The 283,034-nt window shown below is 41.8% G+C and overlaps 9 protein-coding genes across 10 annotated transcripts; 5 read left to right on the forward strand and 4 right to left on the reverse strand.

The window, feature by feature from the left end:
- The first annotated feature begins 207 nt into the window (after nt 1–207).
- arfgap2 (ADP-ribosylation factor GTPase activating protein 2) lies at nt 208–19,036 on the forward strand. Its single transcript, XM_079554911.1, has 16 exons — nt 208–326; nt 3,373–3,491; nt 4,508–4,580; nt 4,907–5,038; nt 6,934–7,014; nt 7,295–7,400; nt 7,470–7,526; nt 10,857–10,909; nt 11,841–11,977; nt 13,687–13,818; nt 14,335–14,463; nt 14,694–14,846; nt 17,596–17,719; nt 17,817–17,904; nt 17,981–18,105; nt 18,470–19,036. Exons 1-16 carry the CDS (start codon nt 255–257, stop codon nt 18,488–18,490), a joined length of 1,602 nt encoding a protein of 533 aa, XP_079411037.1. The 5' UTR covers nt 208–254; the 3' UTR covers nt 18,491–19,036.
- A 3,768-nt stretch (nt 19,037–22,804) lies between these two features.
- On the reverse strand, nt 22,805–31,659 carry pex16 (peroxisomal biogenesis factor 16). Its single transcript, XM_079555247.1, has 11 exons — nt 31,391–31,659; nt 30,380–30,415; nt 30,151–30,227; nt 29,938–30,071; nt 29,332–29,432; nt 27,900–27,980; nt 27,089–27,241; nt 24,191–24,263; nt 23,983–24,102; nt 23,222–23,286; nt 22,805–23,123 (listed from the first exon to the last, which is right to left on the reverse strand). Exons 1-11 carry the CDS (start codon nt 31,536–31,538, stop codon nt 23,065–23,067), a joined length of 1,047 nt encoding a protein of 348 aa, XP_079411373.1. The 5' UTR covers nt 31,539–31,659; the 3' UTR covers nt 22,805–23,064.
- Nucleotides 31,660–31,682: 23 nt separating this feature from the next.
- On the forward strand, nt 31,683–46,862 carry cars1 (cysteinyl-tRNA synthetase 1). Of its 2 annotated transcripts, XM_079555244.1 has the most exons (23): nt 31,691–31,796; nt 33,326–33,550; nt 35,685–35,776; nt 36,003–36,091; nt 36,346–36,442; nt 36,969–37,067; nt 37,143–37,292; nt 38,367–38,507; nt 38,585–38,673; nt 38,818–38,939; nt 39,286–39,398; nt 40,819–40,947; nt 41,020–41,149; nt 41,298–41,401; nt 41,788–41,885; nt 42,867–43,056; nt 43,190–43,258; nt 43,346–43,427; nt 44,315–44,395; nt 44,466–44,533; nt 44,628–44,687; nt 44,959–45,042; nt 45,910–46,862. In XM_079555244.1, the coding sequence occupies exons 1-23, from the start codon at nt 31,775–31,777 to the stop codon at nt 46,036–46,038; spliced, it is 2,463 nt and encodes an 820-aa protein (XP_079411370.1). In that variant the 5' UTR covers nt 31,691–31,774; the 3' UTR covers nt 46,039–46,862. The 2 variants fall into 2 exon arrangements, with proteins under 2 accessions (XP_079411371.1, XP_079411370.1); XM_079555245.1 differs by lacking the exon at nt 33,326–33,550 and having other exon boundaries at nt 31,683–31,796.
- A 978-nt stretch (nt 46,863–47,840) lies between these two features.
- On the reverse strand, nt 47,841–51,933 carry crybgx (crystallin beta gamma X; the record flags this gene model as incomplete). Its single annotated transcript, XM_079555394.1, has 6 exons — nt 51,887–51,933; nt 50,180–50,228; nt 49,737–49,858; nt 49,247–49,382; nt 48,174–48,313; nt 47,841–47,973 (listed from the first exon to the last, which is right to left on the reverse strand). Exons 1-6 carry the CDS (start codon nt 51,928–51,930, stop codon nt 47,841–47,843), a joined length of 624 nt encoding a protein of 207 aa, XP_079411520.1. The 5' UTR covers nt 51,931–51,933.
- A 3,654-nt stretch (nt 51,934–55,587) lies between these two features.
- Nucleotides 55,588–63,927, forward strand: lctla (lactase-like a; the record flags this gene model as incomplete). The annotated part of the gene is made up of 13 exons (XM_079555217.1): nt 55,588–55,699; nt 55,837–55,997; nt 56,892–56,979; nt 57,942–58,051; nt 58,152–58,280; nt 58,654–58,749; nt 58,844–58,898; nt 59,094–59,255; nt 61,007–61,281; nt 61,774–61,900; nt 61,984–62,183; nt 62,306–62,369; nt 63,632–63,927. 13 exons carry the CDS (start codon nt 55,588–55,590, stop codon nt 63,745–63,747), a joined length of 1,695 nt encoding a protein of 564 aa, XP_079411343.1. The 3' UTR covers nt 63,748–63,927.
- Nucleotides 63,928–65,254: 1,327 nt separating this feature from the next.
- On the forward strand, nt 65,255–70,417 carry tipin (timeless interacting protein). Its single transcript, XM_079555248.1, has 7 exons — nt 65,255–65,372; nt 65,930–66,026; nt 66,140–66,215; nt 66,289–66,411; nt 67,474–67,537; nt 68,629–68,892; nt 69,888–70,417. The coding sequence occupies exons 1-7, from the start codon at nt 65,270–65,272 to the stop codon at nt 70,184–70,186; spliced, it is 1,026 nt and encodes a 341-aa protein (XP_079411374.1). The 5' UTR covers nt 65,255–65,269; the 3' UTR covers nt 70,187–70,417.
- A 424-nt stretch (nt 70,418–70,841) lies between these two features.
- dis3l (DIS3 like exosome 3'-5' exoribonuclease) lies at nt 70,842–89,124 on the reverse strand. Its single transcript, XM_079554475.1, has 18 exons — nt 88,903–89,124; nt 88,230–88,383; nt 87,966–88,094; nt 87,457–87,592; nt 83,575–83,742; nt 83,114–83,192; nt 82,734–82,913; nt 82,470–82,636; nt 81,278–81,439; nt 79,895–80,142; nt 79,713–79,805; nt 76,795–77,083; nt 76,141–76,376; nt 75,873–76,027; nt 74,650–74,822; nt 74,425–74,570; nt 72,634–72,805; nt 70,842–71,732 (listed from the first exon to the last, which is right to left on the reverse strand). The coding sequence occupies exons 1-18, from the start codon at nt 89,030–89,032 to the stop codon at nt 71,415–71,417; spliced, it is 3,135 nt and encodes a 1,044-aa protein (XP_079410601.1). The 5' UTR covers nt 89,033–89,124; the 3' UTR covers nt 70,842–71,414.
- Nucleotides 89,125–89,616: 492 nt separating this feature from the next.
- On the forward strand, nt 89,617–220,896 carry LOC306962167 (multiple epidermal growth factor-like domains protein 11). Its single transcript, XM_079555243.1, has 22 exons — nt 89,617–89,809; nt 124,551–124,672; nt 126,969–127,070; nt 128,861–128,961; nt 139,582–139,674; nt 172,232–172,478; nt 173,849–173,969; nt 174,255–174,391; nt 178,107–178,319; nt 180,452–180,626; nt 192,852–192,972; nt 193,120–193,283; nt 194,423–194,525; nt 201,917–202,063; nt 205,045–205,179; nt 210,946–211,074; nt 213,051–213,179; nt 213,658–213,786; nt 213,905–214,033; nt 215,503–215,736; nt 219,589–219,861; nt 220,704–220,896. Exons 2-22 carry the CDS (start codon nt 124,569–124,571, stop codon nt 220,883–220,885), a joined length of 3,168 nt encoding a protein of 1,055 aa, XP_079411369.1. The 5' UTR covers nt 89,617–89,809; nt 124,551–124,568; the 3' UTR covers nt 220,886–220,896.
- An 11,976-nt stretch (nt 220,897–232,872) lies between these two features.
- Nucleotides 232,873–242,016, reverse strand: rab11a (RAB11a, member RAS oncogene family). Its single transcript, XM_079555902.1, has 5 exons — nt 241,840–242,016; nt 238,019–238,214; nt 235,835–236,028; nt 234,382–234,462; nt 232,873–233,219 (listed from the first exon to the last, which is right to left on the reverse strand). The coding sequence occupies exons 1-5, from the start codon at nt 241,877–241,879 to the stop codon at nt 233,083–233,085; spliced, it is 648 nt and encodes a 215-aa protein (XP_079412028.1). The 5' UTR covers nt 241,880–242,016; the 3' UTR covers nt 232,873–233,082.
- Nucleotides 242,017–283,034: the final 41,018 nt, after the last annotated feature.

The following is a 283,034-nucleotide window of genomic DNA, read 5'->3' on the forward strand; positions in this document are numbered from 1 at the left end:
CCAGTGCTCAAGTAACACTTTCTTTCATGTTTACTTACTTATGTACTTAGGTAAAATGAAGTAACATTACTTAAGTGGTCAAGTGTTTCATTCTCTCTGAGGAAACTGACTGTATATTTCTATGGACTGTACACAAACAGTCTGTTCAATGACGTGTCCGATGACGCGAAAGTCCATGGTTCACTTTTCCTCTGGGTTGGACTTTCCGGGAACCCGTAGTTACGTCAGCTTATGGAAATTGTCCTAGTGGCAAGATGGCTACCGAACCAAATAAGACCGAAATCCTTACCATTTTCAAGCGACTAAGATCCGTTTCCACCAACAAGGTAACCAAAATCCACTTCGTCTGTGGTTTTGTCATGTTTATGCGTGTTTTATGTCGCGTGGCACTTGAAAACGGCTTCGTAATCCCCGCGAAAAAAGGGAAAGCTAACCGGTTCGCTGTAGGTCGGCTAATGAAGCTAAAGGTAAACCCAAAGGCCACGTAAACGCTTTATGTTTAACGATGTACCGGCTAACATTTATGCTAATGCCCTTTGGAAACACCACAAAGTCTTAGTAGACTTTTCCCCCACGTAGCGACTCCTTCCTCAAATATGACTAAAGAGGGTAAGCGATGTTAACTTGGCGAATATAGTGTGAAATATCGGGTGTATACTCAGCCATATGGTGTTGCGTTAGCCACGACTCAAGAACAGCTCTATGACACAAAGCGTGTGAGATAGAAGAAAACAATAAAACATTGACTCTTTGGAGTTTGATCGTTGTTTTTGCCATAACCAGGTCTCTATTTCTCTTACGGGTAGTTTTGTACAGGCTTTATCTTGGTCTATGACATTAATGTGTTCAGTCCTTCTATGTGTAATAACACGCTATTGTGTTACATGTGATGAAGCAAGAAGTTAAATGTATTTGATAATCGATCGGTGCAGTAGTCCCAGCTTGTAACAGGGCTCTGCTTTATAATAGATGAATGACAGATGGTGCATTGTTGTAGTCAGGCTCCTGTTGGGGCTGGAATGAATGCTGTGAGTATTCCTCTTCCCTATGCTTTATTTTCTCCATCCAATCCTTGTAAATGTCTGGTTCGCTCCTATGTGTTTATTTTATCACACAGTGCTCAAGTGCAGTAGGCAGTGGATGGTCAGAGCTTGGTCTGATTTAGTGCATCTGTTTGGTTGTTCAAGGCTCAGAGACCAAGAACATGTGTGAATTTGTGAACGTTTAAATGCATTGAAGGGCAGGATATAAGGAAGGAATGTGACGTCACAGCACGGCAACAGAGGCCACATGAGTGATAGGTCTGCATGTGACTCTCGGGACACCACGTTAAGGGTTCTGTTTTCTGAAAATGATGTGGTATGCCCTCCATATGGGCCCCCAACTCAGTCTAAAAATCACCGGAAGGTTGACAAACTTCTCAAAGCCCTAATTTTGTAACCAACATTAGAAGAAGATCTTTATTTGTATAGCGCCTTTCACAGACATAGTCACAAAGCGCTTTACCTGAGACAATTGTACATTCATACTCGGTGGTGGTAAACTACGTTTGTAGCTTCAGTTTCCCCTGGGGGAGACTGACAGAAGCGCTGTTGCAACTGCACACGCTCCCTCCGACCACCACCATACATTCACTCACATCATTCATCCAGGCCTGTTGTACATGTTTTTAGTGGTAGGGGAAACTGGAGTACCCGGAGGAAACCTACACAGACGCAGGGAGAACATGTAAACTCAACACAGAAAGGCCCCGTCCAGGTGGGAATCGAACCCTGGACCTCTACAGAGGATTTTTCCTTAATTTTTTATTTTTTTTTAAATAGCAATTTGCTTATTGTGACTATTTCAATTAATCAATTGAGGAGTTCCCTCAAAGGACTGAACATCAACAAATTCAAAATCCCAGTGGGAGAAAAAAAGACACCTTGGGGAGAACCACAGGAGCAGAGATTAATTTCAGTCAGTCATGAGCACAATAAGTCAAGTCCTGTCCTGTTTGTGTGCCTTGAGGAAAACATAATGGGGTCATCTGTGTATTTTTGTTTTCCTTCTTAAATGGTCAATAATTGGACTGCGAAACATACGAGGCTGCAAATTGACTCCCCATTTTGATCCACATGAAGTTTAAAGCTACTCTAAGTGATCAAATTTTTCCGGACCAGCGTGGTTGCATTCCCACAGAGCATCGCTAGATGCGCCACCGTCACAAACAGCGAGGCAACTTTGTCACATAGAAGGAGACCAGCGCTGCACCTCCCTCACCCTCACCTGCCCCTCACCATGTAAACACAAACACAGAGATCGCAAAGGTTTGAAGCAGCAGAAGCCGCAACAGTTAGCGGCTAACACAGAGTTAGCATTATCACAGAAGTTTAGAAAGAGCAGGGTTCACTGACAATACTAACTCACTGACACCTACAAAAAAGACATAGCTTAGTGCGGCTTAAACTATGCCCCCTAAATAGTTAGACTCATTGATTGAGTATATTTTACATACATTTATAAGCCAAATCTGCAACATAAAATATATGAAGTAGGTACAAACCTGTTCACTGCGATGTTTCATGAAGTCCCTATCACTTTCGGTTCTGGAGATATCGGCCTTTTAGCGGCGTTATATTGACTGAAATATCGGCAGCCGACCTCTACACAGGATTATAGACAAGACATTTAAAAAAATGTTGACGGTGCATATCGGGCATCAGCCAATCAACAGCCCCAAAAACCCATATCGGTCACCCTCGAATATGATTTTGTTTCTTGTGTGTCTTTTCAAATATGGTCAAGTTTGGGCTGGGCGATATGGCGATATGTTTTTTTTTTTCTACTCAATTTGGACGATTATGACGATTGTTTTAATCGATTATATTTGAAAGTCCGCTCTGAGCAGACTTAGAGAAAGGAACAGGAGCAGACCAGAGGAAAGTGGGAAAGAAAGCTCCACCTTGTCCTCTTAAAACACAACACGCGGCCTTTGTGAAGCAGCAGATCGTCAGAAAGTCGCTGCTTCTCCGCAGCGTGTCTAAAACGCTGATAAAATGGGGGGGGGGACATTGAGCAGCGACTCGACTTTACGATTTAGCCATTTTCCAAATCGTCTGTTATTAAAAGCATGAATTAATTTAATTAATTTGATTCATTGGCCAGTCATAGGTCAAGTACATTAATTAGAACAAATCTTTACTGATATTCTTAAGCTGCTCTCCACCTGAGGCCCATAGTTTACACAAGGGTCTTTGATTCTTGCCTTTTTTATGCGTAAAGAAGCTCACAGGGTAAAAAGCTTGCTGGCCCCCTATTTATCAATAATTTAATTCACTTGCATTATTTCAATAAGCGATTGGTCACATTATGCCTATTTTGTTTTGTCAGGCATGTTTCGACTGTTCTGCTAAAAACCCCAGCTGGGCCAGTATCCCGTACGGAGTGTTCCTGTGCATCGACTGTTCAGGAATCCACCGCTCGCTCGGAGTTCACCTCAGCTTCATCAGGTACAGGCACAACAAACCTCACACTGTCAGACATGTGCTTTTCATTTTTCTGTCAACTGTCAAAGGAGCATTTCTGCAATATTTGGGGAGGGTACAGGCGATAAAAAACTGCACGCGCCTCAAGCACAACGTCACGTGTCGAGCTTGCATAACATAACAAGTGTCTGCTTTGGTCAAATGGCCCCTGTGTCTCTGAACAGGCATTATTTCAAATCATGCAACGTAAAACATCAATGCTGGGGGGGGTGGGGGTGGGGGGGCGTGGCCTGGCTACAGCAAGCGCAGTTTCTTAAGTTTTACAAAACGGTCCAGAATCAGATAACTTATTGCTCCTTGGACTCTGGTGTCCTGTATCAGTGTAACTTTGTTCCAACTAATTAGCCTTTATATCTAAGGACGGGTCCCTGGAGTGTTGCACTGTTACACCCTCTGCACCCGGTCGTCCCAGTGGCAGGAAATATAGACAATAGACCATTTAATCTTTATCTTTGCATGCCCTATTGTTTATATTCTATGGAGTAGTTGTAAGCATTATTCGGATCGAATGCCCCCAAAACTACTCCATGTGCCGCTGAAAGAAAAGAAAATTGCTTTTGCTGCATCAAAATTCCCTTTTATCTTTTCTAAAAAGCCGTCATATCAGCAGCACTTCTGCTTCCTGCTGTTTTGTTTCCTGAAACACGAGATGAAGAGACGCCGCATGCAATATTTTGAATTATTTTTATTTAATTATCCCATTTTAAGCTAAAAGCTTATAGAAAAGGTCAATTTCAATGCAGGAAGATTGCATTGGATTTTCTCTTCTTTGATTCGTTTTTACTCCCTTAACATTGAAGAGTAATATTTCACAAAAACGTCCCGAGCACTTTGACAATGTAATTTCGAAGTGGAAAAGGCTGATGTGTCTGTCCAACTGAGGAACCTCTTTAAAAGTTTAGGAGTGCTGTTGTTACTCTGTGCCTCAAGCTAAGCATGCCTATGTTGTTAATATGAAACACCTTTGTCTTTTATCTCAGATCCACCGAGTTAGATTCCAACTGGAACTGGTTTCAGCTCAGATGTATGCAGGCCGGAGGCAACGCCAATGCAGTGAGTACAAGACTGAGATTGATATCCACTTTTATGGCCTGGAGGCTTAGAGATGAGCTTGTGTGACATGAGGGGGGGGAGAAGTGGGAGAGACATTCAATTTGAATGAACCCTGAAGCCTTCAGTGTCCTGCATGTGTGCTGCAGTCCCATCACAAGGCCCACATCGATGTTCTAAGTGTTCATCGATAAACATTGAAAGTAATCCTCTTTGTTTTGCATATCAAGTTACAAAAAAGTCTAAAAAGAGCGCGAGAGAGAGATTAATATTCATATTGAAGCTCAGGTGTTAAATTGTCTGACTCACGCGTCTTTCCTCCGGGACAGACGGCCTTTTTCCGCCAACACGGCTGCAGCACCAACGACACCAACGCCAAGTACAACAGCCGCGCGGCGCAGATGTACCGCGAGAAGATCCGTCACCTCGCCAACGCCGCCCTGTCCAAATACGGAACAGACGTGAGTACGGCTTAAGTGCATTATACCGTCCCAGGTTCTAGTCCTGGATCATGTGGGGACTCTCTGTGTGGAATTATCCTGTCCCTCGCTCCAGATCTGGAGGAAGGTTTCCTGGGCGCTAATAATGGGTTCTGAAAATGGAGATAAAGAGATTTAAAAGCCAAGACATGATATTTATTCCTTACAACGAAGTTAAAATGTGAATTGATGCAGAGTAGACTCATTCCCAACATCCCTAATGCATTTCATCAGCGTTTCACATCTGTCAGGGTCACTGGCACATTCACTTTACTGAAGGTGAACATAACTTGATTTGATTTCACAACTAGTATAAAATATCTGGGTGCAGGGCCTTTAAGAGTGCACTTCTTGGATCTAAGTAGGCTGTGACATTTTTTCCTCAATTCTTAGATGAATTCTAACTTGAAAGTTGAGCTAGACTAGAATGTAGAGTATAAACCTGTCAAAACTTTAGAGTGTACATCTTTATTGAACTTTATTTTATTTTTATTTTTTTTGTAAGGTGAAATTATTTTTGCCCCATAAAAGTATATTGTAAAAGTAGTCTAAAAAATCAGCCTGCGGGACATTTTTGCCATGCCTTTTTCGTCACATACAGTAGTTACGAAGTACAGCCGTGATGCTACAAATACCCATGTCTTCACATTTTGACTATAAAGGTTCAAAATGAGGTACAGTCCCTTTAAGGTCCTGAATGCAGTGTTCTCTAAGAGTTTCCACTGTTGACTGAAAACAGTAGATAATGACGCACTCCCTGTGGAGCCGTGCAGTGAAGAATCTGAACCAGGCTGAAAACAGTGGTCTGGTCGACTGTGTTTTGTGTTGGGGATTGCTGCTCAGGAAGTGCACAGGAAATTACAGGCATAGTGTCTGCTGAAAATGCTAAATGTTTTGAACATGAGTAAACAAAAGATGATTTACAAGTTCAGCAGGCAATAAGAGGCAATAAGACTTACAAACACATTCATCTGTTTAAAATTAATCATGAAAATTGTCTGGAAATGTATCAATGAATTGTAGTTTTAGAAAATTCAGTTAGTCATATTTCTGCTGCGACTGTGATAATTAAAATACAGTTTCGGATGTAAAAGTGACTTTATTTTAAGCTGTTCACTTTGGACTTCATAGATAGATTTATAAGTTTTTGATTTGCACTGCACAATATATCACAACAATGATAGCAGCCCAAATATTTCAATAAATCACTTAAGTTCCATTTTAGCCTCGTTTTGGTGAAGATATAATGTTTTTTGACGTGTGATTGTGACACAAAACCTGACGCTCACGTTTGTTCAATATTGTGGACACGATTTTTGATTATTAATATATTAAGCTGAAGGGGGAATGGGGGCAAATGAGGACATTTTGGGGCTGGGAAACAGTGAAATGTCTTATTGTACATTTGCTGAATAAAGTGCGAGATAAGCGCTCAAGAACAAACTGTAGGTGTTGTTCTGGGATGTAATATTCTGCTTTTGACACCTGCAACTCAAGCACCATCTCAACAAAGTCACGTTTAGTTGCGTTATGTCCCAAACATCTCCAGTATTTCATGGACGACGTGTTGTGAACGCATCTAAGGCCCCGATCATCACTGCTCCAGGCAGCTCGTCAAACTGCACATGTTCAGGGTTTGGCTCGTCGGAGATGTGGTGTCAAGAACTTTTTGTCCTCCTGATCAATCTCGATTTTTCTCACAAAAAAAAAGAAAAATCAAATCCATAATGGCTTGATTCCATTCTTATTTTAATCATTGTGCAGATTCCAGCCTCAAACATATGAAAATACTAATTACCACTATGTTAAAATACAAGCTCATAGTGTAAAACAACTACAAATATAAAGTTTTTGTACCGATGTGTCCTCTGCTGCAGCTGTGGATCGACTCTTCGTCCGGAGCCGTCACTGCAGCTCCAGAGAAGAAAGAGACAGACTTCTTTGCAGAACTCACACAGGTTTGTCAGCAGGACTTAGTCTTACATTTAAAGCAGGGTTTTCTCAATGAGTAAAGTGCTGCTTTTTAAAGGTAATGTTAACTTTAATTATATAGCACATTTAAAAACCGCTACATCAGTGCAATTAAAACAGTAAATGTGTAACATGAAATAATAATAATAATGTGAATTTGGGTTATAATTATCAAAATATCATCCGTTATATCCCATATTCAATATATTGGTAATTTCACTTAAACGTGAACCTACAGTAAATATATGAATGTGATTTTTCCTCCAGGGTTCTACCGACTGGAACATGGCGTCTCCGACTGAGCCAGAGCAGAACGGTTCCTCTCTCGCTCCACAGGCCTCAGACTCCAGCCCCAAAGTCCAGGATGATGCCCGTAAGTACAACCTACACTTATCCACTGTAACAAAATAACAAAATGATCACAGCTTTTGCTTTTCTGTAGCGCCTGAGGAAGGTCCGAGCATCGACGGGTTGAGCACGTCTCCGAAAGCCTCCATTGGTGAGTTTATACAGTGGGTGTTTTTAGTCACGGGCTGAAGAAGAGTCACAACGACAGGAGGTTGTGATGTATTTTCAAGAACACGAAGAGTAAAACTAAGCTTAAACACTGACTGAATTATCTGGATGTGCTAAAGAAGTGAAACTACAGGATATTTAGTTTCCGCTGTTTTAGATTAATATTGCATTTTCTAACCAACAAAATGACAAAACTAATCAATCAATCAATCAATCAATCAATCAATCAATCAATCAATCAATCAATCAATCAATCAATCAATCAATCAATCAATCAATCTTATTTGTATAGCCCTTTTCATACATGTTATGTAATACAAAGTGCTACAGGACATTTTAAAGTGCTCCTCTTTTAAAAGCATCCCTTTAGATTCCAACTGACCCCAACTAAAAATTCAGTTTAGAACTCATAAACACAGAGATGAATCTACTTTCTTCTGTCTGCTGAGCTCTTTTACCTGGGTGGCCACAGCATCGGTTTCACAAACTTGTAATCTACGAATAGGCTCTTCACTCGTTTCCCAATTTTGTACATTTTTGGACGACGACATCAGTCGTCAAACACACAGCGCTGCGTTTGGTTCAGGAATCTGTCTGACACCACCCCATCCTGTCAGAGTCTATTGTCAGAGCTGTTCTATAGGGGCTTAAATATTCAGGGCCATTACAGTGCAGGGTTATGTAACATATTGTATTTGTAATCACTATGACTGTAATGGATAAGTCACAAAATCAACAAATGAATCCAAATAAATCCGTTACGGTGTTTATAAAGTTGTGGGTGCATAAATGCATAGTGCATTATCAGTCCTGTTTAAATTAGTTTGTCTTGAATCTCTCTCAAAGGATATTCCCATGAAGGGGAGCTTAAGAAATGAGAGAAAACAAAGTCACTCAGACTCAATCCCTGCCTTTTGCACCTTTTTTATATTTAAATTTTTTGATGACCGTAAACCTCGGGTGTTTTTCCTCCTGTTCGACCCCATTCTGTCGACTTTGTGCTCTGATCATAGATTTCTTAAAATAAAAATTGTAATAGTCCAGATAGTGCAAAAAAGAAAAAGGGAGAACTTGTTTTTGGCCTTAATTTTACGGCTAAACTGTAGTGACAAAAAGATTTCTCTTAAATCCATTTGTGCGGAAACAGGGTTTCTGCGGGGCTTTAAAGGTTATCTAAAGTCAAAATGAAGGCCTAGAAACAAATTAAAAAGGTTCTCTCATCCTTGATTGTTCCTCAGTCGACTGGAACTGACCCGTAGATTCCGCTGTCTCCTCCCTGAAGGCATAACCTTGAAGAGACTGTGTGATGGGTGCGAAGGGTCCCTGGTGATTTTGATGGCTTTGGCTTTTTTTTATAAACATTAACTCAAAGCATTGACATCTTTACAAGTTTGTGTTCCAAGGATCGTTGAGATGCCACTGTTAACTATCGGGTCCATAAACTTCTCTTGCCGTTGAACGAGGAAAGGTGTTTTATTGTAATTTTGTACATTTGAGCGTCGTTTCCTTCTGGCCTGTTCTATAACTGGAATTCTTTCACCCAGGTGGTAATTATGTGTCCTTGCTGCACGAAAGGCTGTTACGCTGCCCGTGACAAATTTAGAAAACAACAGTGGGACAACAATGATCCGCAAAAGAACTGGGTTATGCAAATTTGTTGTGAGACCTATGGTTGGTGGTTGGTAAATAAATGGAATTATGTAATTTTATGATTGCTTTATTATTAAAATCTTACAAATGTGATTAACGGATGTAAATAATTTTGAATCTCTGAGGACATCCAGAGCTTCCTTTTAGGTTCATACAATGCACAAGATGAGTATTGGTAAAAAAAAGAAAGGTCATTCAGTTTTGGCCAAGTTGCCGAATATCTGAAGTAAAAATTAAAGGTTTTCGTAAAAAATTCTCCCGCATAGTTCCCCAGTACCAGCTTCTTTGTCATTCAAAGTCATTCAACGGTAATGACTGGTATGTTTTTGTACCATAGAGTCGTCGATGCGTTTGTCGTCAGGCGAAGCAGCAGAGCCGCGGGGTAAATGCTCGAGACGCTGTAAATCTCTGCATGTCTGTGTGTGTGTGATGCTTTTGACTGACAGCCTCCTATAGCGCGCTCTGCTTATTGTGCAGTGGAAACTATCTCGAATGAGCGAGAGGAGGGCGAGGAGGGCGAGGAGGGCGGCGAAACCACAGCCGCTCATTGTTCAAGTTGGTTTTAGGCATTTTTTAGAGGAAGAGACCGTGACTTGCACAGAGCGTGAGGATTAGAGGTTTGAGACACTGTTTATACACATCCTCCTTTACTCGCCCTATAGAGACACATTAGTGACCAGTGACCTCATGGATTAAGATGAATTTTCTTAGTGTAGTTCAATTTGAGCCTTGTTTTGATTCCGTTTTAATATTTTCCAGTGTTGTAGCAGATCACTTCAGAATTTTTGTTTCATTGTTCACTTAAAGGTAGATTATGGAACTTTTTATTTGGACCCTCTCACCAGAAAGCCTACAAAACAATTGATCCTGGAGCGTTGTAGAGACCACCATGATGGAAAGCTAAGGCTCCATGTTAACCATCCATACAGCCATTGGGTCAGTGATGCACAATGATCAAGTCGCATAATGCTCTTTTAAATGAACCGTGCGGAGATGTTTCACACCAAGCACCACAAGGACACGGCCGAGACTGAACCCAGACAGAACCAGGTCTTCAAGTGGACCAGTGGCTAAAGCATGTGACGATCTGAAGGATTGATTGTTTTGGAGCAGCTGGAGGAAACGCTAGATCTGCAAAAGGCCCATGCACTAGGTTGAGAAACACTGCCATAGACCAGTAAAATGGAAAACATAATGGGTGGAGGTGGAAGATTATTACATATCACAGAAGCCAGTGGGACCTAAACATTTCTGTCACGAGGCAAAATGACATAAACGTCGACATTCTTCCACACTTGGGTCACGCTGCTTTCTGTCACGCGTTGCCTTCAAAGCTGAGCACGTGGAGACACTATTTGCCAGGTTTTTACCTTTTTAACAGCACCCCTAACACGTGGCTGACGCTGAGCTCCGAAACGCCTCGCTTTGAAAGGATGAATGTACAGTGTTATGTAAGGATGAGGCATAACAACACGACGCTGACGGATGAAAAATACCTAATAATTATGACTTTGTGACTGGAGGTGTGATGTTTTGTTTCCGGTGTACAGCGGTCAGGATCTGTCAAAAGTGTGAACCGCCAAAAATAGACATGGCTTAACGATGGATCTGAAAGAGGATTTGGATTCTGGAAGTAAATGTTGATGTATTATTTGTTTTGCAGAAGTCAAACCTTCAATCATTGGAAAGAAGAAGCCAATGGCTGCGAAAAAAGGGGTAAGAAACCGAATGTTGTCTACTACTACTATGAAACCTCAATCAGCGCTTCTCAAACATGGTATACTGTAGTTTGGCTGGTTCTTTTGGTACGCTGGGTACACTGCACTCACAGTACACATACAGTAGTGCTCTGCAGACTCTAGTTTAGATCTGGTGGTAATCTGAATGATGGTACTTTGTGTCAAAAGTTGAAAACTAATGGCCGACAGAGACGTACAACTCTCCCCTGGATCCTCTGCTCTCACACAAACTAGCTTAATGTCCTTTTGTTTTCTACTTCTGCTTCCTCCTTCCTCAAACATGGGCTTTTTCTCGTATTCACTCAATGCACTAATCCCAACCATTCTCGTTAATGAACAAAGACAACGAAAACGTTTATCAGCTTCGCATGGAAACCATAGACTTTGTTTTTGTCCAGTGCCAGGAATAAAGCGAGGAAATGCCACCTTAAATCAGAAGCAAAACAATGCCATTTGAAAGTTTGCATGTGAAGAAACACAAGGGAACCGGCACTTGATATGTCATCTAGTGCACAACAAACTATTAGAATCTGAAACCACTAATCTACACTGCTTTTACGGGATCTACCTGCCATTTTCTACACTTCTTCCTGGTGTAGCCGTTATTCAACATCATTTTCTGTTTTTTCTCAGCCTTTTGTCTTGATTTCGCGCTTTCAGCAACAACAATAAAAGAATAAGGAGTTAACAGAAATTTAATAGCAAACAGCGATTAAATATGGAGTCTTCTATGTATGAAATGGCCAGACTTGTAGCTTTGACATCAGCAAACATGTTGAGAAAAGCTTGTGCTTTTAGATTTGATTTTGGTGTGGCTCATAGTCAAATAAAGACGATGAATCCAGTAGAAAGTCTGGACAAAACTCATTTGTAATTATTTTTTGTTTTTTTTTGTCCTCCATGTGCAGTTGGGTGCGAAGAAAGGGCTGGGCGCTCAGAAGGTGAGCAGTAAGAGCTTCTCGGAGGTGGAGAAACAGGCTCAAGTGGCGGAAAAACTGAGGGAGGAGCAGGTCGCCGAGGCCAAGAAACAGGCCGAGGAGTCTATGTAAGTCCAACTACTTTTCACATGTCGTTTATACTCTTCTTATATCGGGCTGTACGGGGACAACAAGAACCAGGCTTTGTTAGAATATGATAAAGAAGCAGTTGTTATGAGGAGTTTTGAAGCTTTATCTAGGGCGAAAACAACTCGATTATTGAAATCTGTCCATGTCTCGTCCAATCAGAAGAGCAGAATTAGCACAAAGAGCCTCCTATTAATATTTACTTTAAGTTTACTCCATCAACATGTCCTGAAGCTAGTCTCGCCAACCAGACTCCGCTTCTTTACAGAAGAGGGTCTGGCAACACTCCATTGCGCGCTTTCAAAGGAAGTGACGCAGCGATATGGAGCCTACCGACCAATCAGAGCAGCTCCCTGAACGTCATGTTGTTGCGCCTTTGTTTAGTAGTTTTTCAACACAAGCAACCACTTCACGTAATGCTCCGGTATGCTTGTATTCTTAAGTTTTTCTGACATAAACGACAGAAGTCATTTACTGAACTCCGTGTGGCAGGAGCGCCATTGTTAATGTCCCAATGATACAACTTTCTTGTGGCTGTTTCTGTCGTCACATCCGCGCTGTTCTCATTGGCTGCTCTGCGCTTCGGTTGTCCCACATTAGTCCCGCCTCAAGCAGTAGCTTTTCTACGACAGGGTCGCCAGACTAGTCTCCCGATTATTAATTAATAAACATCGGAGATTAGTCTATAGTCTGCTTTATGTGGCAGAAACATTTGAAATTTTCCGTGCACCTTTCACAGCGAAGCGATTAATAGTAAAAAAATAATCTGTAGATTAATCAATGACCAAAATAATCGTTAGTTGCAGCCATACTTTTATCACTGCTGCAAATTTTAAAAAACCTGGAAAAATCTTCAACCAAGCCTAGGGTTTCAAAGGGCTGGACAATTCATGATAAATTCTCAAACTTTCAATGGGAACTTAAGCTCAGAAATGTTTCAAAAATGTGAAACTTAAAATACTTAACAAATACATGAATTTATGCAAAGCAACAAAAAAGTGATGAAAACAGCAATGAAAAGGCAACAGAAACGTCATAAACACGACAAAAAATTTGATAAATATGACAAAACAGACGAAAAACACACATAAAAAATGAGACAAAAACATGGCAACAAAAAAGTTTAGATGAGTTTAGTCGGTCTTAGCTTTCAAACGAGGCGTTACTCTGGTTAGTAGGCTGTAAACTCTCCAGTCAAGAAGCTTTTAGATTTAGGCTAAGCCGAACTGGAGAGAATGCTCTCAGTTAAGGCGGGGGTTTAGGGGTTAATTCCCATATATTCCCATTCATTTTCTTACATTTCTGTTAATTCCCATGGACAATTTCCCATGTTGAAAATTCCTAGAATTCTGCAGCCCCTAACCATTTTTTTTTTTTGTACAAGGTTTCTGCAGGGAATTTTATTAACATTGCCAAGATTAAGGCCTTTGAGTTTGCAGTTTTGAAATTTGATATCCTGCTAGATGTTTTTTGTTTTCAACCATGTGATAATGTTCAAGTACAATCATCTCCCTCAAGCGCCAGAACAGTCCAGTGGCTTCAACAAACCTGTTCTGATCCTGTCTGTGGTCCAGCTCTCCTCCCTGAGAGTCGTGTTCTCCAAAGCAGCAGAGGCAGCAGCGCTTTTGTCTTTGTTTTTGATTGTAATTGTGCTTTAAAACGCTGCATTTCTTCTCTCCGCCTGCTGCAGTGTTGCCTCGATGCGCTTGGCCTACAAAGAGCTGGAGATCGACAGAAAAGTGGAAGAAAAGAAGCTTCAGAACATGGAGGGAAAGAAGCGCGAGCAGGCCGAGAGACTGGGCATGGGCTTCGGGAACAGGAGGTAATGGAAAGGAAATACTTGCTGTATTTATGTGAACTTTAAACTGATGAAGACAATGCATGGTTACAAAGCAGTGTATTCGACAACTGTTTTGATGCAACATTAGTGTGATTTATACGACTATTTCAACTACTTTCATTTCAAAACAAAATCCTTTGTTCTGTCAAATGCGGATAAATCCAGTACTTGCCGAGATATTTAAATCATAAACCATTTTACAGCATTTTTGGAAGTTGAAAAGCAACTTCTACAACCAAATTCTTGCCTGTCCTCCCCCTCAGTATTAGACTAAAGGCTGAACGTGACCTTTCACATCTAACCGTCTTTAAAGCTCATTCTTTTACTTAGAAGTCGTAAAAATGTGTCCGGTCGAGCGATTTCTCACGTATTGTGGCTTCACCTAGAAAACCTTTGACCTTTTGTTTTCTGAAACGCCCTGCTTCGAAATGCAGAATATTTACCGAACGTTGACCGCTGGATTGATGAATGTCTTTGTCGTTTTGTCTGGTGTTCCAGTGCCGTGTCCCACTCGGTGATGTCGGAGATGCAGGTGATCGAGCAGGAAAGTCCCGTCGGAGCCAAGACCTCGGCCAGATCCAAACTGGACCTGTACGATGAGCCAGGGTTCACCTCGGGACCTCCCAAGTACGACTCTTACCAACTCACTGCTGAAACACCACAAGCAAAAATAATGACATTACTTGATTATTTTACTGCATATTGAAATACATGAAATACCTGAAATACAAGTCTCTAAAAATACTCAAATACTTTAAATTCCTTTCAAATTCCTTTACATTTGGACCGTTTTGAAAATGGTCCAGTTTCTCCTGGTGTGTTGTGTCTGGCTTTGCTCCTAATGTTATTTTTTGCAGATATAAGGACAACCCGTTCACGATGGGGGACAGTTTCGGCTCCCGGTGGGACAGTGACACAGGAAGTGGTTCCTTCACCACTTCCTGGGCCTTGGACAAAGACGAGCCCAAAGAGGAGGTCACCATCTCCAGCATCCAGCCGATCGGAGAGAGGTACCGCACTCTTCCTTTCTGCTGTTCCTCTACAGCCATAAATCTCCTCATAGATGATGGGAGTCCAGTTATACCTTTTATTTTACTATACAAATGTATTTTAGGAAAATGTGGGCAAAATTTGATGCTAATGAATATCCCAGAGAGTTATCAGTGTACAAACTCAGGCTGTCAAAGTTAAAGCTTTAACTCTGAATTTCTCACTTATGAATCTCATCATGTTTAGACCGAACACTCGCATATATCGAACACGGGTCACAGACACGGACTAATTTCAAATTGCAATCTTTAGCACATAGATTTATGAAATGGTTAATAGCCGGGATTAGCCGGCTGTAGTCTGCCTCTGACTGGTTTGAAAAGCAAATGAGCAAGAACAACTCTGGAGTAAAATCAAAGAAAAAGAAGCTACATACAAGCCCAGGGCCGATGGCATAGGCTGGTAGCCTCGCTTCTGTCAGTCTACCCCAAAGGGCAGTACAACTGAAAGCCATTATTATTATTATTATGAACACAAGTCAGTGACTGACAAAGTGTTTTTGAAGCAGGCCTAGATCTGAGCCTTCAGCCTATTTTACAAAGTGCAATTGAAAGCGCCATCAGCGTACTGGCAATGCAGGGTGTAGTGGCCAAAATGTACCACCTGGCCTATAGGTGTCACTACTGGGTTAAGGGTGTGACCTCTGCCTATTTAAAGGGTGCAATCAGGCTGTGATGTGTTGCACCTGTGAGGAGAAACAGTCTTTTGACCGTGTTACAAGAGAAAATAAAGGACATTTTGCTGGACATATTCCGAGTGTTGGGCTCATTCAGGAAGGAAACACGCGTCCGAAACTTCTACCAAACTGGTGCATCCTAGTGGCTTTGTGGCACAGGGCCACTGGCTTCTACATAAGTCAAAAGACTTCTCTGTTTGATGGGAAGAAGTTGAGTCTCCTGTGGATCTTCCTGTTGCTAAAGGAAAAGCGGCAGGCAGCTGTGTGGTGACTCTGGATAAAGAAGAGAGGAACGGGAGCAATAGCAAAAGGCTTGGTAGGCTTGTCTTGCATGGACAGTTCCTCTGGACATCAATGGACATGCTCATCTCATTAAGACGAGTATGATTTGTCAACTATTTTGAAAAAGGACTCTACAGGATAAGCTTTATGTGAATGAGATGAGTTAGTGCTTAAAAACAATGTCTTCACACAAAAGACTGAGCTCATCTATTCATGCAGCTCGCTTGGAAGTTAAAGCAGAAATAGCAGCACTTTTGGTTCGGAAAGCTGCATTAAAGCAAAAGCATGAACTGGAAGAGAAAATGGCAGTTCTTAGGAGGAAAAGGGAACAACTTGAGTTTGAAATCAAAATGGCTGATGTTAACATTAAACTTGCTTCACTGAAGTCTACCAGGCGACATAAGACTGTCTCCAAGGAAGTGAGCATAAAAGAAAAGGAAATTAAACAGATTCTACTAAAAGATACTAAAGCAGAAACCCCATATTGCCATGAAGTTGTTCCACTGCTGCCTCCCCCAGAGACTACCTCTCCTGCCACACCTAGTGATAATACAGGGGCCGGGGCTGATGAAGGCCTCCCAGCCTCTGTCAAGGACACTACTCCAGGCATTTTTGATCAGCTCTTCAATGTTCCTACTCCATCTCAGGAACAAGATGACATCTCCATCTCCAACGGCAAGCATAATCCCTCTAAAATTGTGGATTCCTCTGATGTGGCTTACAGCAAAGGTATAGGGCCAAGTGCTGTGGAAACCCTATTGGGAAAGGGTTTGCGAAGCCCTCTGAGGAAAGGTCAGGGCAGGACAGGCCTCCCTGATGTTGGTTCGAATGTGGATAGAGGGAGCATGTTGAAGAGATGTGAGTTTACTGTTGATGTTTTGCTGGATTTGGACCTGGAGTTGAGCGGATCTTGCATTCTTGTAATGCCTACTTGCCCATGGTTTTCAAGACTTTCTAAAGAAGCTGAAAATCGTTTCCACCTTAAACGACCAAAGGCATTCAAGCGGAAACGATGGAAGTCAGAAATTCAGGACGTTAAATATATTGCTTATTTGTGACTCCAAATTGACTCATTTATGAAATGCAAATTAAGTAAAACAAAATGTATTGAAGGTTTTGTGCATGTAAAATATCATGTAATTTTGTTTTATTGTAAGCTAAAGCATTTAGAGAAAAGCAAAAAAAACATTAATGTCCTTACAGACACTGTACATTCTAGCCACTGTGAATATACTGTACATGTAATTGTTCTGGCTCATGCAGAGCCAATTAAGGGGCCGGTGTGTAGTGGCCAAAATGTACCACCTGGCCTATAGGTGTCACTACTGGGTTAAGGGTGTGACCTCTGCCTATTTAAAGGGTGCAATCAGGCTGTGATGTGTTGCACCTGTGAGGAGAAACAGTCTTTTGACCGTGTTACAAGAGAAAATAAAGGACATTTTGCTGGACATATTCCGAGTGTTGGGCTCATTCAGGAAGGAAACACGCGTCCGAAACTTCTACCAAACTGGTGCATCCTAGTGGCTTTGTGGCACAGGGCCACTGGCTTCTACACAGGGCTTTTCTCTCTCCGTGCGTTTCCGGGGGAACAGTGGCCTTCGAATACATTTACTTTTACAAACATGTGTTTAGAAGTTAAGAGCTGGGTCAGCAGCCATGCATGAACTGTCCCCTCAGTTCTATTCACCTGTAGATAGTTTTCGGAATGTTACTATGTATTTTCTAAAGTGTAACTGTGTTGTAATTCCCAGATTGCCCAGCAGGAGGAAAGCTGATCCGGCTCCTGTGGCAGAGTCAAACGAGGCTCGACAGAAGTTCGCCAACGCTAAAGGCATTTCCTCCGACATGTTTTTCGGACGAGAGAGCAGCGGCGAGGTGAGTTAGTCCAAATGTTCAGATGAAGTTTAAATAATGCAACATATTTAATAAATCTTTGACGACATTGTTAATTTTGCATAATCTCTTTGTCCAGTACGACGCGAAGACGCGGCTGGAGACGATGTCTGGAAGCTCGGCCATCAGTTCGGCGGATCTGTTCGGAGACGAGAACGAGCGCAAAGGTACGATCTCCCCCTAACAGCCTCCAGACTCTTTCTCTTGTTCAACCTTGTTCACAATAATAATGTCTGACTGCAGCGCGGTCGGCAGGACTGGACAGCGTGCTGCCCGCGGGCCCCGACATCACGCAGTTTAAACAGGGCGTGAAGAGCGTCGCAGGAAAGATGGCCGTCCTCGCCAACGGAGTCATGAACACCATCCAGGTACAACCAAACTGTGTCCACCATGAAACTGTTTCCATTTCGGTCACAACTTTTCTCGAGTCATGGATTAGTCTGGCATTTTTGTGAGTTATCATTTGCCATTTCTTTCCCAAAGATTTATGTGCAGAGGATTCAAAATTGACCAAAAATAGGTGTTTTTCATCAGCTCTATCTGCTTCTAAAGGCATTTCTAGGTCTATTGTATTATCTTTCAGAACTCTAGCCCCAAACCGTGGCCACACAAATGTATCAGAACCTAAAAGTAATGACCAATAAGGATTTATTTCCAAACAAATGAACTAAAGTGTGAGTGTTTTATGCTCTTTCTCAGTCAGACCTTTAATGTTGTGTTCTCCCTCCACAGGATCGTTACGGCTCGTACTGATGTCTCTCCAGAGTTGAAGCCTGTGTGGACCTGCTCAGCCTCTTGCTCCCTGAATCTGACGGAGGAGACCCAACAGGACTCCGCCGTTTTCATGGATTTTTTGCATGAAGAAAGCGCTCGACTTTCTAAAAAAAAAACACACAAAAACAACCCTCAACAACTTTTGGAGACATTTTGACACGAGACAGTATTCTCATAATTCTTACTTTTATTATTTTCATACCGAGAACGTTGGGAGGCTGCAAAACCTTTTTTGTAATAATTTACCATCGAGGATATGTTGGTCTTAGTGTTTCAACATCAGCTCATTCTTTTTATTTTATTGGAAATTAAAGTGTTGTTTTTGACTTATATTACTTTTTGATTATGTCACCGCCACATCTAAAAACGTCATTGTTGTGGGAAAGTACTTCGTTTGATGGAATGTGTGAACATTACGCAAAAATTAACCCATTGGAGCTTCTCACCATGCTACAATGTTGCCCTCTCATCAAAAACAGACGTGGAGTTGTGTTTTGAGCCGCTAGCGCATCTTTGAGTGATCTTCAGATCTTCGTGCAGATCCCGAAAAGCTCCCCCTGAGGTCGTGCGAACCCAGGAAACGCTTTCCTCACTTCTCCATCTCTGGCGAAGCTTAATCCTTTCGTCGTGGAGTAAAATTAAAAACACTTGCCAACCTTTTTTCTTTTACTCTTCATTGAAACCGCTGCACAGCAAAGGGGAGCGAGGGGAGGTGGGTGGAGCTTATTTTGGAAGACCAGGAAGTGATTATTGCCAAATAACTGCAAAAAGCATAATGCCCACTCTTAAGTAAATGAAATATGTTGTATTTGGACAACTCTTGATGCACAACTTCAAAAAATGATGTCACTTTTCCACAACATTGACATTTTTTTCGCCACTTTCCTCGTTGTGCTGTTAAACATTACAGTTTGTATCTTCAGTACAACGTGCATTCATTTTGTCTTTCATTCTTACTCGGACTTAAAGACACGATTTCGCAACTTACCGGCCACTTTATTAGGTACAAGTCGATTAATGTGTCAAACTTAATTTTTCATGAGCCAAAATGGGCGTGCGTTTTCTGCCATTCATCTATAAACGGGAGACCAGTTTACAGGTCTATTCTAAAAAGTGGCTGATGTCGCCCATATTTATCTAGTAATTCCAATTGATTCTGACTCTCCCCCTAAAAACGGTTTATTTTGAGTGCATCATCGCTTGTACCCAGTATCGTGGCCTCTCTCTTTAAGTTCTAACCATCTGTTTTGGACGGAGCGTCATGGATTCACAAAGGGTTGTAATACAAGTCTGCCTCAGTGTTGCAGTGTTTGTCCCCGCCCGCCGTTTCTTGCCAAGATACGATTAAAAATAACTAAAAAAAAAAAAAAAAAGTCCATTTGTGTTGGAAAGTCAATCTTAGCACTTCATTTGATCAGTTGTTTGTGGTTGCGATTAATGAATTAGTTGGAATCCCATTATGTTCTCTGCGAATACCTCTTCACACTTTCTTTTGTTTGGCTTCGTTTCCTCATATTCATAACGGGGTAATTGAGGATGACGGCGGAGGAAACGCCCTGGACCTAAAATAGAAGCTGGTTATGGCAGAGCCTGCAGTGTGGGAAAACTGAAACCGATTATCACACATTTAAGAACCACTGTTTCATGTCGATGTTGAGGCAGACTTTTCATTCAAAAAGCTCATTACGCTTTGTTTTTTTTAGTTTTGTGACGGTGTTAAAAAACAGGATCATTTGTATCAAACTATGACAGAAACAAAAGGAAATGTTGATGGAAAGATATTTATTTGTAGGATAAAATGCTACTTATTCATATGTTAATAAAGTTGGAAATGCGTAGTGTGGGCCTTTTTTCATGACTTGGACAATTACCATAAATAACATTGGAATAGAACATTTAGTTAGATGAAATTAGATGAAATTCAATGCACTTTCGACCATATTGTTTTGTATTTCAATGAAGTTCTGGAGTTAAATGATAAGATTATTAAATGATTGTTATTTTTTATGTATTTTGAATGCCAGTTGGAAGCAAATTTAATGCTTTTTAATCACACTTAAGTCCTTAACCTCTTACCACCCGCTTTAACCAAACACATTTCCTCCACTTACCATTACCCAAATCTGGAAGCTTCTTCTGACTGGAGCTTTCAGCCTATAGGCCAGTGGCTCATTTGAAAGCTAAGACCCGCAAAACTGATCTTTTTTCTTGCCGCGTTGTCATCACTTTTTTTCACATAAAGAATTTTTTTCAGTTTCTTGTTGCTTGTTTTTTTATGGCCACTTTTTTGTTGAGTTCTTGCTTCTTTTTTTCTGCACTTTCATTGCTCACTTTTTTGTGGCGTTCTTGTCACATTTTGTCGCTCTCTTGTCACTTGCTCTTTAGTGGCTTTTTGTCAGTTTTTTTGCTGTACTCTCATCGCGTTTTTGTTGGTCTTTTGTTTCTTTTCTTTACTCTTTTGTGGCCTTATTTGGTCACTTTTTGATGCGTTTTCGTCCTTGTTTTCATCTCGTTTTTGTCGGTGTTTTTGGGTTAAAGGCTAAGCCAAACTGGAGATAATGCGCTCGGTTCAGGTGGGGGTCAAGAGGTTAATACAGTTCATTCAGTAACTTGAATGAATTTATTTCGGATCAAACCAGGGGTTCGCAGGCAGTAAGAAGTTCTTGAAATGACTTCAGATTAAAAAAGACAAAAACTGTAGCGCCTTAAACGGACTAAACGGAGTTTAAAAATGTTAAAATTATGTATTTTCCTCCCCCTACATGTTCCAGCCATGTCCTAATGTGTAGAATGAGCTCAGACCTGTTCACCACAACTGCCTCTAAAATCCTCAAAAAGGTGTTACTTCGGGTCCAAAGTGCCGTCATGCACGAGCTTAATATAGAAGCTGCAGTTACACATGTGACCTGAGGGGGCAGTAGTGGGTATAAAATGACCAACTTGCATCTAGTCCCTTTAAGCTTTGATTATTTCTCGCGTCGCCTTCGCTGTGGCATTGTTTCAGTAAGTTTCTGCGATGTCAAAAGATCCAATGTTGCTTTCATTTTCCACCAAGATTGATGATGGGAGAGTGTGACCACAGCGCAAAGCCTTCTCCGGCACATCCTAAAGATCGTCAATGGGATTAAATGTGTGAAATGCTCCCCCAGCCTCTGTGAGTGGTGGCCCCATCGTTCCCCACAGACATGCCCTTACTTCTGTAACATTTTGAGAAGCAGGTCAGTCATTTCTTTCATCAGCCGTCAGCGAGCGGGCGACATGTTTCAACGTTGATGCTCAACAATAGAGGAAATGTTCTCTCTGGCACATATTTTGCTGGAGGCTAAAATAAACATTCCCTGAACATTCTCTGTTTGAAACACAGATAATGAATCCTGCTGCAATTGGCTGTGTTCACGAAAGTAGGCTATTGAAAAAAGTCAGAAGTTCAGATGAAGGTCTCTGTAACTGTTTAGAAAATGATTTATTTTCTTCTTTAGTGGAGCAAATTAAGCCTTTTTTAAAACCATATCATTTACTATTTGACGCATAAATGGGTGATTCTTCAACTCTGGGAAAATAACTGTCCATGATGGAAATGACATGTTACAGAAAACTCTCCCCATAAAGAGCATCAGGATGAATTTATTCTCTCTTATCAACCTGCAGAGTCCACAGTGATTCTGGTTAGTGGTGTTTTTGTCCGTGATGGGAATGAAAAGATCACATTTCTTTGAAAATCTCCAAATGTGTGTTTTACAAGCTTAGCTGAGCTTTAGCATTATTATGTTCTCAAAATGTTGTTCTCAATATCTGTGTCTTCAGAAGCCCATGCTGAGACGTCTCTGCTGTGGGTAATGTGAAAAACAAACTCATAGCGTTAGTTTGTTTGCGTTAGTATGTGGTGGAAATGACACCGACCCCGAGGAACAGGTGCTTTTTGTTTTAGAAACAAATTATAAGAATAAAGTTGCACAATGCACCTTTAAATAATAGTATTTTTGACAAACAATTCATTTAAACAAATGTAATTTCTTGTAGTTTATAATATGATAAAAAAAACAGTCGCATTAAATTCAATGTTATGGTGGACTGAAGGTCCAAAACTAGACCCAGACACATAAGGTCATTATTAAAGCACATTTCAAAGCCATATTTTATTAATAGCTTTGACAGTAAAATAAAGCCACTCCTTGTCGATGTATAGATAGAAAATCATTTTACTTTGATAACACATTATTACATAAGACATGATTTTGGACAAAGTTGCTATTTTTGAAACTTGAATCAGTGACTATTTTTACACAGATTAACTACACACAATCAATTAGGAGTTGAATAGAATTAGAAAATGTGGAAATTCAGCTCATTTGACGCACAAATAAGTATGACGTCACTCTTGTCATAATCACATCTTCGGGCAACATTTACAGTATGTACATTAGTCACAAGAGAATTACAACATATCCCAATAAAAATATATTATTGAGTCTTTTTCCATCATTATTTCACATTGACAACACAAGATCTTCTTTACAAGTGAGTTTATTTTGGTCCCAGCAGGTTGGACGGGTTCATCCCCAGTTGTAGAAGTAGATTTTCTGCCACGTCGGGAGGTAATCCATGAGAGGACCTAAGGACAAAAGACAAACGTCAGAAGGACATTATAGAAACCTCTGCTCACAGGTCTGACCTGAACACAGTATCCAATAACATTTGAGTTGTACTTACGAGCCACCAGCCCCACTCCGGGAATATAGTCAGACAGAAGTTTGAGCAGAAACAGCATCTTCTCCCTAAAAACACACACAGAGAATATGTTTAGAATGAGACACATTAATCGGCCAATAGTTAATAACATCGTTTAATTCAAGATTAAAACCAGTGAATACAGTATGTAAGAAGGTGAAAGTAATTCATGTGTTTATATTGTATTTGTGTCTCAGAGGCAGCAGTCTGAACCACAAATATAATAAAAAAGACTGAGTCATTCTGCCTCATTTATGGTAATGGTCCCATGCAGCTCACCTGGCTCCTCCCACTGAGCCTGTTCCTTCAAAGGTCAAAAAGGCAATTTTTAGAAAAAAAAGCCAGGCTTTTAAGCAGTGCTGGGGAAAGTCTCCACTGGAAACCATTTAAAGGGATATTTCAGGATTTTGACATAGGGCCTCATTTCCTAGTTATCCAGAGTGTTGTTGATTTATGGAGATCTATATCTATTTTTTAATTCATGCAGTCCTTATATTTGAAGAGTTTAGTGGTGCTAGGCTAGTGCTAGGCTAGTGCATGTCTATGGTAACTGGTAGCCTGCATTAAAAACAGTCTGACCCAAGCACAATACACCTGAGGCAAATCACTTATAACACCAGACTAACCATATAAATGTCCGTGTTGACTGAATAATGTTTGAAACATAACCATTTTGCATTTTAAAGAACTTATATTTGAGCAGCATCAGCTTCAGGTATTTTGCAAACAGCATCCAGACTTACTCGGAGTATTTGTCGTAGAAGGGGGACCTCAGGAGGTAATACAGCAGCAGGAAGCGCCTCCTCTTCATCTCCGCTCGCTCCCACCGCGTCTGGAACTTTGTGTTGCTCAAAACCGCAAAACTACACAACAAAAATGAAATAACGGACAATTAAAACTCCTATAGGGCACGACAGAAGAAAAAGGAAATGCTCGGCGATAGAAACACACCTGGAGAGTTCGAGGAACGCCGACAGAAGCCACGGTTTCCAGGACTTTTTCCCACAAGCGGCGAGACTCAGCACTGGACTGGGATTAAGGACAATTCAAAGACTCAACAGGGACAACGCTCGGCCAAGTGACATTTTTTGAAAAAACAAATTTAATCTAAAGCTCAATTAGATCATGTGACTAAAGCTATGGGCAAAAAAAAAGATATGAGAGCATATCTTTGTCCATAAAAATAAATGAAAGACAGGACTGAAAACGTCCAAAGACACAGTTTGAAAGAGGCTCATATTTATTTAAATTCACTGCCAAAGGAACTGCTCTGAGCTTCGTTCATGTGGCAGAAGAAACATGAAGCAGTGAAACTTTATATAAAAACATGACAGAATTAAATAAAATGAATGTTAATTTGAAACAAGTTTTTGTCGACTAAATCTAAAAAGAATGGCTACATTTTTAATGGAAATAAAACCATATAGACTTAAAAGGTCCTAGCCTGGCCTTAGCCATCCGTCAACTCCGGTCAATTATAATTTCCCTACATGTACGTCTGGGTCTGATCTCAGTGGCCGCGTTACATCGGTTGAATTTCTACCTATCATTCAGCGAGCGGGGGAGGTATAGAGGTGACGTCAAGCATTTGCTGGTTGTAGTTTGGCAATGGCGGCGGATACGAAAGTAATGGAAGCTCTTCAATCCGTTCTGAAATTAAAATTGAAGCCTTGGAATGTGCAAGGAATGCTCCCAAGAGTTATGATAGAGTTATGATCGCTGCTTCACACACTCATTACATACTAAACGGTAGCGAAAATCAGATCCAATGGTTTCAAAGGAGTTCAACCCTCCCACCTGATAACGGAGCTCAATTGTGAAAGTCCAGACCCTTGTACGAAACCAAGTAAACTAAACAAAACAAAAACTAAACTGAAATATATTGTGACACTGCTTGTTTTGACGATTTGAAGAAAAAAAACTCAAATTGATCTTGAAATGATGTCATAAAATGTAACAATAATGAATGATCGTCATCGCGATGTTCCGGACACTTATCGAATAAGACCATCGTTTTGTCATGCACTATATTTACTCATGTACTCAGGCACAGTTTGACACGTAGGCGGATGAAACAGCTCTGACAAACCTTTAATTGTCTTCATTCAACACGGCAGCTTCTATTGTCACTAAACTGCAGCAACTCTGTCATTACGATAAATGTGCTTCAGCAAACCAAGAATAACAGAGAAAGACTGGACTGATTATATATGATGATAGATCAGACGCACAGCTAGAAGATCTGGGCTTCCATTTCCATGTGTTGGAGAATAAAGTTTCCCCTCAGAGACAGAGAGGATTATCAGTGACTCATGGATACAAAATGTGAATGGTTGCGATGCAAAAAGAAAAAACAACAACCAAAAAACAAACCTAACCGGCCCAACATAAGCCTGGGAGGAGCCACACCAGGAAATATTAATTAATTTGATCTTTGCGACAGGTTTATCACTAAAAGGCGGCAAATACTTGTAATGACATTATTACAAGTTAAACATGCTTGACTTTTGCTGATTAGAAGAGTGACATTGTGAGACCGACTCCCTCCCGCAATACAAGTGTAATCAATTAAAGTTATGATTATTATTTAAGTAAGACTAAAACAGACTTCATTTTCAAACAGACAATCTCTATAAGAAGTGACATCATGTGACACTGAGGCAGAGGAACCTAATCTGTTTAAATATAGCTCTGCCACGTGTTAAAGAGCCTCACTCAATAACTATGAGTCTATAGGAGACCGCGGCAACCGGTCATTATGAGGTATGGGACAAACAGACCTAAAGTGACTAAACCGAGACTAAAGTACGAGCAAAGGGGGACGAGATCAAACCAGGACCAAACCAGACACAAAGTTAGGCCTGAATTTACAACAATGAAAAAGTAGTTTCACAGGTTGAGCCTCTATTTCCAGTAAACTGTGGTAAACCTGATCGTATGAGCAACAACAGACGACGTGCTCCCGGAAACATGTTTCAATAACAGCATGCGCTCGCTGCCGCCGGACTCAAACTGTGGAATGCACTGCCACCTGAAAATGCACTTTTTTTCCTTCGGCTTTCAACTTACATTAATTCATTGTCTTCAGTTGTATTTTCTTGCTGTATTTTCTTATTTGATTTCTTACTTTCATATCTGTTTTTTATGTGTAGCCTTTACTGCACTTTTGTCAATTGTGATGTTTTTAAAGTGCATTATAAATAAAGTTGAATCAGATTGGAAAAAAAAATCAATAAACAAAATAACTCCATACACTCAACAACATCTTACTTTGAAGATTTACTTGAAAATTAAACATGTCGAAGTGCTCCTAAGATATTACTACGCATTGCAATATAGTTCCCCTTTTTATCGAGAAGATCGACATGTTTAATTTTGTGTGACTATACTTGGATGGTGTAAAAGTCACTTTTAACTTCACCTCCGTTTGGCCTCATAGAGGAGAGGAGGAGAGGCTACATGCTAACACCAGCTGTGCTTTATTAACGTGACTGAGCGGCACACGTAAAGACCGGAGAGCTGCGCATCAACCCGTCTAAGCTCAGGAAAGAACATATCTCAGTATGGAAAAACTGTGGCCTATTCCTTTAAGTATTCAGTAGTACAGTACAAATCTGTTGACATCAGTGTTAGCAAAAATAACTAACCCTCCCTCCTAGAACAGTCATAGAGTGTGCTTTCAAATGTAGTGGCAAGTAATGTTAATGATTAAATTCAAATTCAAGGGGCGGGAGGTGCCAAAGCCCAACTTTCCTACTCTCCTACAGTCTGCCCTCTAGTGGTTCCTGCTGATATGCCCGCCCCAGCCTCCCTGTTACTGTGGTTAGCTCTCCTCTGGGTGAAGGATACGGTGCACCAGCGGTCGTGTGACGTAGACGGCCTCGGCTGTGATCTGGTGCAGGTTCAGGTCTGTGGAGCGGATCTGCAGCTGCTCCTCTGTGGAACGAGTACTGGGCCTGGTCTGAGGAGGAGGACCCCAGATTCGGGACTGCACCGACGGCCCTGTGCGACACAGAATGCTAATGTTTAATGTTGATTCCCTGCATTAACACTGATTCACCAATGACTTTTTAACCTGTTAGAGACTGTAGAGACGCAAAGGGGTTACAGGGATTTAAAAAAAAGTTAAAACTGAATACTACATTTATATTATTTTCAAAGGAAAGCAGATTAAATTATATTTTGCAGTGAAATGTATGGATTTAAAAGCCTTTTAGCCTAATTTTGATCAGATCTGTTTTTTTTTGCTTGATAATTTTCTAAAATAACTGTTAACAATCTCAACATAGGGCATTGAAGCATAAAAAAGAGATACGCCGGACAGAAAAGGTTGGAAACGACTGGGCTAAGTGAGGGTGGCTTCACCCCTTGGCGTTGAGCGTGAGCTAACTGAAGAGAATAAAATAGCGAAAGTTAAAAAAATTGACACTGTAGCAAGTCTTATGACAAACACCTGGAAGTAAGAATGACAAGCCTGAGCCTTAATAATGTCTTAAAGAGGGAAAAAACCCATTATACAGGTAAGGGCTACACAATAAAAAAAGGGTTAGGAATCACTGCATTAGAGCAATGAAGTTCCGGAGCCAGCCCCCATTTCCTATTAGGCTTCAGCAGCTAATAGCAATGCTACATCCATGTTCGCTACAGTCTATGGTCTCACCAGAGCTCATTGGTCGAATCACTCGTCCCGATCTTTGACCCACGAAATAGCCATCTTCCTGCTGCTCACCATCAGCGCCATCTGTGGACAAGCAAAGGCAATACATCATCCTAATCTTTAGCAATAACAATGGCTTGGAATACAACTGCAAATTATTGTTATGTAATTACAATGTTAGCTGATGCATGAAGCCACTATATTCTGTATTGCAAAATCACTAGAGTCTTCCATCTGACCAAGATTTACACACAGCCAAAAACAAAAACACATCTTAAAATGTGCACAGGTTCAGTTTCAGTCTTCATTTAGTCTTATTTTGGTCTTGTTTTAACACAGAAATGCAAACGAGCAACATTTCTGAATAGTTTTTTTTTAGGTTAAACACGGCAGATTTGAAAGAATTTGACCTTCTATTTTTAGCCATCTAACCCAATCCTTGAGTAAATGCTTTGTCTCTCGTCAAACTCGAATGACGAAGGGTTCGTTGCTTAAACTTGACAGGACCTTATAGGTTCAGCTTCGGTCGACTGGAAATATTTGACATTTTCAAATTCATAGCATTGATGAGATCTGCTCCCTGATTGAAAATGACTCATATTTTTAGTTCTATTGATTTTTAGATGAAGGGCAGACAGGGGTGAGGGCTGGACCGCCGCGACTGTTGGAAGTCAACAAGCTCTGGAAAGATTTCGGAACCTCATGCTCATAATAAGACCCCAAGGAAATAAATGCAGCTTTTGCGATTTACAAATGTATTTCAACCATAGACTGTAAAATGAAGAACTTATTGTGACCTACTTCTTTCTGTAACTGTGAGGAACGCTTACATTTACATTTTTTTATTTCTTTATTTCTTTAAGTCATTACTGAACACAGGCCTCGCTCCCTCAGTCCATTCTATTTTTTGCCGTCTATGAGCTCAACAGCAGTCCCATCGACCTGAAAAACCTGCTCTGGTTCCAGAAGTGAAAATCCCATTCATTTTCCACCATAGACTTTATTAAATTAAATAAACAATATTAAGAGTAGGAAGGGAATAAATCAAGCAAGTAAGTCAGTAAATAATTAAAGAGACAATTACTTTATCATGAGTAGGTACGTTTGTGGGCCTAAGTGTGAAAAGGGAGAGAGGAGCGGGTGTGGCGTGTGAGCTGTGATACGGCACCTTTTCAAGCCTTCGTTGTGCCTTTGATTTGTCTTTGCAAATTTTCTGTAGGAAGTCCTAGTGAAAAATTAGGCTGGACCATCGAGCTCCTTTGCAACCATAAAACTCGGGATAAGGATTTGACCAATTATTATTACAACTTTGATCAATAATACCATCGTAAAACACCCCACCCCTTTTCACAAACACAATAAAAGGAAACGATTGTTAAAGTGCTTCCTGAGTGTCATAAACACAGATAAGCGGGGAGTGCTTTGATTCACCGACCTTCTGTCCCAAAGTCTGTGTTCCTGTCCAGAGGTATCATGGGAGGTGAAGTCCCGATGCCAGATTTGTACCACAGAAGGAGAATGATCCGGAAAACTGCCCTAAAGATGACAAGACACAAGACAGATATAAAAAACCCAAACATGAAACGTTAATAGAAATGCTAGTTAATATGCCAAAACTAGTTAAAAAGTTAAAAATAGTTTGAAATGCAACATGCAGAAGACATTCATAATCACGTTTATCATTCTGTTCATTTCTATGTCAACAGCAATTTGTAGGATGGCTTGGGATATGACTATTTAGCTAAAGCTGCTTATGTAAAAAGATATTCGTAAAAACAGCGTGTGATTTGGCGCTGCCTTGTGGTTAAAGAGGAATGGTGCAACACTCCGACTGACAGTGAGCTTTTTACCCTATTTATGCAGTTTCAAGGCAGTGCATTTGGATTTAGGCAACTTTATTTATGGCACATCAGCAACATTTATAAATACTGTGTTGTTTAAGGTCAAATAAAGTACTATTAAACGTTTTAGACACAAAGACAAAGTTTAAAGGTGTTGCAGAAAGTTTAGTAATACGATTATGGAATGAAAATGGCTGTACTTTACGATCTGGATGAGCGCGATGACGGCCCAGCGCCCGACCTCTCCGCCCACTTTACAGGCGCCCATCTCCAGAAATACCTCCACCGACTCCAGCACCGAGATCCAGGTCCGGAGCCTCTGCTGAGACAGGGACTGAAGAGAGGAGGCCGTTTTAATGAATGAGCACGAACAGCCACCAACTGTTTCTATTAAATCTCATGTCAATACTAACCACGGGGAAAGCACTTCTCAGCCCTTTTCTCAGGATGCTGTCATTGAACAACACCAGCAGATTGGACACCGAATACACTGGGAAAGAGAAAATAAATATATATATATATACATTTGTAATTTGCTCAAAAAAAATTGTTCAGTATGCAATCTTTTAAGTCGTATGTGAAATAATTGTCTCATATCTATGCCATGTAAAGGTATAAAATGAAACACTAAACAGCACTTACCAAGCTCAGAGAGTTCATGTGAGTCTGTGAAGCGGCCTGAAAACAAGAGAAAATCAGACTTTATTAACTCACTATACTTTATACTTTATCCCCCGCCTTAACCAAGCATATTTTCTCTAGTTCAGCTTTGCCCAAATCTATAAGCTTCTTGACTGGAGCTTACAGACTATACATTTTGTCATATTGTTGATCTTTTATGGCTTTTTCTCTCTTTTTTTAATCACTTTTTGACACCATTTTTGTTGCCTTTTTTTAATCACTTTTTTATTGCTCTTTTGTGACGTTTGTGTTAGTCTTTTGCGACTTTTTTGTCACATTTTAGTCACTTTTTCGTCAACTTTTTGTTGCTATTTTGACACTTTTTTCAAGAAGCTTTTAGTTGGGTAATGCCAAACTGACGTGGTCGGTTCAGGTCGTGGTAAAGAGGTTAAAGTTTGTGCTTTGTGTGTATTGTTTTATTGTTGTATTATTGTTTCTTTCGTCTGCTTAAGTGAGAAATATCTGGATATTCACATCATATTGTGTTTTGCTTCTTGGATGTTTGTCCTCACTAAAACATAATACTAGCTACTACTCTTAACCTGTTACCTGCCGTCCCCTGATCAGGGGGTTAGGGTTAGTTAACCCTAATCATATTCTGATTACAAATGTAACACAAGTTGTGTTTCACTCACACATATTTTTAGAAACTACAAGGTCTTGGCTTTCAAATCAAGTATCACACTGGCATACAGGCTGTAAGCTCTCCAGTCAATACGCCTTAAGATTCAGAAGTAAATAATTGTTAACCCTAAGGTGGCAGTTAAGTGGTTAAAACAGTCACTCGGTGCTCAAGTAGTTCTGTCTTGCATTAAATAGAGTAATACTTTATTGCTCTCATTTGAGTAATTATCTGGGTCACACGTGTCGGGCACAGAATGTCTAATGAGGGTGGCTGCATCATGCATTTACACGTCAACTTTAAACTCTTTTTAGACGTTTACAGAGTTCAACATTTCCGTGATGACTGACCTGCTATGAGGTAGGAAAGCGTCCGCACTGTGCTTTCCAGCTGCGCAGTTGCCGCAGGGTTTTTCCGCACGTACTCGATGTAGCGCTCATAAAGACGCGTCACTTTGTCCAAATACTCTTTAACGTTAGCCATTATTACATCCGACATGTATCAACCGTTTAAATACACATTCATTTGGTGTTTTGTTGATAGTTTCGCTCTGTCCAACTTCTTTCATGCGTCAAAGGTAAACTTCCGGCAATAGCAGTGTCACCGTGAAACTGCTCCCCCTGGATCCCACGTGCAAACGCTAAAGTTCCGCTTCCTTCCCGTCAGCATAAAGTATCGGCTCGTCTTCCGGGCACGTTATTGTTGCATCAGCATCCAACCATCCACAGTCTACAATGTCGACCTCAGGAGAGCCAGGTGCAGTGAACGAGCATGTTTTTCATTTTCATTTGTCTTTTAAATATAGAGATCTGACAGTAATATCAGGTCGCGTAAGGAGTTACAGGCACTGCTACCTGAGCTAATGCTAGCCGGCCAATTTGTAGTCCATTTGTAGTCCATTGAGCAGATACACTAAAGGTGAATGTGTCAAATGAACAGCTGACAGACACCATTTAAACATGTTATCCTCAACGATACCATTATCTTAGATGTACACGTTCTTTTAAATATTGTTGAGATGTAGCAAAGCTCAGTGAGTCAAAGTCATTAGTAATAGTATTTTTAGTGACAGAGTAGTGAATGGATGAGCTCAGAGTCAGCTGTGATGTTTACCTGACGCAAATACAAACAACCTCAAATCTGGACAGGACAGATACCATTGTTTGTAGCTTAAATGCATGATATAATAAATAAAACTATAATTGAATGTGTAAAATGTGTAATAACGTATTATAAAGGTACTGGTTATTTCCCAACGTGCTCGCAGCCTACTGTCGGGACAAAAGTAACAATACTACGTGAATGTGTTGTAATATAAAGTAAACTACTGGTGTTTGTGAAAAATACAATAGGACGTATGCAGGGATTGCACCTGCAGGCAGCTGTTTGACAATGGAGCTTGCATCAGCCGGTGGCTTGTGACAGCCATGACTGACTTTGTTTTTGTTTTATTGCTTTATAGAGTTCTGTTCATTTATTCTTATCTGCTGTATTAATGGCACATATCAATGTTTATCATATATTAGATAGAATTTGATGAAGAAAATAGATAAATGCATCTGATTTAGGAAACATTGCTGCATATTTCCCATAAAAAGGTTTGATTTATTGCATGAAATTCACTTCTCTGTATTTTTTCTCTCCATTCCACTCTGCTTTTAATACCTTCATAATTCATTACTTTAATCATTTTAGTTCATGCTTTATCACTGTTGCGGTTTCTTTATGATTTGCTTTTAGTTTCAATATGAGAGACCCCATGTCTACGTTTGTCAGTGGGGTGGAGGTGATGCTTTTGGTTTTGTTGTTAGTCAAGACGAGAACCATGATGCAGCCTTTGCATCTTTCTCAGCCTCAGTGCTTGGACTCACATTGTGTTCAAACAGATTCAGATTGAATGTTGTTTAAAAGGACAAATGGGATTTAGTGTCAATTTTTAACATGGACAACGCCGGGTCCTATCAACCAGATATGTTAGCTTATATGTTACCTTTGAAACACATCGGCCAAAAATCAACATATTAAAGACCTGAAGTTTGCACGTCAATGCTGACCGCAGTGTCGGCCACCCTTTCACACCTCAGGCTGCAGAGGTGGAAGAAAGTGCATTGCGGACTTTGCACCCTTTTGAAACTCTGATGCACCCTTAGTCAGTTTGTTCTGATTCCGGCGATGGCATAGTTGTGTGCAGTTGTGCATCCACAGACCCTGTCACCCCAGTCGCTCCGGTCTCTTCCTGTGGGTAACGTCTCGCCCCTGTGTCCTCTGTCATTTTGTCCCCACAGCGTTCCCCTTCGAGCCCCTGCTGCAGATCACAGACGAGGCAGAGCTGGCCGAGGCTCTGAACACTTACCTGGAGACACGCAGTTACCTGTGCGGCTTCAGCCCCTCCCACTCCGACCACAAAACTGTTAGACTGCTGCGCACCCCTCCGCCCCCACGACTCAAGCACGCCCTCCGCTGGTACATGCACATAACGGCGCTGCTGCAGGAGCACGACTCAAACTGCAGTGAGTAGCTGTGGATTTAGAAACCCACGGGTTTGAGGAATGGTTTCAGAGTAGGACCGTAGCACTCCCGCCTCATCGCATGAGGGGGCTGACTGATGGTGAAAGAGTGGATCAGGGAACATGGGACCTCATTTATTTTCACACATAGATTGGCCACCACAGAGTCCTGCTCTTAAGCCTTTGAGAGTCTTTGGGGTGTGCTTGAGAAGGCTTTGCACAGTGGTCACACTCTCCCATTACACGATCTTGGTGAATGAGAACAGCACTGCATGGAAATAAATCCTAAGTTATTGCAGAATAATATCAAAGCAAAATGTGTGTTGTAATCAAAGCTAAAGACGGTTCTGCATACTTGCAATACTTGACCAGACAGTGTAAGAGAAAGGTTTTCATTATTCATTTTGAGTTCTGCTTTTCATTTTGTCCAGTGTTAAGCTGTGTTGCCAGTAGAGGATCACTAAATGATTAATTTAGTAAATTAGTAAGTAATCACCATTAGATTACTTTTTAAGTATCAAGGTAATGTAACAGGATTACAATTGCAAAATTGGTTATTGGAATATACTTACTTTATCAAGTAACTATTGATTTTGTAATATATTTTGAAGCTTAGAAATTACAACTGAAAACTACTAAGTCTGGCCGGAAATACCAACAGTATTTTGAGTTAATCTCATCTAAAGCAAAGAATACAGCACATGTGTCAAGGTCAAGGCCCGCATTATTTAATGTGGCCCTTTGAGGAGCATGAATTCCTGAGCATGTAAAATAAAAACGATGTCTCTAGCCCATTCCTGTTCGGAGTTATGGATTTTTAAAGAAATAACCAGTTTGCTGACTCCAGCCACTAGGGGGCAGCTTAAATTAAAAAAGGAAAGAATTCCACACGTGTCCAGCAGAGGGCACTGGCATTATAAGAGATCAGGATATAAACAGTATATTCTAGCTACGTGGTAAATGGTCAGTCTGCCCCAGGGCGGCTGTGGCTACAATAGTAATTTACTGCCATTGAGTGTAGAGTGAATGACTTCATGCAGCACTTTGAGAAACGTGTGACACAGGCTGATGAAGCACAATAAGTGTAAGCTGATATTTATGAGGCCACAGTCCTTTACAATATATGCGGCCCACGACCCAAACGACTTCGACACCCCTGGATTACAGCATCGTGGTCCACTGTCGGTTCTGTGGGAAACAAGACGAGCTCAACAGTGACAAACCAAGTAGGGCAGAGCTATACAGACTGGCTTTGTTCAAACTAAAGTAACTAGTAATCAGATTACTTTTGAAATAAAGTAATCACGGTATTATCTTGAATACTTTTAGAAAGAGTCGTCAGTGATCTGTAGTTGGAGTAATCCCAACAATACTGGTTAAGTCTGCAATACTTTCACTAAAATGATGATAAAACATTGTAGTTGCCCAAAGTAACACTGTTCCAAAATGGAGTATTCAGCACATTTGCACTAATACTTTGTGCTTCTTGCTGCTCTTTAATCTCTGTACGTCAGCTATACATTTCAGATTGTTACTGTGGAGCAGGGAAACAAAGAGCCGAGCACCTTGCCTTCATTTCTGTGTCGTCCTCACCTCTCGGAGCACACACTCAAATGAAGCCTGTCATTTTGGTGGTAATCCCTAAAGCATGTGAAACCGTTCATTTTTGCGGTTTTTTTTGCACGCTGCCTCTTTGTTGCTTTGACTGAATGCCTTTGGACGTTCGTGTTGTTTCAAATGTAAAATCATGCAGCAATGTGTTTACAGTGCAACATGTCTGTCGCTTTGAGTCTAAACCGACACACATTATTAAACCTACATTATTTTACTGCTTTTGTGTAGATTACATTTTCCTGTGAAGTCCTTGCCTGATGTACAGTATTTCTCTTTTCAGCCTCCTACTCCTCAAAACAAGGAGAAATTTGAATTTTTACAGATTTTTGTTTCATGTTGCCAATCAAATTAGATGCTATATCTCTGAGAATAAAACAAACCTTTCATCCAGTTTGTCCACAAAATTAACTTTAATTCCAAACCGTGCTCCTTGAATGAGCAAGACTAGACTCACTCATTATTGTCACTATTCTTTGGGAAACTCGTCTCTCTGAATCTTTTGTGTTTTTGTGTCCTGTTACAGTGAAAGGGAAGCGCGTGCAGCCGACATGGTCTGCTCCCACCGGCACCGAAGTCCCACAGCTGCGCCTCTACAACAGCCTCACCAGGAGCAAGGTACGGGTCACTACTATACCTGTGGATGCTGTGAGGCCCGTTCAGTGTTGTCCATTCTCCAGGGCCAAGCGAAAGCACCTGCAGTTTCCAAAAGAAGCTCTTTCCCATGTACTGTACAGGGCTGCATGATATGAGAAAAAATATCAACATTTGAAACTGTCTTGAATATTACGATATATATACATTTTTAAGGTCTCTAAAATTGTTGTTCCCTGTTTTGTTTCAGGAGCTGTTTGTTCCGCAGAAGGGAAACAAGGTGACGTGGTACAGCTGCGGACCCACAGTCTACGACGCCTCCCACATGGGGCACGCCAGGTACAGGGGCTGTTACAAAACATCTGAATGGATTACTATGTTGTATGTGCACTTACTGTTGTGACATGGCACTACAAAAATGATGAAGTCAAGATGGGTTGCCTTAACTTCTTCACTGGTTCATTACCTACTCGAATCTGGCGACCTAAAGCATGGGACACTGTGGGCTGCCCTTAAAAAAAACAGTTAAAAAAGTAAATGTATCTTTGAAGTACATCATCAGAAAAATCAATTTATTGACTTTTCTGTCTCAGGTCGTACATCTCGTTCGACATTCTGCGGAGGATCCTGAAGGACTACTTCAAATACGACGTGCTCTACTGCATGAACATCACAGACATCGATGACAAGGTGAGCCAGACATGAGCTTTACAAACGTGTCTAGTACTGATGAGATTTATTCGAAGCCTTGGTAGGGAAATACTGAAGTGTGCGTAGACTGTGGAGTAGACAATAGGCCACAAGTCGTGTAGAAGGTCGTTGTTCGACAGTACGTTATGATGAAGGTCAGTAAATATTTGTGAGGTATGTGTGAAGGCCGAATCAACTCTATAATTAGTCATATCTTCTGTTCCATATCTTCAGTTTATTTCAGAGAGCCGTTCATAGGCACATTTTTTTGTTGTTGAGGCTAAGTTGCAAAATATAAGAAACTTAGAGCTTTTTTGCCATATTTATAAAGTTGTTCTCATATTATACCTGGAGTTGTTTGTTTTTATGGGTTTTGTGGGTCAAGTGAAACGACTGGATGTTTGTTTTTTCTTGTTTTTTTTTTCAGCTTTTTTAGATGGATGTTGCATTTTCTAACCAATCTTTAGCAATAATGATATTCCCTCATGTTTGCATGTTTGAGTAATCAAGACCTCTCTTTGTGTAGATCATTAAAAGAGCGCGGCAGAACTACCTCCTGGAGCAGTACAGAGACAAGCAGCCGTCAGCCGCTCAGATCCTGCAGGACGTCCTGAGCGCCAGAGGGGTCAGAACCTCATTACTGTATATCTCCTCACCTCCTTTCATCAGCGTCTAATGAATCGCGTTCTCGTCCGCACAGCCGTTTCAGTCGAGCTTGGCCTCCACCACAGACCCCGATAAGAAGCAGATGATGGAGAGGCAGGACGCGGCTGTCACTGCCGCGCTTCAGCCACTAGAGGCCGCCGTCAGCAAAAACGCACCGGCCACAGAGCTGCAGCCGCTCGCACAGGTTATTTATGACGACTTTAATTTTTCCTGAGTTAATGTTAATTCATATAATTTATCACCAAATTTGTTTGTTTGATGGAGTTTACAAATCTTAAGGCATGTGAAAACATACAATTTTCACCCCTTAAAGGGACTAGATGCAAGTTGGTCATTTTATTCTCACTACTGCCGCCTCAGGTCTTACACGTAGCTGCAGGTTCTATATTAAGCTTGTGCATGCACTTCGGACCCGAAGTAACAACTTTTTGAGTGACAATTGTAGTGAACAGGTCTGAGCTCATTCTACACATTAGGACATGGCTGGAACATGTAGTGGGAGGAAAATACTTAATTTGAACATTTTTAAACTCTGTATAGTCCTTTTAACATCTTAGCTTTAATGCCAGGGTAATAAAAAAAAATACAGGGTCCGTTATCTCCAAATGAGGTTTTCATTCTACTCTTGCATCAGCATCTCCACTTCAGCAAACTCTAAACTTTCCAGACTTTTCAGGGGGATTTTTTAAAATCTCCAATACCCAGCTTGACTGATTGAGCTTTTAGTTGCAAAAAACAAGCCAAAATTAAAATGTTTGCTGATTTTTACACTTGTGTCAAAAGCGAAACAAGATCCAACAAAAATCCTTTTCTCTAATATATCAACAAAATAAATAAAAAGGAGCAAATCAAAACCTGGGTTTATCCATTACTTAGATTTCATCACTGTAAATATAGGCAATTTGGGCATTTTGTTTTTTTTGCACAACATCAAACTTGCAATACATTAATTTCTTACATTTATGTTGGTAATCTACAGCAAAAGTTTCACATTGATATCTTTGTAAAGTAAATATTTTTCCCTAATGACCTGTATTCATATAGTTTATCTCTACATACGTCTGTTTGATGGAATTTTTGCACACCGTAAAACAAAAATACATTTTTCCATTTCAGGAATTGAAAATATAGTATTTGTGTATCAAAATGACAATACAAAGCATTACTGAATGAAAAACTTTATTGTGATTATCAATAACATTTGACAAGCTGCCACGCTCATGATCCCTGATTTAAAATCTTTCATTCCTCTGGTTAGAACCTGCTGGAGAGCTCTAAAGACCTGCTGTCCGACTGGCTGGACAAACAGTTTGGGAGCACAGTCACAGAAAACTCCATTTTCTCCATTTTACCCAAATACTGGGAGGCCGAGTACCACAAGGACATGGACGCACTCAACGTAAGATTTACAGCAGTCTGCCGCAGCCGCAGGACATTAAAGAAACAATGCGTTATCTTAATTCTCTGAAATGGCAGGTGCTTCCCCCGGACGTCCTCACTCGGGTCAGTGAATATGTGCCGGAGATCGTGGAGTTTGTGGAGAGGATCGTGAAAAATGGCTATGGGTAATTTACATTTCCCTTTTCATGTTTGGAATGTGACTGTTATTGTTGTTTTACTGGTGAAACAAACATTGGTAAAGGCAGTTCCTGTTGTTTGACCAATAATATTTGAGGTACTTGTTATTAATGAAAGTTGTTCATTTTCAGATACGAATCCAACAGCTCTGTTTATTTCGACACGGCGAAGTTTGATACCTGCCCACAACACTCTTACGGCAAACTGGTCCCAGAGGCAGTGGGCGACCAGAAGGCGCTACAGGAGGGAGAGGGTACGGTCTGTTATTTATTAAGGTTGGACGCTGCAGGGGAATAGGTGAAAAATACATTTAGAGATGTGAATTTATAAAGCTGACTTCTTTACATTACAATTTCCCTTATAAATCTATTGAGAAATGTAGAATTAGTGCAGTAATTAAACGCCTCACTGTGAAGAGCAGGCACTTTATTTGTTTCTAGGTGAAAGTTTCTTGAGGGAAAACAGGCCTGAAACCTGAAACTTGGGGGGACAAATACAAATCTGTATTTCTGCAGTGTCTCCCTTTTGTAAATCTTCTTTTATGGTACTTTTGGTGAATCATATTTGTGTGACCTGAATGTTACATGTACTTCATGTAGGAGACCTGAGCATCTCGGCCGACAGACTGAGCGAGAAGAAGTCGCAGAATGACTTTGCCCTGTGGAAAGCGTCCAAACCTGGGGAGCCGTCCTGGGACTCTCCGTGGGGGAAGGTAAGTCCACGCTGCATCGCTCCAGGCTCTCAGTTTAAATCCTATTTCAACGGCATCATCAATCAGACTTTTACTCAGTACTCTAGTAGTATTTTCACCCAGTGCTTTTTTTCCTGTACTTGAGTATTGATTTGGGTCACTGTCACTTAATCTTTATTTAAAGGTGCATTTTATGTAACTTTTTATGTGGAAAAAAAGGTGATATTTGTACGTGTTTGACCTTGTAGTGACTCAGCGGCTGTATGAGTGGTCAGCATGGCACCTTTACTTTTGATCATGGTGGTCTCTTGGGCGCTCTAGGATCAATTGTTTAGAAGGTTTTCAATGCGGACGGACCCTCTCACCAGAAAACCCACCAAACATTTGATCCTGGAGCGTTGTAGAGACCACTGCGATGGAAAGTAAAGCCTCCATGCTGAGCCGCTGGGTCACTACAAGGTCAAAAATGCGCAAATATAAACTTTTTTCCACATAAAAAGTTGCATAATGCACCTTTTAAGGCACAGGTACAGAAACATTAAGCTCATAGAGACAGAGCTACTGCACCAGGTTAAAGCTGAACAGCTAGTTTTTGTCCATAGCCACTTAAACCTGACTGAAATTATTTTAAAGTAATCTCTGGATTTCTGAAATGTCTATAGAATAAATGTCAAACAAAACATGGAGTTTCCATTGGACGGCAGTGGCTTAGGGGTAGAAGCTTCATCACAAACCCAAAGGTCCAACCAGTCCATCTGAATATGGAGAAATATGTGAGAGTGAGCTTGTAGTTTGTAGTTGTAGATTTCTTAAAGGGGGGGGTATTATGCAAAATCGACTTTTTTAAGCTTTACATCATGTTATTCTGTCATTCCCTCATTAAAAACATGCCGTATTTTTGAGTAATCTGTAAAAACTCTGATGGCAGCCATCTTAGGGATAGGTTTACCTGAGTCCTCCTAGGAACGCCCCCACCTCCTGGAGACGCCTCCGAGCTTTCGTCACCAGCCGAGTAACCAACCACTGCTCCTCAGCAGAACCCCCTCCCCACTGATGCCACAGACAGCGTGTGGAGGGGGCGTGTCGGAAAGGGTCAGAGGTTCTTAAAGAGACAGAGGCCTATTTCAAGACATTCACTACGGCCATTTTGAGAGAGCAATTTTATACAAGGCAGTTTTTCTAATTCAATGCATTTACAGACCAACAGAAGGTTGCGTCATCATTGTAGTGTGATATAGACTGGTGCTATGTGATTGAAAAAAGCATAATACCCTCTCTTTAATAGATGTATTGCTTAGTGAGGAAATTACGCTTCCATTAAGCTTCTACCCTAGGGCAGCTATGCTTTAATGAGTAGTTTACCATCTCGGAGTAAAGAGAGTCAATGATCCTGCTAGAATTACAAAAGTATCTAAAGAGTGCTGATGTTTCCCCTCCTCAGGGCAGACCGGGTTGGCACATTGAGTGCTCTGCGATGGCGGGGACCATTTTGGGAGAATCCATGGACATCCACGGAGGAGGCTTCGACCTGCGCTTCCCTCACCACGACAACGAACTCGCCCAGTCCGAAGTACAAACCCTTTCTTGATTTCATCAGATATAATAACTAAGAGCAAATGTAACCTTCGTTTTCCTCTGGCAGGCCTACTTTGATAACGATTACTGGGTGCGTTACTTCCTGCACACGGGACACCTGACCATCGCCGGCTGCAAAATGTCCAAATCCCTGAAGAATTTCATCACAATCAAAGACGCTCTGGCCAAAAACACAGGTGCACAAGTCTGTTTTGCTGTGTAGTAGCAACAATAGGGTCCAAAATACAACATTTCAGCATAACCTGAAGATGAACGTGTCTGTTTTGTACAAAAATATTAGCTTAAAAGTTGTCTGTACTGAAGATACTAATGCTTCTTCTGCAGCTCGTCAGCTCCGTCTGGCCTTCCTCATGCACTCGTGGAAGGACACACTGGATTACTCCTCCAACACCATGGAGTCGGCCGTGCAGTACGAGAAGTTCATGAGCGTGGGTGGATTTTCATCATCACACAACAATTATCACTGTCTTTGTTTTATCTTTATTTATACAGGGAGGGCTCAATGAGAGTACGACACTCTCTTTTTCATGAGCGCCCTGTTTCATAGCAGAGAATAACAATACAATATTTACAACATTTTACAAATATCAATTAAAGCAAGTACAATTGTATTTATACATATGGAATACTAACCGTTTTAGATGTGAAAGAGGGAACAGAATAGTTCAGTTGTAAAAGTCTTTGTAGTTCCATGACATAAAATTACCTCATTTATGTTCGTAATCTACAGCAACAGTTTCTGATACCTTTAAACTCCTTTTTTCCCCTCCGTATTTAACTGCAGCATCTCTCTTCTTCTTCCTTTTCCCAACAGGAGTTTTTCCTGAACGTGAAAGACGTCCTCAGAGCCCCCACTGACATCACCGGCCGGTTTGAGAAGTGGGAAGAGCCCGAGGTCAAACTCAACAACAGGTAATAAAAAAAACACATATACAATAGGGCCCCCTCTGGGAAAGAGAATCAGACATTTCTGGGTAAATCATTGCCACCAAACTGCCAAAAATGTGGACAATTAATGAAATAAATAAATGAGAGCAACACAGCAGTATTTTCACATCTACAACTTCACCAAAGCAATAAAACATAAAAACAATACATTTAGAAACAGATAATACAAAGAAAAATACAGTTTCACTTGTTTGCTTCACATCATGTGGAAGAGTGCTCCAGATTTTAGCTGCATAAAAGTGAAACACAGCCTCACTGTGTTTAGTCCTGACTCTGGGACCAGCAGAGACCCCTCCCTGAGGTTCTCATACGGGTCAGAGATGCACTTTGGTGCTAAACCATGGAGAGACTTGTACACGATTAGAGCAGAGCCTTCTCTGAGCAACAGCGAGATGCCAGTGCAGAGACCTGAGCACTGGACTAATATGGTCATATTAACCATGATCCCATTAGGTCTTATTGACCTAAATACTTTTTCTTTTTTTTAAAACACAAATTACTGACTAAAACTAGACGAAAACCTTTTGAGTTTTCGTCAACTGAAACTAACTTACATATAGAAATGACTAAAATGTGACAAAGACTAAGAGGCATTTTGGTCCAAAAGATTATGAATACTAAGAGAACTGCCAAAACAACATTTTCTTACAGTAGTCTGATAAAAAGCTGCTGATATTATTTATTTAATGTTAAAATGAATTTCTGAGTCCTGATTACTCCTGGATTTCTAACCCTCTTTTGGCCTTGTCTTTGTTTCTGTTGGCCAAAGACAGTCATTTCAATTTTGCCTGAGTTTAACTGCCGAAAGTTGATCTCAAACAGATGTGTTCAATGCAATGGCAGAGTGAATGAATAAGTCTACATTAGGTTAAGAAACTGCACCAGCTTTATTGAAACATGAGTCAAATGTGGATAATAAACCATAACCTCTTTGTGCTTGTGTAGCTTCTATGAGAGGAAGCGGCTGGTGCACGAGGCGCTCTGCGATAACATGGACACGAGAGCGGCTCTGGAGGAGATGAGGGTTCTCATCAGTCACAGCAACAGCTACATCGCCAACAGGAAGAGCGACAAACTCCGGCCCAACCGCCTGCTCCTGGAGGGCATCGCCACCTACCTCACGTACATGCTCAAGGTAAAAGTCCACTGGAGGTAAAGTTAAGGACATGTGCCCATAGAGACAAGCATTACAAAGTATCTGGAGGGATGAGATGATTAGGTGTTTAGTTCGCTGTGCATTCTTTTTAAACATTTGCTTTATTCTGTAGGTTTTCGGTGCGATTGAAGGATCAGAGCCCATTGGTTTCCCCGTGGGAGGACAAGGCCAGAACGTGGATGTAAGCCAGATTGTTTTGTTTTACTCTATCATACCCTTAATGTGAGTTGCAAACTTATTCATTACGATATAAATGTCTTGTTTCCAGTTGGAGAGCACAGTGATGCCGTACCTCTCCGTGTTGTCAGATTTTAGGGAAGGAGTTCGAAAAATCGCCAGAGAACAAAAAGGTATGAGGAAGGTTGAAAATATACATAATAATAGTAATGACGTACATTTGTGTTGCGCTTTACAAGCCTGTGTCATAGTTTCTCAGAGCGCTACACTGTAGTCATTCACTCACTGCATACTCAGTGGTGGTAAGTTACTACAGGCATGTTTTGGTCAGTGTTATAGTAGGGTAAAGACTACTTCTTGTTCACATTTACACATAATTAAAAACTAAAGAAAATCTTACTGAACATCGAGCCAAGTTTTCTTTCAAGAAATTTAGCTCAGACTGTAGTAGTGCTATTGTAACATTTATTTAACGTTAGCCTTAAGCTTCAGGGATGAAACACTTACAATTATAAACACAGAAGTCTCAGTATTTACACCCTGAGTAAAGTTTTTAGCATGCTATAAAGGATTTTCAAATATATATAGTTATAGTTTTATTTGTGTCACTAAACACAACATTCACGTATTGGGAGCTTGCTCAGTCAAAATTAAAACACAGATTACATCAGGAAAAGAGAATAAAAAGCCAGAGAATCATTTACTTCTCTTTGAACTATCTGGAATCCACGATCCATCTCACAGGACAAAGATCAGAAGCTTTCATTTGAAAGTGAAGGCGGAAAACATGCACATTCGTAAACAACTATTTCCGATAATGACGTGGATAATGAGTGTTTTTGAATCCAGCTCTGACTGGGGCAGACAGTTGTATTTACCTTGGGCAAGACACTGTCTGCTTTGAGGGCTGATCATCAGTCTGCCCCAGGGCAACTGTAGCTACATTTTGCCGTCAAAGTAAAATTAGATTGACAATAACATCAGTGCCATCAAAAAGACTGGAAATATGAAAGGTTCAGCACCACTTCCGTCTGGATTCTAATGTTAATGTATTTTCCAGTGACGGAGTTGTTGCAGCTCTGCGATGTGGTCAGAAACGACACTTTACCAGAGCTGGGCGTCCGCCTCGAGGACCACGAAGGTGCACTATATATTCAACATGAATATAATCAATTATGTTGTACTGTTGTATTTAATAAACTACCTTTTAGGTCTGCCTACGGTGGTGAAGCTGGTGGACAGAGAGACGCTGCTGAAGGAGAGAGATGAGAAGAAGAAGGTCGGGCTTTTACCACAGACTTGAGCGTTGTTTTGGTTCACTTTGTAAATAATGTTGGGCGATGACTGTCTGACAATGTTTAATGTTGTAACAGTTGGAAGAAGAGAAGAAGAGAAAGAAGGAAGAGGCAGCTAAGAAAAAACAGGAGCAAGAGGTAAAGTCGTAAATGTGTTCCTGTTTCATTTTGCTTCACTCATGTGCAGAGGTCAGTAAATCTACTTAAGTACTGCACTTCAGCTTTCAGTTTTTTCAGGATCTGTACTTTACTTGAGTAGTATTTTGATGAGAACATTTACTTTTACTCCACTACATTAGAAAGACAAGTATAACACTTTCAAGTTAGTGCTTTGGCCACCTCTGCTCAGCTCTGTGTGCATCTGACTTTATTATAATAACTACCTACTTTTTAATCTGTGTTGTTGCAGATGGCTAAACTGGCCAAGATGAAGGTCCCTCCGTGTGAAATGTTCCGCTCTGAGACTGACAAATATTCAAAGTTTGATGAAACGGTAAGTTTTTCACCTGTTTTGTGTCTCATATACAGGCCGTAAAAACCAGGCTCCTCAACTTAACAGAATTTGAGAAAACAGCAATGTTCATATGTGGGGACAGTTGGCTTGCCAGCTAGTCCGGGTAATTTTTCAATGTATTTTTCCTATAGCCATTAGCATTTAGCCATCATTTAGCGACATTTAGAAAAAGCAAAACTCTTCGGAGCCAGGCTTTTAAGCCATTCTTGGGAGGTTTGAAGTCCCATTAGAATCTTTTCTACTAAGTGACTTTTGGAGCCGCCCCGGGCCACAAGGGGGTGCTATTGCAGCAATGTCAGCTCCCCACCATGAGTACCATAGAGAAGCACGTTCCTTGCCCATTGGGTCAAAAACTCATCCAATGCCCACTAAACATCTTCTTATAATATGTGAATGATGGAGAAACCATAGAAACTATATGAATACAATGATGCGGACAGGTCATACCTCGGCATAATAAAGGGACTTGCTTCTCCGTCAGGATACAGTGCTCAATTCAAACCGGTCGGGGAAGCCGTCGGCTACAGAAGTATGCATTTGTACGAAGTTTGGAACGGACTCAGACGGCTTACGGCATTTTCTTGTTTATGTATTTATGGGCTATTGAATCGGTTTGCTCCTCTCCATGTCTCTGTATCATTATTTGGTAGAAAAATCATCCATAATTCAGCGTTTGTCAAAGTGGTGCAGTAGTAGGTGAAAGAGTAGTTGTTTTCCCCTTCTGGCAGTTTCGACGAAGACCATTTGTTGGAGTTCCCAGAGATGCCGTCTGCATCTATAGACAGCACTTATTTCTTTGTTTCTACTTATTTCAACGGCAAGCTCTATACTGTCTTCTATTTTCAGGGTTTCCCCACTCATGACGCCGAAGGGAAGGAGGTGAGCAAAGGCCAGGCCAAAAAGCTACGAAAACTGTTCGAGGCTCAGGAAAAACTACACAGCGAATATCTGCAGATGAACCAAAACGGAAACTGAGCCCTGTTTAGAGACTCTTTCATAAATTTCCATACAACGTCAAACGATGGGGCCATCCTGTTTCAGCATCCAGTGTCTCTGGTTATAACAAGTTATTTTTTATATTTTGGAATCATGTGTGGATGATAATGATAATAAATATTTAGGATTTGTATGATTAATCCGGTGAAATGCTGACACTGCCATCACAATCAATAAGAATCTCACATTCTGTTTAATCAGTGCATTTTTATGTAACGACTGCATTTGGACACACTTAAAGCCACGCTGCGGAACATTCCAGATTATATCCAGATGGAGCTGGTGATGTCCCACTCCCTGCAAATGTGTCGCAGTGTGACTTTAAGTGTAGAGAGGTAACGGTTAATATGCGTTTCATTTAGGCCTGTCTCGATTGTTTTCCCTGATCATTATTTGAAAGCGACTGGATTTACAAACCTGCCTCATTCAGCACAATCTGACCAACATCAAGCACGTCATTTAAATATTGTCTCCACTTTTGGACACCTTTTATGAGAAAGTAGTTTGATCTTAGTTCATATGTGCTGAGAGAGAAGACTTTGAACTTTGTGACAGTTCTTGTTTCATGTGGATAGGTCCAGCCTTTAAAGAGATAATAACCATAACCCAAGTTGAAAACTCAGTTTTTTGATGGTTGCCATAGCTGCCACAATATAATTCTTAGCTGCACCAATTATAAATGATATGCAGTTTACAATGTTGTGACATCACGTTAATACAACCTATTGATTATAACTGATACACCTGAAGCGTAACCATTCTAGCAAACCGGCTGCATATAATACAAAACAAAGTCAATATGAGTAACTTCATTATCCTGACAGGCCTAACTGTTGTGTATTTAAACTATATTAAAAAGATCTTTGGAGGACGGCTGATGATAGACAGAATCTCAATTACCCTTTAAATGTAAATAACGCAATATATGACAAGGGAAAGAAGTAAAATCAAAATGGCTGAATTGGACTCTCCGGGATAAGTGAATGAGCTGTAATGCAATACATGTTTATTTGATTTCTTTTTTTTTTCCAAATGTATTTACAAACTATTTCGTAAGATGGATTTCAGAGCAGCCTCGACGTTCACACGTGCATCATCAAATTCGACCCTTTGTTACATGTGCAAAATTTTTGAACCAAGGCCTTTTGTTGCACATCGTTTAATCTAGTATTAAGTTCTACATAACGTGTCTGTTGTTTCTGTCTGAACATTTGTAAGAGCAGGAGATTTTCACTAATAAAATCTACCGTCCGTCTGGGTACATCTTTTCAATCATTTTGTCCTGTATTAAAAAAAAAGGTAGAAAAGATAGATACACAAGCAACAAATTTTCCAACATCAACCAAATAACAGAGCACAGAGCATGTGACTTATTTTCAGGGTGAGTTTTTTCTTTTTTTTTGGTCAAGCGGTCTTTTTCATTCATAATTCATTTTTGGAGGTTCCACACCTGAAGTCTTTCGCAGTCACTGCTTTTAACAATTTCTGACTTCTGAGTTTTCCTTTTATATGAGAGAAATAAACTGCATAATACGCAGATAGCCATCACCTGGGACCTTTCAATCCACCAGCCTTTCAGCTTTATACAGTTCAGAGTTTAAGATGTGAAAAAAAAAAAAAAAAAAACTCACTTGCTTAATAATTGTGCACACTGTGTACCTTAACTACTTTACATCTACCTCTATTATCCAGAATAAAGCCACTCCAGTCTTTAGTCGTATTGGTAAAGGTTTTATTGTTAAAAAGGTGGCAGGTTTGTCATATCGTCAGCAGTCCAGTGTTCAGCTGAATCGGACGCGCCTCATGGACCCCACGGTGCTGCTCTGGCTGCCCCAGTCTGTGTAGTTGTTGAAGTCGCGTTTCTCCAGGACGTAGTGAGGCCCCCGGTAGTTGGGCTCCTGGTAAACCACCCAGCTGCAACACAACATTTAATACTTTGTTTTAATGACCAATAATATCTTTTTTTGTGCAAAAATCTCTTTTGTAGTGATTCACAAACATTCCTTCAAACAGAGGAATGAGGGGAAAGTTCAATATAGAAAATGATGACATGACATTGACATGACATTCTTCCAAAATTGCAACACACATTATCTGTGAATAAAAGCACTTACGCTCCGCCCATCACCCGGATGGAGGCGATGCGGTTCAGGCTGTAGCGGCTCATGAGGTTGGGGATGTCGTCCTGGATCTCCATCTTCTTCCCAGAGAATCCAGCGCGTTCGAACAGCTGGGCGCGGGCCGGGTTAGTGTCCTGGGACACAGCGCACGGTGAGCAGAATGTTCACACCCCTCTCCAACTATTAGTTTATATTTTGATGTTTTTGACCTCATTTATGGTTTATATTCCTTTAATTTAAGCCCCTGTACCTGATTCTTTTCGGATACAAATAATAAAACACAGGAAAGTAAAGTAAAGTCTAAAACAGGGGTCTCTAACAGGCGGTCCGCGGGCCAAGTAAGTCTCTAGCCCATTCATGTGTGGAGTTATTCATTTTTAAAGAAATAACCAGAATGCTCACTTCAGCCACTAGGGGGCAGCTTAAAGAAAGAAAGGAAAGAGTTCCAAATGTGTCCAGCAGAGGGCAGTGACATAAGAAAAGATCAGGATATAAATAACACATTATAGCCACGTGGTAAATGGTCAGTCTGCCCCTCGGCGGCTGTGGCTACAATAGTAGCTTAACACCACCAAGTGCTGAGTGAATGAATAATGACGACGGTGTAGCAGAAACTTGTGACACACTTGTTAAGTACAATATAAGTGTAAGCCGAGGTTACAGTCCTGTCAGGCTCATTATTATTGATTTATTAAAAAAGGTTTCCTCAATAGTACAGGTATATTGCCAATCAAAACATATTTTACTGGATCTTTTATTTATGGACCCCGGCAATATGCTCCTGATATATTTTGGCCCTCAGCGAAATTTACTTGGAGACCCCTAGTCTAAAATCAAAGGGCTTTCCTGCATTATTGTCTGCTTTAACGATATACTCAAGGACAAAACCAACTTCATTCCACGAGCAAAAAACAAGCCTCAATCCATGGCTTGCTTCAGCATTCTTGTTTTCAGTTTTGACTGAAGTTGTTCCCCATCATCTATCTGTGATTTCCACATAATCTGAATAAAACGTGAGCACTACCTTGTTTGTGTGCATTGGGGATCTTTATTTTTTTTTTAGTTACCTGTTTGACGGAGCGGACGGAGGAGACGTGGTCGGCCTGAGCGCACCATTTGTCGTAACAGTTGTACTCCCCCCGTTCGGTCATGTCCCACAGATACTGGCGCCCTCTGAAGTTCTCATGCTCGTACCCCACCCATCTGAAACACAATTCAACGGACCATGAATTAATACTAACCCCGTTCACAAACACACGAGAATCCTCCCTGTGCTGCTCCAGCTGCTCTGTCTGCATCCGAACCAGCAGTGGTTTGGGCCAATCACGTGGCAGTATTGTCGTGAGTGGGCGGGTGGAACATTAATCGACAAGAAGCGCTTTTATTGATGCTAATTAATGCAACTTGTAATGTTAAAAAAAAGTTGATATTAGTGCGTACTTGACCTTTGGGGCCACTGGGATGGTTAGCGAAGGCACCATGCTAACCACTCATGCAGCCACGGGGTCACTGAAAGGTCAAATACGCACTAAAATATATAAAAGATATGCTACTCACGCTCCGCTCTCCACCTGCACAGAGTTGCATCTCTCGGGGAAGCTGCGGTCGCTGATACGGGAGCAGTCCGAGCTCAGGTCCAGTCGTCGGCCAGCGAAGTTACGCTGCTCGAAAAGGGTCACCTGCGAGAGACAGTGACTGCAATGACTAACACCGAAAAGACACCCAACAGAACAAAAATGCCAGACTACTGCACTTCCCAGCCTTTTTCAGAATTGGTTCAAGATTTACATAAAAGCGCATCTATTTTCTACTACACGGAGCTGAACTGTTTTTCCTTTTCAAATTTCTATTAAAAACCCAGACAAAAAGGGGCATTTAAGTTCTTGTTTTGATGTCTGAATCGACACAGAGTTCGCCCTGACTTCTTTACAGAGTAATTGACTTAATGAGTGTCTGAACTCTGAGTGTTTGGTGTGTAAGTATTGCAGAGCGTGACTCACCCTCCCACTGGACCCGTAGAAGGCACGTTGGAGCACAGACCCCAGCTTGCTGCAGACACAAAAGTGTTGTTTACATATATTGGTACATTGTATTAACAAAAAAGAAAGAGACGATACACTATAGACTTGTGGAATAGGGTAATAGGATGGAAATAACATGATGTAATCGTAACATGGCAATATTATAAAACATTGTAGAATCAGGAGTCAGGACACATGCCTAATTGTGTCCTGATTACCTAAATGTGTTTTATTTTGTATTTTCGTGCAGCTGTGCCCTTAAATTTCGTTGTATTTTACAATAAATAAAACTAAAACTAAACAAATGTATTTTATGGTAATAAGACAACAGAGTCAAAGCACTTCTTCATTACATGAGAAAAAGTACAGATGCTACTGGTCAAATATTACACCAATAAAAGTAAAAGTTCCTCTGTCAAATGATTATTTAGGTGAAAGTACTGAAGTATTTGCAGTATAAACTATGTGTAAGTTTGAATGTTGTGAAACTCTTCAAAACTTCACGGCTTCAAAAACAAAGCTCCTCACGCCTAAATTGCAACACATGGACACATTTTTATTTTGGGACGTTTTAGACGGCAGTGAAGTGGAATAGAATGTAATATTCTTTGCTTTAGACGAGATAAACTCAAAATGATGTCTGCATTTCCTGCTGGACTTTGTTGCTATTGGTTGTTCTTAATTTCGGACATCGACGCAGTGGCGCAGCGGTTCGACTGTCCCGACCAAATCAACTAATACATGAACAAATAAAATCTGAATGAATAAGGCGTTTTCAGCTGACAAAATATTACAAAAAATAATTTTACTTGATAATAAAGCTGGACATTAGCTGATGCAATAACCATATCGCAGAAAGCCACAATATATCGCAACATCACCATAGTCTTCATCAGTCTGACATCAACACCTTCTTTGCAAACTCAGCCAAAAACAAACAATGAACAGAACTTAAAAATTTAGAAAAGTTCAGTATTAGTGAAACATTTCCTGATTTAGTTCAATTTGTTCCTTGTTTTGTTCCTGATTTTGATGACATCTGCTCGCTTATTTGTTTGAATGGAACGGGTCGTGTTGAAATGGTTCAGTAAAATATCAAAACGCACCATTGAATCTCACATATCGCAAGTTACTTCAATATCATGCAGCCCTACTTGACAACAATAATCAGTTTTGCAATTGTAATGCATTGCGTTATACGTTACATGGTAAATAATCGAATTATAGTACTGGATTACTTAGTTTTCCCACCTCTGCTCTAGCCCAATATAATGACAGCAAATTGCCAGGAAACATGTTAGTACTTTCTTGGTCATGTTGAAACAGGGCTGCAAAACCCTTAACTCCGGTTGCCATGCTATTGTCATCCTCTGATCATGCTTTCGCTGTTTTTATAAGGTCGCTCTTCATTTTTGTTGCTAAGGAAGACTCCGCACACCCAGGAGGCGACGAGGGTCAGTTCTTCCGAAACAGCAATAAATGTCTAGAAGTGTGAGACGGTGTGCGGAAGCTTTTTTTTTCTTTTTTGTACAATTTCCTTTTCCCAATTATTCTGTTTTCTCTTTTTTTTTTACTTGTGTCCAACAGCGGAGGTGGCACGGGCCTAGAGCTGAAGCTAAAGTACAGAAAGAGGAGTTTACCGCAGTCCTGACCCTGACGTTGAGGGGGACCTAGATCTGCACATACCTGGTTTGTTGGACTAGTCCGGGGACCTTGTTAAAGATGTTCATGTCAGCTCTGCTAAGCCACTCAAAGGGCCCTTAAATACTGCGGCGAGGGGCAGCGGACGGCCTGTGCTGGAAAACTCACATGTGTTCTGGACCCGGCTCACCATTCATATGTTAAAGACACCGTACACACAGGTTTTAAATGCAAGCGGTGCACAAACATGCGAGTCCACGGGGGATATTTGAAGTAGAAAGTACATGAGAGCAGTGGTAGTAGTGACAGAGGGGCCTGTGGCGTCGGTTCGGCCTGCTCAGCGTTTTAACACAATGCCTGGGGACAATAAGGACATGAGAGTCGCTCTAACTGTATTCACGGCACAGGTCATGACCCTGAGCACTGAGGGACAAACGTGGACAGTAAACACACAACAAACATTATATAGAAAGAAGAAAATACCTTTTACTTAGCTTTCATAACATTGTATTGGTGGACTTGTGGACCTGTTACAAAGGTGAGTGTTTCTGTATGATATTGACCCAAAACCAATACTTCAATGGCTTCTCAGCTGCCTTTGAGGGTCATACACATTTTGAAAGCCATTCTAAGGCTGTGTATATGCCATTCATTTAACCCGTGACAGTGGGAAGAAGCAGATACATTTGGCACACATAAAATGAGGTACAATTATTTTGTTTACTTGGGCGGCGTGGAATAGCGGTTTGAAGGAAGGTCCCAGATTTGATTTGTGCACCGTTTCTGTGTGGAGTTTACATGCTCACGCTGCGTGTAGGGTTCTTCCATGTGCTTTGTTTTCCCATACCAATATAACAGTGGCTCTCAACCCCGCGGCGGGGACTCCCACAGACACAGCAAGACACACTGCCTGACCAACATATAAGACAGTTAGATGCTCTAACATTTGGTTGAGCTTTGATTTCAGCACACATTCGCGATGGTGTTGTTTCAATGAGCTTCTGAAATGTCAAAAGAGACTTCAACAAAGATCTTGTACTGCCACTGTGCAACGCCTTATCCAGCACATCCCAGACATTCTCAATGGGGTTAAAATCTGGACAGGATCCTTTCTGTGAGGAGTTTACATTTTCTGCCCGCGGTGGTGCTCCAGTTTTCCCTACCACTAAAAACAAGTACAATAGGCCAGGTTGTGAGAGTGTTTGAGAGTGCGAGTGGGGGATGGAAATCAGCCCATGGCAACAATCTGGCGAGGTGTGTTTACATTTTCATTAACATTCACTGTCCCATCCACTCTTTGACAATGTGAGCCTGATGAACACTGTCATTGTCATCTTGGAATATGCCTGTGCCATCATTGATGGAACAACCTGGTCAGTCAGGATGCTCAGGTCGTCAGCTGACCTCCTTTTTTGGCAAAAGAGTGTTGCTGAACCTTGACCTGACCAACTGCTGTAACATCAGATCAGAACAGTTTGTTAAATTCAGGTAAAGGACACTTTTTGTCGTGAGTGTCACCAGGTCATAGTATGAATAAAAAACTTTACAAATGACGACTAAAAAAACATTCAATCAACATATCTTATACCAATGTAGTTTTCCTTTCTCATTATGATCACATTTACAGCATTAAAGCAATGACAATTGGCCGCAGTAGTTATCATGGCTTTTCTAATGTATAGGCCTCGATCACATGACGCGTCCCTGTCAAAAGATCTGTCTGCACCAGCACATTACGCTCACAGCCCACTGCCCTCCAATAGACCCCCCTCCCACACAAACCAATAGGCCCCCGTAGACCCCCATAGACTCCCATAGAGTAACACAGACGTCAGTGAACAGTGGCTTTAGTCCTGGATCTTTCTCCCGCTTTGAACTTGAACCTCACGCCGAGAGGCTCCAGAAGTTTGGGGACTTTTCCTGCACGTTTCTCGGACACAAATGCACCGCAGGTTAGATAAGTAAGTGCTTTACAAACGCGGCCGGTGGCTAGACGGAGACGGCAGACTTTGGCAAAGGCAGTTTAAGGGCTAGACGTGAGAATAAATTAGGTTATTTTTCTTTTAGTTTGATTGATTTGATTTTGGAGGATTTGTGATGTCCTTCATACTGACCGCGCTGGACAAGTTGGCCTATTTCCTCTCACTGATTGCGTTTTGCGTGACCGTTTCGTACAGCTGGGTGAAATGAAAATTACAATAGCTTTTGAAGTTTCATGCAAAATGGAGAGTACTAACAAGTAAGTACTGGGTCTGAATCAGCGGTTCTCATTACTATTCTCTTGTTACAACCAGTTCAGACATTATTTAGTCTTGTTAGGATCGACTGTTTCGACACACTTTTTGTCTTGATTCGATCTCTGTCCATGGTTGAAGGTGCTTGAAAGTAGGGCAGCACAATATTGAAAAAACTTGTGGTATTCGACACAGGTGTCCAATATTGCCAATAACTCAAAAACAAGAATAAAATGGAACTAAAACTGAACGTTTGCACAGTCATAAGTTCAGAGCATTTTTTAGATTTTGGCTGAGTTTGCAAAAATGTGAGGACTTTTTACGTTATAATGTGGCTTCTTGCGACATAGATATTCCATGTGCAGCCCTACTTGCAAGCAGCGTTGGGGTAATGTATTACAAAAGTAACGAGTTATGAAAATATATTACTTTTTTCAGTAACTAAGGAATATACCATATCACTTACACATAATACAGTAATATATTTGTCATTACAATTCCAGTAACTCAAGTTACAAATGCATTTAAATGAATGAAAAAATGGCAAACTCCCTCCAGATGAAATGCAGCACCAAATCAAGTTGAACACTGGTGTAAATGATCTGCAGTAAAGCTAATGTCGTCAAAACAAAACACAAGAGAGGGATAGCGAAGGAAATCTTTGACTGCACTTTTGTGTTATTTCTATTTTTAGTTTATATCTTGCCAAAAGTAACTCAGAAATAACTCAAAGTAGTGTAACTCAGTTACATTTTTGAAACAGTCATATGTAATATAAACATATTACATTTGTTAAACTTTAACTACAAATACAGAATATATTTTAAAGTAACTTTTTCAACACCGCTTCCAAGGTCAAATATTCATGAAGTGGCGCTTGGTGCTAAATCGTCACCAGCCCAGTCTATTGTAGTGGTATTTTTAGCCGGCCTCTTGTTTTGTTCTTGCTTTGTGTGGAATTGTGGAAAGTTTATCAAAAGTGACTTTATGAATGGTCGATTTCTCAATAACAACATCTCTCTTAGTTGGGTTTATGACCTGTATAGGTGACAAAAACACATTGAAAAATAAATTGTAGCTGTACAATAAATTGGCCAAATATCATTATAGCTAAGACTGAAGTACAGTCTTGTTATGACAAATATTATACAATATTCATCACAAGAAGCTAAATGATAATGATAATTTAAAAGAGAGAAAGCTTAACTTAAGTTATAATTTAGTTTTAGTCCTGATTTAGTTTTACTTATGTCTTTATGTCTATTGTTTCAACACATTTTGATTGAAAATGATGAATGTTCATGATCTTTGGCTAAATTAAATGGCATCATTAATATTCATCAAATATCGGGGTATTTTCTCTCATAAAGAGCAGCCCGAAATGTGCAGAGCTCTTGGAAATAACGAGGAGTACTTGGCTGTTAAATGTGCTACAGAGAAGTCTTGTGAGCTCATGTATAAATGTATAAATCCAGTTTCGGGTGCAGGTGTGACTGAGCAGCAGACAGCAGCATGCGGAGGTGGTACCACGTGGCGGCCCTGGTGCTGCTGGTGTCGGCCAGTGAAGACTTCGACTGGACCAAGAACCAGAGGACCTCCTTCTACTACGGCACCTTCCCCACCGGTGAGCGCAAGGACAATTCAAAATCCAATGAGACAAGTTCAGGAAGGAAGGCATTTGTAAACCAGCACTCAGCAGGACTCCTGAGAGGTTCCTACGGCCCAATCCTGAGCTCTGTTGAACTTGTACCTTGTCTTCAGGTTTCTCGTGGGGCGCGGGCAGCTCGGCCTATCAGACCGAAGGAGCCTGGAACATCGACGGGAAAGGCATGAGCATCTGGGACGCCTTCGCTCACAAGAAGGGCAAGATCCTCTCCAACCACACCGGGGACTCCTCCTGCGAGGGCTACTACAAGTTTAAGGTAACTGGGACTGATAAGTTGCTGAACTCAACAAAGGGACGGAACGGTACACAAAATATAATTGTTTGTAATAAAAGAAAAATCAGGTATAGGGCCTTTAAAGTAGCATATGAAAGGTTTTAATGCTTTTGAAAATATGACTTATTTGTAAGTAATAATTATTATGAAGAAATGTTGGGCAAAAAGTGAAATAGATAAAGGTAAAGTTCCAGAGCAGTTTCACTCATTTCACATCACATAATTGGCATGACAACAGTTTAAAATAGTTTGCATCTATCTATGTCACTTCCTGTTAGTGTCCAATAAGGAAGTGAAACTATAAACATCACAAAAATGGTCAAACTAAACAAAGCTGAGTAAAATTTGGGCAAAACTGATTTAAGATGTTTTTTTGTATCTGTTTTTTGTCCCTCTTTTGCTTTTATTGCTGCATTATCTCCTCTCGTCACATTTTTGTAGCTCTTGACGCTTTTTTGAGAAGATTTTAGATTTGAATGAAGTCCAACTGCTCGGTTCAGGCGGGGGTTAAGAGGTTAGGTTACATTACATTGCACGCCCACTCATGTGCAATCTATAAAATGTGTAAAACATTTAAACTCACGGCTATTTAGTTTAGTCATTGTATAAAATAATACAACAAAATGAAGGCACAGGCAGAAAACGGACACTAGACCAAACACCAGTACTAAAACTGTTACAGCCCAGTGAGCACAATTGCATTAGTTAAACAAAGAAAAACAATACAGTTTAGTATCAGTTCAGTAGCTTTAGAATGAAATAATGTGCAGAGAAAATAAACTAAAGCCACTCAAGGCATTCGTTAACAAAAAAAGCTTGTTCGTTCATACCGTAAATAATCCCAAGACCCGATGACCACTTTCCTTCTGTTTCCAGGATGACGTTGGTTTGATGAAGGACATGAAGCTGAATCACTATCGTTTCTCCATCTCCTGGCCGAGGATTCTACCAAACGGACTCAAAAGTAAACGCCCTTGTTTTGTACACAATCGAAAACATAACGGCCATCGTCAAATAACCTAAAATTATCAGCACAAAGGAAGACAGGAAGTCAAATTTAACGCTTTTTAATGCCATTTTAAAGCCCCCAAAAAACATGTTTCATTTCTTAAAGGGGGGGTATAATGCAAAATCGACTTTTTCAAGCTTTACATCATGTTATTGTGTCATTCCCTCATTAAAAACATGCCTGAAGTGTTGCCTTGGCACATTCACGTATTTTTGAGTAATCTGTAAAAACTCTGATGGCGGCCATTTTAGGGATAGGTTTGCCTGAGTCCTCCTAGGAACGCCCCCACCTCCTGGAGACGCCTCCGAGCTTTCGTCACCAGCCGAGTAACCAACCACTGCTCCTCAGCAGAACCCCCTCCCCACTGATGCCACAGACAGCGTGTGGAGGGGGCGTGTCGTAAAGGGTCAGAGGTTCTTGAAGAGACAGGGGCCTATTTCAAGACATTCACTACAGCCATTTTGAGAGAGCAATTTTATACAAGGTTATTCTAATTTACTGCATCTACAGACCAACAGAAGGTTTGGTCATCATTGTAGTGTGATATAGACTGGTGCTATGTGATTGAAAAAAGCATAATACCCCCTCTTTAAGATTTGCAAACATGTCATCGAACAGAGGAATGAGGGGGCATTTCAAGATTCAAAAGCAAAAAAATTTGCTAAATTTCAGCCAAATATGCAGCAGATTTTTCTGTCATTTTTGGATTTTTCCACAAATTGTGCAGTGAAAACTAGTCCAGCAAGGTCATTATTTTCCGAGTATTTTCGATTTAATGCCAGTTTAATGCCAAATGTTATGCTTTTTTAATGATATTCAAGGCCTTCATTTTGTCCCGATTCATCCAGCGACATATAAAACACTTCTTGGAAACACTGATTATACAAATCAGAATGCTATTGTGTGTGTGTTTACAGACGAACAGATCAACGAAAAAGGACTGAAATATTACGACGACTTGATCAACATGTTGGTGGAGAATAAGATCACTCCTATAGTCACTCTGTACCACTGGGATCTGCCGCAGGTCATTTCTACCTTCTCCACTGTAGCTCAAACTTTTACCTTCCCACAGCAGTCGTTTTTTTGATTGCTTTATTAAAATGGATGTATTGTTCTCTCATTAGTTGCTCCAGGAGCGATACGGCGGGTGGCAGAACGGCAGCATGATCAACTACTTCAACGACTTCGCCAATCTGTGTTTTGAGAAATTTGGGCACAAAGTCAAATACTGGATCACGTTCAACAATCCGTGGGTGAGTCTGACAAGAAGGTATTTCGGGCTTCAGGGTCATATTTAATTCAATGTGACTTTAATATTGACATGCCCACAAACTGCAGAAAGTCACCTAGACATAAGTTTAAAGATAATAGACAGATTTCTTGGAATTGGTTCCCGAAATCAGAGACAAATGCATTTATTTCAAGAGTGCATTTAAATACAAATTGAGCACTTTTTTTTTAACTCCCACATGTAGGACCATGAAAATGCAATTGTTTTCACTGAGATCCCTTGTATGTGAAGTGCTCGGTATAAATACACTTGCCTTTATATACAATTAATTAAGTAAATAAATAAAAAAGAACTTTATTCATAATCTAATGATGTTTGTTTGTCTGGTGTTTTAGTCCATTGCAGTGGAAGGATATGAAACTGGCGAACACGCTCCTGGGCTGAAGCTGAGGGGAATGGGGGCTTACAAGGCAGCGCACAACATTATTAAGGTCAGGGTTGATCACTCATGTGTTTTCAGTGTTGAAATGTAATTGGAATTGAAGTATAAAATTAAACTTTTGGCGTTTTTTTTGTTTGAAACAGGCCCATGCTAAAGTCTGGCACACCTACGACACCCAATGGAGAACCAAGCAGAAAGGTACGGAGAGCTGCAAGATTTATTGTAATAGAATCGAAATGGCAGTAACTGGACTGCAAGTATTTAGCCTATAACTGCAGAAAAATCACTTTGTTTTAGCGAGTCCTAGCTGTCTCTAGTTGTCAATGCTCATGGATGTTTCAAAATGACAATGCTACAAACCCATCCTTCGCATGTGTGTCCTGGCACGCGCAGGCCTCGTGGGCATCTCCCTGACTGCAGACTGGGGGGAGCCCGTGGACAGCTCTAACCAGCGGGACATCGAGGCGGCCGACAGATACATGCAGTTCTCCCTGGGCTGGTTTGCTTCTCCCGTGTTCTACGGAGACTATCCCCAGGTCATGAAGGAGTACATCGGTAGGTTTCCGACATCACTTCAGAGGCACGGACACAGTAGAGGTTTGATGGCTGGTGTTTTAAAGGTCCTGATGCTGTTTTTTCTGTCAAAGTTGTTTTTAAATTTAGTTTGGAAAGTTGTGAAATGTGCCCAAAAATGTAATGCTCGAAGTATGCCAGCAATTAGTTTGGACCACAATTAGTTTGAAATGTACTCGCTACCTCCCCCCAAAGATAGCTATTTTGCCTTTAAAGGAATAGGCGACCGTTTTTACATACTGAGATATGTTTTTACCTTAGCTTAGACGAGTTGATGCGTAACTGTCTGGTCTTTGTGCCTTCTAACTTCACCCCAGTTTGGAGCTATAGGAATACGCTGGGAGAGGCTAAATGCTAACAACATCTTTGGTCTATTTGCGTGACTGAGTGCACGCACAAAGACCAGACAGTTACGCATCAACTCGTCTAAGCTCAGGTAAGAACATATCTCAGTATGTAAAAACTGTGGCATGTGGCATTTAATGGACTAATGTTGACTTTATGGGCCTGATCTTCCACTTGGTGCAAGAACAGCGTTGATCCAACAAGACCGCTATCTTGCATAAGCACAACAGCTGCGACATGTGACTGTGGCCAGTGGCTAGAGAAACGAGGCGGACTGAGGTGTGGTTTAACGCTAGCAGCACTGAACGCTCTGCTTTCCATTCACAGCCTCATCCTCTCTTGAGTCTTTTCCTCCTTTACATCACGCTGCCCCATGTACTTTAGGGATATGCTCAATGTATTGTATCGGTATACATATCGTTACGGAGTACGTGACAATGAACGCAAATAAGTTGAATGAATGTGAAACGCAAATAAGTTTGTCTCACTTTGGTCTTGTATCACAACATGCCCGCTAACTACTCCAAAGAAAAGGCTTAAACTGGACAAATAACTCGATTTAGGGCACCTAAGCAGAGATGCCCAGACTTCCCTATCCACGCACACCTCCTCCAGCTGTTCTATGGTACTCAAGACGACCCTCATCCACTACTGGAGCCTTGTCAGAGGAGCTTTCTTTCCTCTCTCTATGGGCAACTCCAGAGAAGTGAAGCCTCTCTCCAGGAGTTGGGATCCAGAACCCAAGCTGTGTGTGGAGGTGAGCCCGACTATATCTAGCCGGTACCTCTCAACCTCCCGCACAAGCTCAGGCTCCCCCCCGCGAGGTGATCCATGTCCTGAACATGTGTACTGGGTACCGGACCGGGTCGCCGAGGCACCTGCCTTCGCTCGCCACCCAGTCCTGCACCCGACCCCTACGGATCCCTCTGCGGGTGGTGGGTCCACAGGAGGGCGGGCACACGTCGTTCTTTTGGGGTGAGCACGGCCGGGCCCGTGGGCAAAGGCCCAACTACCAGGCACTCACATTCAAGTCCCAACCCCAGGCCTGGCTCCAGGGTGGGGCCCCGGCTGCGCCATACCGGGCGACGTCACGGTCCTTGTTCTTTCACTATCCATGGGGTTTCCTATAAGATCCTTTTTTCTTAAAATTCAGAATATATCTTGCACACTTGAATCAAGATACATATCGTGAACTGTATTGGGATACGTCTCGCATTGTAAAGTTGTTGGGCTTCCCAGCACAAATGTACTTCATTCAGCATTTATGCTTCATCCTTTTCAAGTGCGAAACAATGGCTGCGTCCCGAAACAAAAAAAACCCTCCATTGTCTCCAAATGTTGCTGTAAGAGCTGACATACTGTATCTTAAGTTGATATTCTGTTCTCAGGCCGTAAGAGTGGTCAGCAGGGCCTGGGGCTGTCGCGCCTGCCTGTGTTCTCCCCTCAGGAGAAGAGCTACGTCAAAGGCACCTGCGACTTCCTGGGTCTGGGCCACTTCACCACGCGCTACGTCACGCAGAAGAACCAGCCGTCGGCTCTGGGGGACAGCTACTATAGCGACAGGGACCTGGCTGAGCTCGTGGACCCACTGTGGCCCGACCCTGGCTCTGAGTGGCTCTACTCCGTGCCCTGGGGGTTCAGACGCATGCTCAACTTCATCAAGGTATCATATGAGAGAACGGGACATCTTTTAACCATGTAATAATAATGTGTTTTGAGCTTTTTCTAGTCTTTTCTGTACCGAGGCTCTGCATTAGTATTTGTTATGCACAAACAACAAAGAATGAATCTCTTTTTACTGATAGTATGATGATATTTCAATGAATTACAAGAAATTTAACATAAAATTCTGATGTAATAGGAGCAGAGGTGGGTAGAGTAGCTTTACTTTCAAATAGTTTTACTCAAGTAGAAGTAAAAAAAAAAAAAAAGACCAAAATAATTATTCAAATAAGAGTAAAAAGCACCTGTGGAAAATGCTACTTGAGTACTGTGAGTACTGAGCAAATGTTTGAGCGTAAAAAAAGTCTGATTTATGATTCAGTGGGTGACATAAATTATGAGAAACAAAACATGAAATGATGTGAAAATCCTAGTATTTCCAAAAAAGAAGAGCCAGAGAAAGGACCTCATGGTTGTAGTTGGTGTCTTGTAGACGCAGTATGGAAACCCCATGATCTATGTAACAGAGAATGGAGTGTCAGAGAAAGTGATGTGCACTGATCTGTGTGACGACTGGAGGATTCAGTACTACAAGGACTACATCAACGAGATGCTCAAAGGTAAGATGTTTACTTACATATGGACATAAACAATGAATATAGTAGTATAATGTAGAATAATTTGCTAACTTAATTGTCCCCAGCGGTCAAGGATGGGGTGAACGTGAAGGGGTACACGGCCTGGTCTCTCCTGGATAACTTCGAGTGGGACGAGGGTTTCTCTGAGCGCTTCGGACTGTACTACGTCGACTTCAGTAGCAAAAGCAAACCGCGGTATCCCAAAGCCTCCGTGCAGTACTACAAGCGCATCATCAGCTCCAACGGATTCCCCAACCAGCGAGAGGTACATGAATCTAAAAACGGGACAGAAGGCTAATAATAATCATCTATTTAATTGTCTAATTGTAATGTCTTACAAATATTGTCTTGAAAGGCAGTTTTATTAATGCAGAGATGATTTTTCAGGTGGAGAGTTGGAAGAGGAAATCCAGAGAAACATGTTCATCCAGTAACCAACTACTGGCTGCAGGTTTGTGCATTTCCCACAGATGTGCAAAGAGACTAAATTGGCACAGACGATTCTCATTTCAATATTTACCATTTTTAAAGTAAAAAATACACTTTTTGTATCTAAGTAGCACATGTCATTATTTGGGGTGTCACTCCTTTACTACACTGGCCAAATGGAATATGTGGGGCAGTGCCGTGTTTGCTAATTCGGAAAGGGATTGCAATGATTCTTTTGGACACAAAACTCTTATTGGGCTGTCGTTCCACTTCAAGTCCTCTCCCTGTGTATTCAATCTCAAACATTTTTACAGAAGAAATCCTGAGAAAATTCAAGTTGTGCCAGCAATGGTGACTCCATCATAAACCATTCCAACCATCCGCTCCAGCACTAACCAGGGGTCACTAGGATGCTCCAACACAGAAGTAAACAGGTGCCTACCAGTGCAGAGGGAAAGACCAAAGGAGAAACATGTCCAGAGAGCCCTCTCAGGCTGTGGCAATCCACACTGGGTTTCATTAAAGCACAAAGGGCAATAAGGCCCAAAGAACAGATCAGACAGACTACTGAGCCCAGAAGGAAGGGAGTCTCCTTGCCGTATGTAGCTGGAGTCTCAGAGAAACTTCAGAGAATCTTAACACAAAACAGAATCCCAACAAGTGAACACACTGGGACAGTTCATCCTCAAGACAAAACCCTGCGCCACAAACGAAGCAATGTGGATTTTTATACTCGTTGCAAAGAAGGGGAATGCAAAGAGCAGAAACCAAACAACAGTTACAGAAGAGGCTTTATCAACACCGCAGGGAAAGCACATGTAGCCCTCAGTGGCTGTTCACCTCCATCTCGAAGCCACCAACCACTCCTTTGAAGACAGAGAGGTCAAAATTTGATCTAAAGAAAAACGTTAAATACTTCAACTACAGAGCACGGAAGATCACTCAAGAACCTTCGTTGAAGTTGGACCCTGGTCGGTGAAAAACGCTCTACAAATAAAGATTCTTCCTTACTTACATTGTATCAGGATCAGGATGGTTGGATACATTCCCACCTCCAACATATTTGTTCTTTCTTAGGAGCCGAAAAAACTTTTAAAAAGGTGATATTTCAACATCTGGAAATGCAGAGCACAGTATTTCATGCTTCAAACTGCGCAGCCCAAGGTCAATCAAGCCACAATAGTGTAATATGCTTGGGCAATGCTGTCTGAACGAACTTGATATTGTGATTTTTTTGAAGAGATAAAGTATTCACCCGTGCGCCGTATTTTCTCTGTGTTTCAGATCCTCTGATTGGACACATGGAGCTGGTGACAGAGATCGTCGTTCCCACCGTGTGCACCCTCTGCATCCTCCTCAGCGCAGTCTTCCTCATGTTCCTGCTGCGGAGACGATTCTGAAAAAACAACAGAGGCGATGAATTTAACCAGTCAGAAAGGTTTACAATAGGGTCTAATGGTTAAACAGGACTATACCAGGTCAAATTGAGGACCAAACCAGTGCTAAATAGGCTCTGTAAACGAGAACACAAACCAGTAATAAATGAACCAGGTTAAAACTGGGCAAGACTTGCATAGTTTTTCTTTCTACTTAAGTATCAAAGGAGCAGTGTTATCATAGTTGAACTCACCAGACCATTTTGTCATTAAATGTGATGTTGTTATAAAGTTTACATGATTTATATAGTGCTACAACATCAGGCAGGCTAATTTATTTGTGACGTAGCTTTCACGATTAACACGATTTGTTGACTTACTTGAGCTGAACTTGTAATAAAAAATTAAAAAAAATAAAAATAAAGCTGTATGGAAACAAAAACAACCGACTGCACCTTGATTTTGAGCTTTAAACTGAATAAAAATCAACTTTTAAATGTTGTATGAACAGGTCACAAAGCGAGTCAGTTTGCGCGTGTACGAGCCCTTCAAAGTCAAAGCTGCACGTGGTTCTATTTTGTATATATACTTTTTTTTTAAAGACATGCCAATATTTTCAAAGCACCTGATGAAACACAATAAACTGCGTGCTTCAACATTGCGTTTAAATGTGTCATAATCGAAGAAAAATCAATGTGGCGTCTTATTTTGAAAGGACGTCTCACGCTTCCTGTCAGACCCGGAAGTATTGTTTGTTTTACCGCCTTCTTCGAACATCTGTCACTACAGCGCTTCTTTAATCAGGTAAAACTCACGAATTTGCGCACCAAAGTTAGATTTGTAGCAATTTTTTACCTACTTATCATCTTCATTGTGCGTTAGGCCTATATTCTCACTCTAAGCTAGTTGTGTTTTGACATTTTCGAGCTCTTTATTTTGGGGCGCGATGCTCGAACTACTGCAGTGGCAAAAAAAACTACAGTTGTATCAAACAAAACCTTGCTTGACATTGCCTCCCGAGGTATTGGAATTGTGTATGATGATGAGAGTACAATGTTGTTTTTCTATTTGTATTGTAATAGTTCTGTGTGTACATATAATTGTTGATTACATGGACCAGTGGTTCTCGAACAAACACACAACACAAGTGCCATCTCATAAAATATTTGACCTGCCAGGTGTCACCAGGCCTATATCAAGATCAAATCAGGCCTTAAAAGAGTTTGAAATACACCTTAATGTTTTAACCTGAAAAATACATCACCTTAAGTGTCCTGCAATATTATTATTTTCTGGATCAAATTTGTTTTTCAATTGATACCACACATTTTGTCATGTCCCCAGTGACTTTTAATGAAAATCTACTTGGAATTCAACAATTAAGGCCATACAAATATTTTAAGACCGACCTATTATTGCTTATTTAGTTGGTAATGGTGCAGTTCTCATGGTCTCAGGTTGAGACGGACTGCCAAATTATGTGAAACTAGTATTTTATTGAAAACATGGCGTGTCTTTTCCTCTGCAGTCGACGTTCACTGACCAAATGGAAGAGGACGCTTTGTTTGACCGGAGCCACATTGAGGACGAGCCGTTTGACGCTCTGCCGCCGCCACTGTCTCCAAGTCAGGGCCTGGTAGACCCCTTCGGTAAGAGAGGAATGAATACAAATACAAGTACAACCAAAACCCACAAAATGTCACCATTATTGGCATCCGACAGTATTTAACCTCTCAGCCCCCGCCTTAACCGAGCGCATTTTCTCCAGTTCAGCTTTGCCCAAATCTAAAAGCTTCTCGACTCTAGAGCAACAGTGTAACGCCTCATTTGGAAGCTAAGGCCTGCAAAACTGCTCCTAACTTTTTTTTGTCTCATCTGTGAAGTGCTTTTTCATGTTCTTTTCATTGCTTTTTTGTCATGTTTTCGTCACATTTTCGTATTTTTTTTGTTATGTTATTGTTGCTTGTCTGGCATGTTTTTGTGGCCTTTTCTCGTCATGTTTTCGTCACATTTTTCTCGCTCTTTTGACGCCTTTTGGTCCCATTTTTGTTGCTTTTTCCTCGTTTTTGACGGTTTAGGTGTGGGTTAAGAGATTCACTTTAAACTGCTTGGTTTCTTTCAGTACCTCCGTAATACAAAGACGAATAAAGTGAGCTTAAAAATAAAGATACAAAAAAGAAACATCTTTAACTGGTATGATTTCCAGGCGACGATGAAAATGGAGAAGTGTCTAAACTGGCGGATGTTCCTGAAGCCAAAAGGAAAGGAGTGAAGAGGCCACAGCCCAAACTGGACTCAAACAGGTAAATCTGGAGCCATTTCAGAAAACTCTACTACTCTTTCGAATATCAGTGTCATAATGTTGTAGACTGTTGTGTCATTTTGACTTTCACATCATGCTTTTCCATCGTTTCAGGCTGATCTCCGACAGAGGACTTCCTGCTCTGCGAACACTGTTTAACGACGTCCGTTTCAAAGGCAAAGGGCACGAGGTGAGTTTTTAAAAGTAAATCTAAATGATTTTGTAATCAGTTCTTCATGTGGTGGTGGTGTGTGTGTTCCCAGGCGGAGGACCTGCGTTTGCTGATGAAGAGGATGGAGAACTGGGCGCACCGGCTTTTCCCCAAGCTTCAGTTTGAGGATTTCATCGACAAAGTGGAACGACTCGGCAGCAAGAAGGAAGTGCAGGTCCGACCTACATCAGGGCTTCTGTGGGGCATTGAAAAGGCCTTCCATGTCATTAAAAAGCGTTCAATTGGATTCAAACTGGCATTAGGTCTAAATTTGTTTGAAAAGTATGATATCGCAGAACTATTTTTTACTCATAGATTTGGCAAAAATACAAATATGTAATAACAAGATTTCTACTTTATTTTATTTTACTACGTCTTGACTTATTGATCCAGTGCAGCACTCTCAACTTTTCTTCTTGTAATATGAAATTGTTGGATTAAATTGTGCACAATGTTTGGGATTTCCCTACATTTCTAGCAAGATAGGCTTTTATTTGACATTCAGATGCACAGAGCACACGAAACAAAATGTTGTTGCATTGTACCCCAGGTTTTAGATACATAAAAGAGATAGTTTAATATAAAAGAGATAGTTTAATATGAATGGAGAAAGTTTACAATGAGGTTTGCATCGCATTATGATTTGTTGATGTTGTGTATGGTCAACCCAAGTTGTCAATACGTATTGACTCCAAAGGACAGCCGTTTTGTCACATTTTGACTAAAAAGGTTCAAAAACAGGTACAGTGCCTTTAAGAACTGAAATATGCCCAGAAGTTTTGTTTGTGCCATTAAGGATAGAGCATGTGGGCTGTAAATGGCATTAAAAGCACTACATTTGACCTGCTTCCTCTTGTATAAAACCTTCAAATGTGGTTAAAAGTACCAGATTTTTTTTCTGGCAGTGGAACTAAAAAGTAGTTGTCCTCCCACTCTATATCGTAAACTCAGTTCAATTTCATGAACTCTCAGGCTAGTTTTCAGTTTTCTCGCATTTGTTTGAATTGACCCTGCAAGTTGTGAAACGTGCACAGTATAAACTTGTCCCAGTGAAGAATTGGGACACTACACATATGTTAGGAATGAATTTGGCCACAAGTAACATTTTAATTTAGTGGCCTCCTCTTTTATTGTTTGTAATTTAAAAAAAATCAGGTATAGGGCCTTTTAATATTTCAAAACTTTACAATCTATTCTATGCTCAGTTGATTTAATGGTTTTGTCCTCATTGTGCCAGACGTGCCTGAAGAGGATACGACTGGACATGCCGCTGACTCATGAAGACTACACGAGCCAAGGAGGTATTTAACTCGGTCTAGTGCCGTCTCTCCCAATACACAACATGTAAAACTTTACAGCGAAAACATTTTTTTTTAATGGGGATAGTAAAAAAACCTAAAATAATATGCAGGCTTATATCCTTATTTTGTATTAAAGGAATAGGCCACCGTTTTTACATACTAAGATATGTTCTTAGCTCACTTTAGTCGAGTTAATATATCCCCGTCTGGTCTTTGTCCGTGCGCTCTGTGACGCAAATGGAGCACATACGCAGCCTCTCCCACATGTCATATAGCTCCGAAAAAGCTCACGATAGAAGCTACCAAGCTCTTCCACGTGTTCCCTATTTAAATAAAGTTACGTGAAGTGTTTTCATGCGAAGTATATTTACCCAGAAATGTAGCATGTCGATTTTATAAGCAAATAAAAAGGGGGACTATATTGTGAGGCGTAATGATACAGGAGCACAGCGTCCGCGTAGTAACTCCTAAAGACTTCCCCCGCTCACTTCCGTCAATAACCTTTAGGAGTTACTGCGCGGACGTTTTACTCCTCGTATCATTACGCCTCACAATATAGTACCCCTTTTTATTTGCTTATAAAATCGACATGCTACATTTCTGTGTAAATATACTTCGCATGAAAACACTTCACGTAACTTTATTTAAATAGGGAACACGTGGAAGAGCTTGGTAGCTTCTATCGTGAGCTTTTTTGGAGCTATATGACATGTGGGAGAGGCTGCGTATGTGCTCCGTTTGCGTCACAGAGCGCACGGACAAAGACCAGACGGGGATATATTAACACGTCTAAAGTGAGGTAAGAACATATCTTAGTATGTAAAAACGGTGGCCTATTCCTTTAAGTTCATTGTCTGATTATGTTTATTATGTAAAATGTTGGTCATAGATGATCAATTAGAATAGGAAACAACAGATGGATTGAACCCTGTTTTTAGGATCCTTTTGGGGCAGTTCATAAATCAGTCTTAACTGGTGAAAGCTTTTGAACTAATTTAGACATTTAACTCTGAGTCCCAGTATTTGATTTCCTGTAAGTAACATTGATAATTATCCTGCAGTGTGACCCTCATTTGTTTTGTCTGACCCAGGTGAGCAGGAGGAGGTCCGGCCGGAGGAGCAGATTTTCGGCGACCCGGACCCGTTCGGTGGAGAACACTTGAGCGGTTCTCCTCTGCGCCTGGTCCACTCCACCCCGGCCCCTGTTACCGCTGTGCCCCACAGTGACGACCCATCCCTGGGCTCCTCTCCCCCTGCTCTCCCCTCTCTCACTGAGGAGCAGCGGCAGCGGATGGAAGAGAACAGACTCAAGGCTCTGGAGAAGAGACTGGCTCGGCAGAAACAGCAGCAGACGGGTGAGAAATGACAGTAGACACACACCAAAACTAGAAATAAGTAACTTTGTCCTTGATTTGAGTAAATAATTTCAAGAAATCTGACCACTGGGCAAGTTTTAAACAGTTCCAACAAGAAAAAACATCTACAAGTCGTATTTCATGTAAATTAAGTATTCAAGTATGAGTGCAAAGAAGATGAAATCTTTTTTCTTAATCTACAATAAGTAATATAAAAACTCGCTTAGCTCTTTTTACTCTTTTCTAGATGACTTCCCACACATAAGAGTGCTATCCAGGTTACTCCCATCTAGAGCTGGACACGATTTACACATTTTCTATTTGTCTAAGCTCAAACAAATGATATGAACTGAAACCTCTTGGATTGATTCACATGGTAACATTAAATTACAATGAGATCTATATGACATACAAGTTATACATATGCAATAATAGGTATATTCTTTTCAAATATTTGAGAAAATGTTTTACTTTCCAAAATGGCCCATTTGACTTGAGTGTGATGATGATGATAAATGTTGCGCTAGATGATTTTGCTATTGGATTTGAAATAATACAATTTCTGCTTTGTTTTCCAGCCTGTTTGAATTTAAGATTTTCACAGTAGCTAAACAATTCAATATTGCAAACCAAGTAAACAGCAGAATCAACTAATTTCAATAAGAAATCTGCCAGTGAGGCGAATCTTTTGCACTTAAATTAAGAAAGAAAAAACACCTCATTGCACTCAAGATGAGAAAAAAATGAGTTTCAAGTAAACTGAAATTATAAGCGTAAAATACTAATTTCACTGGCAGATTCTTGCACTTGACAACTCAAACACTCAAATATTCTTAATTTGTATCTTAAGTGAAAATGACTCAATATCTTGCTGTGCATAATAAAGATGGATATGGACCAATAAATGTTTATGTCCACATTTACAAGCTTGAAAATATCCAAAACAGTAAGTTCTGTAAACATGTTGATTAGACTTTTCTCTTTTTATGTGACAGAATCCCAGACAGTTGAATCTCAGCCCTCAGAATCTCAGTCAGTCACAACAGAAGAGGCTGTGGATGATGCCTCTGAACTGCCCCAGAATGCATCTCAAGTCCTGGAGGAGCTCCCACAGGAGGACACTGACACACAGGAGCTGCAGCCGAACCAGCCTCCAACCCCGGGGGAGGAGAACCACAAGGAGTCCTCCCTGGAGCAGGAAAAACCAGAGACCAGTCCAAGTCCAGCCCCTGAACCAGAGGAGGGTCAGGAGGAGGGTCAGGGGGAGGGGGGCGACGCCAAAGACGAGGAATAGTTGTATCTATATTAGCAATAATGTACATTCAGTCTGAAATCTAAAAATGCTATACGTAACAATGTTTTAGTGTTTCCTTATGACAAAGTTTATATCTTCAGGTTTTATAGTTTGTTTAAATATGAATCTCTTTAAACTCACATTTCCCTAAGCTGTAACAGTCTATTAAAGTTGTAAATATGTTCCTATACTGTCACCATTCGGAAAGCTCAATAAACTTGCTTTTACAAAGACTTTTTGGTTTAACATTTACTAAATTGTTGCAGTCCAAACAGTCAAATATCAAAGTGCTGAGAAATGTTGAGTCAAATATTTTTTGTATTGTGTTAATGAAAGAAAAACCAAGGCATTCTTTTTGACAAAGACTTATTGGAGCCGATACGCGTGGAAGAAACCAGCGATATGTTTTAAAGATTTTAAAGTTCATCAGCCCAGCACATGTGGGAGGATGAGTGTCTTGGTTTTTTTGTTTTTCTCTTGAGTCTAAGAGCACATTCCCCCAAAAAACACATTTTCTCATTGACTTCCTGAGCACTTTGTCTAGTTTTTTCCAAGGCATTCTTTGTTTCAAAATTTTCTACTGGGCTTAACAAAAAAAAAGTTTTTACACAGACACAAGATTTTTTTTTAAGTTTTATTACGCCAAAATAAATTAGTTTGCAGAATTAAAAAAAAAGTGAAATGTTTAAAATGTGGGTAGTGACGACTCATTCCCAAGAAAAGATGTTTATTTAAATCTGGACATTTTATTTTCTATCTTCCACAAAACCTCCATGATCTATTTTTGTGCTCCATCTTGCACATTTGAAAACAAGGATTCTAGTGGGGGATAAAAATGGAAACATATGGCAGTGTAGCCTATGTACAGTAAGTTTCCTAGTTTCTTTTTATTTGATACAAAAATGTAAAACGAGGTCCGGTGAACACTAAGGATCAGTATGGAAAAGACCTCAGCTTCTAGAAAGAGTGCAGGTAGATTCATAATAAAATGAGCCTGAGGTATACGGAGGATTTGGAGTTAAAAGGAGACCTCATTATTCAGACATGTCTCTGTGGAGGGTATGCGCTAACATCATTCTTATTCTAAAACAGAATCTTCAATGTTCGGGACTGAGTGTCAAGACAAATAACTCATTTCATAACTCAACGCTGACATCCTTTTGGCTTCTGTTGCCATGCTGTGACATCTTCTGCATACCCTCCACCCTTGTCACGACCTTGATCAGCCTTACGCCGTCGTAGCGCACAGTTTCTCAGCCCCGGCCTCTGCGTCCATCAGTGCGAGCTCGCGGATCTCCTCCAGCAGAGAGTAGAGGTTGGGCTGTTTGCTCTGACAGAACTGCCTCTCCTCGCGGGACAGGCGGGCTTTGAGAGAGGCTTTCTGCTGGGACGCCTCCTCGGCCTGTCTCTGCACCTCCCGCACCAGCTGGACCCTGGGCTGGGACTGTCCCGGGGCCGGACTCTGGGACTCGTGAGGCAGGTTTCTGATCAGCTCCAGGAGCAGGGAGTCCGCGTGGCACCGGTTTGACAGCACCGAGATTCGCACCTGGGAAAGAGGAGATGGGTGAACTGGTGAGATTTTCAAATATCGTCGCCTGGACTGGGCTGGTCGCTTTTGTCAAAATATCTGACTGGTGAAGCACACGAGCTAGAAGTCTATACTGTATAAACTCTGGTATGCTCAAACTTTTTTTGAAGAAAATGTCACGCAGCATAACTGTCAATCACTTCAAACTCATGAAGGGGTTGGTCGAGTTCATAAACCTTGGGGTGGCAGCGCAGTGGCTTGTGGGATTGTTCTTTGCTCCTTATGGACTGATGAGGGACATTCTGAGGTTCCTCTGCTAAAGGAGATATTATAGGAAGCATCAAAGCTCCTTTAGTAACTCCCTCCTAACTGCACTAACACATTCGTGGCTGATGCACGTACAGGTCAATGACATCAGTGAGCGGGGAAGTCTTTAGGAGTTACTGCGCGGACGTTGTGCTCCTGTATCATTACGCCTCACAATATAGTACCCCTTTTTATCTGCTTATAAAATCGACATGTTACATTTCTGTGTAAATATACTTGAAAACACTTCTCGTAACTTTATTTAAATAGGGAACACGTGGAAGAGCTTGGTAGCTTCTATCGTGAGCTTTTTTGGAGCTATATGACATGTGGGAGAGGCTGCGTATGTGCTCCGTTTGCGTGACAGAGCGCACGGACAAAGACCAGACGGGGATATATTAACTCGACTAAAGTTAGGTAAGAACATATCTTGGTATGTAAAAACGGTGGCCTATTCCTTTAAGTTATTTTAACTTCGAGAGCGAGAGAAGACGCTTCAAAACATGGAAAACTCAGTCCAGTTGACGACAGGTGAAAATCTGTACCGCGGTGGATAATCCCTGGATTGAGATCATCCTTCACAAAACAGAGTTTATTTATTTGTGGTACTGACCGTGATGTGGTGGAACAGCCTGAGGGTGGTCGTCCCGAGCGCTGAGGAGGTGGTGATGTGGTCTGAGTGTCTCTTTATCGTCCCGCTGCTCCACTCACATCCACCGTCTGCCGCCGCACTCACCACCTGCCCCTCTCTGTTCCGCAGGTACACCGGACCCTTCACGCCGTATCTGAAACACAAGGACATTACCATCTACCACAGACTCTCAAACTGTCATGAAAGTGACTCAGTTTCTCAAGTGGAAGTTGAATCTTGTCCAATATTACAATTGTTTACACAAGTTGCAGTAAGTAAAAATTAAATATATTCTCAATGCCACAGGCGCAAAAATCTATGTATGTTTGTTTCATTTCTTCAGATTTTTTGGGGGCTTTTTTTTAACCAGAAATTAAAAAAAAAGGAATGTTTGCAAAAAAAGATTTGCAAACATTCCATCAAACAGAGAGTACTGAGGGGAAATTTCAATATTCAAAATCCATTTGGACGTGACGGGCAACTTTTGCGCATAATTCTTTTTTGTATTTCGTGAAACTTACCCAGTAAAAATTGTTGAAAAAAGCCATATTTTTTTAAGAACTTAATGCCATTTTGAATTTAATGTACTGGCAATACTTTTTTAAGTATTGGCGCAGACTTTGGCGCAACTGATTTTATTAATCAACCAATTAAAGTGAGGAGAGACAGAGTAAAACTTTAAAGTAAACAATCAAATTCCCCCCCTCTTTAACCAGAAAGCCTTTCTAAGTTTGCAAATTATTACATAATTTGTAAAACACTTCCAGACTATCACTTTAAAGCTGTGGTAATCAAATCATTTTCTTGTAGTAGAGTCAATGCGACGGTCAGAGACAAAATTTAACACAGTGACCCTGTGTTAAATTTGTTCACGTCTCAACTCTGGCTATGAGCAGCTGAGAGATTTCACTCAACTACCTCGCGTCTTTAAAGGAACGAGTGACGGTCAAAAAGCCGGCGCTCCGGTGCTTGCATCTCTCTTCCTGAAGCAGATTGCTTCGAAACACTGCGTCGGAGCCTGTTTCGGTAACAGCTGATCACGTGACTCAAGTGTCTATTGTCTCGAAAAGTACTTCATTCTGTGAGTTGTGTATCAGTGTCTCCACATGTTTTCTGGTCCATGAGCTATAGCGATGTAATCATTAGTGATAACTAAATGTGCAGTATTTCCCCCCATTTCCCATTTAACCGCGTTCATGTGGTCAAAGTGTCTGCGCCGCTGTCGACCAGAATAAAAGTTTATATTTTCCTATTCTTTACAAAGTCCTGCTTTTGAAGAGATACAAAAGCAGCAAATAGTGGCTAAATTAGCTCTGACTGAATGAAATGAAAACATAGCGAGCGCATCGATGTCTTGCCTCTGAGCCGCAGGTGACTGAGGCCCCGCCTACTGTAGCTCCGTGAAGCACAGAACCACATTACAAAGAAAATCACTCTTATTTATCGGCCTATGATTGATTTGACCATTCAAATAACAGGCTTCAAATAATAAAACTGCCACGCGCCTGCTTGAAACTTCTCTTGCTCATGATTGCGTTTCAGTCGTGTTCATGAGAAGTCGCAATAATGAGGTTTGCCCACGAGGTCAGTCTTCAAACAGAATGAAACAGCTCTGAGACTTCCAACCTTACGAAACTGTTTTGCCAGGAAAGCCTTGAAATGTTACAAGGTTTCACTCGGTCATCACTAAAGGGAACACATTTCTATATCCTCTCTGTAGTCCAGTCACAGTGAACCCTCCGCTCGTGTGCTCAAATCTGCAGCGTTTCTTACTGTGGAATAAAGACGAGGACGCCGTTGTCCCTGATGCCGTAGATCACAGCGTCCGACACACAGCTCGGGTCGGTCTGCGGGTCTCTGTCTCTGAAGAACAGGCACTGGAACAGCTCTGTGGACAACTTCTGCACACGCTGAGCAGCCTGAGCAGCACAGAGCGAGCAGTGACATTAAAAACGGTCAAAAACACAAAGAGACGGTTGGGACGGACGGAGCACAGACCCGGTTCCTGTTGTTGATGTGCTGTGCCGTCTCCTCCAGCTCTCTATTGGAGGCCGCGGCGGTGCCGAGTCCTGCCTCCTGCTCTAAAGCCTTCATCAGGAGCCGGTGCACGAGGACGTCGGCGTAACGGCGGATCGGGGACGTGAAGTGAGTGTATCTGTCCAGCGCCAGACCTGAGGGACAGAGCACCGCGTCAGTTCATCTATGGATGCGCTGAAGCTCACTTTTATTATTTCTGAAAAACTCTGTCTCTTCTTGCTATTGTGTCCTTGAGAAAGACACAATAACCCGCCCGTATGAGTGTGGAGTGTGAATGTGTGTGAATTTCACCAAGACTGACTGCAAAGGAGCTTCCAGGGATGGTGGCGGCGACTGTGAGAAATGTGCTCTCCTCCACACTTTTGAATGCAACTTTTATTAAGACCACTGTAGACAAAAAGTCGGGCTATGACTCAAAATCTAATCGAAATCTCAATCCCTGTTTTGGTCTTTGGCAGAAACAGCAGCACTTAGTTTTGGAAATAACAAAAGATATTTGCTCTACTTTGAGCTGAGGTTTATATAAAGAATGAATCAGCAACACTTATTTATTTTTATTATGGAGGGATAAAAAAGGATCGAAAATGGAGATGGATCAATATAAGAAATCTATTTTTCTTTTTTTTTGTGCCATATTGTCCAGCCCTAACAAAAGATCCTCTGAAGAATTGCTTAAATGCCATCTGCATCAGCCAAGCAAGTAAATACTGTACAGACAAGCAAGCGAGCTAAAATGACGTACTTGTTTGGCACTGGCGGCACTCGTTTAGTTTAGTTTATTGGTTTACAGGGACAGTGCATGTTAATGAACAAGCCACACCGGATTGTAGCCCCATCCAGGTGGGAATCGAACCTGGGACCTTCTAGCTGTGAAGCAGGAGCACTAACTGCTGTACTACCCTGCCGTAAACAAAGAGGACACTAACCCCAAAAACAACAAACAACAGCCGCCATGTGAGAGTGTTCACAAAGGTAAACCTTTTGCATAAAGGAGAAAGATAAATGGCTTAAAACACATGTCAGGTCTGAGTTTAAAGAGACCTCTACATTTTGAATGTAAGAACGAGAAGAAGCGAAAAGTCCTCAACCCAACCAACCCAGTCTAGTCGCCGCTATCTGAAACTGTGACACTGAGCAGTGAAGAAGAGGTGACTAAACCTGACTGGTGTTTTCAGTGACAGTACCGTAGTGGTAGTGCTGGTCCGCCGGCAGGGCCCCGGTGGAGAAGTACATGGCCTGAGACATGGCCTGAGTCGCCATCATCCGCAGCAGCCTGTTCACCTCTGGGTCCTGGGGGTCCACCGCCTGCTCCAGGGAGAGCGCCAGAGCCTTGTTAGACCTGGGACAGACACAGACACTCACTGTGGTCATAAATACGTACAATACAATCCCGACAATGAATACAATGAATGGCTATATTTTAATCATAAGAGGAGCCCAAACACGCCGTACCTGGTGTCGATGCTGAAGCCGTGGGCCCTGGCGCTCTCCTGCAGCTGGCTGAAGTGCTCCTGTCTGGGGGGCGGGTGGTGACGGAGCAGGGCCTGGTGGGGGAACGCCTCCTGGATCTTGCGCGCCACCCAGTGGTTGGCGTAGATCATGCACTCGGCCACAGTCTCGTGCACCTCGAGCGGCTGACGGGGGACCAGCGCCGTGATGTTCTTCTCCGAGTCCAGCTGGGCCCGAACCTGACGGAGAACAACGGGTGGAGAGGACACAGTAATTTAATGTTTAATAGAGTGTGCCGCCCCAAGTCTTTCTCTCAGAATTCACTCATTTACATGTTTTTTTAATTAGAATATATTAATGATCACCCTTTGTTGCTTTACCAGATACACCCTTTTGTGCTCATCATGAAATGCAAAACAACAGTTCAATAGACTTTAAAATTATGCTTATGATTTTTAAGTTCCTGTGACTTACTGACTACAGTATCAAATAAGCTATGGCGAGTGTGTTTACTCTGCAATGAAAGGATTAAGTTTAGCAAGAGATCGAGCGGTGAGGAAAGCATTTCTTTGAGACAAATATGCAATATGGTAAAAAGCCCCCCATTGAATAATAGAAACAATAAACTTTTCTTCAGTAGTAACTGTGTGTCCTCACCTCTACTCCCTCCAGCTCGAGAGCGCCCCCTCTGTCCCTCTGCGCTCTGAGGTGCCGGGCCACGTGAGTCAGCGTCTCCAAAGCCTGTGTGAGCTGAGCCAGTCTGTGGTCCCTCTCCTCTGGGGTCAGCGGGTTCAGTTCTGGGACTTGGGCCTCCTCTCCGTTCAGCAGGGCTTGGGCCAGCTCGTAGTGCAGCTGATAAGACGAGCGGATCACCGTGCGCCCGAACCATACGCTCGCCACGTCCAGAGAGTCTGCCTCCAGCTCCCACAGCACGCTCATCGCATACCTGCAGGACAGAGACCGGAGGGGACACTGGCTCAGGATTTAGGACAAAATATCTAGAAACCTTAGTAATGCATTCAGGGTTTTAACTCTCTGGTTTTGACATGGTTATTCCAGGGCTGCACAATATATCGCAAAACATATCGTATCGCGATATTAGGTGATGCAATAACGGTATCGCGATTAGTAGATTAGTCGTAATTTGATCTTGATCTAGGCCTGGTGGTACTTGGGAGGTCTAATTTACCCAGCAGATTTACCTTCAGTGCACATTTCTGCTTTAATGCACATGCAATTCTCAGGTCAATGACAGACCTTGTGACCGTTAAATACTTTGAAGACACAGCAAAGGCAGGTACTCCAGACTGTTTGATAACCGACCTAAGTAGCTGCACTCTCTTTGCTCACCTCTTTGTAATATTTAGTTGGCTAATTAATTTTTAAAACACTCCACAGCTTGCGTTAAAGCATTTTCAAGAGCTGTGAAGCGAATGTGCTTAACAGTTTTGCAATATACACTACTGTTCAAAAAATTTGAGGTCACTCAATTTTATGATTTCCATGAAATCTGAAGCCTAGAATAAAGTGTCGAGTTGAGAACGTGTCCATTTTGAGAATATAATTGAACTCACAAAGGCTGATACTCCAGATACTCAACTAGCCAAAATGCCAAAATTATGCATTATTAGTGAAACAGGTATATACAGCTATAAGACTTCTGCTATAGCCAGAGCTGTCCTGGAAAGACTGACAGAAGCAGTGACAATCTGTGCCAAAGGCCTCTCCAGTCCCTTCCAGCAACTAAGTCACACTGCTGAAGCTATCTCCAGAGAGTGTGAGAAGATCTCTGAGCAGGATCAACGTACGCAAAGCACCAGGTCCAGACAACATACCAGGTCGTGTGCTGAAAGGTTGTGCTGATGAACTCACTGAAGTCTTCACAGACATTTTTAACACATCTCTGCAGCAGGCTGTGGTCCCAACATGCCTCAAAGCAACAACCATCATTCCAGTGCCATCCTGCTTTAACGACTAACACCCAGTAGCACTCACTCCAATTCTTATGAAGTGCTCCGGGAATCAAGGATGAGAGAAAGATCATTTCAAATCATTCACATGGTTTGACAAATAAAAATCTTGAATCTTGAATACTGATAAACGAGAGAAAATGAAAAAAGGCAACGCAGCAAGTTACAATGTTGTTGATGGGAAAATTTCCCAATTCCCCACTTCCGAAAGACGTGCTTGGTGAATGTTGGGAGAAAGAGCACAAATTGGGACATAAACATGAACTTTTCCCCTGCATTTTAAACACCACAGCAGCAGCAGCAGATGCAGTATTATAGCCCTCACAGCAGACATGTTATTTCAGTCCTATTTGCATCTAAAGGTCGTCCCAGATCTATTGCATTACTCCGACAGCCAGGATCACACCCGGAGCCAGGGCTGGATGGGCCATAGGGAGTACTGAAGTATTCCCGGTGGGTCGATGTACTTTTGGGTCCACTATAATTTAGAAACTGCAAGTTCAACTGACTCTTCCACCGGATCTGACACCTTTTATCCCCTCCGTTGCCACTTTCTTGAGTTATGGTTCCCAGATACTCTCGTATATAATGGGCCTCTCAGATATAACATTACTCATGCCCCTCACATCATATTTGCCAATATAAGTGAAAAGAGTTCATTTTAACTCCCTCCAGGACCCAGAGAACGTCAGGCCTCTATTTTTCATACATTTTAAATAAAAGTATGAATTCATTACCTAAATCTACAATGTGATCATTTGGTTGGTCTTTTTAAGTTTATTTGCGCCGCAGTCGTGAAGAGGAACCTCCTTAACGGAACGCACATTTTAAGATTGTTTTTCTCATTTTACAAATGTTTCACCAAGTTGTAAACGACAAGATGAAAGTTGTGAGTGCTATGAGGCGTTGACTTCGGCAGAAACAACATGCAGTTATTTTTGTAGCTTATACTGTTTTACTTCAAGGGCTTATTGTATTGCTAACGGCCGCGACTATTGCATTGACTTTTGGGTCGGTCTGGACCCAAAAGTCCCAATTTTTTCTGCCAGTCCAGCCCTGCCCAGAGCACATGGCTACTTAATATGCATGAGCAGAAGGACATACTTCAGCGCTCCCAATTTCGACTCCAAAGGCTACATGGAAGCACAGAAGGGGTAAATCTTTCTTTACAATAATGTTTTTAGCAGCGCAGAGCCTCCTTTGTGATTGTATTTATAAGCTGTTGTGGAGGTTAGCACTTGCCGCATTAGCATTAGCATTAACATTAGGGCGTTGCAATTGGCTTATTAATTTATTATGGAACCAAGATTATCACTATACTATAGTATACTATACTATATGTACACACCGCACATTTAAACCTGCCTCGATCCATTATTTAGAATTCATCGCTGAAAGTAAAGGCAATTTAGGCTATTTTTAATAATATATTCATAAGGAATTTTAATAAAATTACATGAAAAACATAAAATGACTGAAATATAACAGAATAATTTCCTCATATTTATGTCAGTAATCTACAGCAAAAGCTTCAAATTGATAACTCTACAACTCAAATAGAGATCTGTCTGTTGTTGTGTGTAACAGTTGCAGAAGTCCACAGACCTGTCGACTCCTCCGAGCAGAGAGCAGAGGTTTGCACTGAGCACAGCAGGCAGCATGTCGTATCTGCGGTCGGCCAGGTAGTACGTGGTCGCCCTGCAGGACACAACAATGAAATACGTGACTTATAAGACTATTAGCCACAATGCTAAATAACTGATAATGATATGTATGCAGTGTCTGACCGGGCCCGCGCCTCCAGGTCGGTCAGTGATCCCTCTGTGACAAAGTGAGTGACGTCAGCGATGTGCACCCCCAGCTCCAGCCGGCCGCCGCTCAGGCTCCGCACAGACAGAGTGTCGTCCACGTCCTCGCAGCCCGCGGGGTCGATGCTGAACACCAGGTGGCTCTCTCTCAGATCCCTCCGAGCAGTCACCTCCCCTGGTGCAGGGCTCCATGGCTGCTCAGGCGACACCACCGGCATCTCCTTCAGCTGAGGGAGAAATACACAAGTCACTGTAAGCTACATCCCATCATTGAAACAGGCACTCGTCCATCTATAATTGACTATGAGCGATGGAGCATTTAGCACGGCAATCAAACGTTTTCTATTATCATATTACATAATAGTAGTAGTAGTTTATTTTTTGCTTTTAACTTGATATAAAAGCAAGTATCTAAAAATCTAGTTAGACACATCACTCTCTTTTTAAAAAGTGAAGCTCAGACCAAACGCTTGTGAATTGTCCAAGGATAATCCATTGTAGTAGAGGAATCCAAATATCATCAACTGGACTGAGCTTTGTGCATCCACATTATATTGTCGTAATCAGTGCAGTAGAAAATCTACATTTTTGAGTTGAGAAAAGTCTAGCTTCATATGGAGAGAATGTGGTCGTAACAGTAGTAGTAGTTGTAGTAGTAGCAGAAGTAGTAGTTGTCTTTTTTTCATTAAGCAAGAGTAATAATACAACCGCATACTAAAGTAAAGTCTGGTGGCCATTACATGATGGTTCTAAGAAAGTCATTGTTTAGCTATGACCAAAGTTTGTCATTGCGAGTGTCCAGGCGGTGTGTATTTATCTGAGGTGTGTTTATTTCCACAGATAAGTGCTCGTGCCTGAGCTCTGTTATTTGTGAATCTGGCGGTGCTGATGTTATATTTTGTTGACGAGACACTTGACAGAGATCATCGCTGCAGGAGGCTCACTCTGTGACAAAACATCAGACACTGCCTAATGATGGTCGCAACTCGTCTTTGGTCGAACGACGGTTCTATGTTAAGTCTTTGTCCCGTCTCACTGTATGATCTGCGTTTTTAAGCTACAACTTAAGATTTTCCCCACGACGTGTGATAATTTTTCGCAAACAGCCATAATCGTGCTGTGTACACCCGGCTTAAGAGTATCATTTAATTTGACAGTTTAATTAATTATATAGATGGCATGTAATGAGCTTTTTATTGGGCAGATTTTGTAAGGTTTCATATTATTTTAATACGCTTCTGGATAGAAATATGTTGGGTTTACTCTTCAAACATTAATGTAATATTTCCCCATATAGAACAAAAGAAGGTACAAAGACGACATAAGCGTCAATCAATAAATAGGTAGTAGCATCATTCTGACCTGTGCCTCAGAGAACGGCGGGACGCTGATGCAGTTCTCGATGAGGATGGTCTGTATCTCGGTCTCCAGTTCTCCGGCGCGTCCCAGGACCCTAACGCTGTGGCCGTTCGGATACAGTGATGTGCTCTCCCATGAGTCCAGACGCACCACCACCCTGTGATCCTGCCAGGACACCAACCATTTCAGCATTTCATCTACATGTTTATTACACATTTGTTCATGTGTGAGTGCTTCACCATGTAGAGAGTTGGAACTTAAAGTGTATGTGCTGTCAAACCAAACAACAGCACGTTTTGGCTCAGGTAATTCTCAAAATAAAAAAAACTGCCTTATTCATTTGGGCATGTTTTTTAAATCAACATTTTCAACCTTTATTAACCAGGATAGTCTCCCAGAAAGCTCAGAATATGTATCACAATCAACATCTTTTTCAAGGGAGTCCTAACTCCACAGGGGAACTCTATTGTACCTGTTACTAGTGGTAGAAAAAAACAGAGAACCCGAGGGAGAACATGCAAACTCCGACCCCGCAACAGCTATTAAACCCCAGACTGTCTTGCTGTGAGAGAAAACGTTTGCGCTGCCTGTGTCACATTTTTCTCAAAGTGTTACATAAAGTCATTATTCATTCACTCCACACTCGATGACAGTAAGGTACTATTGTAGTCACAGCCGCCCTGGTGCAGACTGACCATTTACCCCATGGCTGTAATATGCTGTTTATATCCTGATCTCTTATTATGTCACTGCCCTCTGCTGGTCATGTGTGGAATTCTTTCCTTTTTTTAATTTAAGCTGCCCCCTTGTGGCAAGAGTGAGCATTCTGGCAATTTCTTTAAACTGAAGCTTCTTTATCTTTGCAAGAAAAGGCTCAGGCTTTAGGTCTTGGATGAACTCCGGCAAGTTGTAGCAAAGCCTACAAGCGCTCTTTAGCATGCCGTTAACAACAACACAAAGAACAACACAATTTAAAAGTGTTTAAAAGCTAACATCCCATTCCACTGTGGCGTCTTCATCCACGATTTCACGTAAGTCTCAGACTAGCTCAGCTCCCTCTCTCTCTTCTACTGTGTGTGTGCGTAACCGCATGCTCTTGGTTGCCGTGGTGCGGTGGAGGAGAAACAAGAGGATGCTTTAAAAAGCGCATTGGAAAACCATAAATAATATAAAGTATTTGACTAGAAATTTGAACCTGTAGCGCGTCGGCCTGTGTGGTGCTGATGCGGATCTTGGGGATGCGATGATCCCAGGGAACAGTCAGGATCTTCTGGGAGTTTCTGCTCTGACTCTGAGCTTCTCGGGTAGGAAACGTCACCACATAATCCCTCCAGTTCCTCTGCAGGATCCCCACCACACGGCCTGGATATTCAGACAGAGAGATCACAGAGCTCAGCATCATGTCGTCATGCTTTAAACAATACATTACGGTGTTTAAAAACAAATATGTGGCCGTCACCTGTGGGCATGGTCTGGCTGCTGGGGTCCTCCGCGCTCTTCTCCTCTCCCTGGGTCTCCGTCAGCGCCGTGGCCCTCCCTTTCCACTCGCCCCGGGGAAGCAGCTCCACCACCACGCTGTCCCCATGCACCGCACGGTTACGGTGCTTACTCCCAAACACCAGCACGTCCCCGCTTATGTCTAAAAAACAAACCAAAGCGAGGACCGAAGAGTGAGAGAGAAAGAGACATTTGTTTGCCAAAGGGTTTATATAAAACATGCCACAACAAAACAAATGTGATTATTTAAGACATTTAAGGCCTTCATTTCAGTAGAATTGCTTTAAGAACCCTGTTAATGGGCTGACATAAATGTATCAAACCTCATACTGACTGCTGTACCTGTGCTCTTGTTGGAGGAGACTTGTGTAGTCACCGTTGCCTCCTGTTGAGCTCGGTGCTTGTTCACATTCAGAATACCCTGGAAAAAGAACCACAGAAATAACAATCAGCACGTTTTACAAATAACTTGGGTCTGCGTACATGGCTTTATGAATGAGAGAGTCAGTCTTGTTTTGTTTTTTCTTGATACATTGTGAGTTAATTTTGCGAAAAACAAGATTTGACAAATATATGCACTTCAGAAATTTGAACGTCAGTCAGAGAGAGTCCATTTTTATGTCTCATTTAAAGCCATTTAGGCTGACCAACTGCAGCAATCCCAGATCCAGGGGGCGACTCTTCTTTTAGCAGTGTGTCGTTCTTGACAACAGAGTGTTTTTTTGTGCCTTTGCTGTAGTAATAACACAGTCAGAATATTCTTTCGATGGCTGTGTGAATGTGTCCCAGGATGGCCTCCGTACCTGCAGGTATCGGCCGGACTTGATCCCGGCCTCCAGCAGCTCGTGGGGCAGGTGCTCGGAGTACTCCCTCTCCGAGCCCTCGCCCTCCCTCTCCTGCAGCGCCTGGGCGATGGAGCCGTACAGTTCGTGGGCCGCGCGAACATCCAGCCAGAAGTTATGCAAATATTCCTGAAAAATGCATGAGCGAGTTTCAATTCCACTGTCTGGCACTTTACACTTTAAATCAGTATAGAAGAAGTTAGGCCTAGTTTTTAAAAGTCCTAACGCCGTGCAGCGACAGAGTGCATCCAGGGTTTCAGCATTATTGTTCACAAAATGACCTTAAACTACTGCAAACATTTGTAAGACGACACATGAGCTCTGTCGGTCTTCCCCAGGGCAGCTGTGGCTAAAGATACAGCTTAGCTCAACAGAGTGTGCAGATAAATGAAGGTTAGTGCTAGATAGTCTGCTCAGGGGGGACAGTCTGCGGTGAATTTAGAGAGATTTATGAGTCACACTTTTACAAAACACTTTTACACCAAAATTGGCCAAATGACTTGTATTTTATTTGGAATCCAAAAAAACAAACAAAAACGATTTGACTTGTATAAATTACATAATTTAGAATAGAAACACCACACAAGAATGGTTATAGAAAAAACTATTAGGGAGGGATGGAGCCATTTTCTTTTACTTATTGCCTGAATTTTACATTTTATACTGATTATGCGGATATTAGATATTTTTTCTATATCAATTGCAATTATTTATTATTCCAAATAAATGGCTACGAGTTCACTTCCTGCAGTTTTCCCTATGGAATTAAACTGCAAAAAGAATATATCCATCTAGTTCACTCAAGTTAATGCAATTGTTGTGAGAACGGTACTGCTCTGGTGCGTCCCCGTCCTCCTCACCTCACAACCCTGTCCCCCTCACCTCACACCCTGGTCCCGGCTCAACGCGCTCAGATTGGCCCGTGCAAAACGAGGACACAGACTCACAAACCATAAAACCTTTGAATATCACTTTTTTTTGGCATTTCATCTCGCGATATAGGGAAAGTACATTAGACAGGCTAAAAACTTTCCATATGAGATCTGCTTCTACTTTTTATTTCTATGCTGAAGCGCTGTTAGCAGGCTAGTAGTTATTGTTAATAACACTTTGCTCCCTGAAAGTCATGAAACATGCTCATAAACTCATCCTTATGAATGTGGATGTGAGTAATGCAATACGAAAGTTAGAAACAATTCTGGACGACCAACAACATAAACTGTCCACGGTTTCGAAAACAAGGGGGAAAATGGGTACAGGGCCTTCAACTGAGCTAATACAAGATTAACACGCAATTTTAGAACACCTTTGTAGAGGTTTCCAACGTTGTATTTGACAACTTTGATTTCTTATTAATTAATAGAGCAGCCGTAGTCTTTTCGACACAAATGTATTATGGCTTTAATTCAGTTTTGACTTTTTTCTTGTCAGCTCTTTCTTCCACCTGGTTCAACATTAGCTGTCAAACTGCTCACTGGAGCGAAGGGAGTTCAGCTGCAGAGGAGTATATGGTAATGTGCAACAATTATAACACTACAGTATCTGCAGCGCTCTACGCTTTTCAGGCTACATCCCAGAATGCAGAAAGCAAAGGCCGAACTGTGATTAATAATGTATACACACAAACAAAGAAGATCACAAAACAAACTTGTCGTTATTAGAAGCTCGTCGTTAGCCGTTGTCCTGAACTCATTTTTTGGTTGTAGCAGCAGCAGGAGACTAGTTCAGCTCATAAACACCATTTGGAGGTGATAGCTACTAAGTGCTAGCTATGTTTAATCAATGTTTAGCCACATCTTTCTTTAACCGACTCAGCATGTCATCCAAATGATCTGCCAAATCAAGCTCGATCAAAATAAAGGTCCACCAAGTGACAATTGTTGCTTTTTATAGAGACACTACTTGGTTTAATGTCACAGATCCTACATACTAAAACGCATACGTTCTATTCACCTTATTCTGCCCCGCCCACTTTTGACTCTTTTTGCTTTGTCTCTGAACTTCCGTTGTCCTGACACTTCTGGTTGAGCACGAAGCCCGTTCATTAAGTGGAGAATGAGGGAAAAAGTTCACCTCTCAAATCTGATGTTTAGTAGATTGATTTGTGTAAAATGTCCAATGTTCATTTGCACCAACATGTCAACACTGCAGCGTTTCGCTGCGCGGCCTGAAAACGGCTTTGTTTTCGTGTAGTGACTGATTTTATCTATCTATCCTCCGGAATACGGTGAATGGCTGTTGTTGTGTACCTGGGCAAACACTTGTGTGAGTGACTCTCTGAGGGGCTGATGGTGCGGATTTGCAGCCTGCCTCAGGGCAGCGGTGACCAAAATAGTAGCTTAGTGCATGAATAGGTGTTTTCCCACCACAGGAACATTTTGCAGTTCTTGGTGCCTTTTCAGGGTTTCTACAGGCAGCAGCAACTCAAATTCAATGCTTTTTTAAAGCTAATTTTTTTGCCACAATCATATCTTTTTTAAGATTTGCAAACATTCCATCGAACAGAGGAATGAGGGGAAAATTTGATATTCAGAAGCAATTTGGACAAAAAATTTTTAGGACAATATCTGCAGCTGAATGCGTTTGACCACAACTTTTTTTCAATGAACTCATGCAATAAAAATAGTTGAGACAATGCCTTTAGTTGAACCCCAAAATTGATTTAATGCCAGCTTGAGTAGACTTACTGACTTTTAATGCTTTTAAGGCCTTGCAGAAATCCTGTTGTTAAGTACTAGCCGCTTAAGAACTGGTACCGGTACTAGTCACTTTCCAACTGGGGAGAACAGTGCAACTGTTTCAGTATTTCAACACTTTCTAGTCCGACCAGAGACTCTTTGGAGACAATGTTACGTCGTAAGATATGTATGTTATGCAAGTACAGGGTAGTGTTTTTTCCGAAAATTGTCACTCAAGCTTGTAAAACCAAATGCAATTAATTAAAGAGGTGCAAAATAACATCGGCCGGCGACAATTATCGGCCTTTTTGATGCCATCACTGATAAGCCGATAATTCACTCCCACTGCTGCAGATTCATCCCCACAAAGTTACACCAACAGATACACACTATACCCGAGCGACTTCTGCTTAACTGAAAAATATGAACAGTATTCCAGCGAAACTAGAAGGAAGAGCTTTTTGACTTTTTACATCAAGTCACTTCAACATTTTCACCGCAACAAAATGGGAAAAGACGAGGAAATACGAGGACCTGCACTCAAGTGAGTTTAACACTTAAACAGAGCGGGTCCTAAACCGATGTGTAATCTTTCTATTTCTGAGAAAATAAAGACGATAACCCCGCGACTGAAGCGCTTTGAACGAGAAAAGTTTTACAGTGATGAAATGAGCCACGCAACTCGTGTTTTCTGCCACACGAACGTCGAACGCACAAGTTAGCAATTTGGTGCTATCGTAGCTACTTCATAAGCAACACAAACTTGAATCTGTCACAGGCTCGGATTTGGCATCACCTCTCTCCTGTCAGCAGCAGGTTACAGCACAGGACACAGCAGCAAGGGGAGAAAAAAAGACTCTGTGAAATATTCTGTCTATATTGCACCAGTTTTGTATCTAAGATTTCAACAAGGAAGTACTATTATTATTATCGGTTATCGGTTTCCATTATCGTGCATCCCTAACTAATATAATATATTATATTATAATATAATATAAAGATAAAGACTCAAAGTCACTTGGGGATATAGATTAAAAAAAAGCAACAGATTAAGATCGTTAGTCCCTCTCTGGTATTGATGTGATACTGACTTGGATCTGCAGGGCCCTACTTGCTGCTGTTGCTTGAGTTGTTGTCATGACCATGTGTTATTTGTGATAGGTACCTGCATAGAGATGACATAGACCCCGGAGTTGAGGCTGCTGTACTGAGCCACTGCCTCGCTGTCATCTGTCACCATGACGATGTCCTTCAGCCCAGCCAGGTGATTGTAGTACCACACCGCCGCCGAGTACACGCATCTGAAGTAAACAACGACATAAAACTACATCAAATCTGCAACATACAGCAGCATAAGACTAGATCACCACAGGCTGGAGACGCAAACTGTTTACACCAAATGACACCCCAAAAAATATTTGAGTAAAATAAGTCTTAACTGTGTGTAAACCATGTCTAATGCATTGCGAGGACAAAAATGAAAGGATCTCTTTTGCACCACCAGTAGAATACAGACCACAGTTTTACACACAGACTATACTTGTATTGTCAGCTTGCATACAAATTAAATCATTTTAATTACCATTGAAAGTAAAATTTTAATTAAACACATGAAGCCTAATCCAGAGAACCGCTACAAAATCCCCTACATTCAGGACAAATCAAAAGCCTGACCTTGTTTGCCACTTCTCCTGGCTCTCGCCCTTCTCTCTCGGACAGTAGGAATATTCCTGAAACTCGTTGGCGAACAGCACACAGTCGTGACGCGGGTCTTTGAGCAGGTTGCGCAGTCGGTTGTACTGCCTGGGTAAAAACAACATCTCAACATGACAAACGTGCAAAACATTACCAATCATATCAGTCAGCGCTGGTGAAAAGAGCCATAATGTTATTATAAGCCTGTAATGACACATAATAGTAACTTTGTATATTGCGTACCTCCTCCCTTTGTTGTGCTGCACAGCCTGACACGCCGTCTGTGTGAAGATGATTCCTTGAAGTTCTCTGAATTCAAGGATCTCCAGGAAGTCCAGGACGATCCCCACGTCAGGCACCACATAATGAGTCAGGTCTCCAGGCAGCACCTTCCCCTCTGAAAAAGAGGGCCAATCATTTTAGTGTTATCAAACTTTAGACCTTTATAACCTTGACAAATGATGATTTTTTTTTTTTTTTAAACTAAAACTACCACTACTACTAAAAAAACTACGATGGCAACATTTATTTTGCTGTTTTACTTCCCAAAACAGAAAGAGGGTGATTGGGACATGACAATATATTCCAGCCCTGGTATTTTAAGTAATGAGTAGGCTATGAATATTTACGATTATTGAATAACAGGTACATTATCTAAAAAGGCACGGACAGAGACCTATATTTCTGTGCAGTGCAACAAAGGTCGCTCTGGTGAAAGGGGACCCTATCCCTATCCATTGTTTCTGATCTTTGACCCCCCAAAAACTAGACAATCCGTACATTACTGAACAAAACAAAGTAATCTCTTATCCATGTTGCGTCCACCCACATATACCACGTCATTGCAGCTGCATATTCCAGATTCGCCCATGTTTCAAGTTTCTCCGGGTGTATGTTTGTGTGTTTTGGACGTTACCGTTGTCACAGTCCGCCTGGCAAAGGGCGCTGTAGCACGGAACCCGCTCCCTCAAATAATGCTCACGGACCACACGGACTTTTCGACCTCGGCTGCTCTTCAAATGCAGGATCTTCTCGGTCTTTATCATGTTTTAGACCCGGTCAAAGCGTCTTGATTCAATTGTTTAAACATAACGCGGGAACAGACAGCTCTCCCGCACCTACCGCACTGGCAGCTAAACAAGTTTCAGGAAGTGAAGCGATCACGTGACGAGGCTGGAAAGCAAGCACAAAAAAAACTAGCAAGAAAACAAACAAACGAGCAAAATAAACTGTTTCAACTATGTATATTTGAGGTATGATACATGTAAAAATACAAATATACAATGCTTGTATTTGTATTAAGGCATTTTAGTCTCTTGACAGGCTTTCTACTCCAAGCAGTAACGGTGTATTAAGTATCTTGATGTCTTCTACTCTCTGACGATGATCATAATTAAAATAAAATAATATATATCTGTTTTAATGTCTTTGTAATACATGTAGATAATTAAATCTCAGTGAGTAAACGGAAATGGAGAACTTAAAGCGACCAAAACAGAGAATGACAGACTCATCTAAAGGAGACGTACGTGGGAGGAGAAGGTAGTCACTCCTCTTGTGTTACTGAAACTCTTTGGCTGATGCTGAAGAGACGCTGCAGAAGCCTCTCCAGCTCAGAGGCGATGCACTCGGCTCCGCCGGACACTGCGCAGGAAAGGATCCTCTGGACTTTACTTTTCTCGTAAAAAACGATAATTTGAAGCCATTGCAAGAAATAATAATCAAATTTGACAGTATTACCCACTCTTTCGCTGGCGTTTGACACTGGAAGGCTGCTTTTATTTACGACTATGAACTTGGTTTGAGGAGACATTGTCGGAAAGGTAAGAGATCGTGGCAAGTTCTTCATTCTTAATTTAGGTTTGAAGCGTGGCTAACTGTATGTTTTTCTTTCAATTGTGATCTGCATTATTTCGCATGGCTTACACCCTTGTTTGTTTACTTTCTGGAGTAAAAAGTTTTCCTTTCTCAAATGTTAAATGTGTTTAACTTAACGCTAAAGGTCTTATGGGATTATTCTGCTTTGCTAATCAAACTGCGACATTCTATTGTTCTAATTAAGGACAGGTGCGTTCTGACTTCTACCGCATAAAGTTATACATTAAATATGCAAAGTCAGGAAAAACATATAGTTCAGTTTTAGCTTTGCTTTGGCCCTGATTTTGTAATTTTGTGTCTTTATTGGCAAAATGTTCTCACATTGTGCAGCTATAAGCTGGCCATATGTCATTATTTGTGTCAAAAATGTGGCCTACTTTAGTGTGTGGAATATAAATGTGCAGAACATTTAAGTTCGTGGCTTAGTCATTGTCCACACTTCTTTTTTGGGGTCGTTTTGTCCAACTTGGCTGCTAATCAACTTCTTTGACTTACTGTGCAGCCGGTTCCGATCACATCCAGGAAAGTTTTCATTTGGTTGCAGCCTCTTCGACCTTGGCACGGGGCTAAATGCAATTAACAGCGCGCAGGACCGGTCTGATAGGGGACTTTAGAGGAGCCTGAGACTTGCTGCTGGACCCGTGCCTAAATGGATAGCTTTTCCTTGATTTGGAGAAGGAGGTTCTGCTATTGAACTTTTTGGAGAACCAATGCATTCCATGTAAGGCAGAGCAAAGACCAGTTTCAATTTTGGAAATACAACAGAGGCATTGTAGTAAGCTGCTGCTGGTTTGTTGAAATGCGTACAAGAATGTTTCCTTTGCATTTTAGTCTTTGACCATGAAATGGTCTCTTTGGTCTATTCTGTTCTGATACTACACCTGCTTCTACTTGTACCATTTTAGGATTCTGAGAGAGGGCTCTTCCTGTAAATGCAAAAATCGTATCTGTAAAAAGCTGCAGTCGAAGAGTTGAAACTTGTAGTCGTCGTAACTCCTATGTAGTCTTGTCTTTGACACGATACATATCCACAACACACTGTTCATAACACTATACATCATATTCCAAAGAATTTTATAGGTCAATAAATAGGGCAGGGCGATATGACCTATAATCTATATCACGATATATATAAAAGAAATACCACGATAACGATATATTTGTCTTCAAAATCTCAACCTTACTCCTATTGGGAATATTAATTCAAAGATATTTATTCATGTATAAGCACCAGCTCCTGTGTCCTACAGTCGGTGTTTATGCTGCTCTGAGTGGAGCTGAGCGTACTGTTAGCTGCGATCTCCGTCTGCGCCTGGTCCTGACTTTATTTTGTAGGGACAGAGCATGTTAATGAACACACCATTACGTCCGTTGTCCCCCAGTGTCAGCTCTCAAACACACTCTCATTCATCCTGGCCTATTGTACATATTTTTTGTGGTAGGGGAAACCAGAGGAAACATTCGCCGACGCGGGGAGAACATGCAAACACAGAAAGGCCCCGTCCAGGTGGGAATCAAATATGACATGGCCCACCCCAGCACGAAATGGAGGTTTTTATTGTATAGCAGCATAGTGTGACACGTTCTCATTAAAGTCAGGGATCAAACAAGCATATTAATTACCGTAGATGTTTTAACATGACATGTGCCATGAGCCGCTAGCGCATCTTTGCTATCCTCACATCTCGATGTTGCTAAACTTAATCTCTCATGGCAAAATAAAAGCACTCACATTGCCTCACTACAGCCACACGAACCGCACAGCTATTCTTCTGTTCTCTATATTGAAACAGCTGTGCAGGGAAAAGGAGTGATTGCATGAAAATCAGGAAATTAAACTACTGGACTTTTTTTTGTTTCAGCTGTTCAGCTGCAACTTGTTATCATTAGAAGTGGGCCATATCGTATCACATATCGTTATCGCAGCATAATTTTCTGATATCGTTGTAATTTTTTTATATCGTTACACAATATAATTTATGTCACACTCCACTCCATCAGAGCATTAAAAAATTAGTATGCCGTTAAAAAAAGAAATGACTGTATTTTCCGGACTATAAGCTGCGCCAGAGTATAAGCCACAAAATGCATAATGGAGACAAAACATGTATAAGTCGCTTCAGAGAATAAGTTGCACCCTCAGCCAAACTATGGAAAAAGTGCGACTTATAGTACGGAAAACACGGTAATAAAATATAACTGAATTAATCTTCTTAATAGGCTGGGATTTTTAAGTAATTTGTCCATTGTCAGTTATATCGTCAAATATATCGTTATCGTGATATTTCTTTTTTATATTGTGATATAGATTATTAGTTATTAGTTATCACGATACCTTGATACAACACAAAAGCATTTCCTATTCAGGATTAAACCAGGCTTACTCTTTGTTGCCTGTGCCAACTACTTCTACTACTGCTGCCAGTACTACTACTGCTACTACTACTGCTACTACTACTACTACTACTACTACTACTATTACCACTACTACTGCTACTACTTCTAGTACTACTACTACTGCTATTACTTCTACTGGTGGCACGGTAGTACAGCGGACCATCTAGCTTCTAGCTCTCGCTTCACAGCTAGAAGGTCCAGAGTTCGATTCCCACCTGGACGGGGCCTTTCTGTGTGGAGTTTGCATGTTCTCCCCGTGTCTGCGTAGGTTTCCTCCGGGTACTCCCGTTTCCCCTACCACTAAAAACATGTACAATAGGCCAGGATGAATGATGTGAGTGAATGTATGGTGATGGTCAGAGGGACCGTTGGCGCAGACGTGTGCAGACGTGTGCAGACGTGTGCAGTCGTGACAGCGCTTCTGTCAGTCTCCCCCAGGGGAAACTGAAGCTACAAACGTAGCTTAACCACCACCGAGTGTGAATGTACACTTGTCTCATGTAAAGCGCTTTGTGACTATGTCTGTGAAAGCCGCTATATAAATATAGCTCTTCTTCTTCTTCTTCTTCTTCTTCTTCTACTACTACCAGTGTTACTACTACTACTACTGCTACTACTACTACTACTACTACTGCTACTACTACATCACTGCTCAGTAAGGACGGTCATTGGCTGTTTGCTTAGCTGCTGTTGCACACTATTTTACTACTAGTTGTGATTAATTCATTTTACGAACTTATGAATGAATGTACTGTTTGTGAATATTGCAACGTTTATCGAGTCATTGATTGATTTGTTCACTATGAGTGCTCCTACAACCTCTACTACTACTACTACTACTACTACTACTACTACTACTGTCAGTCCCAATGAGGACTAATGAGTGGTCTTGTGTTCTGTCGTGGTTTATAGCATTTATTTGCTGTTGACTCATGTAAAAGCAAGGAGGGAATTGCACATGTGCAGCAAGTGCCAGCATCTTGTAATATGGAGAAAAGGGTACAAAAGTTAAAAGTATAGGGATTGAGAAATTATGTTGGTGTGACAGTCATTAAGACAGACTTTGCAAACTTTGAATGAAACACTTTATGCATCTTTTTGTAAGAAATTCAAATTCAAATTTCAGAATACACTTCAAATGCACAAAACTAAACAGCTAATGCTAAACTGTTGGGTAGTTTGAATCGATTCTAAGTATCTTGCAAATCAGCAAATTGTTTTAAATATATGGTGATGCAATATCCATATCCTAAGAATGTACTTTATGCACTGAGGTCGTCCATATCACTGAGATTTACACAGTTTTTGCAAAGAAAAACGTAATGTAGCTTCACAATGTGCAAAACTTCCGTCTTATCATTTTCCTGATTTAAACTTGGTAAATTGAATGGATAATGACCGTTTTGAGATACTTGTATTGTTGATTTTCAGTTTTAGTTCTCTTTATTCTGATGCATTCTTTAAACCTCCTTTTTACACAACTGTAACTGTGTTGAAATGGTTTAGTATAGCGTCAAACTAATGCTACCACAATATTAAATGCAGTTATCGATTACTGCATTTTGTCTAATTTTGCTCACCCTAGCCGTTACTCGGATCCTACTACTACAACTATGAGTACATTTTTGCGTGTCTCCTGCAGTAAAGTCATTGTTGCGGTGATTGAGGGGATATTGACCCCTGGATATAGGTCGCTGTATCTGTTTTGTGTGTGATCTGAAAGTCTGGCCCCCGGGGCCTCTGGGAAACTCTATTGTCCCCATCATAAACAGTCAATGAGCGCGCGCTGCTTTGACTTTACTATGAGGACGACGCTATAAATAGGTCAGCGGATCAGTCAAGAGTGTTCAATGTGTTACAAAATACAGAGTGAAGTAAGGGTTTCATTCCCAAAGTCCTTATATTCAATATGTTGGCAAGATTTTTGTTTATAGATAGATAAATACAGTTAATTAAAACCAAGAAAGAATGTTTGTGCAATGTATGAGCTTTCCTTTAAAAAAGTGTTTGCTATTTTCTGACATTTTAATATTATATTATTAAACTTGCAAACTGTAAACCTCGTTCTTTTTCGTCAAACTAGTTCAAAGGATTTGTAGTTGTCATAAAATGTAGAGCAACCTCCAATATTCAAAATACTTGTGATTGTGTAGCAGTCAGCAAATATATATCTGGAAAAGTCATTCTGTTGCTCATATTTTGATAAGGATATATGTATTATGAATCATTAAACTTGTAGTAGATAATGTAAGTGCACACGGTACACACTTATGGTACACACATATGGTACCACAAGATTGTTATATCAAGCCTTTTCTTCGATTCCTCCTCTTCCTTGCCTGTGTTGACTACATTCTGCTTGTCGTAGCACTGCTGTCCACTAGATGGAGCTCCAGAGAAAGCCACATGAATCCATTTTCTCACATATGTCTCCCAGTTCGTTTGATTAGGTCATGTCTATTAAGGTCATGGCATTAGACAGATACACGCTCCTGTTAGAAAAAAGCCTGTTTGTAGATTTATCATAAAGTGTTGTGAAAATGTCGACAGACTTGCCACCGATGCAAATGTACACCTAGTGATCAACTACACACTGGCAATGATATTTTTGCTGTGAGTTATCAGAATAAAGCACTAAAGCACTTCAAAACAGCAGAGTTTCCATGGCGATGAGCTGGTGATGTCCCGCTCCCAACAACGTTAAGAGTTGAGGCTGTTCACATGAAGACGCATGGGTTTTTGGATAGTTAGCCAATAAAAAACAGTGATTGAATAATGTCATTCAGTCATTATCATTTATTCTGTATACTGGTGAATTGTTTTGCAGAAATATGACTTTAAAGTACTTTCTTACGGCTACTCTTTCCTATGCTTTATTCAGGCTATTACAACTAGTATCGCGTGAATGATGTATTTGTCAAGAAGATACCCCTGGGATTTAAGATTTTAGAAAATGTAGAAAATAGCAAACATCTTGCTGCTGCTGAGAAAGAGTAGGAAAAATTGAAAGGAAAAATTTAAATAAAAACAATTTTAAGTGAATTGTGCCAAATTGAAGCATTAACATTGACTCTTAAATTGTACATAATGTTTATGCCAAATGTTTCCTGTTTTATTGTATAGTATTGAAATACAGTAGTTTGACCACATACAGGAACAGAGCTTTTGGATTACTCCGAGTGACGAATATCGGCGTGTGAGCTGGCGTTATGAGAGCGTAAAAGGGAGACGTGCTGAAGGAAAAACACACTCCAGCTTTGTTTTTGATGATGATTGAACATTACAATATGGTTGAAAGCACAAAACAGTTGATTAGGCATTAAACTATGTTCCTCTAGACCAGTGCACTCTGTTATAGTCCCCCTGTCACGCCCGTGTTTTGTTTGTCGTCTGAAAAAAGCCAATGCGTCACCGAAACGTTTGTCACAAAAGTGGCCCCAGCAATAATAGTAATGCACTATTTGATGCCTCCTGTGCTCTTACTTTAATTAAACCCTTTCGAATATACTCTGTGTGTGAGACTGGGGTCAACTCTCCATCGGAAGAAACTCAAAGTCCAGCTGTGGAGATGACAACAGGGAACAGAAATGAGAAAGCACTTTTTAGGGATTTACTTTGGTTTTCATGCCGTAGAGATGATTTACTTTTCAGAGTTTGTAGGCAATTTCCCCTCTGCCACAGTGCACAAATTGTAATGACTAAAAACTTACATTGTGTTTGCAACAAAAACAAGTAAATCTGTTTAATATTGCAATAAGGATAATTTGGCGATACAGTACATTGCATTGCCCAAAATCATGCTCATTGATATTATCACTATAAAGAACCTTTCTCACATCATTATCACTCATTGAACAAATATGCTTATATAGAAGAGCTTTTGAGTTTGTGTGTGCTACTTAACTAGGCTAGTAGTTACACATCTTCAGACTTCAACATACTTCAAGGAATGTCAGCTTGTTGCTATGTGTTTCTGGCCCTGTGCTTTCAGTATAACTAATGTAAAACTGAGATTGGTTGAAGAGAAAAGGAATTTTAAAGTGAGAAGTTTCAAGAATGTATTGCTTAATGTTTAATGGGTTTGAGTGAGGCACTGTATGCTAATGTTTTGGCTGTGTCTTTGTTCATTTTTTGTGGTAGAAGGATCAGATCTCGTTCATAAGTGCTGTGTTAGTGTTGTAATGACCAGTTTGACAAGAACACAACGACATCATTGTGCCACTCTGTCCAAACAGAGACCATCATCCTGTGACCTTTTATTTGTCCTTGACAGAGACAATAAGAGCTGACATTACTGTGACAGCAGCACAGTAGTTGGTTGTGTCTGTATCGTGCTCCTCTAAGTGTTTTTTCTGAGTATTTGTAATATTAAACTACTCAAATGGAGATCTGTCTGCTGTTAAATGTTAGGCTCTTACCTGCGTAACTGTAATTATGACTGACGAACAAAAAAATATCCTAACAAAAGAAACATAAACCCAGTGTTGAATACTTTTAAACATCCATAAATCCATTATCTTCTTCCACTTCATCTGTGGCCAGGAGGCAGCAGTTTGAGCAGTGATGCCCAGACTTCCCTCTCCCAGACACCTCCTCCAGCTGTTCTGGGAGGATCCCGATCCGCCATGGATCCCTTTTGTCTTCTCGGGGCCTCCTCCCACCTCCACAGGGAAGGACCAGGAGGCATCCGAAACAGATGCCCGAGCCACCTCAGCTGCTCCTCTCGACATGAAGGAGCAGTAGCTCTACTTGGAGCTCCTCTCAGGTGACTGAGCCTCACCCTGTCTCTGAGGGTGCGTCCAGGGTGAGGGTAGGAACTTAGATCGATCGGTAAATCCCCACCTAAGCGAGTGAATAGTCCGAAACAGCGACCGCATCACCAGTGTTGGTTTTGGCAGCCCTTTTAGTTTTAGTCTTTTGGATGAAAATGCTTTTAGTTCTAGTCACATTTTAGTCATTTAGTCAGTTTCAAAATGTAATAATTAATTATTACAGTATTGGAAATTCTGATAAAGAATAATAATCTCTTGGCTTTATATAGCTTTTGGCAAACAGATTAAGTTAAGTTATTGTCATTAGTTGAAATGATATCGTGTTTGTTGACGAAAACAACACTGCCATCACTGCCGACACCGCACCGATCCCAAACAGGTTCCCAAACAGGACACCCTCCGGCCCCTGGCTGCACCTAGAAGTTCTGCCATAAAAGTAATGAACAGAACCTGAGAGAAAGAGCAGCCCTGGCGGAGACCAACATCCACTGGGACTTCTTATGAATTGTTTTAAAAGTAGGACATGCAAAACAGATCACGAATGCAACCAGCATCCTCTATATACGAGCAGGCGACAGGATGACCACTCTGCCACAGTAACACAAGCAGGACAGGACATGCACCGTATATAGACCAAAGCAGTAAACACTTGGGACACATACAAATATTTAGACTGCACATTTGAACGCCATGGGAGGAACTAAAGTCAGAATTCATAGTGCGTACATAAACTTTTATATTTCCACTGCAATTTCTCCCCAAAGCACCATTCATGTTTATGCTCATTTGAAGAAAATTGCAGCTCAATTTTTGCCAACGGCTTTTCAGAAAACGCAGCCGCCCCAAAGCCCAGAATATAACGTTTATTCAGAAGAGAAATACGTTATAAAAGCCAATGCCACCTGTTGGCTCAGCGCACAACCTGTTCACTGACTTCTGCTGCACATGTGGATGTATTTATGCAGTTTTAAACGGCGGCAACGGCAAATTGTAAGGGTTGAAGCTATTGTGTGTTTGCATAATGTCCCGCAAACAACATAATGTGGGATTCTCTTCTTGTGTTGGTATGTTATGGATGAAAGAACATCGTCAACAACCCCATGTGGTTTTGAAACGTTACGGCAAAGGCGTAACCAGATTGATCACAAAACGATATATTGGACCCAGTATAAGATCTCTCAGCTCCCTTCATTTCCTCTTTTGCCTCATTGACGACTGCTCCCAGTTACATTCTCCCGCGTGTCAGTGTGTCAGGTCACCACAACCTCGGAATCACCCAAAAACTACTCGGTCCCTGATATTTCCCCCCATTGTCCTGGTCCTGAGCCTCCTGCCACTGTCTGCTCCTCATAACGTCGTCTTCCTCCATCCGCCCCGAAGGTAACCATTCACTCCAGTGTCGTTGGGTAATGGTCTTCCCCCCCTCAATCTTTCCCTCTCTCTCTCTCTCTCTCTCTCTCTCTCTCTCCCCACCAGCCATTTGCACTTAAAAATCTTCCATCCGCCTCTTTTCTCCTCCGCGCTCCTCTTTTGTCGGGTCGTGAATGGGACGCTAAGAGCCGCGGGATGCTGGTAATAATAGCAGAGCCTTTTACTTTCGCCTATAAAAAGTATGGGCTGGAGTTGTGCGGGTTTTTTTTGCCCGTTGTGAAGAGTCGACAACGAGGCGTCAAATGTGTCGAGAAAGAAAGTGAAGGGAGTTGCTGCATAATTTATGACCCTCTTGTTGTGGACAGTTTGAGAGGGAGCACTATAGAAAGGAGATGATACAGGTTGGGTTTGGCTCCGCTAACGTGTATTATCTGTCTGCCCATGGTCGCTTGGATGATCGAGTTTCTTGCTTTTTCAATGTTTTTATTTTTGGCATTGTACAAGTCTTCAGTTATTTATTTTTTATTATTAGTTCTATATTTGGTTGCACTAATTGTTGTTTCTTCCTGTCTCTGTCTTTTTCCCCATGACGGACAATAAAGTTTAATTCATTTGTTTGTCGAAAACATGGACAATGGATTTATATTTAGGATTTTGGAATAATTGCAGTTAGAGCAATAAAAGTAATTGCAACGTCGAAATAGCAAACACAGAAAAAATCCCCATTGAAAATAAAATAGTACTCTCAAATCACTTCAATAAGAAAGACTTAAATGTACTTGAAATACTGGAATTTGTGCTGATTCTGTGTAGGTTTGGACTGTAGGAATGTCTGTTCGAATGCCTTTGACTTTTTTGTCTTATTTCAAGCGTTTCTGTCTTATTTTAAGTTTCATTGGTGATCTTATTTCAGGACAGTCCAAACCGGCTCAAAATCATTATTTCTCAGCTCTGTCTGACACCCTAATGTTACATTTTGAGGTAATAATCACCTAAAAAACATTTAGCTTCAAGTAAAGTAACATCTCTGGCCATGTGTGCCGCTAACATGGATCATCTGACAACAAGGAAGTGGCAAGATGGCAGAATATAAAGTCCAATATGCCTATAATATGAAATCGAATATTCATCCATTGATAATGACAAGAATGATTATTGTTATGATCAACAACAATAACTATTAATTATGATTATTACTATTATTTATTAGCGTCCTGTGTTAATGATATGAAATGGTAAAACCTCCTTGTTTGCCAGTGCTGTAAAAGTCTGTTGATTGTATGTTGACAATTGTAACTACAGTAGGATAAAACTTAACTCACAAATATATACAGGTGTATAGTTGTGTTTTGAAACTGATTTAGAATACTCAGGAAGGATTGTATATTGTTTATTTAATGTAAATGTAAAAGTAATGTATAACTGTAACATCATGAATTGCAGATGTAATGTACATGAACAAAGGGTCGGCACTTAGAAGCTTTTTTTTTTTTTTTTTGACTACTGTAGGCACCCTGCAAGCCCAGTTTACCCGACTCAAAAGTTATTTTTTTCCCTTAAGCTAAAGCATCAATACATTTCAATAGTTAGCTGTAGAGATCAGATCACGTAAGACAGATGAACCCAATGAACAAGTCTTTTGGTTTACTCTCTCAGTCAGTCAGTGTTCTCTGTATTGACCTGAGGAGGCCAGTTCAAACGGTTCAACAATGAACTCACACTGGGTTAAAGCTGAGCAAGAGAACTTTCTGTCTGAAAAATGTGAATGTTTCTTGTTTCATAATGAAAACCAGTTTGCCATTAAAACGGAGAGGCTCCCGTTGCTGCATTGATGACTCCTGCCGATCCCAAACCTGGAGATAAGAGTATTGTGTCAGGAAGTTTTGTGTCAATCGGTACAAAAAACAAAGGAATTCTTCACTACTTTAAAAAATAGCAATTGGGTATTTTCATAATGCTGCTAACCCTGAAGTTTAAACTTCTAAAAACATGTTCAAAATGCATTTGATTTGTATTCTCATTCCTATTTCCTCAGTCTTCTCTCAAATAGTAATCTCCTGGATGACGTGTCTCCAGAAAGAGACAAAATTGCAGGAAAATCATTCAGACATGTTTGTTGTGTTTGTAGAGCGCTGGATGAATCTTGGAGCTGGTGTGTGATTGAATGAAAAATAAACCTTAACCTTATTGTTTTTCTCTAAAGAAATATGTTGTTCTGTCAAATTTTTGGTTAGGGTATTTTTTTTTTTCCAATTCCTCAACCCACTACGTAAATGTTGTTGTATTTAGCACAGTCCAGTCAGTCACAACATTACATCATTGGTCAAATGTTCCTCTGCTTTTGCTAATCTAGATTTCAGACTTGGACAGGCCTCAGTTACATCTGATCAAGTGGTGACCTCATTCCTGTAAAGCAAAATGGAACTTAAATTATATTAAACCAAGTCCAGTTGATCTTTGCGATGATAATTCAAGCCAGAGAGACTTACAGCATACAGACCCACAAGTGAGTAACCCGCACAAAAGCCCCTCAAAAACCACCCAAATCCGGAATAGCCCGTGTATTTTGAAGTCACCCACCCATCGTCTTCTCTCGCTTTCACAAGAGCTGCTGTTAGGGCCTTGTTGAGATTATTATGAAGAATTGTGCTAGAAATCGCAGGAGGAGATGGCTGATATGGCTGATAGTTCTGCTGCATTGACGAATGATGGAAGGGGAGTGAGTGCATTTATGAATGGCTATGATGAGATTTTGACCATTAAAAATAGAATATGTTGGTTTGAGTTCACTTCACTGCTCCCATATTTTATTAGTTTGGAGCCACTGTATGACTCAAGTCCCTGAGAAAAATGTTCAATATTTCAACTGAACTGAAATCGGATTTTATTCTGACCTTCAACATGCAAGAATCAGAAGATGTGCTGACACATAGTTTCTTATTTCATTTAAACGTAAGGAGGCAAAATAACCAACAAAAAAAAAAACTAATTCGCTCCACATCTAATTTAAATTTCAATCTCTCGTCTTCAATTGGAGATGTCGACTTGACGTCTGTCGATGTTGACAGAGTGCCTCATAAAAGAGCCGTCAGTCTGAAGGCAGGGGGTGTTTAGGGTCATCGCAGAGCCCGGCAGGGGGCTGTGGGGAGGGTTCGCTGTAATGACTTTAGTCTGAAGGAGAGACAAGCTGTTAATTACTCATGACATGCATTGAGATGTCTAGTTATTGTTGTTGAAAAAGTACAAGTAGTAGAAGCGATTATACATACATTTACAATTACGTCACACGTAGTTAAACTATACCTCCTTTTTTTCCCTGTTCTCCTTTATATTGTAAACCATGACATTTGTGGGAAAAACACTGTGCATCTAATTGTTCAGCATTTGAATCAGAGCGACACATTGTAGTCATTATTCATTCACCCGGAGTCCACCTGGAGTAGACTGACGGACAATCTGTGCCATCGGCCCCTCCGACCACCACCAACCATTCTCACTCACACGCATTTGTACTGTATGTGATTGTGATTGAAGCGAATGAACAACCAAAAGTAGAGAGCACATGGCTATGTAAACAAAGCACATGGCTATGTTATAACGGCAAAGACTAGCTGCTATTTGTCCAGCTACAACAGGACTTTGCCTGATCCTAAATATCATTGTATTATCTTTGAATGTGCTGGAGGCAATATGAATTTCTAATATGATTTAATTTTGATTGGAGTCAAGAAGACGGTGATCACAGCGAAAGAGAGTTGATAGATCTCAAAGAAGGTTCACTCAGCAAAGGTGTGAAATACATTACATACATTTCAAATATGTTTTTGCCTGATAAATGTGTCCTTCGAAATGCTCTGTGTCGAAATAGTCCATCCGTCTTCCAGTCTAAAGGTATATGGTGGTTATTAAGTTGTGATGTATTCGAGGTGTTAAATTCGCCCTTGAGTGTCGTCATGAGGTGAGTCTGAGCTCTGGGAACATCTGTCTGAACTTCAAACCTTTGAGATTAAATTGCTTCTTTCCTTTTAAGTCCCCGGCCGCGTACAGCACATATTAAACATCAGTATGATCCACTGAGGTTCCTGCCCTGATTGAGAAGGAGACTAGTTTACTTCTGCGCACTTTCCTGATCAGAGTGTTTACCTGCCTCACAGAAAGGAAAATGGAAACTTTATTCAAAAATCTGTTGCTATCCGTTAAAAAGCCCCTATTATTTGGTTGTTAGCTTGAACCCAGCTCCAATCAGTTCTTTTGCTGAGCACATTGAGAATAAAAAAGCAATATACGCCAACGTTCATGATTTTCTTTTATTACAATCTTACCAAACTATTTCAAACAGTTCGTTCTATTTCTTGTGTGTCAAAACAAGACTAGAAAGAAAAGTAAATCTGGACCAAACTGAAGCTGTTAGGGAAATCTCAACTCGTGCACATTTTTAAGTAATTTGTTTTGGGCTGTGATTGCAAAAAAATCTGCCAGTCTCCGCCAGATGGAAGACCTCAGTGATTTAATACTTCGAGGCTTCTTGCATTATGGATATTGCAATAATGATTATTTGGCGATATTTTGTGCAGCCTTAGAATGTGGGTATGAAAACACACTATACACACGTAAACAAATGTAAATGCTACATCAGATTGTAGCCATTAGCCAAGTCATTCAGACACCAGTGCATGCGCAGCCCGGCTTCTACCCGTTCGGGGTGTTTGTGGTCACAGGCGTCATACAAAGTGTAGTAATGCAATGTAAAAGGATTGCACTATTTCATGCAGTTCCAGTTACATAACACATTCGTAAGGACGCCCATTTGAGGACTAAAGTGGAATTATGCTGCATGTATGTGACAATATCTCCACTCTGTATGAAGATTGGCAGTAACATTTTGTAATCGTTATCACTGGTCAAGGAGATAACTGTAAAAAGACAGCCCCAGCTCTTACCTCTGTCAAATGTTGTATCCAAAGCAAGACGTTTGGAGAGGAGTTCAGGGTTTTGTCTTGGAGAGGTTTGTACCATCTCACCAGCTGTAGCTAATGTCCACACATGTTCTCCAGGGCAGGCGTTGTTGCTTTCAACTCTCTCCAGGCAGTTTATAGGGATACAATGCAAAGTTTTCCATTTTCTATAAGTATCTGCTCATCTTAACTTTACTTAGTGGGGATGCATAATTTGATATGATATACACCAGCCAAAGTTCTCCAAGATGGCGGAGATGGCGTAACAAAAGTCACATAACAGAAAGGCATTAAAATGCAAAAGTTTAAAATGATCTACCTATGCCCTTCGTCACATGTTTTAAACCATTCCCCGATGTTCCGCTGCCTGACTCTCATTTCCTCAGAGGCTTTGTGTGACTGTTTTCAGATACCGCTGATATATGTGTCCTGTTTGAGCCAGAGTCAGGGGAACCGGGCTTAACTCCTCCCTGCTCCTGTCAATACGGCCACACTGTCTATACTGAACCACTGCACTGTCAATGAACTATAGAAGGGGAAGAAAACTACTCCCATCAACTAAAATGCTTTGTACGGTCAGATCGCTGTAGAATAACCATAACTTTGACTTCTAGGCAGCGTGTGCTTATGGCAGGTTACATTTCTTGCCAAAAGCACGGACTCATAAGTGGTCCGTTTAAGCTGCAGTAAACGTTGGCAAGTTTGTCCTCGCATTTGACCCATCCATCAAATCTCCATGGAGCGGAGGGTGCACAGGGACCCATCTCCAGATCCCGAGGAGTTAGCTGGAGGACTAGCCATGTCTTGGGTTGTCGGGGAAATAGCCTGAAATCGTAAAGCGTCCGGTGGAGAGGAGACTTTTGCTGATACTGAGTCGGCTTTGTGAGTCACTCAGTCCAAACATTCAAGCAAATGGAGAAAAACAGTGACCCCCAAAAACAGCAGTGTCTGCCTGCGCTAAATGAGACAGCTCATTAGGATGCACTGCTCTGCAAATTGTTTATGCACACTGTTTTAATATAAGCAATTGTGCACATGTTGTTTTTGACAATATAATAAAATTTTGTCATGGTCTTCCTGTAGCTTTAGTGAACTGTACATTTATAATATTTAGTATAATCATGGTCTACGGCTTCATGGAGCTTCCCTCATGAGCAAAGGATCAGAGTCGTGGCTTGGGCAGTGGATTTAAAGGCAGGTATTATGCAAAATCAACTTTTTATGACCATGATACAATGTTGTTCTCTCATCACATACAGGAGTTGTGTTTTGGCCCAGTTGCGTATCTTGGAGTAATCTTTGGATCTACTCCAGTGGCTGTTCGTAGCAGCTCCCAAAAAGCTCCTCTCTAGGTCGAATGTATCCAGGAAATGCTAATGCTAATCCTCTCATTGTGAAAACACTCGCAAGTGGAGGGGTGGGAGGGGCATATTTGGAGACTACTTGGAGGATCAAGAAGTGAAACTACTGGATATTTAGTTTCAGTGGTTTTATATCCATATTGCATTTTCTAACCAACAAAGTGGAACTACTTCTAACTTCGTTGTAGTCCAATTTTAGTGAATGATGTTGACCAAACATTTAAGTCGATGAAATGAACTTATGCAACTAAGATTTGAAAAATGGACGTCCTCCTCATGTTCCTGTGGCAGAGTGGTTATCCTGCCTTCTGACGCCGGCCTTAAACCTGTCTCTGGTGAAACTTTAGAAGCCCTTACGTCCAGTCAAAGTCAAATAGTTTCCCGAGCGTTTATGGCCTGTACACAAAATCCATGAGAGAGATACATTCCTTATTGAACCGGTAACGCCTCGTGCTTAATCAGCAGCGTAGTTAGGCCCCGATCAATACAAAGGTAGAAGAGAGAGAGGGCAGAGATAGTACCCCACTGAGAGTTACTGGAGATACTAAAGAACGCAAATGGATGTAGTTATCTCCATATAATGGCCTGAGGTTTGGATGTAATATTACAGCAGTCGTAATGGAAGTTGTAGTTATTGTAGTAGCACTAACATTTGTATTAGTTATAGTCTTATAGACTTTTATTCTGATGGGATACTCTAGGCTCGGAGTCGTTGCTGTAGTTTTTATAGAAGTTGCAGTAGTGGTTGCAGCAATAAGAGCAGTAGATTTCATAAATGTTGCAAACACATTCATTTTACACATAAAACAAATAAAGGCAAAAGCATGAATTTTTCACACAAATGGTCAATGTTGAGATTTTTAGCTAGTTTTCTCCCTTAACATCTTAGTGAGTATAAAAAACCTTTACCATGTTTATCTTATGACGTTTTGTCTGCGAGGAGCCGCAAATATCCAGGAAGTAACTACAACATTGCGCAGCAAAAGCCGGGCTTGCACGCTTATTCATTCACAAATCTATTATAGAAAACGCTATCTCAATGGCCGCCGCCTGGGCGCCGCCATGTTTATTTCCCATACCGACTTTGAAGCTAAGCAGGGAAGTGCCTGGTTAGAACTGGGATGGGAGACCGTTCCTCGGAAGCTAAGCAGGTAAGTGCCTGGTTAGGACTGGGATGGGAGACCGTTTGGGAACACCAGGAAGCCTGGCGACAGTACTGCGTGCGTGGTTGGTGGTGCTGCTGTCCGAGGACAACCCGCTGTCACAAAAACGCGAGTGCACGAAATCTGACTGCCGTGCGTGTGCGCGCATCCAAACAGGGCGATGTGTGTGTGCGCGCGTGTGTGTGTGTGTGTTCGTGCGTGTGTGTGTGTATGTATGTGTGCGCGCGCATCCTAACAGGGCGATGTGTGTGTGCGTACGTGTGTATGTGTGTGTATGTGTGTGCGTGCGTGCCCAAAACCTGCTCAAACACGGGCCTCTAATCAAACGCGCTGCTCCGACTGATTTATCCTCGTGTGAGTAAAAGCGAAAATGAAACTACAACTTAACGAGCGCATGGCCTGCACTGCGTAGTTTTTTTTCTTTCTTTTTTTTCCTTTGCTGCTGTACCATTTGTTTTCTACTTTGCTTTCACGTATTGTGAGCCCAGAGGTACATTTTATTCTAAAGCAGCTTTGAACGCATTGCCAATTTTATTGTAAGTTTATAAATACTGTCTAACAACGCTCATTAGGCTATTTCAGTTCAAAACCTACTCATTATTTTTTTTATTGTGCACTACCGTGATGCACCAAACCACGGGTCCTGCACCGTGAACCAAACCGTTAGAGCTGAACCCCTAATATTTATCCATAATTATTCCACTGTCTCTTGAATCCTGTTCCCCGAGTTTAGCGAAAATATTGTCGTAGTTTATAAGAAAAGAGCACGGCTGCATCAAACACTTTTTTTTTTGCAGTTTGTTTGAAATTGTTTTTTGCCTTCATTCTTTTACTCATTTGTAGTGGCCATAGTTTTTGGAATGGGTTGGGAACCACTGGTCTACAGCTAAACTGTGTGACGGGTTGGACATTTCTTTGTAATCACTCATAATCTCAGAATATCAAATGTGGAGACTAGCGAGGCCCGGCCGAAGGCCGGGTCTCAGCTAGTATTAACATATGTTGTACCCACTTGTACAGCAAAAGGCGACCGAGATGACGATGTAATATAAATATGGTCTTTTCTTTTCTGGGAGACACCTACTGGTGAAAATATACACGCACATGTGTACATGGAGCAACATCTCCACTTAGTAGCTCTTACAGACTGAAAAACTTAACAGTCTTGGATAATATGTTTTTTTTTTTTCACTTATAATTAGCTATTTCAAAAACAAAATAAGATCCAAAATCCAGCCTGAAAAATGTATATATATCGACAAATTTAAACCAACCTAGGTCTATATTTATTATTTTGATTTTGTCACTGTTGAATTTTCTCAATTTTTATGCATGACATATCTTATCTTTATATGAAAACATAAAATGTTTTCCTCATATTTATATCAAATGTTCAGCAAATGAGTAAAAATGACGGTTCATATATAAACTGCATGTTGATTTAGTATCTTTTGTCCACTGCTCAAAGCAACATTTTTTCTTGTTTTGAGTACATAAAATGATCTGAAGTTTTTCTGCATCAAGATCTTGTATTGACGATGGGAGAGTGTGACCACTGCGCAAAGCCTTCTCCAGCACATCCCTCAAATGGGTTAAGATCTTGACTCTGTGGTGGCAACTTTATGTGTGGAGCTGATGTCTCATGCTCCCTGAACCACTCTTTCACAATGTGAGCCTCTTTAACCCTAGCGTTGTCATCTTGCCATCAATGAAGAAGAAATCCAGTTTTGTTGAATCCAGACCTGACCAATTGCGCCAACCCCTGATCAGAACAGTTCGCTTAATTCAGGTGGCGACTCTCTTTTATTTGTCTAGCTGTGTATTAGAGCAGTGGTTTGTGTATTAAGAGCAGAAATGTGTCAGTGTTCTTTTACAAGATCATGCAGTGTCAGCGAAAACCTCCAGTCAGCCGCTCCACAGCATCACTGACAGGCTTCACTCTGCCTGACAGTGGGACGTCCCGGGACTGAGGGGTTTGAGGAGAGACGTGAGGAGGAAAAGTTTGTTTAGACCGGGACCTGCTCTGATGATATGGATGATATTGTCTTAGCGCATGACATTTTGAAGTGAGTTGCTGAATGGATGGATCATTATGTGGAAAAAAATAGAGAGATTTTATGCCATATTTAAGTAAATGTGTTTCTGTAAGCTCTCAGTGCTACAGGAGTTTTCCATAGAATAAACAAACATACACCGTCATCTGTAGCCTGTAGTTAAAGTGTTGGACATTTGGCCTCTTGTCCAAGAAGCTTCGTCAGCAGCTCTAGTGCTTTGACAGCAGGCGGACTTTTAAAGACCAGTGGGAGAGGTTTAACACCTAAAGTAATCATTTTGACATCAAGATGTTTTGTTGACATCTTGTTACTTTGCGTTTCCAAGCCTCAAAGATCTCTCTAACACTCAAGATGCTTCTCCAATTGGCACCAGGAGTTTGGGAGGAATTCAGTGACAATGTATATGAATTGACGATAAAAATGTTGTTATCTTTAACTGCAGACTTTGTCATTTATAAAAGCAACCGTCCAAATGGCTATTACAGTCTGATTCAAACTCAGTAAATTATGTGCGTTGTTATGCTTTGTTTCACCCATTTTCAGGGGCAATTGTCCATAGACTAGACATTAGGGCTGGACAATCCTATCGCAGAAAAAACCTGTGGAACTGGGCAGCAGGAAGTGCCCACTTTGACAAAGGGAAAGCGAAAGCAATGATACTAGCCAAGCCAGAAAAAAAAATTGAGAAGAGAGAAGGTAAAGGAGAAGATGTCCAGATACTCAGCACCATAAAGTAGAGAAAAGACGAGCACAGCCAGTGAGTTGCTCAATTGCATTTTGTTGACAATGACTGATCTATTTCGATTCGGAACATCCTTTGGTTTATCATTACGGACTGTGCCAGGAATCCCATAAATCTTAGCGGTTTTAAGAACACAATCCCGGGCTCTTAAACAATTAGAAGGTCTTTCTTCTCTCTCGTTGGCTCTCATAGGCGTTCCTATCCCATTTGCCTTTACATTATCGCGCCTTAACCTTTCTCCAGGCCAGTGCAGTGAGTTAAACTAGGACGCTGTTGTTTCAATACATTTGTGAACTCAGACCACATCAACTATTCATGCTACTGTCCTCATTTGAAGTCATTATGCAGAAACAGTCATTAAAAAGAGGGTCTTCTTTATCCGAGCCGTGTGTTCCTCTTTGTCTGCTTGTTATCTGTTTGTAAAGCTTTAAATCATGTAAACTCACGTTGCCCTGAGCGCCATTATCTCCCATTATAGTGAACTCGATACAAGGATTAATGAAAGGGGAAAGTTTCTTTGAGAAAGTTGCATTATTTTCTGGTTTTGTGTGAGATATTCAGGTGTAGATGCGGCACAAGTAATTGCAATTGACTGAAAATGACTCGTATGTTCTGACATGCATGTGATTGGTTTAGCTCTGGTAGTTTCACTTTTCCCTCAAATGTTGATGCTCCTGGACATGTTTAAAATCTGCAGTGAACGGAATCTTTCTTTTCAGAACGTAATCGCAAATGCTATTAAAATTAGCACTTGCCATTTTATCATGAAAATGATAAATACCCAGATCAGGTCATTGTCATTTAGCTCCAAGAAGCATCTGAGAAAATACTGACCTGTATATGTGCTTTAAAGGGCGGGTATTTTGCAAAATTGATACATGCATACATACATACATACTCTCCATCACATTGGGGACTCGCGTTGGTTATAAAAGTTAATCCACTTTGATTCTGGCGAAGGTTCACCAAACATCCATCAAGAGACAGTCACAGAAAAACACTATTTTGGCTGATAGTCGCTGAATCCCGGAAAGATTCATAAAATGACAGGCTAGTAGGCATTTTTTACAGTGAAGTGATAGTTTTCCTCTCTGAATGTTGAGAAACCTGGTTTAAACTCAGTCCCTGTGATGAATTTTGATGTTGTAAATGCATTAGGAAAGTTTGAGATGAGTTTGGACCAGAAAATAGCAATTTGAAATTTGAGTGACCCTGTTTCTTTGTACAATCAGGTATAGCTCCTTTAAGGAAATGTAAATGAGTAAATTAACTAATTACAAACCAATCTGCTGTGAAAAAGTAAGTATGTTGAAGAAAATGCCTTGTACTCGTATCGGTATTCGGTATTGGCAAGTAGGAGCTAGATGCAAGTTAGTCATTTTATACTCACTACTGCCACCTCAGGTCTTATGCGTAACTGCACCTTCTATATTAAGCTCGTGCATGACGGCACTTCGGACCCAAAGTAACTCGTTTCTGAGTGACAGTGCAGGATTTTAGAGGCAGTTGTGGTGAACAGGTCTGGGCTCATTCTACACATTAGGACATGGCTGGATCATGTAAGGGGATGAAAATACTTAGTTTTAACATTTTTAAACTCTGTATAGTCCATTTAAATCAAAGTACTCGTACTCGTACTCGTAGTCGTATCGGTTTTAGAAAAAGCGGTATTGGTGCATCCCTAAACAGGACACACGCATGGGGATAAAAAGTTTACCTTTTACTATTGATCACTATTTGGACCATGTGGATTTGTTTTGAGGCTGCAGCGGTGGCTTAGCTGGACGTCTAACAGTGAACTGTAAGTTTGATCGTCTTTTTTTTACCAATAAATGCACAGTTTACTCATTTCTTTATGTACATATGAAGTTGTTAGCGCTTCACTCCGTGACGTCGTGGCCTTTTGATTCTCCGCACAAAAACATGAGCTCGTTTTCTGCTTCTGACATTCTTCAAATATTCACATTTTTTGCGTCCCCTTTGCAGATGTTTGTGTGTTGCTTGTTCAGGTGAAGGGGTGACGTGGAGATGCTGTACTGTGATGCTAGAAGTGTGGAGTTTGTTTTTGCTGCTGAGTTTGCTGCATTTATTGTTTTTTTCTTTTAAAAAAAAAAATCAAATTGAGATCGATCAATATGGGGAAAACAATCATGATTTTCTTTTTTCCAATATCGCCTCGCCCTGCTCAAAGGGGTGTTGTATATGGGTGTTTATCAGCTTCAGTTCAACTTGGTGCAGCCCAATCCAGCGGAGACAGAGAAGTGTCCGCGAGATTAAAGGGAAGGGGAAAATGTTTTTTAATGTCAGAGTATATAAAGTGCAAAGGTTACGCTGCACGATGCTTATTTTAAGATGTTTTCTATGCTAGCGAGCTGGAGATATCTAGGAAGTAACTACTACGCCACGCTTCCCACACACAATAATTCACAAATATTGACACAATAATCAGAATATGGTTATGACTGGTTATGGTCATTTCTTTTCAGGGAGACCAGAGTAATGTACTCTAGTATGTGCAATGTTATTAGAATTTAGCCCTTTTTCTCAAAATGAGGCTTTGTTCCATCAACATCTGCTTTAGTAGCTCCTACAGACTCCAAACTTTCCAGTCTCGTACTTGACAATATTTTCAAATATCTAATTCCCAGCCTGGTTTATTGAGTTTTGAGCCCCCCACAAATTTATTTTTTACAGATTTTTTTCACTTTCACCAAAATAAACAAGATTCAACATTCCCTCTGAAAAAGTCTTTGGAAGATATATCAAACATTTCCCCCTTTTCATCCATTCCAGCTTTTGTGATGTCCTTTAGCAAGACATTTCATCAACTTTTTCCTCCCATGTCTTTGTGCACCGTGCATAGAAGAATGGGACAAATAACCAAGGATACAGTTTCCAATACGGGGACAATAAAGAAATCCAAGTTATTTCAGGCTTAAATGGTGAAATCAAAGAGCTCTCTCCTAACTTTCCTTTCCAGTTCCCTGCGTTACATAAAAATCCCTCTCAGTCTCTGTCCTTGGAACTAATTACCTCATTTCATTAAAGATAAAAAGAGGGAGAGAAATGTATGCAGGAGGCCATTTGATTGAGCCTCACAAGGTGAAGACTGGTTCTATCTGAAGAGAACTCTCAATAAAAAAAAAAAGTGGTTTTGTTCAGTCTTGTGAATGGGACCAGTCAGGCCTTGGACATTTCTTACGCGTTTTTTTGTCATTGTGGATAAAACTTGCAAAACTCTGAAAAGAACCTCCGGCCTTGACATGAGCGTCCACATGACAATGAGAACTGTTTGGAAAAGGGCCCTTGTCACTGCTGGGTTTTCTGCTGTTGTATAAGAGACATTTTTTGAGTCACTCATCGTTTAAAAGTGCGAGAAAATTTAGTTTCTTTGTCACTTTGTGGTAAAAGCGTTCAACTTCACCTGCAAGTACAGTTTAATATACTGTGTGGCACTTTAGTAGCTCTCAAAGTGCGACAGCAGAGGCCATTATTGTTTCTCTCCGACTTCAGAAATGTCATACAGCAGGACGGCAAAAACAATTGGATTAATCGAGACTAAGCGACTAAAATACTCGAAGACTAAAAAGACTCCAGAGATTGAATCACAAAGACAGCTCCCCAATCAAAACAAAGGCACATTTTCTGATTTAAAAAAAAGTCGAAATTTATTAAAAGGTCCTTATGTGCCTTATTTTTCATTATCTGATGAAGAGGAAAGCGAGGGTATGCAACAATAAGGACATTATGATGATGATGATGTTGCGACGGCAAGGATTTGTTTGGTTTCACACACAAATTGTTGTGAGGGGAAGTTTTTCCGGTGAGAAAAGGGAGTTGTGCTAACTCTATTGTTGTGGATCTGCTGCTGTTGAAAAAGAAAAAGTCTCTGCCAATGTTCACCTCTTTCTCTTCAATCTCCACAACACCCTGATACTCCCTCACCGTAAACATATTTTCTTTCCTAAAATGAATTTGCCCGTTCTTGTACCACCTTTAAAGGGGGGTATTATGTACTGTATATATTCTTCTTCTTCTTATAATTATCGACTTTTACCATGATACAATATGACTTGCGCATCTTTGAGTAAGCATTGAATCTTTCTTCAGTGGATATTCTTGTAGTGGCAGCTCCTGGAAAGCTCCTCCTGAGGTCCTACATATCCAGGAAATGCTTTCCTCACTTCTCAATCCCTTACCCACAGCCCACAGAGTTTTTTTCCTCAAAGAATCCTGACCATACTTTTCCTTCTCAACACAATGCCCTTGAAGTCACCCCACTGACCTACATTACCCCTTTATCCGCGCTCACCCAGAGGTATAGACACGTCCTAAAGAGCGCACCCCGCAACCAGGTCATCCCAGTGATACTCAGCCACATGGAAAATCAGCGGCGCCTTGTGTCTGTGATCTATGAGCCCTAATATGAACACTGTGCACCAGGGTTTCATCATGCGAATTAGCCACGAGCCGCTACATACATAGCACTTTTCACATCATTTATTACTTCTGCCAGTCTGGGAAAATACCACGGTAAATAAGAAAACCTCTGTTTATCCCACAGTGGGTAAGTGCCGTTGTTGCAGCAGCAGCAAGTACAGGAACAGAAGAAGATATGTACGCCCGACCGATATTATCAGACGCCCAGAGGAATATCAATGATACCGATAATAACTCGCCACGACTTTCACGAATATCCCTGGAGAGAAAAGTGACTTGCTGTTTCTTTGTATCGGAAAGAGGAGGGTCAAAGCTTTGAAATAAGACCTAGCTGTAGTTGTGTGAAATCACTTTGAATAAAAAAAGTGCGCCCATGTATTCAAACGATAGCCTTTTTTTAACATATAAAACTAGACTTTTTCATCTTCAAAATGTGTCCACTGGTCAGCTGCCATCTACAGTATGTTTACTTAGAGTGTAAAAATGTCTGGAGTTCTATTAGTGTCAAAAAGTAGCAACTGTATGGAGCATCTGTTATTGTTAATGGCTGAAAAGGCCAAAGAACGCCTGAATGAGTTTTTATTTTTAGGCTTGTAGCTCCTGAAGCTACACGTAAACAACCCCATTCTCTCCACTGGCTGGTATTCATGTTCACTTTGTTGTGTGAAAGAGGTGAGAAAATGAGGAATGAATGGGAGCATTTTTAATAACCAGCTTACAATTGAAAACGATGTTTGAGAAATATCTTGGCCCTTCTTGAACTCTGCCACTCAGAGAAAAGGGCCAGCAATGTTTTTAAATACATCTCCAACGGGATCAGAGTTTGACTTAAGTTTAATACCAAGTCAAAAAGTTATCCCCCAAAAAACGCAATGCTTAGAGCCAAAAGCAACTTGGTTTAAAGCTAAAGCGGAAGAAGTCGCAATAGGATATTAAATGTTTACAATACTAATCATATCGGCCTACAGTGAACAGTATCTGCTATCAGCTCCCTTCATAACAGTATAAATTCACTTATTAGGCAAGGCAAGGCACACAAGGCATCTCAATGCATCTCCACGCCCCTATTACAGATTAGACATCCTTCATAGAAACATGAAGATTATTATTATTGTAAGATCAGCAAGAAGGTGGAGCCTTACCAAAGTGCAGTCATTGACACACAGTTAATCCTCGTCTTTATCTGAGATTTGAACTCGTTGACCTGTTTGTGCCTCTTTAAGAAGCGTGTTGATTTGGCGACGCTGCAGACCGTGAGATCAAGGTAATCCTCCTGATCAATGCTCACCTATGGGCTCCGCGTCGATGCTTCGATCCGCCGCCTTTCTATCTCGACTCTTCTCCTCTTCTGTTGATTAAAGTATTCTGTTAATGGCCCTTCACATATTTCTTGCTGTGGAAATGGAGATATATCTGGACATTTTTGAGGGGTGAAAAACGAATTGCAACTTTAAGAATTTTAGAAATTCCTAAATATGACCTGTGTGTCTCCTCTTGAAGTCAATAATATGTTTAAACTGAATATTGGCTGATAATTGATTTATTCACTTTCTCAAAAACATGTTGTGAAAGTTTATGTTTACATGTTTTTGTTCCATAAACCTATGGTTCTCAAATGTTTCACACCAAGTTCCATCTTATAAAATAGACTTATTACGACTGGAGAAGAGAGTGTAAGGAAACCTCATTTTGAGAAAACAGGTCCCAACGTTTTGTAACATCTGTCCTTGCGCACTGTGTATGTTTCTCCCGTCTTTAGCCGTGGCTGTCTCCCACAAAGGAAATGACCATATTTGGATTACAGAGTCATCTCGGTTGCCTTTTGTGCTACATGTAGATACCAAACATGCAAAAAATTTGGAATGAATACGCAAGGGGAAGACAAGGGAGCGCCACGCTGTTGTAGTTATTTCCTGGACAACTCTGATGCACTACACGACAAAACGCCATACATAAAGCATCGTTAAGGGTGAGTTTGGTCTCTTTTTTAAGCTGACATTAAAAATAAGATTTACTTTTTATGCAGGAAAAAAGTAAACATTTGTGTGTATTTGACCTTGTAGTGACCCAGCATCTATATATGAGTGGTCAGCATCTCACCTTTACTTTCCGTCACAGTGGCCTCTACAACACTCCAGGATCAATTGTTTGGAAGGTTTTCACTGCGGACAGACCTTCACACCAGAAAACCTACGAAATAATCACTGAGCATTGTAAAGACCACCGTGATCAAAGGCGCCATGCTGACCTCTCATACAGCCACTGGGTCACTACAAGGTCAAATACACGCAAATATAAAATTAAAACTTTGCATTAAAAGTTGCATAATGTTAAAACTGCGTAGTTTCCTTCCCCTACATGTTCCAGCCATGTCCTAAGGTGTAGAATGAGCCCAGACCTGTTCACAACTGCCTCTAAAATCCTGCACTGTCGCTCCAAATGGTGTTACTATTGTCCGAAGTGTCGTCATGCACGAGCTTAATATAGAGACTCTAGTTACGCCTAAGACCTGAGGTGGCAGTAGTGAGCATAGATTGACCAACATGCATCTAGTCCCTTTAAATCGAAACTAAACATCTTCACATTGACCACTCAATGTTAATGTTCACCTGCCACGTCTCGTAAATAAACGTATTGTTGCTGGTTTCCCTCTGCATCAAGTTTACGCGGTGATGTTTAACAGGCCTCCGCAGTTAAACCAATGAAGTGAAGGAGAAACAGCAGAGGTCAGACATGAAGCAGGAAATCCATATCTGCCAATGTTACTCCACAATTACACACAGACTGATCTATAGAGGCGTGTTATTACAGCGACCACATCTGCACATGTCCACACACGCCTGGTGCGCTTCAGTGAGGCGAGAGCGCTTTCAAATACTGGATACACCGTATTTGAAAGAACTACTACCTACACCTTCAATAGACTTTCTCAAAACCGGTTTAATGAGGACATTGTTGGCGCAGGTACGTTTTTTTTGTGCGAGTGTTTTTTTTTTTTTGCCGATTTTCAAACCTAACTTTTCTACGAATGTTGCAGTTCGGGAACATCGTCCTCATCAGCGTTTTGAGTCTCTCCCCGAGGACGCACAATCTGCAGAAAGTCGTTTTTATCAAACTCATTTGTGAAGCAGGAAGCTCCATCAGATACAGCCTGTGTCCCTCAGAACAGATAACTGTGGGCACAATCACATCCACCTGAGATCAGCCATTTTTACCTCTGTTAACTCTACCTGCTCCAGCAGCAGTGAGCGCTGACGTGGTGCCATTCTACATGCATTTACACAAGGTTGGTTAAGGTTTAGAAATACAATCACGTCTCAAGCTGGGTTTCCTTGTGCTGCATGGACACTTTTATGGATATAACATCATGTTTTTTAGGAGAAGAGGGAATGCGCGGGATGAGTCGGTTCCTCCATAATAGAGAGAGTCTTGAGTGTACAAGTCCTGTATCTGAGGCAGAGGATCCAATAATCCGACATGTGGTTTTAACCTTATCAGAAGGGTGTGGTCATGCCATGTAAAATCACCAACAAACTTCCTGTCACACTTTTGATCGTTTGTCTCTAAAAATGATGAGTATTTCTTTTGACAAATCATGTTTTTTGAGCCGCCTTAAAAATAAAGTCTCAGCTGACGTGAAGAGACCAAGAGAGAGTTTCACAAATATGAATGCCAAGGTAAGCGATTAATGTTAAACCTGGTGGGTAGTTCAGCAAGAATGTCCCAGTGGAAAAATCTGGATGTTGAGATGTTTTTTTTGTCTGCAAATGCAATATGCAGCAAGTGCAGGCAAATGTAACTTTACTATGAAAAATGAACTGGCCCAGTACCCACTTTTTTCAGTTTTTAATCGAACTATCAGAGAATAGGAAAATGAGGGGAATAGGAAAAGAGGAGTTCTACATTCTTTTTTTCTTATCTTTTTTACTAGAAGATGATTTATTTCAATTCAATGCATAAAAGATGATACAAATGATGCACAACCAACCATCCGCGCCTCCCCCACCTAAGCCAGCCACCCCTCAGACACTGATACTGGCCATGAGTTCAGTTCCAGCATAAAACAAAAACAACACAATGACAAAACAAATAAAAAATAACAACGTTGATAATAATGATCATAAATCTACTTTATCAGGGAGCACTTTTTCAGGAGTACAATGTGACAGGAGTTCAGTGTTGCTTTCTTGGGGGAGCTTGATTTTTCCTAATAGAAAAGCATTTTTTTGCCCCCGCCATTGCCAGCAGGATCAATTTCTGTTCATACTGATTTGGGGCAATTATACATAAAGGTTTTGTTTCTCCCAACAGAGCAAGGCTGGGATCAATTGGAACCTGTTTGTTGAAAAGTTTGCTCTGCTTTGAAAATCCCCTCAGTAGGTATTTAGTTTACTGTTCTTCCAAAACATGAAAGATGTCAGCACCATCTACTTCACATCATTGGCAGCAAGAAGAAGTGTTGTAAAACTGATACGGTTTACTTGGGGAATAATAGGTACGGTTTAAAAGATTTTGCTGAATTAGTGCATGCCTGGTATTTGAAAGGATGGTTAGTTAATTGTGGTTATTTGTTAATCTGTAAATAACATTTTAGCAATATTATGTATTCTACTTTTGTGTGCAAAGGGCTTTTGTTATTCTTTACTAAAAGACTTGTAAATATTTAAGTCATCAGGGATAAGATTATAGAGTGCTACATTCAATACAAGCAGTTTGGAAAAAGCGTACAACCTTACATGTGCTTCTTACATGTGCCTCTCAGACTGCGAGAGGATCTTGTGAACAGCAGAGGCACTCACTCTGTATTTACAAAACACTTTGTCCACGAAAAAAATGCTGGTTACTGGCATTTTTTTCTCGCGATGATGACGCTGCCGATTGTCACATGATACTGGTCACATAAGTGTTTTTTTTTTATCTGATGCACATCTCCAAGTGTGTCGAGCACATGTCAGGGTTGGAGTCCTTCATTCTCTTTGTCTCCAGTTACATTTTAAAGTTAAATTTGTTTCGCCCTCTCAACTCTGTGGGAGAGGTACAGTTTGCTGAAATTGGTCATGGCAAGACAGCTTTATTTATATTGCACATTTCGTACACATGGCTGGTACGAAATGGTACATATGGCTTCACTGCTTATAAACTTAACTAGCTCCCTCTGTCACGGTTTGAAATCAGGTACAGGTTCTATAAATGAACTTATAAAACACCCTCCACTTACTGTAGTAAACATGCTCCCTCTTTCTCCAGCTTGTGCAGTGCTGAACATGCGTCTCTTATGGACTTCTTCTGTCGGTGGCTAAAGGTCATCGTCCTGCGCTTAATTAAAAACCCTTTGATTGGTTTGGGCTCTAATGGCATCTACGAGCTTGTTTACACCCGGCTGCAGCACGCGCACACGTACAGCGGAAGGATCGCGCCGATAGATGCGGTCAGGCCTGTATCGAGCACGTAAGTCCCCAGAGGTCAGGGCTGAGGGCGTGATGGAGAGCCGCAATTTGCTGATGGTAAGAAACGCAAACGTCAATGCAACAGTAAAAGTCGACTCTCCTCAGAGCCGTTTGGTTGGGTGCATGAGCGACTGGGAGCAATTGTGACTCCGTTTCAGTTTTAAAATCCCGATTCAGTGCAATTTTAAGCATATCCGGGGGCACAGCATTTGAGAGAAGACGCAGGAAAAGGTTTTCTTGCCATTTCTAGTAAGGACACAACCTACACTACCTGAAGAAAAAAGAAAACCTCTATCACATCTCAAAGATTCTCAATGGGGTTAAGATCTGGACTCTCATGCCTCTCATCCCTGAACCGCTCTTTCACAATGTGAGTCTGATGAATCCTGGCATTGTCCTCTTGGAATACACCAATACCATCAGAGAAGAAGAAGTTAAATCCAGTGCAGTCCAGTCATTCTTTTCTGCATAATCCTAGAAATAGCCTAACCCCATTCCCCAGCATAACGACTGAGACGTTTCTCAAAAGAAAGGTTCACTCTTTTGCGTCTCAAGTTCTGAATATAAAGGTTTGGATCTTGCGACTCGTGTATCTGTTCAACTGATATTGTTAATATAAGTCTTTTTGATGTTGCACCTTTAAAGTAGCCCCGGCTCTAAAAGGATCAGCCTCCCAGCATATTGCCGACGTTTTTTGCTTTTCTTTTTTACCAAATTGAGGTTTTTGTTTCACTCTACTTGAAGCAGTGCTGCATCTTTAGTTTCCACTGGCGATGTCCTTACTTTGAAGGCCCGTTACAACCAAAGAGAAGTCTTCGGTCTTTTAAGGAATCCAAAGTGTTTTTTTCTATTTTCCTGATCACTGAATTCTGCAATAGTTCTAGGAGGCTAGCGAACATGCATTTTAGCTTTCTGTTTCATTCCCCTCTTAAAAGAAGCTTAGTACCAGCAGAAACTTTGGGACCATCGAACATGTGCACAGTGTTTTATTGAAGTGTTGGAGTAAAGCTGCCGCTGTAACGATGCAGCTCAGCCTTCATCAGCTGTCATTACATAACACACTCTTTCAGACAGTATATGGAGAAGATGGTTCTCAAACACAGAGGCTAGGGCTGAGAGGAGTTTGCCTGGAGCTCCCCCCACAGTTTAGTGTTTTACCTATGACGCAAAATAAACAGGAAGTACAAGTGCAAGTTTGTTTTGTGGAAGGCTGATTTTCTTCCTCATTGACAAACCAGATGCTGAACTTCTCAATCGTTGTCCAAAGTGAAGGTCCACTTTCTCCAAATCCTTGGGCTCGATCTTGTAGCTTGATCTTGTAGAGTTTCTTCTGGACTTCACGTGGGAAATAGGACTTTCCTTCAGGACTTTGCCAAAGTGGAATCAAGCGACAAGCTGACACACATCTGGCACACATGTGAGCTCCCTGATGCATTTCACCTTAAAACGCAGATTTGTGTAGAAAACTGTTAAGTAGCTGTTTTCGCGTTCGGGGTGTGCGTGTTGATCTGCTGTACCAATGCAAGCCTGTGCATGTGCGCAACCAGACATTCACATGACCGTTCATATTAAACTCTATTCATCTTCTTATTGCTGTTAGACCGGTGATCGCTGTACCAGGGAGACAACCCCGGGGTTATTGCTTGAGCAGCGCTTGTACTTCTCCGTGAGGCAGGTGAGCTGTGCCTTGACGTCTGAAAGAGAGAAAAGCTCCAACTATTGAAATCAAATAAATCATAATAATTTCAATTGAAGCATCAGATTAAACTTTTGAAAATCAAGCCATTTAGAGTGATTTTCTTTCATTACATTCAAGCAGACTTTTCTAGGTAGGCTAATTTTGAACAAATTTAGAACGAATGACAGACCTACACATGGATTCTAAAGGAAGGACACAAGGCAGCGCGATGTATAGGGGAAATAAATGTGAGGCTGCCATAAAGAGCAGCACTCTCAATGCTGTTTGTAATAAACCACACCTCAGTCGACCACTTTTTTAATAAGAGACCCCCTCTCTATTTGCCTTTGGCACAGGGAAATTGCGCATAAGCAAGATAACGCATGTTCAATGTCGTGTTCTGAGTTGCGCTCTCATTGTGCCAGGCGGAAGATCTGGCCCCTTGTGTTATACATCATACATGACCTAACAGGGATTTGGGAAGTGTCCACGTGAACATTTTAAAAGGAATTGACAATCATTTCATCATTTTTAGAGTTCTAAAACTTGTCTTTGATCCCTAATGTAATCCTATTTTCTCAAAATCATAGAGGCCAGAGGTTTTTTGCTGATGGGCCGGACTTTGCCCCTGGGCCTAGCGTTGCCTACTTCTGCTTTAAGGTCTTTGAAATGGACTGTTTTACGAGATTGCAGCACTTAAGCAGTAGAAGAAGATTTAGAATAAATGTATTTGTGTAATCATGTAAAAATCGAAACTTGACCCGACACGACATGACTTTCTTTTCACAAAACATAAATGATTTGGCCCCAGTTTTTCCTGTGTTGGTTTTTGTGGATGTGTGTTGCAGTGCAGCTGCTGTCGCGAGAGTCCAAACTTGTTTTATGATAACATCCAGGTGAACACAGCACGTCTGCCCATGTTGGGCTAATGAGAGCGTGTCCAGAGATGGCCAGAACACATCACTTTGACAAGAGTCTGTGGGAGGCCTCTGCTGCTCTGTCTGCCAAATGCACAGGTCTACAACTGTCAAAAACACCACCAAAACATGTGCTTTACTGATTTTAGACTTTGGATTTTGAGTCGTAGGGACAATAATACAGGTCCAAACCACAGTATAATTAGCTATTTTGTATTTAGACACTTAAAAGGGAGACACGGCAGGTGAAAACGTTGAGAGTTTTGGTTCGTGTTCTCTCCTAACGTCCTTTAGTTTTAATGTCAGTTTTAAAAAAGACAATTTCTAGGATTTCTAGGAAATAGCTACGACAGCTTGGCGCAGATATGAACATGCCTGGTATCCATGTGTAGCACGAAAGGCGACCGAGATGACGCTGTACTCCAAATATGGTCATTTCCTTTCTGGAGATGGGAGATATATCTTAAGGGCTTGTTTTCTCAAAATGAGGTCTTGACACTCTTGCACAACATCTCCACTTTAGCTTCTACAGACTCCAAACTTTCCCGGCTTTTTCGTCACATTAATTTGACGGTTTGTTCAGGCGGATTTTTAAATATCTAATTCCTGCCTGGTTTATTGAGCTTTGAACTGCAAACCCAAGGTGAAATCGGAATTTTAACAGGTGTTTTTTCACTCTTACAAGCCATCAAAATAAAACCATGCATTTAAACCTGGCTCTCCATTATTTAGATTATGCCATAGAAAATAGAGGCAAATGTGTCCCTTTTTATAACTAACTTCTTAACTAGAAACAGCCTGAGTCCCAGCTGTGGTCCGCGCTCCTCATTCTAAGAACCTCTGCTCTGCGTCTTATTATAAAAAAAAAAATCTGTCACCTAGCCAGTGTCGCACCCGAAGCCAAAGTGACAATCTCTCGTGTCGTTTCCAGCTGTCACAAACCCAACAAACATGTAATTATTGCTGTCAAAATATCAGCCGACATTCAAATTGAGCGCTTTTGTGCGAGGCAGACGGCGAGGAGAAGGCTATAATATCCGCCGACGGAATGCTGGTGTATATTTTTACATTGAGAACTGACAATTTGAGAGAAATAATATGCCGTTTGGAGCAGGTGCATGTTTTTTTTGTTATTGTGTAAGTTTTTGTGCCAAGCGGATAGTGATTTGTGGAAAAAGAAATTGCGCAGAGAACATCGAGGGGTGAGCTGCCATTACATTTAGATCAGGCGCTTTGTGTGTGGGGTGTTTCACAGTCTGCGCACGAGGCTGGAGCAGCGGTGCAAGGCACAAACATGTAATATGAAGGAAAACGATGTTTTTGCATTATAATCACAATCGGAATCAAAAGTTGGATGGACACAGCAATAGCAAATGGCAAACGCTGCAGTCATTTTACTCCACAAACTTGCTTGATTCTTGTATTAGTTTAGCAGTTCAGTTTCCGGTTTTGGAGTCATCCAGGAGTTATGTATTGTTGGAGAGAGTTTTCAATCACTGCGTCTAACACAACTATTGTGATGACGATTCCAGCCGGAGAGAAAGAATGGTTTGGGAGAGTAGTAAAGGAGGCAATCTTTGTCAACAAGCACAAACCCAGCATTCTGAACTGTGGGGGGGCGGCCTCAGACACAATAGGCAGGAACCTTTTTCACTGCTTGGTGCTTTTTAAGTACAAGCCACTCTTTTGATCGCTTTCCGACAGGGGAGAACTGGGACAGGACCGCTTTGAGAGGAACTGGGGCAGTACTTTCCTGTCAGACCAGGAACTTATTACTTAAAGACATTATACTATATTAAAAGCAACACCGTGTAACTTTTGACTACAAGCGGCAATAGACCTGTTTCTCTTGGTGTTTTGGAGGCCTACTAGCAGACCGCGTTTGACCAGCTGATTGAGAAGTCATCGACTCACTAAAGGCATCCGCCTCTTGTGTCCTCCCTTTCTCGCCTTCTCTTTCTTGCCTGCTCAAACGTTGTCTTTTTGTTTACTTCCTTTAGCAATGACAAACTTTGCATCAAACACGACAAAATGTTCATTGCGGAGATCAGACTGCCATAAAGCGACACTTTCCTGGTCACGTGATCCATTCAGACGGCCAGTCCCTCCTGAAAAGTTGCGAGGAATATTTTTGAAGAGAGCAGCCCGCACAGAACAGCATTAGGCATCATGTGCTCTATATTGTCCCAAAGATCATCTGATACAACTCACATTAAGATAATATTCAGGTCATACGCTACATGGTGTTGCTTTACATTTATTGAAAACGCACAATCCAGACAGCAATATGATGCCAGTCAGACTTAGTCTAATAAACCACACCCACTTCTTTTCTGTGTGAAAGAAGGTGGGTCTGGCCATACATGGTAAACAAGTTGCTGATTGGCGGCTGAGGCCGAACCGAACCGATCACGACCGTCACAGAGAAATGACAAGATTACGTCACTCGCTGCACCACAATATTGTTAGTTCAATTAACATTAACATTAGCCAAAACTAATCATGGATGAAAGAGTCGAGGATTTTGCCTGGCGTTCTCCGCGTGAGTTTATTTTCACTTCATATTTTGTGAATTGGACTACAGCTGCCGCTACGTCCGCTAATTGCTAATTGGTTTATTTTACTGACAATGTGTGCCCGTTAGGCCCGCCCGTTCAAACTGCTCCAATTGCTCCGTGACCAGACTAATTCCCTGCGTGGCATGGACAGGGAATAGTGTGGCAGAGCCAGGCAAAGTTAGACTCACCTGCTTTAGTCTTTGATGTGTAAAGCTTCTCTGTGGTTTTTCTGGCGCCATTAAATGAAGCCATATAACTCAGTCAATCCTTGTATTTCTGCAAACACCCAAATTCAACAAAGTTTAATCTCAATCACCCAGGTACTCCCAATTAAATAAAAAATTAAATTAACTTGTACAACTGTACGTAGAATTATGGCAGACCTGACTACTCCTTGCAACATGGCACTAGCCGACGTCCTCCGTGATTGTTTGTAGTCCACACGTGCAGTTGAGTAAAGGTTCTGATGAAAGCCCCCAGAGCAGCTTCTCACTGTTATAGACAAGTCCAGTTCATTTAAAACAGAAGAAAGGGCACTGGTGAAAGATCGTTGTATCCCGGCCGCCATCTTGCTGTTTTGGTTACGGGAGGAGCACTGGTGTGATTCATGGGAAATCCTGGCGCGGAAGATGACGTGCCGTTAAATCCCGCCTCACGTGCTATGATTGGCTCTGCTTGGTTTTTTCGGAGTCAGCGAAATTCAAATCGCACAGTTCCAGACTGTATCTCTTAATATGGAGGATCAGTCTGGCTCGAGCCAGGCTCACTCAGTGCAAATCCTATCACCATCACAAAAGTGTATTTTACATTAGCATCTTTCTCTCTCTCCAGGACAGTGGGAGCGGGACGATGGGGCCCACAGGACGCCTGCTCCTGGCCGTTCTCCTCTGGTTTATGCCTTCGTCTGGAGCTCTGAACCCGGACGACCCCAACGTCTGCAGCCACTGGGAAAGGTCAGTCCAAACCGCTGCACGTGGGAAACACTCTTCATGCCCATTCATTTTCCCCATAGGCTTTTATATAATGAAGTCTCATCATCATAAAACATCACATTTTCACTTTCAAATGGTCAGTACCTTCATTTATAGAATAAAATCCCGTTATGATCAGTAGTTGCTCCTAAGTGGATTAGTCTTTGTTTAAACACTTAATGAAATTCATAGGTAGTATTTTTTAAAGTACTTCTTGGAGTAGTTTTATCATACTCTACTTTTTACTTCTACTTGAGTGATATTATAATGAATTATCAGACTCTTACTTGAATAAAAAAATGTTACTTGTTCCACTGTGGGTAACTCTTTCAGAGGTAAAAGCTTAATGTGTCTTTGTGTACTTTATTCTTTATTAATTATGGCATTTTCTTTGGAAATATTCAAATTTTCACATTTCAGTGTCCACAGTGCTAAAGTAGCATGATCTCAATATGCTTTTTTCTTCTGTTTGAATTTTTTTTAAAAGGGGGTAACATGCAAAATCAACATTTAAGAGCTTGTTACAGTGTTCTCTCATCAAAAACGGACCTGGAGCTGTGTTTTGAGCCGCTAGCACATTTTTGAGTAATCTTTGAATCTTCACCAGTGGTTTTTCTTAGCAGCCCCAAAAAGCTCCCCCTTGTTGCTGTTTTCGGGTGATGATGTGAAGCGCAAATATCCAATTGAACCGCGCCGGGCTAAAACTAGCTCTTTGGAAATAGTTCCACTCTGCGCGTTGCTGCGGCTGCTGCTGATGGCGAGGGCTAATGTTCAGAGCCACAAATCACTGACCGGCACAGGAGCTTTGCCAAACGCTCCGGGGTTTACTCTGTGGGACAGTGTGGCCGTAAATCCAGAGGGATGGCGGTTTTTGCAGAGGCGCCCCAAGGAAAAGTACAATGTCATTTTAAGAGAGAAACGCTGATCGATACTGTAGCACTTGAAGTTCAGCTGAGAATGAAGCAGGTGTATTTAACAGGTCACGCACAGTTCACTCACATGAAAGGAAAAATATTAAGATGGTCCCTGTGACGATGAGCACAGTATATCAATCTGGAAAGGCTCTGGTTTAATTAATTTCGGAAGAGGACGGACTTTTGGGGGCATTAGATCAAGTGAATCTCGTATAACATCCATGCATCCATTTTCTTCTGCTTTATCTGGGGCCAGGGTGCAGAGCCAACAGTCTGGGCAGCCCAGGGATAGGGTCAGGGTAGGCTCCACCTGATGTCCTACGTATCTGGGTAGGGAGGCGTACCAAAACCCGGTACCATAAACCCCCGCCGCTGCATCTTACGGTCCACTTGGACCGAGAAGCTCCAGCCTTAACAGTCTCCCTATTGGTACTTGAGTCTCGCTGATGCTACATGGCCAAATCACTGCTTAAAAAGGCCCTCTCCATCTCATAGCCTTCCCTACATCTGATCTGTTTATTCCCGCGAACCGCCCAGACAGCCCACGGTGACAGTTCTCCGTCCTGTGCTTCTCTGATGCCACATACACGGCACCGGCACACAGTGAACATGCCACGACATAAACGTCAGGCAACGTGTGCTTTTACTCAAGCCACTGCTGCCTCTGGCTTTAGAAAGCCCAACTGTGCCGTTCCTCCTCATCTTGTAACGATAAAAGAAAGAAGGGCGCTCAAATGTGCGTGCACTCACACATGCCCTCGCGTGCATGTGTGAGGCTGCCAAAGGCTGTGGCTCTATGGCTCAGTCCCCACGGCAACAGCTAAAATAAACCTGTGAATAACACTGTTGTTTATTAAGCTTAAGGTAAGAAAATTAGAACAGTAAAATATATACTTTTTGCTTTTTAAGTATCAATTAGAGTACTGTTAAAGTGCCGGACTGATAAGTATAGTATTGTAGTATAGTATTATTATTATTATTATAACTAGGAAATACTTTGCTCACGTTTTTTTCTCCCACTCTCTCTGTATTGAAACAGCTGCACAGCGAAGAGGAGAAATGAAACTACTGGATTTTGAGTTTCAGCCTATTTTAGATCAATGCATTGCATTTTCTAACCTACTAAGTGTAAGATAGTGATACTGACGTGTTTGAGATTATTACCAGATACCTGCATTAAGCATAATCCCGCCTCTATCTATTTTTATCATCCTGAATAATCACAATAGAACCTTTAATTTTCACTTTAAAACATTTCCCTTGCTCTTGTTCACAAAATAAATAGTCTTTGAATGTTCCTTGACCTTTCTTTCCATCCTCACCTTTTTAACCTCCTTCATGATCATATATTTGTATTTTCCCAGTTACGCGGTGACAGTGCAGGAGTCCTACGCCCATCCGTTTGACCAGGTTTACTACACTCGCTGCACAGACATCCTCAACTGGTTCAAGTGTACGCGGCACAGGTGAGAAACTCCTCAAGGCACAGACATTTCACTCAATTACACTGGTTAAAAAGAAATATTTGCACTATTAAACATTTTTATTGACTAACAAATTCTAGAGTTCAGTTCTTTGTTCGCATTTTGAGAGTTTCTGCTGGAGGCAACAGTGCCTTAACATCTTTGTTTTAATTCCAGAATCAAAAAAACTCACTCTTTACAATAGTTATTTTTAGGAATGGGCCAAGATCTCGTGCCACAAGATTTTTCGGTCCTGAGCAGATGAATATTGTGAATTTTTCCTTACAGCACTGCATCCAATATATGCAAATAGACGACTTAAAGGTGCTTTAAGGAATATTTAGCAATTGATCAACAAAATGAATCCATAAAATTAAACCTGGCTCAGTCCATTATTTAGATTTTGTTGCTGAAAATACGGGCAATTTTGTTCCTAATAAAAACATTTTATTTCCTCATATTAAGTAATCAACAGCAAATGTTTCAAGTTGACATCTCTACTTTTTACCAAATTCACCTGCCATATCTCGCCTTAATGGGACTAGATGCAAGTTGGTCATTTTTATACTCACTACTGCCACCTCAGGTCTTTCGCGTAACTGCAGTCTCTATATTAAGCTTGTGCATGACCCGAATTAATAACTTTTTAAGTGACAGTGCAGGATTTTGAATAAGTCAGGGCTTATTCTACACATTAGGACATTGCTGGAACATGTAGGGGGAGGAATACTTAGTTTCTAAATTTTAAACTTTGTATAGTCCCTTTAAACATGATGAACTGAACTGGGACCTAATAGTGAGTTTAAACCAGGCATTTATTCATTATAAATTGCGTTAAATCATCTCACATGAACTCTCAAACATGAGAAATGACTGTAAGAACCAAAACAGACTTCAGTGGACTTTCTAAATCAAACCTCATTTGGACCTTTTGCTTCTTCACTTCACATAAGTCATAAGAATAACCATCTTTCTCCGACAAAAAAAGGTGATATTTTTAGCCCCATAAATAACGTTTTTCCTCAAGTCCATCTCCAGCGCCTTCATCTGGACACTCGGCTTTGATATTTCTGATGAGACCATTGGCACGGCGCTTTAACGACCGCATTAAACTTTATGGGAGTCGCTGTTAGCTCCCGCGGCTAAAAGAGAGGCATCCATCTGCAGTCGAACGTCACTGACGCCAGTGTCCTTGACTCAGTCCACAACGCCCTCACAAAGATCTGAAGTTCTTTAAAGTAGTACTAACTAACTCATGCCCCGAGAGGCCATAAGCGCCACTGCAGGTGTCATAGCATGTTGCTGTTGTTTACTCATTAATTGTCCATGAGAGTAAATGCTACACTGATAGAAAAGATAAAGGGAGACAGGGATATTGTACATCCAATAACACAATGGAGATACTTTGTGTCACTCAAACGTGGCTGTAAATGCTGTTTAAGTGGTGCTAGCCCGCAGTTAGCTTTGCCCGTTCGCATGTTAGCTTCTTCTTCATTAGTGTGTATTGGTGACTCCGGTCCAGTGCAGCGAAGTTGCAATTGTGGTTTTCTGACCCCCCAATCAACCCATTAACACTTGTATTACCCCCAGAGAGACTACGAAAAGGATTTATTAAGGTAAACACGTTACTTAGTGCTGCTTTAACAGGCAAAAGAGTCATTGAGACATAGAACGCGTTCAAATCTGGACTTTAGTTGATTCTTGGTAACCGTCCAACTCATTCAACATCAAATTAGGGTTGTGTCATGTGATTAGGGTAAAACTAAGCCTAATTCTGTGCTTTTCATTGACAGGATCAGTTATAAGACGGCGTACAGGAGAGGAGTGAGGACAATGTACCGCCGACGCTCTCAGTGCTGCCCCGGCTTCTACGAGAGCGGAGACCTGTGTGCCCGTAAGTACATAAGCACAAGGGTTCAGTAAGTTATCTTTCTCTGGGTATTATGTCATGAGGCTGTTCAAATGATTGATTTTAGACAGAAACATGTTTCTTCATAACAGATGTCGCCAATGAGAATGTGATCTCTGGTCTTCATACGTTTCCTTCACAAAGAACCAATACTCCAACCAATCAGTCAGTGTCCTTTTTGAGAAATATGAATGATTATTAATGGTTCATAACGGTCAAAAGCTGGCAAGGAGTTTTAAGTAAGCTCCACGCTAAATAATAAAGTAAAAAAGAATTCTCAACGCTGTAGTTTCAAACCAAGTAACTTGAATTTATAAAAAGAAACTCAATTTTCTCCAGTGATGAAGCCTGTTGTGCAGAACCCACTGTTCATCTTATTATTGAGGATTACTCAGAACTGCTCCCATCAGAGACAATGTCAAGATGGTCTTCATCACTGCTCGCCCACAGCAAATTAATCATCCATTTTCTATGGATATATGGTGCAATGGAACTGAACCAGGACTAAACAGGACTTGCTGGAAAAATCCAGCAACTACATTTCTAGAATGGAACATATGCAAGCAGACAGGAAGCGGAGTAATATTCGAACAGGAATATGAATCACAAAACTCACCTATTATTGAAGTCTTTTTGGTCATTTACCGCTGATTGGAAAAAAGCTCTCTCTCTCCCATCCGTATATTGTTATTGAGAGATTTCAAGGACCCCAAGAGTGACACTTCTCGTGAACAACACGTGACCACAAATAAACAAATCTGATTGCTCGGACCATGCTAAAATAGCATGATACAGACCCTTTAATTTAGCTGTTCATATTTCATTCTTGTCCCGACGGCCGACCCTCCTATGGTCATGAGATTTGGGCAAGGCCCGAAAGGACAAGATCGCGGATACAGGCGGCCAAAATGAGTTTCCTTTGCTGGGTGGCTGGGCGCGCCCTTCGCGATAAAGTGAGGAGCTCAATCACCCGGAAGGAGCTTGGAGTAGAGTCGCTGTTCCTTAACGTCGAGAGGAGTCAGCTGAGGTGGATAAGGCACCTGTTTCGGAGCCTCCTGGTCGCCTCCCTCGGGAAGTGCTCCAGGCATGTCCTATTGGGAGGAGGCCTCGTGGAAGACCTAGGACAAGCTGGTGGGACTATGTCTCCGAGCTGGGCTGGTGTCGCCTCGGGGTCCCCCCAGAACAGCTGGAGGAGGTGTGTGTGGATCGAGAAGTTTGGGCATCTGTGCTTAGACTGCTGCCTCTGCGTCCCGGCCCCGGATAAAGCGGAAGAAGATAGATGGATTTCATTCTTTGTCCACTACGAACTAAATCTGCATTTTAAAACATAAATCAACAATCTAATCACAATAGATGTGCTTTCCAAAATCATGCAGCTCTAAGGTTCTAATATTCCACGTCAATATTCAATGAGTTTACTTAAAGATGACTCAAAGCAGCTTCTGAGACAATGTCCCGATGTCCCAGGCCTGGCCTTTGTCACTGCTCGCTCGCAGCAAATCAATTATCCACTCCAGATGGCAGTCTGTATGGTACAGGAGGCTTGTTTCTGTCTCAAAATGCAGGAGAATGGACCAGCCCCGGGGTGGGCAGGGTCCGCGCTGGGACCACGTGGCACTATTGTCCACGTCCACTTCACCGCCGCTCGTAAACAACTTTATTAGATCCGTGCGAGGAGCTGGTTCAAGTGCTCTCAATGCCCCGAGCTAATTCTTACGATGCTAACGTTAACATCCCCGGACAGGTCTTTTGTACTGGTTTGCGCGGAGGATGTTAATTGAAAGCGCCCCCCTCTCAGAAGGAGAGGGAGGAGGCGGTAATTAAATTGGCGTGAGGGGGTCTGTACTGTTTCTCGATGCCGTAGTAGAGTTCTCGGCTTATCAGGTCTGTTACATCAGTGTGTAATGACAGGGGAGATAGAGGAGACTTGCACCAGTGATTTGGAAATGTTCATTAAGTAAACTGGAAGTAATTTGTTTATTAATTTTAAGTAGATTAATTCATGCTTTAGTAATGCATTGATGTTACTTTGCATCCAGTTTTTTCCCGATTTAGGTTTGTGTTAGACTCATTTAGACCTTGATATTGAGCTAGGCCTGGTGGTACTAAACAGGCATGACATTGTAATTAATTTTCAAAGTTTTTGGTGGGAACAGTCTGAGAGCTATTGTCCAGAGTGTTGCCACTAATGCTACTGTGCTATAGTTTAGCCTCTGACTTCCTGGTTCGCACTGGAGATAAATGCACTAGGCTACATTTTGACACACAACAGCACAAATGGTTGTTTTTTCTTTCTCAAACATCGCATTTACAATGTAGATCTGTGATGCCAAATGATGTTTACACTACTGCAAGAAAATAATTTGATTACTACAGCTTTAACCAAGACTAAACTAGGAGCTAACAAGAACTATACGTATATCTGCTAGGGCTGCACAATCGCAATGTGAATAGTTTACCATAACTAGTAGTAAACCTACAAAACTGAGCTTTCTAATTTAAATGGTTAGTTCTGTTCAACATTTTTCGGGCGCTGACACCCTTACACTCAGAATACTCTGCAGAAACCACTCAGCACTCTCTGTCTGTGAGCACAATATACTGCAAGGGCATAAACTGGACATAAAAATAATTGGTAAGCCCCTTTAAGTAAAGCAAGTAAAAAACTGGTCTCCACTGTATTCTGTGTAAAACCTGCTACCCCTGTGGTTTAGACATCCACAAAGTATTGGTTTAGCAGTTTGTGTTTTAGCTTTATCTCAAATGTAATTACTCCTAGATGTGTTTAAAATGTGCACAATGAACTGAATCTAACACAAAATCTTTTGGCTCTGATGCTCTGCACACAGTAGAGTGGAGTGGGCGGTAATAGGATTATATATAGATGAGGGTTCTTTCCTGTTTCTAATGTTCATTTACCTTATCTCGCTCCATTACATCTTTGTGTAATTATAGGAAAGATTCCATTTTGGCCAGTGATTTTGGGACACACGTTTCAAATAAGCAAAACAACTTATGGTTTTGTGGACTCACTGTGAGATTTTTTGTTTGGTTCTGGGGCGTGGACGGACTGCAGGCAGATTGCGATTGATTTTTTCGTCTTATCAGTTGATGTCATCGTGAGTATTGGGTGTCAACGTGTAATCAATGCACGCCTGGAAAGACGGTGCCAATTCCAGCCAAGCTAACAACTCGATGTTCAACGCTACTGAAATCAAATCCAAAGTCATAATTTAGACGTGTGCTGGGTGGTTGCTGGGTTGTTAGTGCAGCACGAGGAGGAGAAAAGACGAAATCAAAAACATTTGGGGATGAATATCAGCAGTACAAAGTAATGCCAAACAGGATTGATGACTGTTACAGCTGCTGCTACAACTACTATGATCCTAAAAGTATTCCAGTGAGATTAAAAACAAAGGTTCAAAGCTTCTGGGCAGGTTACCCAAATGTTAGAAAAAGGAAGAATAACTCCCTGGGGCCGAAGGGGTAATTAGCCCCAGGGAATGTTACCATGTAGGCATTTTCAGGCTGGTTACTGCGGAGGTTGGAAGCGCCTGTCTTTGATGAGAGGGTGTCTCCTGTGCAGCATTCAAAGGAACTAATTAAAAAGTGCCTTTTCCATCTGCGCCACACAGAGTGTCACAGCCTGTTCACCTGCCTCAACAAGAAGGACATGAGCCGCCGCTTACAATACGGCCAAAACTCTGCCTTAAGGCTTTGACCCGCACTATCAGAGCCCACATTAGTCCTATTCTGAAGTATTATTAGCTTTGACTTATCCACAGTCTCACAGTCATAATCTCAGATGGAGGACTGGGACCAATGTTACTTTGTGGGAGGAGAATTTTTGAAAGAAATCACCATAATAAAAATGATCATGATTTGTGGAATTAGGTTCCCAAACCTGTAAACCTTTTGGCTGAAAGTCCTTTCTCATGACCAACACACATTTCAGAATTTCAGAGAACATAATGAGAAGTTAATTAGACTTTAGGCTTTAGTTGCTACAGGGTCACCTTTACTGAAGGGCCAGAACACAAGCCTGCAAGTTCATGACAATGCTACAAATGCTTTATAATTAGATGCACAGTGTTTTTCTCACAAATGTCTGAGTTTGCAAAGGAGGAAAATTAGTTTTATTCCACTGTAAGAAAAAAAGTCAGGTATAGTGCCTTAAAGTGTTTCGCTTATGCTGTTAAGTTATACACCTATCAGGGCTTTTGGGTTTTCTTTTTTTTTGGGGGGGGGTTGTTTCGAGTCACTTCTTTTCGCCCATAACAGTATGTTGTAAAAGCAGTAATTTGTGGAAGAAAAAGCCTGATGTGTGAAGTTTCCATGGTATTCTATTGTATTCTTTGTTGATGCTGTGCATAGTTAAACCATATAGTCAATATGTGCCGAAAAGAGGTTTCCTTTTTTAGACACATTTTGTATAGAAAGGTACAACATGGGTAAAATGAGGTATAGGGCCTTTAATGGCCCATAGTCTGACTCCTTTCAGATCAACCAGGCAAAATACTGTACAAACCTACACAGCCAGTGGTGTTCCTTTTAAGGCTTGTCATCTACTACACATGTACAGTGAGAACCAGATGTTTACATACACTTCATAAAAAGACACATTTTATTTTTTTCTCACTGTCTGTCATGAAACCAGAATTACTTTTTTAGGTCAATTAGAATTTAAAAACAATATTTCTATTGCTAAATTCCAGAAGAATGAGTGATTTTTAGATTATTATTATAATTTTTTTTTAGAATTTGTTGCATTATACAAAACAAAAAACTTAATGACAAAATGAATGACAAAAAATGAAAATGTGTCTTTTTATAAAGTATATGTAAACATTTGGTTCTCACTGTATATACTGTGAAAACTGTATGCTATGAAACATTTTTTTGTACTTATTGGTAATCAGGAATGCCCTCAGAATAAATCTGTCAATAGTCAGTGCTGAATAACTGGCCCTTTCTTGGCACTGAAGACGTCACCAAAGACAAAATCAACTGAAAAGTTCCGGTGCGGGGACTTGCAGACAGCAGTTGTATCAAAGATCAAACTGACTTCATCCATCGCTTTTTATATTCTCCACTAAAGGCGGCATAAGCCCCCGCTATCTACCTAATCCGCCATCTTTGTTTACAGAAGCTGCACTTTTGATCTCACCAGATTCCCGGTTCAGGCGCCAGTTCAGCCCATGGAGCGTTAATAGTGTGTCTGTGAAGACTCATAACAGCTTAAGTCAGAAGCAGAGAGGCTACAGATATCACCATTTTTAGATGAGGAAAACTCAAAGTGAGGATCAAAACGAGCACCAAACCAATACTAAACGTGATCTCAACCAGGGTTAAAGCAGGACTGAAGTGAATGAACCAGGACTACTACCAATCTAGATATCAATCCGGACTAAACCACTAGAAATAGAAATAACCAAAGGACTAAATGTGTTAAATTGACTCAAATCAATACAATTATAGATGTAAATAGTTGAAATTCTCTGTATTACTTTTTTGCTGTTCGTGTTAGTCATGCTGGGTGACCTCTGATCTGACCAATAATATATATTTTTTGTATGTTTTTTTATATATTTGTAAATTGTGTAGAAAGGCCCGACCAGACATCAACTGCAAACCTGTGTGTTATAAATAAATGAATAAATTAGGTCGTTTTTCCATTTTGTACATGGTTTTCTCTCATAGTTGACTGCAGTCAATAATTGGGAGTATGTTTTTGGACCCAATTTCCTGATTTGATCTCGATCTAGGCCTGCTGGTACTTAAGGTTAAATATTCTATCAGGTGGTATCCCGCTTTACTAACATTTTACCTCCACTATTTACCTCCTTCTGTGGCTTAACATGTCCATGTTCAAATACTGTATATCTATTAGCCAAAATTTCTTGAAAAAGTTTGACATAAACCTTGACATGAACCAGCACTTCAGAGATTGTGAGGTTTTCTATGAAATGAAGCAGTATTTTTTTCTCCACTTTAACAAAACCTCCATAGACGTGGACTTCACAAAGCCCTCCAGCCTTGCTCTGGTGCAGGGGATTGTTATCACTTTGAAACTTTATTTTTTCACTTTCACTTTTTTACTTTTTTCAAAAACTCTTTTGACTGCCGTCCTTGGTCCTATACCTTTCATTCAACGTGCCTTCTTACTTCATGGCTTTAAAATCAACTCTATAAAAGAGGCTAGCTCATAATAGTCTTGAACCAGTGCATCACACAACAGTAAGTCATTGGATCTGCGCAGCTTTGAGGTATTGACTTTGCTTTCCTTCCAGCATCCAGCTACAATCAGCATTGAATTTTATTGTAGCAGGCAGCCAACCTTTTTCTAAAATAATGAGTTCAATTAACATTTTTTTTTCTCTCTAAGTTCATCAAAGCAAACGAAAAATGGTTTAAATACATCTAAAGTTAGGTTTTGCATAAATTCTCTAAGTTTTCTGCCACTTTTACACACAGTTTTGCTCAAAAGATACCCGTTGTGTGTAGTTGCCTTCATAAATATCCAAATATCCCCTCATTTATGTGAAAACTACAAATCCTAAACATAAATCCACAGATACTTTTTTGGCATTAAGTTTATTGTATCTGGACATGACCTCGCCATGATCACTAAAATCCTCCAAATTTCCACTCCTGATCCCTTTCCTTGTCTCCTCTCCTCTGGATTTTTTCCTGAAGTGTTTGGAAGTTTCAAACCTCTGCTGTCAGCACTTGCGTTTGTGCTGATTGTAGCCTATGGCGCGTTCGTTTGGAGGCGGGGAGGACGGTCCTCTGCTCCTCTGCTCCTCTCTGAGCTGAACTGTGTGAACAATACGGGCCCCGGATACAGGGACTTGGCACCAAACGCACATTTGTTTATACAGCAGTGGCCTGCGATGCGCCAAACAGATCTTTTCAGACACTTTCGCAGATAAGCAGAGTTTCAAACCCTGGCAGAAGGACGAGGAGTGCTCCAGACCAAAAGTACTTTTACTTCAAATGCCAGCTTAAAATGAGAAAATATACTCAAAGTGGCGTGAGATTAACCAGCTTCTACTACAAGTACGTTTCACTACAGGTACAAGTACTGCCCTGGTACTGCTTAAAGTGGACATATTCAAGCTAAAAACTAAATTTTGGGTACCTCAAACGACAGAAAGAGACGAGACACTGATTCAGGATGTTGAGAAAACAAGCTCTCTGTTTCTGCTAACAGCATGCTAGCGTGTGATGAACTCACATTGAACACAAAAGTGCTCTGTGCGGGTCCAGTAAAGCTTCAAAAATAAGGAAGATACTTTTATGTTCATCTACAAAGATACATACAGCATTTTTGGGAACACCCACACACCCAGACACGTTTGAAGCTGCATTGAGGGAAAACAAGAACTCCTCTTGTGGTCCGCCACTACTTTAACGAATGCATTGTTAAATGTGTTTTCTACCAGATAAAAATACAGAGGCACAGAGAAGAACAAAGTGGTTCAACGGCCCGAATTAGTAACAAAGAATGCTAACTGTAATGCTAACATCAGCTTCATGCTACATGCTAACAGCTAGCTTCGAGTGCCAGTTTTTTCACTTCTACCGGTTAACCCCTTAAAATACCTGATCCCGTATAGGACCCGCTGTTTTGTTCCGGGCATTTGGATGCAAGGTGACACAAGGGGGCGCCCTTCCAATCTTCTCAGTGTAAATGTGAATTGACTTTCTTCAGAGTTAGACTTTAGGTCAGACACCAGGAGTGACAGTAACATGACACTAAATGAGCTCTTTGTTTTCAGTAAAAAAGCTGATGCCTCTTTGCTCTTCAGTCCCAGAGAAGTGAAGAAGGAAGTCATGGAGCTTCTGCTTTAGACAGAACTTCAGACTTCTGCTGAGAACTGTGAAACTAAAGTATGTAGTGAATAAATAAAGAATGAAATGAGAATTCTATTTAAACTGATTATTTCGGAATTCTGATTATTTTTAATTTTTAATCACACAATTGATGCTTTTACAGGTCTAAAAAATATCCATATATATTATCTGTATGTAAATTCATGTTTTGTCCAGTTCCCCTGAGTAGTTGTGGGTCATGGTGGACCATGACAGATGTGGACAGGACTGTGGTAGATCTACTTTTACTTTGGAGAAAACAGTTACTATAGTAACTGTTGAAGAAATGAACCTCATGAGCTTCTTCTGTATAAACTGTCCACATCAGTCCTGCTGCACCACGACCCAGAGGAACTGGGATAAACATGACTATACAGCAGATACAAATGACAAGGGTTTGCTTTTGTGGAGTGAAATGATGTTCTGATCACATAAATTCAGGATTTGATAATTAACCAATATATTCATTATAGACAGGATTTTTCACACTTGAAGGAATACTTGAAGTTCAATCTTTTATTGTTACATGCAGCAGAAGTGTAATGTTCTAAAACAGAATCTCCATGACTGCCTTCTTCACTTCCCAGTCTGTGACTGAAGAGCAATGAGGCCTCAGCTTTTTTACAGAAATAAAGAGCGCACAATTTAGCATCATGTTACTGTGACTCACGGTGTCTGACCTACAGTGTAACTCTGAAGCCAATCAGATCACAGAGACTCTGAGTGGGCGGGGCTCAAATGTGACCAAACGCCAAGATCCAAGAACTGAGACTAAACATAATATTTCAGCGCTTTAACAGGTTAATCTACTGTGTCAAAACATTCACAAGTGCCCCCTTTTTTTGTTGACTTGACTTTATTTGTCTGTAATAAATGTTTATAGTCCACCACCTGTTTAGAAGAGTGAAAACAGACTCTCGTACTTTCTTCACTACAACAAAATCCCGGGATTTGCGCTTCAGCATAAGATGAAACAACCAAAGTGAACATGAGTTACTTGAAATTGCAGGAATGAAAATGAATAATTTACTACTACATTATCAGATGATTAAAAGCAGAAAAACGGGGCTACTGTGTGATGTTTTGTCGTAGCAAACCCCTCTGTGAAGGTTTTTCTTGGCCATGGGAGGAGTTAAATCGAGGAGTAATGTATGAGGCGCCACAGCACTTTGAGTAGTTGACCCAGACGGTCCAAAATACAACCAATGTTGCCTCCAATATTCTAACTAGAACGACATCCATACAAATATTCATAAGCACCTTTCAAGATGCTCAAGGACAGATAAAAACAAAAATGTATCCCAATAAAAGCAGAAGTCCAAACTTAGTGGTGACCTAAGAAACACACTCTCTCCTCTGACCTACTGCCCTTTTTAGAATAAGAGGGACACGAAATACATCTTGCTAAAAAGATTTTATTTGAAAGTGCAGCCCTGAACCGCGGGGACAGTAGGGCGCTGTGATAATGACAAATCGCCGTTCCTTATAAAAACACGGCTCCATTTGTTATGGAGAGAGATAGAGCATGGCACCTCTGATTGTAGCGTCGACAGTATGAAATATTGCAGCCATATTAGATGGTGTCTGCTGCTTATCAGCGATCGGACGCTCCAGATTAATGCATGGACCGACTCTTAGCACTGTCTTTCTACTGTGCGTCCTATGCTCATCTGACCGAAGAGACCGTTAGCGTTAAATCAGTATGAGAGAGGGATGGATTTGTATCGCAAGACACAAAACCTTTAGTAGTGTTTGTGTTGAGAACATTCTACTTTTACTCCGCTACGTCTGAAAGATAAAAATAATACTTTCTACTTCACTACATTTAAGAAAAGGCTCTAAATTTGGTCATGTGTTCGGTTCGTTTTAAAAGGCTAATAACACATGCTCTATGAACTATAGGTGGCGCTGTTCAGATGTTCGGTCAAATGCCGCTGACTCTCAACGAAAAGGAAGCTTTGATATCGGGCACAATTTTCATGCTTTAGAAGACACTTATTTTAATGGATTTGTATGTTCTGAATACTTCAGTATTTTCCACAGCAAATAATTCAGCGCTTTCACTAGAGAAAATGTTTGACGGGGCAAGTTTTACTTATACTGGAGTAATGTTGAACAGTGGTGTCTGTACTTTTAATCAAGTAATGAAGTCAAGTATTTGATCATCTTTGTAAATAAGCCATTATCTTTACTCAGGCAAATCTTCCCTCAGTATTTTTCAAAAGTCCTGATATTAGCAGGACAACATGTGGGAATTTATCTATCTTCCTTTTTCCTTTGTCTCGCTTTAAGCCTTTCATCCACACTCCGGACCATTTTTGCAGTGAATTCATTAAAAAGTGATCAAATTAAACAAAATACTGTTTGTAACTAAGAAGAAGCTGTAGATTCTCATTATCCTGGATTTTAAAGGATTTTGCTCCTTTTTCATGAAGAAAATAGTATTACCTCGTCTCATTTTACTGCGTTATTGGTTCAAAATAAGGCAACGCTACTCCCAAACTCAAAATGTATAATTTAGAAAGAATATATCATATATCCAAGTACCCCCTGCCAAGTGCTCGTGCAGTTTGGAAACATTGACATACTGTATACAATTGTAATGCTTTGCTTCAATTGTTTCCAGTATCGTGCTGAGGATTTGTTTCTGTCCTGTGTTGCTGCAGTTACTGAGTAAAACCTTTGATATTTTTGCTAACCTGTTTCCTTTTGTTGTCTGTGTTGTTGCAGCTCTGTGCACAGACGAGTGCGCTCACGGCCGATGCGTCTCCCCGGACACCTGTCAGTGTGAGCCGGGCTGGGGAGGACTGGACTGCTCCAGCGGTCAGTGACTCACTACACAGCACAAGGGTTTACAACATGTGCAGTACATACATGTTGTCATAACAGTTTGTATTGTAGCTTTTCACACCCACTACCACTTCATTGTGTTTGAACTTTCAAGTAGCACCAGGCCATGGAAGACATAAGTAACTTTCACAAACACAAGGGAGAAGTGTGAACTCAAAGTCAAAGTCATATTTTTTGTATTTTTTTCTAAATTTAGAGTAAATGAAGTGTAGTTAATGAGCCTTAACTACAGACTAAAATCTCCTGATAATCTCCTGAGCCTCATATCATTTAAAGTTGTGTATATTAGTTTAGTGGCACAGTGGCTATGAATGGATAGCTTGCTGCCTATTTTCCCCTCCAGCATCAATTGTTTTTAGGGTTTCTGGTTGGTTTTCTCTGCCTACAGAATCATCTCATTGTTGCATTGTAACTGGTTTCTGGTGGGTTGCGGTAGAGACCCTACCAGAAATCCTGAAGAACAGTTAATCCAAGAGTGTCAGGAAAGCAAACCACCCATGGGTCACTAAAAGGTCAGATACACAGTTGTTGTTTTTTTGCATAAAAAGTTCCATAATGCCCTTTGCTTTGTTCATGTGGCAGAAGCTCTGAGAGGCAGTGCCATTGGATTCACATTTTTGTCACTAAAAGTAGACTAAAATTGGGCTAAAACTGAAAGAATCGTTTGTTGAAGTCTTGACAAAAACTTAAATAAAGATATGTTGTCAAGATTATGGTAACGCTAGTCCATCCGCTTTGCCACTCGAACACTAATCTAACTCTCACGGCAAACAATAACTGAGTGGATTTATATCAAAAGGCTAAAATAATGTTGGGTTTAGTGTATCGCCGATGGCACATTTACCACGGCAGCACATTTGACACTAAATCCATGCTGTTGGTCTTTGCTGCGCTGTTATTGAAACATAATAGTTGTTTACTGCCGCAGAGACAGTGCAGGTGAAGCCATTTACTCGCCGCTTAATGACAGGACTGACATTTCAGACGGTCCCTCAGTCAATGGACATTTTCACAGTTCACAGTCTGCAGAACAAAATCACTTGCTCACTTGATTACACGTGCAAGTATCAATTTGTGTGCGACACTTGCGAGTTTGCGGTGATGTGAAGGAAATTTGTGAAAAATATCCAACACTATTACTGTGCTATGCTTTTAATCAATATCGAGTTTGCTTTATTATTGAATTATCAAGTTTTCTAAGACCTCATGACACCAAACATGTCAATATTTGTGAATTAATATGCTATGGAAAGACGGGGAACCATGATGTAATAGTTATTTCCTGTAACATTGGGAACATTGTAGCACAGTGAATTGCTAGGCTTCAGGTGACATCACAGCGTTCTAAAGGCTTATTATATTTATTTATTATATAGGTGGGGGGCAGGTAAAATTAGGATTTTTGTTTGTACAGAGAGATCATGGACACAGTCAATGATATTAATGATATTTTTTATTATTCATACTTTTTCTTTTTAGATGCGACTTGTGAAAGTGTAATGCACTTAATAGGAACAACTGGCTCCTGTCCCCACATGGAAGTGTGACATCATCACATTCTAAAACCTGAAAACAACCAATACGAGCTTTCGCTTTCAGTTAAAAAGGCACACTGACAAATCCACGGCGCGGTGATGAACACACCATGAGCGCAGAACTGCTCAGAACGGGTCCGGTGAGGGATTATGGCTTTAAAAATGTGGAGGAAAGTCTTGTCTTTCATCTATGTCCAGATAATACAGATGGGAGCACTTCAGGAGAAGAAAAACTGCGAGAACGTAACTTGACCAAGCTGCACACTGCCCTGCCGATATGTGACCATTGAATTTGCTTAACAATTCCACTGCAAATGCCCCTTAAACTCTTCATTAGCCCGTCTCATTCTCTCCCATAATTGCCCCCTCACCTCTGTAATGTTATTGGTCTCCGTGCCTTAAGCCGCTCATATCGCGCTCCACTCCAGGTCGTGGATATGCAGCAGCCGAGGTCCCAGAGGCCGTTAGCTTATTGCGCCGCGCTCTGTTTACCTTTGTTTATTGTAGTTTGGGCCAAGGGACCAGACCAGGGAGGTTATTGGAAGGTGAAAGGGCCAAATCCTACAGTAAATGAACTGACTTATATTTTCGGTTTCCTTCACTTTGTTCTACCTGGTTGTGCTCTGTGTTCAAACAGCTTCACCAGATCGTCACCACTGTTTCATTTCTTGCCCAATCGCTGCCAGCTCTTGCTTGGAATAGTGCACTAATAATATGCTGTAATAGCTATTTCGTTTTCACTTCTCCCATAGAATTTTTAGCTGCTGTTCATTTCCATTATAGACAAGGTTGTGTGGGATCACTGTTGGGTGTAATAATATGTCCTCAAATCATCTTGAGGGCAAGAGGGTGCACAGTTTGCTCAAGGGCCGGCCCTGTGGGCCCAGATTACCGGGCGGACAGCGTATACTTCCGGCTTCATGAAGACCTGAGATAACCTAAGCTGCTCTTTACTCTCCTTACATTGTCTTTGCCTCGGTTAACTTTCCCTATATGCACCGAACCCCAAATGATAAACTTTTATAATAGAAAATACAGTCTGTCAGATAGCGTCAACATCTTTAATCTGACGACAGAGTGGAAACAGCTTTTTTTCCCGTTGTCTCTGCACAGAAGCATTATATCTGCGGCTACTGTGCGAGTAATGCATACGAACCGTGTTTTATCACAGAGAGAGGGCCCGATCAGACGAGGAGAGATGAATGGGTTTAGAAACAGGCACCAACTGCACTCCACTCTACTCAGCAAAAGTCACACATCCAGTTCAGGTGAAAGAGGGGCACAGGACTGCATGTGTGGAATTTAGCTGTAGACAAAAAATGCTCATGATACTCACTTTGTCTTCAAGGCCCCCACATACTATATTTTTAATGCCATAAGCGCAAAAAAAATCTGTGCATGAAAGTACAGATTAAAATGTTTTTGACAGTAAAGTATTGTATTTTTAAAGCAGTAAATAATAGTTGTGCAATGTCATTATTTTCCAAGAAATGTAGATAAAATGTCTGTTTGTCTCCATGTTAATGCTTTAATGACATTTCTGTACTTTCTTTGCTTTCTCGTTTTAATCCTCACATTCTCTGTTTGCACTAAATGCGTCACACTAGGGGGTGTACGTTATGGAAATCATAATTTGTAGATGTTTTCTGGTGGACTGTGAGCATAATTAGCACACGCAAATAAAATTGGGTCTTTCTGAATGTTTTGTCACAACAGATTGTCCACTATAAGTGAATAACCTCAGTTAGCAAGCAGGCTAGTCCGGGAGACTTTTCAGAGTCCGTAAATTACTTATAGCCGTCAAACATTGCAAATTATGAACGATCCAGATGTGTTCAGCGGTTGTCAATCATTGACCACATTTAGGTCAAAGCCTCGTAGAAATCATCAATGAGATTTTACTTTAGATCAGGGGTGGGCAATTCATTTTCATAAGGGGCCACATAAGAAGCCTGAATTGAGTCGGAGCCGCTCCTCCGACAACAACTCAAACTTATTCTACAACTTTATCCTATTTTACAATAAACTAAATTGTGTATTTTGAATATCTGATACTAGTATTTAGTACGACTATTGTTTTCTGAAAATATTTAGCCATATCAAGCCAAGGAGCATGTGTGCTGTTTAGCTTATTCAACTTCTTATACTCTTAACTTCTACCATTCTTATTGTGTCAGTGCCCTCTGCTGGACACGTGTGGAATTCTTTCCTTCTTTTTTTTTATTTAAGCAGCCCCCTAGTGCCATAACTGGCACTAGGAATGGGCTAGAGACTTTTTTTGTTGACATACTCGGGAATTTAAACCATACAAGTTGTGGGCCGGATTCAATCAGCTCGCGGGCCGGATGTGGCCCGTGGGCCGTAATTTGCCCAGGTCTGCTTTAGATGCAAATTAGTGTATGAAAGTGTCCTCTGAGCTAAATGCTAACTCAAATTAAATGTGTTGCTTTTTGTGTGGTCAGATACACATCCAGTGGCCACTAAACATCATATTATACGATGTTAATGATAAAGAAACCACAGAAATGATGTAAATGCCATGAAAAGGACAAAACATACCTCGCCATATGTTAGTATTGCGCTTGTCTCCCCTATTCATTTGTAGGGGGATAGAACTTTCAATTTAAATCTGGTCCGGGATTCAGCGGCGAAACAGAATGTGTGCATTTGTATGATGATTTTTCCCTTTTGCGGTCTACTCTGTACCTATCTATCCGAGCCTCCATGTTGCTTAGTTTGTCTAACGTTTCCATGACAACCATATTCTTTTGTACCGTCTAAATGGATAAAAAACAGCCTTTGGGTAATGCTTTGAAGGCATAATGTTACTATTCAATACAAATATAAATAGATGTTGTAGTATGTTGTTGTATTGACTTCTGAAATCCTTTTTATTTATCATACATTTTGAAGTTGATCTTTTAAGAATATTCCTTTGATGCTCTCACTAATCAGGTTGCATCTGCTCAAGTAAAACACTTGTCTACTTATTCTATTGATGCGAGTTCCGGCTGCAAATCCACCGACCTGTTTCATGCAACCATTTTCTCCTTTTTCTTCGGAGGGTTTCACAGAAAGAGCAGCTCAAGACAAGGCCACTCAAGAGGAAGGAAATGTAGATAAGGACAAATCTAATGAACACTACAGAGCCAGAGATAGGGATTCTGATGAGACCATTATCGGCTCCTGCAAATGAAGGAGCAGCAAAAAAAATAATACATGAGCGGAAAGTACAAAATTACTCAGGAAAAATCCAAGGGCAAGTGGAAATATGTTTTTTAACAAGTTTAGCCTATGCAAGTCTTACAGATGATTTTGGAAAAAAACAAAATAGCTTGAAATTGCTTTATTGTGCATTGTTTAAACATTTTAAAATACAGTTAGATGGCTCTGCCTTAGTGTTTTATGTTTATTTTCCTATTTGAAATAATGTACGGAAAACACAGAATTCTGCTCCAATTGCAGGAGACACAAAACTTGCTCTTGTAAATGAGACGTATTGAATGATATCACAAATGAAATGAAAATGAAATGTAAAATACAGTGTTCAACATTATATTACAAATTAAATTGTTATTTGGGTGGTGGCTTGTGACAGGGTAATACCAGTAGAGAACCACTGGTCTAGTGCAGTGGTTGCGAATTCCCAATTTAAGAATCAATGTACAAGAAACACATATACATACATAACAATTCAGGAATTAAATAATGATGTTCTAAGTCTAGCTTTAAACATAGACCCTGTGCACGATAGAAAATGCTAGTTCCGGTTGATGAACTCCGGAAAGCCGTACAACTTCCTGTCCCCTTCATAGCGATGTCAAAATGGATGGTGCAGTGAACTTTTCTTTTCTAGATGCCTTGGGAATTTGAGTTTTGCTTTTGCTTTTATTTTATAATTAATTTTATTTATATAGGCTAGTTAACTGCAGCACATGCATAAAGATTATCTGTGTGCATTTAGAGCTCTCTCTGAGGTTGTTCTGTGACCTCCATGCAATCAGCACAGTCTGTAGCTAGTTGATTTTATACGTGCGTTTCCAATGACATCACGCATAGATCCGGTGGCCATTTTGAATACCAAAGTAGCATGATGAAGTGCTACAACATGTAACAATACCTCTTCTCTTTACAGTTTGTCATGTTAAGAGAGTCTCAGTCTGAGTCAGTGTTTAAGCTGCTCAAGACGTTAGCATGCTACCGGTTAGCAAATGTCATCAATCAACTGTCAATGGCTTCAATACGGTAAACACATGTGTGGCTCACATCTATGAACGCTGAGGAAATACTACAGTAACATCTCAGCTCTGACCTCCATCACATGTTGTATCCAAGACTAGATGTTTGGAGTTTGGTTCAGGGCTTTCTCTTGGAGTGGTCAGAGCTGAGCTGTTGAAGCAAAATGCTAACCGGTAGCATGCTAACATCTTAAACACCGACTCACTGGTTTCTACACATAAAAGTGCGTCTCTGGGGCCGTGTTTTTACTGTTATCTTCAATGATTGCAAGTACATAAAAATGCCACTGTCAATCAGTTCATTTGTAGTAGTACTACTAGTGCTACATAATGCTACTTCGGTATTCAAAATGACCACCATAACAACGCAGGTCGCATGACTGAAAGGCATGTATAGTCTCCAAATCTGGTAACAGAACGCACGTCAGGCTTGGACAACGTTACAAAATACGTACAATGTGAGTTCCAGGATGCAGGGAATCCCCACCACAAACATTCAGCGCGGTCACCGCCTGCTCAGCCCCGAACTCGTCTTGACCTGAGCTCCGGCGCACCAGGGGGGCGAGGTTGATGCACACACACAGAGCAACACACACATGCCAATCAAAACAAAGTTTTACAATTAAATATCCTAATTTAACCTCTCATTTACCGTGTATTTTAATTAGCAGAATACTTGCCGAAAATAACTAGCCTGTTCATCCGGTCTGAACACGGAAGTTAGCATTTCGTCGTGCACAGGGTCTATTGCGAGAGATGGTTCTCTAGTTCAATGGCATAGCTGAATGCACTTTGTCCATGTTTGCTCTTGACTCTGGGCACACCTAATAACCCGACTTCAGACCTCAGGCTGGAATCAATAAGTCAAACAAATAGTTCAGTCCAGATCCATACATACTTTTATAAATTAGTAATAAGACTTTAAAATCTATAACTTTTCGCAACAGGGAGACAATGGAGATTTCACAAGACTGGAGTGATGTGATCGTATTTTTTGGTTTTAGCAGTTGCAGTTGATTCAGTGGTTATTCAGTGGTAATTATGCAGAATATTGCTTGGATTTTGGTTGCGGCTTGTAATCCTAAAGTAATGGTGAGTCCCGAGGCCACACCAGTTTAGAATCACCCCCAAAAAATTGTTGGCATTTCAAGTTGGCTGAGTTTGGTCATAACTCAAGCAAAAGCAGGTCTTAAATACAACAAAATTATGACCAAAATATAATACGGCAAAATCGCAGAGGACCTGTAGTACCACCTCGCTTGTTTTATTCCCCATAAGTTTTCGCCTTTACTGCTGTAAAACTAGGATTATTCCAACAAACTAAGTATTAATTAGGAAAACATGAAAGCCTGTCATCTGCACTTAAAAGTTATTGAAGTTTTAAATCGTGACGTCAAGTATTTCTTCAGCACCAACATCTAATTGTAAGAATGAGTTATTTTCTCTTTATGTGTCGGGGAACATTAATGGATAGAAAGTCGGCCTCCATTTGCACCCATTGAAACAGACAAAGCCTCAGTCATTAACGTGGGAGCTTTTCAGAGTTAACTTTGTAATCATAGTTTGTGAAGCTTTTAAAATTGAGGTGATGGTCTTGTCTCTGTAACTGATGTCTTGTCTGTCAGCACAAATGTGGAACAAAACTTTTTTTTTTACCATAATGACAAAAACTGGTGAAATTATTCAACCTTACAGGCAAAGTGTTCTTGGATTTTTTCATTTTCAAACTCAGAGGAAACTGAGTTCAAGCTGGTTACACTGGTCCAGCTTCATTTCTGACTCACAATGTGTTTTGAATTCTTCAGAGTTAATTTCACAACCTTGAGGGGCAGAGTTGCCTTTTACCTGCATAATAAACAGCAACAACAAATTCCAAAATACAGTAGTTTGTAATTTGATACAGACTGTGCACAATACCTTTGTTTCCTCATGAATATCTGTGAATACATCATAGTGAGGGGGGTGTATTTCAAAAGGTTGCTTTACTAGCTCTCTCACTCTTGGACACACAAAAACACTGCATTAAACTCTTATTTCCGCATTCATGATTGGTAAAAATGTATTATACTTAGGACACACGACAGTCCACACAATTGTAGAAGTAGATCAATGGGCAGGGAAAGCACGTCTCTTTGGTCCTCATGCGGGGAACTTACATTGCTGCAACACCACCATGCTGGTTTTTATGCTGTAGAATTAAACATTTTAAAGCTGAGGCTTTGATTGACAGGCTCTGGCCAACTGTGGAGGCTTCCCGCCTTTTTGACCTTTTAAGGAACATGGTCTGTGAGAGGAGCAAGGTACAAGGTTATTTTCACACAAACAGCAAAAAGAAAAGCTTTAAAGCATGTATTTGTTTTTTCATTTGTGTTGCTGTGTCAATTGCTGAACATCTCCTGGGGCCAGATCTTGCCCGGCGCAAAGACAGTCTTGGTCAAAGCGAGGTGTCGATCTTGTGCTAGTGCTTTCGCCGGTAGCCTGAGTGAGTCGCTTAAGGAAAAACGCGGATCAGCAGAGGGGTGTACTACAAGCAGCGCTGACTTTACCTTTAAGGGCGCTCTCACATTTCCAACGTGTGTAAGTGCCACTGCAGCGCTTACCTCCTGATGAATGAAGAGCATCAGCGGTGGTCATCGTCGTAATAAGCCTTGCGTTTCCTTTCCGCATTGCTGCCCCTCGTGAACAGCTCAGTCCAAAATCCAAGGAGCGCATTTCACAAACAGGGCGCATAGCAAACTTTCATAACTTTCAAAACTTGCATAACTCTGCAACTTCTCCACAGCCAATGTGACAGTTTCTGATCAATGAAATCCTCTTCATTTGGTAAATTTGCACATTCGAGTGGTGTCCAACGGCAAGGACGGCAGCGAGTGGTTGCACGCAGCTGAGCGGAGGGACAGCTTCATTTCTTTGAGCTTTATTAAACATCAGACGCCGCATCGTGCATGTTATTAAGCTTTTGCGGGACAAACTACAAACTATCAGCACCCCGCAAACCACCACCTTTCACAGTAGCTGTCTGGGGAAAGCATGGGGAGGCGGCACGGGAGTCTGTCCACCCCCTGTCCTGCCCACTTTCTGTGGCAGGTATAACACTGAAGATTGCAAGGAGCGCCACCCGTCAACGTAATCGTCTGCTCTACAACCTGCGTTAAGAATCACAAGTTAGGTTGAATGAAAACAGTGCACCCGGAGATAAAGGTAGAATATGCAAACTCCAAACAGCGAGGTAGTCTTGGCCCTTGAGTGGATCGTAGTGTCCATGTTTTTAGTGGTGGGGAAACCAGAGCATGCAAACTCCACAAAGATGGGCTGCGTGTAGTTTGTTAATGAATGGAACCCAGGATCTTCTTGCTGTGTGGTGAGAATACTAACCTCTGCACCAACTTGTCTTCTTATCTCATCAAAACATGACATTACAGACATTGAGGGGAAACAGGGTGACTCCGTTCAGCAATATGAAACCATTTTGGGGTTAATAAACCACTTTTGAGCACTTCTGCCGAGGAGGTGACTGGAGAGGGAGTGAGACGTGCCACGCTTTCCGATCAAGCAGTTCTGAGTCCCCTTCTGAGCTTATGCGGTGGCTTTACACTGTCCCGGATTCAAGGAAGGGCATTGGTCCCCCGGGACATGATGCAAAACAATAGGAGACACTAAAGAGCATCCGGAGGCTCTCACAGCGGGACGTGTGGGCAGGACAGACCCCTCCAGAGGACAGCGAGCTTTAATCACAGTCTGAAGAAGCTTATCACTGCACACTCAGGTGACTTTGGAGGAGTGAGTGTCACCTCATAAGCTCTTTTAAGGGGAATAATATAGCGAAAGGCTAATGTGTGTCCAATTAAACACAAATTTAGATAATATTAATAAATTACTTCTATTAAGCTGCGAACAAAGGAGCAATGGTGTGTGGGCATGGGCTGGAATCTAAATATCCGTCCATTATCCACCTTTGTACATGACATGGCAGTCACTGGTGAACAGTCAGTAGCATCGTGTTAAAAACATCATGTCGGAAGAAAAGACTTCCATGTTTATTATGGGAGATGTAATTGTCTTGAAGCTGATGGCGAACATTAGATAAAAACTGAAATAGCATTGAGATTTTAAACAAGGCGCTCTAAAAATAACCGTCCTGTCTTTAGTATCAATACTTTTTAGTTGTTTCCTTTAGAGTTGTTTTTGATACTATCCATGAGCCTCCTCATCAGCTCATTGGATGAAGTGGGGTTTTAACTGAAATGGAAACTATTTTGAGTAGAAAGCATTGATTTGTTGTTTAAGCTCCGGTATAAATATTTGTTCTTAAAAATAATAAAATGGCAGTAATAAAAAGGAAGGAAAAAACAAAACAAGACATGATTCAAAGCAGAGATACACAAACTTTCATCTGCCCAGACACTTCCTCCAGCTCCTCCCAGTGTGTTTTCAGATTTGGTAGCGCCTCCCGGGGTGAATGTTGCTGCCAAAAAAGCCAAACTGCATCTTCCCCTTGGACTTGGATTCTGTCTTGCACAAGAAGGTGTCGGACTTGACTGAGATCTTGGTGGCACCACAATATATCCGCTTCTGTAAACAAGATTATAAATGAGGTTTTCAAACCAGAAAAGAAGGAGTTAGTCAGGGTTCAAATTGACTCCTGGTACATTTTTAATCCTTGGCAGTGGTGAATTTACGATTGATAAAAAGGCTTTATACCATTTAACACAAAGGTCTTTTATTTACGCACAACATTTTTACTAGAGGAAAATCAGGCCTTTCCATTTGAATGTCATTTATAACTTGTAGATTCTACATGAAGGTCAGTTAAATGAACACAGAAAGCAAAAACAAGGTTGCAAACTCTTCTTCAACTGTCTGGACCTGTGACTGTTTTAAATATTCCCTTGCTGTGTATTTGTGTTGCACTTGAGCCTGTCCTGAAGCTCCTTCTCACCGCTCTGCATAGCTCCCGCTTCATTAGCTTCATTAGCATCATTAGCCGCATTAGCGTTAGCCTCATACCTGAAACTGAGGTCTCACAGTGAGGTCAGCGGACGTTAGCTCCTCCTCTCATGGGCCGTGTCCCGCTCTGAACCCCATTTAAAACCACGACGCTCTGCAACTATCATATATACTCAGATATTAGCCGGGAGCGGAGGGCAGGGCTGTGCGCTAATGATGATCTATATGTGGCACAGTAAAGGAAGTCAAGGCATAAAGCAAATTAATGACATCATCTTGCCTGAGCCTCCTCGAAAAGAAAAAGGTGTACCTGTAAAAGTACCTCAGCTCAACGGCTGTCCAACAATCTATAATGTAGGTTGGTGGTTCAATCCCAGCTCCAACCAGTGCATAAGGTCAAGTACCTTATCGCGCAGCGTGATGCTAGCTCGGGCTAATGTCCTGTACTCATGCTAGTGAGTTGGTAAGAGCTGAGTCTGCGTGCAAGGTGTATAACAGCATTTTCAGCAAATCAAGAACTCTACAAACAGAAGCGAATCCACAAATTATCGAGCTTTTAGTCACTTTTTATTTGACAGCAACCTGCCCTGCTCATGTTTTCCGTTTTATGGCTAGATAGAATTACGCTAGGTAAGTGGAGCGTAATTCTAGCACATAAGTCCTGAGGTTTGGACTTAATGATGTCTGAATTCACTGTCCATTCACTCCTTAAAAATGGGGGGAATTATGCAGAATTTACATTTTAGAGCATTCAAGCATGTTACAATGTTTTTCTCTCATGAAAACCATTCCTTGCCCATCTTTGATTAATCTGTGAGTCTCCCCTAGAGGCAGCAGCTCCCAAAATGCTTCCCCCGAGGTCATTTGTATCCAGGAAATGCTTTCCTCACCTCTGCATCTCTTGCTAAACTTTCATTGCTTATGGGGAGATCGTTTTGAAAATCAGGAGGGAAATCTAATGGATACTTTTTTTTAGGTCAATATTGTATTTTCTAACCAACAAAGTGTTAGATAATGATGAAGATGTGTTGTGCAAAAAGCATAATACCCCCATCCTTAACATTTTCCCTGTAACGACTTTATTACAGTTTTTTTTTTTTAATGTGAGGTACACTAAAGCCTCCGTTATGCTTATGTCCACTTTGAGATGTAGACCACATTAACACCTTCCATGTTTTTCACTTTGTATTTAGACTCTCCGTTCCCTGTTGATTGAAGTCCCTGCCCCGGTCGGACCCTGTGACTCCAGTCGCAGACCGGCGTTAGCATTAGCCACCAGCGAGTCCAATTATCCACTTTAGCCGCGTCAGCTAACCCCAGCGCTTTTATTTACCAACAAACTTTTAATCACATCGCGGCCCTGCGCCTCCAGAGAGAGCTGCCTCCTTCTGCCGACTGCCGGGCTCGGGGCTGGACTGACACGCTGTAATAATAATAGCACAAAAACAGGAGGGAATTAAAGGAAACGTGCGGCGGTTCAACGGCCCGCGACGTAATTACACGTCAATCATTTCAGACAGGCTTGGGACGGAGGAAATATTGCATTTGTTGAAAAAAAAACCAGGGTGTCTTTGGCTTGTTTGCAGTTGGCAACAGAGGCTCATTTGTTTGAACTCACTTATCGCTGCAAGGTCGGTGGTTCGAACACAGCTCCAACAAGAGCAGACTGTGGCTCTGTCCGTGGGAAGTATGGTGGCACAGATTAGCAGCCTCGCTTTCCGTTTGCCAGCCTCAGGGCAGATGTGGCTTACATATCTTCATGCGCAAGTGCAGTGCAAAGCCAACGATAGTTTAAGTGACTTCTTGGACTTGTGGAGAACCGAAACTTGCAAAAGCAGCCCCACCCGTCCGTCAGCGCTGCATATATACGGCGTCCCGTTGCGTAAAACATTTATAAAGGTGTGAGTCTTTGAGTTCGACGGCTTGTCTTGGCGTCACTTTTATTACGGCGGATAATGGGCCTTTCACGGATTTAAAGAAACGCGGCTCAAACACAAAGCAGTTTTTTGACGGCTGTTCGTTTTGCAGCGAGGCCCCTCGGGTTTGCTCCATTAATCTTATTCACCGCGAGACGGACCGGCTCCTCGCCCCGGAACCCTTTCATCAACGCTCTCCCCCACTGCACTGCAAAACAAGCATATTCACCACAGTAGTTTATACTTTATAGTTAGCTTAAAAAGTGTGTTGGGCCATTTTGTGAAGAACTGTCAAACCTAGACTAACCTAGACTAAACCAAGACTAAGAACAGTTTAAAAAGTGTCTCATCTGCAGCTTAACCTCTGAAGCCCCGCCTTAACCGAGTGCATTTTCTCCCGGTCAGCTTCACCTCGACTGGAGCTCGACAGCCTATAGGCCAGAGTAACTTCTCATTTGAAAGTTAAAACCTCAAAACTGTCAAATTTTTGTCATATTTTTGGATTTTTTTCGTCATGTTTTGGTCACCTTTTTTGTCACTCTTTCGTGGCTTTCTTGTTGTTGTTTTTTTGTTGCTTTTCCATCACTTTAGTTGTGTTTTGTCACTTTTTAGCCTCTTTAGCCTTACCCGTGGGCGCCAAGCATGTCAATATTTGCGAAAGAAAAGTCAAAATGTAATGTCGTTCCCTCACAAAAACATACAGCTGTGAAGGACTAAGTGCCTTATGTGTTTTATCACTTTTAATTCTATAACAGGCAGATAAATAAAATATTGTGTGTGCTCTTTAACAAACATGACTCGTCTGGATTCAGATTTTACTCCGCAGTTTTTTGCAGTGCTTCGTTGCGTTGGGCGGCTCTGTGACGGACGGCCCATTACGCTCTCACCCCCCCTCCCTCCCCCCCTCCCTCCGCCAACCATCGCCGACTCTGATTAATTTCTCCAAACCAACCTGTTTATCGCCAAACAGCCAGAATCTGTCTCTCCTCTTCTCCTCCTCTTCCTGTCTCTCCCTTCCTCTTTTGTCTTTACTTCTTCTCTTCTCCTTTGCTTTCTCTCGCTCTCCCTTACTCTATCTATCCCCACCTCCTTCGCTGTTTTTCTTTACCCCCTTTTCTCCCCCCCTCTCCCTCTCTCTCTTCTCTTCCCCCCACACATCACTGACTTCACTTTGACTTTGAAAATGGCGGAGAATTATTCATGACTATTACGTTTTTATGCTGAAGAGACTTTTGATTTCCGTCTCTCTTTTTTTTTTCTTCTTCTTCTTCTTCTTTTTCCGCACTTGAAGGCGTCTTGACCTTTTTTTCAGTGGGCCGGAGCCGCGTCGGGCCAAGGGGAGGGAGCGTTCTCGCGTCCTATAAGAGGACCCTAAAGCGTCTCAAAATCCAGACTGAGTGCACTTGAGAGCTTTGACATTACAGGGCAACGTAATGGGACAGACTCTAAAGAACACGCCTAAGGAGGAGTGAAGAGTGAAGAGTTACGTAAAATCAATGAATTAATGATGTTTGGTCATGCATTTTAAGATGTAAACTATTTTTTTGGGGTCAGAGATATTCGAGATATATTATTGGATGACAAAGTGGTGAGGAGAGTTGAGTTTGCCTTCCCAAAGTTTGATCACTTAGACACCAAAATGGCAAATGGCGTCATGGTAGCGCCGCGGTTAGCGCCTCCTTCACAGCTAGAAGGTCCTGGGTTAAATTCCCACCTGTACAGGGCCTTTCTGTGTGGAGTTTGCATGTTCTCCCCGTGTCTGTGTAGGTTTCCTCCAGGTACTCCGGTTTCCCCTACCACTAAAAACATGTGCAATAGGTGAATCCTCCAGCCAGGTGATTCTGACCATCAGCCTGGCTCCACATCATGGAGGTGGGTCCCCGGGCCCGGCACTGCCATCGAAGGATGGGTTAAATGCAGGGGACAAATTTCCCTATGGGGACAATAAAGTAAACAAATAAAGCAAACTGGCTTAGAGGTTTTGGGTTTTAGTAATATTTCATTTGTAAATCTTTACTTACTGTTGATTCATTTAAGATGAAACTCTGCAGGTGAACGGGAGAGATTCAGCTATAGATTACTGACATATGAAAAAAATGTGTGTTTCAGATTATCCTTTTATTGTAGACAGCCTCAGGCAAACAGATTTAGACACATTTGTGAGCATTGACAGATGGGTCTATATATAGAAAAGGTTTCATATTTTTTAGTTCAGTCCATTAAAAATTATATTGTATAAAAAGATACTGTATTTAGTGCATATTGTTGGTACTATATTACAGGGTAGGTCGGCCCGTCAGGCCCGGGGGCCTTATTTGGTCCTCCAGCATCAAACCAATGGCCCCCAAGACGATTTTGCGAAATGTTATTATTGCTAAAGTACTATAAAATGCAAGAAGTACTGTCAGTATTTGTTTTAATTTTCTGGCAGAACATCCCATTACATCATACAGTATATAATGTACAACATACGCATTTGCAGAAAATGGTACTTAGTACAACAAAGTTGGGAGAGAAAGAGAAAGAGAATTGTCCCTCCTCGAGACAAACTTGCCCCTGCTATATAAGATACAAAGACTCAGCTTAATAAATCAGGCTAGAAAGTAGATATTTTGAAATAAATACACATTCATTCCAATAAATAAATAAAATAGCTTAAGTAAAATTCCCTTAGCAACTTCTCTCTCTAAGCACACTTCATTGGAAGTTTACCCAAGTATAACTGTAGCTGTATAAAGTTACTAAACAATCTGCTACGAGAAAGTCAGTCTATAATGAAGTACTCAAATGAAAGTACTCTTACTTGGCTCAGTTTGAGAAAAAGACATAGGAAACCCTGGCTATAAGATAAGATAAGCTTTTATTAATCTCACAATGGACAAATTTACTTGTTAAAGCTCTAAAACAAAAAATAGCATTGCTGAGATGGCCAAAAACCACATTTATGCATTTGTCCTCCCTGTTCCACCACTGAGCCACCACTCTCTCCTTCTATAAACTACTGTTCCTCTCAAAGCCTCAGCTGCCTCTCCCCCCTCTTGTTTTGTATTGAGTTCCCCCCTCATACATGACCTTTTGCCCCCACTCTTCGCCCTCCACTCCTCTCTATCCGTCCTGGCGTCTGTGGGAGGACAGCGGCATTAGCCTCTCTCATCTCCATGTCTCTGCATCGCGTCTGATCATTAAAATGTGATTAAACCCCAACAACAACAACAGACTGGACTGAGGCCTGACCCCACTCATAACATCAGCAGCGAGCACACACCTCTGCGGCGCACGCTAATGAACACGAGCCGTTACCTTCTCCGGCGCTCGGAAAGGGCCACAGACAACAGCCGCTTGTCGGGGATAGTACTCAGAAATGTACCGGAAATGATTACTCACGTAGTTCTTTTTCTTTAGGCGAGACACTGCAGGGGAATGAGGAACAATAATTAAATCAGAGATGTTATTTTCAAACTTTTGGCGAAGACGGAGGAGCGCTGCACTGTTGTAGAGGTTTCCTGGAAAACACTGAAGCGATACTGAACAAAATGTCATAATGCAAGTGTCACAAAGGGTGAGTTTGGTCAGTTTTTAAACCTCCCTTAACGTTTAAAGGAGAAAACTATCACTAAAAATCACAATGTTGACCACTGCATGAAAGATCTATGTTTTTACCTGCCGTGTCTCGCCTTAAAGATTGAAGCTTAGAGTTAAACTTGACTCGATGCAGGATGGTGAAGGTCAGAAAATATTCCTGAGCCTGTTCAGGTTGTGGGCCACAGGCGTGAGCGTCCAGACAGGTCGCCCAGAAGGAGGGAGTACCCGATCGAGGAGCAATTATCGGGTACAGCAGGACTTGGCCGAAACATGCTACTATGGCTTCACCTGCTGGTGAAACCAACAGGGGCTCTTCGTAGTGGAGCGTTAAGAAACTAGATCCAAGCTTCCTTTGTCATACTGGGCTTCATCACTGAGGTCAAGTGGTGAAGTTCTGTCTATGATGGACAGTGCAATAAAAATGAAAAATTATATTGAATGAAAATATTAAATTCTGATAGATATTCTCTTAAAAGGAAATTACTAACCAATCTGCTGTGCAAAGGTCTATCTATAAACAGTCTATATACTTTAGTGTTGAAGAAAAAGCCTTGGTATTCAGTATTGGCAAGTACTTAAATCAAAGTACTCATACTTTTTTTTTTTTTTTGTAAAAGGTGGTATCAGATATCATGATTTTGTTTTATCACTCTGGGATTAAATTCACCTGTCTCAGATCATGACTAACTCTGACCAATAGGAGGAGTGGGCGGGGCCCGTGTCTGACACAGAGCTGCATTAAACTGAACAGACCTTAATTACAGACTTTTAAAACTATAGAATATTGTAACTCTGCGCATGCTTGATGAAAAAATCAAGATGGACATGGCTGGAATGAGTCTGTTCCTCTGTATCGGCCACAACCTATAACACCGTCCTCTTCAAACCCTGTTGTCAGACACGGCAAAGATTAGGGCTGCTCGATTATTGAAAAAATAATAATCACAATTATTTTTGTCATAATTGAAATCACGATTATTCAAAACGATTATTTGTTGCCTTTAAAAAAAAGTATCTTTATTTTATTTATTTATTAATCAAAACACTATGATGATATTTTATGTTTTCTGGACAGTCATAAAAGTACAAATGATTTCAAGTACGCCTTGATTAAAGAGAGGTCCCTGTTTCACACCTGCCCCCTGCTGGCCAGCCCTCACACCTGAGCAGCGCGGCCTGATGACATCATCACACAGCGCTGTTTGTTTTTATGTCAGACAAAAGCATGAGCCACGGCACGAGAAAAGCGAAGAGAATATAATCCCAGCGGCCTGAAATAACGCAAGTCGGCTTTGCAAAAAAAAAATAATAATAATTGCAAGAAAAAAAGAAAAAATGTGGAAAAGAAATTTGAAAAAATAAAAGAATTTGAAAAAAAAAAAACATTCTAATCGTTTATTATGCTAATATGCTAAGATTATGCTAATTGTGTTATCGTTTACTGTTGTAATCAAAATCGTAATCGAATTTCGATTAATTGCGCAGCCCTAGCAAAGATGATTTCTGTGAGGCTTTTCATCTCTGCTGTGATAGATATTTCAGTGTATAACTATCAAATCAAATGTTTCAGTTTATATCTGTCTGTATCTGTCACTGCGTTCTCCGTGAACACAGTTACGGAACTCTTTGCCACTGGAGCTAAAGTCCCAAATGGACCTGAGACTTTTCTCCCAGAAGCTGAAGCTGTGGCTGAAGAACAAACAAAAGTGTGAGCACGGAACTGGATGTGAAGTGGTCAGATATGTCTTCTCTTCTTTATTATTATTGTTGTATTGTTTGATGTTCCTGTAAATTCCCTTGGAAAATGCTCAACGTTGAAATTGCCTGGAATTTCGCAACCCTACTGGGATGCGCTGGAGAAGACTTTGAGCAGTGATCACACTCTCCCATCATCACTACAAGATCTTGGTGGAGATTTAATGGATAAACTGGTTACTTAACAGAACTGTTTTCAGTCTGGATTGTCGGATTATCTGAAAGACTGTGCCAGATTTAGAATATTCAGGATTATTGAAACATAAGTGAAAGAAACCAAAACAAATGGAAAATCTCAAAACTGTTTCTTTTGCTTACACCTTGCCTGGAAACCGCTGCACCAGCTATTGATTTAGAGTTTTCTACTGCCAACAACGATGGAATGATAGAAATGCTTACAGATCCATTCCACATTATTTAATATCACAGATTGCCCTCCCCCTCTCCTCCCCAGTATAGAATATCTTCATTATAACTAACCATGTAAACAGTGCCTCTGCCCCAGCTGACCCCTGTCCCGTCCAGCCGGCTCCTCCTCTGCTCCTGTTTGATTTGTGAGAGCATTAACTGTGTCATCCATCTGTGTGCATCGACCCGCACCCCTCCGCTGTGAAATATGCACTCGCTAATTACTGATATTAATTGGGAATAGGAAATCAATGCGTTTGAATTAGAGCCCGGGAGCGTGCGGCGGGTCGTATGTGGGCCAAACGTCTGCTGTAACTCAGGCTGTAGCTCAGGCTGACATAGATATCTACTGACGCACGGAGGTACACTCTGGATGGAAAAGGGTTAAAGGGAGAGAGACACAGAGAGAGAGACACAGAGAGAGAGAGAGACACAGAGAGAGAGTTTTGTTTTAGTTTCACTTAATGTTAAGTTCTATTTACTTTCAAATATCCAAATTCCCAGGTTTGGTGGTGGTTACAAATCTTTTAATGTGATAAATGCACAGATGTTTTGTGTTTATGGCATAAAGAATAGTACTTAGGTATGACATGGCATTAAAAAACTTCAAACTTGACCCGGAGCTGTTTAAATCCCTGATAGAGGGGGTTAAGCAGCACCGGAAACTGGAGCTGTCCGTGGTGCTGAAAAATGTACTTTTACTACTAATCGCATTACTGCTACTAAGGGTACAAACTAGTACTACTTCTGGTAATACTATATTACACGTCACAGATGAACTTTTGATGTGGTCTTCGAATGCGGTGACATTTTAGCAGATTTTATTTTCTTGTGTTTTGTCATCACTATATTCTGTTCATTCAACATTAAAAACATAGTTATTTCATGTACGCATTCTTTTCAGTCATGTGACTTTGTGTGTTATATCAAACTGTGCATCTTCACCGACTGAAGTCAAAAGGCTTCATCCAAAAGTTACTCCTGCAGATAAGCTGATGCTTTAAGAAACTCAAAAGCTTGGATTTTATTCTTATCAACCATCTGGAGAGTCACTAGGGTTTCAAGATACAGAAATGTTCCATGGGAATTATCGGGAATTAACACAGGTGGAGGTTGCTTCTTTACAGACAAATATAAACTGCAGCATAAGAATATGATTTATTAGTTATACCCTGAAGTCTCTATCACAGCGAAGATAAAAGGTCTGAGAGAGGGTTTGAACTATGAGAATGAAGCATAATGATCTAGGTTTAGGAAAGTGTTATGGAGCCTCACATCCTTCTCTGGGTCGTGGTGTGAGTGAGTGTGACATCACTCAAATGCATGTTTTTTTGGTTCAAAAACAATAGTTCACTACTTGTTTATTCAATGAGAAATTCAAAAATATAATGTCTATTTAAAGGGGCTAGATGCAAGTTGGCCATTTTATACTCACTACTGCCACCTCAGGTCATACGTGTAACTGCAGCTTCTATACGGAGCTCATGCATGACGGCACTTTGAACACCTTTTTGAGTGACAGTGCAGGATTTTAGAGGCAGTCGTGGTGAACAGGTCTGAGCTCATTCTACACATTAGGACATTGCTGAAACATGTAGGGGAGGAAAATACATAATTGTAACATTTTTAAACTCCGTATAGACCCTTTAAGCATTTTGACTGCTTAAAAAAAATGTAAAAAAAAAAAATGTCCCAAAATGTTTTAGCTAAAGTTGAAGTTTCTGTGAATTTTCCGTAAATTCATGAGGTATTTTGCCGCTCCTTTGTGTCACTGATACCATAAAGCAACTGATACTGATAAAGCAACAAAGCGACGGCTAACTTCAGCCAGACATTACAGCTCCAGAGCTACAGGCCGTACAAACTCCAAATGTCTAACCCGGGATACAACATGTGACAGACTTAAGAGCTGAGCCTTTGCTTTACATTTCCTATAAGAGGGTTCCTAGATTCCAGACTCAGGCGTTTGCAGTGTAGATGCTGAATGCTACATGCTACTGCTAACGTCTGGAGCAGCTCAAACACTATCCATGGCTGAGGCTTTTCTCTTTCTTTCTTGATGCCTTCATTTAGTCTTAGGAACGGAAGTGGAGCTTTGGCAAAATCCTGCTGTCGTTGAACTGACAGACTGCATCCTTCCATCGTAAACACTGCTGCGTGCTGGTTTATTTACATAGCCATGTGCTCTCAGCAACCATCCTTTAGCTGCTGACTTTGTGAGTAGTGATACGGCATAGTTCCTCTCATCATTGAAAACACATAGAAATGATTGTGTGTCTAATACGACTGTTTGAAATGACTGCACTGTGGTCGCCGTATTGGCTCTACACATGAATGTTGACTGATCGACAGTGGAGTTTACAAGTTCTCCCCGTGAGTGCGTATGTTTCCTTCCTTGATCCGGTTTCCCCTACCACTAAAACATGTACAGTAGGGTCTCCTCGGGGGCCAAGGTGAATGAGAACGTGTTTGATCAGTTACCGCATGCTAAATACTTGAACGTAGATGCTTCAGATTTCAGTATTTATAAAACTAGGCGGTTTGTCTTGAAGCTAAAGGCCTTTTACGGAGGCAGCTTTAATGTAAGAGTCCATAGGATATTATTGGCTGCACTTCAGACCTACAGTGTTGAAAGCCCTCGCTCCTGTGTCCCTCATCGTGTTCCAGGCTCGTATACAACAGCTGTCACTGCTGTGGTGTAAGTGCAGCGGCCCCTCCGCGGATATGGGACGTCTATAAGCTGCTCATTGAGATGCACTTTCTCTCGGACAGAAGCGCACCCGTCCTCCTCTCTCTCGCGTCCTGACTCTTCAATCTTTCTCCTCTCGCCTCTTTCCAAATATCTCCTGTCTCTAATGTCCATGCTTATATTTAAAGTGGACAAATGCAATATATCGATACACAACTGGGAAAGGAGACTTTATCACCAATTGCTGTGTTGGTTTACGTCTTACGGTTTACGTCTTATGGTTTACGCCTGGAGCCTCAATTTCCATTTGACTTTTGTTGGCTAAAAGATTGCTAATGACAATAATTAGACCAAACTAAATTAAAAGTAGTTCAAGATGACTAAAACTGTGTCCATATTTTTGTCAACTTCTAAAAATATGTGAATGAAGCAAATTATATCTCCTGGTGTGTTTTTGAACATCAGTTTAACATAGGTGTAACTCGGTCCCCTTTAAATTACAATATTATCTTTCTATAAATCTCTCTTTCTCCCTCTCTCTCCCTCCCTCCCCATCTCTCCTCCCTGTATTGTTTACTCATTCATCAGCGGGCCAGTCCTCTGACAGTGTGCTGATGGGAATAGTTTTACTCACACGAGCGCTGGGGCCTGAATAAAGAGATTTAACCGTGCGGGGCCAGTGCAGCGCAGCCTCGTATTAATACGGACGTCCAAACACAGATCGTCCAGGCCATTGAAGCCATTCTAAAAACGTCCTCTATTACACGCAGTTCTGTAAACCATCTGACGATCAACATAAACTGTGAGGCCACTCAGTGAGTTATAGTTGAAAGAAAAACCCGTTCATAAGGTTGAATTAAGTGTGAAATAAAATAAGTTATGAAAGTCAGGAAAACGTCTGGGCTTTTAGATTCCTGACTCATGTGTTCTGTAAAGTGAATCAGCATCAGTGTAGTTGTAGTTATGTTGTAGGTGTTTGATCAACTGTCTTGAATATGGAATTGTAAACAAAAATCGTACCAAAATCAACTAAAATGCGACAAAAGCATGTAAATAATGACAGAAAGTTTTGCGTATTTTATCGCCCCAGCAATATATCTATTTGTCTTTTTGGTCATGCAGTCCTTTTTTCATCTCAGTGACCGATATATATGTTTTTTTGTGTCTTTCGAGTGCAATAGTAATAGATGTGGTCATATATCATCGACTGGACTGAGCTCGAGGCCTCGTGCATGTGTGTTTGACATTTTCATTAGACAAGCGAGAAGAAGCTTCTGAAGTGAAACCTCCTCAACCTCCACACGTCCAGCTGATGATATTTGAAGATCTGTCCCAACCCCCATGAGTGTTTCTTGAGAGCTGCTGTGAATTTCTCCATTGGGAAACCATAATGTTCTATCTTATTTTCAAAAGTAATTACTGATTACTAGTTACTAGTTTTAAAATAGGATCAAGTCAGGCTGTTTTGGCTTTCACTACAGAACGACTTATTTCCCACAGAACCGACAACAGAACACAATATTCTTCGCTTTAGGTGAGATAAGCTAAAAGTAATGTCTGCCTTTCCAGCCAGACTTTGTAGGTTTTGGTTGTTTTTCTATATTTATGAGTAAGACGTTCACTGAAAAGAGATCTAATTACAGTTGTGGGATATTTTAGTAATGTCCTACTGGCACCACTAGTACTCAGTTCATCATCACATAAAGATGACATGCATAAATAATATACACCCTTATACAAACCTACATTTCTCCCCGTATTTTGCCATGTTCTGATCTTACCTCCCCCTGACTCCTGTCCTCTCCGTGTCCTCTGGAAGCGGACAGTTAAGTGCGATCTTGTACTTTACGCGTTCCCATTCATATCCCGAGCGCTGGCCTGAATTACAGAGTCTTAATGCTCTTCGCTGATGCGCCGCTGTGTTTAGCTGAGCTGTTTCTTCCAACTTTAGCCCTAATGACTGTGACCCGCTGTCCCCGCCATCGACTGGACGGCACGTCTGAATAATCACCTCCTGTACGCCGCAAGATCTTAAAGATAACAGCGCGGTGTTCGTGCACCCGCCCGTGGTAGGGGTCAGACGGGCAGGAGAAGCAACTGTGGGCCTTACGCGGGGGTGGACTGTCAGGGTAACCGAGAGAAAGCTGCACAAGGGGCATTTCTTTATTGGAATGGGGACATTTTTATATATCCCATTGTTATTGTTTGTGGTATTGGTTTTTGCTTGTTCATTTATTAAGTTTGTCTAAACTTTTCATATCATCTACCACCTCATAGAGTAGGATCTTCCAAATAAGTCAAGGCAAGTTTTTCTGCAGAGCACAATTCAAAGTTGCTGCACAGTATGGCGGGTTTCATATCATTTCTGTGGTTTCTCCATCATTAAAGGAACAGGCTACCATTTTTGCATTGAGATATGTTCTTACCTGAGCTTAGACGAGTTGATGCGTACCTGTCTGGTCTTTGTGTGTGCCCTGAGTCACGCACAACGACCAAAGATGTCGTTAGCATTTGGCCTCTCCCTGTACATTCCTATAGCTCCAAACTGGGTGAAGTTAGAAGCGGCCAAGCTCTTTCACGGGCACAAAGATCAGACAGTTACGCATCAACTCGTCTGCCCTCAGGTAAGAACATATCTCAGTATGGAAAAACGGTGGCCTGTTCTTTTAACACATTAAAAGATTTAGTTTAGTCACTGGATGTGTATCTGACTCCACAAAAAGCAGATATGTAGCTGAATATACGCATTTTCATTCATTCAAAGGTCTGCACATTCATTATGTTGACCCCAAATGTGGTTGAGGATGAAAATATCTGGTCCAGTTTTTATGGCTAAATGCTAACAGGGAAAATACACTGAGCAGGCGGGCAAACACGTGAGAAGTTCTCCGGAGTAGCTGACTTGCGACTTGCTAACTGTCCACACACGTTAGTTAGGATCGAACGTCACGTCTCCTCTTTATTTCCATGGATTACGTCGATGTTTGGTCAAAGGACAAATACGCCGAGAGACATAGATTCGCTCTTGAAGCTTTATTGAGACATTAGAAGACAGAGGTCAACATTGGCATCAGGAGTCTGAGGATGAGTATGTATATATATTTACAGGTACATACTTAATCAGCAACCAAAGATGTCAAATTAAAATGGACATGGTGTTATGGTAAGATACAATAAATGAGGAAACTTGACCCACAACTTTATCCTCAAGGCGTGGGACTAGCAGGAATCTTCACACAATTGCAATGTTTTAATCACTGCCCATTTATTTGCATGTGGATCTTAAAACCCTTTCGCAGTCGCTGCTAATGTGCGTCTTAGCGGTTAACATACTAATAGCTTCACTCAGTGGCAACGGTAATCCATCGCATTCGGAGATAACGCTTTGAACAGCGGTCTCTATTGAGCAATGAAAGATGGTCTGCATTTCCACGGCGTTTGCGTCTGCGGTGAAAAACGGTACAGTGAGCGTTTTCAGGGGGTTTTATTTTTACAAACGGCTGAGGGCAGAAGACAGAGCGGCGTTTAAACAGCAGCAGAGGAGGCTTAATGAACACATCCATCACAGACGCAGCAGCGGGAGACTCCACCTGTAGCACTGTGCCCACAAAACTAAACACTACACGAATTAATGCGATTTATGTGTCAGAATGCAAAGATGCTTACTGTTAAAATGATGCAGCAAACAGAAGATTGAAAATGCTTTACTTGTGCTCACACTGGCCATAACCAAACAAAGCAGGGTCGAAGAAACTCTTCACCCGAAAACATGAGGTTGCACAACTTTCTGACTTAGCACAAGCCGTCTGATCAATAAAGGAGAGCAACTAAAAAGGATATTTCCTTGGAGGTCAATAAAAGTTGATTTCTAGCTAGCTATACAAATGAGAATCCATTTACTCTTTACAAAGTCTCAAATATCTAAAATGTTACTGTTTAACCTTGGTGCTTCTTAGTCAGAGCCCACAAAATGTTCTTTTGTGTGAATTTCTAAATCTACGAAACCATGTTCTTGTTGCAGTCCCACTGTTAATCTTCTGACAATGTTGCCAGGACAAAATGTAAAAATGAAATTTGAGTCATTGTGGAGCAAAGCATGAAGCATGACTCTTATTTAGCCTTAGTAAATTGTTAAAGGGACTAGATGCAACTTGGTCATTTTTATGCTCACTACTGACACCTCAGGTCTTACGCGTAACTGCAGCTTCTATATTAAGCTCGTGCATGACGGCACTTCGGACCCAAATTAAAAACATATAAAAGTGACAGTGCAGGATTTTAGAGGCAGTTGTGGTGAACAAGTCTGAGCTTATTCTACACTTCAGGACATGGCTGGAACATGTAGAGGAAGGAAAATACTTCATTTTAACATTTTTAAACGCTGTATCGCCCCTAGAGGCCGTAAGCGCCACTGCAGGTGTCGTAGCATGCTGCGTTTTTTTGTCCGTGAGAGAAAATACTACGCTGACAGAAAAGACAAAGGGAGAGAGGGATATTGGACACCCAATTACACAATGGAGATTACATTTTTTAATCAAACTTGGCTGTAAATACTGTTTAAGTGGTGCTAGCCCAAAGGTAGCTTTGCCCGTTAGCCTGTTAGCTTCTTCCATTAGTGTGTATTGGAGCCTCCGAACTGTAGGCAGTGAAGTTGCAATCGTGGAGACACCAGGGGGAGATGAAAGACCCTCCAATCATCCCATTAACACTTGTATTTCTCCCAGGATGGATTTATTAAGGCAAACAAGTTACTTAGTACCGGTTTAAGTAAGTATGACTCATGCTTAATAACTGCTTAACTACTACAGTAATGAACTAACTGCTCTTCACATTTTCACAACCAATAATGATGAAATTATTATGAAGTAACAGTTCGTAAACATATTTTTAGATCCTGTTTTAGACCATGATTTAATCATATTTGATGATGAAATGATTATGAACCAGTACAATGTCTAATTCATTCAATATTTTTGAGAGAGATAAAGTAATATTTCTCAAAGGTAACCCGAAACTCAAGCCGAAACACCGCGATGAATGAAGCAACTTTGTGAAATGGTCTTGAGAAATTGTGAATTTATTTTTGGGACTATGGTGTCCTTGTTGGGAAATGTATTCTCTGTATTTGACCCATCCTTCAACCAGTGCCTCAGGGCGTCCTGTCAGGAGCGGTGGGTGGGGGCCCGTCATCTCTAGATCTTCAGCCAGAAAGTTGGTCACCAGTATTTATAGCTGCATATAGCAGTACTCTGTGCTTTAGCTTTGACACACACGGAACCTGCATGTGCCAGTGGAACATTTTTGCACTTAAAAACAAAAACAGCTTTTTTCTCAATTCATTTGAAAAAAGGATGCTTATTTCACTGGCAGATTTTTTAAATAGTCTAATCTAGATACACACGTTAAGCCCAAAAGGATACAGGAGTTTGACCAGGAACTTTGTTACTGTGAGGCATCGTGTCCTAACCACTAAGGTGCCATTCAGAGCATCTCTTTTATCCCCAAACAGCACTGCCCACATTTTAGCACCACTGACAGCCCTTAAATCCAAACCACTGCTGCAAAGTCCTATTTCAAAAGCCCTCGTCTTCCGAGAGCTCATTTTTAATATTGGCAGTGCTCTGGACAGATGTAGAAACTCACCATATCTTAAAGTGTTAGCGCTGCCAGTGGACATTATGCGCCGTTAATTTAGAGCCAAAGTTGTGCGTGTGCCAGAGCGCTACTCCTGATCAAAGCCATCCGTCACCTGCTCCTCGCTCGGCCACTGAATAATTGAGGCTGTGAGGAGAGAGGATTTGAACACAGAGTCGCAGTTACAGAAGTGCTAAAGAGGACCACCCAAATAACAAGGCCTGGATCAGGATCAGGAGAATACGAGTGTTAGTAACATTATCAAATCAAATCCTCAAAATTGCCTCAATGTAAATGTAGCACACGGTAAAATCTAAATCAGCTCTAAAAACTTTTATTCAGCACTTTAGATTACAGCCTGTTAGTTTCATGTGTCAGTAAAGGTAACAAAGTAATTACACGTGTACAGGCTGCAATCTAAAGTGTTTTCGAATTAGCTATAACTATGAATCAGCATCTTTATTCTAAAGAGAAATGTACTTTGCAAGTATTTGGTAATCAGACACATCTTTATCACTATATCTCACTGTATCATACTTTCTGGTTAGAAACAAACAAAATTTACAGTTGGTTCACTTCCTGGTTATTTTTACTCTGTGATGAAAGGATTAGCGTGGCAAGAGATCGCAAAGTGAGGAAAGCATTTCCTGTATTTGTAGGATCTCAGGAGGGGCTTTATGGAAGCTGTCGCTGTGATGCTAAGAACAGCCACTGGGGAAGATTCAATGATTACTCAAAGATGCTTGTACACGAAATGCAACTTCAAGTCTGTTTTTCATGAGAGAACAACATTGCAAACATAGCAAAAAGCAAGTCGATTTTGCATAAAGTTGCTGTACCAGGAAAATCCTGCTAAGATTCCAGGTTATTTTTTTCCAAGGGAGTCCGGGTCCAAGAACGAAAACTGGAAATTCCCCCTAAGGATGTACAATCCGGCATGAGTGTTCATTAACATGCCAAACAAAACATACATGAAATAAAAACATATTATACATAAAATGATGCCAGTTCTCTGTCCTCCAGGTTGTTAAGTTCAATCAAGACAATTATACATTTTCAACTCTCCATCCAGAGAGCCTCCTCATGGCAGTATTTCCCCTTTTCTGCCTATGCCGTGACGTTGCCCAAACAGATCACCGTCCAAAGGTAAACACAGCCCAAAGTCCTGCAGTTTTTTTCGCCTGCTCTTTGTTTAGTGACTCTGTGTCCACTGTTGCGCTGATGAAACTTCTGGCTGCTCTGTTTTACTGAAGTCCCACCCACGTTTGGGGAGCGTGGGTCAGCCCCGTCTTTGAACTCGCTCATTTAGCCTGTTTAAACAAGCGCCTCCTCCACGGCTCCCTCTGCTGGGGAGAGCGCGGTCCCACAGGCATTAATCAAACACATAATGGCCCTTTGATTTATCGTATCTGAGCTGATGTAACATATAATGGAGCGGACCTGCTTTGTACTTGTTTTTTTATATCATGGGCTCTGATTCATGCGGTAATTTAAGTTATTTTGGGGCCAAGAGAAACTTATGATAGAAGAAGTTCAATATTGTTTTGTTCTGGCTATATTAAGGCAAAAGCTTTTCATGGACTGACTGTGGTTAGTTTAAATTATTAGTTGTGGTCCCGTTTCTTATTTTTGAAAATTCCCAAAATATACACACTTAATAAACATACCAAATACAATATCATACAGTTCCGAACTAATCTGGAATCACTGGATCAGAGTTGGTTGGTCAGTTTTGTTGCCATGCCAGTAATAATGACTCTCTAGTTAAAGCAGTCTTGCAGGTCTGATGTCTCTGCTTCATTCCCTCTGTTTTGCCTCCTCAGTAATTTCTATTTAAGCACAGCGCTCATCACTCAAAGCCTGTCGTATGGTAATCGTGTTATATTTTGCAAACGCCACAGTCTGCTGATATAAATGACTGTCCAAACCAATCCATCACAACAGAGTACAGTTAGCGATGACGGGGAGATCGCCCCCTGCTGGTTGATACATGGCACTCTGCTGGAGCGGGTTTGAGGCTGTTTTTACACATTACCTAAAAAATGGATTGAACTGTTGGATAGCACCAACAGCTGAGTCAAGCCTGTGGCCAAGATCCATTTTTTACTGTAGAAATGTGTCTTTGAATTTATATAAGGATGCACAATGTAAGGATAAGATAAGCCTTTATTGATTTCACAATGAGAAATTCACTTGTTACATCAGCTCTCATATAAAGCTCTCAAGGTGTAGACAAGATGAGAACAGGCAGGAAATGTGCAATCAATGACAGGATAGTGTGCAAACAATTAAATAGTGAATAGAGGTATTTTACAATTAATAAAAAAAGCAAAAGGTATAATAATAAGTATTGGCAGTGTAAGTTTACAGTTTTTGTGCAAGTGGTTGCCAAGTCACATAGATACAGAGATTATTGCACGTAGTTTTGCATAGAAATGATTGCACATGTTACTTTACAGTCTTATTGTACAGTCTGACAGCAGTGGGGATTAAGGCCCTGCGCTAGTGCTCTGAGGGTGTCTCAGTCTGCCACTGAAAGAGCTGCTCAGCTCCTCTACAGTCCCGTGCAGTGGGTGGGAGGTGTTGCCCATGATGGAGGTGAGCTTGGCTAACACCCTCCTGTCCCTCACCTCCTCCACAGAGTCCAGGGGGCAGCCCAGGACGGAGCTGGCCCTCCTGACCAGCTTGTTCAGTCTGTTCTTGTCCCGCTCTGTGCTGCCCGGGGCCCAGCACACGGCAGCGTAGTGGAGAGCAGAGGCCACCACAGAGTCATAAAAAGTCCTGAGCAGAGGCCTGCTCACTCCGAACGACCTCAGTTTTCTCAGAAGGACCTCAGTCTCCTCAGAAGGTGGAGGCGACTTTGGCCCTTCTTGTACAGGGAGTTGGTGTTGTGGGACCAGCCCAGTTTATTGTTGAGGTGAACACCCAGGTACTTGAAACTGTCCACCTCCTCAATGTCCTCCCCCTGGATGTTCAGCGGTGTGTGTGGTAGTGACTTCCTCCTGAAGTCGATCACCATCTCCTTCGACTTACTGGTGTTCAAGCACAGGTGGTTGCGCTCACACCAGTCCACAAAGTCCTTGATAACTGACCGGTACTCCAGGTCGTTCCCCTCAGACACACAGGCCATGATGGAGAACGTCTGCAGATGACAGCTGTCCGTGTTGTATGTGAAGTCCGACGTGTAGACGGTGAAGAGAATGGCATTTTTGAAGAATGTACTTGGCCATTAATCTGTTTCCTGCCGTTTTTCTGGGCACTTAGAAAAACGTTTAAAGTTACTACAAATTAGGCAACTAATATCCTAGTGTGTAAAGGAAATAAAGGCACATCTGTCAGTCTGCCCCTGGTCTGTTCTGTCCAAAGTTATTGATTTAATGGCCTGTTAAAGGTGTTTAAATGGAAAGCGATATGAATGTCCTCTTCATAGGCTACAGCAAAGGCACAATGAATTTGACTTCATCTTACTGGTCCCATCATGTTTACAAACTACCTTTTAAGAGGGAATAATACATAGATAACTGGTTCAAGTGTATCCAGGATAGTTTTATTCTTATCCACTTTGTACATAAAGTGTCATTACGTACCTATTTATCGCTGCATTGTTGCATTACGACTTGTGTAATAAACGTTGCCTCTCTTTTTAACTTCTAGTCCTGACTCTGGGTGAACAGACTTTTTTCCTAATTTCCTCACAATGACATTTAGAAGGTGTCCATGCTGAGGAGCTTGTCCCCGTCGGCTCCTGCGTGACTCAGATTTATTCCTTGAAAACAGCAGTGGTTCAGGAACACCTCCGTCCGTCCCCAGAGACTAATGCTGCTGTCCCCGTGTGACGCGAGGACTCCTGAGATGCAATCCAAACCTCTTTCAATCATGTCTATTTAAGTGATGGTGGACGATCAACCTTCAGGGCTGTTCAAATGTGTCAGTGATGGTTGGGAGTCATGTTTGTGAGAAAGCAGCCAAACTGACTTTGAGTTAGCTCCAATTGACATTAATGTGACTGCATTCATTCATTCATTTATTCATTCATTGATGGTAGAAACAGGTCTAAAACTTTCTGAAATCCTCACACCCACACTCATCTAAAAACAAGGTTGATTCCAGAGATGGCCAGTAACAAAGTGAATTTACTAAAGTACTTTTCTAAAATATAGCATTTTTGAGGATCTGTACTTCACCTGAGTAGTATTTTTGTTGACAACTTTATACTTCACCACATTTGAAAGATAAATATGACACTTTCTACTCCACTGCATTTCTGCAAAGGCTTTAAAGTAAAATGCAATTTAAATGTCAAACGTTCCAAGAGCTAAAGTCTGGTACATATTTTCATGCCTTTTGATTTATGCCCAAATAAATGGTCCCTGTCCAATAATAAACTACAGTACAGTAGGTGGCGCTGTGCAGATGTACTGTCAATGCCACTGACACACAATGAAAAAGCTTTGTCCCTGATGAGTCGCACTACAGGTGGCACAATCTTCATGTTTTTCAAATCAGCAGTTATTTCTCACACGTTTGTAGAAGATTTTGTACTTTTATTGTTTTATTGTTTTATTGAGTATTATGTGAAATGACATTAAGTTGCCTACTTTCACTCACTCCACCACATATTTACAAGCATATACAATTTGGATTAGACTTAAACTTGGAGGTAAGCATAAAAAAAAAAGGTTAAGACCCGTGGTTTTCAGCTGTTGGGACCATTTTCAGGGGGCTGAGGATCTTGGCAAAGAAAGAAAGAAAGAAAGAAAGAAAGAAAAACTGTGAAGAAATACTGATATTAAAACAGGGCCAAATTTCAAATAGCTTCATAAAAGTTGAAATTAATGTAATTTATTTGGGTCACAGGAGTGCCCAAAGTGTGGCCCTCAGACCATTTTTATTGGCCCTCACTGAGTTGGCACACGTCGCCACAGATTGTACTTTTTCCATCAAGTTTGTCCATGTGCTTTGTTGGTATGCACATCCTTCTGCTTGCGTTCACAGCCCTGATTGGTGGATTTGTATTTCATTGGAGATTTCGATTGGCGGGCGACTGTTTGCTCATGCTCCCAGTTGGTCCCAGGACTTGGCTTTGTTGATTCATCCAATCCCCTGTCTGCTCCTAGCGGCACTCAAACTGATAATAGTGCCGCTCAGTTTGCCACTCGGTGCGACTGGACTTCATCGTGCTGCTCGCCTTTTGCTCTGGTTTTGTCCTCGGGGCTTTGTGTGCACAGTGCAAATATCAAGATGTATTAGGTAGTCATTTGCTTTGACTGTTCAGACAACTTTGTACTGGCCAGTTTCTCCTTATCGTAAAGGGGCTAGATGCAAGTTAGACATTTTATACTCACTACTGCCACCTCAGGTCATACGTGTAACTGCAGCTTCTATATTAAGCTCGTGCATGACGGCACTTCAGACCCGAATTAACACCGTAACAGCAGTTGTGGTGAACAGGTCTGGGCTCATTCTACACCTTCGGACATTGTTGAAACATGTAGGGGGAGGAAAATACTTAATTTTAACATTTTTAAACTCTGTATAGTCCCTTTAAATAAATAGTACACTTTTTTAATATTACCATTTAATATCTTTCTTTTGTGTTACTTCCCTTTACCTTTGCGGAGTCGGTGTACAAGATAAGAATAACATTCAGTGTGAGACTGAGCTGCATTAAGGGTCCAAGTCGAAACAAAGGTGTGGTTGTTAATCTTATAAACTGCAAAGAAGCAAATGAAATTAGTCAAACCTTCCCTCAAAGTCCAGTTCCTTTTTTCACCACACTATAAACTTAAATCATCCATGTATGTGAAATCTGTGTCTCTGTTGCAGCGTGTGAGAGTGACTTCTGGGGCCCTCACTGCACAAACCGCTGCCAGTGTCGTAACGGGGCGAAGTGCAACCCCATCACCGGAGCGTGCGTGTGCACCGAGGGCTACCAGGGCTGGCGCTGCGAGGAGCACTGCGACGCCCGGCATTATGGGAAGGACTGCCTGCTGGAGTGCAACTGCGAGAACGGAGCCACCTGCCACCACCAGACGGGGGAGTGTCTGTGCGCCCCGGGATACACCGGCGCGTTGTGAGTTGGCCTTTGGAGATACAGTATTCTGACTCTTCTTTTCTTTGTTAAATACTTTAGAAGGCAGTTGGGTTGATATTTTACGTAATATAACTTAAAATGTATATCTTTGTGGAAGAAGGTAGAGGTTGGCTAATGTTTTGGGAACAATTTTAATTATTTTTTTTTTCTCCCAAATCAGATGATATGAAATTATTTACTGGAAATGTACATAAGGACAAGTCATTTGTGACCAGTCACTAGAACCAGGGACAAGTCGGCTCTTGGGCATTTTGAGATTTTCACAGATTATTAAGTGTAGCCAAGCTTTCTAACAATGTGGAGCACACATCTTGTCTTACATAAATGACAAGATATACAGTATATAGCTATAGAGATAATTCCTCTCTCAAACACACGCAGACAAACTCCTCTCACATTTGCCAGATTGCAGAATTTGCTGTATATCACACACACACACACACACACACACACACACACACACACACACACACACACACACACACGCACACACACGTGATGCGCAGGTTCACACACGGTCTCCGTGAGTGAACCTGAAGCAACAATTTTCAACATTTTGCGTTTTTTCTCGAAACTTGGGCTGCCGACTTGTGTCCCCAGTTCTCGTGACGGGGCACATTTGTCTAACATCTACTACAGCACTACAACATTTAAACAGACTGTATCTGAACAAAACATTGGCCCATATCAGTGATTCCCATAGTTGGGACCCAAAACAGGGTCGCGAGCACTGAACTGGTCCCAACATGACCAAGATATAAAAAAGAAAAATATTGGTGTGCAATTGTCTAATTATTTTGAAGTGTTTTGAGTGTTGTATAGCGACATGAGGCTAACTTCCAAGGGTAGCAACTGTTTCCTGTCTGTGTTTTATTCCTTTAGAGACTTTGCCATGTCTTGTTGAAATAAATCAATATTAAAGCAGGAAGTGGCGGAAAACAAGCAACTGCTAGATAATTACTAACATGTTAAAAACTATACTCAGGATGTAAATAATTGACGATGTTTATATCTGTCGCTGTTTTAGTTTGGAAGCTAAAGGCTAATGTTAATTTAACGCGGACAGGAAGTAAAAAGTGATATTTGACAATGATTTCACAGAAAAGTCGCCTGAAAGTTTTTTTCAGGGAAGGTATTGCTCTGTTGCACATGTTTTTACAGATAAGGGATACTGGGACCTTCTCACTGTCCCAACCTGCCGCCCAGTATGTCTAACAAAATGTATGTACTTCCCACTGTTCTGACGGTTGCTGTTCCCCCACTGTCATTTTTCCAGCTCATTAAAATGTTACATTGTGAATTAAGTTGTAAACCATCATAAAGTATAAAGTGTCGTCTGTATTTCCCAGCTGCGAGGAGCCGTGTCCCCCGGGTAAACACGGGCCTCTGTGTGAGCAGCGCTGCCCCTGTCAGAACGGAGGCACCTGCCATCATGTGAGCGGCCTCTGCTCCTGCCCGCCCGGCTGGATGGTAATGCACTATTACATACAATATTCATATGTAGCGCATCATACAGGGGTTTAAATGCCTTGAACGTCAATGAAAAGCACACATTATTGTTCAATCATTTCTTTGATTATGGCACTACTTGACATTTATAACTGAACTAGTCAAAAAGAATAACTCATACATTGAACGGACATTAAACATTTCCTCATGTCTTCTTTTTATCTATAAAACTGTCACGTTGATTCAATGACTTGTTCAGCTGGATATTGTGCCATGCTTGTTTTACCCTCTCCTCGTTCTCCACAGGGCCCGGTGTGCGCTCAGCCCTGTCCCTTCGGTTTGTTTGGGATGAACTGTTCGGAGGAGTGTCTGTGTAGAAATGGAGGGCTGTGTGACCACATCAGCGGACAGTGCCAGTGCAACGCCGGCTACATCGGAGAGAGGTACGGCCTCCTCTGTCAACACTGCTTTATACTGAAGCATTGTAAAAAAGAAAAAATAAATTTAAAAAAACAATAACCGGGGTATTAGGCAAAATTGACTTTTTATCATGATCTCGATCTAAGCTTAATCCTTTCATTATGGTGTTAAAAACATCGCTTCACGGCCTTTAATGAAACAGCTGCGCAATGAAGAGGAGCAAGAGGATTGGGGTGCTTGAAAACCAAGAAATGAAACTCTCGATATTTAGTTTCAGCTGTCAAAATACACTGCCTGACCAACTGAAAAAGTGTCTCCCTGGATTTAACAAACTCTTCTGATCTGGGGTTTCTGCGGTTGGTCAGATGTACAGTAGGTTCAGCAACACAATGTGCTCAAGGAATGAGATCAACCGACGACCTGAACATCCTGAATCACCAGCTTATTCCATCAGTGGATTTCTTCTTCTAAACATGAGGCGATAATGAGAAGATTTTACTGAGATATCGGAGGCAAAGAGGGAGGAGACACACGCCGCGGCAGCGACAGGCTGTAGATCTTTACTGACATGTTACCGCTGCTTCTCTTATCACAAGTATTGGCAGAGCGCAGTGTTTCATCAATTAAACTTTTGGAAATACACGTTTAGAACATAAAGAAGAGCCTTTTAGGCTGATTGTAATATTGGCCAGTGCTGTTCACGGAGCTCCTGAAACTATAGAATAAGTTCAGTGGGCTTTTAATCACTAAGACATTGTTTCTTGCCCATGCTGTACGTGCTGTTGGGGTTCTGTGTGGGATGAGGCAGCGGGTCGCTTCTGGTGGCATAAATGAGGAGTGGAGTCTGGGTGATGTGAGAGAGGTGTCATGTGCATTTCAACAGCCATATGCACAAGCAAACAGGAAGCGGAGTAAACCAGTGAAGGGCAGGCGTCTGCCGTTGATGTGGTGTTATTAGCAGTTCTACGTTAACCGCACAGGATTATGAATCACGAAACTCACCTACTGTCGATGTATTTTTTATGGGTCATTTACCGCCGACTGGAAAAAACCTCTCTCTCCCGCCCGTAGATTGTTTTTGAGGGACTTCCGCATCCCGTGAGTGACGCTGCTCATGAACAACACGTGACCGTACAAGAAGCTTTTTTAAACAAGGCCTAAGCAAATGTGTGCTGTAATCAAAACTAAAGGCTCTGCACCAATTTTTGTGGCAACTTTTTTTTTACGGTCAGGCAAGGTGGCGTTTTCTAACCAACAAAATGTAAGAAAGTGATGACAATGTATTAGAGATAATGACCAAATACAAGTCTTTGGGAAAAATGAATGGGATATTTAGCTCTGGAACAGTAGCGGGTCTCATGATGAGCGGGACTGGGACGCTCCGCTTTTGTCCCGTTCAAAGCTGCTTTGTGGCGGTTGGTCCGCTTTGAGGTGCAGTGTCCTCCGCATCCTCCCAGCTCGCTCCTTTACCCTCCTATACTGAAGTAACTCGGTCCCCGGGGAAATTATCCTGGTGCAAGTGTGAAAATATGATCCACACTGACCCGGGATAGGAGCAGGAATATGTAATAAAGTGCAGTACAAACAAAGCGGCAGAACAATGAGCCAGCAGTTTACAGCAGGAGAAGGCTGTACTTTTAATAATGGAGCCTTTTACATGAAGTTGTTAAAGTCATGGTATGGAGCATCGTAACCTAGGAATATATATTGGTTTGAAGACGTTTAGATGGTGTCTTGATGTGAAACACTATCATTATCTCAAAGTTGCTCGCTGAGAAAGTGCATTTTGAAAAAGATAAGAGAAATTGTAAAATAATGTCTGTTTTTGACAGATTGCAAAGTTTATTAGCACTTCTCATGTCATGATGGTGGCTATGTGGCTTTAAAAACTGCTAGAAGAAGTGTTAGAAGATTATAGTTGTGGTTTGTAACAAATATAAAATAAGTGGTGGTCATAGCACTTGCATCATTACGTGAGCAAACTTACGAGCAAAAATACTACTGGTCAAATATTACTCCAATAAAAGTTGCTCAGTTAAATTGTGACTTAAGTGAAAGTACTGATGTATTTTCTAAAGAAAATTCACATGTACGCAGATTTAGTTTTCTAGTTCTTGTCGTCTATTTAGACTTTTGTGCTGATGAGGGGCACACTGTGACATATTCAGCTCAAGACTAAACTCAGTAAGTGGGTTGAACATGAGCATGGGCTGGTCAAACACCCATGGCCATGACAAACTTATTTTACAACAACGGTCCCTCCCCGAGCTTTTCTGTTCCTACAGACCAGTGTTTTCTATGGAGCGGTGGTGGCGGTGGATGACCCGGGCGTGGGGGGCGCACGTGCTGGTGTGTCCTCTTTCACGCAACTCACAGTGGAATCCAGTTTGTAGTTTGTCATGAAAAAACGATGATGATGCAGAAAATTATGCAGCCCAAATGCTGAAGGAAGTTGGCTACATGAGGCCACATGCAAAGTTCATGTGCGCCCGAATGCACCATCCATACGGCAACACCACGGAAACTTTACTTGTTGTGAGACAGTGGCATTGACAATATCAACAATCATATTTTTTTCCATTTTCTTTTAGTCCTAATTTGGTATTGTTTTCTCTCATATTGTTAAGCCCAGTACACACTTCAAACCTGCTATTCTTCCTCTTTTGAATCCTGTATTTCCACCTTCAGTGAAACTATCTAAAATGGACTCTCCCTGCGCTCTTTGAGTCCCCATCGGGGCCAAATTGCCTCCATCTATCCTGGGCCGGACAGCCGAATTAGCCTACACGGAGTAATTTTCCGATTGAGTTTTCCTGCTTGTTCGTTCCTAATGGAAGATAAGGCGTTTTCAGGAAGTCTGCTTGATTTAGACGTGACACAGGCAGGAGTCCACTGTGGCAGACGGTAATGTAGCCATTTGTCTGATTCGGAACAGACCCAGCCTTGAACGTGCGCAGAATGTGGACATTGCGCATTGTAGATGTAAATGGTGCCATGTATCAGCTTTCTATGTTACGTAAAGCGGAGGTTTACATAACCTCATTTTACATTTTGTGGGTTTCATTGTTTATTTATTTATTAGGGACAATGCACATCAATGAACATCTGCATTGAAACAACAAAAACAGACATAAACATGCTGGATTATAGCCACAGGGCTAATTCACTTCTGTAGTCTCGAGGCAGACAGAAATACAGAAAATACAAACAACAAACAATGTGACAGAAATGAATAAGTACAAAAAAGTACAAGTGGAGTCACTTAAGGGTCACAAGACTCGTTTGCTTCAAGCCACACTTTGAATTTGGTTTTAAATATAGAAAATGTGGGACATTCCCTAAAGTTTTCTTGAGATCCTTTTTCTTTCCCATATTGCTTGAAAATGGTGGTCTGCTTAATAATGTGGAACGTTTTTTTTGTAGTAGTTTTTCCCTTAACTCGGCTTAACTGACAACTAATCATCCCAGGTCCCTGAGATTGATGTCAGTGATTCAAAGTGCCCAGAAACACAATACCATCCATGAGTTTATTTGAAAAACTTTTTTTTTTAAACTTTATGACCCTAAAATACATAGCTATTAGCGTATTAGCTGTGGAAGATTCAAAGATTACTTAAAGCAACGAAGCATGTTTTCATGAGGAACAACATCATCACATGGTTTAAAGCTCAGATAGCCTTAGTTGATTGTAATAGAGAGCATTATTGTTTCTATATAAATACGTGTATGTGTTTGCAGGTGTCAGGAGGAGTGTCCCCTCGGCTCCTATGGCCCTCAGTGCGCTCATAAATGTGACTGTCAGAACGGGGCCAAGTGCTACCACATCAACGGGGCATGTCTCTGCGACGAGGGCTACAGGGGCCCGAGCTGCCAGGACCGGTACTGCCCTGTGGGAGTCTACGGGCTGCTGTGTGACAAGTTCTGTCCCTGCAACTCCACCAACACCATCAGGTATGTCTTCAGAATGGACAATCTCTGACACAAAATGGTCTCTAATGCATTTTGTCTCATAATCTCGGGGTTTCATTTATAAAGCACATGATTTTACAGAGTGGTGTAGGTATTGTTTCACATGAAGGTAGTAATGTATAAAAGACACATCTGACATGGGAAGTTATGGATCTGTTCATTTATAGGGTCTTTAAACAACAAACAGCTGAACATGCACGTAAAATTAAACATTGTGGCATTTTAATCCAGCAGAATCACTGATGAACCATTGCCACACGCATGAAAACCCCACATTGGACACAAACTAATTTATTGCACTATAAACAATACATAAACGACCCAAATAGTTAACTTTTATGTAAACAATGCCAACAGCCTTGAAAAATTAAAATTACACAGTCCGTCGTATAAAGGTCAGCACACTAGTGATGTGCAGGTCGGGGGGGCGGACAGCAGAGGTATCGCAAACACACACAGACACACTTAGGGTGGTTCACAAGCTGCAAAACGCTGCTTGTTTTATGAAGATCCACCACATGCTTACGTTAAAAACCTGCTCTAAAGATGACGGAATAAGATGTGACTGAATTCAATGAATGTGCGTACGGCAGCAATGAGTGGCTGCTACCGGTATTTTTTGAACCGCCCCATCCCGCCCTGCAATCAAAGTAGAATTTCATGACCCGACCCGACCCGGTGGAACCGCATCTCGCGCATCACTACAGCACACACTACATCATTTTTATGCCCGATTTTGGGGGGCAGTGGGGGGGGGGAATCGTGTAGTGTGGGCGGCAGACAGACGTGACTAGACTTCAGTCGCAGGAAACCAACATGTTTGATTTTTAAGCCCGATTTTGGACGCACAGGAGAAGTTTGGGTGATTTTACCGTCCCAAAGTGAACACACAGAATGCAGCGGCCAATGACAGAGTGAACTACAGCACTGCAGAGATGCCTTTTCATTTCTCTGTCATGACAGGTGAGGCTCATTCACACTTCACAAGAAGCAAGAAGTTCTTGTTCTTGCACCCTGAGCTGCAGAACAAAATGAAGTCACTTTTGCCTTGTCGCCATGGAACTGTCCTCAGTTACAAAATGTTTCCATGGCCACAAGGCAAAAGTGACTTCATTTTGTTCTGCAGCTCAGGGTGCAAGAACAAGAACTTCTTGCTTCTTGTGAAGTATGAATGAGCCTTCATGGCCATGTGAGCCCCACGCAAAACAGTACAACTTTATATCACCAAAAGTTAACGTGAACCACCTTTTCAGCTACTTCTCTCCACTGTGTCCACAGTCTGCGCTGTCTCCTCCATCTCAGAGCTGATGTCCGCCTCTTTTTCTTATTAAATCCACTGGAAATATGTCCCGCCTCTTCATGTCGCCACCTTTTCTCTCTTTGACAGAACTATAAACAAGTTGAAGGCTCGCAGTAGAAGTAGCCTGCAGCACTGAACTGTGCTGTGACACTGTTGACCAATCGGGACACACGTGTTTCCCACGCTCACAAACAGAGGCCCATCTTTGCTGATCTGGGGTCAGGCTTTGAAGCCAGAGGAGAAATGAAGCACAGACACAGACACACCGCTGTGTGATAAAAGCGTCAGCTGTTACAGATGTGGCCACTCTTACGATTCTCAGTCGTTATGTGTGAACCCAGAGTTGTTATAAATAAAGGATAAAAAAATGATGTCATGTAGTGTGGACCCCCATTCTGTATAAAATCTTTTAAGACTGAAAAAATTGTGTAGTGTGTGCTGATCAGTGGTATTTTTCTTGTCTCACATGCCCCTTTAATTTCTACAAAAAGTACCCCTTAACTCAGAGGTGCAGCCATTATTTATAAAATGATCAACTTAACCAATATTTATTGGTATTTAGCTGTATTCAAAACAAAGCTAAAACAATCTGAAATGTAAACCTTTTACTGCACTTTCATTTGTTCTTATTAGATCTCAAATAAAGTACCTCCTGCTAAGTGCTCACTTAAACTTGGGGTTCCCTCCTCCCTCACCTTTAAGTTAAGCTTACTAATAGTCTTTGTTTACAGTTGCACACGTTTGTTTGCTGTTATCGCCCACTTGTGGAGTGAGTGTGAATAATGGAGTAGTGATAAAAGTTGCTCTGCCGCAGCTGCCACCCTCTGTCCGGAGAGTGCCTGTGCGCCGCGGGCTGGACGGGTCTGCACTGTAATGAGACGTGCTCGTCGGGATACTTCGGGGAGAGCTGCCGGGAGCTGTGTGCGTGTGAGAACGGAGCCGACTGCGATGGAGTCACAGGCGCCTGCATCTGCGCACCGGGATTCATAGTAAGTGCTGCACTAACTATCCTACAGGAATGAGCTGATGTCTGATTTTCACTGTATCACAATATGGTTAAGAAGTGCTTATTTTTCATTTTCGCACACTAGTGTTGTGTGGGTCGGCCCAAAAGCTGTGGTCAATTCATGGGTCCTGCGGTTTCAGCCGAATTGGGAACCTAAATAAAATAAAGTGATGAATGTCAGGATCCGGTGGGTCGGGGTAAAAAACAATTCCCTGCGGGGACACTGAGAGGGGGTTGGAAAGGATTTCAAGTAGGGATGCACTGATACCGATACCAGTATTGGGTATCGACTCAATACCACATGCTTGTCCTCTTACTTCTCCCCATACCAGAAACCGTCATCACTTGACGTGTGACACTCCTCTCAGCTGAGGAGAGCATGGCAGAGCAACAAATGGGAGAATTCTTGAGTGGTAATACAATAGAGTTCGGGAAAATCATCATGGAGATCCGCCATGTTTGCAGCTTTTTCCATAGACTAACATTAACTAAACAGTATAAAAAATGACAAAACCTGTGGAATAACTCTGTAAGCTGCTGCGTTACTGCTGGTAAATGCATTTAACTCACTGTGGCGTCTAAGTGTTTTAATGTGAACAATAACTCCAGTATTTTAGCTTTTAAAATCTCCATTAGTTTATAATTGCTGCAAATCCCATGATGCTTAGCGATTTGACGTGACATTCCCGAACTCTATATTCCACATAGAGCTGACTTTATCACAGACTCCCTAAATCAGAGTCTGTGCTAGATTTAACCAGGGCTAAATATTGTCTTCATTACCTCAGCGCTGGGTCTGCAGTGTTTACAAGACCAGCCGATGCTAACTAGCAGGTAATGAGTCTGGTGATTCTTAAGCCGCTTTACGCCTAGGGGTTTACTTCATCTCTTAAGCTAACCTAACGACTAAACAGTCACTGTAGTAAGGAAGAAAGAGGCCAGTTATTAGTCGTCATAAGTAAACATCTCAATACAATTATTAAATTAAAAAAAGATTAACACAGCACAGCATTGAATTAACTTTTGGACATGGGCTGTTCTGTCAATGACGAACAGTGCAATAAAAATTAAAAACGATATTAATTTAGAATTAATAAAATGAAATGGTATTATGTTCAATTTTGATAGAACTTCTCTTAAAAGGAAATGTATATGAGTAAAGTAACTAATTACTAATCAATCTGCTGTGCAAAGGTCTGCATATAAACATATACAGTTTCAATACTAAAACGTATGTTGTAGAAAATGCCTTGTACTTGTTTCGATATTCGGTATCGACAAGTACTCAGATCAATGTACTCGTACTCGTATCGGTTATTGAAAAGTGGTATCAACAATATTTTTAACACTGAATTTGGTATATTTTTGATATATATTGATATATTGTAGAAAAATCAAGCCGAATATCAAAATACACTAATAAACCAGATTTTGTAAGATTTTCTCCTGAAATAATTTAAATGCTAATCATAATTTACATTCGTGGGTCCCGGCCTCGGTCACATGTCACATGTCACATGTCACATGTGTTACCGGCGCCGGCCCTAGGGGAAGCTGGGCAGTTACAAGTGGCACACAGCTCGCGTGTTGCCTATGGTCATGTAGCTGTGGACAGACGTAGAGGAGATGTTGTTAGTCGATTACTTACTCAATATTTACATACATTAAGACATACAATAATTGACGTCTCAAAAATAATATTGTGTCACATGCACACTCATTCTCCCTCACATTCCAACTCCATATCACGGTGGTAGTGTATTAAAAGTCCACTAAATGTCCAACAGTGGGTGAACAGCTCATTTATCCATTTATCCAGCGCATAGGTCTTTTACAGTGCAAGGGAAGCAATGCTAGGTGTGTGAACATGGTTTTAGCACCATAAATCTACTGTTGTTTATTGAATACATTCATGTTGCTCATCAAAGTGTGCAGTTTGTGTAGGTTTCCTCCAGGTACTCCAGTTTCCCCTACCACTTAAAACATGTACAATAGGCTCCAGCTGGTATTTCTTACCACCAATCTGGCTCCACATCTGGAGACGGGTCCTCAGCTGCAGCACTGCCACTGCTCTCTATGGGTCGTCCAGGGCGTCAAGCGATGGGTCAAATGCAAAGGACACATTTCATTCCCTTAATCCTGTAAGAACAAATGTGCCACAAATGTCAGCTCATGTTCCTATCTATTGCAGCTGTAGATGACATATAAGTTGAGGTATGACTCATCCCATGGTGATGCTCCCCAGGATCCCACAGTAATCTGCCCCAGGTGAGGCCTTTGTCCAAAACCGATGACAACGTGATGAAGACTCAAGTGTAAAGAATATTGTTGTAGTCTTCACTATCCTTCTAAGGGCAAGTAATTCGAATAAAGTTTGAGTCCAAAGCCACACTCACAAAAGGCCAGTATTTTTAAGAAGAGATGCTTAATATTCTTGTAGCTGTGTTCACATCCCTCTGAGTGATGGGCCAGATGTCAAGGCAAAAACTCTACATGGACATCAAACTTATTCTCATTCTGTAAAACACCATATCCAGCTTTAGTAAAAACATCACACATCAAACTTGTTTTCAGACTTGAATATTTGCATAGTGACCATTACTGCGTGCATGTGCAGCAGGTGCAGTGTCGTTTGAGGGCAGTCATCAGTTTAACTCCGCTCAGCACGACTCAGCACTTCCACACAGAGAGAGGCCGGTGCAGGTGTGCTCCAGTCATGTGGGTCAGAACAATACACGGACCGCACTGTTTGTGTCAGCACAAGACTCCCCACGTGCAGCCGGCCAAGTCATGTTTGGTTAAACAAAGCAAAAGATGGCATGAAAGCCCCTCTTTAGCCCCTCTTTAGCCTCTCTTTAGTCTCTCTTCAGTCTCTCTTTAGCCTCTCTTCAGTCTCTCTTTAGCCTCTCTTTAGTCTCTCTTTAGTCTCTCTTTAGTCTCTCTTTAGTCTCTCTTTAGTCTCTCTTTAGCCTCTCTTTAGCCTCTCTTTAGCCCCTCTTTAGCCCCTCTTTAGCCTCTCTTTAGTCTCTCTTCAGTCTCTCTTTAGCCTCTCTTCAGTCTCTCTTTAGCCTCTCTTTAGTCTCTCTTTAGTCTCTCTTTAGTCTCTCTTTAGTCTCTCTTTAGTCTCTCTTTAGCCTCTCTTTAGCCTCTCTTTAGCCTCTCTTTAGCCTCTCTTTAGCCCCTCTTTAGCCTCTCTTTAGTCTCTCTTTAGTCTCTCTTTAGCCTCTCTTTAGTCTCTCTTTAGTCTCTCTTCAGTCTCTCTTTAGTCTCTCTTCAGTCTCTCTTTAGCCTCTCTTTAGCCTCTCTTTAGTCTCTCTTCAGTCTCTCTTCAGTCTCTCTTTAGTCTCTCTTTAGTCTCTCTTTAGTCTCTCTTTAGTCTCTCTTTAGCCTCTCTTTAGTCTCTCTTCAGTCTCTCTTTAGCCTCTCTTTAGTCTCCCTTTAGTCTCTCTTCAGTCTCTCTTTAGCCTCTCTTTAGTCTCTCTTCAGTCTCTCTTTAGCCTCTCTTTAGCCTCTCTTTAGCCTCTCTTTAGCCTCTCTTTAGCCTCTCTTTAGTCTCTCTTTAGCCCCTCTTTAGCCCCTCTTTAGCCTCTCTTTAGTCTCTCTTCAGTCTCTCTTTAGCCTCTCTTTAGTCTCTCTTTAGTCTCTCTTCAGTCTCTCTTTAGCCTCTCTTTAGTCTCTCTTTAGTCTCTCTTTAGTCTCTCTTTAGCCTCTCTTTAGCCTCTCTTTAGTCTCTCTTTAGCCTCTCTTTAGCCCCTCTTTAGCCTCTCTTTAGTCTCTCTTCAGTCTCTCTTTAGCCTCTCTTTAGTCTCTCTTTAGTCTCTCTTTAGTCTCTCTTTAGCCTCTCTTTAGTCTTTCTTCAGTCTCTCTTTAGCCTCTCTTTAGCCTCTCTTTAGTCTCTCTTCAGTCTCTCTTTAGCCTCTCTTTAGCCTCTCTTTAGTCTCTCTTCAGTCTCTCTTTAGTCTCTCTTCAGTCTCTCTTTAGCCTCTCTTTAGCCTCTCTTTAGTCTCTCTTCAGTCTCTCTTCAGTCTCTCTTTAGCCTCTCTTCAGTCTCTCTTTAGTCTCTCTTTAGTCTCTCTTTAGTCTCTCTTTAGTCTCTCTCCAGTCTCTCTTTAGTCTCTCTTTAGTCTCTCTTTAGTCTCTCTCCAGTCTCTCTTTAGTCTCTCTTTAGCCTCTCTTTAGCCTCTCTTTAGTCTCTCTTTAGTCTCTCTTTAGTCTCTCTTTAGCCTCTCTTTAGTCTCTCTTTAGTCTCTCTTTAGCCCCTCTTTAGTCTCTCTTCAGTCTCTCTTTAGTCTCTCTTCAGTCTCTCTTTAGCCTCTCTTTAGCCTCTCTTCAGTCTCTCTTTTGTCTCTCTTTAGTCTCTCTTCAGTCTCTCTTTTGTCTCTCTTCAGCCTCTCCTCAGTCTCTCTTTAGCCTCTCTTTAGCCTCTCTTTAGTCTCTCTTCAGCCTCTCTTTAGTCTCTCTTTAGTGTCTCTTCAGTCTCTCTTTAGCCTCTCTTTAGCCTCTCTTCAGTCTCTCTTTAGCCTCTCTTTAGTCTCTCTTCAGTCTCTCTTTAGCCTCTCTTTAGCCTCTCTTTAGTCTCTCTTCAGTCTCTCTTTAGCCTCTCTTTAGTCTCTCTTCAGTCTCTCTTCAGTCTCTCTTTAGCCTCTCTTTAGCCTCTCTTTAGTCTCTCTTCAGTCTCTCTTTAGCCTCTCTTTAGCCTCTCTTCAGTCTCTCTTTAGCCTCTCTTTAGCCTCTCTTTAGTCTCTCTTCAGTCTCTCTTTAGCCTCTCTTTAGCCTCTCTTCAGTCTCTCTTTAGCCTCTCTTTAGCCTCTCTTCAGTCTCTCTTTAGCCTCTCTTTAGCCCCTCTTTAGCCTCTCTTTAGTCTCTCTTTAGTCTCTCTTTAGTCTTTCTTCAGTCACTCTGTAGGCCCTCTTTAGCCTCTCTTTTGTCTCTCTTCAGTCTCTCTTTAGCCTCTCTTCAGTCTCTCTTTAGTCTCTCTTCAGTCTCTCTTTAGCCTCTCTTTAGCCCCTCTTTAGCCTCTCTTTAGCCTCTCTTTAGTCTCTCTTCAGTCTCTCTTTAGCCTCTCTTCAGTCTCTCTTTAGTCTCTCTTCAGTCTCTCTTTAGCCTCTCTTTAGCCTCTCTTCAGTCTCTCTTTAGCCTCTCTTTAGCCTCTCTTCAGTCTCTCTTTTGTCTCTCTTTAGTCTCTCTTCAGTCTCTCTTTTGTCTCTCTTCAGCCTCTCTTCAGTCTCTCTTTAGCCTCTCTTTAGTCTCTCTTTAGTCTCTCTTTAGCCTCTCTTTAGCCTCTCTTTAGTCTCTCTTTAGCCTCTCTTCAGTCTCTCTTTAGCCTCTCTTTAGTCTCTCTTCAGTCTCTCTTTAGCCTCTCTTTAGTCTCTCTTCAGTCTCTCTTCAGTCTCTCTTTAGCCTCTCTTTAGCCTCTCTTCAGTCTCTCTTTAGCCTCTCTTTAGTCTCTCTTTAGCCTCTTTTCAGTCTCTCTTTAGCCTCTCTTTAGTCTCTCTTCAGTCTCTCTTTAGCCTCTCTTTAGCCTCTCTTTAGTCTCTCTTCAGCCTCTCTTTAGTCTCTCTTTAGTGTCTCTTCAGTCTCTCTTTAGCCTCTCTTTAGCCTCTCTTCAGTCTCTCTTTAGCCTCTCTTTAGTCTCTCTTCAGTCTCTCTTTAGCCTCTCTTTAGCCTCTCTTTAGCCTCTCTTTAGTCTCTCTTCAGTCTCTCTTTAGCCTCTCTTTAGCCTCTCTTTAGTCTCTCTTCAGTCTCTCTTTAGCCTCTCTTTAGCGTCTCTTCAGTCTCTCTTTAGCCTCTCTTCAGTTTCTCTTTAGTCTCTCTTTAGCCTCTTTTCAGTCTCTCTGTAGCCTCTCTTTAGTCTCTCTTCAGTCTCTCTTTAGTCTCTCTTTAGTCTCTCTTCAGTCTCTCTTTAGCCTCTCTTTAGTCTCTCTTTAGCCTCTCTTCAGTCTCTCTTTAGCCTCTCTTTAGCCTCTCTTCAGTCTCTCTTTAGCCTCTCTTTAGCCTCTCTTTAGTCTCTCTTTAGCCTCTCTTCAGTCTCTCTTTAGCCTCTCTTTAGCCTCTCTTCAGTCTCTCTTTAGCCTCTCTTTAGCCTCTCTTCAGTCTCTCTTTAGTCTCTCTTTAGCCTCTCTTCAGTCTCTCTTTAGCCTCTCTTTAGCCTCTCTTCAGTCTCTCTTTAGCCTCTCTTTAGCCTCTCTTCAGTCTCTCTTTAGCCTCTCTTTAGCCTCTCTTTAGTCTCTCTTTAGCCTCTCTTCAGCCTCTCTTTAGTCTCTCTTCAGTCTCTCTTCAGTCTCTCTTCAGTCTCTCTTTAGCCTCTCTTTAGCCTCTCTTCAGCCTCTCTTTAGTCTCTCTTCAGTCTCTCTTTAGTCTCTCTTTAGTCTCTCTTTAGCCTCTCTTTAGTCTCTCTTCAGTCTCTCTTCAGTCTCTCTTTAGTCTCTCTTCAGTCTCTCTTTAGTCTCTCTTCAGTCTCTCTTTAGCCTCTCTTTAGCCTCTCTTTAGTCTCTCTTCAGTCTCTCTGTAGCCTCTCTTTAGTCTCTCTTCAGTCTCTCTTTAGCCTCTCTTTAGCCTCCTTTCAGTCCCAGTTTCAGTCCCCTCTTTAGTTTCTCTTTAGCTCCAGTTTACTGGTTTAGCATCTCTTCAGTCTCTCTTTAGCCTCTCTTTTGCCTCTCTTCAGTCTCTCTTTAGTCTCTCTTTAGTCTCTCTTCAGTCTCTCTTTAGTCTCTCTTCAGTCTCTCTTTAGCCTCTCTTTTGCCTCTCTTCAGTCTCTCTTTAGCCTCTCTTTAGTCTCTCTTTAGTCTCTCCTCAGTCTCTCTTTAGTCTCTCTTTAGCCTCCTTTCAGTCCCAGTTTACTCCCCCCCCCCTCCTTTAGTTTCTCTTTAGCTCCAGTTTACTGGTTTAGAATCTCTTCAGTCTCTCTTTAGTCCCAGTTTAGCCCCTCTCTAGTCTGACTTTAGCCCAGTATTAGCCCTGTTTCTTCCCACATTTTAGCCCCGCTGGAGCCCCTCTTTAGTCTGACTTTAGCCCCGTTTTAGCGCTGGTTTATCCCCTAAAGTAACACCCAGCCACAGTTGCCAGTGAGCAGAGTTAAAGCTATAAGAAGTCATGGCCTTTCCTTCTGTAATTGCGGAGTGCTTTGAGTGGCGTGTGGAGCAGCGTGACTCCTGCCCCCCAGAGCGCCCCCAGATCACACGTGTCACACAGCTCCTGTGATGAACGCGCTGATAATTAAAGCCATGACCGCTCATCCCCGCCGCCAGATACAGATACAGAAGTCCCTCAGCGGCGGCTTATCGATTCACATTGTATTTATGCTGCATTGGGGAGTTCCATACCGGTCCATTGTGTCCCGGCGTGTGGACCAGAACCGGCTTTAAACAGAATTTATATTTGGCTTTGTCACGGCGGCCGACAGCTCCGTCAATACGAGCGAAAGCAGCCAAGTTTGGAGACAGGCGCCGGCTCTGAGCTGTCAGCGAAAGTCGGGCTAAAAACTCAGACAGGGCACGCCACGTCAACGCTGCACCAAATACAGGATAATCGAGCCACAAAAACAAGGGAGAGGTGCGTTTAGATGCATCTTGTTGAAAGCTTTAGTAAATATAGTTACAACACACTATTATGCAGTGCGAAATGCATTGATAAATACTTCATCATTTATCAAACACCTTTTACTAACCATTGTTTATTATTTTTTTTTGGCCATATTGTTTTTCTTCTTCGCATTTCCAAACTCCCAAACTGTATAAAACTGAAAGGCTGTTGGACTGAAGCGTCCCAGATGATGGCGATGTTTGTGACCAAAGCAGGCCCTCGCTCTGAATCAGGCTCAGGATTATTATGCCGTTTCCTTCTCTCACACTGAATGGGAAGGGAAAGTCATCTGTCAGACACTAAAGTCAAAAACTATTGAAAGCTTGTCAGGGGGATGCACCTCCATTCTGGAAATTTCCCAAAAATTTGGACATGACCACTGAACCGTCAAATGTTTTATTACCAATTGCCAGCAAGAAGCAAGTTCACCGCAAAAAAATACAATGTTACCGTCAAATATTTGAAAAAAATCAAACGTGGAGCCATCAGGAATCCATTACCTACCAGTGCTGACATTTTCAGCAGCTCTTACCGAACTAAAGTGCCCAGAAGTACAAAAGTGGAAACCAAGCCACTTTTTTATCAAGACACATACAGGTGCATTCATTTCTGTTATTCGACTTTAACTGTGAAACTAATGTATCCCCTTAACTCCCACCTGAACCGAGCACATTTTCTCTAGTTTGGCTTTACCCCAATCCAAAAGCTTCTGGAAAAAAGGTGTGAAAATAGCGACAGAACTGAGATGAAAACAATGATGAAGATGTGACCAAAAAGTGAGAAAACCTTGACAAAAAAGTGACGAAAAAATGACAAAAATGTGAGAAAAAAAGACAAAAAAAAGACAAAAATTGACAAAAAATGTGACAAAAAAGACAAAAAAATGATTAAAAAAGACAAAAAATGTGACAAAAAAATGACCAAAAAATGACAAAAAATGTGACAAAAAATGAGAAAAAATGACAAAAAAAAGACAGAAAAATGACAAAAAATGTGACAGATAATAGACAAAAAATTGATTAAACAAGACAAAAAAATTGACAAAAATGTGACAAAAAACTATTTAAAAAATGACAAAAAAGCTACAAAATGAGTTGAATACCCCCCCCCCCCCCAAAAAAAGATGGAAAAAAATCTGATGACGTGAGGAAAAAGATCCATTTAGATGAGTTTTGTAGCTTTCAAGCGAGGTGTTACTCTGGCCTACAGGATTTGGGTAAAGCTAAACTGGAGAAAATGCGCTCAATTCAGGCGGGAGTTAAGAGGATGTGATAGACTCATCACATGCAAAGTGAGATATGTCAAGGCTTTATTTTACAGAAATAAATGAACTTTTGAATGCTATTCCAATTTTGCCTGACCGGAGGATTTGCCTGTGGTGGATGTTTTATGTCCCGGAGGAAAAGAAGTGTGTGGTTTGCATGTTCTTGTGTCTGGATAGGTTTCCTCCACTCAAATTCTGCACGCGACAGTTTACCTATGGGGAGGGACATGAAATTATACAAACACCAAATACTCGTCTTATCAACATCAATATACAATCTATAGAAGTTATAGAAACTTAAAACCTCATTGATCAGCCTGTATTTACTTCTACTGCAGTGGCTCATTAGAAAATAATCATTCTCGTGGGAAATTTCAACCTCTGTCTCTTTCTGGTCCTTTCTCTGTCATTATTAAGCCAAACCTAAATAAAAAAGTCCTTGATTCTCCAACTTTTTAATAGGGCCGGTCCGCGGCGCTGTCTGTGCGTTTGGCTTGCTTTGTGAATATTAGATTAATGGCAATTTAAAGGTAGCGGGTCGGCACTGCGGCTTTAATTAGGGAGTTTATGTGGTAAAGCAGTGATCGATGAGGGAGTGAGGGCCTGTGAAAAGGCGCGGCTAACGGCTAACAGAGGAGAGCTAGTGTCAGAAGAGGTTTGTCCTTCCCCTGCTTTGTTATCTACTTTGATAGGCCTTGAGGACTGGAGATGAAGAAAATACTCATGGGAGAAACCTTTGCAGTGATATTTGTTATAACGCCAGCTTCACAGGGGTGTTACTGCTTCTGTGACATACCCCATGAATGTGAAGTGTAAAGAATATGTAGACAAAAAAAACAAAAATGAAACAAAGGGAAAGCCCACACACATCTCCCACATCTCTCCACAAGGAACTGAAGACTGAAACAAGTTCTTGAAATAAGTACATCTGTCCTTGATTTGAGTTACAAATTTAAGAATCTATCCATAGGGTAAGACTTCACTTCATCTCAAAATCAGTACAATTCTTAAATGCCTTGAAATAAGATTGTTGTTGGTGTTTCATTTAAAAAACATGATCCTAATGACCAGATCAACACATAAAATCTACTTTTGTAAATGGGTAATCAAAGAATGGACTGGGACGAGGACCTAAACTATTGAAATCTCACATTTGACTGCCTTTAGTGAACATCTCCATGGAGACGAGTAAAGTCAGGTTTGAGGAGAGCTGAGCTGATCACAGCAAACACGTGTTTGTTTGATCATTTGTAGTAAAATAATGCTTCTATCCTACTCTTTTTTTTTGGAGGAAATGTTACGCGTTGGGGCTTTGAGTGTAAATAGTTTGCCTCATGGACAGATTTACTTAAAGGAATAGGCCACCGTTTTTACATACTAAAATATGTTCTTACCTCACTTTAGTCGAGTTAATATATCCCCGTCTGGTCTTTGTCCGTGCGCTCTGTCACGCAAACGGAGCACATACGCAGCCTCTCCCACATGTCACATAGCTCCGAAAAAGCTCACGATAGAAGCTACCAAGCTCTTCCACGTGTTCCCTATTTAAATAAAGTTACGTGAAGTGTTTTCATGCGAAGTATATTTACACAGAAATGTAACATGTCGATTTTATAAGCAGATAAAAAGGGGGACTATATTGTGAGGCGTAATGATACGAGGAGTAAAACGTCTGCGCAGTAACTCCTAAAGGTTATTGACGGAAGTGAGCGGGGGAAGTCTTTAGGAGTTACTGCGCGGACGTTTTGCTCCTCGTATCATTACGCCTCACAATATAGTCCCCCTTTTTATTTGCTTATAAAATCGACATGTTACATTTCTGTGTAAATATACTTCGCATGAAAACACTTCACGTAACTTTATTTAAATAGGGAACACGTGGAAGAGCTTGGTAGCTTCTATCGTGAGCTTTTTTGGAGCTATATGACATGTGGGAGAGGCTGCGTATGTGCTCCGTTTGCGTGACAGAGCGCACGGACAAAGACCAGACGGGGATATATTAACAAGTCTAAAGTGAGGTAAGAACATATTTTAGTATGTAAAAACGGTGGCCTATTCCTTTAAAACTGCTTAATTAAAGGCATTAAAGGTTTTTGTTGAATTTCACTGGGTTTGAACTCATCTAAGATCAGACAAAAATGCTAATGCACATGACACAAGTATAAATCCCACTGGAAATCAGACAAATTAACTTTTGCCTTAAAACGATTTTTATTTTTTTATTATTTTTTTTCACTTTAAACTTGCAGTTCGGGTTTTCATCTTAGTTTTTATAGGCCAGGACTCGGTTTTCGGTTTCCATCTCTGGTTTGATTCCTGAGCTTTTCTGTGTGGAGTTTGCGTTTGGGTGGATGGTATGGCTTTTATTTGTACTGTACACAATTTAACCTCGACCACAAAGGAAAGAAGCACCGCAGCAGTTTATGGCAAACAGGCTAATTTCCAGGCTAATCTCCCGCTGACTCCAGGTGATTCTGACCAAACGTTTAGCTGCAGATGTGGACAAGCCTCCCGCGCTCGGTTGCTTTTGATATATCAGATGTTGACCATCTCTTTCTTCACAGCCCCCTGAGGAAACTGTCATCTTGATGTCTGTTTTACATTGACACTTAAGATTCTGCACAGGCGTCACTGACGGCTTTCTTCTTCCATAGCATAACTGAAGCTGTTACACGCTGCTAATTGTTGCAGGCTGTGGCATCATTACATCCCGTACTGCAGAACACTGACGGTCATGACCTCAGCCAATAACGCAGCCCAGGACATGACGAGAATAAAACTCTCAGTCATCCAGGTGGTTCATTGAAACTTGTAAGGGCATTTTATGTTTTGCTACATGGCAGGGACGCTGAGCACAGAAGGAAAAAGTCAGGAAAACGTGTCCATTATTGCACATTCATAACAGTCATGTTATGAATGTAGCAGACATGGCTTTAGCACAAGGCACGCTTCTAATACTAATTTTACTTTGCTTCGGCCAAAATCTAATGCATTAAGAAGTACATTTATATACAGAGCCATCTCACACTGGAATATGCTGCCTCAGGAAATTAAGAGACTGAAAAATCATCTTTCTTTTAAAATAAATCTAAAGAAATATGTAATCAGTCAAAAATAACCTGACTTAATGTTGCTTTGATTCTTGTAATGACTTGTTTTGTTTTTTTCTTACCTCAATTATTGAATTGAATGTGGGACTCTATATTGTTGATGTGTTGTATAAATTACCCTCTGTACTGTGTAATGTCTTCAGAATGAGAATAGACCCCAGGAAGAGTAGTCTTTTTGTTGGTAAAGACTAATGGGGATCCTTAAATAAAGAAATAAAGTCATAAATGGTGTCTTGTTTGGGTGAATGTTCAGGGTGAAGACTGCTCCGTGACCTGCCCCCCTGGTCTGTACGGGACAAACTGCACCTCGGCCTGCTCCTGTCAGAACCACCTCTCCTGCTACCACATCGACGGATCCTGCCTCTGCAAAGAAGGTGCTCACTCTCTCGCCTCTGAGACACACAAATGCAGTTTATCTCCCACAGTTCTGATCTTAAACAACTCCTGCTTTACAACAACAAGTGAAAGTTAAAGCAGCGTTGCCTTGTTCTTAGCCTGATTTCCCGTGCCCTCTGTCCCAGGTTGGCAGGGCGTGGACTGCTCCCTGCCCTGCTCCAGCGGCTCGTGGGGCCTGTACTGTAACAACTCGTGCGAGTGCGAGAACGGCGCCGACTGCGACGTGGTGAACGGGACGTGTGTGTGCGCCCCGGGCTGGAGGGGCGAGCGCTGCACCCTGCCCTGCCCCGTGAGTATAGAGTCAATGGAGACGGTCATACCCCGTGTAGAGCTGAAGGGCCAACATTCTGAGAAATCCACTTTGTGTTTGTCCCACATCCTCCTCTTTTCTCAAGGCTAAAAGTTGAACTAAATTTATGAACATTTTGCAGATTCTTAAGTCACCCTGCACTTCTGTTTGAAGCTGCGTTTGCAAAAAGCGGTTAAAGTCGGTCAGATGGAAGACCTTTATTTATTTATTTTTTTATTGTGGCTTCTTACGATATGGATTTTGCGTCAGCTAACATTAGGATGACAACAGAGACGTCTTCAGTCTGTCTCTCGTCCGGGTCGTCTTTGTAAATAGGAAATGGCCCGACCTTGTTTCAAAAAGGTTGAATTAAACAGAATAATGAAATTAAAATCCAAAAATAGAAGTCTGGTGAATCAAAACAGCTGGACATCCATCCATTCATTTGTAATGCTGTAAAGCGCTTGATGCTTAATATTCTGATTGAATTAAATCATCAAAAAAATGTATGATTAAAAATAGCTTTGACGCTGTGGCAGTGTTTCAATAAGCTTCTACAACATCAAAAGATCCAGCGTAGAGTTCATTTTTACACCAGGATCTTGTATTGAGGATGGGAGAGTGTGACCACTGAACCCTCCTCCAGCACATCCCAAAGATTCTCAGTGGGGCTATGATCGGTGGCGGACAATCGATCTCACGCTCCCTGATCAACTCTTGCACAAAGTGAGCCCGATGAATCCTGGCGTTGGTATCTTGGAACATGCCCGGCCATCGTTATTGATAGAATAACCTGGTCAGTGGTCATTCAGGATTTTCAGCTGATCTCATTCTTTGGGGTCATAGTGCTGTGACTCCAGATCAGAACAGTTGGTTAAATCCAGGCCGTGTAAATAGAAAACATGAAATTAAAACACAGAGGATGTCATCACCTCATGACATCACAAAGTAGAATCAAGCATTTGTGTAAATAAAAATAAGAAGAAACAATATCAGAACATGGCTGATTGCCCAAAAGTTGATGTAGTACAATCTTTGATCAAACGTTATAAGAAACACGTCATTCATCATTCGTGGATAAGGCTAAGAACGAGCCGCACTTCCAGGATGAATGTTCCATTTGTTTTGTGTTTGTGCAGGACGGGAGCTTCGGCCTGGACTGTGGAGAGGCCTGTGACTGTGTGCACTCTGAAGGCTGTGACCCAGTGACGGGACACTGCCGCTGCTTCGCTGGATGGACAGGTCAGAACCAGGACTGAACCACCACAAAACCACGACTAAACCAAGACTGAATTGACCAGAGCTTCTTCAGAGCTTAACTTTCATGCGATGGTCAATTTTTATGCATAACATGAAGAGACAACTTGCAATACACTACATGCTGTATTTGTGTCTATAGCAAAAGATCTAACCTGCAGGTTCTATCAATGTGCAACAAAAAGAGCACAACGTGTCTATCTGGCTGAAAAAGTACATCGAATGACTGTTTATTTCAGGCTAAGCTTCCTGTACAGTCGGTGTACTCCAAACGCCTCACCGTCACTTCACGTGGTTTGGAGGACATTTCACTCAGTGCCTCCTCCTTTACCCATTATGGTTTTCCCTTCAGCGCCTTGTAAAAGCGCACTTGTGTTGTACAATGCCATCTTTCAGCCGTGTCCTGTTTCCTTGTCCTAAAAGCAATGTGCCTTTTTATTTTCCGCCGGCTGCAAGAGCGGCCTTCAACAGGCTCCTCTGGCTGAGGAGTGGGGCCCGAGCGGGGCTTAACAAATCAATATGGAACAAGTGCTTAATTCTCAGATCTAATGGAAGTTTAGGCTTGGGTGACTTTGACAGCGTGTATCGTGCATATCAAAGCAGAACAGTAGCAGGGCTGAGCCAGGAATAAAACAGCACTGAATTCACTCGAAATCAGGGATAAACCAGGACTAAATTAGGGCCTTAAATGTCATTGAAAAGCATTCACTTGGATTCACTCTGAAATCAAATTTACTTTGGAAAATAATGACATGGCTCAGCTATATTTACAGCATTCGTCAAAAGTATTATGGTCCAAAACTAGTTTATAGAAAGATGTACTATAGTAACAGTAAGATCATGGATACAGGCGGCCGAATTGGGAACATTTGTAGGATTATATTGTTTATGCATTAAAATTATTAAAGATTTGACTTGCTGCTAACTGCATAAACCCTGTAAACTAGACCTAAACCAGACCTAAAACCAGGACTAAACTTCAGGACACGTAAGTACTTTTCTCTGTGCTCACATGTGCGTATAGTATGTTCCCCCTGGACAGTCCCCTCTGTGCTCGACACCTCCTGATCCTTAGATTTCTTGCGTAATAGCTTTCGCGATGCAGGGAAAGCCTGTTCTCGCGTTCGCTAATTGTCAATCAGTGGAGCGTTGGTGGTCGATATAAACCTGATAAATATGGAGAAGCGCGGCCGGGACAACGAGGGAATAGACAAGTTTAAAGCACAGGCGGCTGGTTACTGCTCTGAGACTCAAACAAGTATTGCAATATGTGTTTAAAACAAATCCAGGAGGGTTAGCTTTGGAGGGAAAATTCTTAAGCTTCATTTGCAGCAACTAATTTAGCAACAGTTGGAAAATATAATTCCAAATTAAGCCAAGACAAGGCTCAGTTTTGAGATTCAATGGTTCAAAATCAACAAATATGACAGAGAAAGGAGAACAGGTGCATCAAACATCCCAATGGAGACTCCAATTGATGCATAATTTCTGGCGACTTCATGCTTGAATTAACGTGATTTTACTAGTTTTCTTGATTGAACACTGTTGGCATTAAGGATTATGAGTCATTAATAATAATCATGATGAAGACGATGCAAACGTGAACTGGAAGATGAGTTCCCTTACACCACAGTGTTGCAACTTTAAAATAACTTTAAAGACGTGACTCTGACTTGCTGCTGCCGGCAATTACCCTGGTCCTTTGATTTCAACACTAGAACATAACTATAAACTCTCCAGCAGTATTTTCTCCCAGGACTTTTATAGTAATTATTTGGGTCACTCACTTTTACTTCTACTTGTGTAAAACAATTTCAAAGTAACGTTTCTCTTTCTTGAGTGAACATTTTGACTTCCTGATCCACCTCTGGGAAAGTAACTGATATTTAATCGAAATCGAAATCTCTACTTGGGTAAATCTCAAAAATCGTGAGGGGTCTGGTCTTTATAGTCGTCAGATTTACAGCCATTTCTTTGGCAGAAACAGCACCTAGTTTGCAAGTGTGGACGAGAAAATGGGAGGTTTTGTGCGTGAAATGATAATGTTCTTGTTTGAGCTGAGGTTTATATCTTGTTATTTCTCTTTGAGTTAGTGGCAGTGTTTGTTCAAACAAATAAATAGCTCAAGATTATGTGGCAGGCAGTGAGTTAATGATGGACAGACGCTAGCATCATGCTAATAACAGCTTCAGGTCTTGATGCTAATGGCTATAATTTAAGGAAAATTAAAACCGCACCAAGATTTTCAATGTTCCAGCTCAGAAAATAATCAGCCTGTTTTTGCTTGTTTCATTTGTTATTGTTTTTTTATGCTCTGAGATAAAACCTCCTCCTTATTGAACACAGATGTTTCCTCCAGTTAAGCACCCAATGTTTTTGAACACGTAGCCATCAAGTTTTTTTGTAGATTTGTGCAAGACCCTGCTAAAGCCTGATGGAGAAATAGCAGGAGGAGGAACAGGGGCCAGTCACATGTTCCTCACTTGCTGACATTTCACTTTCACAGCCCCAGCCTTCCAGCTCTAGCATCAGGACATGGGACTGTACAGTATGTAACATGTAAAACGCTATATGCTTCTCTTCGAGTGTCAGGCTGCGATCCCGTAATGAACCCCCGCTGTTCCTGTCTATAGGCAATCACCCTACGTGCGGCGTAATGAGGCCACATGGTCACAATGGTCATGTTTTCTTCTCCCCCGGGAACACCGCGCTCCGGCTCAAAGGCATTTTACTCTCGGGTCCTGTTCGCCACCTCACGTTTTCATTTGAACCGTAATGAACGAGCCGCCGCTGCCTCAGAAGGAGCTTTAATTGAGTTATTACGGCGCCTGGGCCCACTCCGAAGTCTCTCATTTTCCAAGTTAAACAAGGCCCTAACGAGGAGGAGACGGGCCAATGGAAAACTGGGCTACTCGGGATTCGCAAGCGAGTGCTTCTCAACTGGAGCGTTGGGACTGAAAAAAGTGGCTTGCTCAAGAAAAGGTCATGTATTTTTTAAAATAAATTCACAGTAAAATCATTTAAAGCAACTACAAACTAAATTCAGATTCAAAGTCCTCTGCTGTGAATGACCTCTCTAATTAAAATGATCAAACTTCAGTTCATTCGAATTCAGGATAATTTCAGTTTGAATTTTGGCAAGGACACAGTTTGAACACAAAAGAGGGTCATTTATTGAGACGGGGCGAAAGCTGATATAACATATAAATCTACACAAAGTTACATTTAAAGGGACTATACAGAGTTTAAACATGTTAAAACTAAGCCCAGACCTGTTCACCACAACTGCCTGTAAAATCCTGCACTGTCACTCAAAAAGTTGTTACTTTCGGGTCTGAAGTGCCGTCATGCACAAGCTTAACCCTTGTGTGCCCCATAATTCAGAGTTACACTCGTGGTCACCTGGGGTCATTTTTGACCATTTTTAGTGTAGCTTCAGACTAATGGCCTGATACAAAAAAATTGTGTTTTTTATTTTTTTTCAGTTTGTAGGCCTTGTTTATGTAAAAAAACACCAAATCCTGAACAAACAACAGTCATAAAATATCAAAAATCGAATCGATCATAAAATCTAATGCATATCAGTGCTCTGAGTAGTTTTAGGAGAGATCATGATCAAAAAAGATGATTTTGAATAAATAAATGTGCATTTGTTTGGTGTTTATAGAATATCAGTTGTTTGTATAACTTTTACAGCTTTGTTTTTCCTAACACATTCTGCTCTACTGTATTTTTACTTTCACTGTCAAACTGCACTGAACATTTAATATTTTGATAAAAGTTCATGAATTAAGATGTAAACTCTGCTTTGAGCAGATTTTTTGATGAGAATATAGAGACTTTCCTGAAATAAGAGAATGAGAATCACAGTTTGGCTATATTTCGCAACTGGGTTATAGCACTGGTTTTTGGGTCCTAAAACTATGAAAAAATGACTGAATTCAAAATTTGTTAAATGTGCATGTAGTGGAGGGTCTGTGGAGTGTATGTTTAAAAAAGTTATGGATTTGGAGTTGAAATGAAGTTGGTATGAAAGGCAAAAGTAAAAAATATAGCTGGAATCACAGACATGTAGGACACTGCCATTGAAATGAATGGAGAGCTGCTGCTGTTTTCAGGCTTTAGGCCCTATAACTATTGTAAAAATATGTGAATTCAAAATCTGATGAATGTGCATGTCAAGGAGGTCCTCTGAGATGGAAACATAACAATGGTTTCATATCTGAAGCACAAATGAAGTCGGTACAAAAGGTCAAAGACAGAAAACATGGAGGATCGGCTCATGTCCATTGAAATGAATGGGGTTTTGCCGGGGTCATAAATGACCCCAGAGACCACGAGTGTAACTATTTGCTCTCATTCAAAAATGAAACATTTTTCAAAAACAGAACCTGCTCTACCTTTGAGCCTCTCCCAGTGCCCAATTCACCAAATAGTTGAAGTTATATCCACTTCAGGATTTTCAGTGTTACAGGGACATTTTTGGCTCAAAATTTGACTTTTTTTACATAAACATGTCCCACCGACCCAAAAAATGATTAAAAAAAACTGGTAAATTTACTATCAGTGCATTTTTATGAAGTCAAACTGAAGATAGAATCCACATTTATTTCAAAATGTTATTTTATGAGTGAAATATTAGAGAAACAAAATGGGATCAAAAATGACCCCAGGTGACCACGAGTGTGACTATTTGTTCTCATTCAAATGTATGAGAAAATTCAAACACAACACAAAAGTTTGACTATTTGGAAACTGACCAGATAGTCCGAGTTAGATTTTTGATATTTTATGACTGTTGTTTGTTCAGGATTTGGTGTTTTTTTTTACATAAACAAGGCCTACAAACTGAAAAAAAAATAAAAAACACAACATTTTTGTATCAGGCCATTAGTCTGAAGCTACACTAAAGATAGAACCCAAACTTATTGAAAAATGATATTTTATGGCTGAGATATTAGAGAAACAAAATGGGGTCAAAAATGACCCCAGGTGACCACGAGTGTAACTCTTTCTCATAACATTGTAATCCCTTAATCAAAAAATGTAAAAAAAAAATTACTGGTAAAAGTCATGGATGTTAACGCATACCCGAAAATTCAGACCATTTGATAAAACTATGACAGAGATACGCATCGACAAAGTGGTCCTGGGGTCATTATTAATGAATTAATAATATAGAAGCTGCAGTTACTCGTAAGACCTGAGGTGGCAGTAGTGAGTATAAAATGACCAACTTGCATCTAGTCTCTTTAAATTCCCTATACCTTATTTGTTTATGACATAATATGAAAGATGATTCCACTAAATGAAAATGTTAGTTGTGCTCTAAACTCATTCTGATTCCTAAAAACATATATGCAGCGTCACATATCTCCACAGGGATGAGTTTATAGGCACATTTCACAACTTGCAGGGTCACTGTTCATAGTCACTTTCACAGAAATGCCAGGAAACTAGCCTGCAAGCTCATGAAATTGATACAAATGAATACAATATACTTTAAACAATGTACTAAAGGAGGGCAAAACAAATTCCATTGCACTATTAGAAAAAAAGCAGGTACAGTGCCTTTAAAGTAAGTTACTAAAAGTTCCAGTGTCAGACTGCAGCGAAATAGAAATGGATTTGAACATTGTCAGAGATGAGGCGTGTCTCACATCTTCAGGAAGACTGTTCTAGATTTTAGATTTTGGTGCCAGACCATGAAGAGACTTGTACGCATGGGAGACGAAGTACTGGTACCTAAAACAGTGGCCAAAAGAAACACTTTGACTGCGGACCTGTTGTGGCCTGTGTTTTATCTTTGTCACCTGAGTCACCAAGTTAGAGCAACATCACAATGTACACAAGTCGGACTGTTTGAGCGTAAAAGTCTGATTTATTATTCGGCGAAGGAAATTACTCCATTGCTGCTGCTGCTCCAATCAATATCTTGTTTTCATGCTTCAGTTGTGACATAAACATGAAATAATGTGAACATCCTATTATTGAACCAAAAAAAGTCCTAAAAGTATGAACTAAAAGAAAAGAAACTGCATTCATACATTCCTTGGATTCTCACCTGTCTAGGTCTGCTCATATCGATGAAATCACAGACAAAGCAGAAAGGTATCGCAATATCCAGGAAATGTATGGCATACTTTACCTATGTCTTTTGCTAAACAGGTTGTTCAATCTCGTGTTCTGTGTCATTTGGGAGACGGTCCAGTCATTTGGTCATCTGCTTCACAAAGAGATCTTCACAAACTTCAAGTGGCACAAAACAGGGCTTCAGTTTTCCTACAGGATCAATGTGACTAATGCATTCACGCCTGGGCTTACAGTTAACAACACAATTCAACTAAGACTAATCTTACTAATGTGGAATTGAAGCAGCCACAGATATGCCACTAGACGGGCACTGGGTGGTGACTTAAAACTTCCTCGTCCCAAAACAAATTCTCTGAACACAGTGCTTTACAGAGCACTATTTACCTGGAATCAGCTCTCAGTCAGCACACGCAGAGAACAAAATGAAACCACATTTAAAAACATGTCTACACAAGAACTGCTGCTGATTAGCCTGGTAAACCACTGCCACTTCTTTTCTGTGCAAAGGCTCAATCTGGACACACACGTTAAAACAATGACTGAGTTGAATTGAGGACAGGCAAAAGTATGGCAGAGCCAGGCAAACTGCAGATGACCATGTGAAAATTACATTTTTCCTGCCTGTTATTTACTGGCTCTGTGTTTCACTATATTTCTGTAGACATGTTGAGCAAATGTATTTTATAATGTAAAGTATGTAATTGTAATCTTTTAAAGGACCGCAGGAAGACTAGCTTGCTTTAACTGGGCAGCTAAAGGGGATCCTAACAAAACAATAAACAATAAAACAATACGTTAACATGTAGTTTTTGCTACTTAAAGATTGACTCACTGTAGGATGAGTAAAAAGCACCATATGATAAAAGTTGAAAACGTTACTCAGTTCCATGGACTTGAGCAGATTAATACTCGCGTCCTGATAAACAGTAATAAGAGTGAAGTAATGGCCCTTTATGCGAGCGTGGCCCAGCCCTAGTGACCGGCCGGAGTCTGATCCCTGTGGAACCTCAGCCCCGCACAACACTGACGAAACACTCATTAAAACAAGGAAAAGTTTGGAGGAAATTTCACTGTTCGTAGTCATTCCTCTCTGGACTAATGTCAGCTCATATTATTTCCGATAAAGATCGAAGGCTTGTTTTAGATCCTTATTTGAACATGACAACACAAAAGAAATGAGGGGGAAATTGCATTATTAAAAGATGAAATTGTATTTAATAAGTCAAGAGATGACACCAAGTGATTTGTTTTCATGCCTTGTCCCTAACCTGTGTATGTTTCAGGGGTGCACTGTGACAGCCTGTGCACTGAGGGGCTCTGGGGTCCCAACTGCTCCTTCAGCTGCTCCTGTGAGAACGGAGGCTCCTGTTCCCCCGAAGACGGGACATGCATCTGTGCCCCAGGGTACAGGGGCACCAGCTGCAGGAGGGGTAACACAACTTTTCTTTCTCTTAGTTTATGAGGGTATTCTGCAAAATCAACTTTTTAGAGCTTTCTATCATGTTACAATGACCTCATTAAAAATTGTCCTAGTTGTGTTTTGAGCCACTTTTTCAGTAATGTCTTTTCCATTGGTAGCTCCCAAAAATGCTTGTGTCAAAGTCAGCAAGGGAAACTACTGGATCTTCAGCTGTTTTAGACAATATTGCATTTTCTACTCCACAAAGTGTACGATAACATGAAGACGATGATTACCAGATGCCTGCAAAAAGTAAATACTCCTTGCCCAGAGTACCCCAAAGGGAATGAAGCAGGTTGTTGTTTGCTAAAGAATCCCACCTCTCTGACCTGGGACAGAAGAGCAGTTTCTAGGCAGGCCGCCCAGAAGGAGGGAGAGCGACCCGATCACATAACAATTATCAAGGACGGCCATACCAGGACTAAAGATGTTACTACTAATACTACCACTACTACTCGCTGTACGCTTGTACAGTGACAAATAAAGCACTTACTTACAACTGCTGCTGCTGTCAGAGGCATGCTGGGGAATCGGGAGAGTCTGGACGTTGTGCTATTACAGGCCTATAAGCTTTAAATGGGCTGCAGCAGGAGCCTGGGCCGCTATTTGAGACACGAATAAGCCCCTGTCTGCTGTTACTTCGACTGCTGCTATAAGCCCGGCCAGCCAGACTACATGCTTTTCTATTCTATACAAAGATGTGTTTAGTTTAGTTTAGTTTATTTGTTTATTTGAGCAGTTAACATTCTACTCAAAAGGAGTGGGCCCACCCCCGAAATAATTACAATAAAAATGTTCATATCATAATAGAGCAAGGAACATAGGAATACATCATACACTCAAACACACAACGTACCCATTTATGATTTAACTTTATCCTATTGTAATGTCTTTATCATATAATTAGCAACATCTTTTTTTGATTTGCCTCATTAGCAAAAGAGAACCTGTTACACTTCAAGGCGGCTATTTTAACACAGCCCAAACTCACAAAGCCTTGTTTGAAATGTTCATCTAATTAACACCTTGAGTGCTGCGCTGTTTTTTGGAATTTAGCTTATGTGTGCCAACAATCCAGACAATTTTCATGATATCTGTAGCTCCACAGTGTATTCTATGTTATAGCTATGGACACATGATATGGCTCGTTTGAAAGATGAGGCTCTAAGCTCTCTGTAGGTGAAAACAGTTTAATTCTACGTGCCTCGGTTTCTGAGAAATCCTAAACAGAGGCTAGTTTTGATCAAAATCACAGATTTTTTTACTAGAAACGGAGATATTGCGTGTTTTATGAAACACTCTTCTTTCTTATTAACTCCTCTCTCCTCACTGGACAGACACTAACATTATGGGAAGAGGCAAATGCCTAAATATCGCAACATTGTTGACATGTTTTGAAACACCACGCGTTGCCGCAGATCAATCGCTTTCACTAATTATCGCGTGTGCATTTAAACAGCCTGGTTCTTGGATTGAAGACTTTAACAGGATGTTTCTCAGCCGTCCTTGGACTGATAGTAACCATTTAAAAACTCAGATAAATGTTAAAATCTCAACTGTTTCTATCTTTTCATGGGAAGCCGAGTGAGAAGTGAGAGAGAAGTGTCGGGTTTACAGCCGCGACGCAACACCACGCCCCCTCGGACAAAAAAAAAAGAGAAAAGAAACACAATAATATATATATATAATGTAGATTGTGATTTTCCACAAGTTTTTGACCGTCATTTATTTCACTTCTGTTCATCAGAGAGCTACAAAAATCACACTTAAGGTGGATTAGAGTGTCTAGTTTTGTAATAAATAAAAAATACAATGCAAAAACGAAATGAAGCACAACTACAATAATGGTCTTGTTTCATGTACCATGTCTAGTATAGAGCAAGTAACAAAGGGCGATCATTAAATATTTCTTTCAGATGGTTACCAATGCCAAACACTTTTAACATTACCGAAAGTCACGAGTTTTATGTTAAAAGGCACATTAAATCTACAAATTATATGTGATCTTGCTACTTCCACGTTGTTTTTGCCATCCTCAGTATAGTATTTTATGTGTAATTTTCCTTCCTTTTTTTTTGTGTACAATGTTTTATGTAAACATAGTGTAGTGCGTTAAAAATCCAGGGTGTAGATCGGGCCAGCTGAGGAGGGCAGCAGCTCCCCATCAACAAACCCCCACCCAGCTGCCCTAACAGCTGAATTTGTAGATGTGTAGCCTGAGACTCGGCATGAATCATTTGAGTGAAACGTTAAATAAAGCGACTGGAAAAGCACCATATAAGACTAATGCATTATTATTATTATTATTATTATAAAAATAAGTGTCACTAAACCAGTGGGAGAAATCCTGCCGTGATGACACCTGAAAATACAAATCAGCATTTTTATTTTATTTTTATTTTTTTGTGCATTTGTTCAACATTTCAAAAGCCACAGCACGGCTCCTGCTGCTCTAAAGGAGGTGAAGGATGAGGATCAGATTTTAGAAAGTGCTTGTTCATTGCCTGTCAGTGTTCTGCTGTTGAAGTCTGCAGATTTGGGAGAAGGCCAATGTTTTTTACCTGAATTATGGGTTTTAAAGTAACGTCTGCTATAAACATGTCAAAAAAGTTCCCGATAAGAGGATCTTTCAAGGACACTTTATCAGCTTAATGTAAGTTTAGTGTCTGGGAGCGACACTGAAGTGACAATTTGAAATACATTTGAGTGCATAACGCATATTTTTTAAGATGATAAGAAGCAGACAACAAACTGCTTTTGTTCAGCGGAGGGTAAACGGAGATGAATAACACTGTATTGATATGACATACTTCAAAGAGAGACTTCTTTTTTTTACTTTACTTTTATGACTTTCTGCGTTAAGCCACTCCCTTATTATAGTTTGACGGGGATCGGCCCAGCAATTACAGAGATATTAACCATTTGCTGCCTCTGTCTTACCTGTGCCTGCAGTGTGCTCCTCCGGTTGGTACGGGCCGCGCTGCTGTCTCCCTTGTCCCCAGTGCGTCCACAGCAACGGCCCCTGCCACCACGTCACTGGATTCTGCGACTGTCTGCCCGGCTTCTACGGACCCCTCTGCAACCAAGGTCAGGCACACGCTTTACAGTCAAGAAGGTTCCCCACGTCCAGTTTCTGTGCAGAGTTTGCATGTTCTCCCTGTGCCTGTGTAGGGTTTCTCTGGGTTCCTCAGGCACCATGCTTGTTTTGTTTTTTACTTGGTCAGGACAGTGCATGTTAACGAACACATATGGGACACGATTGTAGCCCTTTGTTGTCCCACAATCACACTCTCATTCACATTCTCTCTCATCATGTCCTATTATACATGTTTTTAGTGGTACATCCAGCACTTCGACGATCAGAGCACACAGAAGAGAACATGCAAACTCCACACAGAGGTCCCAACAAGGCCCCCCCTGGCCCAGGGATCGAACCCAGGACCTTCTGGGTGTTAAGCTGCTTTTCGCTTACCCCAGTGGCATCAAAGAAAAGGTCAAATGTAGAGGACAACTTTCCCTATGGGGACAAGAAAGTGCGCCTTAACCGTAATGTAACACTCACGTTAAGAAAGTATCACTTGATAGATATAACTTACTAAAGAAAGTTTAGAAAATGGACCAGAAGGTTCAGCTACTTATAGGAGAAGTGATAAGAATGAGACTCAGACAAAGGCTTTAAAGTTTAGAAAAGCCAGCTTATATTTTCGTAACAAAAAAAATAAAACAAAAATGTTTTTATATTAAAATTCTGTGTGTTGATACCAACAGTGTTTACTGTTACAACCTCGTTTTCACAAAAACAGTTGCTATAAATTCTAACCTGGGTGCACCCTCTAAAACAAATCAGGTTTCACAGTAAATGAAGCGTACATTACATGAACCTTCAACATTTATGTTTGCAACAAAAGAAAAACTGATGTATGAATAACTATATCATGTTTATGAAAGAAAGGCATATTTTCTTAAGCAATATTTAAATGTGGGTTACATTAACCTCAATAAAACATGCATTAGGACACACGTTTGTTGAGGTTTGAGCTGTCAATAGTTCTTATGTGACAATCGTGGAAGTCAAAACAGGGCAACGGTAAAGTTAAACACAAGCCTGGGCTTTGTTTATTGCATATTGTCATGAGATTTTGGAAATTTAGAAATACAAATAGTGAATGTTATGGGTCGCAGTTCCAACAAAATGGAGAGCTTCTCCCATATTGTATTTTTTCTGTTGTCATGCATCTATAAGCTTATATGCTAAGGGTTAGCAAGCTTGATACATAATTAATTCCTGTCTGTTTTCAGAGGACATACCCACCAATAATTGCAGTTATTTCGATTAAAATAAAATTCTACTTATTCTACTTCAAACAGTCCTCAAAAAACCCACAATATTACAATATTCTAGACATTTATCCAAAACATTTGTCCTCACCTTTGCATCTTAAATCTAGTCGATAACAACCTTTAATCCTCACAAGCCAAGCACTCAAGCATTTATGCAGATCTATGTTGAGAAGTTAATATTGAGACACGTTTATTTTTTTATCACCGCTGTTGCACAGAGTTTGAAGGCCTCGCATGAAAAGCCTGTATTTTCTATGAGAATCTCTGCAAAAAGCCGTCGCCTTGAGCTTCTTGTCTCTGAATGGTTTAAAGGCTTCAGTGCGAGGGCAGGTTAAACAGGTGCTAATCCAGCAGCGAGTCAGGGGGAATGTGAATAAATATTCATCAGATTCCAGACCCAGGACTTGCAGCTGACCAAACATGAGGTTTAAATGTGTCTCCTCCCGCTGTAGAAAAAGGCATTGTCGGTGCCGGACTTAGCATTGAGGCATGTTTGGCACATTGCTGGTGTAAGCTCTCCAATTTTAACCCAGGCTGCAAGAACGAGCGCTCGGGAAGGGTTTGTGTGTTTCATCTGAGGGTCTGGAATCGCACAGACCGAACAGCAATCTTGTTTGTTTTTTTCATTTGTTTGTTGTTTGTTGTTCTAATTTTTTATGGCAGTATCTGTGGAAAGTTTTGAGAAAATAGGTCCCTATAAACATAAACTTTTTATAAACATACTCCTTCAGATGGATCCCAGGCGGCTTATTCAAGAAGAGCTGCGAGATACTTCCCTGTTGAGTGCAGCTCAGGCAACAGTTTGCCCAGATAAACAAGCTCTTTTTAAAACCCTGTGCGCTCCATTACTAGTTTGTGCTTCTCTTTTCTCTGTGGTTATGATTGTGAATGCGTTGTGGAAATATCTGTATTTACATCAGCGTGAGTTGGTGCCGCCGCGCTGGAAGATGCTCCTTGTTTGTTCACATGCAAAACATTGGAGTACCACAGGCTGTACGTATCAGTGGCAAGTCCTCCACAACCATCACACTGCACACGGGGGCTCCTCAATGTTGTGTGCTGAGCCCCCTCCTGTTCACTCTGCTGACCCATGACTGCACTCCAAAGTACGACTCAAACCTCTTCATCACAGTGGTGGGCTTCATCAGCAACAGAGACGAGTCAAACTACAGGAGTGAGGTGAGCAGTCTGGCCATGTGGTGCACACAGAGCAATCTCTCTCTAAATGTGGAGAAAACAAAAGAGATTGTTGTGGACTTTCGAAGAGCGCGGGTCCTGCATGCTCCTCTAACAATCAACGGTGCTGCAGTGGCGAGGGTGACCAGCACTAAGTTCCTGGGTGTGCACATCCCAGAGAGGCTCTCCTGGACCATGCACACGACATCACTGGTCAAGAAAAGGAATCAGCGTCTCTACTTTGTCCACAAGTCAAGAAGAGCCAGAGTCCCAGCCTCCGTTATGTCCAACTCCTACAGAGGGACGATATAGAGCATCCTGACCAAGGCCATCGGGAAACTGAACTTTTTTTAAATGTTTAGTCTGCTATATAGGCCGTGCTCGTATTTTTTTGTTGCTATTTAGAGACATATTATAATGGTAAAATACTAATGACTACTGATACGCCTACTTTAAGATTGTTTGAAATTCAAGTCTCCTGCGGGAGGTTTTCCAGGCATGTCCTAGTGGGACAAGGCCTCGTGGAAGACCCAGGACACGGTGGGGGGACTATGTCTCCGAGCTGGCCTGGTGTCGCCTCGGGGTCCCCCCAGAACAGCTGGAGGAGGAGTGTGTGGATCGGGAAGTTTGGGCATCTCTGCTGAGACTGCTGCCCCCGCGACCCGGCCCATGGATGGATGGATGGATGGATGGATGGATGGATGGATGGATGGATGGATGGATGGATGGATGGATGAAATTCAAGTTTTCATGATGTGTAGCTCCAGTGCTTTTTTCCGTGCACTGTGGAGTGTATTTGGGATTCTGCTGGTCAGCTCAGAGCGGTCCATAGATAACGCCGTCGTCCTCTCTCTCCGCTGCTCCGACTGCATAACTCTGTCTCACTAATGGCCGTATCGACTGTGGCGCTAACTGCTGCTTAACTGCTCACCCAAAGCGATCCGTCAGGTTAGCTTTAGCCATAATCTACCCTAAAGGTCTTCGTCATTTTAGTTTACACTGCAGTGGGTTACTTTATCATTCACCAATAATAGTACAGGGGCATCATTATAAAATTTAACCTTATATGGCATTGAAAGCATTCAGTTAATTTCCAACATAACGTGCAAAATACTTAAAACATGGACAAAAACTCCTTCAGGCGTAAGTTATGCTACAAATTTGTCTCAGTTTAGCAGTTAAAATATTGTGTTTATGTGTTAGAACACCATTAAAAAGCATTTAGTTTAAGTGTGCAGTAGAAAGTAAATCATTTAAAATAGTACAGTGACAATAACTTTGCTTCAAAAGTAAGAAAAATTGTGCCCACATTCTACCTTTGTACGGCAACACAACAGGGACAAACCTCCTTTGTTGTGAGTCAATGCCTCTAACATTGCATTTGCTCAACATTACCACCTAGTGTTCTGGAGTACTCATGATAAGGCTTTTTAAAGGGACAATTTAAGCTTCCAATATTAATTACTACTCAATAATAAAAAATACCCCTCGACTCAGTAAACCTCCTGTCCCTGCAAATTGAACCAAGGACCTTCTCGCCATGTTTTCTGATTGGTGGAGTGAGACTTGTTTAATATAATGACACAATAATCTAAACTAATCTCTTAACAGATAAAACTGGCCCCAGATTTAAAGCTCTTTGTTGTGACAGATGTTTTAAGCGTTGAAAGTGTCTCTTTTAAGCTCATCTCGGCGGCTCGGTCTTATCTCGACTTTGTTTGAGACGGAGAGATTGTAATTAAATCAACTGGAACTTGAAACTGTCTGCACATGGTTTATCTGACGTCTCTGTCGAGTCAGTACTCAAAGGGACATCAGAAACACTTAAATAAAATCGAGGCTGCAGCTTTTACGTCACACTGTTGGATAAATGTGTATGTAGCATTTGCCTGATCTGAGTCATAAGTGGATCTCTCCTCTTTAAAGGTGCGTTGTGCCATTTGTTATGTAAAAGGAAGAAAAAAGTTTTTGAGACCCAATGGCTGTATGGGTGGTTTACTTTCCATCATGGTGGCCTCTACATCTCTCCAGGATCAATTGTTTTGTAGCTTTTCTGGTAAGAGGGGACCTGGTAGGGTCCCAGAAACCAATGTGATGCCCATAAACTGATGAAGACGGCAATCTGGGTATTTATGACGTAGCCCCTTAGTAATGATGTCCGCCATAATAGCATTAATGAAGCTGTTCAAGCAATTCTTATGGGTGTCTCTGCAGCCAAAGTGGTGTTGTGCGGCAAGTTGCACCCAAAAAATGTGTACTGTGTTTACGTTTCTGCAACGTTTCTGAGCCTGTTCCTATAAAGGTGCACTTATGATAGTAAACAGCTTCACGGATTTCTGAAGTTTCTCCATAATAAACAAATTATTAGATGATGTTTAGCGGCCATTAGAAGTGCACCCGACCCACTGTAGGCAGAAAAAACTGCATATGTTTTAACATTTGGATCAGAAGCCACAGTTTTCAATGTTATTTTTTATAATTAACTATTTGATTAATGACTTCTAACCAGGCTTTGACATCATCCAAATGAGGTCGATGGCCGACAACAGCTGAAAACATCTCGATTGTTCATAATTTGCGATGTTTGAGGCTAAATGCTGACCAAAATACAGAGGTTTCCCAGAGTAGCCGTTTGTTTGCTGTTTCCAGAGGTAGTGCACCATCTGTCCTTTCTATTTTTAGATGTATAAAGCGTAAAATGTTAAAACTACCAATCCTCAAAGTGGAGTTTTTTTGTCATCAATGGGGCTCTCCTTTTCTATCACCTTGTTCCGTCTAGTCACGTGGTCCCTGTCGTTGTGCTGTCTTCATCAGTACTTCAAAAACGGACAATGCGAACCACAATGCTACGTGAGCTTCATGCTACTTATGCTAACGTTAGCCACAAGTGTTTCGCCGTTTTTTGCTTCTACTGTGAGAAATCGTCCGTATGAACCCAATTTTGGCTCGACTTTATCGGTGTGTGATAAATATGTTTACAGTCTGCCAAAAAACTAAAAAGAGGGAAACATTTTGATTCCCATGAGAAGTTTTCTTCCCCCTTGACTAGGCCACGCCCCCTTGTATGACGCATTGCCATATTATTTTATTTATTTATTTGATAGGGGAAAGTGTGAACAATCAACATGTGCCACAGCATTTGGGAATAAAACCAATTTGCAAAGCAGTAAGCCATTACCATCTGTATCTATATGGAGACAACGTGTATTTCCTTATTATCTGACATTCCCTACCATTAACAGAACTTTTATAGTTTTGTGATATGATTTGGAATATTTTGTCTTCAATGTTTGTGTTTTTCTGTAAAACTAACACGACCCCTCTGTCCGTCCACAGTCTGCCCCGGTGGGAAGTTCGGAAAGGCCTGCGGCGAGTCCTGCTCCTGCACCAACAACGCCACCTGTAACCCCATCGACGGCTCCTGTCAGTGCTTCCCCGGCTGGATCGGACACGATTGCTCCAAACGTAAGACGCACAGAGCAAACAAATGACATCCCGTTAACTCCAAAGCTGCGCAATATTGACAAAACAAAACCCTTGCAGCAATATTTCTGACAAGACTTTATAAAGTTACATGCATTTTAAATAACTTCAGAAGCAGCAACATTGGAGAGAAAACTGTTTTATACATGAGCAGTGGTTCCGTGCGGCATTAGAGACCATTGAAAGTTCAAAATGAAGATCTTAAAAGGCATAATATCTAAAAAGGGAAAAAAAACTGTTTTTTTACTCGCTAACTTCATCAACATAAAAAAATTATTGTCTAAAACGCATTCAACTGCATAACTTGCAAGTAGATTTGCTGTCAGCGTACACAAATGACGTCCAGTTTGTTTTAACATATTCATAATTTCCTTCTTTATCTGTATAATGGAATGACTCTAATGTTTAGAAATGATAAATCATTTGCTTTTGAGTCGTATTATTTTGGCATATGATATTTTTCTGCAATTATCAGACCGTCTTATTAAAGTTGGACTAATATCTCAGCTCTATAACTGGTCCTTCCACCGAAATAAAGCAACAAATAATAAAAAAAGAAATGCCTACCACCCTTTCCAAAAGTAATGACGCCATTATCCGGAGTGATACTCGCAAAAGTGGCCAAAGCATCTGAAAAGACCAAAACTTTTTAAAGTAATGGCCAAATTATCTGAAAATACACACCAGGAAAATGGGGCATGAGGAGTTCTTTCTTTTGAAATATCGGAGCTCTAAAATAAGTTTGTGAATCATGTCTCTAATTAGCAGAACACACTGGTGCAACGGCCACTGTGCAGCAAAAAATGGACATCCACAATAGTTGTAAATTCTCCACTTGACTAGTTTCATAGTTAAAGCTCAAGATTATCACTTTTTGAAAAGGGCTATACGTTTATGAATTATTCTGCCAGGACAGAAGAGGGCAGCACTGTACTTTCATGCACTGAAGGCAAAAAACGCTTTGACTTTGAAACAGAAGTTGGCCTTTGTGTTTGCAGAGGTTCTCAAAGTACTTGGTTTCATTACTTGAGTAAAAGTGCATATACAGTGTAGGGCTGGGCGATACATCTTATGAATTTGATTAACAGAGAATTCGGAAAATGGCTAAATTGTGAAATCGGGTCTATCACTCCATGTCCACCTCATGTGCGCCGTGCGGCCAATTGAGCAGCTTTTTCATAGCCTTTGTTTTCAGAAACTGAACCCAGCGACTCTCTGACGGTCTCTGCTGTTTCTCAGAGTGACGATGGGGTTTTCTCTCCCCTCACTGTACCCGACACAGCACCATGCATAACTCCATCCTTTGTGTCTCCATGGAGACGGCTGTCAATCACAGCCGAGCTCGAAGCTGAAGATAAAAGTAAAATGCTTTTGAAAACTCTGTGGCTGATTATGAAGTTTTACTTTTAAGAGCAGACAAGGCATATTTAAAACAGACGTAACAATTTAAATGATTGTGTAATTAATCCAAGTATACATGGGCTTGACTCTGAGCTGTTTCCTTCATATGAAAGTTCAGCAGACGGAAGTTTATTTCCAATTAAAACAAATACATTTTGTAATTGTCCACACTGAGTACATTTTTTCTTTTCTTAGTAGTACAACTAGTCAAATATTACACCGATGCTTTGTCAAATATTTATTTACTCAAGTAGCCTATTTGCTGTGGAAGATAATATTAAAGTATTAAAAGTAGAAAATATAAATCAGTTTAAATATGTGTTATGAGTTAAACTTTGTGGCTTCAGAAACGTTTTGGGCTAAATCTAAAGAGATGCACCCATAGATTTCTATTATGACCTAATATGAGCTGGGTAATATAATGAATATAATGAATATAATTAAGTACAACACAGTGACTGTATTTGGGAGGGAAGTCTTCCATTGCCTTCACGCTCTGTCGGCCGTGGCCCGGTCTCCTTCAGTAATGTTTTCTGCGTTCTCTGTCCTGTGCTCAGCGTGTCCACAGGGCTGGTGGGGGCCGGACTGTATCCACTCCTGTAACTGTCACAACGGAGCCGAGTGCGGCGCCGTGGACGGAGAGTGTGACTGCGGACCGGGCTGGACCGGACTCTTCTGCACGCAGCGTACGTCAAATAAGAAGTTTGCAGAAAACGGTCGTCTGAGTTTTAAAGTCCAGACACACTAATTAGCATATTTTCCCAACACCTTTCATTTTAGCTCTGCTTCCCTTGACATCGGAGCACCCTCTCCTGAGCTTTTATACAATCTCCCAAGTGTATTTTCTAGATGCTCGTGCTGAATTTTGAATTAGACTACCAAAAAACAAAAACCCTAAAGGCTTTGGGGGCAAAAAGTAGATTTGATATCATGGCAGTCGCACACTTTTTCCCCACTCCTCAAAGACACTCACCTCTAACCTCCCTCCTCCACCATGGATATTCAGTTTAATTTCTTGAAAATGATCATATTTTATCTTTCGATCCAATCTGTGCTGGTGGCTCTCTCATAGGGGCAGGGGTCAGTTATTATTGCATAGTGAAGTCCTGCAGCTCCATCTAGTGGCAGTGGATTTAGTTACAGCTGTCTCCTCTCTGTCCCCAGGCTGTCCCTCCGGTTTCTTCGGGCCACACTGCTCGGAGGTTTGTCGCTGTCAGAACGGAGCGGACTGTGACCACATCTCTGGACTCTGCTCCTGTCGAACCGGCTTCATCGGACACAACTGTGAACTCAGTAACTCGCTCTATAATCTCTAATACTTTTTTTTTAACCACGCGATAAAAGTTCCTTCATCAAAAACATACCCTGCACATATTAAATCCCACTGATCGTCCCCGTGTCGTGTTCCCAGAGTGCCCTGCCGGGACGTTTGGCTACGGCTGCCAGCAGCTCTGTGAGTGCATGAACAACGCCACGTGCGACTATGTGACGGGCACCTGCTACTGCAGCATCGGCTTCAAGGGCATCCGCTGTGACCAGGGTGAGTTATCAGAAGACTTTGTTGTTACAGAAATACAGTCTGTCAAACCCGTCAGGGCCAGCGACTTAAACCTGTCGGAGAAACTGCACTCAGCACCTGAGGATCGTGACACTCTGATGAGGGTCATCCAGTGTAGAATTCAACTATTGTGCATCTTTGTGGCTTAGTCAGGGTTTGTACATGGCAGCAGCAATGAAGCAAAAGTCCAATGTCAATGAATTATGCCAAAATGAAGATTGTAATTGTCACCAAAAAACATTTAAGTCATTCCAGCAGGTATTGAGTGTGAACATTTTTTTAGTAATGGCACAACTATAATTTACAGTGAAAATAGTGATGTTCCAGACCTTTTTTTCAGTCATTTTTACCCAGAACTCCCCCGAACGAACACAAGAATCAGCCCAACAACGGAGCAGGCGACACAAGTGAAAGCTTTTTGCACTAAAGTCAAAGATAAATGTACAGTCGCAGCCTCTTTTTATTAGTTGTGACGCCAGATTTTATTCACATCCCTTTGTTAATTTTAGATGATTTAAATATTGCATTTTAGATATTGTGAGTTATTTGGCTGGCGTTTTTAAAATTTTACATTAAAAAGAGACAAAAGACTCGGCTCCCAGTAGAAAGCCATAAATCCCATCACTCGTGAAACCTATGGTCCAAGATGTGTTTTCAGTTTTACTGAGCAACATTTTTGCTTAAAGTTCCTGTTCCCATTTCTTTTACTTGCAGTGAAATATGAACGTTTTTATCAGTATTACTCTGAAAGTTAGCCTGATCAGTCACACTGGAAGTTGTGAAACTACTCACATACTCATACTCATATTGATATGTATGTTATGAAGAAGTATACTTAACTGAATGTAAATCTTTTGTGCATAATTTTGACCGAACAAACTGAACTGAACTGAACTGATATTGAGATGTTAGAAATGCGTTGGATTTTTTTTTTAAAAGGGACTATAGGGAGTTTAAAAATGTTAAAATTATGTATTTTCCTCCCCCTACATGTTCCAGCCATGTCCTAATGTGTAGAAAGAGCTCAGACCTGTTCACCACAACTGCCTCTAAAATCCAGCACTGTCACTCAAAAAGGTGTCACTTCGGTCCGAATCATGCACGAGCTTAATATAGAACGTGCAGTTACACATATGGCCTGAGATGGCAGTAGTGAGTATAAATGGCCAACTTGCGTCCAGCCCCTTTAAGTGCATAGATCTGCTTCACTTGTGGCATTTAAAATATTGGCCTAATGAGAATATTTGAGGCTTCTCATATTGACAGAAGCTCTGAGAAACGGGGAGAACATTCTTTGCTAACCACTCTGCCTCTATTCTGTCATTAAAGAGATACTGAAACAAAACAGACACTAAGGGAGACTGATTACACTTTCAGGACGCCCTCGAACCACCTGTTGTCACATTATTCTGATCTCATTCTTACTCTAACCCCCTGTGTCGTCCTCATAGCGGCCCTGATGATGGAGGAGTTGAACCCGTACACGAAGATCAGCCCCGCGTTGGCGTCGGAGCGCCACTCGGCCGGAGCGGTGCTGGGCATCGTGTTTCTGCTGCTCCTCATCCTCACCATGTCCGGCCTGGTGCTGTGGTTCAGATACAGACAGAGGGAGAAGGCCCAGCAGGTTCCCAGCGTCACCTACAACCCAGCGCTGCACCTCAGCAACGCCGACTACTCACTCTCCGGTAAGAGAAACCACTTCTGTTTCAGCGAGAGTCCTTGTCTCACATGGATGGGGTCGGTGTTTGTTTGTTTCACTGGTTTTGAGTGCAGAAGGAGCTGAAGTCGTTCACACGGTTTGTCATTTTCTAACTAACTAACAACTAACTTTAATCCACAGGTTGTACAAGTTGAAGTCGCTTGGGTTCCCCTGACTTGTTTTTATGAACTTTGTTGCTAGCAATACACACAGTACCCTCCACAAAATTCCTCATTTACAAATGTATAAGTGGAAAAACTATTGTAACTGAGATCAATTCCATATCTGTATCTTTTTCCTCAAAACTAACGACATAAAGAGTCTCCAGTGGCCCAGTAATGCCCATGAATCATTGCTGGAGACTGGGTTTTGAGGTCATTTTCTCCACGTCAAAAACATATATATATATTTATTTATTATTTGCTTGATTCGCGAAGTTCTTCCACGTCTGAATCCAGGTCAATTGGAAATCCCGACCAGCCCAAACATTGACAAGTTACTGTGATTTTTGCGCATGGACAAGAATAACACGACCACTTTACAGAGTTGATCTCCTGCGGGATAGCGGAGGACGCTGTGTCATATCTGTCCTGTATGTTATGGACGGTGGTGTTGAATGTGTGTGAAATGTCAGGTTTGCAGTGCATCGGGCTGCTGTCAGACCCCCCTCCCAGCAGCAGCTCTGTCGGGGCCTGTTTCTCTAACCCCAACTACCACACGCTGGGCCCCTGCACCTACGCCACCTTCTACGCCAAACCGGACAAGAGGCCCAGCAAGGTACACGTCTACGCTACAAAACTTTTAGAGATACAACTTTTGGTGCTATTTTAAAAGAGAAAAAAATGCATCATTGGGGCTGCACAATATAAGACCAAGGCTAATTTATTTATAAGGCATATTTCGTGTATTTCTAAGCAATTCAAAGTGCCGTACAGAAAGAATGTTAAAAACAACTGTTAAAAACACAACAAAATCAAAAAGTCAGTGTATGAAAAACAAATAGTCTAATGATGTAATGCAGTATAGAAGGGCTCTTTCAGGTTGGACAGATATTTTAGGCCATCACATGTTTATTATTGTGCTTTTGTTTGTTTCAGGTGAAAGCGAAGAGGCGTCACAGGAACAGTGCTCCTGAATGGGGCGCCTACTGTAACCTCAGTGAGCTGGGTCAGTCTGTCAAACACTTCACCGTCTTTCAAAAGTTAAAAGCTACACAATAAATGAGTATAAGTGTTTCGGGCGTCTGTCCCATGTTCTCAGACACCAAAGCAAAGACCACCATTAAATAAACGGAGCTGATTTAGACTATTTTAGACATCAGTTTTTATCAATACATTATCTAGAAATAATACTTGACATAAATATATTTTACATTGATTTGAGTTGGTAAGTAAAAGAAAATAAGTAATAAATGACCCTCAAGTTTATAATTTAAAAAAAAAACATCTCATTGCAGTCACAATTAGATTATTAATCTCAGTTTACTTGAAATAAGAATTATATTTTTATTCCACTGGCAATTTTATTTGGCAAATGAAAACTACTAAAACCAGATCAAAAAGTAAAAAGGTAGTTTTAACTAAAGCAGTGATTTGTGTTGCCTAAAGGTTTGCTGTGTTCTTGTTATTTATGTTTATTTAATCTTTTATTTCATGCCTTCAGCCGTAAGACCTTTAATTTAAACGTGTCGCACTTCAATACGGCCCGCAGTGCACACGTGATCAATCCCGATATGCGTTGCCTGAAATGGGTGGAAACCACGTTTTCACAGACATGAAGAAAGATAATGCATAACTGCAGAAATTCTGTTGCCCTTTTGAATGTGTTTAGGAAATGACAGTCTATATGAGAATTGTAATTGTTGAAAACGACCCAATTTGCAACTGGTCCTTGCCCTGGTGTGAGGTTCAAAACTCCAATGTGGCCCTTGCATCAAAAGGTTTGCCCAAACCAGCTCAAGGCGAATGTGCATAGAAAAGAAATGGAACAGCGGATCTACGTCGCGCAATGGCAATTTTCCAAACTAACTGTGACTACGTTGGCTTTTTTGTGCTTTGTGTGTGACTTGTCCATGTGCTCACAGGAGTGTACTGTCTGGACGGGCGCAGGTTCAGTTATCATGTGGACCCCCGATACAGAGGTACAGCTGCTCTCAGGGTGCTCCTCTTCTCCTGCTCTGAAACTGACGCTGACACACCACCCGCCTGTTTTTGCAAAGCCCAAATTAATCACTTGCTTTAAACCTGTTTCCTGCGCTTTATGACTGTATTAACCGTGTTATGCACTTGAACGACGATGTATGTTTGTATAATGCTTTGCCCTTTTCTCTCCTGCAGGACAAACGCTGCTCCTTCTGTGTGTGTCTCTCTCCTGCTTGGACTCTTCCCTGCTCTGTATAATCATGTTTGAAATACTCTGAACTCTTCCCGTGCGATTACTCTCCTCCTTTCCTTGCAGCATTTATTGCACCTATAACTTAACCATGTTCTTGTTATTGCTTGATTGTTCGCTGTGTTTGTTTATGGCACAGGTTTTTATTGCATTCTCCATACTCCCAAGCCTCTACTGATCTAAACACTTGTTAAAGCACTCTGAAAATACAGAAATATTGTCCATTCCTCTTAAAATGACCTTTCGGAAGTTCACCAGACGAGCCCTGTGCTGAGAGATGATGCACAGCTTCCCAAACGCACAAAAATACATCTTGAAAGAGTCTAATCTCCAGCGGTGTTTGTCATGAATAGACGGGTTTTACACACAAGATGCTGTTACAGACTTACAAACATGAGTAACATTTTGAAAAACTAAATATTAAATCGTTTTAGTGATTTGTTGTTTAGCTTAGCTGTGATTGGCTAATATGAGGTTTGCTTGATCCAATCAGCAGCCGAGCCTACGTGCACTGGCCCATAACTTTGTGTCATCCTACAAACTAAACAAGGGGGTCTGCCGTCCCCCAGTAGGGTTTACTTAAAGGAAATGCGTTCAGTGTTTTGGCAGTGCTTAAACAGGTCGTAAAATGTTTCTCTTACACACTCACTCACATAAGGAGACAGTGGAAGCACATTATGATAAACTACAAAGTTATTGTCTGACTATTGGTTCACACTTTACTGCACATTACTAGCATTACAAGAGTGGGAAACAGGTACATTTCATGGCTTTGTTTCCTTATTAATAACATACTGCTTGAATCATTTCGTGTTCATCCTGAGTTAGGGTTTGTGTAAGAGCTACGATTAAACATATTACAATGAAGTAGCTCTCAGTCAGATATCATCACCTTTGTAATTTTCAATGATCATTATTGACTTTTCATAAAAAACCTGCCCCAAAACAGTCATTGTCCAATCATACTTCAACCAGACATTCCCCAGGCAACCTGTCATAGAAACTATTGCCTCAGGACCCATTTCTCGCCGTTCAAAGCCAATAAACGAGCTAAAAAGAACACAGCCAGCTAACCAGAGCAAAGCTAATACTCGTTTATTATCCGTCTTGTCATTTGGACAGAGTTTCATGAGCTGTCATTGCTGGACATCGTCACAAAAAAAGCTGTTTATTGATATATATATGTTTCCCCACTGAGCCACAGCCGTGCGGGGGCGACAAATCCACTGCAGCCTCTCTCTCCTCCACAGCCAGGACAAGGGGCAGACCCCAGACTGGCCATATTTTAATCAATACTGGACTAACATAAGAAGAGAACTCAGTGCCAGAGGTTCAGGGAGTAATCAGATCAGATTATTGTTATGACTGTGCTGTAGAGTAAAGTACTGCCGATTATTGTCACATCTCCTCCCGGTCCTAACACTCCGTAATCTCTGCCCCGGTACAGACTACATGAAGGGCTCTCTGTCCAGCACGTGCTCCTTGAACAGCGAGAACCCGTACGCCACCATCAGCGACTCGTCCGGCGCCGTCTGTAAGCACTCCGAGAGCAGCTACGTGGAGATGAAGTCACCCGCTCACCACGGCCACAACGGTCACGTGGCCGCCGCCCACCCGGGTCACGTGACGCATTGCTGCCCCGCCTCCATCATCGCCACGGCAACAACGGCGGCGACGCCAATGACGGCCGGCCATCCCATGAAGAACGTCTATGATATGGGTACGATGACGGATTCAGTTTAGAAATTTATGACAATTAAACAACTCCACATGCAGATTATTATTCAGCTTGGAGCAAAAAGTCAGTTCTTAATTTTGGTGAAAAAGTTGCCTCTATTTAATCTTTAAAGGGGGAGTATTATGCAAAATCGACTTTTTCAAGCTTTACATCATGTTATTATGTCATTCCCTCTTTAAAAACATGCCTGAAGTGTTGCCTTGGCACATTCACGTATTTTTGAGTAATCTGTAAAAACTCTGATGGCGGCCATTTTAGGGATAGGCTTGCCTGAGTCCTCCTAGGAACGCCCCCACCTCCTGGAGACGCCTCCGAGCTTTCGTCACCAGCCGAGTAACCAACCACTGCTCCTCAGCAGAACCCCCTCCCCACTGATGCCACAGACAGCGTGTGGAGGGGGCGTGTCGGAAAGGGTCAGAGGTTCTTAAAGAGACAGAGGCCTATTTCAAGACATTCACTACAGCCATTTTGAGAGAGCAATTTTATACAAGGCAGTTATTTTAATTTACTGCATTTACAGACCAACAGAAGGTTTGGTCATCATTGTAGTGTGATATAGACTGGTGCTATGTGATTGAAAAAAGCATAATACCCCCTTTTTAACAGTTCTAGTCGCTGTTATTACATTATTGGTTTCTACAAGTTCTGTGCAGATAGAAAAAAAAGGCTTTACTTTTGCGAAGAGACACAACTGATAAAAACTCGCCCCAATCACACAGTCAACCTGTTTGCCGAATGTTTACAATGTTGCTCATGATGAATTAAGAAGCAGAAAGTACCATTTTGTCTGACCAGTTCCTCCTTAACCTTTGTGGTCCTTCCAGAGCCGACCATCAGCGTGATCCAGGCGGTCTCCTCTTACCCCCAGAGCCTGTACGACCTGCCCAGGAACAGCCTGGTCCCGAGCCACTACGACGTGCTCCCGGTCCGGCCGAGTCCCGCTCACCTGCCCCTGAACCCCCACACCACCCCGCCGCAGGGCAGCCCCACCAGCTCCCTGCTCTAGGACCCTCCCCCTTACGGCCCCAAGTACACACCAGGTCAATGAGCATCCGCCAAGTCACCACACACACGCCGCAAAAGGGAGAATCTTAAAGATAAAATGGCTTGAAATTTAGAATATTGTCCAAATTTGCAAACATTTCAGGGGACTAAAAGTTTAAGATTGATTCTGTCGAGAGCTCTTGGTGTTTTTTTCTGCTCGGTAAAATGTCCCACGTCCCAGAACGCTTTGACATCTAGGAACTTCTACAAAAATGTTTTCCGTCTCATCTCATCTGGACATGTTTGAAAAGCACACACACCGTCGACTACATCTAGTACAACCATTTTTCTCGATACAATACTGGTGTTTATTTAACGCTACCCAGCCCTAGTAACCAGTAATCTGAATAGTTACTATTAAGTTATTCTCTTTATGGATCGGCAGAAAACTTGCATCTCTCAGATCCAGTTTTCACCCTTTTTAAGATTTGCAAACAGTAAATTAAGCATTAAGCAAGATTAAGAGTAATGATGTAAAGTTGATGATGTTAAATTTTTCCCTCTCCTTTGGGGGGAAAATGTGCTGTTCAATGTGTTTCGGATCATATTTTCTTGTATTTAAAATAAAAACATCAAGCAATATCATTTGTTTTTAAGAAATTTCTATTTAATGCCTGCTGGAAACACATGTAATGCTTTTTAATGACATTTAAGGCCTTTATTTATCACAGTAATGACGTTTAATGCCCCGCGTAAACACATTGACACTGATAATAAGAGCAAAACAATAAATAAACTTTTTTAATTTATTTCTGAGTCATTTTAACTTGTGAAGAGTTCTCCCTGCTGCATCACACGCATAAAGCCGTCCGTCCAGCTCTAAGCACCTCTCCGTTCTTACACCATTACCCTCCTCAGGCCCCAAGTAGCCAATGCAATGTACAGGAACAAACGGGAGATGATCACTGTAGCACAAACAGAGAAGCAAACGGAATCTCACTTCGACGCGTACATTTACGAAGCTTTTGAGCGGGATAACGGACCCCAAAGACAAAAAACGCCGGACGATTCTGGGACGTGTAAAAAGACTCGAAAGAAAACGACAACTGTGAACGACTGAAGGGGAGTTTAAAATATGTGTTGAAAAAGACTTCTGCTATTTTTTTTGGGAACATTTAAAACATGTATTTGCGATTTCAGTGTAAAAAAAAAAATACTTGCATTTTGAATATTAATCAAGTTTTGGCTATTTTTTGACCTGTTGAGACACATGAGCTTTTACTTTGAACATTTTCTCAGTTTATTTCCACAAATATGCCAATTCATGGAGGAAGTTGTTAACAATACGTACAGTTTGGGTTGGTTATTCTGTGCCCTTTTGGAAAGAAATACCGTTGAAGTTTGAGCCACGTTTATTTGTTTGTAATATGTTTGTCCAGGCTCTCGGTCATCCAGAAATTTCCCTTCATGGGTTGAGTTTCAGTTCTACTTTGAAAGGACAGCTGATTTTGTACACGAGGAAAAGCTTGGCAAATGACCCCAAAGTGCTTCTTGACCAACAATGCGGTGCTTTTTGAACTTGGTCCTGTGTGTTTATTTCATGGACTGAAATATGTTGTCATCATTTTAGTCAAAGTCACATTTTTGCTGATTAAAATCACACTAAAATTACGACATATAAATGTGGCTAAAACAGAACTGAATAGAAGTGACTAAAACATTTCCAAAATTTGAAAGAGCCTCATATCGTTTAGTCTGGTCCCTTTTCTGTGTGGGAGAAACTCAGAGAAGCCGTGGACCTGGAATATTTATGTTTAAAGTTGATCATATAAAATGTAACGTTGACTAAAATAATGAAACAAGACTAGAATTATTTTTGCTTCAGTGTATAAAGAAGTGTTTGTTGCCGCGTATATCAGGAACAATGTTCTATCAATGGAGAAAAAGTGTCGATCATGTACAATTCACAAGAAAAACTAGCCCTTACTCCTCAGATGAAGATTTTAGATAAAGAGCTAATTCTGTTTGAGATATGATGGTTTGTCATTATTATGTAACTCTGGGTAGACTGTGTAAAGGCATTTTATTATTATTATTATTATTATTATTATTATTATTATTATTATTATTATTATTATTATTATTATTATTATTAATAATAATAATAATAATAATAATAATAATAATAATAATAATAATAATTTTACATTACGGGCCGGTAAGTCCTTGGTACTTACAGTGGTAATTCTACATACTTATGGTGGTACTTACAGTGGTAAATACTAGTAATAATAGTGGTACTTATAGGTACTTGTTGTGGTACTTACAGTGGTGCTTATGGTGGTACTCACAGTGGTCATTCTAGGTACTTATTGTGGTACTTAAAGGATACTATAGTGAGAATTACAAGGTATGTACTTCTAGAAACAGTGGTAACTCTTAGTAATGAAGGTTGTACTTCTTGTTTTCCCTAATGCTGTTTTATGTTATAGTCACACAATCCTAGAAATTACTTCTGTTTGTAGAAGTACCTCATTTACTACCTACAATTTGCTGCTGTAGAATCCTTGAAATACCAGCCATACCATAGTAAATAGAAGTGCAACCTTCATTACTAAGAGTTACCCCTGTATCTCTTAGTAATGAGAGATACAGTGGTAACTCTGTGACTCCCTAACCCTAACCCCAATTACTAGTAATTACCACTTCTAGTGCCACAATAAGTACCATTGTCATTACTAGTAATTACCACTGTAAGTACCTTGGACTTACCGGCCCGTAATGTAAAGTGTTACCAACCCAACAGCACAAATGACACAACATGTAAAGAAAAAGGAACAAAACAACCTGCTGAGAACTGTGGACTCGCTGTTTGGTGTAAAGTCCTGGTTTGATGAAGCTGGCAGGACAAAGGTTTCGCTAAATCAACTTTTCTGAGCTTTCTGCCATGTTTTAATGTCCCCTCATGCTTTATTTTAATGCTTTGCAACAATATAAAAATAAGCAACTGCCTCATTTCTAAAGCTTTGCATCGATTCCAGAAAACAGAGAGTTCAGGATCAAACGTTATGAATCGAAAGCTGTCATCCAGGGGAAACCGGCTCGGTTAGCGCTCGTGCTTCTCAGCTAGAAGGTTCCCTGGTTCGATCCCCAGGCGGGACAGGGCCTTTTTGTGGAGTTTGCATGTTCTCCCCGTGTCTGCGTAGGTTTCCCCAGGATACTCTGGTTTATCCTACCATTATAAACATGTACAAGAGGCCAGGATGAGTGAGAGTGTGTTTGAGAGTGCGAGTGGGGGGAGATGTAAATTAGCCCATGGCTACAACCCGCCGTGGCGTGTTCACATGTAGCATGTCCCGTGTGTGTCGTGGCCAAATGAACAACAACATGGAAAGTCCCCCTAATTCCCGAAATATTTGCTGTTTTGGCCACACAATCCAGATCTCTATTTCTATTTCAAGTCCATGTGAGATTCAGAATCTCAAAAAGATGTTTTGCAGAAGTATACGCAGACATGAGGAAGAACACACAATGTCCATAAAGGCCGCAACATGAATGTCTGGGAATAGAACCCGTGACCTTCTTGCTGTGAAGCGACCCCTATTACGAGTATTTTTAACACTTCATAATTTTCATTCCAAACCACCATCTATGTTCTGGACCGAGTCTCAAAACAAATACATCTCATGGCTCCAACGTTGACACTCACTTGGCTTCTGTTGCCATGCTGTGACATCATCTGCATACCCTCTATGATCAGAGCAAGACAGATCTCCAGATGTTGTGCATGAGGGCACAGTATAACATGGCTAAACAGCTCCGACCACTGTGCTCTATTAATGTCATGTCTTCAAATGTCTTCTTTTTTTATTTATTGCACATAACAGCTCTAACTTTTTCTATCCCTGAACCATCGTAATCAGTGTATTATTATATATGAGCAGGACGGTGCGTGTGAATTCCCCTCAGAGGACAAAGGGGGATCTATTTCAACCCGCGCTTTTGCTACTGAACTCACGGAAAGCTCGAACCAAGTCTCCTCCAAAAGAATGGACAATGACAAGGACGTTTCCTGAGACTCGAGCGGACTTTGGGAACACAAGAGATCAACTGTGGATTACAATATCGCTGAATGAACTCCAGTAATACGGGATTATAGAAATATGAGGCCGCTGTTGTCTGAAATGGCTGAGGTTTCTTTAAGATCTATCATTTCTTGAATTTAGGCTGCATATTCAAACGTTAAAGAGGGCACATCATGCTTAATTGTGGCTTTTGGGCTTAAGTATTTAGTGAGGACTGTGTCGGGTTGTGAATTGGCCTCTGTAAGGCTTCATTTTTAGCTGGAATAAAAAGCAGGAAGTTCCAAACGATGAACCCAATGGAGAAGAAGCAAAATGTAAACTCATATTCCGTTATGTTTCTGCTTTTTGTGCAGTCGGAAACTCATCCAGTGGCCACTAAACATCATCCTATAATGTGTTAATAATGGAAAGAAACTGTTTTAGTGTCTTGGAACACACGTGTCATTCCTCGCTTAATGGACTGACGCATTTGTTTGAACAGGCTTAGATTTTATTATTATTATTATTATTATTATTATTATTATTATTATTATTATTATTATTATTAATCCAAAGTTGTAATTTCATATTTCAAGTGGATGATTTGTTCAACTTTTACTTTGAAAAACAGAAATCCGCGCCTTTGCATGACACCCTTTTCTCAATTGTTTTTGATTGCAGCCTGACAGTCTAAAATCAGGGCAAAATACCTCCGTCCAGATCATTTCTTTACAACACCGGCCTCATATTAGGAAACAGCATTAATGCACATGTGTAAATATGCAGTTTTTAACATGTTTTTCAGATTCCGGGTTTACATTAACAATATCTCACACGACAAATATACTTTTGTATGTATAGTGTACATATTACTGCTAATGTTATTGTGCTATTTTTTTATTGATTTTTTTTTTGCATGCCAAAAAGTTCTGCGTTAGTCAGTAGGTGTGTCATGTTATTTTCATACGTTGAATGACAACATTTTCTTTTAATCGATTCATTACTGTGACAGGACAGAGTAAATTCTCCAGAATGTGGGAGAATTTGCGATTATTTGTATTATTTTTATTAATAGTCCTCAGTAATAACGGGACATGAAGACAATCAGGTGTTATTCTCTGTGGCTTTTAGTTTTTTCACCTTTTTTTTTTTAAAGCTCTTGTAAAAAAAAAAGAAAGAAAAAGAAATGTTGCCGTTTAAAATCCTTTGTCTCAGGCTGTCAAAGAAATAAAAATTGTTCAAAACCAGATTCAATGGAAATCGTGTTATATAGGTTTAAGATGGTAGTGAAATAATTGAGTCTAGATCAGTAGAACAAAAACTGTAGTACTTGGGCTTCTGCAATTTTAGATAGATCATTTCATTGTGTTTTTTTTCTGGTGTAGACATGGTTTACACCCACTTTGGACTGTCCTTTAGTTTCTAATTGTTGTAGCCATAGATATCATATAATAAACGCTAGATGTCTTAAGGTCACTTCCGGCATAACCGGCGGCCATCTTGCCACAGGGAAGCTTTCTGACGAGTTCAAATAAGTGAGTGATCAGCACGAACACAAATCCTATTATCGCGCTGAAATCTTGACGGATTTACAAATGGCAAAATGGTTTCTTACAAACATTATTAAAGCAGTACTAAGTAACTCTTGCCCCTAGAGGCCATAAGCGCAACTGCAGGTGTCGTAGCAAGTTGCGATTTTTTAACTTATTAATTGTTATGGAGAGTAAATACTACGCTGACAGAAAAGACGAAGGGAGAGAGGGATATTGTACATCCAATTATACAAAGGAAATATTTTTTTTCACTCAAACTTGGCTGTAAATACTGTTTAAAGTGACGCTAGCCCGCAGCTAGCTTTGCCCGTTAGCCTGTTAGCTTCTTCTTCGTGATTCTATTAGTGTGTATTGGTTGCTCCGGTCCGGTGGCAGTCAAGTTGCAAGCATGGTTTTCTGGCCAGAGACACCAGGGGGAGATGAAAGACCCTCCAATCATCCCATAGACACTTGTATTACCCTCACAGGGACAACGAAAAGGTAAACACGTTACTTAGTACTGCTTTAAGGTGGCTATAATTATGAACATGGAACATATTGATAATGTTCATGTTGATATGTACTGTATGTAGTGTCATAACTACATCTCTGATGTTTATAACAAACCAAACCGTTTGAAAATCTGTAGAGCAGGTCTGGTTATTTAAAAGTACATATGCACCATAAAACACAATGCTATGAGTGAGCGAGCTCCCTGTGGCAAGATGGCCGCCGCGTTCGGACGTTGCCCTCCATTGGCCAGCAGCGCGTACGAGCCTTTATTATATGATATCTAAGGTTGTAGAACCTTTAATTTTGTTTACTTCTCTCATCCACTGTGGCGTTGCTTCAATAAGCTTCTGCAAGAAGATCATTTTCACTAAGATCTTGTATTGATGATCGAAGAGTGTGACCACTGTGTAATGCCCTCTCCAGCACATCCGAAGATTCTCAGTGGGGTTAAGATCTGGACTCTGTCTTTGGTGGCCAAAAGCCAATCCATCTCATGCTCCCTGAACCACTCTTTCACGATGTGAGCCCCATGACTCCTGGCATTGTCATATTGGAAAAGAAAAAGTCCATAGATCCAATAACCTGATCTCATTCTTTGGGCGCATAGTGGCTGTTCTGATATAATCTGTTTGTGGAGAAGGTACCGTGTGTTTCCAATGGTTGAGTGGTTAAGGCACTGCAAATGTGACAGAATGTTTCTCCATCAGCATTTTAAGTTCTAGTCCCACCTCTGATTACTTGTTTAAATCATAGCTCCCTTCCCTTCACCCATACATTTTTAATAAAAATTGAAGCACAGTTTGTACTATTTGTATCTTACTTTACTGCTACTATTACTAAAGAAAATAAGACAGTGCTGACTGAGTTTGAACCCCAGACCTTCGGGTTACTAAATCTGTGCTGTATCTACTGGGCCACCAAGCATAAAACACCAATGCCTTTAATTCTTTAATGAGTAAAAGAGCAAGAAACACTGGAAAGACACTTCAAACCTTCTTAATAAGCAGCCACACTTTTAGAAGAGAAGAAAACTCAGGACTCTACACAGTTTTACGACTGGTGCGCTTTATTAAGATGAACAGATAACTTAAAAGATATAGACACAATTGTACAATTCGTCAATCTGTACAAAACACAAAAATCATTCAGTGACCCCCCTGTAAAAATAAAAAAAAGAGAAACATCAAGTCTCCGATACACTCTTCCGCCTTCGAAACGGGAATTACAGTCGGTTAGATTTCAATCAGAAAGTAAACAAAAACAAGATCAAAGATTAAAGAGATGGAGAAACAAAAATGACCGCTGCAAAAATAATAACTACACACTATTAAACATTTGTGACATATTTGTAAAGCAATACTTTATTCATTATTTATAGACATTCACAAAACCTTACTCGTCATTTAAGAGACTGTCAGCTTACAGTCATACACAGGAATTCTTTTCTCTCCTCTCTTTTTAGCCGTTTCTGTCGGACTATTCACTCAAAGTAGAAGTCAATGTCGGGTCTTTATGTGAATGTTTGGACACTTTCTTTCATTAGAACACTAAAACTGTCCAGTAGGAGAGGAAAAACGGCACTGGAAGCTAGCCGCTAGCATGTAGCATGGTTAGCATTCTGTTACTTATGTACAAATCTAGGTTAAACTTAAGCACATGACCGGAATGGTTAACGTCAGGAAAAGGGTTGGGCTCATTCTCTTGAGCTTATGAAGATGAGATTATAAATGATGAATTAAGTATTAACAAATGCTTTACTACTAGGTCATAATGTGTAGTTACCAAAATATCTTTGATTCCGAATATTAATCTTGAATCGAGAGGTGAATTGACTCGTTTATGGTTCCTTTTCATTTGTAAGTCTATATTTTCCCACCTATTTCAAGGTAGTGCAACGGACTGCTGTTTTGCTCAAGAACTGAGTGGTCGCCAGTTCGAGCCCAGTGATAAGGCTGAGAATCAGAAGTGTCATCTGATGTAAAAAAAAAAAAAAAATCAGCCAAATCGGGAAAAAGGTAGCAGCTGAATGGAAAAGCTTACCAGTCGAGTGCTTAAAAAGGTCTGTTGAAATAATGTAGGAAAGACTTACTGGGTGTTAATAACTACAACAACAACAACAAAAAACAGTCAAAACCTCTGAAATCAAAGCTAATATTCGGAATTGAACTCACATTAAAGACAGATTTTTTTTTGCAGTGAAAAGCTAGCTCGTGCCTTCTGTCATCGTGAACGCCATTGGCACCGGAGTCCAGCAAAAAAGTTCTTCCTCATACTTAATAACGCAGCGCTAACATCTGACGTAGCGACATCCACATACACGCGACGCTTTACTCGAAAACCTCACAAGTTAAGCTAGCTAAACATCTGCGGGTTTTGGATGGGCGGGGTAATGACGACAGCTACAAATCACTCCACAGGGACTAGCAGCCGTCGTGAAAGCCATGCGTGGACTTGAGGCAGCTCGGTGTACGTAGGCGTTTCGTGAGCGTCGTACGGGTACATTTACACGATGGCTAAAGCTAATGCTAAAGCTAATATAAGGGTGTTTTGATAGCGATTGGCAGAACTCGAGTCTGGACGTTAACGGGACTGTCATGTACCGCGGCGGCCATGTTGTGACTGCAGGTTTTAAAGCTAGCATGTAAACCAACACACAAACACACATGCACAAGTGTTTTTAAGTGTAAGTACTTTGTGGCTTCAAAATATAAAGACCGGAAGTAAACAACCATTGCTATACTAATATGTTGGAGCCTGAATACAACGTAGTGGAGTAAAAGTAATAAGTCCCCAATAAAAAGGCTACTTAAGTACAGTACAGATCCTCCAAAACTAAGCATCACCTCTGAAAATAAATGATCGGATGTTTCCATTAAAGTTTGCTGAAATGGAAATATAATCAACAAAAAGAAATAGTTAGAGGGCTCATTTTTGTAATTAGCTCATGATACAGTCTCAAGATGGCTTCCACTTTGACCACGACAGCCGCTTGCACGTCCACTCTAGTCTTTTATCGCTATGGGGGTGTTAATGTAGTGCGGGTAATGACTTGGTGGAGGCACAGTGAACCAATAGTTATAGCATAATGTCTCTACAGCTCAGCGATGGCAATAACGTCTACCTATTTCAAGAAACAGTCTAGATTTCATAGCGTGACTAACAGTACTGGTCAGTGCATATTATAATAATAATAATGGGGGGGGGGGGATATTTTGGCGTACGAGTGCGAGCTATACTTGTGTGTGTCATGCCAAGCGAGTACATATACATAGGAATGTTATTATTAAGATGTTGTGGAGACGTTTTGTTTGAAACAGAAGCACAATAAAAATGGGAAAGTCGATTCAAGGCTAAGTGCGATTGTGCGTGAAGGCGGGTGATTTGTGAGCAAAGCATGAAGAATACATCAGCGATAGGACACTTACTCAAGTCGAGAGAGGTCGACAACGTACAGTATAGTGTTGTACTCGGCCTAAACTGGCAGCAAGTTGTTATAATCTGCAGTTTTTGAGTAGTGTGGTTTGGATTACGGCGGCACAAAATGTCGCCAAATTACTCTTTAATCGCAATATCGACATAGCAAGAAGCCACAATCCATTGTAAAAATCACAGAGGTCTTCCATTTGACCAGGAGAGCCTTAAAAACAAACACAAATGCAAAGGTTCAGTCACGATTTTCTTAATTTTGTTCCATTTTAGCCTTGACAACATCGATTTATCGTGATTAGCGTGCGAATGGTAGGAGAAAAATGATTTTGAAAGACCATTCCGCTCGGCGCAAAAAAAAAACGATATTTCTTAACTGCACCGTATTCAGTAGATTTGTGACTATAAAGATGTAATGTAGTCTCTCTCTCTTTCCTCATGAAACCATGCAGACTTTTGACGACATGCAAAAAGCCTGAAAAAGCGCTTCCACGGTTCACTGAAGCGTTGTATTCACAGCATAAAGATCCAAATGCATGACACGTAGCGGCACGTGGGATATCAACGTGGCTTCCAAACAGCACTTTGCAACCAAAAGAAAACGCAAATGTAGCCCACTGCTGCGACGGTGCGCTCAAATTAGACATATTGCACAAAAAAAACAACAACTATCAGATCATGATTTTACTTTTCTGCCGTGTTTTCTCCATTTTCTGCAGAGTTTTTCCACAGATGAAGATTAAAAGCCTATTTCATGGCACCGCGCTATTCTAATTGTCTTTATATTCGCGTAAAACTGGGTAGTGCAATCTTTAAGTTTGGACAGGATGCTTAAATATGTGACAGAAATGGGCTACGGCGTGGGCAAAGGGTCAAAAAGGCTACAGCCGCCAAGTGAGAAGCGTGAATACAGGGCATACATTTCGATTTGATGTGGTTAAAATCCCATATACATAGTAGTACATATGATACAATGATACAAGTTTCAGATTGGGCGACAGTAAGAAAGAGTGGAGAAATCAATATTTTGACTGCAGCAAAGTATCAAAAACAGCCAAAACTACGGAAACTCTTGTTAATGGTTGTTACGACTCCACTGCGTATAATTCTGATCCAATACTTTGGGGCGTTGTAGCTGCCGATATCGAGTACAAGTCAAACAGCGCTTAAAATACAAAAAAAGATGCTATGCCCAAGAGCACATGGCTAATAATGCAAAACAAACAAAGCCTGTGCGCTGCGAGTCACGCTGCTCAACTCTACCAAAGTCCTGCCTCCACTCTAAAGACTAAATAAAGTCATCAAAAGGATGAAGCAAATCATTTAACCACGTTTTTTAGACGCTGCCGAGAATACGGAGCTACGACCAAAATGTTATGTTTAAAAACTTCCTCCACTCCTTTTTACTGTCACCAATAATAGCAATAATAGTCGATCAAAAAAGTGGACAGGACGCACGGGAGGATAAATACAGGCTAAAAGAGCGGAAGAAAAATCACATTCATATATTTAAGACATGAGAGTCAGCGCGTCTACAGTAATGAAGTATAGACTGTCCTGCATTCGCCTAAAGACAGAGGGGGGTCCGCCCTAAATGGTGACCTCTTTCAGGGGTCCAAAAACAAAAACTCAAATATCAGGACGTGGGTCGGGCTGTTTGTTACCCCGACAGGCAGTCTCTTTTTCGGGGGAGGAGAATGTAGAGGGGAGGGGTATGAAGGCTCATTTAGGCTCGCGTTTGATATGCAAGCACTTTACCGCCACTATTCAAGCGAGCAATGCACGATCCATGTTTAATATACGTCGCGTGGCCAATGAAAAAGTCTCCACCAGAACCAGTTTCGATTTATTTCTAGAAAGTGTGGCATTTATTTTTCACCCAGATCTTGTTTTGATGAATCTATTGATGGTCCATTCAAGTATTCTGCTGACCTCACTCTTCGGACACTTAGGGGCCGCTTACTACGGAATAGTGGAACCTCAACACTGACTGGCTTAACTTATCACGAAATAAAAGGTTTTCAGGCTTCTAAGATTTAAAACTAAATTGTAATGATTGACTTTTACTTCAGAAAGCGGCAGAGTCCGAAAGCCACGGCATCCAGAGGTTTTCAGGAAGTTGAAAAACGTGGCTAAATCGTCTTCCTCCGTCTACTCACGTTTGGGTTTGGTTGACGTATTTTTATGTAAAAGCTGATCAAGACAACAGCATCGCTACGTTTCCCTGAAGACTATTGCCGTGGAAACAGTTGCTGAACCTGGACCCTCCCACTGCAGCGACCCAAGATTCAGGTGGAGACTTTACTTTTGGCCAGACAGCGTATATCCAAGTGTGGCACCACCGAGTATAGCGGTCTACCATCTACAACCACAAGCTCTGGAGAAAATCACCACATGAGTTTACAGAGAGACACATGGTTACGACACACTGCGTTTGCCCCATCCTTCAAGGCCACCGGGGCAACAGGAGCGCTGCAGATTTAGCTTGTAGTGCACTTTTTGAAGGCTACAAACATGTATTATCCTTTTGCGTATCAATCGTAGAGTATGAATGAGCCTAAAGGGGAGTTGTTGTTGTTGTTGTGGTTACTGAAGAGTGGCTTGGTCCGGCGACAGCGGCGGAGGTCGGGGGGCGGGGCAGAGGGGCGGCTGAGGGGGCACTGTGCGAGGCTGCGGGGCGGGGGCTAGATGTTTTGACAGCACTGCATCTTTGGCTTGTTCTCCGTGGGCTGTACCTGGATGTTGACCACGTTGTTGCTCGGAGACATGTCGCTCTCCTGGCGCTCGGACATTTGCTTCTGCGACACAATACGATAGATCTCTGGAGGAAAAGAAACGGGGGGAAAATAAAAGGATTAAAGGGGGCCATTACCGCTATGCTTTTCGCAGGTATTTGGTACTAACCTCAAACACATCTTTATCACTAACTTACACTAAAACAGCTAAAACAAAACATCAAGCAGTTCAAATGTAAGTAAGGGATAGTGTATAGAACGCCGCTTCGCATCGGGGTCCGGTTCGCCCTGTCGGTGCTTATTTTCCCGATAATGACCAGCGTTCTATACATTATCCCGCTTATTATACGGCCATTTGCCAACTGAACACACACAACATAAACTTAGTACACTTTTATGAAGGTCGAAAGGTTTATCTAATGACTTCTGCGGCAAATAGTTCCCAAAAGTTTGGCTCGGCAACGTTTTTGCTAGGCTAGAAGCAGCAAGGCTAGTAGCTAGCCTAGGTACTTAGTTGAAGGCGCAGTTGGAGAGGAGGAATGGTGGTGAATCTATGGGTAAGTTGAAAATGAGACTCGCGCTAACTTCTCTCGCAGTGACGGGGACAGATAGTGTCGCTACTACGTACGTGCGGAGTGATATGAAAGCACGAAATCAGTTGCCATTGGCAGCAATCATTTTTTTCCTCATTTATCAGAAAATAATGACCGGTAGAACGTTGGGAAACCCCATTCAAATCAACGGAGCTTCTACTTGCGTTGTGAAGAGCCGTATAATAATACTTTTTAATGCCATTTACTGCCCACATTTTTATTCCACAACACATTAATTTTGTAAACCAGAATGAGGGGAAAACTTGATATTCAAAAGCAAATTAGTCTAAACTGCAGGTGAATGTTTTGAAGGCCCTTTTTTTGCACATATTTTTCAGTTTTCAAATAACCAATTCCCCAGCAGTTTTTCTCAAATGGTCAGAGTTTATCAAGTGCAGGGAGACAGACAGAGACTCCTTTATAAACCAGCTGCTTGTGTTGCACATGATGAAACAGGGTCAACATGAGGCTGCTCCTGTGAGAGATAAGCTCAGACACGACCATCACCACGTCTCATAGCTCTGAATGTAGTTACACAAAACACCAGCAGAGGGCACAAAGTTAGATCACAATGTCCGCTATAACACACTTAACAGCAAAGGGAAGACGGTTAAAACACAGGGCAGGTCAAAAATCACTCGTTTTCAGGCTTCACCTGTGAGGATGGTTTGGAAGGCCGTCTCGACGTTGGTGGAGTCCAGCGCAGACGTCTCCAGGAAAGATAAACCGTTTTTCTCTGTAAAAGAAAGAGCGGCGCAGCTGATATCAGAAACATGCATTCCACAGATAACAGCTCAAGTCTGACTCAGGCTCCACAAACGGCTGATTGTGAAGCGAAGACCAGTGACAGACAGCGCTGCAGTGTTGACGCTCACTACAAGACCCGCGGATTTAGTTTTATCTTTATTTATTCACTGGAATGCCACCGGAATCAGTTAATGACATTTATTTATTGTATCAGAGATCGACCTTTCCCCGATGAAGGCCTAGTCCACCAAAGCGCTTCACACAGAGCATTTCTATACGAGCTGCGCAGTGGCACAGCAGTTTGTGCTCATGCTTCACAACAAGAAGGTCTTCAGCAGAGACGGTTCACCCGCCCCGCGAGGGCAGGGCTTTGAAAGAACAGGTTTCATAGGAGGAGATAGGGCAGCCATGTTCATTCCACAGTCACTCGGAGTCGATGCAATGAATGGGGCTGAATGGAACATCGGTGTTTTCTTCTATCTTATATCTATGTCACGTGCATCTGTCTTAGTAGAACTTTAACATTTGTTTTATATAATATTACTTAGCTAAAGAACAGAAGAATATTTTGTCTGCAACTTTTATTACAATTTAATGCTCCCGCTAACAAAATGAAAAGAGTCATGTGCAAAAAATGCAATGCAAATATAACTTTCCTTTCCGTTGCTGAAATGTTGCTGCTCTTCTGTACTTTTTACTTCTTCACTTTTTGCAAGATTGACAGAAAGATAAAAGGGGGAGATTTTTTCAAAGTTATGTAAGAAGCAATTACGCACAGCCTCTCCTACGCAGCTGTCGTGAAAGAGATGCACAATATATAAACACGATAAGAGATCAACCGACACGAGTTTCTTCAGCTGTTTGGCCTCTGAGTGTCTCCTGTGAGTGAGCCGCTCAAAGGAGGCGACAGTGAAGCGCAAACTGCGTGTACTTCTACGACTTTGATCGACTTTTTTGCCCAAAAACTGGCCAGATTTTTCTAGGAAAGCAAACAAACAGATGGTTCCGACAAGGCCATGCCATAGTTATTTCAAAAAAACAAACACAGCCGAGAGTCACGAGCCTGAGTCAGAGGGAGACATGCATTTTTCATGGGCTACAGTTCAAAACAAGTGAGTAATTTTGGAGCGGGCAGAGAAGAAGGGTTCAACAACATGCTGCGGCGGCAAACACTAGAGACAGTCTTGTGTTCACTGTGTGTCATTCTGTTCCCAGCGAGTTAGTTCTTAATTTGTCCTTTTCAGTGACGGACATTTGCATAAGAATGAAAAGAAGGATGAAAATATGGGAGCTTCTGTGATTGCAGTGCTGAGGACAAATCCCTGCCCTCTCATTAAATATTAGCGTCACCGAAGCCTCACCCGCGAACGCCCGGGCCTCGTCTGTGGGCACGGCTCGGAGGTGGCGCAGGTCGCTCTTGTTGCCCACCAGCATGATGACGATGTTGCTGTCCGCGTGGTCCCTCAGCTCCTTCAGCCAGCGCTCCACATTCTCGTACGTCAAGTGTTTGGCGATGTCGTAGACGAGGAGCGCCCCGACTGCCCCGCGGTAATACCTGTGAACAGAGGGGTCGACGTGAGAACATGATACGATGTGTTCATGTCAGCAGGAGGCTCCACTGACCCACGGTGACACCAGCCAACGGAGAACACGCAGGTTTGAGCACTTTATAAAAAGCAAGACACAAGATGTGAAGGAGGAATCACATTTTTAACCCTAGAAAAGCATCTGTGTTGGAGGAAAAGTATAGATTTGAAATGAGACAACAAAACTTGATATCAGTGTGTATTTGAGCTTTCAGAGACCCAGCGGCTGTAGATGATTACAACCAGAGAGGAAACCTACTAGAAACCCTAAAGACAATTGACCCTGAAGAATTACAGACAGTGATGTGATGCTAAAGTGGGGGGCCAAATGCAGCCGTCAGACCAAATTTTGGTGGCCCTCAGACTTTAATTGAATTGGCACACTTTACCAAAGATGGAACTTAACACTGCAAGTTCCAAAATTGTACATGATTAAAGGTCTGGGGAACAGGAAAACCTCTGATACTGTACTTGATTTTGATTCTGTGTGTGAGCATGAGTGTAGAGTAAAGGGTAGGGGGTGTAGGTGTGTGTGTGTGTATTGTGATAGCTGTATATATTCGGAGGGTTTGACGGGCGATAATGTTTTTAATGTCTTTTTTTTTTTTTTTTAATGTCAAAGCACTTTGCGATGCACCTGTGTATGAAAAGCGCTCTATAAATAAAGATTGATTGATTGATTGATTGATAAGTGCATCCAGTTAAACTTTTTACTACATTAACCATTGATCTGCAGTCCTCCAATATGCGGCCCTAGATGGAAAAACTTTGGACACCCCTGCTTTAAGGGGAACTGTTCGAACAGGATCTCAATTTTGAAAAGAGCAGGTTTATTTCTTTTTTTTCAGTCAATTTTGCCCTAAAGTCAAAGCTAAATGCACAAAAAATCATTTGCCTGACAGTTGCAGCATCTTTTTATTATGGTTGTGGCACAAGGTTTAATTCAAAACATATTTTTCAAAGCGTAAATATCAGTCCCATCGTAAATTTAGATGATTTGAGTTTAAAACAGTGCGCCTTTTATTGATCACGTCTTAGATATTGTGAGTTATCTGGCTGACGTTATTGAAAAAAATGTATCAAAAAGAGCCATTTTTTTGGAACAGCTCTTAAAAATGAACGGATCCTAAAGACTCGGCTCGCAGTAAAGAGCCGTAAATCGACGCCACTGTGATGGAAAGCAAAGGCGCAGTGCTAACCACTCATGCAGCCACTGGGTCACTAAAAGGTCAAATATGTTTTCCTCAGTTATGAAATGTATAAGCTTTTATCTCTTTTATCTGTATGAATTTTATAGAATTCATCTATTTCCAGGGAAGTGTCTATAGTACATATTAAAGTGAGGGAAACTGATAGACTAAAAGAGTAATGGGCTTGGATTGAATAATGATGAAGGATGAAAAGCAAAAGGCATCATTCAATAGACAATGAAAAACATTTTTGCAATCTATAATAAGTACATTCAAAAAATAAAATGTCGCCTACACTGCCTAAAAGAAAGGCCAAGAATGCAGCTAAGCAGTTTCCATAGAGTGCAGTGATGTATCTAACGTGTGACAAAGCCATTGATGGGGAGCAGGTGGTAATGCGTGACCAACAGGCTCTGCTGCTAAAAGGGGAGTGTCCCATCACTGTGCAAACGCTCAGGTGTGGCCTTCACCTAAAATAGCATCACTATCCGCCTGTGTCGGTGTCAGCGTGTGTGAGGGGAGGGAGCTGGACTCAGTTATTCTTCTCACACTGTCATCTTTACATTTTATAATCCAGAAAAAAAAGGTGTATGAGGAAAAGGCTTTGGGTCATTCAATACAACGGTGAGCTCAGTTTTAAAAAGGCTAAAACTAAGTCCACTGAAGCTGTCTGGACTTCAAAAACATAGCAGACCACCTCATGACATCACCAAGTGGAACCTTAGACATTGAATATGCATTTGAACCACGCAGGAACTCTCATACTCACGCTGAGGTGATGGCTCGGTAGCGCTCTTGACCCGCCGTGTCCCAGATCTGTGCCTTCACCGTTTTGCCGTCCACCTGAATGCTTCTTGTGGCGAACTCCACTCCGATGGTGCTCTTACTCTCCAGGTTAAACTCGTTTCGGGTGAATCGCGACAGCAAGTTACTCTTCCCCACTCCCGAGTCTCCGATAAGGACCACTGAGGAGCAGAAAGAAAAATAACGAGGTTTTAACGATACCTGGAGACGGCGGGAAAGAAAGTTACTGGTTGCCGCAGAAAAGAAAAGAAAAAATCTGGTTCTGCTCAAATAAATAGTCATTTAAAGCTTCTCTAAGCGATCCTGTTTTGCCGGTCCGGCACCGATACATTAGTAATAAGCTCCTCTAGATGCGCCACACTCGCAAATATTAGAAGAAGACCGGCGCGGCAACTCGCACCTCCCTCACCTGTTTATTATAATAGATCCATGCCCTCACCCCACAGCACACCCCCAACACACCCCTCACCCCCACATGCGAAGGAGCAGCAACAGCTAGAGGCTAACAGTTTAGCATTATGACACAAGTTTACAATAACATGGTGAACTGACAAACATCTGACCTGCTCTGATGCAGCTGAAATCCTCCTGAAATGTCAGTTTGTTTATGAATCCAGTATCTATAGGAACTGTCAGGTCTTTTTCCTCCTTTTTTTTCTCGTCACAAAGCAAAGCAGCACCGGAGGAGAGGCTGAGACGTTCAAGGGGTGCGGGGGAAAAAAGTACTGCACTGTAAACTTAGTTCTAAATGGAATTATTATGTTCTAAATGTCCAAAAACAGTTGCAGTTCATGAAAGTTGCAGTTTAGCAAATAAATGTAAATCTCAAAATATTTATTTTGAACAAACTTATTTATGCAAATGAATGTGTGTTTCACTAATGAGATTAATGAGATTTCCGTAACTCATTGAATGCAATCAGAGCAGCGTGTGGTCTACACAGTGTGGAGGGGAGGGAGGGCCGTGGGCGACGGGGAAAGCCAGGTGAGGGGAGGGGGGTGGTGGAGCAGAGCAGAGTTCACTTCTCCATCTACTGATGAAAACATTTCAAAGAGACATCACTTAAGACAGCTTTAAGGAATGTCCTGATGATAATTGTTCAACTGTTCAAGCTAATTAATAATGTAGCATAGGTACTGAAAATGTGTTGTTCAAGTATTGTTACTGTAAATTAAGGGCCATTAAAGTATTGGTAACAAAAGATTGGTATCCTTTGCTACTAGCAACTCATATTGTATCCCAACTCCATTATGTGTTGCATGGACTGCAGCGTTCATCTCGTACAGTCTTTGCAGTGTTTCCCTTTTATGGAGATGGTGCTCCATAATCTAATTTTCTTTCCCAAAGTAAAAAAAAAAAAAAAGAGCTGCATAGAACAAGAAATTGGTCTGTGTTCAATCATTCTTTCTTGTACAGTATTATAAATATAAGCAGCACCCCATAATTTACAGTGTTAAGTCCAAAAACGGTTTGAGAATGATTCAAAAGGATTGTCAAAGCCACCACACTCTCATCAGAAGTCTGAGACTGTAATCTCAATGCACTTTATACGTTCCAAAACATTTCTTATATCTTGAAGGTCTTTTGCCTTGAAACCATGATGCCGAATCAAAGTCAAGTCAACAAAAAAAGATTACCGGTACTAATCACTCGACCTAGACTTATGCAAAGGTCACAAGTCTTTCTCAGGGAACACATTTACTACTGTAATGAAAAAGCATTACTCGAGTCTGTTAAAGCAACTGCGTTGTTTTGACCAGAATCAACAATAATCTGTGAGAAAATACTGCATTTTACATCATACTAATGACGGCTTGTCATCCTTTGGTAATGGTGGTTCCTGATCCAGTTGATAACCAGTGCCTTATATACAAACACCAGCATAAAGTTTACATTAGATATGAGGTTCTCACACTTTTCATTTAAAGCTTCTCTAAGCGATCCCGTTTTGCCGGTCCGGCACCCATGCATTACTAATAAGCTCCTCTAGATGCGCCACACTCGCAAACAGTAGAAGAAGACCGGCGCGGCAACTCGCACCTCCCTCACCTGTTTATTATAATAGATCCATGCCCTCACCTCACAGCACCCCCCCCCCCCAACACACCCCTCACCCCCACATGCGAAGAAGCAGCAACAGCTAGAGGCTAACAGTTTAGCATTATGACACAAGTTTACAATAATATGGTGAACTGACAAACATCTGACCGACCTGGTCTGATGCAGCTGAAATCCTCCTGAAATGTCAGTTTGTTTATTAATCAAATATCTACAGGAAAAGTCTTTTTCCTCCTTTTTTTCTCTCGTCACAAAGCAAAGCAGCACCGGAGGAGAGGCTTAGACGTTTTCTATCTGTGAGAAAAGACTGCATTTTACATCATACTAATGACGGCTTGTCATCCTTTGGTAATGGTGGTTCCTGATCCAGTTGATAACCAGTGCCTTATATACAAACACCAGCATAAAGTTTACATTAGATATGAGGTTCTCACACTTTTCACACCAAGTACAACCTAAAAATAAAACATTTGACCTTTCAAGTAGCTTTTTGACTTGCCAAGTCCTAGATAAAGATCAAGTCAGGACAAACCCTGGTCTAAATCCAAAATGAACTAAAAAATGTCTCAACTAGATGTAAAACAAGGAAAGCACATGCATTATTAAAGCTTAAATTCAATTATCTCTCTGGTTCACTGTGATCATCATCATCATCATCATCATCTCTGCTAAAAAGCCAAATGATGTAAACAAATGAGAACACTAAATTAGACAAACAGAAACTTAGCAAAATGTGTAAAAAGATGTGCTTCTGAACATAAACGAAACAAAAAATGTCTCAAATGCTCTTTCCTAAAGCTACCACTTGTTTTCCGCTTGGCCGCAGTTTGACTCCTCTAGTTGCTAGCATCGTAAAACAATCGTTCTGGGATTACGTGGCTTTCCCATCGCACTCATATTTCTTTATCATTAATTTGAGGTTGTAGTTCGTGTCCTCTTCACTACAGGCTTTAAGGGTCAAATAAACAAAACAAGAGACTTCTTAGCGGTGAGTGTGCATTAGGTGTGTCCAGCTTTATGACAACAAGCTAGCCACAGCTAACCCCAAGCTAACCTGAAATAACAACGATTACATTCACTAGTTTTACAAGTCAGCAAAAGGAGCATTCATATTAAGGTTTCAGCATAATGGTGCTGATGTTTTGTGGCATAACAATGTATTGCAGATCACTGACAGCCATCTAAAAGCCCTATAAGCACGTCTTGAGCACAAAGGTTGAGGGATCTCGTTAGCACAGGGGAGTTCATAAATTCAAGGCATTTCATCCCGGTGGGCGAATGGCTGACTTATAAATTTGATGATGACCAAGGTTTGAGGTTATAAAATCATTTAGGTTGAGGTTAAGGGACGTGATTATGGTTGGGTTGTAGACAAGATATATACTTTGATTTGGATTATCTGCACACAATTATTAGACGTTAAAATCGAGTTAGGCACATTTTCCCCATCGCCTTCAGCTGATAAGACCGGTATAACTAACACTCCACGGAACACTGACTCGATTGCAAGAGGAGGCCTGGTTTTATAGTTTTTACTGCGTTTGTGAAACGTTAAAATGGCATTAATGATCAACAACTGAGTGAGTGACGCAAGCCATTATGGGCTAACGCGGAGCGAAATGCCAGGATTTCAGAGAGTCCCGTTAGCCTAGCCTGTCAGAAGCAGCTGGCCTTTTCTATCCAATCAGCAAACTCCGAGTCGGAGCGCGTTTTAAAACAATACTTTACCTTTGAACAGGTAGTCGTACTCGTCATCTCTAGTTCCCATCGTGTTTTATGACTGATGGTCGGTTCTAAATCCAGTATTGGGTGTGTAGTTTGGAAAAGGGCGCTGTGATATTTTCCAACGGGATTCTGTTTGGATGAAGCACTTCCGCACTCTTCTTCTTCTTCTTCTTCTTCTTCTTCTTCGTCCGTGGAGCGACGAAGAAACAGCGCCATCCCATGGTCACCTACTTTAAGATGGATGAACACAAGTGCCCCACATTTATTTACAGACCTAATTCTGCACATACTGTTAAAGAGCAGTGGGTTATTTAGACAGGCCTAAAATGTTCTCACTGCTTTGGAATATTTTGTTGTATTACAATTTTCAAAAACTGTGTGTAAAATTATAAAAAATACACTTATTACGCTAAAAGGGACTATACGGAGTTTAAAAATGTTAAATTGATGTATTTTCCTCCTCCTACATGTTTCAGCCATGTTCTAGGGTGTAGAATGTAAAGCGCTTTGTGACTATATGTCTGTGAAAGGCGCTATATAAATAAAGATCTTCTTCTTCTTCAGACCTGTTCACCACAACTGCCTCTAAAATCCTGCACTATCACTCAAAAAGTTGTTACTTCGGTCCGAAGTGCCGTCATGCACGAGCTTAAAGGAACAGGCCACCGTTTTTACATGCTGAGATATGTTCTTACCTGAGCTTAGACAAGTTTTATTTCAAAATGTATTTATTATTTTTGAAAATAAGTACAGATTAAAGCCGCAAGCGGCATCGAACGGCCCTCGCGGGCCGTGCCTCCTTTAGCGCCTCTGTTGCCACAACCCTACCAAGGGCGCCAGCGTTGCCACACTGCATTTTATTGCCTTGATGTGCCATTAATCGTTGTCAGTAAGCATCAAAGCAACATTTTTAGCCTCTCCATGTGAATAATGGCTCCAGCCTGCAGAGGGCGCTAGCGCGCCCGTAGTATTTTTAATTTCACAATTAGCATCAGACGGCCCTAACGGGCCGTACTTCCATGACCAATGTCCACAAGCTCCTGACAGAGGGCGCTAACGCGCTGTAATGTTGTATAATGTGAGTTTCATGTGTCAGCCCCATTAGATTTACATGGGGGGCCTCGGGCGTCACCATGGTAACAGCGTACAAAATACGATATGGGTCTCATTGGCTTTTTGAATCGGGATGCCATTAACTATTTTTGTACCGAATTTCATCCATTTCCGACAAACTAATTTTTTTCCCATAATGCATTTTTTCTTCTGCACCTGGAGGGGGCGCTATCGCGCCCAATGTCACTTTTTCACATTTGTTGTGTCCAGGGGTGAAAGGTCAACAAAATGTATATTTCCGATTTTTAATCGGAGTTTGTTTGTGCAAATAGGAGCGATTTTTCGTTTTTGATGAATCGCACAATTCTTCGTAAAGATTGCGGCTTCGCCGCAAATAAACCGTAAAACTTAGCAAAAAAATTTGGATAACTTTTGATGCCCCACATCTCGAGATGAGCTGGAGGGATTTTGAGCTCATTTGGTGAAACGCCCTAGGAGGAGTTCGTTAAAATGCGACGTCAGCGAAAACGCTGACTCAGCATTTTCCAGATTTCCTGTCAAAATGGCGCACTTCCGGTTTATCAGGGGGCGTGGCCACAATAATATTTTTTGTTTGTCGTCACATGACGAATATCTGTACCGAATCTCGTCGCTCTACGACAAAGTTGACGTTGGTCCCGCCTCCATGGACGCAATGTATTTTGATTCACCATGGCAACACCGTACAAAATACGATATGGGTCTCATTGGCTTTTTGGATCGGGACGCCATCAACTATTTTTGTGCCGAATTTCATTCATTTCCGACAAACTAATTTTTTTCTCATAATGCAATTTTTCTTCTGCACCTGGAGGGGGCGCTATCGCGCCCAATGTCACTTTTTGACATTTGTTGCGTCCAGGGGTGAAAGGTCAATAAAATGTATATTTCCGATTTTTAATCGGAGTTTGTTTGTGCGAATGGGAGCGATTTTTAGTTTTTGATGAATCGCAAAATACTTCGGAAAGATTGCGGCTTCGCCGCAAACAAACCGTAAAACTTAGCCAAAAAATTTGGATAACTTTTGATGCCCCACATCTCGAGATGAGCTGGAACGATTTTGAGCTCATTTGGTGAAACGCCCTAGGAGGAGTTCGTTAAAATGCGACGTCAGCGAAAACGCTGACTCAGCATTCTCCGGGCTTCCTTTCAAAATGGCGGACTTCCGGTTTGTCAGGGGGCGTGGCCACAATAATATTTTTTTTTGGTCGTCACATGACGAATATTTGTACCGAATCTCGTCGCTCTACGACAAAGTTTACTTCGGCCCCTCCCCCATTGGCGTAATGTATTTTCACTTTTGTAGGTGGCGCTGTCGCGCCATTTTTTTTTCCCCCAATATGAAACACACATTTTAATTAATTTTTCGCCGGACCTGAATTTTGGACAAAGTTTGGTGAGTTTTCGACTATGTTCAGGGGGTCAAATTCCTGCTCAAAGAGCAGAAGAAAGAAAGAAGAAAGAAAGAAAGAATAATTAAAGCCGCAAGCGGCATCGAACGGCCCTCGCGGGCCGTGCCTCCTTTAGCGCCTCTGTTGCCACAACCGTACCAAGGGCGCCAGCGTTGCCACACTGCATTTTATTGCCCTGATGTGCCATTAATTGTTGTCAGTAAACATCAAAACAACATTTTTAGCCTCTCCATGTGAATAATGGCTCCAGCCTGCAGAGGGCGCTAGCGCGCCCGTAATCTTTTTAATTTCACAATTAGAATCAGACGGCCCTAACGGGCCGTATTTCCATGACCACTGTCCACAAGCTCCTGACAGGGGGCGCTAACGCGCTGTAATGCTGCATAATGTAAGATTCATGTGTCAGCCCCATTATGATAACATGGGGGCCCCCGGGCATTACCATGGCAACACCGTACAAAATACGGTATGGGTCCCATTGGCTTTTTGGATCGGGATGCCATCATCTATTTTTGTACCGAATTTAATCCATTTCCGACAAACTAATTTTTTTCCCATAATGCATTTTTTCTTCTGGACCTGGAGGGGGCGCTATCGCGCCTAATGTCACCTTTTCACATTTGTTGCGTCCAGGGGTGACAGGTCAACAAAATGTATATTTCCGATTTTAAATCGGAGTTTGTTTGTGCGAATGGGAGCGATTTTTAGTTTTTGATGAATCGCAAAATACTTCGGAAAGATTGCGGCTTCGCCGCAAACAAACCGAAAAACTTAGCCAAAAAATTTGGATAACTTTTGATGCCCCACATCTCGAGATGAGCTGGAGCGATTTTGAGCTCATTTGGTCAAACGCCCAAGGAGGAGTTCGTTAAAATGCGATGTCAGCGAAAACCATGACTCAGCATTCTCCAGGCTTCCAGTAAAAATGGCGGACTTCCGGTTTGTCAGGGGTCGTGGCCACCATAATATTTTTTGTTTGTCGTTACATGATGAATATCTGTACCGAATCTCGTCGCTCTACGACAAAGTTGACGTTGGCCCATATTGGTCCCGCCTCCATCGACGCAATGTATTTTTATTCACCATGGCAACACCGTACAAAATACGGTATGGGTCTGATTGGCTTTTTGGATCGGGACGCCATCAACTATTTTTGTACCGAATTTCATCCATTTCCGACAAACTAATTTTTTTCCCATAATGCATTTTTTCTTCTGCACCTGGAGGGGGCGCTATCGCGCCCAATGTCACTTTTTCACATTTGCTGTGTCCAGGGGTGAAAGGTCAATAAAATGTATATTTCCGATTTTTAATCGGAGTTTGTTTGTGCGAATGGGAGCGATTTTCAGTTTTTGATGAATCGCAAAATACTTCGTAAAGATTGCGGCTTCGCCGCACACAAACCGTATAACTTAGCCAAAAAATTTGGATAACTTTTGATGCCCCACATCTCGAGATGAGCTGGAGCGATTTTGAGCTCATTTGGTCAAACGCCCAAGGAGGAGTTCGTTAAAATGCGAAGTCAGCGAAAACGCTGACTCAGCATTCTCCGGTCTTCCTTTCAAAATGGCGGACTTCCGGTTTGTCAGGGGGCGTGGCCACAATAATATTTTTTTTTTGGCGTCACATGACGAAAGTCTGTACCGAATCTCGTCGCTCTACGACAAAGTTTACTTCGGCCCCTCCCCCATTGGCGTAATGTATTTTCACTTTTGTAGGTGGCGCTGTCGCGCCATTTTTTTTTCCCCCAATATGAAACACACATTTTAATTAATTTTTCGCCGGACCTGAATTTTGGGCAAAGTTTGGTGAGTTTTCGACTATGTTCAGGGGGTCAAATTCCTGCTCAAAGAGCAGAAGAAAGAAAGAAAGAAAGAAGAAAGAAAGAAAGAATTAAAGCCGCAAGCGGCATCGAACGGCCCTCGCGGGCCGTACCTCCTTTAGCGCCTCTATATAACCGTACCTAAGGCGCCAGCGTGAACGAACTGCATTTTATTGTCCTGATGTGCCATTAATCTTTGTGCGTAAACATCTCAGCTACATTTTTAGCCTCTCCATGTGAACAATGGCTCCAGCCTGCAGAGGGCGCTAGCGCGCCCGTAATCTTTTTAATTTCACAAGTAGCATCAGACGGCCCTGATGGGCCGTACTTCCATGACCACTGTCCACAAGCTCCTGACAGGGGGCGCTAACGCGCTGTAATGTTGCATAATGTGACATTTATGTGTCAGCCCCATTACAATAACATGGGGGGCCCCGGGCTTTACCATGGCAACACCGTACAAAATACGATATGGGTCTCATTGGCTTTTTGGATCGGGATGCCATCAACTATTTTTGTACCGAATTTCATCCATTTCCGACAAACTAATTTTTTTCCCATAATGCATTTTTTCTTCTGCACCTGGAGGGGGCGCTATCGCGCCCAATGTCACTTTTTCACATTTGTTGTGTCCAGGGGTGAAAGGTCAATAAAATGTATATTTCCGATTTTTAATCGGAGTTTGTTTGCGCAAATGGGAGCAATTTTTAGTTTTTGATGAATCGCAAAATACTTCGGAAAGATTGCGGCTTCGCCGCAAACAAACCGTAAAACTTAGCCAAAAAATTTGGATAACTTTTGATGCCCCACATCCTGAGATGAGCTGGAGCGATTTTGAGCTCATTTGGTGAAACGCCCTAGGAGGAGTTCGTTAAAATGCGACGTCAGCGAAAACGCTGACTCAGCAATCTCCGGGCTTCCTGTCAATATGGCGGACTTCCGGTTTGTCAGGGGGCGTGGCCACAATAATATTTTTTTTTTTTCGTCACATGACGAATATCTGTACCGAATCTCGTCGCTCTACGACAAAGTTTACTTCGGCCCCTCCCCCATTGGCGCAATGTATTTTGATTTTTGTAGGTGGCGCTGTCGCGCCATTTTTTTTTTCCCCAATATGAAACACACATTTTAATTAATTTTTCGCCGGACCTGAATTTTGGGCAAAGTTTGGTGAGTTTTCGACTATGTTCAGGGGGTGAAATTCCTGCTCAAAGAGCAGAAGAAGAAGAAAGAAAGAAAGAAAGAAAGAATAATAATATTTCCGAGAAAAACAATATAGTCGCTTTCGCGACAATGTTATATTATACATTTTTGGAAAGCTTTCAACGATCCGCACGCACCCGTGGGGTTCCTGGGTGGATGACGAGCGCTTCGCGCTCGTCATCCACTATATACCCCCATTCACACTATATACCCCCATTCATTTTAATGCAATAATAAGTATAAAGGGCCCACACCTCCGGTGTGGGCTTCACTGTTTTACATGGTGAGTTTACGGTTGACATGGGGACAGCGCTTCGCGCTGTTTTTGTGCGCTCCGCGCACTTAGGTTCAGTGCGCTGCGCGCACTGCGCTGTGATTGCGATTACAATAGGCCCTTGCGACGGCAGGCCGCTCGGGCCTAATAATAATATTTTCGACAAAAACAATATTGTCGCTTTCGCGACGATATCATATTATACATTTTTGGAAAGCTTTCAACAATCCGCACGCACCCGTGGGGTTCCTGGGTGGATGACGAGCGCTTCGCGCTCGTCATCCACTATATGCCCCCATTCACACTATATACCCCCATTCATTTTAATGCAATAATAAGTATAAAAGGCCCACACCTCCGGTGTGGGCTTCACTGTTTTACACGGTGAGTTTACGGTTGACATGGGGACAGCGCTTCGCGCTGTTTTTGTGCGCTCCGCGCACTTAGGTTCAGTGCGCTGCGCGCACTGCGCTGTGATTGCGATTACAATAGGCCCTTGCGACGGCAGGCCGCTCGGGCCTAATTAAAGCCGCAAGCGGCATCGAACGGCCCTCGCGGGCCGTGCCTCCTTTAGCGCCTCTATCTATCCACGCCATAGCCCTACCGAGAAAGCCAGCGTGGCCACACTGCTTTTTATTGCCCTCATATGCCATTAATCGTTGTGAGTAAACATCTAAGCTACATTTTTAGCCTCTCCATGTAAGCAATGGCTCCAGCCTGCAGAGGGCGCTAGCGCGCCCGTAATCTTTTTAATTTCCCAATTAGCATCAGACGGCCCTAACGGGCCGTACTTCCATGACCACTGTCTACAAGCTCCTGACAGGGGGCGCTAACGCGCTGTAATGTTAATGTGTTGTTAATGTGACATTTATGTGTCAGCCCCATTAGATAACATGGGGGGCCCAGGGCGTCACCATGGCAACACCGTACAAAATACGATATGGGTGTCATTGGCTTTTTGGATCGGGACGCCATCAACTATTTTTGTGCCGAATTTCATCCATTTCCGAGAAACTAATTTTTTTCCCATAATGCAATTTTTCTTCTGCACCTGGAGGGGGCGCTATCGCGCCCAATGTCACTTTTCCACACTTGCTGTGTCCAGGGGTGAAAGGTCAATAAAATGTATATTTCCGATTTTTAATCGGAGTTTGTTTGTGCGAATGGGAGCGATTTTTAGTTTTTGATGAATCGCAAAATACTTCGGAAAGATTGCGGCTTCGCCGCAAACAAACCGTAAAACTTAGCCAAAAAATTTGGATAACTTTTGATGCCCCACATCTCGAGATGAGCTGGAGCGATTTTGAGCACATTTGGTGAAACGCCCTAGGAGGAGTTCGTTAAAATGCGACGTCAGCGAAAACGCTGACTCAGCATTCTCCGGCCTTCCTGTCAAAATGGCGGACTTCCGGTTTGTCAGGGGGCGTGGCCACCATAATATTTTTTTTTTGTCGTCACACGACGAACGTCTGTACCGAATCTCATCGCTCTACGACAAAGTTTACTTCGGCCCCTCCCCCATTGGCGTAATGTATTTTGACTTTTGTAGGTGGCGCTGTCGCGCCATTTTTTTTTTCCCCAATATGAAACACACATTTTAATTAATTTTTCGCCGGACCTGAATTTTGGGCAAAGTTTGGTGAGTTTTCGACTATGTTCAGGGGGTCAAATTCCTGCTCAAAGAGCAGAAGAAAGAAGAAAGAAGAAAGAAAGAAAGAATAATTAAAGCCGCAAGCGGCATCGAACGGCCCTCGCGGGCCGTGCCTCCTTTAGCGCCTCTATCTATCCACGCCATAGCCCTACCGAGAAAGCCAGCGTGGCCACACTGCTTTTTATTGCCCTCATATGCCATTAATCGTTGTGAGTAAACATCTAAGCTACATTTTTAGCCTCTCCATGTAAGCAATGGCTCCAGCCTGCAGAGGGCGCTAGCGCGCCCGTAATCTTTTTAATTTCCCAATTAGCATCAGACGGCCCTAACGGGCCGTACTTCCATGACCACTGTCTACAAGCTCCTGACAGGGGGCGCTAACGCGCTGTAATGTTAATGTGTTGTTAATGTGACATTTATGTGTCAGCCCCATTAGATAACATGGGGGGCCCAGGGCGTCACCATGGCAACACCGTACAAAATACGATATGGGTGTCATTGGCTTTTTGGATCGGGACGCCATCAACTATTTTTGTGCCGAATTTCATCCATTTCCGAGAAACTAATTTTTTTCCCATAATGCAATTTTTCTTCTGCACCTGGAGGGGGCGCTATCGCGCCCAATGTCACTTTTCCACACTTGCTGTGTCCAGGGGTGAAAGGTCAATAAAATGTATATTTCCGATTTTTAATCGGAGTTTGTTTGTGCGAATGGGAGCGATTTTTAGTTTTTGATGAATCGCAAAATACTTCGGAAAGATTGCGGCTTCGCCGCAAACAAACCGTAAAACTTAGCCAAAAAATTTGGATAACTTTTGATGCCCCACATCTCGAGATGAGCTGGAGCGATTTTGAGCACATTTGGTGAAACGCCCTAGGAGGAGTTCGTTAAAATGCGACGTCAGCGAAAACGCTGACTCAGCATTCTCCGGCCTTCCTGTCAAAATGGCGGACTTCCGGTTTGTCAGGGGGCGTGGCCACCATAATATTTTTTTTTTGTCGTCACACGACGAACGTCTGTACCGAATCTCATCGCTCTACGACAAAGTTTACTTCGGCCCCTCCCCCATTGGCGTAATGTATTTTGACTTTTGTAGGTGGCGCTGTCGCGCCATTTTTTTTTTCCCCAATATGAAACACACATTTTAATTAATTTTTCGCCGGACCTGAATTTTGGGCAAAGTTTGGTGAGTTTTCGACTATGTTCAGGGGGTCAAATTCCTGCTCAAAGAGCAGAAGAAAGAAGAAAGAAGAAAGAAAGAAAGAATAATAATATTTCCGAGAAAAACAATATCGTCGCTTTCGCGACGATATCATATTATACATTTTTGGAAAGCTTTCAACGATCCGCACGCATCCGTGGGGTTCCTGGGTGGATGACGAGCGCTTCGCGCTCGTCATCCACTATATACCCCCATTCACACTATATACCCCCAGTCATTTTAATGCAATAATAAGTATAAAGGGCCCACACCTCCGGTGTGGGCTTCACAGTTTTACACGGTGAGTTTACGGTTGACATGGGGACAGCGCTTCGCGCTGTTTTTGTGCGCTCCGCGCACTTAGGTTCAGTGCGCTGCGATCGCGATTGCGATTACAATAGGCCCTTGCGACGGCAGGCCGCTCGGGCCTAATAATATTTCCGAGAAAAACAATATCGTCGCTTTCGCGACGATATCATATTATACATTTTTGGAAAGCTTTCAACGATCCGCACGCATCCGTGGGGTTCCTGGGTGGATGACGAGCGCTTCGCGCTCGTCATCCACTATATACCCCCATTCACACTATATACCCCCAGTCATTTTAATGCAATAATAAGTATAAAGGGCCCACACCTCCGGTGTGGGCTTCACAGTTTTACACGGTGAGTTTACGGTTGACATGGGGACAGCGCTTCGCGCTGTTTTTGTGCGCTCCGCGCACTTAGGTTCAGTGCGCTGCGATCGCGATTGCGATTACAATAGGCCCTTGCGACGGCAGGCCGCTCGGGCCTAATTAAAGCCGCAAGCGGCATCGAACGGCCCTCGCGGGCCGTGCCTCCTTTAGCGCCTCTATCTATCCGTGCCACAACCCTACCAAGGGCGCCAGACTGCATTTTTTTTGCCCTGATGTGCCATTAATCTTTGTCAGTAAACATCAAAACCACATTTTTAGCCTCTCAATGTGAACAATGGCTCCAGCCTGCAGAGGGCGCTAGCGCGCCTGTAATCTTTTTAATTTCACAAGTAGCATCAGACAGCCCTGACGGGCCGTACTTCCATGACCACTGTCCACAAGCTCCTGACAGGGGGCGCTAACGCGCTGTAAAGTTGTGTAATGTGAGATTCATGTGTCAGCCCCATTGGATAACATGGGGGGCCCCGGGCGTCACCATGGCAACACCGTACAAAAAACGATATGGGTCTCATTGGCTTTTTGGATCGGGATGGCATCAACTATTTTTGTACGGAATTTCATCCATTTCCGACAAACTAATTTTTTTCCCATAATGCATTTTTTCTTCTGCACCTGGAGGGGGCGCTATCGCGCCCAATGTCACTTTTTCACATTTGTTTTGTCCAGGGGTGAAAGGTCAATAAAATGTATATTTCCGATTTTTAATCGGAGTTTGTTTGTGCGAATGGGAGCGATTTTTAGTTTACGATGAATCGCAAATTTCTTCGGAAAAATTGCAGCTTCGCCGCAAACAAACCATAAAACATAGCAAAAAAATTTTGATAACTTTTGATGCCCCACATCTGGAGATGAGCTGGAGCGATTCTGAGCTCATTTGGTGAAACGCCCTAGGAGGAGTTCGTTAAAATGCGACGTCAGCGAAAACCATGACTCAGCATACTCCAGGCTTCCAGTCAAAATGGCGGACTTCCGGTTTGTGAGGGGGCGTGGCCACAATAATATTTTTTGTTTGTCGTCACATGACGAATATCTGTACCGAATCTCGTTGCTCTACGACAAAGTTGACGTTGGCCCCGGTTGGTCCCGCCTCCATAGACGCAATGTATTTTGATTCACCATGGCAACACCGTACAAAATACAATATGGGTCTCATTGGCTTTTTGGATCGGGACGCCATCAACTATTTTTGTGCCGAATTTCATTCATTTCCGACAAACTAATTTTTTTCCCATAATGCATTTTTTCTTCTGCACCTGGAGGGGGCGCTATCGCGCCCAATGTCACTTTTTCACATTTGCTGTGTCCAGGGGTGAAAGGTCAATAAAATGTATATTTCCGATTTTTAATCGGAGTTTGTTTGTGCGAATGGGAGCGATTTTTAGTTTTTGATGAATCGCAAAATACTTCGGAAAGATTGCGGCTTCGCCGCAAACAAACCGTAAAACTTAGCCAAAAAATGTGGATAACTTTTGATGCCCCACATCTGGAGATGAGCTGGAGCGATTTTGAGCTCATTTGGTGAAACGCCCTAGGAGGAGTTCGTTAAAATGCGAAGTCAGCGAAAACGCTGACTCAGCATTCTCCGGACTTCCTGTCAAAATGGCGGACTTCCGGTTTGTCAGGGGGCGTGGCCACAATAATATTTTTTTTTTGTCGTCACATGACGAATATCTGTACCGAATCTCGTCGCTCTACGACAAAGTTTACTTCGGCCCCTCCCCCATTGGCGTAATGTATTTTCACTTTTGTAGGTGGCGCTGTCGCGCCATTTTTTTTTTCCCCAATATGAAACACACATTTTAATTAATTTTTCACCGGACCTGAATTTTGGGCAAAGTTTGGTGAGTTTTCGACTATGTTCAGGGGGTCAAATTCCTGCTCAAAGAGCAGAAGAAAGAAGACGGAAGACGGAAGAAGAAAGAAGAAAGAATAATAATATTTCCGAGAAAAACAATATAGTCGCTTTCGCGACGATATCATATTATACATTTTTGAAAAGCTTTCAACGATCCGCACGCATCCGTGGGGGTCCTGGGTGGATGACGAGCGCTTCGCGCTCGTCATCCACTATATACCCCCATTCACACTATATACCCCCATTCATTTTAATGCAATAATAAGTATAAAGGGCCCACACCTCCGGTGTGGGCTTCACTGTTTTACACGGTGAGTTTACGGTTGACATGGGGACAGCGCTTCGCGCTGTTTTTGTGCGCTCCGCGCACTTAGGTTCAGTGCGCTGCGCGCACTGCGCTGTGATTGCGATTACAATAGGCCCTTGCGACGGCAGGCCGCTCGGGCCTAATAATTAAAGCCGCAAGCGGCATCGAACGGCCCTCGCGGGCCGTGCCTCCTTTAGCGCCTCTGTTGCCACAACCGTACCAAGGGCGCCAGCGTTGCCACACTGCATTTTATTGCCCTGATGTGCCATTAATTGTTGTCAGTAAACATCAAAACAACATTTTTAGCCTCTCCATGTGAATAATGGCTCCGGCCTGCAGAGGGCGCTAGCGCGCCCGTAATCTTTTTAATTTCCCAATTAGAATCAGACGGCCCTAACGGGCCGTATTTCCATGACCACTGTCCACAAGCTCCTGACAGGGGGCGCTAACGCGCTGTAATGTTGCAAAATGTGAGATTCATGTGTCAGCCCCATTATGATAACATGGGGGCCCCCGGGCATTACCATGGCAACATCGTACAAAATACGGTATGGGTCCCATTGGCTTTTTGGATCGGGATGCCATCATCTATTTTTGTACCGAATTTAATCCATTTCCGACAAACTAATTTTTTTCCCATAATGCATTTTTTCTTCTGGACCTGGAGGGGGCGCTATCGCACCCAATGTCACTTTTTCACATTTGTTGCGTCCAGGGGTGACAGGTCAACAAAATGTATATTTCCGATTTTAAATCGGAGTTTGTTTGTGCGAATGGGAGCGATTTTTAGTTTTTGATGAATCGCAAAATACTTCGGAAAGATTGCGGCTTCGCCGCAAACAAACCGTAAAACTTAGCCAAAAAAATTGGATAACTTTTGATGCCCCACATCTCGAGATGAGCTGGAGCGATTTTGAGCTCATTTTGTCAAACGCCCTAGGAGGAGTTCGTTAAAATGCGACGTCAGCGAAAACCATGACTCAGCATTCTCCAGGTTTCCAGTCAAAATGGCGGACTTCCAGTTTGTCAGGGGGCGTGGCCACAATAATATTTTTTGTTTGTCGTCAAATGACGAATATCTGTACCGAATCTCGTCGCTCTATGACAAAGTTGACGTTGGCCCCGGTTGGTCCCGCCTCCAGAGACGCAATGTATTTTGATTCACCATGGCAACACCGTACAAAATACGATATGGGTCTCATTGGCTTTTTGGATCGGGATGCCATCAACTTTTTCTGTGCCGAATTTCATCCATTTCCGACAAACTAATTTTTTTCCCATAATGCAATTTTTCTTCTGCACCTGGAGGGGGCGCTATCGCGCCCAGTGTAACTTTTTCACATTTGTTGTGTCCAGGGGTGAAAGGTCAAAAAAATGTATATTTCCGATTTTTAATCGGAGTTTGTTTGTGCGAATGGGAGCGATTTTTAGTTTTTGATGAATCTCAAAATACTTCGGAAAGATTGCGGCTTCGCCGCAAACAAACCGTAAAAGTTAGCCAAAAAATTTGGATAACTTTTGATGCCCCACATCTCGAGATGAGCTGGAGCGATTTTGAGCTCATTTGGTGAAACGCCCTAGGAGGAGTTCGTTAAAATGCGACGTCAGCGAAAACGCTGACTCAGCATTCTCCGGACTTCCTGTCAAAATGGCGGACTTCCGGTTTGTCAGGGGGCGTGGCCACAATAATATTTTTTTTTTGTCGTCACATGACGAATATCTGTACCGAATCTCGTCGCTCTACGACAAAGTTTACTTCGGCCCCTCCCCCATTGGCGTAATGTATTTTCACTTTTGTAGGTGGCGCTGTCGCGCCATTTTTTTTTTCCCCAATATGAAACACACATTTTAATTAATTTTTCACCGGACCTGAATTTTGGGCAAAGTTTGGTGAGTTTTCGACTATGTTCAGGGGGTCAAATTCCTGCTCAAAGAGCAGAAGAAAGAAGACGGAAGACGGAAGAAGAAAGAAGAAAGAATTAAAGCCGCAAGCGGCATCGAACGGCCCTCGCGGGCCGTGCCTCCTTTAGCGCCTCTATCTATCCGTGCCACAACCCTACCAAGGGCGCCAGCGTTGCCACACTGCATTTTATTGCCCCGATGTGCCATTAATCTTTGTCAGTAAACATCAAAACAACATTTTTAGCCTCTTCATGTGAATAATGACTCCAGCCTGCAGAGGGCGCTAGCGCGCCCGTAATCTTTTTAATTTCACAAGTGGCATCAGACGGCCCTAACGGGCCATACTTCCATGACCACTGTCCACAAGCTCCTGACAGGGGGCGCTAACGCGCTGTAATGTTGTAGAATGTGAAATTTATGTGTCAGCCCCACTGGAATTACATGGGGGCCCCCGGGCGTCACCATGGCAACACTATAAAAAATACAGTATGGGTCCCATTGGCTTTTTGGATCGGGACGCCATCATCTATTTTTGTACCGAATTTCATCCATTTCCGACAAACTAATTTTTTTCCCATAATGCATTTTTTCTTCTGGACCTGGAGGGGGCGCTATCGCGCCCAATGGCACTAATTTGCATTTGCTGCGTCCAGGGGTGAAAGGTCAATAAAATGTATATTTCCGATTTTTAATCGGAGTTTGTTTGTGCGAATGGGAGCGATTTTTAGTTTTTGATGAATCGCAAAATACTTCGGAAAGATTGCGGCTTCGCCGCAAACAAACCGTAAAACTTAGCCAAAAAATTTGGATAACTTTTGATGCCCCACATCTTGAGATGAGCTGGAGCGATTTTGAGCTCATTTGGTGAAACGCCCTAGGAGGAGTTCGTTAAAATGCGATGTCAGCGAAAACGCTGACTCAGCATTCTCCGGACTTCCTGTCAAAATGGCGGACTTCCGGTTTGTCAGGGGGCGTGGCTACAATAATATTTTTTTTTTGTCGTCACATGACGAATATCTGTACCGAATCTCGTCGCTCTACGACAAACTTTACTTTGGCCCCTCCCCCATTGGCGCAATGTATTTCGATTTTTGTAGGTGGCGCTGTCGCGCCATTTTTTTTTTCCCCAATATGAAACACACATTTTAATTAATTTTTCACCGGACCTGAATTTTGGGCAAAATTTGGTGAGTTTTCGCCTATGTTCAGGGGGTCAAATTCCTGCTCAAAGAGCAGAAGAAAGAAGAAAGAAGAAGAAGAAAGAAGAAAGAATTAAAGCCGCAAGCGGCATCGAACGGCCCTCGCGGGCCGTGCCTCCTTTAGCGCCTCTATATAACCGTACAGCGTGAACGGACTGCATTTTATTGTCCTGATGTGCCATTAACCTTTGTGCGTAAACATCTCAGCTACATTTTTAGCCTCTCCATGTGAACAATGGCTCCAGCCTGCAGAGGGCGCTAGCGCGCCCGTAATATTTTTAATTTCACAAGTAGCATCAGACGGCCCTGATGGGCCGTACTTCCATGACCACTGTCCACAAGCTCCTGACAGGGGGCGCTAACGCGCTGTAATGTTGCATAATGTGAGATTTATGTGTCAGCCCCATTATAATAACATGGGGGGCCCCGGGCTTCACCATGGCAACACCGTACAAAGTACGATATGCGTCTCATTGGCTTTTTGGATCGGGACGCCATCAACTATTTTTGTACCGAATTTTATCCATTTCCGAGAAACTAATTTTTTCCCATAATGCATTTTTTCTTCTGCACCTGGAGGGGGCGCTATCGCGCCCAATGTCACTTTTTCACATTTGCTGTGTCCAGGGGTGAAAGGTCAACAAAATGTATATTTCCGATTTTTAATCGGAGTTTGTTTGTGCGAATGGGAGCGATTTTTAGTTTTTGATGAATCGCAAAATACTTCGGAAAGATTGCGGCTTCGCCGCAAACAAACCGTAAAACATAGCCAAAAAATTTGGATAACTTTTGATGCCCCACATCTCGAGATGAGCTGGAGCGATTTTGAGCTCATTTGGTGAAACGTCCTAGGAGGAGTTTGCTAAAATGCGATGTCAGCGAAAACGCTGACTCAGCATTCTCCTGACTTCCTGTGAAAATGGCAGACTTCCGGTTTGTCAAGGGGCGTGGCCACAATGATATTTTTTGTTTGTCGTCACATGACGAGTATCTGTACCGAATCTCGTCGCTCTACGACAAAGTTGACGTTGGCCCCGGTTGGTCCCGCCTCCATAGACGCAATGTATTTTGATTCACCATGGCAACACCGTACAAAATAGGATATGGGTCTCATTGGCTTTTTGGATCGGGACCCCATCAACTATTTTTGTACCGAATTTCATCCATTTCCGACAAACTAATTTTTTTCCCATAATGCATTTTTTTGTCTGCACCTGGAGGGGGCGCTATCGCGCCCAATGTCACTTTTTCACATTTGCTGCGTCCAGGGGTGAAAGGTCAATAAAATGTATATTTCCGATTTTTAATCGGAGTTTGTTTGTGCGAATGGAAGCGATTTTTAGTTTTTGATGAATCGCAAAATACTTCGGAAAGATTGCGGCTTCGCCGCAAACAAACCGTAAGACTTAGCCAAAAAATTTGGATAACTTTTGATGCCCCACATCTCGAGATGAGCTGGAGCGATTTTGAGCTCATTTGGTGAAACGCCCTAGGAGGAGTTCGTTAAAATGCGACGTCAGCGAAAACGCTGACTCAGCATTCTCCGGGCTTCCTGTCAAAATGGCGGACTTCCGGTTTGTCAGGGGGCGTGGCCACAATAATATATTTTTTTTGTCGTCACATGACGAATATCTGTACCGAATCTCGTCGCTCTGCGACAAAGTTTACTTCGGCCCCTCCCCCATTGGCGCAATGTATTTTCACTTTTGTAGATGGCGCTGTCGCGCCATTTTTTTTCCCCCCAATATGAAACACACATTTTAATTAATTTTTCACCGGACCTGAATTTTGGGCAAAGTTTGGTGAGTTTTCGACAATGTTCAGGGGGTCAAATTCCTGCTCAAAGAGCAGAAGAAGACGGAAAGAAGAAGAAGAAGAAAGAAAGAAAGAATAATAATATTTCCGAGAAAAACAATATCGTCGCTTTCGCGACGATGTCATATTATACATTTTTGGAAAGCTTTCAACGATCCGCACGCACCCGTGGGGTTCCTGGGTGGATGACGAGCGCTTCGCGCTCGTCATCCACTATATACCCCCATTCACACTATATACCCCGATTCATTTTAATGCAATAATAAGTATAAAGGGCCCACACCTCTGGTGTGGGCTGTCACTGTTTTACACGGTGAGTTTACGGTTGACATGGGGACAGCGCTTCGCGCTGTTTTTGTGCGCTCCGCGCACTTAGGTTCAGTGCGCTGCGCGCACTGCGCTGTGATTGCGATTACAATAGGCCCTTGCGACGGCAGGCCGCTCGGGCCTAATAATAATATTTCCGAGAAAAACAATATCGTCGCTTTCGCGACGATGTCATATTATACATTTTTGGAAAGCTTTCAACGATCCGCACGCACCCGTGGGGTTCCTGGGTGGATGACGAGCGCTTCGCGCTCGTCATCCACTATATACCCCCATTCACACTATATACCCCCATTCATTTTAATGCAATAATAAGTATAAAGGCCCCACACCTTCGGTGTGGGCTTCACTGTTTTACACGGTGAGTTTACGGTTGACATGGGGACAGCGCTTCGCGCTGTTTTTGTGTGCTCCGCGCACTTAGGTTCAGTGCGCTGCGCGCACTGCGCTGTGATTGCGAATACAATAGGCCCTTGCGACGGCAGGCCGCTCGGGCCTAATTAAAGCCGCAAGCGGCATCGAACGGCCCTCGCGGGCCGTGCCTTCTTTAGCGCCTCTATTGCCGCGCCATAACCCACCCAAGGGCGCCACACTGCATTTTATTGCCCCGATGTGCCATTAATCTTTGTCAGTAAACATCAAAACTACATTTTTAGCCTCTCCATGTGAATAATGGCTCCAGCCTGCAGAGGGCGCTAGCGCGCCCATAATCTTTTTAATTTCATAATTAGCATCAGGCGACCCTAACGGGCCGTATTTCCGTGACCACTGTCCACAAGCTCCTAACAGAGGGCGCTAACGCGCTGTAATTTTGTATAATGTGAGATTTATGTGTCAGCCCCATTGGATAACATGGGGGGCCCCCGGGCGTCACCATGGCAACACCGTACAAAATACGATATGGGTCTCATTGGCTTTTTGGATCGGGACGCCATCAACTATTTTTGTACCGAATTTCATCCATTTCCGAGAAACTAATTTTTTTCCGATAATGCATTTTTTCTTCTGTACGTGGAGGGGGCGCTATCGCGCCCAATGTCACTTTTTCACATTTGTTGTGTCCAGGGGTGAAAGGTCAACAAAATGTATATTTCCGATTTTTAATCGGAGTTTGTTTGTGCGAATGGGAGCGATTTTTAGTTTTTGATTAATCGCAAAATACTTCGGAAAGATTGCGGCTTCGCCGCAAACAAACCGTAAAACATAGACAAAAAATTTGGATAACTTTTGATGCCCCACATCTTGAGATGAACTGGAGCGATTTTGAGCTCATTTGGTGAAACGCCCTAGGAGGAGTTCGTTAAAATGCGACGTCAGCGAAAACGCTGACTCAGCATTCTCCAGACTTCCTGTCAAAATGGCGGACTTCCGGTTTGTCAGGGGGCGTGGCCACAATAATATTTTTTGTTTGTCGTCACATGACGAATATCTGTACCGAATCTCGTCGCTCTACGACAAAGTTTACTTCGGCCCCTCCCCCATTGGCGTAATGTATTTTGACTTTTGTAGGTGGCGCTGTCGCGCCATTTTTTTTTTCCCCAACATGAAACACACATTTTAATTAATTTTTCGCCGGACCTGAATTTTGGGCAAAGTTTGGTGAGTTTTCGACTATGTTCAGGGGGTCAAATTCCTGCTCAAAGAGCAGAAGAAAGAAGAAGAAGAAGAAAGAAAGAATAATAATATTTTTTACAAAAACAATATCGTCGCTTTCGCGACGATATCATATTATACATTTTTGGAAAGCTTTCAACGATCCGCACGCATCCGTGGGGGTCCTGGGTGGATGACGAGCGCTTCGCGCTCGTCATCCACTATATACCCCCATTCACACTATATACCCCCATTCATTTTAATGCAATAATAAGTATAAGGGCCCACACCTCCGGTGTGGGCTGTCACTGTTTTACACGGTGAGTTTACGGTTGACATGGGGACAGCGCTTCGCGCTGTTTTTGTGCGCTCCGCGCACTTAGGTTCAGTGCGCTGCGCGCACTGCGCTGTGATTGCGATTACAATAGGCCCTTGCGACGGCAGGCCGCTCGGGCCTAATAATAATATTTCCGAGAAAAACAATATAGTCGCTTTCGCGACGATATCATATTATACATTTTTGAAAAGCTTTCAACGATCCGCACGCATCCGTGGGGGTCCTGGGTGGATGACGAGCGCTTCGCGCTCGTCATCCACTATATACCCCCATTCACACTATATACCCCCATTCATTTTAATGCAATAATAAGTATAAAGGGCCCACACCTCCGGTGTGGGCTTCACTGTTTTACACGGTGAGTTTACGGTTGACATGGGGACAGCGCTTCGCGCTGTTTTTGTGCGCTCCGCGCACTTAGGTTCAGTGCGCTGCGCGCACTGCGCTGTGATTGCGATTACAATAGGCCCTTGCGACGGCAGGCCGCTCGGGCCTAATAATATTTCCGAGAAAAACAATATAGTCGCTTTCGCGACGATATCATATTATACATTTTTGAAAAGCTTTCAACGATCCGCACGCATCCGTGGGGGTCCTGGGTGGATGACGAGCGCTTCGCGCTCGTCATCCACTATATACCCCCATTCACACTATATACCCCCATTCATTTTAATGCAATAATAAGTATAAAGGGCCCACACCTCCGGTGTGGGCTTCACTGTTTTACACGGTGAGTTTACGGTTGACATGGGGACAGCGCTTCGCGCTGTTTTTGTGCGCTCCGCGCACTTAGGTTCAGTGCGCTGCGCGCACTGCGCTGTGATTGCGATTACAATAGGCCCTTGCGACGGCAGGCCGCTCGGGCCTAATAATATTTCCGAGAAAAACAATATAGTCGCTTTCGCGACGATATCATATTATACATTTTTGAAAAGCTTTCAACGATCCGCACGCATCCGTGGGGGTCCTGGGTGGATGACGAGCGCTTCGCGCTCGTCATCCACTATATACCCCCATTCACACTATATACCCCCATTCATTTTAATGCAATAATAAGTATAAAGGGCCCACACCTCCGGTGTGGGCTTCACTGTTTTACACGGTGAGTTTACGGTTGACATGGGGACAGCGCTTCGCGCTGTTTTTGTGCGCTCCGCGCACTTAGGTTCAGTGCGCTGCGCGCACTGCGCTGTGATTGCGATTACAATAGGCCCTTGCGACGGCAGGCCGCTCGGGCCTAATAATATTTCCGAGAAAAACAATATAGTCGCTTTCGCGACAATGTTATATTATACATTTTTGGAAAGCTTTCAACGATCCGCACGCATCCGAGGGGTTCCTGGGTGGATGACGAGCGCTTCGCGCTCGTCATCCACTATATACCCCCAATCACACTATATACCCCCATTCATTTTAATACAATAATAAGTATAAAGGGCCCACACCTCCGGTGTGGGCTTCACTGTTTTACATGGTGAGTTTATGGTTGACATGGGGACAGCGCTTCGCGCTGTTTTTGTGCGCTCCGCGCACTTAGGTTCAGTGCGCTGCGCGCACTGCGCTGCGATCGCGATTGCGATTACAATAGGCCCTTGCGACGGCAGGCCGCTCGGGCCTAATTAAAGCCGCAAGCGGCATCGAACGGCCCTCGCGGGCCGTGCCTCCTTTAGCGCCTCTGTTGCCACAACCCTACCAAGGGCGCCAGCGTTGCCACACTGCATTTTATTGCCTTGATGTGCCATTAATCGTTGTCAGTAAACATCAAAACAACATTTTTAGCCTCTCCATGTGAATAATGGCTCCAGCCTGCAGAGGGCGCTAGCACGCCCGTAATCTTTTTAATTTCACAATTAGCATCAGACGGCCCTAACGGGCCGTACTTCCATGACCACTGTCCACAAGCTCCTGACAGGGGGCGCTAACGCGCTGTAATGTTGTATAATGTGAGATTTATGTGTCAGCCCCATTGGATAACATGGGGGGCCCTGGGCATCACCATGGCAACACCGTACAAAATACGATATGGGTCTCATTGGCTTTTTTGATCAGGACGCAATCAACTATTTTTATACCGAATTTCATCCATTTCCGACAAACTAATTTTTTTCCCATAATGCAATTTTTATTCTGCACCTGGAGGGGGCGCTGTCGCGCCCAATGTCACTTTTTCACATTTGCTGTGTCCAGGGGTGAAAGGTAAATAAAATGTATATTTCCGATTTTTAATCGGAGTTTGTTCGTGCAAATGGGAGCAATTTTTAGTTTACGATGAATCGCAAATTTCTTCGGAAAGATTGCGGCTTCGCCGCAAACAAACCGTAAAACTTAGCCAAAAAATTTGGATAACTTTTGATGCCCCACATCTCGAGATGAGCTGGAGCGATTTTGAGCTCATTTGGTAAAACGCCCTAGGAGGAGTTCGTTAAAATGCGATGTCAGCGAAAACGCTGACTCAGCATTCTCCAGGCTTCCTGTCAAAATGGCGGACTTCCGGTTTGTCAGGGGGCGTGGCCACCATAAAATTTTTTGTTTGTCGTCACATGACGAATATCTGTACCAAATCTGGTCGCTCTACGACAAAGTTGACGTTGGCCCCGGTTGGTCCCGCCTCCATAGACGCAATGTATTTTGATTCACCATGGCAACACCGTACAAAATACGCTATGGGTCTCATTGGCTTTTTGGATCGGGATGCCATCAACTATTTTTGTACCGAATTTCATCCATTTCCGACAAACTATTTTTTTTCCCATAATGCATTTTTTCTTCTGAACCTCGAGGGGGCGCTACCGCGCCCAATGTTACTAATTCGCATTTGCTGCGTCCAGGGCTGAAAGGTCAATAAAATGTATATTTCCGATTTTTAATCGGAGTTTGTTTGTGCGAATGGGAGTGATTTTTAGTTTTTGATGAATCGCAAAATACTTCGGAAAGATTGCGGCTTCGCCGCAAACAAACCGTAAAACTTAGCCAAAAAATTTGGATAACTTTTGATGCCCCACATCTCGAGATGAGCTGGAGCGATTTTGAGCTCATTTGGTGAAACGCCCTAGGAGGAGTTCGTTAAAATGCGACGTCAGCGAAAACGCTGACTCAGCAATCTCCGGGCTTCCTGTCAATATGGCGGACTTCCGGTTTGTCAGGGGGCGTGGCCACAATAATATTTATTTTTTTTCGTCACATGACGAATATCTGTACCGAATCTCGTCGCTCTACGACAAAGTTTACTTCGGCCCCTCCCCCATTGGCGCAATGTATTTTGATTTTTGTAGGTGGCGCTGTCGCGCCATTTTTTTTTTCCCCAATATGAAACGCACATTTAAATTAATTTTTCGCCGGACCGGAATTTTGGGCAAAGTTTGGTGAGTTTTCGACTATGTTCAGGGGGTGAAATTCCTGCTCAAAGAGCAGAAGAAAGAAGAAAGAAGAAGAAAGAAAGAAAGAATTAAAGCCGCAAGCGGCATCGAACGGCCCTCGCGGGCCGTGCCTCCTTTAGCGCCTCTGTTGCCACAACCGTACCAAGGGCGCCAGCGTTGCCACACTGCATTTTATTGCCCTGATGTGCCATTAATTGTTGTCAGTAAACATCAAAACAACATTTTTAGCCTCTCCATGTGAATAATGGCTCCGGCCTGCAGAGGGCGCTAGCGCGCCCGTAATCTTTTTAATTTCCCAATTAGAATCAGACGGCCCTAACGGGCCGTATTTCCATGACCACTGTCCACAAGCTCCTGACAGGGGGCGCTAACGCGCTGTAATGTTGCAAAATGTGAGATTCATGTGTCAGCCCCATTATGATAACATGGGGGCCCCCGGGCATTACCATGGCAACATCGTACAAAATACGGTATGGGTCCCATTGGCTTTTTGGATCGGGATGCCATCATCTATTTTTGTACCGAATTTAATCCATTTCCGACAAACTAATTTTTTTCCCATAATGCATTTTTTCTTCTGGACCTGGAGGGGGCGCTATCGCACCCAATGTCACTTTTTCACATTTGTTGCGTCCAGGGGTGACAGGTCAACAAAATGTATATTTCCGATTTTAAATCGGAGTTTGTTTGTGCGAATGGGAGCGATTTTTAGTTTTTGATGAATCGCAAAATACTTCGGAAAGATTGCGGCTTCGCCGCAAACAAACCGTAAAACTTAGCCAAAAAAATTGGATAACTTTTGATGCCCCACATCTCGAGATGAGCTGGAGCGATTTTGAGCTCATTTTGTCAAACGCCCTAGGAGGAGTTCGTTAAAATGCGACGTCAGCGAAAACCATGACTCAGCATTCTCCAGGTTTCCAGTCAAAATGGCGGACTTCCAGTTTGTCAGGGGGCGTGGCCACAATAATATTTTTTGTTTGTCGTCAAATGACGAATATCTGTACCGAATCTCGTCGCTCTATGACAAAGTTGACGTTGGCCCCGGTTGGTCCCGCCTCCAGAGACGCAATGTATTTTGATTCACCATGGCAACACCGTACAAAATACGATATGGGTCTCATTGGCTTTTTGGATCGGGATGCCATCAACTTTTTCTGTGCCGAATTTCATCCATTTCCGACAAACTAATTTTTTTCCCATAATGCAATTTTTCTTCTGCACCTGGAGGGGGCGCTATCGCGCCCAGTGTAACTTTTTCACATTTGTTGTGTCCAGGGGTGAAAGGTCAAAAAAATGTATATTTCCGATTTTTAATCGGAGTTTGTTTGTGCGAATGGGAGCGATTTTTAGTTTTTGATGAATCTCAAAATACTTCGGAAAGATTGCGGCTTCGCCGCAAACAAACCGTAAAAGTTAGCCAAAAAATTTGGATAACTTTTGATGCCCCACATCTCGAGATGAGCTGGAGCGATTTTGAGCTCATTTGGTGAAACGCCCTAGGAGGAGTTCGTTAAAATGCGACGTCAGCGAAAACGCTGACTCAGCATTCTCCGGACTTCCTGTCAAAATGGCGGACTTCCGGTTTGTCAGGGGGCGTGGCCACAATAATATTTTTTTTTTGTCGTCACATGACGAATATCTGTACCGAATCTCGTCGCTCTACGACAAAGTTTACTTCGGCCCCTCCCCCATTGGCGTAATGTATTTTCACTTTTGTAGGTGGCGCTGTCGCGCCATTTTTTTTTTCCCCAATATGAAACACACATTTTAATTAATTTTTCACCGGACCTGAATTTTGGGCAAAGTTTGGTGAGTTTTCGACTATGTTCAGGGGGTCAAATTCCTGCTCAAAGAGCAGAAGAAAGAAGACGGAAGACGGAAGAAGAAAGAAGAAAGAATTAAAGCCGCAAGCGGCATCGAACGGCCCTCGCGGGCCGTGCCTCCTTTAGCGCCTCTATTGCCGCGTCTATGTAACCGTACCAAGGGCGCCACACTGCATTTTATTGCCCTGATGTGCCATTAATCTTTGTCAGTAAACATCAAAACAACATTTTTAGCCTCTCCATGTGAATAATGGCTCCAGCCTGCAGAGGGCGCTAGCGCGCCCGTAATCTTTTTAATTTCACAATTAGAATCAGACGGCCCTAACGGGCCGTATTTCCATGACCACTGTCCACAAGCTCCTGACAGGGGGCGCTAACGCGCTGTAATGCTGCATAATGTAAGATTCATGTGTCAGCCCCATTATGATAACATGGGGGCCCCCGGGCATTACCATGGCAACACCGTACAAAATACGGTATGGGTCCCATTGGCTTTTTGGATCGGGATGCCATCATCTATTTTTGTACCGAATTTAATCCATTTCCGACAAACTAATTTTTTTCCCATAATGCATTTTTTCTTCTGGACCTGGAGGGGGCGCTATCGCGCCTAATGTCACCTTTTCACATTTGTTGCGTCCAGGGGTGACAGGTCAACAAAATGTATATTTCCGATTTTAAATCGGAGTTTGTTTGTGCGAATGGGAGCGATTTTTAGTTTTTGATGAATCGCAAAATACTTCGGAAAGATTGCGGCTTCGCCGCAAACAAACCGAAAAACTTAGCCAAAAAATTTGGATAACTTTTGATGCCCCACATCTCGAGATGAGCTGGAGCGATTTTGAGCTCATTTGGTCAAACGCCCAAGGAGGAGTTCGTTAAAATGCGATGTCAGCGAAAACCATGACTCAGCATTCTCCAGGCTTCCAGTAAAAATGGCGGACTTCCGGTTTGTCAGGGGTCGTGGCCACCATAATATTTTTTGTTTGTCGTTACATGATGAATATCTGTACCGAATCTCGTCGCTCTACGACAAAGTTGACGTTGGCCCATATTGGTCCCGCCTCCATCGACGCAATGTATTTTTATTCACCATGGCAACACCGTACAAAATACGGTATGGGTCTGATTGGCTTTTTGGATCGGGACGCCATCAACTATTTTTGTACCGAATTTCATCCATTTCCGACAAACTAATTTTTTTCCCATAATGCATTTTTTCTTCTGCACCTGGAGGGGGCGCTATCGCGCCCAATGTCACTTTTTCACATTTGCTGTGTCCAGGGGTGAAAGGTCAATAAAATGTATATTTCCGATTTTTAATCGGAGTTTGTTTGTGCGAATGGGAGCGATTTTCAGTTTTTGATGAATCGCAAAATACTTCGTAAAGATTGCGGCTTCGCCGCACACAAACCATATAACTTAGCCAAAAAATTTGGATAACTTTTGATGCCCCACATCTCGAGATGAGCTGGAGCGATTTTGAGCTCATTTGGTCAAACGCCCAAGGAGGAGTTCGTTAAAATGCGAAGTCAGCGAAAACGCTGACTCAGCATTCTCCGGTCTTCCTTTCAAAATGGCGGACTTCCGGTTTGTCAGGGGGCGTGGCCACAATAATATTTTTTTTTTGGCGTCACATGACGAAAGTCTGTACCGAATCTCGTCGCTCTACGACAAAGTTTACTTCGGCCCCTCCCCCATTGGCGTAATGTATTTTCACTTTTGTAGGTGGCGCTGTCGCGCCATTTTTTTTTCCCCCAATATGAAACACACATTTTAATTAATTTTTCGCCGGACCTGAATTTTGGGCAAAGTTTGGTGAGTTTTCGACTATGTTCAGGGGGTCAAATTCCTGCTCAAAGAGCAGAAGAAAGAAAGAAAGAAAGAAGAAAGAAAGAAAGAATAATAATATTTTCGACAAAAACAATATTGTCGCTTTCGCGACGATATCATATTATACATTTTTGGAAAGCTTTCAACAATCCGCACGCACCCGTGGGGTTCCTGGGTGGATGACGAGCGCTTCGCGCTCGTCATCCACTATATGCCCCCATTCACACTATATACCCCCATTCATTTTAATGCAATAATAAGTATAAAAGGCCCACACCTCCGGTGTGGGCTTCACTGTTTTACACGGTGAGTTTACGGTTGACATGGGGACAGCGCTTCGCGCTGTTTTTGTGCGCTCCGCGCACTTAGGTTCAGTGCGCTGCGCGCACTGCGCTGTGATTGCGATTACAATAGGCCCTTGCGACGGCAGGCCGCTCGGGCCTAATTAAAGCCGCAAGCGGCATCGAACGGCCCTCGCGGGCCGTGCCTCCTTTAGCGCCTCTATTGCTGCGTCTATGTAACCGTACCAAGGGCGCCACACTGCATTTTATTGCCCAAATGTGCCATTAATCTTTGTCAGTAAACATCTAAGCTACATTTTTAGCCTCTCCATGTAAGCAATGGCTCCAGCCTGCAGAGGGCGCTAGCGCGCCCGTAATCTTTGTAATTTCACAAGTGGCATCAGACGACCCTAACGGGCCGTATTTCCATGACCACTGTCCACAAGCTCCTGACAGAGGGCGCTAACGCGCTGTAATGTTGTATACTGTGAGATTTATGTGTCAGGCCTATTGGATAACATGGGGGGCCCCGGGGGTCACCATGGCAACACCGTACAAAATACGATATGGGTCTCATTGGCTTTTTGGATCGGGATGCCATCAACTATTTTTGTACCGAATTTCATCCATTTCCGACAAACTAATTTTTTTCCCATAATGCATTTTTTCTTCTGCACCTGGAGGGGGCGCTATCGCGCCCAATGTCACTTTTTAACATTTGTTGTGTCCAGGGGTGAAAGGTCAATCATATGTATATTTCCGATTTTTAATCGGAGTTTGTTTGCGCAAATGGGAGCAATTTTTAGTTTCTGATGAATCGCAAAATTCTTCGTAAAGATTGCGGCTTCGCCGCAAACAAACCGTAAAACTTAGCCAAAAAAATTGGATAACTTTTGATGCCCCACATCTCGAGATGAGCTGGAGCGATTTTGAGCTCATTTGGTCAAACGCCCTAGGAGGAGTTTGTTAAAATGCAAAGTCAGCGAAAACGCTGACTCAGCATTCTCCGGACTTCCTGTCAAAATGATGGACTTCCGGTTTGTCAGGGGGCGTGGCCACAATTATATTTTTTGTTTGTCGTCACAAGACGAATATCTGTACCGAATCTCGTCGCTCTATGACAAAGTTGACGTGGGCCCCGGTTGGTCCCGCCTCCATAGACGCAATGTATTTTGATTCACCATAGCAACACCGTACAAAATACGATATGGGTCTCATTGGCTTTTTGGATCGGGACACCATCAACTATTTTTGTACCGAATTTCATCCATTTCCGACAAACTAATTTTTTTCCCATAATGCATTTTTTCGTCTGCACCTGGGGGGGGCGCTATCGCGCCCAATGTCACTTTTTCACATTTCTTGTGTCCAGGGGTGAAGGGTCAATAAAATGTATATTTCCGATTTTTAATCAGAGTTTGTTTGTGCGAATGGGAGCGATTTTTAGTTTTTGATGAATCGCAAAATACTTCGGAAAGATTGCGGCTTCGCCGCAAACAAACCGTAAAACTTAGGCAAAAAATTTGGATAACTTTTGATGCCCCACATCTCGACATGAGCTGGAGCGATTTTGAGCTCATTTGGTGAAACGCCCTAGGAGGAGTTCGTTAAAAGGCGACGTCAGCGAAAACGCTGACTCAGCATTCTCCGGGCTTCCTGTCAATATGGCGGACTTCCGGTTTGTCAGGGGGCGGGGCCACAATAATATTTTTTTTTGGTCGTCACACGACGAACGTCTGTACCGAATCTCATCGCTCTACGACAAAGTTTACTTCGGCCCCTCCCCCATTGGCGTAATGTATTTTGACTTTTGTAGGTGGCGCTGTCGCGCCATTTTTTTTTTCCCCAATATGAAACACACATTTTAATTAATTTTTCGCCGGATCTGAATTTTGGGCAAAGTTTGGTGAGTTTTCGACTATGTTCAGGGGGTCAAATTCCTGCTCAAAGAGCAGAAGAAAGAAAGAAGTAGAAGAAAGAATAATAATATTTTTTACAAAAACAATATCGTCGCTTTCGCGACGATGTCATATTATACATTTTTGGAAAGCTTTCAACGATCCGCACGCATCCGTGGGGCTCCTGGGGCTCCTGGGTGGATGACGAGCGCTTCGCGCTCGTCATCCACTATATACCCCCATTCACACTATATACCCCCATTCATTTTAATGCAATAATAAGTATAAAGGCCCCACACCTCCGGTGTGGGCTGTCATTGTTTTACATGGTGAGTTTACGGTTGACATGGGGACAGCGCTTCGCGCTGTTTTTGTGCGCTCCGCGCACTTAGGTTCAGTGCGCTGCGCGCACTGCGCTGTGATTACGATTACAATAGGCCCTTGCGACGGCAGGCCGCTCGGGCCTAATAATTAAAGCCGCAAGCGGCATCGAACGGCCCTCGCGGGCCGTGCCTCCTTTAGCGCCTCTATTGCCGCGTCTATGTAACCGTACCAAGGGCGCCAGCGTGGCCACACTGCATATTTTTGCCCTGATGTGCCATTAATCTTTGTCAGTAAACATCAAAACTACATTTTTAGCCTCTCCATGTGAATAATGGCTTCAGCCTGCAGAGGGCGCTAGCACGCCCGTAGTCTTTATAAATTCAAAATTAGCATCAGGCGGCCCTAACGGGCCGTATTTCCATGACCACTGTCCACAAGCTCCTGACAGGGGGCGCTAACGCGCTGTAATGTTGTATAATGTAAAATTTATGTGTCAGCCCCATTACAATAACATGGGGGCCCCTGGGCGTCACCATGGCAACACTATAAAAAATACAGTATGGGTCCCATTGGCTTTTTGGATCGGGATGCCATCATCTATTTTTGTACCGAATTTCAGCCATTTCCGACAAACTAATTTTTTTCCCATAATGCATTTTTTCTTCTGGACCTGGAGGGGGCGCTATTGCACCCAATGTCACTGTGTCACATTTGTTGCGTCCAGGGGTGACAGGTCAACAAAATGTATATTTCCGATTTAAAATCGGAGTTTGTTTGTGCGAATGGGAGCGATTTTTAGTTTTTGATGAATCGCAAAATACTTCGGAAAGATTGCGGCTTCGCCGCAAACAAACCATAAAACATAGCAAAAAAATTTTGATAACTTTTGATGCCCCACATCTGGAGATGAGCTGGAGCGATTCTGAGCTCATTTGGTGAAACGCCCTAGGAGGAGTTCGTTAAAATGCGACGTCAGCGAAAACCATGACTCAGCATTCTCCAGGCTTCCAGTCAAAATGGCGGACTTCCGGTTTGTCAGGGGGCGTGGCCACAATAATATTTTTTGTTTGTCGTCACATGACGAATATGTGTACCGAATCTCGTCACTCTGCGACAAAGTTGACGTTGGCCCCGCCTCCAGAGACGCAATGTATTTTGATTCACCATGGCAACACCGTACAAAATACGATATGGGTCTCATTGGCTTTTTGGATCGGGACGCCATCAACTATTTTTGTACCGAATTTCATCCATTTCCGACAAACTAATTTTTTTCCCATAATGCAATTTTTCTTCTGCACCTGGAGGGGGCGCTATCGCGCCCAATGTCACTTTTTCACATTTGCTGCGTCCAGGGTTGAAAGGTCAATAAAATGTATATTTCCGATTTTTAATCGGAGTTTGTTTGTGCGAATGGGAGCGATTTGTAGTTTTTGATGAATCGCAAAATACTTCGTAAAGATTGCGGCTTCGCCGCAAACAAACCGTAAAACATAGCCAAAAAATTTGGATAACTTTTGATGCCCCACATTTCGAGATGAGCTGGAGCGATTTTGAGCTCATTTGGTGAAACGCCCTCGAAGGAGTTCGTTAAAATGCGACGTCAGCGAAAACGCTGACTCAGCATTCTCTGGACTTCCTGTCAAAATGGCGGACTTCCGGTTTGTCAGGGGGCGTGGCCACAATAATATTTTTTGTTTGTCGTCACATGACGAATATCTGTACCGAATCTCGTCGCTCTACAACAAACTTTACTTTGGCCCCTCCCCCATTGGCGCAATGTATTTCGATTTTTGCAGGTGGCGCTGTCGCGCCATTTTTTTTTTCCCCGATATAAAACACACATTTTAATTAATTTTTCACCGGACCTGAATTTTGGGCAAAGTTTGGTGAGTTTTCGACTATGTTCAGGGGGTCAAATTCCTGCTCAAAGAGCAGAAGAAGAAAGAAGAAAGAAGAAGAAAGAAGAAAGAATAATTAAAGCCGCAAGCGGCATCGAACGGCCCTCGCGGGCCGTGCCTTCTTTAGCGCCTCTATTGCCGCGCCATAACCCACCCAAGGGCGCCACACTGCATTTTATTGCCCCGATGTGCCATTAATCTTTGTCAGTAAACATCAAAACTACATTTTTAGCCTCTCCATGTGAATAATGGCTCCAGCCTGCAGAGGGCGCTAGCGCGCCCATAATCTTTTTAATTTCATAATTAGCATCAGGCGACCCTAACGGGCCGTATTTCCGTGACCACTGTCCACAAGCTCCTAACAGAGGGCGCTAACGCGCTGTAATTTTGTATAATGTGAGATTTATGTGTCAGCCCCATTGGATAACATGGGGGGCCCCCGGGCGTCACCATGGCAACACCGTACAAAATACGATATGGGTCTCATTGGCTTTTTGGATCGGGACGCCATCAACTATTTTTGTACCGAATTTCATCCATTTCCGAGAAACTAATTTTTTTCCGATAATGCATTTTTTCTTCTGTACGTGGAGGGGGCGCTATCGCGCCCAATGTCACTTTTTCACATTTGTTGTGTCCAGGGGTGAAAGGTCAACAAAATGTATATTTCCGATTTTTAATCGGAGTTTGTTTGTGCGAATGGGAGCGATTTTTAGTTTTTGATTAATCGCAAAATACTTCGGAAAGATTGCGGCTTCGCCGCAAACAAACCGTAAAACATAGACAAAAAATTTGGATAACTTTTGATGCCCCACATCTTGAGATGAACTGGAGCGATTTTGAGCTCATTTGGTGAAACGCCCTAGGAGGAGTTCGTTAAAATGCGACGTCAGCGAAAACGCTGACTCAGCATTCTCCAGACTTCCTGTCAAAATGGCGGACTTCCGGTTTGTCAGGGGGCGTGGCCACAATAATATTTTTTGTTTGTCGTCACATGACGAATATCTGTACCGAATCTCGTCGCTCTACGACAAAGTTTACTTCGGCCCCTCCCCCATTGGCGTAATGTATTTTGACTTTTGTAGGTGGCGCTGTCGCGCCATTTTTTTTTTCCCCAACATGAAACACACATTTTAATTAATTTTTCGCCGGACCTGAATTTTGGGCAAAGTTTGGTGAGTTTTCGACTATGTTCAGGGGGTCAAATTCCTGCTCAAAGAGCAGAAGAAAGAAGAAGAAGAAGAAAGAAAGAATAATAATATTTTTTACAAAAACAATATCGTCGCTTTCGCGACGATATCATATTATACATTTTTGGAAAGCTTTCAACGATCCGCACGCATCCGTGGGGGTCCTGGGTGGATGACGAGCGCTTCGCGCTCGTCATCCACTATATACCCCCATTCACACTATATACCCCCATTCATTTTAATGCAATAATAAGTATAAGGGCCCACACCTCCGGTGTGGGCTGTCACTGTTTTACACGGTGAGTTTACGGTTGACATGGGGACAGCGCTTCGCGCTGTTTTTGTGCGCTCCGCGCACTTAGGTTCAGTGCGCTGCGCGCACTGCGCTGTGATTGCGATTACAATAGGCCCTTGCGACGGCAGGCCGCTCGGGCCTAATTAAAGCCGCAAGCGGCATCGAACGGCCCTCGCGGGCCGTGCCTCCTTTAGCGCCTCTATATAACCGTACAGCGTGAACGGACTGCATTTTATTGTCCTGATGTGCCATTAACCTTTGTGCGTAAACATCTCAGCTACATTTTTAGCCTCTCCATGTGAACAATGGCTCCAGCCTGCAGAGGGCGCTAGCGCGCCCGTAATATTTTTAATTTCACAAGTAGCATCAGACGGCCCTGATGGGCCGTACTTCCATGACCACTGTCCACAAGCTCCTGACAGGGGGCGCTAACGCGCTGTAATGTTGCATAATGTGAGATTTATGTGTCAGCCCCATTATAATAACATGGGGGGCCCCGGGCTTCACCATGGCAACACCGTACAAAGTACGATATGCGTCTCATTGGCTTTTTGGATCGGGACGCCATCAACTATTTTTGTACCGAATTTTATCCATTTCCGAGAAACTAATTTTTTCCCATAATGCATTTTTTCTTCTGCACCTGGAGGGGGCGCTATCGCGCCCAATGTCACTTTTTCACATTTGCTGTGTCCAGGGGTGAAAGGTCAACAAAATGTATATTTCCGATTTTTAATCGGAGTTTGTTTGTGCGAATGGGAGCGATTTTTAGTTTTTGATGAATCGCAAAATACTTCGGAAAGATTGCGGCTTCGCCGCAAACAAACCGTAAAACATAGCCAAAAAATTTGGATAACTTTTGATGCCCCACATCTCGAGATGAGCTGGAGCGATTTTGAGCTCATTTGGTGAAACGTCCTAGGAGGAGTTTGCTAAAATGCGATGTCAGCGAAAACGCTGACTCAGCATTCTCCTGACTTCCTGTGAAAATGGCAGACTTCCGGTTTGTCAAGGGGCGTGGCCACAATGATATTTTTTGTTTGTCGTCACATGACGAGTATCTGTACCGAATCTCGTCGCTCTACGACAAAGTTGACGTTGGCCCCGGTTGGTCCCGCCTCCATAGACGCAATGTATTTTGATTCACCATGGCAACACCGTACAAAATAGGATATGGGTCTCATTGGCTTTTTGGATCGGGACCCCATCAACTATTTTTGTACCGAATTTCATCCATTTCCGACAAACTAATTTTTTTCCCATAATGCATTTTTTTGTCTGCACCTGGAGGGGGCGCTATCGCGCCCAATGTCACTTTTTCACATTTGCTGCGTCCAGGGGTGAAAGGTCAATAAAATGTATATTTCCGATTTTTAATCGGAGTTTGTTTGTGCGAATGGAAGCGATTTTTAGTTTTTGATGAATCGCAAAATACTTCGGAAAGATTGCGGCTTCGCCGCAAACAAACCGTAAGACTTAGCCAAAAAATTTGGATAACTTTTGATGCCCCACATCTCGAGATGAGCTGGAGCGATTTTGAGCTCATTTGGTGAAACGCCCTAGGAGGAGTTCGTTAAAATGCGACGTCAGCGAAAACGCTGACTCAGCATTCTCCGGGCTTCCTGTCAAAATGGCGGACTTCCGGTTTGTCAGGGGGCGTGGCCACAATAATATATTTTTTTTGTCGTCACATGACGAATATCTGTACCGAATCTCGTCGCTCTGCGACAAAGTTTACTTCGGCCCCTCCCCCATTGGCGCAATGTATTTTCACTTTTGTAGATGGCGCTGTCGCGCCATTTTTTTTCCCCCCAATATGAAACACACATTTTAATTAATTTTTCACCGGACCTGAATTTTGGGCAAAGTTTGGTGAGTTTTCGACAATGTTCAGGGGGTCAAATTCCTGCTCAAAGAGCAGAAGAAGACGGAAAGAAGAAGAAGAAGAAAGAAAGAAAGAATAATAATATTTCCGAGAAAAACAATATCGTCGCTTTCGCGACGATGTCATATTATACATTTTTGGAAAGCTTTCAACGATCCGCACGCACCCGTGGGGTTCCTGGGTGGATGACGAGCGCTTCGCGCTCGTCATCCACTATATACCCCCATTCACACTATATACCCCGATTCATTTTAATGCAATAATAAGTATAAAGGGCCCACACCTCTGGTGTGGGCTGTCACTGTTTTACACGGTGAGTTTACGGTTGACATGGGGACAGCGCTTCGCGCTGTTTTTGTGCGCTCCGCGCACTTAGGTTCAGTGCGCTGCGCGCACTGCGCTGTGATTGCGATTACAATAGGCCCTTGCGACGGCAGGCCGCTCGGGCCTAATAATATTTCCGAGAAAAACAATATAGTCGCTTTCGCGACGATATCATATTATACATTTTTGAAAAGCTTTCAACGATCCGCACGCATCCGTGGGGGTCCTGGGTGGATGACGAGCGCTTCGCGCTCGTCATCCACTATATACCCCCATTCACACTATATACCCCCATTCATTTTAATGCAATAATAAGTATAAAGGGCCCACACCTCCGGTGTGGGCTTCACTGTTTTACACGGTGAGTTTACGGTTGACATGGGGACAGCGCTTCGCGCTGTTTTTGTGCGCTCCGCGCACTTAGGTTCAGTGCGCTGCGCGCACTGCGCTGTGATTGCGATTACAATAGGCCCTTGCGACGGCAGGCCGCTCGGGCCTAATAATAATATTTCCGAGAAAAACAATATAGTCGCTTTCGCGACGATATCATATTATACATTTTTGGAAAGCTTTCAACGATCCGCACGCACCCGTGGGGTTCCTGGGTGGATGACGAGCGCTTCGCGCTCGTCATCCACTATATACCCCCATTCACACTATATACCCCCATTCATTTTAATGCAATAATAAGTATAAAGGGCCCACACCTTCGGTGTGGGCTGTCACTGTTTTACACGGTGAGTTTACGGTTGACATGGGGACAGCGCTTCGCGCTGTTTTTGTGCGCTCCGCGCACTTAGGTTCAGTGCGCTGCGCGCACTGCGCTGTGATTGCGATTACAATAGGCCCTTGCGACGGCAGGCCGCTCGGGCCTAAAAACACACATCAATGTACACTCCATTGTCATACTGGGGCAAATAGTCAAGGACAAAGTTCTTGAATAAACTTATGTTTACCATAGCCACCCCAGGGTAATAATACCCCCCCCCCCCCCCCCCCCCCCCCCAAAAAAAATATATATATATATATATATATATATATATATATATACTGTATATATATATATATGTCAATGTATATACATTGACGTATATATATGTCAATGTATATACATTGACATATATACACTGCTCACAAAAACTTAGGCACACTCAAAAAACACAATGTAACTCCAAGTCAATCAAATTTCTGGGATATCAGACTGTCCAGTTAGGAAGCCACGCTTATTGTGAATCAGTTTCACTTGGTGTTGTGGAAATTAAACAGACACAGGTGGAAATGAGAGGCAATTAGCAAGATCACTCCAAAAGAGGAATGGTTTTGCAGGTGGTGACCACAGACCATTTCCCTGTCTTCATCCTTTGTACCGTATTTTTGGAACACTTTTACATTTGTCCGGTGTTCTCACCACTAGAGGCATCATGAGGAGCATCTACAACCCACAGAAGCTGCTCAGGGAGTGATGCTCATCCAAAATGGCACGTCCATTCGTGCTGTGGCAAGAAGGTTTGCTGTGTCTCTCAGCGCAGTGTCCAGAGCATGGAGGAGATACCAGGAGACAGGCCAGTACACCAGGAGACCTGGGGGGGGGCGACCGAGGCCAACAACCCAGCAGCAGGACTGCTATCTGCTCATTTGTGCACGGAGAAACAGGAGAAGCACTGCCCGAGCCCTACAAAATGACCTCCAGAGGGCCACAAATGTGCATGTTGGTCCTCAAACGGTCACAAACCGACTCCATGAGGGTGGTATGAGGGCGTTGGGCCGGTGCTTACTGCCCAACACCGTGCAGCACGATTGGCATTTGCCCGAGAACACAGCGATTGGCAGATTGGCCAATGGTGCCCTGTGCTCTTCACGGATGAGAGCAGGTTCACCCTGAGCACATGTGACAGACGTGACAGAGTCTGGAGACGCCCTGGAGAACGTTCTGCTTCTGCAACATCATCCAGCATGACCGGTTTGGTGGTGGGTCAGTGATGGTCTGGGGAGGCATTTCATTGGAGGGCCGCACAGCCCTCCATGTGCGAGCCAGAGGTTCCCTGACTGGCATTGGGGACCGGGATGAGATCCTCAGACCTATTGTAAGACCATATGCTGGTGCTGTGGGCCCTGGGTTCCTTCTGATGCCTGATAATGCCAGGCCACATGTGGCAAGAGTGTGTCAGCAGGTCCTGCATGATGAAGGTATTGATGTTCTGGACTGGCCTGCCCGTTCCCCAGACTTAAATCCAATAGAGCACATCTGGGACATCATGTCTCGGTCCATCCATCAACGCCACGTCGCACCACAGACTGTCCAGGAGCTGACTGATGCTCTAATCCAGGTCTGGGAGGAGATCCCTCAGGAGGACATCCGTGGTCTCATCAGGAGCATGCCCAGGCGTTGTAGGGAGTGCATTCAGGCACGTGGAGGCCACACACTACTGAGGATGATACAGACTCGTTTGGAGGAATTTCTACAGAATTTGGATCAACCAGTGACCTGATTTGTCACTTTGATTTTGACTATAATTTTGGATCCAGACCTCCAGGGGCTGAGAATTTGATTTCCATTTATCATTCTTATGTTATTTTGTTCTCAACACATTGACCTACACTATGAATAAAGATTTTCATCCGAAAAATCGAATTGATTGACATCTAGGATGTGTTTTTTGAGTGTGCCCTAAGTTTTTGTGAGCAGTGTACATACAAATATCAAATGTACATATGATTATCTCAAATAACTTTGAAAAGAAAAACAACTCTACAACCAACAAACAGACAAATGAAAAATAAATAAATAAATAATAATAATGATAATAATAGTAAAATAAATAGATACAATACAAAAAAATAATTTAAAAAAAACAAAACAAAAAAACAGGGATATACTGTCTTAAATTGCTAGTCTAAGGAGTCTGCATCGAACACGTTTTCATAATAATCCAAAAAGGATTGCCAAATACTTTTTTCCACAGAATTTTGGACTGTGATCCGAATCTTTTCAAGTTGAAGGAAAGACATGGTGTCACTCACCCAAAGCTTAGACAAGTTGATGCGTAACTGTCTGGTCTTTGTGCGTGCCCGTGGAGGAGCGTGGTAGCTACATTGGGAGAAGCCAAATGCTAACAACATCTTTGGTCGTTTTGCGTGACTGAGGGCATGCACAAAGACCAGGAAAGAACATATCTCAGTATGTAAAAATGGTGGCCTGTTTCTTAAATTTTAAAGGTGCAGTTACACATATGACCTGAGGTGGCAGTCGTGAGTATAAAATGGGCAACTTGCATCTAGCCCCTTTAAATCCAATAATAAAAATCTTTAAGTTTAGGATCTGGGTCCGCAATGTCACACATAGGACAAAAGCATTCTAAAAATGCAAAAATATCTGTTCCTAACGAAGAATGAAGAAAACCATTCAAATTTCCTTATAGCCCTGCTTTATAGGGCAATCATTATGGTCTATGTCAGATTTTGTAGTTCTGTTGACCAAACCAATAAGATCCAATAAGATTCCAGTACAACTTCTTTTTATGCAGATGATATTAAACAATGTTCAAACTTAGCTTGATATCTTAGGCCAAGGTATAGCTAATCTACTTCTGTTCTAAATGAATGACAACAATTGTTCGATGACGAGGGACAATACACTACAATGCACTACAGTCAACTTTTTTCACTGTAATTGAATTTCGAATAAGACCTTTATTACTTACAAGTAGCTTATCAAGAAATATTAACATAAAAAAACATGTATCAGCAGTGCTATTTCTTCAAGTAGTCAGTGAAGAAGTTCTTCCACTGTTTCTGTGAAAAGAATGTAGAAATAAGTATTTTTACACATGAACTTAAAACAAAAAGATTTTCACTGGTAATGTCTAAATTTGTGCATTTTGAATTTGTATTTTACATTCTAGAAACTATTGCTTGTTCATTACCACAAAGGCTTGTTCATTACCACAAAGGCACTTTTTTCATTGCTAGGGACATTAAATGATATATAAGCAGCTTACTGAATGTAGACTTACATTTTTCCCCAAGTTGGGCTTTCTCTTTGTGCTCCTCAGCTCCTCGGCGCTCGTATACATGTTGCTTTGGTTGTCCCTGTCTCTCTTTGGAAGCTCGACATCTTCATAAAGCGATTCCACTGTTGGGGTCCTCACCTGCACTTCTGCATATGGGCTGTCCTCCTGCTGTTTCCACGCTGTCTCATACAGGGCGTTCGTCTTAAACGAAGCCTCACTCTGCGGCTCGTGCATGGAGTAAGTGAGACAGGTGACCATTCTGGAGCAAGGAGCTGCCGTTGGGGATCCCATTTCTTGATGTGATAAGTTGTTTTCGCGGTCCAAACAGGGTAATGATATACACCTGTTCTCTGCATGGACAACGGAGGAGTAGGTAACTCCTAACGCAGTCGTCCTGGGTGAAGTTTGCGGTAGTTCGTGCTCTGTCAAGGCGACATTGTTTTGGGGATGGGATGGATCCAGCGAGGAGCACTGTGGACAAACATGTATGTGTTAGAGTGTGTTACTATATTATAAACAAAACTAGGATATCTTAAAGCCACAAACCACAGCTTTGAGAACATTGGGGGTCTATATAAGATAACATTTTACTGATCTCACAATGGAGAAATTCACTTGTTCCATCAGTTCTCAAGAAACACTCAGGGGGTGCAAAATAGACAGGAAATGTGCAGTCAAGTAATAGGGTTTTCAGAGTTGTCATGGGAGGAAACTGTATTTTTTAGAAAGAATAACAGTCTTTGGAACCAAGCTTTTAAGTTATTGAAACGTGCAAAGTCCCCATTGGTTAAAGCAAACCTTATCACATCAAAGTCAGCACCTGGTCATAAGGACCAAAGAGAAGTGCTTTCCTCAGACATTGGCCTACAATGGACTCTTCAGATCTAAATCAGCATGGCCTTGCGAATGCAAATAAAGACTTTTCAATAAAAACGTTTTCTTTGCAGCAGTTTAGTCTTCAAACTATAGACAAATAACTAATGGCTAGTCCTCATGCTCATAGTGCTCATAGTACTCATACTAGTGCTCATGGTTAGCGCTCTCGCTTCACAGCTAGAAGTTCCTGGTTTGGATTCCCACCTGGACGGGGCCTTTCTGTGTGGAGTTTGCATGTTCTCCCCGTATCTGCGAAGGTTTCCTCCGGGTACTCCGGTTTCCCCTACCACTAAAAACATGTACAATAGGCCAGGTTTGTCTGAGTGAATGAATGATGGTGGTCAGATGGACCGTTGGCGCAAATGTGTGCAGTCGCGACAGCACTTCTGTCAGTCTCCCCCAGGGGAAATTGAAGCTACAAATGTAGTTTATCACCACCGAGTATGGAGTGAATGTACAATTGTCTCATATAAAGTGCTTTGTGACTATGTCTGTGAAAGGCGCTATTTAAATAAAGATCTTCTTCTTCTTCTAGCACACTGCTCCGAGGGAAGTGACACAACCATGAAAAGGGCCTATTGTATGTTTGCTATTAATGATTCATTTAAAAGTAGATATTTAAGCCAAAAGAGTGTGCACTTCTCCTTTTGCGCAAGAGTGACGAGAGCTGCAGGCCAAAGCAAAAGTTAGAGTGAAACAAAAACACCACTCCAGAAATGTTTACCATAACCTTACATTTAGCATACATTAACCATAATATAAGGTTTATGATGAGCGTTTAACATTATTACATGGTGAAAACCTCAAAAAAAGTAAATTATTAATAATAAAAGTCATTTAAAAATGTACTTGGAGCCTGACCAGATGGAATTTCCCCAATAAGAGGCATAACATCCTCAACTCAGACAAAACAGTCCAGCCGATGACTTGGGAAAACTTCTATAAAACGAGGAAAGACCTAGATAAGTTTGTTATCTTTCTGCCTTTTAAAACTACTTCAAAACATATCACTGGTTTCTGTATTATAATTTTAAATAATGTAACATTGCTTTGTGTTGTCAATGGATCACAGGTGAAGATTATTCCATTAGCCTTTAGCATTAGCATAAATTCTTCTGTAGTGGAGGCAATCTGAGCCCTGAAAATGATTAGATGTGGCTTAGATGCAGAGGCGAAGGTTAGATGGATGTTTTACCCAAGCAAGTTCAGTAGAATCCACAGACACAGCTGAGGTGAGCCTCCTGGTGGACTTAGGCGGTATTGCAGGTGCTAGTTCAGTGCTATTTCTGAGCTGTGGGCTCTTTGCGTGTGGAGGCCGAGGAGGCGTTTCTCTGCATGGCCCCGCCCCCTCCCGGTCCCAAAGGCTGCGCAGGGCCTGGACGCTCACGCCACCTGTCACTTTGGTCAGAACGTTCACCATGTCGTACAGCTCGGTCTCGTCCTCCTACAGCAAAACAAGACTTAAAGCCATACTGTGTAACATTTCACCCAGTAAGTAGAAGACAATACGAGCATTTATTTAATTAAAGGAGCGTGTGAAGGTAGAAAATGCCTCCAAAAACAGCGCGTCTTTATATTGTGTGCGGACTTGCCTCTCTTCAGACCTGTAACGTCAGCGGGAGCGGGACATCACCAGTTTGTCTCCGTGGTGTTGCTTTGCTTTGACCACAGGCAGAAGAAGCATTTCCATCCTAACATATGCGGACAAGCCAGCTAGCATGGAAACTTTTTTAGCATTTGTTAGCCTGTTAAATGCATTTTCCCTTTAGCCATTAGCATTAGCCGTCAAACATCGAAAATTATGAAAGAAGCAGATGTTTCCAGTTGTTGTCAACCCATCAGCCACATTTACTGTAGGTGATGTCAATAAGTTATAGCTATAAGTAATTCATGAACAGACCTTTGGAGATTTTACTTTAGATATGATTTAGGGTGTCCTTTATCAAGAGAAGTGCTGAATAGCCTGTGTAATCTGGAAAATAGCTATAGCTTTGAAATGGCTTTTGAAATGGCCGTTTCAGGGTCCCAAATCTCATGTCTAAATGAGAGAATGCTGCACGAGGGGTTGAATTCACTATGCATTATCTTATAATATTTAAATGATGGAGAAACCAAAGAAATTATATACAGTAAATGCCATGAAACAGGTCTGGTAATCTATTGATAACACAAGGCTGCTTTAATTAATCTGGTACAAATTGTTTTTTATTGTCATTCTCCTGTAGCACTTTGAGATTTGTTTGACAAATTTAAAGTACATAAATGTATTAATACAATCATCATCATAACGTTGGTACCGCTGGCCTGTTTTGAGTTTTATGAGTCTAGTTTCTTATATAACTTGGAATTTTCCGCAGTGTGGCTTTAACCTTGTGCAGGCATGCACTATTCTGCTGACCCCGTTTAAAATATGTTACAAGAGTTAAAGTTTCACAACTCCGACATCAACCCTTATAATAAAATTCTCATCATGGGTCGAAAATGCATTAT

The sequence above is a fragment of the Gobius niger genome (assembly GCF_951799975.1).
Source record: "Gobius niger genome assembly, chromosome: 4".
Lineage (NCBI taxonomy): Eukaryota > Metazoa > Chordata > Actinopteri > Gobiiformes > Gobiidae > Gobius > Gobius niger.

Excerpts from the sequence above, each read along its gene's own strand:
- LOC306962167 (XM_079555243.1), top strand. The coding sequence starts at position 124,569 with ATGGGGCCCACAGGACGCCTGCTCCTGGCCGTTCTCCTCTGGTTTATG. Across the intron at positions 124,673-126,968 it reads GTCTGCAGCCACTGGGAAAG|TTACGCGGTGACAGTGCAGG; the intron begins GTCAGTCCAAAC and ends GTATTTTCCCAG. Across the intron at positions 128,962-139,581 it reads GAGCGGAGACCTGTGTGCCC|CTCTGTGCACAGACGAGTGC; the intron begins GTAAGTACATAA and ends GTGTTGTTGCAG.
- cars1 (XM_079555244.1), top strand. The coding sequence starts at position 31,775 with ATGTCGACCTCAGGAGAGCCAG. Across the intron at positions 37,293-38,366 it reads AGCTGCAGCCGCTCGCACAG|AACCTGCTGGAGAGCTCTAA; the intron begins GTTATTTATGAC and ends TCCTCTGGTTAG. Across the intron at positions 44,396-44,465 it reads CCGCCTCGAGGACCACGAAG|GTCTGCCTACGGTGGTGAAG; the intron begins GTGCACTATATA and ends ACTACCTTTTAG.
- tipin (XM_079555248.1), top strand. The coding sequence starts at position 65,270 with ATGGAAGAGGACGCTTTGTTTGACCGGAGCCACATTGAGGACGAGCCG. Across the intron at positions 65,373-65,929 it reads GGGCCTGGTAGACCCCTTCG|GCGACGATGAAAATGGAGAA; the intron begins GTAAGAGAGGAA and ends TATGATTTCCAG. Across the intron at positions 68,893-69,887 it reads GCAGAAACAGCAGCAGACGG|AATCCCAGACAGTTGAATCT; the intron begins GTGAGAAATGAC and ends TTTATGTGACAG.
- dis3l (XM_079554475.1), bottom strand. The coding sequence starts at position 89,032 with ATGATAAAGACCGAGAAGATCCTGCATTTGAAGAGCAGCCGAGGTCGA. Across the intron at positions 88,095-88,229 it reads CAGCACAACAAAGGGAGGAG|GCAGTACAACCGACTGCGCA; the intron begins GTACGCAATATA and ends GTTTTTACCCAG. Across the intron at positions 76,377-76,794 it reads TCGAGCTGGAGGGAGTAGAG|GTTCGGGCCCAGCTGGACTC; the intron begins GTGAGGACACAC and ends GTTCTCCGTCAG.
- rab11a (XM_079555902.1), bottom strand. The coding sequence starts at position 241,879 with ATGGGAACTAGAGATGACGAGTACGACTACCTGTTCAAAG. Across the intron at positions 236,029-238,018 it reads TACCGAGCCATCACCTCAGC|GTATTACCGCGGGGCAGTCG; the intron begins GTGAGTATGAGA and ends CTCTGTTCACAG. Across the intron at positions 233,220-234,381 it reads CTTCCAAACCATCCTCACAG|AGATCTATCGTATTGTGTCG; the intron begins GTGAAGCCTGAA and ends CTTTTCCTCCAG.
- arfgap2 (XM_079554911.1), top strand. The coding sequence starts at position 255 with ATGGCTACCGAACCAAATAAGACCGAAATCCTTACCATTTTCAAGCGA. Across the intron at positions 7,527-10,856 it reads GTCTCCGAAAGCCTCCATTG|AAGTCAAACCTTCAATCATT; the intron begins GTGAGTTTATAC and ends TTTGTTTTGCAG. Across the intron at positions 10,910-11,840 it reads CAATGGCTGCGAAAAAAGGG|TTGGGTGCGAAGAAAGGGCT; the intron begins GTAAGAAACCGA and ends CTCCATGTGCAG.
- pex16 (XM_079555247.1), bottom strand. The coding sequence starts at position 31,538 with ATGTCGGATGTAATAATGGCTAACGTTAAAGAGTATTTGGACAAAGTG. Across the intron at positions 30,072-30,150 it reads TGAGAAGTGCTTTCCCCGTG|TCCCTGTCTCAGCAGAGGCT; the intron begins GTTAGTATTGAC and ends TCCTCTCTTCAG. Across the intron at positions 27,981-29,331 it reads CACAGACTTTGGGACAGAAG|ATGGCGCTGATGGTGAGCAG; the intron begins GTCGGTGAATCA and ends GCTTGTCCACAG.